The following is a 282,736-nucleotide window of genomic DNA, read 5'->3' on the forward strand; positions in this document are numbered from 1 at the left end:
TTAGCAAGCTGGGGAGACGCTGCCTTCTTGCTTCTCTGGAAGCTTCCTATAAATCCCCACATGGAGTTCAGTGGAAGTAGGATCTGGCCCCATTGCCCTGCAGCCTCTGAAGCAATAATGACTGAGGTCTGTGCCATGTGCTTTCTGGCATGATCATGTTCAGAGTACAGAAAAGGAAGCAAGGCAGCTGAGCGGCAGGAAAGGCAAGACACGGCAGCGTGGAGATCTGTAATAAACATCTGAAGACAACAAGCTTCTTCCAGAAATCTAAAATAGCATTGTGCAAGCAGAGACCTCAGTAACCTTCCTCAATTACCACTGCCAATGCGCGCACGTCCTCAGTCTGGCCAACCTGTGCTCTGCCTTGCTGATCTGTGCTCAACTGTACCGCGGGGCGGGTGCATGTTAATTGTTTTAAAGGAGAAACAAATAGGTGCTAAATAACTCAGCAACTATCCAAAGGAATGAAGGAAAGATATCATTCCAGCCAGGCACCCTTCTTCTTGGATTGGGCCCTTAAAGAAAATGAATTTCCCCCTGCAGTGCCCTGGGAAGATTGTTTCCGTGTTCCTGACCAGGTCTTTGGAGCAACTGCGGAGGAGCTGCCCGCAAAGGAGCCATCAGGTTTTCCAGGGGCCAGTGCATGCTGGGGATTTGAGAGGTCAGCTTGTGCTGTGTGAATCCTTGGGCAGTGCAGACATGGTCTGTAAAGGTGGTAAGTATGCACCTGAGAACTGAGTGTCAGTGCGTTCCTTCAAGGGGAGCCCATCCCCTGAGATAGACGCACACATTTAATTTACTTACCAAGCCAAGTGCGGCCAGTCGTGCACCCACCGTTGTAAAAACCTAGATCCGCGGCTAGTTGATGTAGCTCCAGATCTGCAAATGCTTTCAGGCACCTAACTCCTCTTGACCCCAATGAGAGTTAGGCACCTGCATAGCTCCTCTTATTGCGGCATGTGTATGCTGAGTGGAGACTAGCCCAGTAGGAATTTGCCCATTCCTGCTTCTTATTGCCTGCTTAAAACCATCAGGTCTGATTCTCTGTTCTGCAATAGCATCTTTGCATGAAATGCCCATAAAGCCCAGGCCCATCTTAGGGTTACCATATTTGAACATTCAAAAAAGAGGACACTCCACGGGCGGGTATTTGCTCGCGTCCCCTACCCCCCGGCCCTGCCCCAACTCCACCCCTTCCCTGCCCCCATTCCAACCCCTTCCCCAAAGTCCCCGCCCCAACTCCGCCCCCTCCCTTCCCCATTGGACCCCTTCCCCAAATCCCCACCCCGGCCCTGCCTCCTCCCCTGAATGCGCCGCGTTCCCCCTCCTCCCCACTCCCTCCCAGCCACGTGAAACAGCTGTTTCGCGGCGCAAGCGCTGGGAGCTAGGGGGAAAAAGTGGGCACACTCTTGAGTGATCAACATTCACTTTCTTTCTCGAATGATCAACATTCACTCTCTTTCTTGAATGATCAACTCTTCTTTGGGGAAAAATAATAATGGCAGAATCCCGGACATTTTTAGATATTTAAAAATTCCTCCCAGATGGCAATTTAAGAACCAAAAAGCCAGACATGTCCGGGAAAATACGGACATATGGTAACCCTCCCCATCTGGTCAGCTGGAAGTTCCCCCAGCACTGGGGCTGCTCTAACTTATGTTGGGGACCAAGCCAGCCCCTGGCAGGCCCCAAAATCAGGCAGCTGCAAAAGGGGGGCAAATGACCTTTTGCCTTCTCCCTCCCCACTGAGGTTCTGTAATGAGCACAGGTTGGCTAGTCCTATGGGCGTTGGGGGCACTGTAGTTGGTTGCTGTGGAAATTGTGAGGATGCTGGTATGATGTAATTGTGGGAGTTAGTGGAACAAGCAGAGTTATTTGAAAGAAGAAAAGTTATTTCCTGGAAATCCCCATGGACCAATCCCACAACCATGCACATGTGGCCCTTTCCACAGTGACAGAGTGCTGTGGATTTCAGCATAGGGACTCAGTGCAGGAGTTAAGGGGCCATCTGTTTAAAGGGTCCATCTCCGTGTTAATTACACGGGATATAAGACAGCTGCTGTAGTGGTTGTCAGACGTTCTGATAAGATGCCAGCTGGGTTTTTACATCAGATACCTCGATGCAGGAGAGGCAGAGGATGTATGAACTGATTTGCTGATTGCGCTTTTGTCTCGGGGGACTGTTTACAGATAAGCCGGGGTAGTGGCAAAGAAAGCTGGGCCAACAGCAAATGGCTCAGATTTCTAGTAACTCTCAGGCACAGTGTGGGCCAGATTTTTCCAAACAGCTCAGCTCTCCCGTACACACCTAAATAAGTAGCCAGATTTCGAAAAGCCCTCAGCATCTATCATGCAACCAGCGTGCTGGGTGCATTTGAAAATCAGGGCCGACTGTAGTGGCTGAGCTTTTATGAAAGTCCGGTTCTATGAAGTGATTAAGGAGCTGACTTTTCTGCCTCACTTCTTTTTGCACCTGTACTTTTCTGGGGTGCAAATGACTCCCAGAACAGTTCTGCGTATGGAGTGATTTCCAGTGCAATTGCTGTCACAGAGGTGTCTGACTGCAGACCCAAATCTAGTGCCTGGATATGTCAATGACAGTCAGTGCTACAAAAGAACGGCCATACTGGGTCAGACCAAAGGTCCATCTAGCCCAGTATCCTGTCTTCTGAGGGAATGAACAGAACAGGTGATCACCAAGTCACCCATTCCCAGCTTCTGGCAAACAGAGGCTAGGGACACCATCCCTGCCCATCCTGGCTAATAGCCATAGATGGACCTACCCTCCATGAATTTATCTAGTTCTTTTCTGAACCCTGTTATAATCTTGGCCTTCACAACATCCTCTGGCAAGGAGTTCCACAGGTTGTGCGTTGTGTGAAAAAAATACTTCCTTTTGTTTGTTTTAAACCTGCCAACTATTAATTTCATTGGGTGACCACTAGTTCTTGAGTTATGAGAAGGAGTAAATAACACCTCCTTATTTACTTTCTCCATGATTTTATAGACCTCAATCATATGCCCCCTTAGTCGTCCCTTTTCCAAGGTGAAAAGGTCCAGTCTTATTCATCTCTCCTCATTCAGCAGCTGTTCCATACCTCTAAACATTTTTGTTGCCCTTTTCTGAACCTTTTCCAATGCCAATCTATCTTTTTTGAGATGGGGCGACCACATCTGCACGCAAAGAATACTGCTGCAAACGTGGTCTCTTTCCCCTTTCTGTGCTGTGTAGACTATTGTGCTTCTTTTAGGACATGACTTAAAACGCAATGTGGACTATGCTAGATGAAAAACAGCCCAAGAGACAATTATCTATCAACCCATAAGTCAGTAAGGATGTCTACAGCACACCCTTCCTGGGGGAGCAGGTCACTAGGATTCCCTCCTGAATAAGACGCCATTCTGTTCAGCAGACTTTAGGCAGTGGCTCCTTTTCTTGTCTCTCTTTTGCATTTAAGAATCCAAATAAAAGTTTAAGGCCAATTTTTCAAAAGACTCCAGCGCCATCCCCAGAGAACAAATAGACTCTCTGGGGAACGTTTTCAGAAGGGCCAGAGGACAGGTCTACACTGATGACTGCCTGTAGCAGGGTCGTATTGGAAAACCCGGGAAGTTTTAAAGGCTCCTCCTCCACTGGACCCAGGGACCAACTGATTACGGGGCACAATTAATGAAAAACAGGGATCGGAGTGAAGGTCATAGGTTCAAAATGAGGATACTGGATGGGGACACTGAGCAGAGAACCCCGAACAGCGCCCACTGCTCCTCAAAGCTGTCGAGGGAGCCAGCGGACTCTGCCCAGTGGAACTCTGCCCGGATGCATGAAACTAGGGAGGAATGGAAATAGGCCCCGCAGTCGCAGAGCACCACCTCGTCCAACATCCTCCTCCTGGTATTATAGATGGAGACTTTGGCCAGAGCCAGGAGGAGGTTGATGAGGCGGTCTCGCGACTTCGTGAGGCTATGGATAGGGTGTGCGAAAAGGAATAAGTGCGAGAAAAAGTGCAGCCAGAATCTCAACAAGAGGTTCTGGAGGAGCTGGAATAGGGGCTGCAACCTGGCGCATTCGAGATAGGTGTGCACCAGGTTCTCCCTCACGCCGCAAAAGGGGCAGGCCTCAGGTATAGGGGTGAACCATGCCAGGTGCATGCCCGTGCTCATGGCTCCATGAAGGAGCCACCAGTGGATGTCCCCGGCGGGCTGTGGGACCAAGGTGGAATAAAGGCTGGCCCACCAGGGCTCCTCACCCTCTCTAGGTGGAAGATAGTCCCGCCATTTGGTGTCGGGGCGGGACACAAGGGTGAGAAAATGCAATGTATGGAGGACGAGCGTGTATAGATGGTTTCTGGGCATGGTTCGAAACCGGACCGGTTGCAGAGTATGCAGCCGGCTCAGAGCGCGGGAGCGGGGAGGCCGGGGGGGCTCATGGAACGGGCCCAAGAATAATGTCCAGAGGGCCAGGGGTGAGGGGTGAGCGGGGAGCATCGTCTCGCAGGGCTCGCTGCAGGAAAACGAAAGAATCGGGTGACAAGGCGGCCTTCACCTCCTGGAGTACGCACCTAGGGGTCGTAAGGGTGGAGAGCCCCATGCGTCGACCAAGCGCGCGAGGCACCTCCCAGTCCCCCCGTCGTAGTCCAGGAAGTCTCCGACTCTGGGGGTTTCTGCCAGGACCAACCTCCGACACACCGAGGGAGACTCCGCCACCTGCACACGGAGATTGAGGTTGTGTAGCAGGGGCTCCGCGAGGAGGTCCGCTCCCTCAGTGGCCACAAATAACCTGGTCGCTGAAAAAAGCTTCCAGGTCCAGAGGAGGTCCTGGAAGAAGACCGGCAGCTTGGAGAGGTCTCATGGAAGGCCTCTCGGATGGGGAAAAAAGAGCTGCCCGTCATATCGGAGCCCTCAGAGGCGGCGGAGGAAGGCGTGCGCCAACCACGCCGGACTACCTGCACCGTAAAGGAGTCTCTGCAGGGCCTGGAGGAGGAAGAACATGGACCTGGCTGCACAAGCAAACCAGGCCCTGTCCTCCCTCCTCCAGGGGAAGACTCAGAGCCCCTGCAGAGACCCAGTGCAGCCCCGGCCAGAAGAACTCCAGTGCCATCCTCTGGAGCCTGGCCAGGATCCTTGGGGCCGGGCTCAGGGTGTTGAGTTGGTGCCAGAGCATGGACAGGACCAGTTGGTTCAGCACCAGCGCCCTTCTTCGCAGGGAGAGACACCAGAAGAGTCCTGTCCATCTCCGCAGCCGCTCACCCAGCCTGGCCTCCAAATCCTGCCAGTTCTCTGGCGGAGAAGGATGTGTGGCGGATAGATGAACGCCAAGATAGAGCAAGCGGATGGCTTGAAGCACGGGTGGGAGGGAACTCGCCTGCCACCCGTCCCTGACCACCAGGCCAGAGCTCTTGACCCAGTTGACCCGGGCAGAGGAGGCCGCCGAGTAAATGGCCTGGCAGGCCTCCACCAGGTCGTCTGGGTCCTGGACTATGAGGAGCACGTTGTCGGTGTACGCCGACAGGACCAGCCGCAATTCCGGCTCCTGAAGCGCCAACCCCGTCAACCTCTGGTGGAGGAGACGGAGGAAGGGCTCGATCGCCAGAGCATACAGCTGGCCCGAGAGGGGCACCCTTGCCGTACTCCCCGCCCTAAGCTGACCGGCTTGGTCAGGGTCCAGTTGAGCCTGACCAGACACTCTGCATCGGCGTACAGCACCTGGAGAAAGCCTACAAACTGGGGCCCGAAGCCGAATGCCCGCAGGGTGCCCAGGAGATACCCGTGGTCCACCCTCTCGGACGCCTTCTCCTGGTCCAGCGACAGGAGGGCAAATGACAGACCATCCCTACGCCCCAGCTCCAAGAGGTCCTGGACCAAATACAAGTTGTCAAAGATGGTCCGGCCCGGGACAGTGTAGGTCTGGTCAGGATGGACCACGTCCGCCAGCACGGACCCCAGCCGCAGTGAGATGGCCTTCGCTACGACCTTGTAGTCCATGCTGAGGAACGAGACGGAACTCCAATTCCGTAAGTCGCAGAGGTCCCCCTTCTTCGGCAATAAGGCGAGCACAGCTCACCTGCAAGAGAGAGGGAGGACCCCAATTTGCAAGGACTCAGCCCAGACGATGACAAGGTCCAGGCCGAGGACGTCCCAGAACACATGGTAGAACTCCATGGTCAGCCCATCCATGCCCAGAGATTTATTAGTGGGCATGTGACGGAGGGCTTCCAAGAGCTCGGCCAGAGAGAGAGGTAACTCCAGCTGTTCTCGGTCGCCCACGCTGACCATCGGGAGTTCGGTCTAGAGTACCCTGCGAACATCGGTGTCGGTCGGATCTGGGGAGAAAAGGTTAGCGTAGAAGGCCCTGGCCCTTCCATGCATCTCCTCCGGATCCGTGAGGGGGGTCCTGGCCTCCGCCAGGAGGCAGGTGAAGTGCTTTTTGGCCCCTCTCCTTTTCTCCAGGGTGTAGAAGAAGTAGGAGCCGCGATCCATCTCCCGAAGGAGGCTGATGCGGGATCGAACAAAAGCCCACCGGGCACGATGGTCCTCCAGGGCCCGGAGCTCCTCCCTCTTCTCCCGGTATGCTGCACGGAGGGGTGGATCCTCGGGGCCGGAGGTGAGACGCCTCTCTAGCTCTAAAACCTCCCGCTCCAACTGCCCTATCGCCGCATCCCTCTGCCGGGTGGCACTCCAGGAGTAGTAGCGGCAGAAGAGCCGTGCGCACACCTTCCCCACATCCCACAACCACCTTGCCGAGGGAAAGGCACGCCGCTGCCCCCGCCAGGCCAGACAGAACTCCTGGAAGGACGCAACGAAGCCCAAGTCCTCCAGCAAGCTGTTATTAAAATGGCAATAGGCCGGCCCCGAACTGAGAGAGGCTGTCACGGTCACCAAGTGGTGATCCGAGAACGGGGCCAGCCGGATGCCGGAGGCGTAGGCTCGTGCCAGATGGAAATGCGAGATATAAATGCGGTCCAACTGGGAGTGGCACGACCGAACCCCCTCCACCCGGACATAAGTAAAGGTAACATCGTCGTCCGGTGGTGGTCGTGCCAGACTTCCACTGGGAGTGATGATCCACGATCTCCCTGAAGACGCCCGCGGCTGCCTGGGATGTCTCGACTCCTGAGCGGTCCCGGTCCTCGAGGGTGGTGTTGAAGTCCTCGCCCAGGACCAGGATCCAGAGTGCTGAGGAAGGCCCCCTTGCCTATGATGACTGGCTTATACAAACTTTAGTCAGCCTCAGTGAAAGGGGGCTAGATGGTAACTGGCAGTAGCCCATAGGCTGAGGCAAGGTGGGGATAGAGGGTGGCGGTTGCCCAGGGAGGGGAGACCCAGATCTGCAGGGTATTGCCTGGAGGGGCAGCACCCCAGGTAAAAGGGCACCAGAGTCCGGGAGGGACACAGGGGCCAGGGACAGCGAGACACTGGCAGAGGGTGCTCTGGAGCTGGTAAAAAGAGCTAATTCCCAGACAGCCAGCAGGAGGCGCCGCTGGGTGAGTCTCGCACCGTTACACTGCCCCTGCAGCAGCTTGAGTCTGCAGAGGTGGGCTTGTGCCATGGCGCTAAAAACAGCTGTGTGGATGCTGGAGGTCTGGCTCTGAAGCCAGGGTGGGGAGTGGGTTTCAGAGCCCAAGCTCCAGTCCAAACTGGAATATTTACCCAGCTCTTTACTCGCTGCCTGAGTTTATTTCCCACCATGTAGATGTACATGACTTAGGTGCCTAAGTCCCATTTTCCAAAGTGACTTTGGTGCTTAAGGGCCCACGTCTCCCGGAAAGGCTCGAAGGGCCTGCATCACTTTTGAAAATGGGAGGCTCCTAAGGCAGTTAGGCCAAGATCCTCAAAGGTATTTAGGCTCCTAACTTCCACTGATTTCAACTGGGATACTGGCACTTCCCTGCCTCACAGAGGTGATGTGAAGAGAGATGCATTCCCAGACTGTGAGGCGCTCTGACCCGGGGTGCGGGGGCCATGTAAGCACCGAAGTTAGCTGGATAGAGCGGTGGTACTGCGGTGAGTACATGAATCTTCCAGCCGCACTCCCGCGTGGGCCTTTCAGTGGCGCATGTTTCCTTGGGTGTCTACACTGCGTATTAAGGCCAGGAAGAGACTCGGGTTTGAGCCCAAGCCAACCTATACAAAGCAGGCTGACTCGGGTCCGCAAAAATTCAGGACCTGGGTCCTAGGGCCCTGCAGTGGGGGTGGATCGGAGCCTGTTGCTTTGCCATGTGGATGCAGTTCACGCCACAGACCTGAATTGGAAGATCTGCGTAGTGCAGTATGGACACGTTGGCGTGGCTGGAAGACCCGGGTCAAGCAATTGTAAGCCCAGGCTCACCATGCAGCATGGGCTTGGAAACGCTGAGTCCACAAGCCCAGACAGTGCAGTGTAGATGTGGCCCTGTGCCGCTCTGGGTATAACTGTCGCTGTTCTGGGGGGCGCGGGGGGGGGATGGGGGTGGGTGGCGCTGGTGGGCGGCGCTAGCCTGGCCAGACAAAGGGAAGGACAGACCCAAACCGCTCGGGGCCCTGGAAAGTGAGGGCTGAGGAAATTGGAGGAAGGGAGACCAGAAGCGGTGGGTCCTCAGCCCAGCCCAGAATGTTCTTTAGCCGGGCTGATGGAAGGCGGCTCTGTGCGGAGCCGCACCCGGCAGTCGTGCCTATTCGTGCTGTCACCAGCCTGCGCAGGAAATACAGGGCCCAGATTTAAAAATAGCAGGGATAGAACCAAGCTGCCACACCCAGGCCATTGCAGGCAGCTTTACTGCGTCCTGGCTTCTGACGCGTCCCCTACTAGGACTTTGTCAGGGGTGAGATTGGGCGCTGCACAGAGGTTACAGAAGCTGCAGAGACCTACCCGGATCTTGGCTCCAGACACAGGGAGACAACAGGGCCTGCCTGTCCAGTGCTTCCCCCTACCCCACAAACTCCACACCCAAGCGGGTTTGGGGCGTGGGGTAGGGATACAGGGAGCTGCTGGGCCTGCGCTGGTATTGAGCTGACTCAGCGCGCTGTTCCCCGCAGCCCCGTACAGCACAGGGGCTTGGCAGGAACCATGACTCAGGCATCTCTGTGAGTCACAGTTCCTCTCCCGAGTACCTCCTGGGCCTACACAGAGTGGAGGGGAAACTCTCAGCCTAGCCCAGGGTGGGCAAGGCGCGGTGCGAAGTCAGGACTGGGAGGTTGGGGCAGAGGCAGCTGAGTGTCTTAAAAAGGGCTGGATCTTGGGGAACGGCTTGAGGACCGGTCGGTGAAAGAATCAAATTCTCAAATATTTTGGTTTGCTGTATACATTATCCTTCTGAAAACTATCCTGGCTCCTACATGACCCCTGAGTGCTAACAAATATGCTTCCAGCAAGTGAAAGTCAGTGAAATGTTCTTACAAGAACCCAGAGCTGTTGAACATTCGCGGAGATGCTCCGCCCTCTACTGGGTAACAATTTTGCTGCAAACCCTCGTGGATCTCACAGCAGAAAATGCTAGCACAGTTACAGCTATGGTTGGAGACTGACTGCGATTTTATTAAAACGCTAAGTAGAACAAAGAGCTTTCTGCTCCTTGGTTAGCAGCAACACTGTTCTTATTTGTATAACTGGCCATTTGCACATGCAAATACCAAATGTGTGCAGGCAATCACAATTACCTACACAAATAGGCATGCATATGTGCCCATATCTTTGCATGCACAATTGCTTATGTGACGCTCCGGCTCTAAATAGCTGGGGAATCCAGTGTCGGATGCTACCAGAAAGACGAAATGAAGAGTTATCTTACAGTTTGGACAATGTATTTCTGGCAGGTCAAATTCCAGGGTCAGGGCCTGTTGTTTAGAGAAGCTTGTCTCCAGATTTCACTAGGGCTAACGAGGGGCTGACCTCAGAGATAGCAGATGACGACCCATACCCTGAATTTCACTTGGAAGGGAACCGGCAGCCAAGGCAGAGTGTGGTGCACAGGGATGTTACGCTCTCTCATTCTGTCCTATGTAAAAGGAGAGCAGCCCCATACTGCACCAGTGGGAGGCCCAGAGCAGCTATCAGGTTAGCCCCAGCTGCTACAGTATGTTGCAAAAGAGCTGCAACGAGGAGACACAAGCCTGGGTTATCGAGATGGAATCTGCATCTTGCAATCCTCAGGCCAGCCAGAGCTGAAAGAAGGGAGGAGTCCAAAGTCCCTAAGATGGCGAAGGTCTTTGATGAAGGAGGGCTGATGCCCTGAGCTAAGGAAGCAGAGATTAACTTTGCCAGTTCTTAACAGAGTCCTCACCAACCAGCCTGGTGTCCCAGTGAGGGGGTGGGCTGGAGGTCTCCGGGTCCTGCCACGCCCATCCCAGGAAAGGAGCAGTAGAGGTCCTTCAAGTGGGCTAGAGTGGCTGCAGGGGAAGCAGCCAATGAGAGACTCTGCAGGGAGCAGCCAATCAGGGCTCAGCAGGCCATATAATAGGAGCTGCAGGGCCAGTGTGAGATCTGCAGGCCCAGTATGAGAGTTGTAGGGTGACCAGATAGTAAGTGTGAAAAGTTGGGACGGGGGTGGGGGATAATAGGAGCCCATATAAAAAAAAAAGCCCCAAATATCAGGACTGTCCCTATGAAATTGGGACATCTGGTCACCCTAGTCTGCTGGCAGGGGCTGGGGGACTGGCTCCAGGGGCTGAAAGGGCTGGGCAGATCAGTTGCTGGCAGGGACTGGGTGAGCGAGCAAATAGCTTCTGAGTGGTTGCCAGACTCAAAGACGGGCTACGGGGAAGTGACCCAGGGAAACGTAGAGCAGCAATTAGTAAAGGGACGCATCACGAGGCTGCTATGCTTAAAGGGTCCCTGGGTTGGGACCCGGACCAGTGGGTGGGAGCAAGTCCCTCCCCCCCCACCAGCCACTGCGGGAAGTGGCTGCACCCTAAGGAAGGGAATTAGAACTGTGGCCCCCCAGGGAAGGGGGCTGCCCTGGGACTGACTCAGCGGGGAGCTGCGGGCAGTGAACCTGGCTCAGCAGAAAGGCTGGGGTAACTGAGGACTCAAGTATAGGCAAGGAGCCCCCGGGAAGAAGCCTTTGGGATGCTGCTCAATTGCAGAGTAGGAGCCTTGCAACCTAGCCAGACCAAGCGAAGGTACCGTGATGGGCCTTGTCGGACTGATTAAAGACTGAGCCCAGGGAGGGCTGAAGGACAGTTTGGATTGTGTACCCAGGAAGGGGGTTGTTTGTTTCGCACCCGGACCGAGTGTGACTCGGTTGGAGGGCTGAGTCCCTGAAGACCGGCTTGGCAAGCGCAGCAGACCACAGAGGAAATGGAGGGAAAACCTGCAGGCACGCACATACTGGACCAGGGGGTGCTCACGAGAGGTCAGTGCACCCCATTACAGTCCCATATATTTCCCGTTGCTGAAGAGCAGACGAATTGTCGTACTGAGTAGGTTCTGTTCCTTTGGTTGAATTGAATTAAAGGGACATAGATGTTGTGATATCCTTTTGCCATTAACAGGGTTCTAAAAAAGATTTACAAGAATAACAAGAATAGCCAGTTACCATAATTAACAAGAACAAAATTTTGTAAGGGCTATTAAACCTTGTGTTTCAGGGTTCATGCCGATCTCTATCTCTGACTACAGGAGACCAGAGTAGGGGGCAGATTATCCGTTCTTACTAGACACGGGCTGGGAACAGTTTTACACGTTCCATGAGAATTGTCAAGCTGTCCAAAAATCTTTCCCGTCCTGAATCAGGAGGAAAAATTGAAATCTTTAAAATAGTCACAAACTGAAAATATGAAAAAAAAAAAAATTCAGATCGGGTCCCCTTTCGTTCTGATCATTTCTAAACGTTTCTTTTTGATTTCATCCTTTTTAGTGTGTATCTATGTTTTATAGTTTTTATAATTCTAAATTCACTTACATTTTAAAATGAAGAGTTGTGTCAGTCCCAAAACTAGAACTTTTCATTCAGCGAATGTCAGAATGGGATGTTTAGACATCCACGCTTCTGCCCCCAATCACCCCACACACACACACACACAGACTATCCCCACATGGGAAATTCATGGAGACCAAACCCTTTCCCATGAACTGGTTTGGTTTTGATGAATGGGCTTTTTCTCCCATCAGTTGAGTTCTCACACTTCCTCTAACGCAGTGTTTTTCAAACCATGGGTCGTGACCCACTGCTGGGTCGCGGCATGCAAGGCGCTGGGTCACCTTTCTCTGGTCAGCACCGCCGACCGGGACATTAAAAAAGCCTGGAACCCCTGCTCAGAGCCCTGACCCCCCTCCTGCACCCCAACTCCCTGACCCAGCCCTGAACCCTCCCAAACCCATAGCCCCTCCTGCTCCCCAAACCTCTCATCCCCACTCCAGAGCCCTGACCCCCTCCTGCACCCCAAATCCCTGCCTCAACCCTGAACACTCCTAAACCCATAGCCCCTCCTGCACCCCAAACCTCTCATCCCCACCCCAGAGCCCTGACCCCCTCCTGCACCCCAACCCCCTGCCCCAACCCAAAGCCCCCTCCCACAACCTGAACCCCTCATTCCTGGCCCCACCCTGCAGCCCTCACTCCCACACTCCAACCCTCTGCCCCAGCCCTGAGCCCCTCCCACACCCCAAACCCCTCAACCCCAGCTCCACTGGGTCGTGGGCATCAACAATTTTCTTCAACTGGGTCCCCCAAAAGGAAGTTTGAAAACCATTCATGTAAAGCATCTGGTGTCAGCCAGAGCATCATTCCTTAAAAATTTTGGGGTGGGCAAAGTTGTGTCATCATCGCCACTCCCACCTCCCCCTCGAGGCCACGGCTACTCGTGGGGGGTTAGTGGGCCAGTCCCATCCTAGACGGGGCGGGGAGCTGGCGGGCTGGTCCTATCCCGAGGAGTGTGTGTGTGTTGGGGGCGGAAGGGGGCTGTCTCACCAGTGACTGGCCCTAGGACAGGGAGTGGGACTGGCTCATTCACTCCATCCTCAGCACCAGCCCAAGCTGCCAGTGCTGCGACCCGGCTGGCTGGGGGGCAGAGAGGTGCTGCTGACAATGTGGCGATTAGCAGCCCTGACCCAGCCCACCCCACAGCAGCACACACAGGCCTTGGGGAGACACCACAGCGCTGGCTGGTGAGCAGTATGAAAAGTCGGGGGGGGGGGGGGGGGACGACGACACACAAACACCAAGGTTGGGGGAGCAACTGCCCCCCAACTCCCACCCCATAGCAAATAATGGCCCTGGTGCCGGCCACTTTCAGAGGCAGGATGCTGGGCTAGACAGACCTCAGGTCTGATGGGGTCTGGCAGTTCCTGTGTTCCTATGACAGCCCCAAGGGGACAGAATCTGGCCCTACTTCCCCTTCGGGGGACTTCTGGCTCCTCCCCTCCCTCTTCCTTAGCCCCTGGGAGCAGGTTAGAACAGGAGCCGGGGTCAGAATGTGATTCCCCCGTGATGCACTGCACGGCCCTCAGACACAATGTCTCCCAGCCTTCCGTGCGGCGGAGCAGAAGAGATGCTGCCACAGCTAGAGTGGCCAGCGCTGGCTGGACGTATTCCTGGAGGTCTCGTCACAGGACAAATTCAGATGTAAGCAGAGTCAGGATGAGCTCCACCCTGACATCTGGTGGTGAGGTGTGGCAAGTTGTGGAAAAGAACTTCAGGGGCCGATCTCATTTGCATAGGCACACCCACCCTGCCTAGAATGAGACCATAGCTGCCCAAATGGTCACTTTGGCTGTTGTGGGATCCCCAGTGTCTCTGTTATTGGGGCGGGAAGAATAAATTGTTATTACCCTGATTATGGGAACTGTGCTTGGAACTGCACGTGGCCTTTTGTTATGATGGAGGGATTCACCATCAACTAAGTAGCACTCGCTAGGCAAGGGTCATGGGTTCCAAAACTGTGTGAATGGAGAGAGGCTGGGGACAAGTATTAATACTTGGTGGCATGGGCCCCTTGGTGAGGGCCTTACATGCTAATTGCACTTCCTCCTCTCTCCACTGTGGAATATCAGAGCTAATTTTGATTTTATTAGAAGTCTAGTTATAGGCTGCTGAGCTCACTTTGGGCTGACAGTGCACCAGCACTGGGGCTCCCCTATTATAAGCTGAATTCACCTAAGAGCTGAAATCACTGAGTGTTGTGTTAAGTAGTGGGGGAGCCTGAAGATATATTGTGGAGCAGTTCGATGCGGCGCAGTGTGTGGATGGCAGGAGCTGCTTGTGGGCCGTGGAGCTGAGCGAAGGAGCTCGTGGGGCGGCTGGCGGAGCGGAGCGGAGTGCCGCGCCACTATGGAGCTATGGGGCGGTCAGCTTCAGATCACGTAAGGTGCCTCTTACCCCTGTCCCATTTCCACCCAGGTTGGGAGGTAAAGCTCCGCAGATAAACTTTCGAACTCTGGGGCTGCCCTGACCAGGGACAGAGACTTTTGGGGCATTGGACTTTTGGGACTTTGGGTGATTTGGGGTTGCTGGACTCAAGAACCAAAGGGAAAAGGGCATGCCCCAATTTGCCTGGGGTGGGGTTGTTTTTGCTCATGGGTTGTGTTATGAATCCTGTTGGTGGTGTTTCCCCAACATAATGCCACATTGTTTCTCTCTGTTATTAAAAGACTTTTGCTACACTCAGACTATGTGCTTGCGAGAGGGGAAGTATTGCCTCTTGGAGGCGCCCAGCGGGGGTGGTATATATTTGTCCCAGGTCACTGGGTGGGGGCTCGAGCCGGTTTGCATTGTGTTATTGGAATGGAACCCCTAGATACTGAACCCGGCCCTTGTTGCTGCCAACTCTGACGGGCAGAAGGGTTACACATAGAATCATAGAAAATTAGGGGCTGAAGAGACTTCAGGAGGTCATCTAGTCCAACCCCCTGCTCAAAGCAGGACCAACACCAACTAAATCATCCCAGCCAGGGCTTTGTCAAGCCAGGCCTTAAAAACCTCTAAGGAAGGAGATTCCACCACCTCCCTAGGTAACGCATTCCAGGGCTTCACCACCCTCCTAGTGAAAAAGTTTTTCCTAATATCCAGCCTAGACCTCCCCCACTGCAACTTGAGACCATTGCTCCTTGTTCTGTCATCAGCTCCCACTGAGATCAGTCTAGATCCATCCTCTTTGGAACCCCCTTTCAGGTAGTTGAAGGCTGCTATCAAATCCCCCCTCACTCTTCTCTTCTGCAAACTAAACAAGCCCAGTTCCTGCAGCCTCTCCTCATAAGTCATGTGCCTAATCATTTTCATTGCCCTCAGCTGGACTCTCTCCAGTTTGTCCACATCCCTTTTGTAGTTGGGGCCCCAAAACTGGACGCAATACTCCAGGTGTGGCCTCACCAGTGCCGAATAGAGGAGAATAATCACTTCCCTCAATTTGCTGGCAATGCTCCTACGAATACAGCCCAATCTTTCATTCCTGGAGACTCCAGGACAATCCTGGAGGGTTGGCAACCCTAGCCCCAGCACGTCTCATAGGATTGCAAAGGCTGCCAGTTCAGTATATTAATCACAGCCAGCCAGCCCTGCCTGCGTTCCTTTAGCATGTGGCTCATGGACTTTCTCTGTTTAATGGGATTTTCTCACAGGAGTTTATAAGGCTCCAGGTATGCTGCCGGATCAGCCCATTTTCAAGTTGTTTTTTTTATCAGCGTCCTTGTGAAACTAAACATTCATTCCCCGAGCCGGCTCAGCGCCCTGGGTGGATTAAATTCCCTGCAGCTCTCTTGCCAGATCAGTGCTGATGTGCTGGGGCGTGCTTTACAGCCTGCCGGTACCAGGCTGTTGGAAGTTCCCGGAGACCCCCCTCTTTGCAGGCAGAGGCGTCGGGATACGCTCCAGAGACAACGTTTACCCTTTAATCATAACAGAGACCCGGCGCGTCGTCATTCAGCTTGACCTTTGCGCCAGTCTCGCCCCGTAAAAACAGTTTGGGGGCCATGCTGCAGGCTATGCTGCAGGACTAAAGCAAAAGGGGGTGGAGGAGCAAGGGATGGAGGGGAAGTAAAGGCCCTGTTTTCTCATTGAGCACAATCAAGCACGTGGTGGTGAAAGGGCCGCCCCCCCATAGGGCGGTGGACACTAGCCTGTGCCCATCCAAGCTGGGGCACGGCTGCCCTGCACGCGCGGCCTCCGGACAAGGCAAGTGGCTGAGTATAAAACATGGTGTCTCTGTGCCACCCCCCCCAGCTCCCATGGGGATGTTCAGCTCCCAGGGGCAGCGCGATCACTGAGCGGCAACAGGCTCTGTCGAGGGCGAGTCGTTACAGGAGCAGTGGCTATAAGAGCGGCATTGGCCTGGCCCAGCTACCTCCTGTCCTGGCGTCACCTGCTTTGGAGGCCTTACAGGCCGGCTCTGTGTCCCGCAGTGGGGCGGGGTGGAGGGGCCTCGCGCTGTCGTGCCTGCAGGCCCGGCGAGGTGGAGGCTGCCTGTGTTCGGCTAGTGCCAGTCGCACAGGAACGGTGTGGAGAAACGTTCCGTGCCCAGCAGCAGCCTTCTCGTGGGCTGGGGAGGGAAGGAGGTGGGCGTGATCCGGCCCCCTGTCCGCTGCAGTGGGGAAGGGAGCGGTGGCCAGTCGTTCCCTGCCGGTCCTGTGGGGGGCCGCGCCCTGAAAATGTGCCTGGGAAAGCCGATCCCAAGCCTGTGCTTGTGGGATTTGTTTTCTAAAGGGCCAGATGGGGGCGTTAGGCTCAGCCCCGAGCACGGGACAGCCCGTAGTTCTGCTTTCTGGGGAGGAGCACAGACACCTCTCTGAGGCACGGTCTGTCAGAGCTCCCCTTCATAGCGGGGGAAGACCGTCCTGCAACGGCCCTTACAAGCCCTTTACCCTCCGGTGCCGGTGGGGTGAAGATATAGCTCTGCCTGCTTCCCGCCGCTCCCTGCCCCTCGCATCCCCCTTCCTACCCACTTCCTTGCTTGGCAGGAGTATGAGGTACGCAAGCCCTATGACCTGGCCCAAGATCTGGGTATTTCCTATGTAGCCGTGTGGCAGCTGGAGTGAGGTGGACCTTTTTCTCCTGCGTGGCTGTGGAAGAACAGGACAATGTAAATAACTGATTCGTATTGTCACCCCTTTGCCGTGTGGTTGGGGCCCCAGTGGTCGGCTTCTCATTGGAGGTGAAATCAGTGATGAGGAGTCTGGCTATATTCTTAAGGTAACTTGTTTTATTTACCAGTCCTGGAACAGAGGTGGTCACAAACAGCGCACAGGATCCCAGCCCAGACACCAATGCCTGGGTTCCCAGGGAGCATCTCCGCCCCCACAAAAGTGGCTCTAGATAGAGAGATGACGGCAGAGCGCAAACTCTCCTGCTGCTTGCAACACCTCCCCCTTAAAGATCCAGCATCACAAAACTAACACCAATGCAGCGCTTCTTCCAAGATTGTACTCTGCTCTGACACAAAGAACGAATAAATGTAACTGCACCCATGGGTGACACCCACCATAACAGGTTAAACAGATGCAATCCTGAAACTCAGTACCTGGGGTGAGCAGGTGAAGTTTGTCCTTTTCAGTCTGAAATTACCTAGATGATGCTCACAGGCAGCGCACACGCCTCCTGTTTCAGGGAGGAGGAGAAGGAAATGAAATAAAGCATGTAGTGGAAGGTAATTAACTATTTCACTGTCCCCAGAAAGCTATATTGATTATGTCCTCAGGCAATTCTTTCTGCTGCCATGGTCCCTAACAACGTAGGGTAATGTGGGCTAGCCCCATGGAGGGCTGGGTGAAGCTCAGGGCTGAAATCTCGAATGAGCCCTGATCTTTAACAGGGAGCCAGAAAAGACGGAGGACCCCACCATGTTCTGGAGTACTTTAGAGAGGTCAGTGGTTTTCTTCCTAGGTTCAGAGGATTGCAGTGACCAAATCCCACATGCGTGGATCATAGTGGCCCAGTCTGACAGGAGAGTGGTGCAGTCTGGTGGCCAGCTGTAGGTGAAGGGGGGGTGTTTGGAGAATCAGTGGAGAGTCAAGGGGAGCACATGGACTGTCGCGGTGATCTGGGGTGACGTTGTTTGTCAATTGCTGTAAAAATAAGCCTTGTTCAAAGCAGTAATGATTCAGACACTGTCGTGGCATGCGGCTCACATCATCCAGCAGCCCTAGCACAAGAAGGAATCAGTCCAGGAGCTACAAAGCTGGAAATGCATAGCAGCAAACTCGAATCCTGCTAGGGTCTGCAAGTAGGCTGCAGACACGGTAAAGCCAGGTGTAACCCACACACCTCCTGGGCGTGGTGCTCTGTCCCATCTAGTGGTACTGAGACCACTTAGAGAGAGACCAAGTCTGTTTTACAGCCTCGGCTAAGGGCCATGTGGCTTTTAGCTCATGCAGCAGAGGTTCATGCACTAAGCTCCAGAGGTCCCTGGTTCGATCCCACACGCCAACGACTGGGGTCTGTCGGTGTTACACAGGTAGGCTGTTTTAATGGGCTTGTTGCCTTTAGGTGAGCTGTACATTAATTCATTGCTGATGCCATCCCTAGTCAATGTCCCAGCTGCGTCATTTATCAGGCTCCAATGATTGTAAGTGGATTTTACTGTGCCATCGGCAAAGTGATGAGATGGGGAAACAAGATTGTTAGCAGACTGCATCCTCTTCTGGGGCTAGATGTGAAGTCAACGTTGCAACTTGCTTATCTTATGGCCACAGTCCAGAGACATATATTCATTTCCACTATGTTATACGTAATGGGACATAGCCTGAAGTCTGTGCTCTGGCCAAACTCTCTTGAAGTCAAAGGAACTCGAGGAGGACAGTACTGGATCCACTGATTAACTCATTCAGACTAATGGGCATCTAATCTAATTTGGTTTTATCTATCTATGGTACTTCGATGGTCCCCATCACCATGGCACCTGAGATCCTCATGATCTTTAATGTATTCATCCTCAGAGCCCCCCTGTGGGGAACAGAGAGGCTAAGTGACTTGCCCAAGTCCACAGGTGATGGAGTGTTCACCCCCACACTAGCCTGGAAGGGGTTAATGAGGCTGAGAATCAGATAATGCTGCAGCTGAGGGGAATTAGGTGGCCTAAGCAACTCCTGACTGATGATGGAGCCCAGATAAGAAGGAACAGGCGGGGCTGGCACAAAGCCAGGAAAGCGGCAATGAGAAAGGGGCTGCAGTATGGAAGACCTGCAGTCATGCTCTGGGCTTAGCGAGGGAAAGGAGGAAGCCAGGGGGAGAATAAAACCCCGAGGATCCGGGCCCTGAGGGAAAGGCGTACCCAGAGAGGTGTCAGAGAAGGAGCCTGATAGAGGGGGTGTAGGAAACAATCCAGGGAAACAGCAGCAAGGTTTGGGGCAGTGAGATGTTGGCTGCTGGTTGTAGTCCCTGGATTGGGACCCGGAATAGTGAACAGGACCATGTTCCCCTACCAGCCACTGGGGAAGTGGCACAGCGTGGACAGTGGACCAGAAGATTGGCTGAGACAGCTGTCCAATGGGGCTGTGATAACCCCAGAAGGGAAGGACCTAGCTGGAGGGCCAAGCCATGAAGAGCAAGTCAGCGGGAGCAAGCTGAGTCCCAGAGAGAGCAAGAGTGAGCAAGACAATGGAAGATATATATATACATAGAGAACATGAAACAATGGGTGTTGCCATGCCCACTATAACGAGAGTGATCAATTCAGGTGAGCTATTATCAACAGGAGAAAAAAGTCGTCATGTCGTCATCATGAATAGGTCGGAATAGAAACAAGAGGCTGCTAGGCAGCTCTCCAACACCACTTTCTACAAGCCATTACCCTCTGATCCCACTGAGGGTTACCAAAAGAAACTGCACCATCTGCTCAAGAAACTCCCTGACAAAGCACAGGAACAGATCTGTGCAGACACATGCCTAGAACCCTGACCTGGGGTATTCTATCTGCTACCCAAGATCCATAAACCTGGAAATCCTGGATGCCCCATCATCTCAGGCATTGGCACCCTGACAGCAGGATGTCTGGCTATGTAGACTCCCTCCTCAGGCCCTACGCTACCAGCACTCCCAGCTATCTTCGAGACACCACTGACTTCCTGAGGAAACTACAATCCATCGATGATCTTCCTGAAAACACCATCCTGGCCACTATGGATGTAGAAGCCCTCTACACCAACATTCCACACAAAGATGGACTACAAGCCGTCAGGAACACTATCCCCGATAATGTCACGGCTAACCTGGTGACTGAACTTTGTGACTTTGTCCTTACCCATAACTATTTTACATTTGGGGACTATGTATACCTTCAAATCAGCGGCACTGCTATGGGTACCCGCATGGCCCCACAGTATGCCAACATTTTTATGGCTGACTTAGAACAATGCTTCCTCAGCTCTCGTCCCCTAGTGCCCCTACTCTACTTGCACTACACTGATGACATCTTCATCATCTGGACCCATGGAACAGAAGCCCTTGAGGAATTCCACCATGATTTCAACAATTTCCATCCCACCATCAACCTCAGCCTGGACCAGTCCACACAAGAGATCCACTTCCTGGACACTACAGTGCTAATAAGCGATGGTCACATAAACACCACCCTATATCAGAAGCCTACTGACCGCTGTACTTTTACATGCCTCCAGCTTTCATCCAGACCACACCACACAATCCATTGTCTACAGCCAAGCTCTACGATACAACTGCATTTGCTCCAACCCCTCAGACAGAGACAAACACCTACAAGATCTCTATCAAGCATTCTTACAACTACAGTACCCACCTGCTGAAGTGAAGAAACAAATTGACAGAGCCAGAAGAGTACCCAGAAGTCACCTACTACAGGACTGGCCCAACAAAGAAAATAACAGAACACCACTAGCCATCACCTTCAGCCTCCAACTAAAACCTCTCCAGCGCATCATCAAGGATCTACAACCTATCCGGAAGGACAGCCCCTCGCTCTCACAGATCTTGGGAGACAGGCCAGTCCTTGCTTACAGAAAGCCCCCCCAATCTGAAGCAAATACTCACTAGCAACCACACACCACACAACAAAAACACTAACCCAGGAACCTATCCTTGCAACAAAGCCCTTTGCCAACTGTGTCCACATATCTATTCAGAGGATATCATCATAGGACCTGATCACATCAACTACACTATCAGAGGCTTGTTCACCTGCACATCTACCAATGTGATATATGCCATCGTGTGCCAGCAATGCCCCTCTGCCATATACATTGCCCAAACTGGACAGTCTCTACGTAAAAGAATAAATGGACACAAATCAGACGTCAAGAATTATAACATTCAAAAACCAGTCGGAGAACACTTCAATCTCCCCAGTCACTGAATTACAGACCTAAAAGTCACAATATTACAACAAAAAAACTTCAAAAACAGACTCCAACAAGAGACTGCTGAATTGGAATTAATTTGCAAACTGGACACCATTAAATTAGGCTTGATTAAAGACTGGGAGTAGATGGGTCATTACACAAAGCAAAATTATTTCCCAATGCTTATTTCCCTCCCCACTGTTACTCACGCCTTCTTGTCAACTGTTGGAATGGGCCATCCTGATGATCACTACAAAAGGTTTTTTTCTCCTGCTGATCATAGCTCACCTTAATTGATCACTCTCGTTATAGTGTGTATGGCAACACCCATTTTTTCATGTTCTCTGAATGTGTGTGTATATCTATCTATCTATCTTCCTATTGTATTTTCCACTGCTGCTAATAGCGCCTCTTAATTAATTAGCCTCTTACAGTTGGTATGGGTACTTCCACCTTTGCATGTTCTCTATATGTATAAATATCTTCTTACTATATGTTCCATTCTATGCATCCGATGAAGTGGGCTGTAGCCCATAAAAGCTTATGCTCAAATAAATTTGTTAGTCTCTAAGGTGCCACAATGACTCCTTGTTCTTTTTGCTGATACAGACTACTAGGAGGGTGTCTTTTCCACTTTACACAACAGAGGGTGCAATTGTCATTACAAATTCTCACCTTCGCTGCCCTGCATGGAAAAGGCCCTGAAAGCTTCATCAAGTTTTGTACCCACTTCTTGTTTTTTTCTTTTTTTTCTTTTAAAATCTGCCTAGTACATAATGTGGAAAATACCAGGGAGCAAAGCAGCCAGAAGCGGAGAAGATCTTCCCCTCTGCAATGCATTACTGCCATTGCATGGTAAAAAAAAACCTCGTAACCCCTCATTTATTAAACACGAAAGAAGCAAGTCCTGACCCGCACTGGGAAGGCACTGGGCAGAGCAGAGTTGTGGTTCCACTACTCAGAAAGGGAACAGAATTCAGAGCGCACCAGCCGTGCAAGGTCTGCTGGTGGGTTTAGCGGCAGACTGGTGAAGAGGTGGGTCTGCATCTATGAGGATGTATCAACCGTCGCCCTGCAGAGGTGGGGAAGACAGCAGTTAGCTGGGGCACAGCGTGAGGGGGAAGAGTCCCTGCCACCTCAAACATGATTCTATCTGAGTCAGGTTCTGATTCTCCCCTCCTTACCGGAGTAGTTGCACCCCTTCTCATTGTGCATCGAGAGTCGTGACTAGCATCTGTCCTGTCTGGTTTGTTTCTCCCTCTCATCCTCTCCCCAGGGATGTATTCATTCGGTCTGGGCTCTCGGAAATGATTTGTAAGTATCTGACTATCATTAGGCTACAATTGCATTTGCTTTCATATGGCTCCACAGGGGAGTTTAATGTTGTTTGACAAATCTTCATGCTCATCTAATCCTTATTGCGGCATGATGTTCGAGCCAGACCTTTCATTTGAATAGGAGTTGCCCGGGGGTCCATCTTGTCCAGTATCCTTTCTCTAGTATGGCCAGCACTAGCTGCTTCAGCAAAAGAAACTCTGCAGAAGGTAGTTATGGGGTAACCTGACCCCAGGGAGAGTTTCTTTCCAACCCCCATTAGGCCATGTCTACACAAGGAAGTTCAATCAGTTTAACATCAGATGTGAATTTCTAGCAATTTAGTTAAATGGGTTCAATCCCCACTCCCCCATGGATGCCCTTATTTAGGTCTAACACTGGTTTCTTTTGGTTAGTTTAAATGGAATAGGAATTGTTTAAGCTAAATTGGAATAAATGACTCTTAAATCAGAATAACTGCCCACCATTTGCACCAATTTGAAAAGTGATTTAAATTAAACCAGTGCAATTTTCTTGGGTAAACAAGGGTTTAATTAGAAACTGGCTTAAGCGGTCAAGTATGAGGGGTTAGATCCCTTCCAAACTCTTGGGGATTTTCCCCTCTAGACTATTTTGACTAATTGGCGTTGGCTGAAAGATGGAGGAAATTTTGGTGTAATTGCTGCCAATATGTTTTGTGATTTCTCATAGAAATTTAGATTTTCAATTTTTTCCCAACCTGCTCTACATTCTAAGAGGATCACTCCTGCCTAAAAGACCCTTCCTGTGAAACACCCATAAGTTTGCATAGTTTATCCCCCCAAAATCCTAAATTTAGAGATCTAGCTCAGGGGTCGGCAACCTTTGAGAAGTGGTGTGCCAAGTCTTCATTAATTTAATTTTGCATCCCAGTAATAAATTTTACATTTAGAGGGGCCCCCCGACGGAACCCCAGACTGGCAGTGGGCTGAGCGGTGCCGGCGGCCAGGACCCCGGCTGGCAGGGGCTGGCAGACAGAACCCCAGACCAGCAGCGCGCTGAGCCGCTCAGCCCGCTGCCGGTCTGGGGTTCCGGCTGCTGGCCCGGGGTTCCATCCATCCAGGCTGGCAGCAGGCTGAGCGGGGCCAGCAGCCGGAACCCCGGCTGGCAGCAGCGTGCCACTAAAAATCAGCTCCAGTGACATATTTAGGATCTGGAAAATCAATGGTGGAATCCCGCTTGGGGTGAGATGAGCAGAGCAAGCGCCAGACTCTGGGAAGGGTCTGAACATTTCTATTAGAGGCACTGCTATTGAGTTCTGAGGTGGAGAAGTGCTGCCACGCAAATGGAGATTCCTATGCGAATCCTTAAGAATAGATCAAAGACAACAACCTTCCAGCAGTCAAAGTACCTTACTCTTCAGCATGGACTCTGTCCTTCCTCGGCTCTGTCTGCGACTAAGGGTAACTTCATGTTACTGTCTCTCTGGGTTATTGATTTAAATGCTCAGGAGTCTGCGGATGACCTTGGGAAGTTTCTCAGAGTGGCATTAATAGCCCATTCCACAGGCTGTAGAGGGCCAGATTATGCTGAGTAGCACCTTACTCTTAGATTTCAACGAGACTACTCATGGAACAAGACACTAGTTAGCAGGAGGAAGGCTATCGGGGTCCATCTCCAATATATTAAAGCACAGTTGTGAGAGGAGAAACAGGAATAGAAATGATCACCTGGGCCAGATCCTCAAATGGTGCAGATCATTGACTTCAGTGGAGCTACATCTGCCCATTGACCCTCTAGCACCAAGGCCTGATGCAAAGCCCATTGAAATCAGTGGGAGTCTTTCCATTGTTTTCAATGGATTTTGGATGAAGCCCTTATTGTGGAAAGGATGCGGAAGAGCTAACAATGGAAATCTATTCCCTGTTGGAAAAGGCCGGCCTTTTCCAGCCAAAGAGTTCCTGTTCCAGCTTATTTATAGGCTCCCACACCTGTATACAAAGCCTAACTAGGATGGAGTCAGCAAATGTCTGTCTTGCGTTAATATAGTAACGGGATCTGGGCTTCCTACAGTCCAGAGCATCAAAAAATCTCCCGGGGGTGTCAGCTTCCTGCAGCATCGGTTGAAGAACTTTCCATCTGAGCAGTCGTTAGGGATTTCCTCATATGCTCCTGCTGCAGCGCCTAGCCTGTGCAACATCGTCTGCATAAAAATTCAAAGAATGCTGCTGCTCGTTCACTGCCGGGCCAAAAGGGCTGTATCAAATATGAGGCCACAGGGCCAACGACACAGAGGGCTTTCAAGCCGCATGTTCTCAGAGCACTAACTGTTGCCTGCTTTGGAGAAGAGGGGACCTACGCACTACATATCGGCAGTGTGACTTATGGCGCAGACAAGATACCGTGCTGCATTTCAAACATACCTAGGGAGACCGTACATCCAATTTTGGCTGGGACAGTCCCTTTTTTAAGCCTGTCCTAGCTGTCCTGGCTTTTTTATGGCAAAAGTGGGCATTTGTCCAATGTGATCAGTTGGCAAAAGCAAACGGGACAAATGCCCACTTTGGGGGGGGGGAAATGGGGTGCAGTGGAACATGTGAGGGGGGAGTGGTGATGCCAGCCCCGCGCAGGGGGAGAAGGGAGAGGCAGAGCTCCAGTGGGGGGGCAGGCAGGGCTCTAGCCAGCAGTCTCATGCGGGTGGCAAGCAAGGCTCGGGTGAGCAGCGATGCCAGCCCCAGTCTTTTGGAAATATGGTCACCCTATTTAATATGTGTGTCGCTGCTCGCCTGAATCCTGCCTGCCCCCTGCATGGGGATGGGGGCTTGGCAAGTGGCTTGGGCCAGCCCCAGGATGGGAAGGGGGAGGGGCTGCCTTGCATGGTGTCCCATTTTCCCTTTGGGAAATATGGTCACGTCACCCTAAACATATCCTCTTTTTAAAATTCCCCTCTTTTAGGATGCCCATGGGTGGGTCTCGCTCTGACCTCTGTTATGTGTTTGAGCAGGGTTTGGAATTTCTGATTGTCCTGTCAAAAGATACAAAATGCCACTCCCCTCATTCATCGATCCTTGCCTGGCCAGGAGATACCTCTGTGTCTCACAATGAACAATGTAATACTTATCGCTACCACTGTCCCACACTTGCCACCGGCTTCCACAGCGAAAGATGGTTGCTCTGCATTTAATCCCCTCTTTGCTGGTGCCGAATTACCTAAAACATTTGATTTTTGCCTTTGAGCAACGAACTGTAGCAGAAGGAATTTCTACACAGTGAAAAGCCAGGAATCAGGGACAGGCATCAGGATACGTGTGTCTCAATGAGCATTGCGGAAACCTGAGAGTTGTTTGGGGAAATATACAACAAAAGGTTCCTTCTGTAAAGATCAGCACTTTAAGACGCCTGAAAATATTTCTATATGGCAGTAAGAAGAAAGCACAGTTTCAGCACATGGGAAAATGATGGCTCTGTATTGGAAATGCAAAACACTTATGCAATATGAGCTGATATTAAACAAGAGCGTCTTGTGTTTCTCCATAATTGAATTGAATGAAATCCTTAACATCAGGAAGAGTTTTGCATGAATAAGAACCAAGTAAGGACTTCTGGCTTTGTCCCAAAGTGAGACTGTCACTAAGAAAATCAATCACTGCCAGATGTAAAAAGAAAAGGAGTACTTGTGGCACCTTAGTGACTGCCACAAGTCCTCCTTTTCTTTTTGCGAATACAGACTAACACGGCTGCTACTCTGAAACCTGCCAGATGTAGTTACAGATGCCATCTCACTTTCTAGTGGGGGAAGGGCCGGACAGACACCACGACTGAAGTCAATGGAGCTATGCTGACTTACAACAGCCAAGGAGCTGGGGCCGTGTTTCATTCTCATCATTTAATGGTCATCTCCTGACATGCGGTGGCAAAGAAAGGTCAAGCTATTGATAAGGAAGGAAGGAAGAAAGGGGTACAACAGATACAATTCCTTTTTCTTTTCAAACTTTGCCTCTTAAATACATTTTTAAGGATTTGCATTAGCCAGTTGAGCTGAGATTTTCCAAACCTGCCTATAGGATTTGAAACCCCAATCCTGTTCTCCTCGAACAAGGACAAGGAACTCAGATCCCTTGGTTGACTTAGAAATTCTCAGCCTTGCTACATCTCTGGCTGGGAGAACCAGGAATAAATCAGCTTCAGTAGCTGGCCTTTCAAAGTAACAGGTCCACATTTTTTCTCCTCCACACGTAAAGGCACCTTTCCACAGCCGAGCTCAGCTGGAGTTACCGCTGGGATAAATTTGGCTCCATCTCTCTGTGTGGAGGCCTCTCTTATCGACATCATCAATCAAACCTTTCACTGTGCTAATCTCAGGGACTATTGGGGGAACGACAGCTGGGCCCCACGTTGCTCAGACCCAGAGTGGACACCGGCATGCCCCCTTCCCTTCCCCATCTGAGCAGTGGGAGAGTCCAAGAAGGAGATGAGTCAGTAGAAGTCACTTTCTGCTCTAAAGAAGAGATATACAAATTAAATGAAATCTTGTCCCAAAAAGGGAAATATTAATGAGGCTCTAGAGACACAGGGCCAGTTGCTCAGCTGATGAAAATCAGCATAGCCCCATTGACTTCCAAGCTGCCGGAGGAACCCAAAAGGGGCTTCCCCTGGACTCACTATGGAGGTAAATGCAGACCCAGATGGTTCTGTGCAACATTTCAGATGGAAATGAGTTAAAGTCCAAAAGGCCAGGGCACAAAGGTCTAGAAAACATGACCTATGAGGGAAGATTGAAAAAATTGGGTTTGTTTAGTCTGGAGAAGAGAAGACTGAGTGGGGACATAACAGTTTTCAAGTACGTAAAAGGTTGTTACAAGGAGGAGGGAGAAAAATTGTTGTTCTTAACCTCTGAGGATAGGACAAGAAGCAATGGGCTTAAATTGCAGCAAGGGAGGTTTAGGTTGGACATTAGGAAAAACTTCCTGTCAGGGTGGTTAAGCACTGGCATAACTTGCCTAGGGAGGTTGTGGAATCTCCATCACTGGAGATTTTTCAGAGCAAGTTGGACAAACACGTCTCAGTGATGGTCTAGATAATACTTAGCCCTGCCTTGAGTGCAGGGGACTGGACTAGATGACCTCTCGAGGTCCCTTCCAGTCCTATGATTCTAAGATCCACATTATCAAGTGGAGTGCCCCAAGGGTCGGTCCTGGGGCCGGTTTTATTCAATATCTTCATAAATGATCTGGAGGATGGTGTGGATTGCACTCTCAGCAAATTTGCGGATGATACTAAACTGGGAGGAGTGGTAGATACGCTGGAGGGGAGGGATAGGATACAGAAGGACCTAGACCAATTGGAAGATTGGGCCAAAAGGAATCTGATGAGGTTCAATAAGGATAAGTGCAGGGTCCTGCACTTAGGACGGAAGAACCCAATGCACAGCTACAGACTAGGGACCGAATGGCTAGGCAGCAGTTCTGCGGAAAAGGACCTAGGGGTGACAGTGGACGAGAAGCTGGATATGAGTCAGCAGTGTGCCCTTGTTGCCAAGAAGGCCAATGGCATTTTGGGATGTATAAGTAGGGGCATAGCGAGCAGATCGAGGGACGTGATCGTTCCCCTCTATTCGACATTGGTGAGGCCTCATCTGGAGTACTGTGTCCAGTTTTGGGCCCCACACTTCAAGAAGGATGTGGATAAATTGGAGAGAGTCCAGCGAAGGGCAACAAAAATGATTAGGGGTCTGGAACACATGAGTTATGAGGAGAGGCTGAGGGAGCTGGGATTGTTTAGCCTGCAGAAGAGAAGAATGAGGGGGGATTTGATAGCTGCTTTCAACTACCTGAAAGGGGGTTCCAAAGAGGATGGCTCTAGACTGTTCTCAATGGTAGCAGATGACAGAACGAGGAGTAATGGTCTCAAGTTGCAGTGGGGGAGGTTTAGATTGGATATTAGGAAAAACTTTTTCACTAAGAGGGTGGTGAAACACTGGAATGAGTTACCTAGGGAGGTGGTAGAATCTCCTTCCTTAGAGGTTTTTAAGGTCAGGCTTGACAAAGCCCTGGCTGGGATGATTTAACTGGGAATTGGTCCTGCTTTGAGCAGGGGGTTGGACTAGATGACCTTCTGGGGTCCCTTCCAACCCTGATATTCTATGATTCTATGATTCTATTACCAAAGCTCAAGCAGAGCCATTCCTAATGTGTTGGGATACAGAAAAATACAAAGGACCAAATCCTGCTCTTCTTTACATTTTGTGCAATAGCAATAACTACTACCCAGTGGGGGTCAGGAGGAAACATCACCCATCGGCAGTTTAATCCAGAGTTGTCTACCCCAGAAGCAGCTGGTACTGGCCATTGTCACAGAGTAGATGCTAGAAAGACCACTGGTCTGGCTCAGTTTGGCTGTTCCTAGGTCAGGGCAGAAGTAGGCACAAAGGCCCAGATCCTCACAGGCTCCTATGTCTATTGATTTCAGTGGAAGTTAGGAGCCTAAATACCGTTGAGGATCTGGGCCAAAGTGAACCAATCTCCTTCTTGCCTGTAGCGATCTGTGTGAGAGAATGTTGTTGATTTGTGATCAAGCTTTTAATATTCATGGTTCGGCAGCTTGGATCAATTAAGTAAAGAAATCTGAGCATCCAGCCAATGGGCCCGTTTGACTATAATTAGATCCATCTGTTTCAGACACAAAATGGCTAATAGTTTTAGATTGCATCTATCATTTCTCCAGAGAGGCTCCCGCACTTCCACTCACTCTGACCTGTGGGAGTTGCAGCAGCAAGGATAATCGTTCATTTTTGGAGGAACATCAGCCATTCTTACTGCAGCTGCCACGATCACATGGAAAACGAGTGGGATGGAGAAGAAACTAATTTTCCCTTCCGAAGACTATGAGCAGTGTTTATTTGCCGCTAGATAATAGCACTTTGGTTGAGAGGCCAGCATTAGCCTTTAGCGTGACTCAGGGATACGTGGTGAGAATGTGCTGAGCATCACGCTCAGCTTGATTAGCAAAGCGCCCTGATCAAAGAATTTCCTAGTAACTTCCGTGGAGTTTTCAATATCCGGGAAACAGGAAATCCCATTGAGAAAATTGTCAGCACATGACCTGCGACTGCGTCTTGGCACAACTCCTGTTGACTCAAGTTTGCAAAATCAGACCCTAATTGCAATGGGTGATGAGCAAGGAGCAGAGTGAACCGGTTTAAGAGAAGCGTTTCCCATTGCTGCACTTCATTTGCCCTGGTGAAAGACCTAAACTACCAGTTGGCTATAGAACACGTACTGTACCTTTCTTTCGGGGATCTCTCTGGTTAAATCACAGCAGCCGTTCAGTTGGCCAACAAACAAAGCTAAGGACATTTTCAACACCTCCGTTTTTGACACCTGGGAGCTGGGTTTTCAGAAATGTTTTGCACCCATAAATCCAGAGGTGGGAGGATGGGCCAGTGATTAGGGCACTAGTCTTGGACTTAGGAGACCCAGGTTCCTGTGTGGGTCCTTGTTTGGCCACAGACTTCTCGTGTGACCTTGAGCAAGTCACTTAAGTCTCTCTCTGAGCCTCCATTCCACAAGTGATAGCACTTCCTCATCTCCTGGGGGGTTGTGAGAATAAATCCATTAAAGACGGTGAGGTGCTCAGATGCTACAGATAAGTCCCCAGTATAGCTAGAATTGCAGTCAATGGGGGTACTGAAGCTGCAAGTGCTCGGCAACTCTTAAAATCAAAGCTCAGGGGTCACAAGTTGGACAGTGAGGCACCCAGAAAATAGTGACCATTTGTGAAGGCCTCAGTAAATTATGTCCTTGTGCAGAAACACTGAGCCAAATCCTGATTGTAGATATCACCGTGTAACCCCCACTCACTGGGTGTCACTGAGATCAGTGGGTGGCCTATAGCGTGACTTAGTTACACTGTAGTGTTTAGTGTGTGCTACCATATAGAGCAGTGAGAACCTGTCTGTATCCGTCTGTTGTCTCTTTCCCAATACTTAGATCATAAGCTCTTTGGGGCAGGGACTTCTCTTTTTGGTCTGTGTTTGTATAGCACCTAGCATAATGGGATCTTGGTCCATGACTGGGGCTCCTAGGCACCATGATATAATAATGACTGCAGAACCCAGTGGGTACTGCCAGCTTTTGGGAATGCTGAGGAAGGACTAGTTGGACAAGAGTGAAGAAAATAGATTTCTCCTGTGAATGTTGACTCAGACAAGCTATAAATCCTGCAGACCTGTGGCTTTGCTTAGCACGTATCTTTGTAGTAGACAATCATCGACTTCTCACTGAAAAGAACAACAACAAAAAGAAGGCAAAAACATTCACTTAAAAAAAAAAAGGGACGCAATCAGCTGCAATCATTACTAAAGATAAATCAGCAGCTGCTGCCCTATTTTGTAGAAGATATTGTGGAGTTCTGGATTTGGAGTGGTAGCCAAATTCGCCACAAGAAAAGTTCAGTGCTATGAAGTAGGCCAAATGGACTAAATGTAGGCTCTCTGATATCAATCATGACTCCAAGTTGTTGTCATTTGATAGCTATTTAGTGATCTACCCAACATGAAAGGAGTTGTTGGTCGTATTCTGTTATTTTATGACTGCCAAACGTCTCAGCCAGTTGGGACTGTACAACACAGAGAAAATTATTGCTCTGGCCCAAAGCATTTATCCAAGGAATGGGTCTGTTGTGCACATCACAAAAACACCATCACTCTAGAAATCCACCCAACCTCCCCCCACCCCTGGGGCATGAACCTGGCAAACAAATAGTGGACGTCTTCCCTAGAAATGTGGTAGAATAAAGCATCTCTGCTTTTGATTCCAGTTGCTCCCCACAGCTCCAGGCATGACCTCTGCCTTAACAAGAGTGAGTCTGACTCAGCTAGTTGTCATCTGGTCTTGGTTGCACATTATTTACTATTTATACTGTGGTACCACCCAGGGGTCCTGACTTAGGGATCAGGGTCTATTGTGCCAGGCCCTGTACACACAACAAAAAACAGACCGTGCCCCAGAGCATACAACTAAGGCCCTGCTTCAGGGGAAAGCACTTAAGAATGTGCTAAACCACTGGGTGTTATTTTAGCCAGTGGAACGTAAGCGTGTGCGTAATGCTCTCCCGGATTGGCATGCTTTTCTGAATCAGGGCCTATGTATCTGACGAGGTGAAATAGAGAGAAAGACACATTGGGGAAGTCGTTCAGCTACATCATCCGTGTCCGTGTGCACACAAGTGCCATCTATACGTATCTGGGGGCTGGGCACCATTTTGAAAATCTAGAGTGAAATCCTGGCTTCAGTGGCCAAACTCGCACAGAGTTCAGTGGAGCCAGGATTTCACCCTTAGCTCTAAGGGTGAGGAAACGGGCCCATGTGTGCTTCACTTGCTGGCAAAGGAATCCTGCAGCGGTTCTGTGCTGCTCAGGCCTGGAGGTGACAGCATCTATTACTCCCAAAGCTGCGGACTTTGTGTGCGAAGACATATGTGGGTGCAGATCGGACGAACAAAGGGTCCTTGGCCAAGACGCAAGATCGAGCAGCTGTAAGAGATTCGCTCAAAAGCCAAAAGATTAGTAATATGAAGAGGGGAAAGGGAGGAAATACCCCCCATCCGTCTCGTACATTTCCTCTCTCCCCTCCTGAGCGCCTCTGCCATGTGGTGCGGTCTCCTGCTGTTTAAGCATCTTAATGCTTTTCCCCCTTTAAAAAATGCTCCCGGCCTTGCTCCTTACCAGCGAAGTTAGAGCCGTGCATGAGAGTGCGAAGCTCTCACGGTATGTCACCGCAGGGACGTCTGCTAAGCCCTCTTGGAATTGACATGCTTCAGACAAACATTCCCTTTCCTTCCCGGATGACATCAGCACAGACTGCGAACCGACCCGGGGCTGAATGTTGTGCGTGTACAATATTTGCCGGGTTAACAGAAGCAACTGTTGCCTGCACTCTGTCAAAGCGTTGATAAGAGCTACTGCAGGTATCGTGTCAGGCTGAATGCCTGTGTTAGGGGGGGAATCCTGGTCCCACTAAAGGCAAAACTCCCACTCATCTCAGTGGGACTAGGAGTTCACCCTCTGGGTTTAATACTGGATCAAGCTCAGCTTTACTGAGCACAGAAGTATTGAACTAATTTTTGCTTTCCCATCCATAAATTCAGTCCAGCTGTTTTAGGAGCATAGTGTTCCCTTAGAGGGTAACACACTGGACTGGGACTCATAAGATCTGGGCTCTGTTCTTTTCTCTGCCCCTGGCCCGCTAGGTGCCCTTTGGCAGGTCACTTTAACCTCCCTCTGCCTCAGTTTCCCCATCTCTCCTTTGTAGAGTGCTTTGAGATCTCCTGTTTCTTCCTACTCCCAGCGCTTGGGTTATGACTTGAAGCCAGAGGGTTTATATCCCTGCAAACGTTTTTAAAAAATCCCTGTGAACGTGAAGCAGGATGGCTGTGTTCACTGTCTCTATGTCTTGACCTCAAAAGTGAGCACCATGTGGTGGCATTTAAATCCACACCCATACAAAACCGAGACCAAATGTGGACACAAATAGTACCAGTGAAACTAACCCCATGCCAGAGTCCAAACACTTAACAGCAAGCCCTTCCTCTTTGAGCAAAGCTTTTCCACCAAGACCAGAAGAACATTTAAAGCAGTAACCACAGCCCTCCCCTTCAAAGAAATCAACCCCAGGCAGAGCTTCCTCTAACCAGGGAAGCAGATGAGGGGAGGAGACTACATGAAATACACTAGCAACCTCGTGCTGCCGATCTGTTAATTTAGGAGACACTGAAAAACTTGCTATGTTTTCAAACAGACACCTTCCTGCTTTCTCCTATGCTGGCCCTCCTGCTTGGGAGGAGCTCCCCATAAACGGACACAAAGCTACCTCCATATTTCCCTTCAAATCCCTGCTCCAAACGCTCCTTTGCTGTGCTGCAACAGCGGTTAGACTGCCAGTGTGCTGAGACCGCAGCCGATCAGGCTGACCGATTTCATCTCGCTGTTTCCTTGTGCTCTCCCTTTTGTCTGAATCCATTTGTAGCTCTCGTCTTCTACCTAGATTGGAAGCTCTTGGGGGCAGGGACTGTCTTTTGTTCAGCATTTGTACAGCGCCTAGCACAATGGGCTCCTGGTCCATGAGTAGGGCTCCTGTAGTAATACAAATTAATAACAACAATTAATGGGCACCCAGTGCATACCCTAAGGCAGACAGATGAAGATGATTAGGCTTTGAGGTTAGGTTTAAGAACTCTACGTTGTTTCTGTTCTGATTCAAGGGTGCTGGAACGGGGGGAAGGGGCCATGACCCTTCCGCTTCTGAAAGTGGACAGGCCTTTTCGCCATGGGGCTGGCCCTCTGCCCCTCCTCTTCCCTGAGGCCCTGCCCCCTCATCCCGACCAGGCTGGAAGCAGGAGCCTGGCTCAAGTAAGGGTGGGCAAGGAAGCCCAGGCAGCTGTGGGGACCCGGCTCCAGCTTCCGGCTTGCCCGGGGGGCAGGGCCTCGGGGGAAGAGGGGCAGGGGCGGGGCCTGGTGGGCCCCCTCCCCACACTATTACAAAGAATCCTTTGCTCCTGTTCTGATCCTTGTAGAATCAAAACATAACCCAAACCAGCCTGTTCTCCGCATGGTCCTTACGCCATAACATGACAACCTCAAATAGAAGCACAATGACAACATCACTTGGAATCCGTTTTTGTCTTCAAAACGTCCCAGGAGAAATTAGCATTTCCTGTTTATTTTCTTAGCTTCCCCTGGTGCAATTTCTAATCAACTCTCCAAGGGCTGTGGGGATTTCCTGTCCATGCTGCAGCCCCACAAACTCTCACATGCTCTCCGGTGTCGAGTCTAGCTGTAGTTTTCCCTCCGTGGGTCCAGGGTGTGTGGGTAAATATTGTTGACTATCAGGCCTCATTGGTGCAGATGGCACTTTGCAGACGGGTACAAACTGAGGTCCCTGTCCAAAGTAGCATGCAGTATAAAGACTTGATTGTGTCTGGTCATGTCTGGGTGCATAGCGTGTGTGGTTGGGGTGGGGAAGAAGGGGGAAGGCATTTTTGCACCCGACCTCCCTTTTCATTCCAGGCATAGTCTCCGTCCTTGTGTTCCTCTGAGTGTGCTCCAGCCCAGTGCTGCTAGCTCTCCAAAGGGGGCGAGGGCCATGCCCATCTCTGCGCTGGGGGGGGAGTGTACGCTGCACCCTGCTTGAAAATGGCACACCAGCCATGTTCCTATGCAGGGCCCGCCCTAGACCAAATAGTGCCCCAGGCAAGGAGCATCTTTGGCACCTCCCCCTTCCATTTGTTAAGCTTTTGAATACCTTATTACCTTAATACAGCACCCCGAGCGTGGCGCCCCCCAAACCCGGCACCCCAGGTGGTCGCCTAGGTTGCCTGCCCCTAACTCCGGCTCCATTCCCATTCCAGAAGTTCCCAGTGGGGCACACTGCCCCTTACTGCAGGCTGCGGCGTTAAGAACCATGGGGCTTGAGGTTACAGCACTGGAGTGGGACTCAGGAGAGCTGGGTTCAATCCTCTTCCTGTTTTATCTTGGGCAAGTCGCTTAATCTCTCTAGGGGAAAGGTGTGAGGAGGTGTTAATTTAGGCCCTTGCATGGTATGGCAATGGGGCCCTGCTGGGAGCTATGCAGATATGGAATCACAGTGCAGCCTGAGATAACAGACAGAGTGGGGGGAAGGCTGCTAAGGAAGTAGCTAGCTAAGCATTTGTAAGACACCAGTGGCCACCAAGGTGTGTGGCTTTACAAGTGGTGGATAATATAACCGACTATGGTATTAGGTACGAACTATCCATTGATGAAATAAACCAACCCCTCCCTCTCAAACTGTATTTAATGATGCTTGTAGAATGGCATGAAAAAGGGGCTGATCATTTGTGGGTTTTACCCACTGCAAATCAGCAGGTGGGAAAGTGTCAATTATGTGGCCACTCAAAGCGGCAAATTATGAGCTGAATGGGGACAGTCCAAGTGATGGCCAGACACAGCAGTGATGAATCAGCACGGCGTTCGGCCTGTTTCTACCCAGCGTACAGCTTTAGAAGGCGGCGGATGTTAGACTTGATAACTGCCCTCCTGAATGCTTTCATGGCTGTTAAAAATCTTCTTTGTACACAAATGTATTCCATATTATTACCTTTGAAAAAAAAGACAGCCCGATCTGTTTCTACTTTTCAGGACCAAACAAAAGGAACACACGTGGTTGATAATAAGCATGTCTCTTTGTTAAGACGGAACTATTAAAACAATTAAAGCCCAGCAGACAAAGATTGCGGTGTTAGCTATTGGAAATACAAAACCCACAACCCAGAGTCCATCCACTGGGCAGTGTCTTTTGCCACGGGTTCTTAAGTCCAACAACCAAAAGTTTCTTTACTGTGCCCCTCCCTTCTCCCTCTACCGCACCCCACTCACAGCTGTTGTCCTCGGTCAGTGAAGACCCAGATTTCAGAAGGGCATTAGTGTGAGTTCACCTTGGGGGGGGAAGGGGGTGGAGAAGGCACCTTGGTCACTCCTTCAGCCACTCCAATTGCACCACTGGCCACCTCACCAGCCTCTTGCTGCTGTGCCAGCTGCTGGCTCTGTGCCCCGCCAGCCACTCCGCTTGCTCCCCCTGGATGCCAGCTCCGCTCGGTCCAAAGGGATGTCAGTAGGTGCTTGTGCAGAGATAATACAATGTTTCAGGCCAAAGGGGCATAAGTAGGGAATGTGAAAGGTATAGTCAGATTATTAGCTGGAGAAGATCAAGGTTTACAACGGTAAAGAATCAGGCCAAGATTTTCAAAAGCAGCTGGCGCTACTGGCTGCCTCCATTTTGGGGGGCCCAAGTTGAGACACCTTAGAGGGGCCTGTGTCTTGGAGAGTGCCGAGCACTCCTCCTTTGGCAAATCTCCTTTATGGGGGATCAACTTGGGTACCCAAAAATGGAGGCCCCCCCAGAAGGACTCATCCCTGGTGAAACTCTCGGCTGTCGAACATTTGATTGAGTGATGTGGCTTCCCTGGCTTTCTGCACCCCCGTTGGGATGGGCCGGAGCGGGGTCTAAGGAAGGGCAACCAGCTGCATGCTGTAGGTTTGCAAAACGCCAGCGTAAAATCTCCACGGGCTCACAGTCGTGTGTGTGTGTTTCCTCGTCGTCAGCTGGCCAAGAGACGTGCCCAGCCTTCCTCCAAGCCTTGCAGCTTCGGATTGCCTTGCCCCTGGGGGGAGATGGAGTCAAGTGAACCTCACCGGCAGTCAACGCAGGGGGGCCAAACCAGCCCAGAGGGCTCCCCACACCAGAGCCACGTTGGCACACCAGCCCCTCACTGCATGTCTGGCCGTGGCAGTAGGGTGACCGGAGAGCAAGTGTGAAAAATCGGGACAGAGGGTGGGGGGTTGTAATAGGAGCCTATATAAGAAAAAGCCCCAAATATCGGGACTGTCGCTATAACATCGGGACATCTGGTCACCCTCCCTGGCCGGGGTGTGAGCAGTCCAGCCCTTAGCACCCCAGGGGGCTGATTCAGTCCCTCCACCACCCCACAGCTGGGGGGGGGTCTCATACACAGAGGGGTTGATCGTAACCCCGACCTTTCCCCCCCTATAATCCGGAGTGTGCAGCGCACCAGCGGGGCCGGGTTGTGCTTCTCCAGCCCCCGGCCAACGGGGGCCCCGCGTCCCCCACACGCGGGGCTGGGGGGCGCTAGGCTCCTGCCGGGGGTGTGGGGGGGGGACCCCCCAGGGCACCGCCGGGCTTAACACGAACCAGCCGCGGCGCCGCTCCGGTTTCTGGGGCCGGGCGCGATTGGCCGCTGGCCGGGCTCGGGGCGCCCAATGGCGGCGCTGGGGCAGAGCCGAGACCCCGCCCCGGCCAGCGCCGGGAGCGCAGGTCGGACGTGGTGGAAGCGGCTCCTGGGCTGGAGATTCCTGCCCCTGCCGCCGCCGCCCGGGAGGGGAGCCAGCCCCGGGCCGCCGCCGCCTCCGCCGCCCCGCCAGGGCCCAGCATGGGGCTCCCCGCGCTGCTGCTGCCGCCGCCGCTGCTGCTCGTTCCCTGCCTGCTGCTGGGCTGGGCGGTCGCGCTTCCCCGGCGGGAGCTGCTCCCCTTCGGGGCGCCCCGGGGCGATCGGCTGCTGCAGGACGGGGACGACGAGACCTCGGCCGTGGTGACGCTCGGGAAGCCGCTGCTCTTCTACGAGACGCGCTTCAGCCACCTCTACGTGAGTGCCCGCCGCGGGGCTGAGCGCCCGGGCCCGGGCTCGAACCCGCGGCCGCTCGCCCCGGGGCTCCCGGGCACGCCCAGGCTACAGCCCCCCGGCGGCAAGAACTAAAGCTGAAGGGCCAATAACAGCCCGCAGCGGGGCTATTGGTCCGGGACTGGGCAAACCTTTTGGCCCGAGGGCCACCTCTGGGTATGGAAATGGCATGGCGGGCCGCCCCGTCCCTCCCATTGGCCGTGGATCCTGGCCAATGGGAACTGCAGAGCCGGCGCTTGGGGCAGGGGTAGTGTGTGGAGCCCCCTGGCTTCCCCTACACATAGGAGCCAGACAGGGGGGAGAGGCTGCTGCTTCCCGGTAGCCGCACGGAGCCACGGCACGCATGGAGCAGGGCAAGCCCCCGACCCCGCTCCCCAGCAGGAGCTCGAGGGCCAGATTAAAGGGTCTGATGGGCTGGACGTTGGCCGTAGTTTGTCCAGCCCTGGTCTCAGAAGTTGCGAAGAACTTGGTGCATCCGTAGATTGTCCTACGTGCTCCCCTTTCACCTAGCTATTCCTACCCCTCTGTCTAGCTAATGGTGCTGGAAAACATTGTGCCCAGCTGCTTCCCCTGGCGTGGGGGGTTGCCTGGAGTGAGCCTGCAGCTGGGGATGGAGCTTACATGGGTGGAGAGGAAAGAGAGGAAGCTGAGTCTTTGTCGTCGTCCCCCCTCCTTCCCCCCTGCCCCCCCCCCCCGTAATGTTGGGTAAGTGAGGTCCCTTGTGGCTGGGCCCCGGCTGGACTGAAAGCCCCTGGATGGGGTGGGTGGAAGGACTTGGCTCGGAGGGAGGAACTGGTGATGCAGAGGAAGGGTGGGAGTGTTGCACTGAATGGGATCTTTCTGCGCTGCAGCTGTTGCTGCCTGTTGACAGGAGTCCTGTGTGGGTGGACGAGATGGTGGAGAGGGCTTTGAGCAGAGTTGTTTGCTGTCTCTTGTAGGTAGGAACCAATGGGATCATCTCCACCCAGGATTTCCCCAGAGAAACCCAGTATGTGGACGATGACTTCCCCACTGACTTCCCAGCGATCGCCCCCTTCATGTCCGATATTGACACCAGCGGCGGGAGGGGGAAGATCTATTACCGGGAGGATGAGTCCATCGAGGTGCTGGGCCAGGCCGCTCGCCTTATCCATGCTGGATTTCCTAGTGCAGCTGCAGCTGCCTTCGCTCCCACCCATGCCTTCGTCGCCACCTGGGAGAACGTGGGTGCCTATGAGGAAGTGTCTCGAAACTCGGAGCCCTCCAAGAAGGTAAGGCCAGTGTTAATAAAAAGAACAGGAGTACCCGTGGCACCTTAGAGACTAACCAATTTATCTGAGCATGAGCTTTCGTGGGCTACAGTCCACTTCATCGGATGCATAGAATGAAACATATAGTAAGAAGATGTTTATACATACAGAGAACATGAAAAGGTGGAAGTACCCATACCAACTGTAAGAGGTGAATTAATTAAGAGGAGCTATTATCAGCGGGGGGGGAAAGGGGGGGGCAGAAACTTTTGAAGTGATAATCAAGATGGCCCATTTCGGACAGTTGACACGAAGGTGTGAGGATACTTAACATGGGGAAGTAGATTCAGTTAGTATAATGACCGAGACATTCCCAGTCTCTGTTCAAACCTAAGTTAATGGTATCTAGTTTTCATATTAATTCAAGTTCAGCAGCTTCTCATTGGAGTCTGTTTTTGAAGCTTTTCTGTTGCAAAATTGCCACCTTTAAGTCTGTCACTGAGTGATTAGAGAGGTTGAAATGTTCTCCTACTGGTTTTTGAATGTTATGATTCCTGATGTCAGATTTGTGTCTGTTTATTCTTTTCCATAGAGACTGTCCAGTTTGGCCAATGTACATGGCAGAGGGGCATTGCCATCATGTGCCAGCATATATCACATCGGTAGATGTACAGGTGAACAAACCCTGGATGGTGTGGCTGATGTGATTAGGTCCTATGATGGTGTTCCCTGAATAGATATGTGAACAGAGTTGGCATTGGGCTTTGTTGCCAGGATAGATTCCTGGGTTAGTGGTTTTGTTGTGTGGTGTGTGGTTGCTGGTGAGTATTTGCTTCAGGTTGGGGGGCTGTCTGTAAGCGAAGACTGGCCTGTCTCCCAAGATCTGTGAGAGTGCAAAAACACTAACCCAGGAACCTATTCTGGCAACCAAGCCCGATGCCAACTCTGTCCCCATATTCAGGGAACACCACTCTAGGACCTAATCACATCAGCCACACCATCTGGGGCGTGTTCACCTGCTATAAATCACCTGTATAAATATCTTCTTACTATATGTTCCATTCTATGCATCCAATGAAGTGGGCGGTAGCCCATGAAAGCTTATGCTCAAATAAATTTGTTAGTCTCTATGGTGCCACAAGTACTCCTTTTGGTGTATATACTTTTGGTATACTGGTGTACTATACTTTTGGTGATACAGACTAACATGGCTGCTACTCTGAAACCTGCCAATGTTAATGTTAGCTGCTGTGATCCCATTGGGATCTGAAGAAACAGTGTAATTCCAGAGAGAGATGTGGCTGGGAAAAGGTTTCTAACCAGAAATGCATGGTGCAAATATTACCCACGTCAATGGCCCCTGTTTTTGAGCATCTGTACCAGTTTTCCAGACTAAGGTTATGTCTACACTGCACAGTTATCCCAGGTGACTGGCACCAGGGTCTGAGCACCCTGGTTAGCCTTACTCAGGTGTGAGCATGCCCACTGCAAATGTAAGAATGACAGACCCCGGTCGTTGTCGAGTGGGATCGAACCTGGGACCGCTGAAGCTTAGTGCATGAGCCAAAAGCCACATGGCTCTTAGCTAAGGCTGTAGAGTAAACTTATTATTCTCTCTCTCTAAGTGGTCTCGGTACCACTAAAGTGGTCAAAACACCACACCCAGGAGGTGTGTGGGTTACATACTTCCCCTACGTGGAAGTCCATGTTCAGACACTTCCCAGTTGAAATCCCGGATGAGCCCCTGCTTGTAACACCGACAGTCCCTGGTTGTTGGTGGGCAGGATCGAACCTGGGACCTCTGAAGCTTAGTGCATGAGCCTCTACCGCATGAGCTAAAAGCCATATAGCCCTTAGCTAAGTCTGTAGAGCAGACTCCTTAATCTCTCGCTAAGTGGTCTCGGTGCCACTAGATGGGACAGAACACCACACCCAGGAGGTGTGTGGGTTACACAAAGTACTACCTGCATTACTGTGTCCCCAGTGTTTCTACCCTCACCCGTGTGTGTGTGTGTGTGGGGGGGGGGGGGGGGCAGATCGCAGGAGGGCTGTCTGTGATGAGACACTCTAGGATTCCTTCCCTGTAAGTTATGTCAATTACTGAAGAACTTGTCAGTCCTCCAATGCCCTTCCCACAACTCCCCCCAGAGGACAATCAGCACTTGAGTGATTTAGCCCTTATCTTTACTGCAAAATGGTTGGCTTTCAACCTGAGTTAAAGTGGAGTTCAGGCTCTAACCCATACCCCCAGCTGGGTTGGCTAGCCTGGGCTTAAAGTGCCTCTGGCTTAACTGTGCAGTGTAGACATCCTAGGGTCCGACTCCCTGGGTGCTCCGGGGCTGGAGCACCCACAGGGAAAAATTGGTGGGTGCTCTGCACCCACCGGCAGCTCCCCACCTCGCCTCCGTCTCCTCCCCTGAGCGCGCCCTCCCCACTTCTCCTCCCAGTGCTTGCTGCTGTGAAACAGCTATGGGAGGGAGGGGGGAGTAGCGAGGACATGGCCCACTCGGGGGGGAGGTGGGGAAGAGGCAGGGCCGGGGTGGGGACTTTGGGGAAGGGGGATGGAGTTGGGGCGGGGCCAGAGGTGAGGGGGCACGAGCACCCACTGGTACCAGGAGAAATTGGCGCCCATGGTAGACATACCCTAAGACCTGTTCACTCACGTGCTCTCGAACATCTCATGGAGCATCAGCTGAGCCAGAGCTCAGACGTGGAGTCACAGCCCAAACTCCGTGGTCTAGAGGGACTACAATTGAACAGCTGAGGGCAGCACAGCTTGGATCTCTCTTGGTGAGGCTAGAATACCATTCACAAACCCCTTAAGGACCGATTGTGAGACCCTGACTCCAAGGAGTCGTGCTGAAGTCAGCTGGGCTACTCTTGTCACTCACTTCTCACAAGGGATTCACGATCTCTCTTGCAAACACCAGTGGTGGAAATCAACGGTCATGAGCTATTATAATTTGACTACTAACAGCATCCACTCAACATATACAAAGACTCTGGTGGTCTCTGCTGCAAAGACCTTGCAGTACAGTACAGATAGGGCCTTTTGTTTTCAGTTTTTATTATATTTAATTTTCCTGGGAATTTATCGGTGTTTATTACTACAACAACGAAAACAGGTGGAAAAAACAATTAATAATTTTTCTGGGTAAATATTGGGGTTTATTTTGGTGGATGGCAGCTCGGGGGAAAAGTCTCCAGTAGCTTTGATGAGTGGAATTCAATGTGGTTTGCTGCAGAACTAAAACAGAACTGAAAACAAAGTGTCACCTCTGAGTTTAAGAAAACAGTACATCTCTCATCCCCCCGATGAATCTTTTCATTTGAATAAACAGTTTACTGTTGTAGACTTAGAACTATTAGCCTATAAATATTTACATTTAATAATTGGGCCACATCATTTGCAGCGCATACACTCAACTTCATCCTTTTCGCCTGTTTTTTTTTTTTTAATTTTAAATACTTTCTTGTGTTCTGAAACGTATTCTGAGACAGATTTTCATTTTCTTCCCATGTTAGTGTATCAGATCTTTAAACCGTTATCTGCTAACAGCTTGAAATGTGTGCGGGGCAGGCGTAATATTCATGAGTACATTCAGATGCGCACGCACTTCAGAGTTGTGTGCATACCTGTTTGTTGTGTGTATCGTCTAGCCCAATACACAGCCTTATTTCAACAGACAGCTTTGCATATACACACAGACTAAAATGTATTATTGTACAACAATCCATTGCATGAGAGAGATGTATTTCCCTAATAAAACGATTGATTTTTTTAAAATATATTGGAATGATACAAAAGTAGGTTGAAAATCAGAAAAGAAACAAGTAATTCTTTTCGTAAAACCTGGGGTTGTTGGGGTTTTTTTGTAAAAATTGGTTTAAACCAAAAACGAAGGGGCTTAAGTATAGACAAAGAGAGAGCCAAGCAGGCGCTTAGAATGCTCCGGGTGATGGTATTAGCTAGAGGTAGTGCAGAAATCCCCCACTGGCCTTTGCTGAAAGGTTCAGCTGCAAATGTACCTTCAATACAGTTGCTCTGGATTTACAATGGTGTAACTGAGATCCGAATCTGGCTCAGAGGGACTGATACTTGTGAGTATATCAGGTAGGGTTTGGCCCAGGATTTGTGATTTGATTTTTAAAAAAATATTTTTTAAGCACTCCAAACATTTTGTTAATGATTTCGGCTCCTATTCTCCTTTTCTGGGGTTTGTTTTCCAAGCTACTCGTTAACAAATGTCTGTGGGGAATAGCTTTCAGAATTTCCACTGTGGGTTGATATGGAAAGTAGGCACCACTTAGATCGGGTCTCAAGAACTTCCTGCAGTGATGCATGCTTTTCAGAGACACGAACTGATAACACTCATGAATAGACTGAAACACTTTCAGATTCACAGCACTTGGATTCCCAAGTCATTTCATGGCTCTGGCCCATGAAGGCGGAAATTGCTGTCATGATGAACGCTGTTCACTGGTCTGATTCCTTACTGAGGGGGTAGGGAGCTCCTAGTGTTGTCATTGCCCCGCTCCTTGACTTTTATAGTGCTATTTGCACATCTCTCATGTGCCCTGAAAGCCTGGCTGTAGTTTTTGTTTTGTTTTTGTTTTTTAAATCTGGAATTCTTTTGGGTTGCAGAGAAAAAACTTCTTGAAAAATACCGTTGATTTGCTGTTCTGAGCTACCTGCGTGCAGCTTGCTGATGACATGCTAACATCATGTTGCAACATGATAGGAACATAGCAGTTGTCATCCCAGGTCAGCCTAGTGCTCCATCTAATCCAGCATCCCTGTCTCTGACGGCGACTAGTACCAGATGCTTCAGAGATGGGCAATTATTGAATAAATTGCAGTAGGGAATTTTCTTCCCAACCCTATCAGTTAGGAGCTGGTTTGTACCCTGAAGCATGAATATTTATATGATTATTTATATATACACATGATATTTATATCATGGCTACATCTAGGCTGCCTATATTTCTCTCCCCCCCACCCGACTTTTCAAAAAAAATTACAGTAGAATCGCAGAGTTACGAACACCTCGGAAATGGAGGTTGTCCATAACTCTGAAATGTCCTTAACTCTGAACAAGACATTACAGCCGTCATCCATGGGGAGGGAGACAGAGGGTTGGGGCTGCAGCCACGGGTGGGGGTACGTGTTAAGGCTGTGGCCGGGGTCAGGGCTTCTGACCCTCGGGAGCACCAGAGCTCTGGGCTTTAGATCTGGGAGGAGCTTGGGGCTTCAGCCCCACAGCTCTTCTCCCAGTTTCAGCCTCGCGGGGGGCACCAGGGCTCAGGGCTTCAGCCCTGCAGCTCCATTCCTGGCTTTTGCCCTGGGGGGCACCAGGGCTCAGGACTCTCCACGGCTCTGCTCTTGGTTTGAATGAGGGGAGGGGTGCCTGGCCTTTAGCTATAGGGGGAGCGCTGGGGCTGAAACCAGCGCTCCCCTCATAGCTAAAGCCCCAAGCCCCAGTGCCCCCCACAGGACTGAAACTGGGAACGGAGCCATGGGGCTGAAGCCACAAGCCCCAGCACTCCCCCAGGCCTAAAATCCTGAGCCCAGTGCTCCCGAGGGTCAGAAGCTCTGACCCTGCCCGGAGCAAGCTAAAGCCCAGAGGCAATAAAGTATTTGCTTTGTGTGTCTGTCTGTCTGTCTGTCTCCGCGGCTGCCTGATTACTTTTTGTTCCAGAGGGTGTCTGGTTGACCAATAAGTCCGGAACTCTGGTGCTCATATCTTTGAGGTTCTACTGTAATGTAACGCTGACTGTTCTCATTATCCAGTTGTCTGTACAAGTGCCCTATCCTTTTTTGCATCCTGCTAAACCCTGGACCTCGCTGGTACCTTGTGGCAATGAGTTCCGCCGGCTAACCAGCCACATGTTGTATATGCAAAATATTTCCTTTAATCAAGTTTTAAATTTGCTGCCATCCTCTTGTTTTTGTATGATGATGAGAAGGCAAATAGAAGAGCCTGATCCTGTGGTGGAGATAATGTGGCCCAGCATTGCCATGTGGTGAGAGAATTTCACTATTCTGCACTTGTACTATAGTATTAAGAGGTTGCAACGGTTAAGGGTGTCTTCAGAAAACAAGGTCTCCTTTGACCTTTACTCTCCTCATCCATCCAGCATATAGGCTAGTGCTGCTTCCCCATGAATGTCTTTCTGCAGCTCCTCCTTCAGGTCAAGCATGGGATGTGGAACAGCCTGTTTTAGGACCGAGAAATCTCCAAAGCACTGGCCCCTGGCCTCTTTGCTTCAAGAACCTTACAAATAGACTCTCTTTCTCTCTTCCCATGGGCTCTTATTAGGTTGTTTATCAGCCCTTTCTGCTGCCTCTCCATGCTTGTGATGAACAGTCTGGCTGAATGTCAAGTTGCCTTTCAAGCTGTCAAAGTGCCTCTTTTCCTTTGGCAATGCATCTCCCATTCCCAAGTGGAGCAGTATCGTCCACCGCCTTCCTCTGTGGACCCAGTGGGTCTCCTGGAGGTTGGCTGATTGACTGGAAGAAAAATCCCATGCCGTGCCAAGCAGCGAACAGGAGTGCAGTCCTCCCCTCAACACATCTTCTTAAAAAGTCCACTGCTTAGCAGGGTTGCTGTCGCTGGAGCCGCCTGGCCCAGTTGTGGGTTTTGGGGCCATGCCAGTGCATCTCTGTTGCAGGATGTTGGTCTGACATAGGAAGTGAGGGTCACCGGTGGGGTTTGTGCTGAGGGTTTTTATGGCCGGTTTGGGAAAGAGCAAGAGAGAAATGGAGTGACAGCATTTCAAGACTTCCTAACCTGGTACCAAATGGGAGTGAAGAAAAATATGTTCTTTTTGAAGGAGGAAGTTGCTATATGCATCGGGAAAAGAATCGTACAATCACTAATTAAAATATCAGCTACTTGTGACATGCCAAGCATCGATCACTCAAGGAGCAACAATTTTGTTGAACTCAAGTGTTCAAAAATCTGCCCCTCCAACTCAAAAAAATCGTGAGTGACTTAAAAATCATGAGGCTTTTTTTTTAAAAAAAGAGGGGTTCTGTTTGCCTTCTAGGTTTTGAACCTTTGGGGTCACATTTTCAAGCTTTTCTCTGCATGCATGAATTAGTACCTTACTTGCATTTAAAAAAAAAAATTTGAGATTCTCACATAATCACATGACTCCAAGAGCAGGAGCTTTAAAATAGACACCGAATGAGACTTGCGATAAAACCGCAAGATGTAGCAATGCTGGATCAATATACTGTTGCTGACAGTGCTGCTACTGAGTTTGTTTAGGGACGGCATTTTGCAGACATTTCTCCATGGTGTTTTTTATACAATGGCACACTCTCTTGATCGAGTAACTGAAAACAGCAACAGTGTTTGTGAGCAGTATGGTCTCTGGCAGCCTGCACAGTGAAGCGAGTTGAAATCTGGCTTACCCTTAGCTGGAGCTCTGGGAAGCTGCACTGAGGTGGAATTTGCCTTCTATGGCTCTTTTAACAAGTGTTTAAACGGCCAAACTCCATTTAGATCAGCCTAGTAACAAGCTCTGAGCTAACCGTTCTTGCTCTTTGACCTCTGTCCTTTACACTCCATCCATCCCTCTTATCTGTCCGATTTCTCTCTAACCCTTCTGGCAAACCTTAGCAGTGATTCCCATCTGATTATCCTCAGTTTGTTCAGTAAGGACTTAGTGGGCAGAATCAAGCTCCAGAGTAAACTCTGACTGCAGTGAGGTTGCACCAGGGATGGATTTGGTGCAGTCTCTGATTGCCCAGCTTTGTAATGTGTTTGTGTCCCCCGTCCCACCCCAGATCTTTTTCAGTGTAGCTTTGTTTGTGTTGCTGAACTGCTGTCACTGGGGCATAGTCCTAAATGCCTGGGGTTGTGAGTGTGGGTGTGCGTCCTTCACAACAAACTCCCTTTATATAGGAGGGATGATGACTGCCTTGTGGAAATGCTAAGAAACTCTACAAATAGAGCTGGGGCCCCTTTTTGGCTGCTGAAATTACTGTAATGAGAAAAGTCCATGCTGCTGAGTGTCTGTCAAGCCAAAGGCTAACCGACGTGGGAGGGCATCTTTCCGTGACTTTACCCGCATCGTCACACTTAGAATTGGATCATTAGTAGGATTTTATTTTCCATCATTTCTCTGAAAAGGCTTTAAAACATCATTTCAATGCCTTCCTTCCCCCCCAGATAAAACACTAGCAGCTCACTCTCATTCTGTACTTATGTTTCAGTAGCCCTTAAAGGACCCGATTTGAGAGCAGGGCCCCTTTGTGCTAGTGTAATCCATGCCTGCTGGGTGTGGGGCTCTGTCCCTCTCTAGTGGCACCTAGACCACTTAGAGTTAATGAGATTGCTACAGCCACCAAAGAGCCATGTGGCTTTTAGCTCATGCAGTAGAGGCTTATGCAGTAAGTTTCAGAGGTCGCAGGTTTGATCCCACCTGCCGACAGTGTTACAAGTGGGGCCTCGTCTGGGCTATCAACTGGGAAGTCTCAGAAGCTTGGGGTCTGCTTCCTCGGCGAGGGGAAGTACATAACCCATGCCTGCTTGGTGTGACGCGCTGTCCCCTCTAGTGGTACCTAGACCAACAAGAGATTAACGAGTCTGCTACAGCGTTGGCTAAGAGCCAGGTGGCTTTTAGCCCATGCAGTAGAGGCTCATGTGTTTAGCTCCAGAGATCCTAGGTTCGATCCCACCCACCAACAGCTGGGGTCTGTTGGTGTTACACTAGGCACGTGGTACATACACATAGTAGGAGACAGTCCCTGCCGGTATGAAAGGACAAGACAAAGACAGTGAGAAAGGAAGTATTATCATGCAATTTCCAGCTGGGGAATTGATGGACACAGAGATTCAGCCTCATTAAATCAGGGAGCCCAAAACTCAGGGGGGAAAAATGTTTTCGTAGAGACTGGGGGACGGATTCTACTCCCGCTGGTGCAAAGAAGGAGTAACTCCAAAGCAGCTAATGGGGTTACAGCCATGAGAGGGCTGATGTGAGATACAGGAGAATCGTGTTTCAGGATCACTCAGAATGCAGTACAAAGGTTCCTTTAAACCTAGAGGCAAGGTTGAAAGGCAAGTCCAAAGGAGTTCAGCATATCAGAGGTGTGGGTTGTCCTGCAAGGTAGCTCGCTCAGGATGAGTTAGGACTAGTTACCCTGCAAGGGGCTAGCTGTGAATGCCCGCTGCTCATGAACGCTCCGCGGAACATTCAGGGGAAACATGCACCTGATTGAGGATAACCTCCTGGCTTTGCCGAAGTCAGTGACAAAGCTCCCATTGATTGCGCTGGTGCCAGGATTTCACCCCAAATTTTCAGGACCTCTCGAAATGCCCACCTGGTAGCAGCGCACTGTGGTAACAGAGACAGCAGTTTTATGCAGGTCCTGATGATCTTGTACTAGGGGGTCAACTTCTGAGCAAGCAATGTACCGGAGTCCAGAATGTGGCCAGCGATGTGTTTTCTCTCTATTCTCCCAATGTTCTGACCAAGGGTGTTGATGTGAAGCCAGGCCTTGGGGCTCAGTTTGGAGAGAGAGTTTGGGAGATTAGGTGACGGCAGAAGGATAAAAGTCTCCTGGTTGTGAAGGAAAAATCAGATGTTGTGGAGGAGTTTCTTGTATGCTCAGGAAAAGAAGAGCTGGGGTTAAGAGCCCAGAAGATAAAGTAGAGAAAATGATGGAAGAGCCCCATTGCAGGGGAATAGAACGTCCTGGTAATAACTCACTGGGAGCCTGTGGGGAGGAAGGGAGGGAAGTGGAATTTGTTTAGGATGGCGTTGAAGCAGATGAATGTCTCACCCTGGAGCCATGCAAGTGTCACAATGCAGTGCTTGTTATGTGGCTGATCGCCCCTCAGGTGATGGAATTCAGCCCTGGACAGAGGACCAGTACGAGACCTGCTCAGCACTTCTTTTGAGGAGGAAGGATGGGGATAGGGCACTGGACTTGGACTCAGTTCCTGGCTGAGTCACAGAATTCCTGTGTGACCTTGGGCAAGTCATTTAATCTTCCCCGAGCGTCAGTTTCCTATGGGGCTAATAGCACTGCTATAGCTCAGATGGGGACTGGGGATGAAATCAAATAGTGTTGGTGAAGTTCTCAGATAGATGTGCTGGGTGGCTGCCCAGGGTGAATTTCACCCAAGGACAATGGACCAGGGACCTATTTTAATTTTGGGACGCCCTATGAGCTTCGCTAACTGGAGCCGCTCCTTGATCAGTCTAAAAATTCCTGCTTATAACTAGTTTTTAGACAAGGCCAGTGTAAATCAGCACAGGTCTACTGGCTTCACTGGGGCGATGCCATTTACATGGCCCGGTGTTGGTTACAAGGTACATCTCCTCCAAGGAGACCTGTGATATACTGAGTCACCTTCTGAGGAATTAGCAGCTTCCTTCCAGTGCATTGGGCCTTGTCTCCACACACAAGTTGCACCAAGCCACTAGTGTTGGGACAGTTATGCCGGTATAAATGTGTTTATACTGGGATATCGTACAGTGACTGGGAAGAGGAATAAGCTACACTGGTAGAAGGCACCTTTATACTGATATAATTATGTCCACATGTGGGGTTGTACCAGTAAAACTATGTTGGGAAAAAATTCACATTGATAACAGTACAAAACCTGTGTGTAGACAAGGGCTACAGCCACGTCTACGCTACAACCTTCTGCAGGTGTAGCTGTGTCAGTCAGGGGTGCAAAGAGGTGTGATCCCTGACCGACTGAGCCGTGCCAGCACAATGTAGATATAGCCGCAAACCTGCCCTTTTACCAGTGTAGTTGTTGTTCGACACTCATACGAACTGCGGCTTTGCTAGCATAGCTGCATCCACACTGGGAGTATAGTGTGCTGGTCAAGCACTTCTAGTGTAGATGTAACGCCGACCGACCCTGGTCATCAGCGGGTGGGATTGAACCTGGGACCTCTGGAGCTTAGTGCGTGAGCCAAAAGCCTTGTGACACTTCTCTAAGGCTGTAGAGCAGACTCATTAACCTCCACGTGGTCTCAGTACCACTAGGTGGGGCAGAACACCACACCCAGGAGGTGTGTGGGTTACACAGACATAGCCTAAGTAGTCGTAAACTGACAATCTCAGGATTTTGGAACAGATTCTGATCTCCTCTGATCCAATGGACAACGCGCTTGAAGAAAGACTGCAAGCAAATTGGAGAGAGTCCAGCGGAGAGCAGCAGAAAGGAGAGGAGGTTAACAGAACCTGACCTCTGCGGAAAGGTTGAAAGAACTGGGCATGTTTATCTAGAGAAGAGAAGGCTGAGGGGGGAAATGATCTCAGCCCTCAAATATGTCCAAGGTTGTTATAAAGAGGACAGTGATCGGTTGTTCTCCATGACAAGGACAAGAAGTGGCTTAATCTGCAGCCAGGAAGATTGAGGTTAGATGTTTGGAAAGGCTTACTGACGCTAAGGGTAGCTAAGCACAGGAAGAGGCTACCTAGGGAGGTTGTGGAATCTCCATCCGTGGAGGATTTTAAGGTCAGGTTGGACAAAGTCCTGTCAGGGCTGGTCTAGGTCAGCGTTTCTCAAATGTGGCCGCATGCAGCCACCAAGGGGCTTTTCTTGACGCCACAATCTCCTGGGCTGTGATGGGTGGGAAAGAGGGAAAGTAGAGGCCACTCCTTGTTGCTGCTGGATGTACTGCCTTGGTGTTGGTGGCTGTTGCTGGGGCTGTCAGCAGGGGTTGGGTCTGGGGACATCTGGGACACAAAACTGGAGGAGCAGGCAGCCAGTGAGTTCCCCACCATCCCAGAGGTGGTGGAGCTCAGGCTTTGGGCATTAGCCCTGGGGAGGCGGCAGGCTCTGGCCACGGGGGTCCAGGTTCCAGCCCTGGGCTCCAGCCACAGAGCTTCGGGCTCTGTCCCCGGGCCCCGTTCCCCAGCCGTGGGGCTTTGGGATCTGACCACAGGGCTTCGTGCTCCAACCTCCCCCGGCCACCCACCCACCCTCACTGCCTCCCCTGACCCTTACCCAGGGTTGAATTTGTCCCCAGGCTTGCCTGGGCTGAGTAAGTCTGCTGTGAAAAGTGATACTTGTATGTTTGTTAATATCACTTTTCACAGCAGTCTCACTAGCTAGCAATAAACAAACTACAATGATTTGGACGTGTCTATGTGCATATTTGTTTGTTTTTCCTAAAGCTAATGAAGTATTGTAGGAAAAAGTATGAGAGTGGCCACCAGCAAGAATTGATGGCCGCAATCTGAAGCCACCAAAAATTTTGTCTTGAGAACCCCTGGACTAGGTATATTTAACTCTGCCTCATCATGTGGTGCTGGCCCCCCTTTTGAGATCCCTTCCAGCCCTACATTTCTATGATTCTATGACTAGAGAGATAGAAACTAGAGATAGGGACTCCAGGTATAAGTGAGAACAGAATCTAGCCTCACGTTGTTAATAATGTGTCTTCCTGTAGCCGGAGGATGCTCAAAAACACTTCACAGGGGCATTTCCTGGCTCACAGTGGCAAATTCAGGTGTCTCTCTTGCCCCTGTCTGAGTTGGACAGAAGCTTGAGGCATCACCACTTGGTGGGGGTGAGCTAGGGTGCTGTGTTCGTCATCGCTAATTCCTACACAGCCCCCTGTTTATGTAACAAGGGACGCTGACAGTCTTGGGAGGGTTGTTTATGTCTGAACATCAGATCAGCGTGAAAGGCAGGTGAGTAATGGGAGGAAGAGCTGTGGAAACCATAGTCCCCACACAGTCTGGTGAATGATCTCTGTTCCTGACCGCAGCCCTGTTCTCCTGCCCTTGTTTGGTCCTCTGCTGTCCTGACCAGAGGTTGCCATCTGGGCTGTCTTGCTCCCTAGGGACTGTGTCTGGGGCCAGCAAAATTTGTTTCACATGTAACATGTCTGGAGACTGAGGACTAATCTATGGACAGATGGTGAGTCTCGTGGTCTGACTGGCTGGTGGGCAGTACTGTAGAAGTTTATGCCTGGATTTCCAAACAGTGGAAACTCCTTATGATGGGATCATTGTGGTGTGAACTGATCATTCTCTCCTTGTTTGAAGTGGACCATTTGCACCAATTCCACAAAAAAATCTCATTAAGCCAAATTTAAACCACATCCTGTTGAGCCAATGAGCCATCTCTCTCTCATACAAAATAACGAATGCTGAATGTGGTATGGTTTTGGTTCTTCCTGAGCCGCTATTGATCTCTGGCTGCTTTCCTGTGTGAGCTGAGGCAAGAATTCAATGTTAGCATTCAGTCAAACACAAATTACATGAAAAGTGGCAGGCACACACTGCATTTGTTCCTCTGTACAGTGCTGGGGTTGGTAACAGCAATTCTATTAGCACATTCCAGACTCAATTTTTTTGCATGGCGTTCCCTATGATATGCTAGGAGGTCTCTCTTCAGCGTTAAAGCCCCAGATTGCACATTTCTTGTAGTTCCAGCTAATATTCTGGGCCCTCATTCTCTTCTCTTGAATGCCAGCGTGCTCTCTCTCTGTCTGTGTGTTGGAGACAATTTCCCCCCTTTCCTGTTTTAAACACCCAGAACAGATCACACTTACGGATCATTTTGTAACACATGTAAGATTGTGACACTAAATTATTTTCCTAGATTCAAAAGGCGATGATTGTAATAATTCGCTCCTCAATGAAAGAGACGTGGGGGTTTGTAATAATTCTAATGCTGGCCATACATGGGGAAGGGGGAAAGAGACACATTGCTATTGACACATTTTTCTGGTTAAGCACGTTGAGTGGGATTTTCCAAGGGAATGAGGTTCCCAGAGAATTTCAGAGAGGCATAACTCTCCTGTGAAATCCTAGTCTGTCATAAACATACAGCTAAGGTAGCATAAAATCCCTCCTTTACCTGTAAAGGGTTAAGAACCTCAGATAACCTGGTTGGCAGCTGACCAAAAGGACCAATAAGGGGAGAAGATACTTTCAAATCTGTGGGGGAAGGTTTTTGTTTTGTGTTTCTTTGTGTTCTCTCCGGGTCAGTGAGGAATCAGGGCAGGGAAAATACAGCTCCTAAAGCCATACCTGAACTAAGCATCTAAGATTACAAATTGTAAGTAATAGGAAGGAAATATGTTAGATTATCTTTTGTTTTAACTTGTGAATTTTCCCTAGGCTAAGAGGGAGGTTTATTCCTGTTTTTTTTTGGTAACTTTAAAGTTTTGCCTAGAGGGGCATCCTCTGTGTTTTGAATCTGATTACCCTGTAAAATTACCTTCCATCCTGATTTTACAGAGGTGCTTCTTTTACTTTTTCTTTATAATAAAGTTCTGCTTTTAAGAACCTGATTGGGGTTTGTAGTGTCCTATAAACCCAAGGGTCTGGTCTGTGCTCACCTTGTTTACTCTCAAGCCTCCCCAGGAAAGGGGTTGAAGGGCTTTGGGGGATATTTTTTTTGAGGAAACAGGAACTCCAAGTGGTCCTTTTCCTAAATCTTTGTCTAACTCACTTGGTGGTGGCAGCGATACTGTTCCAAGGACAAGGAAGAATTTGTGCCTTGGGGAAGTTTTTAACCTAAGCTGGTTAAAATAAGCTTAGGGGGTCTTTCATGCAGGTCTCCACATCTGTACCCTAGAGTTCAGAGTGGGGAGGGAACCCTAACATAGCCGTTGTCCCTACCTCTCAAGTTTTCATCACAGGAGATGTTATCCAGTCTGGTCCCAAAGTCCCAAGCCCCTTTGATGCACCCTTATTTTTAATTGCTGTAAACCAGTGGTTCCCAAACTGGGGTTTGTGAACCCCTGGTGGTTCGTGAAATGTTACAGGGGGTTCTCGGGGGGAAAAAATTCCCTAATGGTGCACAGAGCTGTCGCTTGGGACCCCGGGCAGCACGGAGCCCCTGGACTTCCAAGAACTAAGCAGATCAAAGCAAGCGTATCTGTCACATTGAGGAGATTTAAACTTCAAGACTCCTTATAAGAAATGGAAAGGGAGGTAGATATTTTTTGCTGTTTTTAAAATTAAATAGCTAGTCTTGTTTTCTAAAATTATTATGAAGAACAAGTTTAAGCTTTGTTGTACCGTGCATCGTTTGCCTGGACTGCTCAAGGCCCTGAATGCGTGTGTAGGAGGAACGATTTGAGTTGGCTTCTTAAATACTGTCATGCTTTCTCACATCTGATACTCCTTGACGAACCATAGGAGCCTTGTCTTATAACAGGCTTATTCCAAGTGATACAGGCTACGAAAGTGAGATCTTGGAAGAGTGTTGCCATTTTCATAATGTGATAAAAATACTGTAATGATAAATAATAATTAATAATAGTGTGTAATAAGCATGTCATAAAAACAAATTTTATATTTCCAAGATCACTGCTTTTATCATTTATACTCAGGTAAAGGAGAAAATCCCTGGAAATATTCATTTTTAGGAGGGGGTTTGCGAGACTTGACATTTTAGTGAAAGGGGTACACCGGTTGTTAAAATTTGGGAACCACTGCTGTAAACTAATTGCATCAAAACCAAAGTCCCATGTAGCTGAGGTCAGTTTGTGTCCCTCATTCCAGGGCTTTCTCTCACGCATCCAGGCCTTTAACAAGTCTCCCATACGTTTGTGATGATGCTTTCTTCTGCAGCTGAATACCTTCCAGGCAGTCTTAGCCTATGATGACTCCGACACCTACGCCCTTTTCCTTTATCCCGATGACGGCCTTCAGTTCTTTGGGACTCGGCCCAAGGAGTCTTACAACGTCCAACTGGAGCTGCCAGCCAGAGTGGGTTTCAGCAGAGGCGAAACGGATTACGTAAAGAGAGAAGGGCCGTATTACACTGTCACCAGCAGCGAGCAATCTGTGAAAAATCTCTACCAGTAAGTAGCGCGATGGGAGCGCGTTGAACGGCGTGTCTGTATAACGCGGTTCTTTCATCAGTTAAAACCCCAGGCTGCTGAAATGCTGGATCTGTCAGAACTAAAAGCAGAGGCTGCCTCAGGGAAAACATCCCCTTTGGAAACTGTCTTCTGCTTTGGGATCCTGTTACGCAGAAATGCATACTGATCATGTTGCCTTGATTGCTGGTTTCCTACTGTTTACTTACCCCTGTTATTGCACTTAGGTAATGACTAGCTCAGAGGTCCCCCTACGGGGGTCTAGAAGAACATTCGGGGGGCGTGTCTGGGGCCCAGGCCAGCCCCCTTGCGGGGCAGGGAGGGAGCAAGCGCCACCCAGCTCTGCTCCTGGCCCCGACTCCGGCTGCTGGTCCTGGCTGCCTGCCCTACAATTGGGGTCCCAACTGTCGGCCTTGGCCCTGGCCGAAACGCTGCCCCCGCCCCAGCTGCGGCCCCAGCCTTGACACCCTTACCCATCCTCCCGGAGCCGTGACCCCGCTCCCGGCCCTGTGGGGGAGGGTGCGGACAGGGCTTTGGGGGTCGCGAGCTAAAAAGTTTGGGGACCACTGGACTAGCTGAATCAGTGTTATTTACTCCTTCTCATAACACAAGAACTAGGGGGTCACCAAATGAAATTAATAGGCAGCAGGTTGAAAACAAAAGGAAGTATTTCTTTGTAAAACGCACAGTCAACCTGTGGAACTCCTTGCTAGAGAAGGCCAAGACTATAACAGGGGTTCAAAAAAGACCTAGACAAGTTCCTGGAGGATAGGTCCATCAATGGCGATTGGGCAGGGATGGTGTCCCTAGCCTCTGTTTGCCAGAAGCTGGAACTGGGCCACAGGGGATGGATCACTTGATGAGCTGGCTGGCTTGGAGATCATAATAGGTGCTATTAAGACATGGAAAATATGGAAACAAGCAGGCTGGATGGGTTGTGTATTGACATTGGTCAAGCCCATATGTTGGGTGAAGCCCCGGCTCCATGGAAGTCAATGAGAGGTTTGCCGTTGACTTTAGCAGCTCCAGAATTTCACCTGTTCTTGCCAATGCTCCTCGGTGCTTTTGATGAGGTAGAACATAGTCCAAGTTTTGTGGAACAGGCTATCGTTATAGCAACATGCTCGCTGTTTTCAGGTGTGTCAAAGGTGGTTAGAAAGAGGAGGGTGATCAGCAGTGGTCCCTCTAATTTTTCCCACCCATGTGCAGAATGAATTTTGTTATGTGCATCAATATTTCTGACACATCACCTCAATAGTGGTGCACATAACAACATCCATGTGGCTGGGATGGGGCCGGGGCTCAGGGCTGGGGCTCAGGGCTGGGGCAGAGGGTTGGAGTGCAGGGGTGTGAAGGCTCTGGCTGGGGGTGCAGGCTCTGGCATGGGCCCAGGGATGAGGGGCTCAGGGCTGGAGCAGAGGATTGGGCGCTGGGGGGGGTGCGGGCTCTGGAGTGGGACCAGGAATGAGGGGTTTGGGGTGCAGGAGGGTGATCAGGCTACGGTGGGGAGAGAGGACTCTTCTTCCCGCCCTCCCACCCCCCCACACTCTCCCTGCCACAGCAGCTCTGGAGCTGGGGCTGAAGGATAGGGGTCCCTCCAGGCATGGTAGGGGCAGCGCACCCCAGCAGCTCCAGGCTGGGGGAGGGCTGCCCCTGCCATGCCTGGGTCTGGGCCAGGCCACTCCGGGGTTGGGCTGGGCCGCGCCACACCTCCCTGGCTGCGTCTGGGCCCGATCTGGCCATGCCGCCCCAGCCGCGGCAGGTCCAGGCCGCAGGCTAAGTTGGGGTTGGAAGAGGGGTGCCCCGTAGCAGCAGATCTGGCCGGGTTCCCTGAGTGCCTGAGCGGCACTAAATAGGTGGCTGCATGGCCACACGGCTTACAGGGAACTTAGGTGATCAGTTGTTCTCCATGTCCACCAAGGGTAGGACAAGAAGTGATCAGTTTATGTTGCAGCCAGGGAGACTGAAGTTAGATATTAGGAAAAAACTTTCTAACTCTAAGGATAGTTAAGCACTAGAATAGGTTACCAAGGCCAGTTGTGGAAACCCGTCATTGGAGGTTTTGAAGAACAGGTTAGACAAGTACCTGTCAGGGCTTGTTGAGGTGTACTTACTTCTGCATCAGCACACAGGATGGACTAGATGACCTCTGGAGCTCCCTTTTAGCCCTAGGTGTCTAGGAGTGTATGAATTCTGAGAAAGTTAGAGCCGGAGACATCAGAATCGGTTGCTGTGGAAGCGATTGTGATGTCACCAACCCGTTACAGACTTCAGTAGGGCTGAAACTCACCCACGTACAGAGAGGCAGAACACCGGTGAAGCCGTCAAAGCTGGGCTTATATGATCCTGAAGTGTCCTATAGGCCTTGTATTGGCCTTCTGCACAGAGGGGGGATTTCATCCAAACAATGGGAGCCGCTGAGCTTGTGAAATGGCAGCCGTTCTGTACATTATCACTGTTCTCAAGGACCAGCTGTTCTGCGCACAGCTGACCTCAGCCGTAAAGAACAAGGGAAGAAAAAGAAAAAAAAATGCAGAAAATGTGACATAAAAACACAACTGTTTCTAAAGAAACGTTTTTTCCCACAAGGCACTAGTGCCTTTTAAGGCCGGGCGCAGCTCAAATCGCAGGCTGGTTAGAGCTGATCAAATTGAATTAAAAAACAGCTGTGAAAACATATGGAATGGGATTTTATAAGAAATAAACTTTTGATTTTTCCTCCTGACCTAATAAATATTGACCCTCTCCTGTGCCAGAAAGATCATTGCTGAAATTTTCAAATGGGATGAGTGATTCCAAATTAAGGGGGGCCAATTTGAGGCCCCTTAAGGGAGGCAGTGTAGTGGAGAGAATACTGCACTCAGGAGACCTGGCTTGGCCATTGGCTTGTTGGGTGACCTTGGGCAAGTCACTGCCCTGCTTTGTTCCTCAGTTTCCCCATCTGTAAAATGGAGATGATGATACTGGTCCTCCTTTGTAAAGCACTTGGAGATCTACCGATGACAGGGGCTAGGTATTATTAAAGGGGTCTGTTTATTGAGAGGGTGAGTAGTTAGCACTTTCTGAAAATCAGGCCCCTTTAAGGTGTTTCAGGTGTTTGCCCCCCCAAATTACTCGCCATTTCTGACCGTTTTGACCCATAGCTCCAGTTGTACAGTCTTTTCTCAGGCAGATCTCCCATGGAGCACAGTGGGAGATTTTGTCTGAGCAGGAGTTGCTGGATGGGACGCTCTGTGATTTGTAAGCAGCTGTAAATAGCAGTGGCATGTAACTGTTTGTAATTTGTCTCTAGAACAAGCAACTCAGGGATTCCTGGCGTATGGGCCTTCCACATTGGCAGCACCTCCCCGCTGGACAATGTCATGCCAGCTCGAGTTGGTGAAAAGCCTTCTGAGGGGCATTCCCAGCAAACTCCGGAGAGCACGCTCAGCAGTGCCACCTTGGAGCAGAACATCCTGGACGCTGACTACCCCGATGAGAACATAGACTATGCCGAGCCCTTTTACGATGAGAACGAAGAAGACGACATTGAGTACCCGACCGAGCTGGTGCCTGATGTTTACACGAGACTTGATGTTTTGTACAGCGAGCCAAGACACTCCGGTGCCAGGCTGGATTCGGAGCTGGAATCCACATTGCCGTATCCGGTGTCCAGCCGTCGCCCGGCCTATCCTGAAGTGCCCGGGATGAAGGAAGGCCCATCCCAGCTGCCTCCTGCGTTGGAAGATGAAGTGGAGTCCTCCCAAGAAACAGGAATCAGAAACCCATCCTCACTAGAGACCGAGGACAGCCTGCTGGAGCTAACGACCCAGGGGCTGCCAGCAAACCCTGAACAGGACAATGCCCAGCCCTACCCAGACAGTGGAACTGTACCGTCCGAGACGGACATCTTTTCAGTCTACCCACAGGGGGAGGTCATGCTTCAGGGCTACCCAGAGAACTCCCCTCCCTTTAATCGTGGGAGGCAGGTAGTTGGTGTGGACGAAGACGGCAGCTTTAACCGGGAGGGTAAGTGAATTGAATCCAAAGTGTCTGTAACTGATTTCCAGCTGTTGGGTTTCTTTGTAGCTAACAACGTTTTCACCAAAAGGACCTGTTTGTTGATCAGGAAATGAGTGAAATTAAGATCCACTGAGCCAGAACCTTCCCTAGCGTAAACTGGCATCGACTGCATTGAAGCCAGCTGGACTTAGGAGTTGACTTCCACTGAAGTCCGGGGAGCGACGCCGATTCACACCAGCTGAGGATGTGGCCCATCGTGAGCGATTTAACTTGGCGATGTCCCGCAGAACTTTGAATATCATATCCACTGAGCAGTAAATGACCTTCACCCCAGCAGTGTGAACTGAAAGCAGAGTAACACAAGGCCAGATTCTGATACCCTTACCTAGAATTCAGCTACATCAAAGGGAAGGGAGATTTAGCTTAAGGTTCGGAGTGTGGAAGTACAGATAATACAGTGGCAGGAGCATTGTTATTTTGGGCATTGTTGGGAGGGGGTCACGGTATAACCCTACACTGGCTTTGGGTGAGAGAGATTTCTCCACCGCAGGGAACTAATTGCCAAGATAACACATTTGACAAATGCTTCTAATATTTAGAAATCTTATTTTTTAACTTCCTGTAACAAGGGTATGAGGGGCTGCCCCGGCTCCCAAAAGGCAGGGGAGCTACGTGAACTCTTAGGGGGATTGGACGATCCAGAACAGAGCGAACTCCAAGCTTACTCCAAGCTTCATACTCCACAAGGACCAGGTGGAGGTGACGAGATTGCCTGAGAGTTTTTTGGAGACTTTTTAAGGACATGGTAATGGGGCCAGATCCCTTGGTCCTACACCGGGGATGGGGGGGGCAGGAATGTGGGAGAAGGTAATGAGTCCCCAACAGCAGAACCGTCTCGGTGGGAGGTAGCGTCTTTGTGTGAGAAGCTTGCATTGGCTGGCTCATTGTGCTTGTCTGTCCCTATGACAGCTGGCACAAGCCGGAGGGAGCTCTGCCAGATGTCCTCCTGAGTGAGCTGACAGGGAAGGAGAGTAAGGAGTTGTTGTTATTGATGTGCAGAGAGAGCGGGGTTGGGGATTCCAGCCCTTCTGAAGGATGAGGCATGATGTTTAACAGCTGCCAGATAAAGGACGTAGCCTGGCTGTTGGGTGAGAATTACAAGCTGCATGAGAAAAAGTTGGCCAGGAAGGTGAAAAGCAAGAAATTCCAGAAATTGAACCTTTCAGCCATTGCAACGACGGGCAGTTGAGAACTGGCCCTTACCAAGGCAAATGCTCGAGAGCACCAAGGCCAGCTGTAGTTGTGTGTGAAGTTTGACGTACGCTGGGCCAAACTCGCCCCAGGTGTGATTGCACTGAACTCAAGGACGTCGGCTCTTTTACGGTGATGCCCACAAAGGCTGCAGCTTTGTAAGCCACTTCGCTCTAGTGAATCGTGGCATATGAAATGAGGTCACGCACGGGCCCAGGGCAGACCAATGGTGATCGTGTCTCTCAGTATCTAGGAGGGATGCAGGCTGGAGTTTTCACTTGGGGCTAAGGAGTTAGGTGCTAAAATCCCATTGATCTTCAGTTGCGGTTGGGTGCCTAACTCCCTAAGCCCCTTCAAACCTCCCAGCCTACATGAATTTTACAACTGTCCTTTCCTACAGTACAGGGCGGTAATTAAGAACATCTCCCCGTGTACACCCTTGAGAATGGCCAGTGGAGGTGTTGGGTTTCATCATTCACACAGTCACCAATACCACCCCAGTCTGTGGCAGGGGGGAGTTCACCCCTGTGGATGGGGACACTGGCTGGCTGCAGACCCCATGATGGAATAGAGTTTGCAGGTTTCCTGTACCTCTGCAATTCTCCTTGGGAAGGATTTTTCCATTACTACATGCCTGGCACCTGGGTGGAACTGGGGAATGGTGGAAACCACTGGCTGTCTCTCTAGGGCATTTATAAGGCACCTATTGTCTTGTTCACCCGTGGAACACCTATCGTGTTTTCAGTTGTAGCGGGTGTTTGCAGGCCCCGATCCTTCAGTCCTGCTGCAGGCTAAACTCCCTTTGGGGTCAGCGAGAGCTTTGTCTGTGCAGAATCCCACCCACCTTGAAGGGACAGCTGACTGTCCAACTCCAAACAACGACGGCGAGATGGCAGGTGTTGTCAGGTTTCCTTTAAGATCTGAAGGTTTTGTCCTTCTTTGTACAGCTTTGCTAGTAGACTGCTGTGCAACTGGCGATGTGCGAAGGCATGGTTCCTTACTACGTGCTAACCTGTGCTTTGCGTGTAGGGTTCACGTACAATACCGCCAGCAAGGAAACCTGCCAGTGGAACCAGAGCCTGTGTTCCCAGCATGCCTTCTGCACGGACTACGCCACCGGCTTCTGCTGCCACTGCCAGCCCAAGTTCTATGGGAACGGCAGACACTGCTTGCCAGAAGGTAAATTGTAGCGGGTGTTTGCAGGCTTCAAAGCTTCTGGCATTGACTTGTTCTTTGAGACTGATCCAAGGTGTCGTGTCTTCTTCCAGGGGCCGCTCACCGTCTCAACGGTAAAGTAAGTGGGAATCTCCTTGTGGGACAAACGCCCGTGCGGTTTAGTGCCGTTGACTTACATGCCTACATAGTTGGAAACGATGGGAGAGCCTACACCGCCATTAGCCATATACCTCAGCCGGCAGCTCGTGCGCTCATGCCGCTGACTCCAATCGGAGGTCTCTTCGGGTGGCTTTTTGCTCTGGAAAAACCAGGCTACGAGAACGGCTTTAGTGTCACTGGTAAGTGGAGTGTGTCACGTTTGACTACGCAGTGCAAACAGGGCATGGGCTGGGGCCCATTGCTCCCCAGGGGAGCCTCTCCCGTTGACTTTGGGGGGGCTCTCAAGGAGTGAGAGGGGTGGCATGAAACAGCTAATCATCAGGAACGCCCAGTGTCTTCTGAGCTGCTGCTTGTTTTCTCCTTCTGAATCTCCAAAGTTATGGGGCTGGTTCTACTGATGGAGGAAACTAGTTATTCTGGGGGATTGTGGCAGGGTTAGCTGCCTGCCATCCACACCCTCCCCCCCAGCCAGGCATGCTTCTGTGGTGCCCTGCTAACAATTTCTCCCCTCTTCAGGGCTCTCCCGTTACATTCCCTTCTCCCAGGCCCTCCTGGCCAGGCTTTTATTTCCTTTTCCCCATACGGCAAACCAGAGCTACGTCTGACACAGTAACTATTCCCCTGCTGGGCTGAGGCTCTGACCCTGCCCCTCAGCAACTCTCCAGACCGCCGTCACGGTGGGAGCCTTCTGGTGGGACCACCTGATCCAACCCAGGTGTGGCTCCTTTGTAATCAGGCCTGGCTAGGCCTCGGGCCTCTGGGACAGGGGTATTAAGTTGTCTTGTGTAATGGTTATATACTTCCTTAAATTTCCCCTCCTCTCCTCACACCTGATGTCTTTCAACCTTGAGCGCCCTAACCCCCATTCCTCCTTTTTATTCCCCTTATGTGACACTCCCTGTCTGCTGGCTGGTCTTCTCTGGAGCTCTCCTGGAGTGGCCAGAGGGTTCACTACAGGGGCAAGAGGCATTTCCCTCCCCCCGGGACTAAGGCCCATAGCCAGTGGGAGGTAGGTGCCGCAATACCTCCGAGGACTGGGGCTTAAGTGTGCTGTCTCTGGGTGCTCCCAGACCCCGCAGACTTGGAAGCTAAAGCACCAAGCAGAATCTCCATCTCCCTGTGATCCCATTACACCAGTGTTGGCCCAGCCTTTACACCGAAAACGTTATTGCCAAAAAACTTCTGAACGCGTAGTGCGAACTCGGGTTTGGACTCCAAGTGACTAGCAGCGTTGACCTATTCCGGGCTGGGTAACGACTTGGATGTGTAACCGATTAGTCTCCCCTTTGTAGATGCAGGCAGTGTGTGATATTAGCACATGCAGATCTTTAAAACAGCCTCTTGAATCAAAAGGCTTCAGAAAAGGTCGGTATTATTGACTGGTATTTTCTGGTGCCGCTCTGTGCTAATGATCGGTTTGTGTTATCTGTCTCAAATATACTCTAAGGAATGGGTAAAAAGATTGTTCGTTTATCCATTAAAACGGCTGTAGCAGAGCTTGGTTTTCTTCCCTGTTCATTGTAGGTGCTAAATTCACCCACAGTTTGGAAGTCACTTTCTACCCAGGAGAGGAGAAGGTCCATATCACTCAAACAGCTGATGGCCTGGGTCCAGAAAATTACCTAAGCCTTAAGACAAATATTCAGGGCCAGGTGCCTTTTATTCCGGAGAACTTTACTGTCCACATTGCACCGTACAAGGAGCTTTACCACTACTCTCACTCAGGTAGGACTGAAGGACTCTCATGCATTGTGTGTTTTTGTTTTGCAGAGCAAATGTTGTTCGCCTGCTCTTAGCCAGGCTGCCCACAGCTTGATATACACACTGGAATTCCGCAGTGTTCTGCAGGGTTTTTTCAAGTAACCAATGGTCATTTTTAATTTTTTTCCACCAGTATCTGCTGAGAAACTGCTTCCTTGCAGCACTCACGCTCTCCCTTTTCTAGGCAGAAGGACTCAGTGCATTTCCGGGTCTCCTGTAACATTCTCCCAGCCGAAAAGGGCTGGACTGCAGAGATGGAGTCCAAATCCCAGATCAAAATCCTCCCCTGAATTTGGCAGATGGGCTCTGCCTCGTTGAAGGGATCAGCCGAAAGCCAGGAACCGAACAGTCCAGAATATTGGGGTGTTTGGAATCCAGAGCTGAGCCCTGACTCGGATTTTGTAATCTCAGATTGGCATGGCTGCCATTGTAACGTGGCTGCAGGAGTCACGTTTGAGTGATAGACCGCCTCCCTCCCATCATCTTCCTCCCCCACCCTGTGCTGTGCATGCTTGCTCATCATGAAATCACTACGTTTCCTGCTAGGGTTGCCAACTTCGTAATATTTAAAAATGGAATCTCTCCCGCCCTGCCTCTTCCCCCCCCGGGGCCCTGCCTCTGCCCTGCCTCCATTTGCTCCTCATTCCCCCTCCCCCTGTCGCCCGCTGGTCTTCATGGCTTCCCCCCCACAGGCTGGTTCAGGAGGGACTCTCCTGCGGAGCTGGGGTGGGAGCTGCAGCTGCCCGATGCAGGTAGGAAGCGGCTCTGGCTGAGTAGGGGCTGGCGTGGGTGATGACCCAGAGCCTCCCCCGCCCGCAGTAACTGGACTTTGGTTGTCCGGTCAGTAGATCTGACTGGACGCTATCAGGTCCGCTTTTCAATCTGGCCACCCTATTTCCTGCATGGCAGTGCTCAGGGCTAACCAAAGGCCATTGGCCCAAGCCCAGTGCTCACATCTCCAGAGAGCGAAAGTATCATAGTCATCAGTGCACAGAATTAGTCTGTGAAAACACGGTTGTATTTATTCCTTTCTTCGTCTTCTCCCCCACCCCTTCCCCATTGCTTGGGCTTATCCACCAGTTGTTGCATTACTCCTTGGAGCAGGGACTCCATGTTTGGAAAGTGCCCAGCCCAGCAGGGCCTGCATCCCTGATGGGAGCCTCTAGGCACTGCTGCGGTGCAAATAATAATAATTCATCAAGCTACCGCGTGCTTGTGTGACCAGGGTCCTTTACGCTGTTTTACAGCCGTGACTTCCACAGCTTACCGGCGGTATTTCCTCACCTTTGGGAGTATCAACCAGACCTTTGCCTACCGACTGCACCAGAACATTACCTTCCAGGACTGCCTGCCCGCCCGCCACCACAGGGTCGTTCCTGCCGTTCAGCGGCTGAGCGTGGATCGGATCTTCGCTTTGTACAACGACGAGGAACGGGTCCTGCGCTACGCCATCGCCAACCAGATTGGCTCCAGCGAAGGTGAGCTCTGCCGAGTCCTCCCCGACTCCGTTGGCCTGTTGAAAGCAAGGGCCGAATTCCCTGCCGGTGCAACGCCCCCACTTTCAGCGAGGCCTAAAACAGCAGGCGGCAAGGAGAAGGAAGATCGGTGTCAGTCTACCGTGACTACAGGCATGGCTGTGAGCGGAGCGATGAGCTGCATCACCGGGACTAGACCTGGGGGGCCTTGTGCCACTGAGTCACAACCCTCCCCTGCTTCCCCTTGGTCCCTGGGGGTTGTGATTTCCTAGCAGTAAATTGCACCACCCCCCAGTGGCTCAGCGGGGCTGGGCAGGGGGTGGACGGGATAGAGTCAGAGCTCTCTGTTCATCTGCTCTAGGAGGAGTGACCGGCTGACTCCAGTGGCCCCAGACCAAAAGTCTCGGTAGCCCATGCGCAAGGGCAAGGTGAATTTTTCCTCCTCTGCACAGACACATGGTCCACGTGGCAGTCTGGCCCTGGGTGTAACTGCTGGTGGAATGATACAGTTCCTGTGAGCACACCCAGGCTTGTACACGCTCCAATTTTCCCTGTAGAAAATATCTGTGGAGCTCCTGTAGGCCGTGTGGACAGGGGCCAAATGCCGCTGACCTCTCTGGCTTTGCCCCGTTTTCACCCAGGTGGAGTTTCCCCACAGCTGTTAGATGACTATGAAGGGATTGGATTTTTTGTCCTGCTAAGCACCTGCCATGATGATAGATCCCTGCAGGACTTCATCTGCTCAGGATTTGCCCCCCAGCAAAAGCTGTTAGTTTGAGTGCCTGGGGTACCAGCGAGGGTTTTGCTGGCAGGCCTATGCTGTGCTTTGAGACACGTTGTTTGTAGGCAGCTTTTTCCCGCTGTAAACTCTGCTGCACGGCTGGGTACAAAGCTATCCATGCTGCGGGCAGAGCTGGTCCAGAATCGCCCCGCAGTGTTGCTTCGTGCTGAGTTTTATTCTCAGTGTTGAAAGGCAGAACTCTGGGGTCTGGTTGGTTTGTTGGACTTGCAAACCCTCCCCAGCCATGAAAAAATGTAGTGACAGGCCAGGTGGAAAGCAAGTACCCTCCCCGCCCCACACCTCCCACCCCCATCTCCTCCTGCCTTCTCTTGGCAGAGGTCTGTCTCCAGGCTGGCATAGCCAGTGATACGGTGGCCCATAGTTTGAAATACAATGAACCCCATTTCCCAGCAGCCACTGCTGCTTCCTACAACTTCAAAACTTTAGTCAAGAAAGTGGTACCATTTACCCCGGCTTTGTGAACTTTCACACGATTCCGCTTTGGCTCTAAGACAAAAGTAAAGTAGCAAAAATGGGGATTTTTTTCCACCCAGCTCTACTGTGGTGGTGTCCTGTGTTAGAGGAGAACGAAATAGCTAGGTTGGTAACACAGCTACAAACGGACTTGGTGTCTCCTCATTCAAAAATGCACCGGGACATCCACGTGTTACCCATCTAGCCATTTCCATCCCTTCTTGCACAGCATCAGGACAGCCCGTTTGCAGAGTGGGGTGGAAATTCCACATTGCTGCTTCATTATTTTTGCTCTCCAGCCAAAGCAGATTCTACATTAAACCTTACTGGGAGTTCTGTGTACAGGGGTGTGTGTGTGTGTGTGTGTAAGTAATCTCTGTCTAATCTACTGGCCCAGGAGTTGCTCAAGAAAAGATAGAAGAAAAGCTCTCTCTATGTCTGTACAGGACCAGATTTGGAGCCAGATGCTGTATTCCTTTTATTTCCCGGAGTGGGAGTGGGGTGATCAGAGGTGGTGCCGAGTGTATTTCGTAGTACCATGTGTGCAGTGGGCATTGTTCTGGGTGCGTCTGGCAGCAGTGTAAAGACTCCAGGGGCGCTGGATCAGGCCCCGGCTGTGTCTGCATCGTTACCTGTTGAGTTGCATATCACCATCGGTGGCGAAAAGACAGAGAAGCCGGAAGGCCTGAAGTGTGGATATACCATGGGAGAGAGCTGATTAAGGCCAGGTGGGTGGGTGCTAGCCACCGTCTGGTTGGTTAGGTGGGGGACGCTGGCTCTTCTCTGTCTCCCGCTGCTGCCCTCAGAGTAGAAAGCTGGTAATCCCTCCGAAGAGGGGTCTTCCTCTGAGTGGAGCCTGAAACCCAATCTCCCTGTTGGTCCCCAGGGAGCTGTTATCTAATTGGAATGCGTGTAGGACAACACAGCTGTCTGCGCTTTCTGGGAGCCTCATTGTTTCCAGGAGGATGGAGTCAAAGGGCCGTGTCCTTCCTGAATCAGTAATTGGGAGCCAGAGCTATTGACCCCCCTCTTCCCTTCCTGACTGTGTGGAATTTAAAGGGCACGTTGACTCTCGCGGGGGCAATCACCTGGGAGTGGAGCGCTCTTCCCCCTACAGGGTGAAGAGAGAGGGAGCGTGCAGGGTGGATGTGCTCTGCTTAAGGAGCCGCTCCTTGGACAAAAGCCTCCCCAGCCTCCTACTCCAAGCAAGTAAATTAGCTCCAGCTCTTGGGGTCAGGAAGTCAAGCCATTTAATAGAGGCCATAAAGGATCCAAAGGGGGATGCTCCTGTTGGCTAGCCAAGTGCAATAATGAGATAGAGGAGGAAGCTTTTGAGAGCACAACCAGGACCGAATGTGAGAGGGATTCAGAGTCTGCAACTCAGGGACATCTCAGTGTCGGGGGCTTGTAGCAAACGAATTACACCAGGATCACGGCCAAGGCTGCGTAGCGCCCACCTGGGCTGATCGCAGAGATGGGCATGAGAACCCAGGTCCCAGCACCCCCAGAACTTGGGGGAGATTCAGATCCGCAGGCTGCTCCGCTGCCAGCCCTTCTCGGTGTAAAGGGGCAAAGCAAAACCGGGTCCGCGGGAAGGCTGGGGCTGGGGCTGGAGTTAGCAGCTGCGATTTGTAGGTGGGGCTGTGCTCCGGCCACAGCCAGCAGAAGCCCCGGCAGCCTCCCGAAAGCCAGGCAGTGTGTGCCCGGGGGCCTTGGGCTGGAACGTTCCCAGTGCCGGTCCGATGCATTCTCAGCAATAGGCTTCTGGCTGGAGCTGCCGGAGTCACGTTAGTCCCACGCTAGTAGGAGTTCTGCTGCTAAAGCCGCTCCTGCATGCTGGGCTGAATCTACGCTGGGCCGGGCAGCTTGTCTCTGGCCCAGAGCATGTGCCCTGGTGAGTAAGGAGCTGTAAAATGCCTGAGTGCTCCCCCGGCTGGGCTTCCTGGATCACACATCACAGCCTGGTAGGAGAGCAGCCCTTGCAAGCCCCTGGTCCCTGTGCAGGTTGATGGGGAGTGGGGGAAGTCCCAGCCCTCGTGCATTGGCCAGCACAGCTACACCCAGTCCCTTACTCAGGGCTTCTGGTGAAAACACAGTCCAGCCCTATGGAATCCGATTCATGGAGTCCAAGGCCAGACAGGACCATTGTGATCGTCCAATCTGACTGCCTGCATAGCCCAGGCCAGAGAACTGCCCCTGGATAATTCCTGCCACAGGGCTTTTGGAAAAACAGCCAACCTTGATTTAAAAGTCACCGATGGAGAATCCACCACAACTCTTGGCAAATTGTTCCCCTGGTTAATTACACTCGCCCTTAAAAATGTACACCTTATTTCCAGTCTGAATTTATCTGGTCTCAACTTCCAGCCATTGGAATGATTTTGTGGTTTGCATTCGTTACCCAGAGGGGTATTCTGGGACCTGTCCAAATGTACAGTAGATCACACCTGCTCCCTCTAGAGTCGAGACGGTAACATTATAAATCAGGGTGTTCTTCCAGCTGGTTTTCAGATGGGCCAATGTAGATCATGCCAGTTTCCATCAGGAAACCCCATGAAAACGCAGAAGCAGAGGCTAAATCATTTGAATTACGAGCTTGGTTGAAAGCTGGCGAGTCTTTACTCACTTCGTAAGGTGAGGTCAACAGGCGTTTTGCTCGTGTAAGAACGGAATATAGACTTCAGGGTTTGGTCCTGACTGGTCTGTATTTATTTAAAGCTGGTGGAACTTTACCATCCTGGAAAGTCCTTTCGTTGAGTTTTTCAGGGTTGTTTCTAGGAGACCTTAACCAGCAGTTCTCGATTTCCTCGCAAACTTGCAGCTGGTCAGGGGAAACATTTTCAAAAGCACCTATGTCACCTAGGCCCAGATCCTCAAAGGCATTCAGGCATCTAACTCCCATTGAAATCAATGACTTCCCTGAGACTTAGGCTCCTAAGCCACCTAGGTGCTATTGAAAATGGGAATTAGAATCCTAAATCACTCAGGGGCTTTTGAAATTTCTACTCAAGGGCCCAATCCAGCACCCATTGAAGCCATGCAGACTCCATGGGAAAGACCCCCTTGGACTCCACTGGGTGTTGGGTCAGGCTCCTCTCCATTATGAACTGATCTTGCCAGTGAATTAAGAGGTAACCTAGAGACAAAGTCCAAAGCCGAATTCAATCTCTCCCTGACTTCCCTAAACAAGGAACTTCAAGAGCCAGTCCTGGCTTTGCCCAGGCACCGTGCAGGGGGCAGCACATAGGAACAGACTGGGGGCAGATTGTTTCGGAGTCACACTCTGCGTCCTGGTTTCCCCCTGCTCCGTGGGGGACGCACCCTGGCACAGGTGCGTTGGCTGTTGTGTTGGCAGGCTCGAGCCAAAGCTGCACTGTTTTCCATCCTTTCACGTGCAGGAGGAGCCTATCTATGGGGAGCCCGTCTAGCGGATTAAGGGGGTGCCTTCCACCTCCTTATGGTCTATATGGGATGCAGGACAGAGCAGCGTCCAGCCCCAAATTAGCCAATAGCTGCATCCCCAGCAGCATGTACTGTGGTTCTTCCTTTATTTGGGTGACCAGCTGTGCTTGGTTTAGCTTTAGAAAGTGCCAGCAGGCAAGGTGCATTCACTCACCATTGCGTGCCTGGGTCTTTCTGCACCTCTAGGACACCATTATCCTCCCGATCTGCACAGCACTGGGATGTTCTTCCCCCTCTCTGCATCCGACGCATGTAAGGGGAGCAGAATGCCACAGGCCAGGTTCGCCTGGTGGGTTAGAGAACTTCGCCCTTCTGCTCTGTGTGCGAGTGATACGGTGGCCAAGGGGCAAGCTGTAGTGGCACCAGCGGCATCTTCATTGCCTAGCCCATGCCGTACAGCTGTGTGCCCTGGGGAGGCAGTGTGGTTCAGTGGGTAAGGCCCTGGACTGGGAGTCGGGAGAGCTGGGTTCTGTTCTGAGCTCTGCCACTGCCCTGCTGGGTGACCTTGGGCAAGTCACCTCATTTCTGTTTTCCTTCCTTCCCTCACTTTGGGGCAGGGAGACTCTTGCTAGGTGTCTGTGCCTAGTACAACGGGGTTCTGAGCTCAGTGGGGGCTTCTGGCTTCTCCTGTAATATAAATACCTGTCCCGAGGCTCCTCAGCCAGCTTTGCCTTTTGCTTTCTGGCCAATCTAGGTGGCGCCGACTTGAGCACAGTGAACCCCTGTTATGACGGCACCCATGCGTGTGACACGACAGCACGGTGCCAGCCGGGCACCGGTCTGGATTACGCCTGTGAGTGCACGGCCGGCTATCGGGGAGATGGCAGAGACTGTGTGGGTAAGTGGAGAACCCCGCTAGCGGCTGCTCGCCCGATCGCAGGCTCAATTCTGCGGGTCAGGCGTCGTGATCTACAGTCCACCATCTTGCCTGTCTCTGTATGTCCTTACTGAACGGCCGAAGGGAGATTTATAATGATACTTGCTTAGTGGGAGTGTACCCAGCACTTTTCACCGGATGAGCTCAAAGTAGGGTCAGTATCATGGTCATGGGGAAACTGAGGCACCCAGCAGGTACGGCCCCGATCTGCACAGGTATTTAGGTACCTATCCGCCATTTAGGTGCTACTGGCATTTCCAAAGCCACTGTTCAGCTGCCGTCTAACCCAGGAGGTGCCTAAATCCCCCAGGCTCCTAAGTTTCTGCAAAGCAGCCTCCCCGCCGATGCCACCTCCCAGCTAACAAGCTGCTCTGAGCCCCGCTCAAGCTGAAGCCTTGTGGGCCCAGAGGATTCTCAGACCAGGCAGGGATCCTGTCTCACCAGCAGGGCCTGACCCCAGAGGCATGTTCTGAGTCTGCCTCAGGCCTGACACCTGTCAGGAGGAGGGCTGGAAGCAGGCTGCTGATACTAGGGGGTGCTCACAGCACCCACACAAAGACCGCCAGTGCCCATGGAAATGTAGGGTGGGCGGGAGAGTGTGAGCAGCAGACTGCTAGGGCCTGGGCTGTGTTACCAGGTGTGCCCGTTACTTTGGGGTATGCTCATTTATTAGGGTTACTCTTCTGGGCGGGGGGGATTCTGTAATTCTATTAATGTACTGCTTATGTCACTTGTGTCTTCGTATGGAGCTCTACTCCTTCCTTCTGCAAGTCCCCTCCCAATGGAGCTCTCCTGCAGGCCCCAGGTTCCCCGGGGCTGGGTTCCTCCAGCCCTAGAACTAGATGGGCTCACACACTAACAGAGCAAGTCTGACCGGGTCAATCAGCACTCTCCAGCTGATCCCCTTATCTGTCCCCGAACTCAGTGGGCTGGATTGAGCAGCACTGTCAAGGCCACAGGTTTAACACGTCCCTCTCCCACTTTCACCTCACAGTTGTACTGATGGTAGCACTTGATGAGCAAACCCCACAGTATTCTGGGGCACTACAGGGATCTAGCATGGGGGAAGCTAAAAACACAAAAGAGTAAAGTTCAGAGAGAGAAGCAACCTGCTTAACCATAACAGTTATTTACTGAATAATAGTGATCACTACACAAGGAGGGCTAAACCAACATAACGTACATGGTTAAAGGTTAATACCTGAGGTAGAAAGGAAAATGGAGAGAAAGAGGGGGATCTCACCCACTCCAGGAGGCTTGAACTGGTCGGGGTTCCCAGGTGATGGGGGTAGCTCAGGGTGCTGAGGTCTGGAGACAGGCAGAGCCCCCAGCATGGTCAGTCAGGAGAAGATGGATTCCCAGTGGAACTGATGCAAAGTTTGGATCTAAGCATCAGAACACTTACTTGGGCATAGGTAGGGGTATTTACAGAGAAAATACAATGGTTCAAGGGCGAACACTAGATTTGTTTATAGATAAACTGATGACTCAAGGGTTTTCTTTAGGCTAGACAATAGAAGCCGATCACTCTTGGCGGTGTTTTCTTCCAGGGAGCTCACAGTGCAACTAGGTTGCTTCAGTATTTCGGAAATGCTCAGATAAAGTGGTTAGTCTCTAAGGTGCCACAAGTCCTCCTTTTCTTTTTGCGAATACAGACTAACACGGCTGCTACTCTGAAACCTGTCAGTATTTTGGACTATCAGTCAAGGATTTATTGCTAGAATTGGTCTGATAACTGCTGAGCTGGGTGTGGGCTGGTGTAGGTTCATTAACATCTGGAGCAGAGATTCCCATGATGCAGTGCGTCCCTGCTTTTCTGGTCCCAGAGTTCAGTGCGGTTCTCCAGTCTCCATTCTGTATGCAAATTGAGATGTCTCCCTGTCCCATCTCTCATGCAGATGAGGCTAGGGGAGTTGTTTCTGTTCTTCATTCTGTATGCTAATGGAGATGTGTTAATCTCGTCACCCTTGTCAGGAGGGGTCTAAGTGTGTCTCCCAACACCCTTCCCTGCTCTCTGCAAGTTTTTTCCTCTGATGGATTTTGGTTTAAACGAGGGGAGGGGGTGTCTTTCATGAGTCCCACAGGCTGGATACTGCACCCTGGTTCCCCAAGAACACAGAGCTGACTGGTATCAGCTGCCTCAGCGACTGACCTGGCTCAGGGGCCTGTCTCCAGGAGCAGGTTTGTGGCAGAGGAAGGTGCCCATCTCTGGTGCATCAGCCTGGAACACCAGGCCACGGCCTAGGCGTCTTGAGTCCTGCTCCTTCCCTGCCCCGCTCCTTGGCATTTCCCTCCTGGCTAGCTTTGGCAGCACCCCCTGCAGCGTGCTGGCTTCTGAGGATCCTTGTCGGAGGAGCCTCACTCACCCCATGCGTTGTACAGAGAGCACGGGTGCCTCGCTTGGGGCAGAGAATGCCTCAGGCCGCCGAGGGGGGAGGTGTTGCAATGCTGCCGAGCGACGCCTATGTGCCTTGGAGGATCTGGGCCAGCGACTTGCCAAAAGCCACGTCGTAATAGAATAATACTTACCTAGTAGGTAGCATCCTTCGTCCATGCAGCCCCAAGCACTTTACGAAAGAAGGTCAGCAGCAGCAGTACCCACATTGTACAAATGGGGAAACTGAGGCAGGGAGGCACAATGACTTGCCCATGGTGACTCTTCAGGCCAATAGACCGTAGGTCTCCTGACGCTCAGGCCTGCGCTCTATCCCCTGGACCATGCTGCCTCCTTTGTGGGCCTGTGACAGAGGCGGGAATAGATTCCCTGAAGTCTAGTAGTGCTGGGCCTACCTGCTGAACTGGAATCCAAAGTTTCCGGGAGCTTGGTTGCGGGTTTTGGCCCAGCTCCAGCGTGTAGCCCCGTCATCTAATTATGCTCTAATTATGTTGAACATTTTTAGTGGGGGAGGGAAAAAAGTCTTCCAAGAACTTTGCTGGAAGGGAGGAAATTATAGACACATGTTTGGGGGGAAGTGGGATATTCGGAGCCTGATTCTGCCCTCAGTGACTGTCATGGAATTTGGGAGCAGCTTCACTGACGTCGGTGGGGTTACACTGGTGTAAGCGAGGTCCGGCTCGGGCTCTGTGCGTTTGAGCCGAGTTGGTGTTTTTCTCAGACTGAGCTGATGTTTGTTAGTACAGGAAGGAGCTCATAGATCTGCTTCCCCTTAAAAACATCTGCAGACATTTCTCTCTCTCTGTGTTGGCTCTAGTGGAGGGGGGCGAAATGTTCCCGCTGAAAGAGAGCCAAACCAGTGCTTAGGAAGGAAACGTTTACGCTCCTGATCAGCCGGTTTAAACGGAGACCCCTGCGCTGAGGCCCCCGGGAAGTGTTAAAAGCAAATGTTTTCCCCATCCGTCTGTGTAATCGGATTCTTCTCTTCCTGCTCAGACGTCGACGAGTGTGCGGAGAGCCTCAGCAGATGCAGCCACCGCTCCATGTGCATCAACTCTCCAGGCAGCTACCGGTGCGAGTGCCCCGGCGGGTACCAGCTGGCTGTTGACAGACACACCTGCGTGCGTAAGTGTCGAGCCCATTTGCGAGTCTTCCTCCCCCTCCCCGCGACCCCAGCTGTACATTCCCTGCATGCTATAGCACGGGTCAAAGGCGTCTTTCCCAGGATCCTGCTCCCATTGGAGTCGGAGGGAGCTTTGCCATCGCCTGGCAGTTAATCGAGAGTTGGCCCCAAGCACTCGCCGGGGCCCGTTCAGTTGGGGCGGGGTGGCCAACCAGCATCTCCAGAGCCACACTCGGCTCTTCAGAAGTTAACATGCGGCTCCTTGTCTAGTCACAGACTCCGGGGCTGGACCTACAGGCGCCAACTTTCCAATGTGCTGGGGGGGCGCTCACCGCTCAACCCCTGGCTCTGCCCCCACTCCACCCCTTCCCGCCGCCTCCCCTGAGCCTGCCATGTCCTTGCTCCTCCCCTCTTCCCCCCCAGAGCCTCCTGCACGCCACGAAACAGCTGATTAGGAGGTGCGGGGAGGTGCTGATTGGCGGGGCTGCTGGTGGGCGGGAGGCGTGGGGGGCGGGGGAGCTGATGGGGTGGGGGGCTGCTGATCTATTACTGTGGCTCTTTGGCAATGTACATCGGTAGATTCTAGCTCCTTCTCAGGCTCAGGTTGGCCACCCCTGAGTTGGGGCCTTGCTGGGCCACCCGTATTCACCCTGATCAGCGCTGCACTCCCGTGAGCTGCCCCCGTTGATTGCCAGGGGACCACCCTGGTGAGCATTTGTTAATTACCGTGCTCAGGGGTGGTGGAGTTAGGGCTGGCGCTTGCCAAGGTGTTGGCCCGCACACAGAGCCCTCTCCCCTGAGCTCGGGGGCTGCTTTCATGCAGATAGCTCACCCGAGTGCTGCTCGTCCTCCATCGCCTTCCCACAATGCCCCCTGTGCACCCAGAAGGACAGACACATTCTCCCGCCACTCACTGCGGCTCAGCACCCTGTGCGCCACGGGGTGCGCCCCTCCCCAGAAACCCTGCCGACACGCACGGGGGACCGCAGCACCAGTGAGGACCCAGTCACGCAGGCGGGGCTTTGCAGGGTGGCTGCTCGCACCTGGGCGAGGCTGACTTGGAGCTCGGACCCGGGTGCAACTCCCCAGGCTAACCCTGCAATAACCCAGGACCAGGGAGGTGGGATGGGGCAAAGGTGGCCTTCCACCATCTTTCAGCCTGGCGCAGGCCAACAGCACAAGTTAAAGCAGCCTGGGGGCTGTGATGGCTTGTAATGCCCCCGCGAGGGCTGTAAAGCCAGTGGGCATCACCAGAGCTCAGCACACTCTGGCCAGGCCCCCCCGCAGCCCTGCCAGGCCCTTCTGTGCAATGGGAGTGGAAGCATAGAGATGGCGATGCTGTGCCAGGGCCTGACCCATTTGCCCTGTGACAGTGCGGTGGGATGGAGAGGGCTGGCTGGCTGCTGGTCATTTATGTGACAATGTAAAACCCACGCCCACAGGGGAAGATGCTTTCCTTGTAGGGGCTCTTGTTGGGCCTATTCCTTTGAATGGCAGACGGGCCAGGGCTGGGCCCTCTCGCTGCTGTACCCAGCGCTCTGGTGAGCCTGCCTACAATGGCACGTAGCCGATCTGCCACTGCCAGCAGCAAATATCTGCAACGGCCGGTGATGGGACACTAGATGGGGAGGGCTCTGAGCGACTACAGAGAATTCTTTCCCAGGTGCCTGGCTGGGGGATCTCACCCACAGGCTCAGGGCCTAACTCAGGGGAGGGCAAACTTGGGCTCGAGTTGGATCCGGCCCATCAGGGCTTACAATCTGGCCCACGGGATTGCCAACCCCATGGCGCTGCAGGGCTAAGGCAGGCGCCCTGCCTGCCCTGGCCCCGTGCCGCTCCCAGAAGTGGCCAGCACAATGTCCCTGTGGCCCTTGGAGTGGGGGGGCGGAGGGCTCCGTGTGCTGCCCTCACCTCCAGGCATTGCCCCCTCAGCTCCCATTGGCCGGGAACGGGGAACTGTGGCCAATGGGAGCTTGGGGGTGGGACCCGCAGGCAAGGGCAGCGTGGGGCAGAAGCGCTTGCCCCACCCAACCCTCAGGAGCCACTGCTGGACACGCTGGGCACTTTCGGGAGCAACGCGGGGCCAGGGGAGGCAGGGAGCCTGCCTTAGCCCCACTGCATGCTGCTGCCATCCCGGAGTCACTCAAGGTAAGTGGCGTCAGGCCGGAGTGTGAATGTTGAACCCCTCGTGCACCCTGCACCCCAACCCTGAGACCCCTAGCCCCCTGCCGCACCCCTCCTGCACCCCAACCCCTTGCCCTGAGCCCCTTCCTGCACACTACATCCCCTCCCACACACTGCACTCCTTCCCGCACCCCAACCCCCTGCCCCAGCTCTGCATGCAATTTCCCCTCCCAGATGTGGCCCTTGGGCCAAAAAGTATCCACCCCTGGTCTAACTGATTGCCAGATTTTGGGTCAGGAAGGAATTTCCCCCAGGTCAGATTGGCAGAGACCCTGGGGCTTTTTCACCTTCCCTTGCAGCGTGGGACATGGGTCACTTGCAGGTTTAAACTAGTGTAAATGGTGGATTCTCTGTAACTCGAAGTCTTTAAACCATGATTCAAGGACGTCAGTAACTCAGTCAGAGGTTAGGGGTCTATTCCAGGAGTGGGTGAGGTTCCATGGTCAGACTAGATGATCATGATGGTCCCTTTTGGCCTTAAAGTCTAGGAGTCCGAGAGAGCAGGCAGCCCCAGGCCACTCACAATCCTCGTATCATGTTGTTCCCTTTCCAGCAATCCCCCCGCCGTCCAACCCCTGCGAAGACGGCAGCCACACCTGCGCTTCGGCAGACCGGGCCCACTGCGTTCACCACGGAGGCGGCTCATTCAGCTGCGTGTGTCTCTCGGGTTATACGGGCAACGGGCATAATTGCTCTGGTATGTTCACTCAGACTGGCCTTGCTGGGCTCCCCACCTACCTCTTTCCCTCTGGAGTGCTCCCCTGTCAGGACCACTGTTCTCTGCTTGGACCGTCAGGGGGAGATGCCAGTTTGGGTTGGTGATAACATGCTGCAAAATCCGGATCTGGACTCAACATTCAGGGGATGTTGGCATGGCCCCATTCCAAAGAGAGAGGCCATTTGCAAAATTCAGCCACGTTTCTGGGTTCAGACTGTGAACACTCCTAAAGGACGGGGTCCTTTGGAGCTGAGGGGCTGTTCTGGGCCCATCTGTACATTAACTTATCCCCAGGTGTGTCCTGGCCCTTGTTGGGCAACAGAACGTACAGCCTGGGCAGGAGGAGGCAGGGTTACTGCGAGCCTTATGCCTGTTGGATTTTCCTCGCAAGCGGGCACCTCGCCCAGGATCCAGCTCCTATGTTCATTGATGCCAGTGGGCATTGGGCCAGTGTCTTCAGCAGGAGCAGGACTGGATCCTCCTTTAGCCTCAGGACTGGGTTGTGACTTTAGACCCAGAATCCTCTTCTGCCTCCTCATTGCCCTCTGGGGAGAGGCGTGGGAATGGGGTAGCGACTTGTTGCTGGCTTGGACCAGGAGTAAATTATGGCAATCCCAACCCCTGTGCCAACTCAGCTGTGCTGGCTGGTGAGTGGGTGGGACGAGCCAAGGCCCTGCCCACGCCCCATCCCCGTGCTTCAGGGATGGAGCAAAAGGATTCTTAGTCCGGTTTAGTCCCTTGCCCAAGGACTGGAGATCCAGCGTAAGGAGGGATTTTATTCTCTTACACAGATGCATAGTCCAGGGTCTGAACTCGCTGCATTCCTCTCCACAAGCCCCTGCAGACCATGGCCCGAGAGTCTGGTACAACTGGGCTCAGCAGGGGCTGCCGTGGTACGCATCACCACAGCCAGCTGTCGAGGGCATCAGTTTCTGCAGCATGGAGGGTTTGCAACCCGTTGATCGAGTCCACCCCTCGAGGCTCGGGTGATGCCCGCAGCCGGGGCCGTGGACAGCCAAACCGCTCCCTGCAGAAGGGGGAAAGCCAGCGTCTTGGCGGAGGCCCTGAACATTCTTCTGCCGGGGGGCTTCTCCTTCCCTCCCCTTAGGCTCTGTCCTGCTCCACATCTGTATTTACCGTGCCCAATACATTCGCTGCCTTTCTGCAGCTGGAGGTGTCGCTGCGGCAGCCGGGCCGCGAGAGCAGTGCCGACGGGCGCGCCCTGGGCTAGCCGGAAGGGATGGGCAGAATGACCGCGTGCAGGAACCCAGACACTCACACGTGCCTTGCACTTTCCTGATCCCGGTGTACTGCCCTAACACGACTAGGGAAACGTATCAATGAAGCAGGCTGTAGGCTGTAGCTATATTCCTAGCCGCCGTGGAAACCGATGGGATGGGACGCTGGCCTGCTTCCCGACACAGAGCTCTGGGCTGGGGACAATCGATAGCAACAGGGTCGGTCAGTTTCAATCGGGTCTTCAATGCGGGTTGCGCTCTGTGGGGTCAAGGGTGACGTGCAAGGGAGTCAGTCCCCCACTCACGCTCCTGCGCCGGCAACCTGGAGCCTGGGTCTGGGAATAAGCAGGACTACGCCCTCGCTTGCTGCATCCCCCGGGTGGGTGAGTGCGAAACCGACAACCCGGGCTCTACCATGGCACCGCTGAGCCTGCACCTGGGGTGGGGCAGGGGAGGGTTAAACATGGTGGTATAGACCAGCTGTAAACTGCTACCTGGGATAGCTCAGTGGTTGGAGCATTGGCCTGCTAAACCCAGGGTTGTGAGTTCAATCCTTGAGGGGGCCATTTAGGGATCTGGGGATTTAGTCCTGCTTTGAGCAGGGGGTTGGACTAGATGCCCTCCTGAGGTCCCTTCCAACCCTGAGATTCTGACTCTACTGCAGATGTGGATGAATGCGCCGAAGGCAGATGTCACCAAGCCGCCGCGTGCTACAACACGCCCGGCTCCTTTTCATGCCGCTGTAAACCAGGCTACCAAGGGGACGGCTTCCACTGCACACCTGGTAAGGGCTCACGGGCTGAAGGCCTGATGCAGTACGAACGTCAGGACAGGCCCATGCGTCGTCTGAGCATCATATAAACACTGCTCGCGTGGAAGGCGTGTGACTGCTCCGTTGGGGGGGGAGGCGGTCCGTGCTCAGACTGTGGCCCCACCCCCATTCAGCCTCCTCCCCTCAAAGCCCCACCCACACTCCATCACCGGCCCTGCTCGGCCCCCTCCTCAAGGCCCCCACCCCTGACCACCCCGTCTGCCGCTCGCCCCTCAGGGGAGGAGGACGAGTTGGAGCGGGGTGTGATGGTGGGGCCGCAGCCAAAGCACCCACTATTTTGGTGGTGGCGCATACCAAAGGCCGTGGGGCCGGCTGTTTGGGGAGGCTTAGCCTCCCCTGGCCTCTTATACCCACCGACTCTGACTGCTAGCCTTGTATTGGCTTCCCTCGTGCAGCCTGTTTTGTGTGTTCTTGCCCAAGGTTGGACAAAAGTCACTGAACACATGAGCCTAGTTCTCTTTAGCTGAGCACACTGGCAACGTGTATACCATGCTCCCCTTTCTATTGACTGCACTGCTAGAGGATAATTGCCTACTACTGCTACCAGAGGTGCGCCATTCGCTCAAATGGTAGAGGCCCTGCTGAAGGGGCCAGGGACAAACCCTGCTGATGCTGGGCAGAACAAGTAATGAGTACTTTAACGGGCGGATTGTAATTTATAGCACCATTCACTGGTGTATGTACAGCATGAGTATGTATGTGGCCAAAGCTTATCTGTCTGGTTTGGCCAATGTTTGCCATGGGGGGCAATATGAAAACAAATACCCAAAATCTGGGCAAGTAAAGGAAGCTGGATTGCAAGGTGGGGAGGGGGGGTGTCAAGTGGTTAGAGCAAGGGAGAAGCAGTTGCGACTCATGGGGTCTAGTCCTGACTCTGCCAGTGACGTGCTGTGTGGCCTTGGCTGATCACCCGACCTCTCTGTGTCTCAGTTTACCAATAGAAAGGGGATTGTGCTATTTGCTTCCCATGCAAAGGTGCCTAAGGCTGGAGCACTGCCCGGAACAAGCTCAGAGAGGCTGGGGGGAACGACTGTCCCCATGGGCGGTGGGACTAGTCCCCAGCCCCGTCCCTTCAGACTGAAGCCCCACCCTTCTCCCCCTCCCCCGCCAGAGCCCCAAGCCCCCCACCACGACCAGAGGAGCCCTGAGTCCCAGCCCACCAGCCAGCCCGGAGTGCTGGCCAGCCCTGGCCCCAACCGGCCAGCCCAAGCACCGGCCCCAGCCACCCCGAGTCCAGGCTGCCGGCCCACGCTAGCCCCTGCCCGCTTCGGGGGAGAGGCTGAGCAAGGGTGGGCAGAGGAGCAGCCTGGTCTGGGCCCACAAGGGAAGAGCGGGAGGCAGGAGGGGGGTCTTGCGGTGGAGCATGGGCGGGGTCACCCGGACTGTTTGGGGAGACTTAGCCTCCCCTGGCCCCGGCTATCCGGGGCTGTCCACGAGTGTTTGATTTTTACCTCGGCCTCACCCCTCTTTCGTTGCTGTGTCGGTTGCTCGCTGTTGCGTGCCTGTGGGCAGAAGCCGCCCAGCGCCTGACGCCGTGTGAGCAGGAGCGCCTCTATCCAAAGCCCGCCGGTGGGCCGGGGGGGGTTTCCGCCCGCCCGGGGCTCCACAGACCCCAGTGCGACGCCGAGGGGCGCTACAGGCCGCTACAGTGCCACGGTAGCACTGGCTCTTGCTGGTGTGTGGACGGAGCTGGGCAGGAGATCGCTGGGAGCAGACGCCCACCGGGCACCGCCCCGCCGCGCTGCGGGACATCGGGTGAGTGAGCCCCGCCCTCCTGAGGCCACCGTGGGAACTGCCGGGGGCCGTGACACCGGTACCAAGGACGCCCGCTTTTCAGCGTGCACAGCCAAAATGCACCTGGGTTCCTGAGTACTACGCAGCCCCAGCCCTGGGCACGGGGGGTGGCAATGGGGGAGGTGGCGCTGTAGGTCTATGAGCCCTGGCTTAGGGGCTGATGTTGAGGCTTTGAGCCCTGTTCCCTCCTGCTCCTCCACACATATTGGCTGGCAGTGGGGCCCGGGCACTGGATTGGGCTCCAGGTGCCAGAGGGTCTATTTCCAGCTCTGCCACTGAGCTTGCGTAACTCACTTTACCGCTTTCGATTGGAAGCTCTCTGGGGCAGGGACGGTCCCTCCCTAGGTATTTGTACAGCACCTAGCACACTAGCTATTGTCATAATATACTGGAGCTGTGGGTGCACCACACCTCTCAGCATCAGGCCCAGAGCAGCAGGTGTATTAAGGTCCCTCTGCTGAGAGTGAACAGAGAGGGTTACTAATCTGTCTGCTGAGTAAGGCAAAGTACGTGGAGCAGGGCTTGTCCCATGATGGAACAAGCCCCCCCTGCCCCCGGTGAAGTCCAAGCAGGCTGAAGCCACTCGGGCCCAGATGCTTAAGGATATTGTGACACCTGACTCCCATTGAAATCTCTGGAAGTTAAGCACCTAAATCCCTTTGAGGTGCTGAGCCTCGGCCCCCTGCTGCTTTGGGGGAGGAAGAAGGTCACTGGGGAGCTTCCCAAATCAACGTGACCTTTTCTGTTTTCAGCTCCCCTTTGAGATCCCAGCCCCACAAATCGGAGCCTTTTCTCGTACCGTTCCTGAGCTAAAGGCAAAGGCCCTTCCTAGGGAGGTTGTGAGATGCCCAGTGCTCACACCTGGGGTCAGAGCTGCATTGGTACAAAAGGGATTTCTCCATTCTCCCTTCCATTCCCATCCCATCACTGTCCTCGCTGGCTGGTTATATTTTGCCCTTCTGGGCACGCGATCGGGGATGGCCCAGCTTACGATCAGCACCCCCCATTTCCAAATTGCACTCAGCTCAGTGGGTTGTGTAACCGGTGCTAAAAGCTGTTCAGAAAATAATTCAAACAGAAACCACCCCCCTTCTTTAGCCGTAAGGCTATAGCCTTTTGCTTAACCTCTAAATACTTTCCTAAGCAGAGTTCCCGCTGTGTTCTGTATAAACCAGTCGGCTGCTCTCCAGGGCTTATCATTGGCTCAGACGGTTTCCAGAGCCCAGAGTCAAAGTGTCAATTCCTGTACTTGACCCTGCTTCGGTCCTCAAAATGTATCTTCTCTTTACTGTAGTAAATGCCACCGTCTCTTTTCATGGATACCGATTGCCAAGGCTGGCATTGTACGGGTTAGAATGACCTGGGTTGGGAGCGATGAGTAAGTCCTTAAAGGGACGCCGTCCCATTGAAAGCTATTATAAACCAGCCTGAAAATACTTCAGATGGCTGCACGTTTTCCATTAAGCTCGAGTCAATTTTAATTATTTTGGGCGCTAAACTTTTTTTAGCGTCATTGATGGGCCTGGTGCAGGAACGCCGGTGAGCCTTGCAAGGTGGAGCCTGTGCGTAGGGCTTGTGTGTGTTGTAAGGAGAGTCTGGCCCTGCTCCCATCCGAACCTCTTACCCTTCGCTGTAGAGCCCACCCAGAGACCGCAGACGATGTGTGAACGCTGGAGGCAAAGCCTTCTTGAGCACTACGGTGGCAGGCCACGTGAAGACCAGTACGTACCCCAGTGTGATGCTCTGGGCAACTTTAACCCGCTGCAGTGTCATGGCAACAGTGGGTATTGTTGGTGCGTGGATGAAAGCGGCAGAGAGGTTCAAGGAACGAGATCGCAACCTGGCATTCCCCCTCCGTGTGAGTACGCAATGATTTGCTGGGGGGAAATGGTGTATGAAACAAAAGGCTTGTTGGGGCAAGGAAAACAGTCACACTGCTGCTAGTCTAATGCTCGTAGATTCACTTGGGTCACAGCCAAGGGTCTATAGACATTGCAGATCAGAGGATATAACTGATTAAGGTCCTGATGCTGCAATGGGATCCAGATGTCTGTGCTGCTCCAAGTGCAGGATCAGGCCCTAAATCAATCATCAGGAAGCTGAACTGTCATCCATCTAGCAATGATTCCAGTGTGGTAGATTTCAGAAGTGTGGAACCGGAGGAAGAACTCGGTGTAGCTTGAAAGCTGGTCTCTCTCCCACCAAGAGAAGGGGGTCCGATAAAAGATACGACCTCTCCCACATTGTCTCTGTGTGTGCGTGCACTTGCCCACACACAGTCTTAGAGCTGGGTGGAAAATTCCCATCAAAACAAAGTTTTGACAAAGAAAATGGTGGTGGAGCGAGGGGCAAACGAGAGTGTTCCCCCCCTCTCCCCCCCCACACACGCACACGTCTCCACCTTGAACTCTGCTCAGAACAGCTGATCTTCCCCTTCCGGAGGTCACTGCATCCTTAAAGTCTCTCTGTGTGAGGTCAAGCAGGAATGTAATCTTTGTGTTTGACTGACAGGTCTCCCCAGCCTTGCTCCTCCCACGGTCCAGCCCTCTCCTCGTCCTGATGTGACTCCGCCCACTGCAGGCACCTTCCTGCTGTATGCTCAGGGACAGCAAATAGGCTATTTACCGCTGAACGGCACAAGGCTTCAGAAAGAGATGGCAAAGACCCTGCTCTCATTGCATGTAAAGTATCTTCTTCAGAATGCGTTGAGTCCAGCAGCTCAGGCTTTAAAGGATGCGTATTCTGTGGTGACAAGTCGATACAGAATCTTTGCCTCGGGAGATGAGCTGTCTGTATAAGTAATGTATATGTATGTAACACCAGTACCCCGGGGAGAGGGGCCGGGTGATGGGAATTGTCTGACTAAGTTAAAAACAAACCCAACTCTCTTGCCCAAACTGGAGCAGGCTAATCAATCGCAGTGCGGCCTAGCCCCCACCAGGAGGAGACCGAGCACTACGCCAAGCGGACATGGCTTACGCATTCCACCTGGCCAGCTTGAACTTGAGGTTTCCCAGTTGAGTTCTCTGTACAGGCCACCACTTGTATTGCCATGCCCCGCGTGTGTTGTCAGAGCCGGGGATTGAACCTCCGGCTCTGAATGTATGTGCTTCTGCTTCCTGAACTGCAAGACCCAGGTCTTGGAGACAAGGCTGTAGTAGACTCATCGACCTTGCTGTGCCATGGCCACCACTAGAGGGACACAAAGCCCCTCACCCAGTGGGCCTGGCTTGTGTATCAGGATAATATTTTCAGTTTTGTCATCTCTCTCCTCTTTCTCCATCCAATAAAATAAAACCAGACTCTGAGGTGGTGAGGTTCCAACGACCAGAAAACAGGAGGCAAAACCGGTCAGTTATCCCTACTGTATGAAAGACAGCCCCTCCTCTTTCCCAGTCACTTGCCTCCACTACCCCAGCAACATGGGCAGCATTCGTCTCCCTCCTCTCAACGTTCCTGAGCGACTTTTTTGCTCTCCTCTGCCCCAGTCTGTTTTTAAGACACTATCCACATCGTCACTCTGTAAATATCTCTTTTCAGGCCAAATAAGAGATTGCTCTCAACTATACAAATGATTCCAAGGTGTAACGTCCATTTGAGCTTTTGCTTCAGATACTCCGTTGAGAAAGTATTTGAACCTTTCCCCAGCCCCTTCTCTTTTTATATCTTTTCTCCCTCCTCCTCCTCCTCCCCATTAGAGACAAGCCACTTAGTCACACATATCTCAAAAGGGGTTAAACAGGCAGACAGACACTAAGAATTGGGGCATGACCATCAAATCTGTATCTTGGTGGAAAATATACTTGTGAAATATTCCCTCCTGAAAGCTTGAAGGGCATTACATGTGTTGGCTACAATCTTGTACAAGTCTCTGCTTGATCCCGGAGGTTTTTTTAAAGCCCAGCTGGAGACAGACATGTGGCTTGGACATCTGTCTTAAATAAGAATTCCCAAAGATTTCAGTACAAACCCTTAGGCCGTGCAACTAACAAAACCTGGACAGTAACACACCAGTGCTTCAGCGTAGAAGGAAGCACTTCTACATTCTTCCAGCCTGAGTCTCTCAAACCAAACAAAAGTCAGACAAATAGAGCGGTTCAAATTCTCTGCTGGCTGAAACGCAACTCAAGTTGGTAGAGCTGCAGCCACTTACAGCAGCACAGAATTTGGCCCCGCTGGTTGAATTAAAGTATAACCACCCATTTTGAACTTTGATGTCTTACAATCTTATTCCCGCACACAGAAAGGTTGCTCATTTTAACCAAATTGTACCCAGCAGAACTAAAGTGACAAACCTCAAGCTACGGCTAGAACGCCGAGCCAGGCATCCAGGATTGCCTGCGTCAGCTCTGCCTCCCATCAGCTGCAGCCACGTAAAGACCTTTGCAGTGGAGAAGAATAAGTAAAAATAATTTATAGATATATTTATCCCTACAGGGTTCCATAGTGGTTGGACTAGATTATGATTGTCGAGAAAAAATGGTCTATTGGACAGACGTTGCTGGTCGGACAGTTAACCGAGCAAGTTTAGAACCAGGGGCTGAACCTGAAACCATTATTAACTCAGGTAAAACACCATTTCCTTGGGATTGAATATGGCGGGTTTGAACACAGACATTGAAGCTGTCGTCCACATAGCAGAATCACAGTGGGGCTGGGAATGAGGAATTTTTGAGCTCTAATCCCAGCTTTGACGCGGTCACTCTCTATAACCTTTGGCAAGCCATTATCTGCCTGGCTTTCCCAATTAGGCATCACAAATTATGATAGATTCTGGGGAGGAGAACTATGATTACCAAGCAAGATGGAACAACAGGGATAATAGTAAACCGCCAGACAGGGGTACAGGGAGGATTAATTACTTTAAATTTTGTAATATAATGTATTACAGTAGAACCTGAGTTACCAACACCAGAGTTACAAAGTGACCAGTCAACCACACACCTCGTTTGGAAGCAGAAGTATGCAATCAGCCAGCAGCAGAGACGGGGGGAAGAAAAAAGAAAAGCAAATACAGTAAAGTGCTGTGTTAAATGTAAACTACTAAAAAAATCAAGGGAAAGCAGCATTTTTCTTCCGCAAAGTAACGTTTCAAAGCTGTATTAAGTCCATGTTCCGCTGTAAATTTTTGAAAGAATCAGAACGTTTTGTTCAGAGTTACGAACAACCTCCATTCTCGAGGTGTTCGTAACCCTGATGTTCTACTGTACATAAATACCAAGTATGAGCATGAAATACTCCCTTGCACATATACTGACCGTGCTCCTCTTTGCATATCCTTCCAGGCCTGATGAGTCCCGAAGGACTCGCCATCGACCACTTCCGCAGAACCATGTTTTGGACAGATAGCGGCCTGGACAAAATTGAGCGTGCAAGATTGGATGGTTCTGAGCGCCGAGTTCTGTTTGATGCAGACCTTGTGAATCCTCGTGCAATCGCTGTGGATGCAATCAGAGGGTAAATGGCAGCACAGCACCCATGCTTTGGAAAAGGCTGTCTTCTCACAGACCTTTGTGTCAGTATGTTCATAGGGTGGGTTGGAATGAAATGAGATTCACCTACAGGGCCACTGACTACAATGCTGGACCTAGGAGCCGCATTTTCAGTGTTAAAAGTCAGACCCACAATTCACCTCTAGCACCGCTGCAATAGTGGAAGCTGTAGTGTAGACAAGTCTCAGAACAGGGTTAGAGAAACCTGCTAGTAAATACATTGGCCTCCTGGCTACCCTGCTGGAAAAGCACCGGTGGCTAAGTGATCTGAATTTTCCTCATGTACATGCTGCCCCCTACAGTAATTTATTAATCAGTCACTGAGACAAAACTCTCTGTGCTCTAAATAATGAGTAAATGCTACCTAGCTGCAAATCAAGTAATAGTGGTACTGTCTGGCATGATAGACATTTCTCTCATGTGCACACGCTCCAGCTAGTTATTTCCTTAAGGGTGTGTAGGAAGGAAGCTCTCAAAATCGCAACAGTCAGAGCGTGAAACACTTTTGCCCTATGCATTGTCCCCTTTTATTTACTAATCTAGTATTTGGCTAAATTTGCCAATTATATTCTGTGTTCAGATTTAAAATATTATTGAAAGGTTTGAATCTTGTGCAAATTTGGAACACAGGTTTTATGACGATTGTTATAACCCCCCATGTATGTACAGTTGCTATCTAGAAAGTTAATGGGACTGGCCCTAATCACGGAAGAATATCTTTAATCTAATCATTGCAAATGATTGGTTGTAAAAAAACGTTCTGGAGCTTGTTCAGCTTTCCTTTTATGGACTTTCAAATCCGCTAATGATCTGTTCCAGAAAGCAGACTGAGAGGTCTGGGACTTTTCTGATAGTTATTGCAAATTCTGTTTTTGTTTTTTTTTAAATTGGTTCACCCACTGTGCATCCTTACTGAGGTTTTTTAATTGGTTCCCTCACAGCAACCTTTACTGGACTGACTGGAATCGTGAAGCACCTAAAATTGAAACCTCAACCATAGATGGAGCTAACAGGAGGATTCTGGTGAATAAGGACATCGGCTTACCAAATGGCTTGACTTTTGACCCGTTCTCCAAACTGATTTGCTGGGCAGACGCAGGTAACTTAAGCTAATACAGATTGAAACATACTGGAAACAAAGCACAGCTATAAAAATTCTCCTTACGCTTCCTCACCTCCCATCATCCCCCCATAACAAACAAACACAGTAGACTTTTTTCACACATTGCCTGTCTAAACATGACAAATTTTAGATTGAAAAGGCAAAAAATACTTTACTGACTTCTGAAAATGTCCTACTGAATAATATGGTCTTGCTGAGGCTGTGTAAGTGTGTTAGCTGGCCTCTGTCAGCTAAAAGATTGTGGACGATATTCCTCTACCACGAATTAGGATTATGTATGTGAATAAAGTGTGGATGTCTTCACAGGTTAAGTGAGCGTAGGGCAGACCAGCTTTAGAGCCACCGGCAGAGGGCTGTATATAGAACAAAGGCTTCCAACTTCAAGCAGTAGAATGTAGAAACTCAACGTAGATAGGAGATTTTTATTTTTAAAGGAAAGGTGAAATAATTTAACTTCTAAAATTGGGATGCCCCTTTATAGTTTCTACAAAAGCGTTCCTTGTTTGGATTTCTCCACAGTTCTTTTGCATGCTGTTTTGACTGTCATGAATATTAATGTGGAATTGTAACATTTAACACACAACAGCTCGTACTTCATCACAAGGGTGTATTGGCTGCTATACACAGATGGACATTTTCTGTACCTATACAGCATCTAAGGAGAATGCAGGTGTAGATGCATTTTGTACTGAGATATGTTTCAGGACCGAGTTTAGAGTCTACATGGGTCTTTCAGTGAATACTGTATATATGGCACAGATTGAAGAACTGAGCCTCTGTACTCAGGCGCACAGACAAAAATAAAGTACCCTATATACTTGTTCATTAGCCCGTTTGTTTATAAGCCGACCCCCCCAAGATGGATAGGTAAAAATGGCAAAAACTATATGAACCTTTCATTTCAGGAGTTGGCAAACTTTCGCTCCCGGCCCATCAGGGTAAGCTGCTACTGGGTCAGGACATCTTGTTTACCTCGAACGTTCGCAGGCACGGAGCCCCTCAGCTCCCAGTGGCCGCGGTTTGCCATTCCCAGCCAATGGGAGCTGCGGGAAGTGGCGCGGGCCGAGGAACATGCTGGCCACCATATCCCACAACTCTTATGGGCTGGGAACAACGAACCGCGGCCACTGGGAGCTGAGGGGCTCTGTGCCTGTGAACGCTCCAGGTAAGCAAAACAACAATGTATTAGATATTCAATAGAGCTTAAAATCGTCAAATTTTGGTGTAGACCCATCAATAAGCCAACCCCTTCTCTTTAATGCTTCACTTTTTAACCAAAAAAATTCAGCTTATGAACAAGTATATATGGTAAATGCTTTCCTTTACATCCCTATAGTGGATTGAGTAGAGGTGCGTGCGTATGTACCCAGTCAAAGTGGGAATGCCATTTGTCACTATACTCCCAGGATAGAATCAATTCGACATTGGTGAGGCCTCGTCTGGAGTACTGGGTCCAGTTTTGGGCCCCACACTACAAGAAGGATGTGGAAAAATTGGAGAGAGTCCAGCGGAGGGCAACAAAAATGATTAGGGGACTGGAACACATGACTTCTGAGGAGAAGCTGAGGGAACTGGGATTGTTTAGTCTGCGGAAGAGAAGAATGAGGGGGGGTTTGATAGCTGCTTTCAACTACCTGAAAGGGGGTTCCAAAGAGGATGGATCTAAACTATTCTCAGTGGTAGTGGATGACAGGACAAGGATTAATGGTCTCAAGTTGCAGTGGGGGAGATTTAAGTTGGATATCAGGACAAACTTTTTCACTAGGAGGGTGGTGAAACACTGGAATGCGTAACCTAGGGAGGTGGTGGAATCTCCTTCCTTAGAGAAGGTCAGGCTTGACAAAGGCCTGGCTGGGATGATTTAATTTTGGGGATCGGTCCTGCTTTTGAGCAGGGGGTTGGACTAGATGACCTCCTGAGGTCCCTTCCAACCCTGATATTCTATGATTCTAATTCCTCTAGGGTAAAGAAAACACCCTAAAAACCAAAATTCTAGTCCTCCTGAATTATGTGGATTTTCACATTCTTTAGAAGGAAGGGACCTAGGATACAAGTTTACTGATCAGGACTGTTCTGATTATTATCAACTTCTAGCTTGAGTAAAATTCCATGGAAAATACACTATTTCTTGCCTGATTAAATGTTTTATTTGTAAAAGGTACTAAAAAGCTGGAGTGCACGTTACCAGATGGAACACGAAGGCGTGTCATTCAGCATAACCTCAACTACCCCTTCAGCATTGTTAGTTATGCCAATCACTTTTATCACACTGACTGGAGAAGGTAGGCTAGTAACTATTACACCCTGGATGGTCACCTAACTATTTAAAAGGCAAAATGCCAGCATGTCATATTAAGCAGCAAGCACAGCCTATTCTGAGAGTTGTATTAGTAACAGTTATGGCATGGTTTGGGAAGTTTCTGTTCCATCGCAATTGTTCAGCCTACACTGAATGATGTTAACTCACTAGAATATCAGGTTCTTGTTTTCCAAGTTGCCTTGGTACTATAGGCAGGGGTTTTCAACTGAATTTTAACTAATATACAAGTTAGTCATTTTTACAGAAACCATTTGTGTCAAATAGACTGCAAAATCAACCCCATATTCTTCAAGCCAGTTCTGGTTAGTAGTCCTTTCAATGGAGGCCCAAATGGAATATGCGCTTTGTATTAAAAGCAGCGTACAAAGGTATATGATGATTTTAAAAGAACCTACCCCAGCTTTCACATTATCAATGCAAAAAAAGTATGAATGGGGCCACAGCTACATTTTTATAAAACATTCTTGGTGTTAGGAAAAATCTTGAGACTCCCATTTCCAAATGGGAAACATGCCCCATAACTAAGGTCCTCTTCCTGTTTCTTCCACCCACTCCAAAAAACCCTTGTAGTGGCAACAAAGAACCACTCCCAACCTCATTCCATTATTTTCAATTTAAACCTGTGTGTCCTTTCCAAATTTTTAATGACAGACATTTGGGACGTAATACCACTGCCTTTGAAAGTTCCCTTAATGATTCTGCCCTGTGCTGATTAAAATAACATTAGCACAATGAAGCGGCTTGATGCAGAGTTACTGGGTGAGGGTCTCTGGCCTGTGTTATGCAGGTGGTCATAGAATTTAAGACACAAGGAACCATTATAATTTATTCTGAAGATTGAAAGACTATTTATTTCTGTGGGAGACTAAAGGATTTCTCACTTTTGTTCATAGGGATGGTGTTATAGCTGTGAATAAAGACAATGGCTTCCTTACTGATGAGTATCTTCCAGAGCAGAGATCACATCTCTATGGAATAACTGCAGTTTACCCATACTGCCCAGGAGGTAAAGTCCATCTTGTTTAGTGTAGACCAGCTACTGCCAATATGTAAATTTCACTATCTTAACATGAACTTCCATCTATTTCCTCTCCCTCTGCAGCAAGAAAATAATCTGCTACTTCAAGTGAAAAAAAGTTCAATCTTTACACCAGGAGGAAGAATTCCAGACCCAGAAAATTATCACTGCACACCACTGAGGGGAAGAAACTACAAAAAAGGCCATTGATATTTACTGAAGGCAATGAAGTGATCTAGTTTAATGCAAAAGATTATCAAGTATTTTTTAAGTTATACCTCAATCTTTACTACTGTATTTTTTTAAGATGACATTTTGATATATTGCAAGAAAATATAATGGCTCTGGGAATACTATGCCATTACTCTAATTTTTGCTTATGTAAGCAATTTAAAAAAAATTTAGTGTAACTTTCTTAATCCAGTATTTTATGGGAGGAAATTAAAACAAAATCGACAATCTGACCAATAGGTTCTTTTTAGCCAAAAACTTAAATGTGAATGGAAAGATTTTAATGCAGTGTCTTACCTGGGTCAATTAATCTACAGCCCTGATCTTGTGTGTATTTTAGAAACTGTGCTGGGAAATGGCAAATGCATTAAAGATTTTCCAACATACAGTTCTAGATATCTTTCCCTCTGCCTCAATGCATGTCTTTTAGTATTTATATTAGAAGAATATGCTAACTATGGTCCTTAAGTGCCTCCAGAGACCTACCCATTATTGACCAATCCATGTTCGTAAATATCTGTTGAAATGTAACTTCTCACTTTTTCTAGGTTATTTCAGTAATTAAATAAAGTATGTTTTGAATTTTCCATATGATCTAGGTTTTTGTTGCATAGCAGAGTTCAGAGTAGTAGTAACTGTACCAAAACTAGGATTTCATAATGCAGAATATAGCAACACAGAACTCTAAAAGGGCGTGTTATATAAAGATTTGCAAACACAAAAACAAAGCAAGGAATAAGAATGACTACTATACTTGGCAACTTATAGATACACATTGTTCTGTTTAGCATTTCCCCAACTTTATTTAAAAGAAAAATGATGGTAGTCCACTAGACCAGTCAGGATTCCATTTCCTCTGCTTTCTTTCAAGAGAGTGGAATATCCACTTCAAAATGCATGCCAGAGTTGTACATAGCTCCTAATTGTACTAAGTACACAGGAGACTATAGTCTTCACTTGCTCATCTTCCAACTTTCCCCAGTCTGTGGTCTGTCTTTGGATCAGCAATAATTGCCTGAACTGCTACGATAGCTTCATTAATTTTTGTTTGCAGCTCTCGGAGTTCCTCTATATGCAGCAATCGAAGAATTTGGGCAGCTTCATTAAGAACAGCATCTAGTTCATTGGCAAAAGGAGAAATGGATTAATAGCTAATAAGCACTTTCCCTTTTAAAACATGGAGACACTCAGACAAGAATAATTCACAGTTGTATGAAAAGCTCAGAGCACAAACTAAAGTATTCCAAATTTGCCATGAACCCTTTTGTAATAATGGGCCTGATTCTCAGGCCTGGCCAGCGTGTTCTGTGCAAGACCTAAATTGGCTTTACACAACCTCTGTGGTACTCCAAATCTGAAGCTGCCCAGGATTAAGTGAACAAGGGAGCTGCAGCAGACCTGAAAATGAATTAGTTTTGAGTAGTAGTTTAAGGGTAAAAACTATATCTGTGGCAGTCAGAGTAGACTAGACTGTAGACAGTTAACCATTATTCACTCAAACAGAGAGCACATCAGTTTGTACTATTATGTCTGGCTCAAGTATGCTACCTGCAAACCAATAATCAAAACACAGCAGATCAACACTGGTTCCTTTGGCAACCATTAAATCAACAGAAGTCCTCTGCCAGGAGAAACAAGGTTTTATAAACAAGACACTTTCAAAAGGATAAATCCCTCCTGCAATAAACTATGTCAGTCTTTATATGGCAGCAACATGTAAACATTATCCTGAGACATATTCTACTCTATCAATATACCAGTAGTCTTCCATCTTCTGCTGGAGCATAAAAGTAGAAGAACTTTTGTAAACAAATTCCTGCAAGTAAGAAAAACCATCCCTTTTTGGCTTCTATCCGCTTCTGGAAAAATTATGCCTTTTTACTGAACATGTCATGTACTTCTAGAGATTAACTATGTACTTCGTCCAATGCAGCATCATGTTTAAAACAGCATATAAAGAATAAAATCTCTTACCTCCTGTGTCAAAACCAAGAATGTGCTTTTCTAAAGCAACAGGCAAACCCTTAAAAGGAAAAAAAATTAAAATGCCATTAGAAATGCTTGGGAAAAAATTGGGCAAAATTATGGTCCATTTTATTCCAAAGTTTAGTCTAACTAAAACACAAATGTGATCATTCCGGTTGAACCCACCTGAGTACCATGTTCCTCACAAGGACAGCATTTGACCCAGTTTAGTGCAATGTGTAATCTAGCTGTACATCAAAGGGAAAGTTTCATCCTTAACACCATTCCCTACATTCATTCATTCTCTTGCCTGCTCGTAGAGCACAGAGTGCACACTTTGGATCACCTTCCAGCTTTCGAGCAGATTGCGGTAGCCAAGTTTCTAAGTCCTATTTCTACAGCATTGCTAATAGAAATGCCAAGACAATCTCACAGTGGCACCACTGTAAGGTTACGTCTACACTGCAGTGACGCAGCTACGCCACTGTAGAGCCCCAGTTTAGACACTTCCTACATTGACAAAAAAGGTTTTTTCCCCTCAACGTAGATAATCTACATCCCTGAGAAGTGGTAGGTACATCAATGGAAGAAGGTTTCTGAAGGCCTACACGCATCTACACCAGGGATTAGGTCTACCTAACTATGGTATTCAGGGCTATGAAAAATTTGCATGCCCTGAGTGACGTGGCTAGATTAAAATTTAGTTTTAGGTGCAGACCAGGCCTAATAGTTTCAGCTGAGATTTTACTGGCTGGGAGACAGAAGTCCATGGACAAGGATAATACAAGACTACTTAAACACAAGAGGGAACAATCCAATTACTAAGGCAGTTCAAATTTTATGTAAGACTGAGAGGTCACAGCCAAACCAAGCGAATTAAGTTAAATGTAGCACAACACCCTCAGTCCAGCTACACAAAGGCTCCTAGAGCATGAGGAAAGTAAGTGGTCCTTTATATGCAATGTTCTCTCCATCTCCAACCTGTAAAGGGTAACTGTCAGATTCAAACTTTTATATTAAATTTCCTACCTCTTAGATTTTTTAAGTCTTTACTTGTAATCATCTAAAGTCTTATTTCCCACAATTTATTCTGTTTACCTCTTCTACTACATTCATCTGACACGATGAAAACAATTTTCTCTAATCAGTATCATACTGTACATTCACAAGATGCTATATGTTTGTATTGCAAACGCTCCAGAAGAACATTAAATTTCAATGGAAACAATTTTTAAAATTTGTGAACCGCTATAGATGTTTTCTATAAACACGCATTTAAAAAAAACCCAAACTTGGGACCTAAGTTGACCCTCATTGCCTTATGGGGCCTTAGAGGCCTGTGGACGTAAGTGAACTCAGTCAGTTCCTTGTGGACTGGTTCCCACATACAAAGAAACCCCACAAAGCTACAACTAGCATCTTCAGTCTTGAATGAGCATGGACACACTTTCAAAACAGTCATGGCCCAATGTTTCAATGCAAATTCGGTGTTTAGGAACTACTCATGCAAGATCTACAGCAGGCTTTGAAGCTACTACTCAGAAAGTTGTTACCCACATATGAAAGCCCCTAGCTTCCGGGGGCCAGATAATCCATGTGAAATTCTTCGTTTCGGAAGAAAGCGAAAAAAATATTTCTACAACATAAACATGACAACAACCAGTCGTAAATTGGTGACTTGTTAGTTTTAAAGTGTGTTGGAGGACTGAGGCCACTAATGTTACTTTTCTGATGAGAAATACTATTTGGTAATGCCTCCTTCCCACATGGACATGGCGTCAGCTCTGTCCCTAGAACAGAGAGTCCTTTTGGTGATACACAGTGATCTATGGCTCTCATAGCAGCTGTTCATCCTGGCAAAGCGGCAGGGAAGTCATTCTCTTCCTGGATCATGTGGTATCTGTTATTGGGGCAGGCAAGGAGCTGTGGGAGCAACAGATGTTTCTGCAGCAACAGTGGGTGTGCTCTTATTCCCCCAGTGGCTCCAGGCTTTTTGCCCAAAGTGATTTTTAGTTCTCTAATGGTGAGCTGGCAACCTGAAATTAGGCCCTGACTACAATACATAAAGAAAAGGAAACAAGTGGTCATTTAAAATCCCCTCCATCCACTACACTAATTCACTTTACAGACTCATGTCCAGGAAGAATCAAATTTAATAAGCAACCAATTTCAATTTTGTGTGACCAAAAATAATTGAAGTCACCTATCGTTTTTGCAATCCAGTGCAAATAAAATGAAAGCCTGCCTGATTTCAGGCTGTGCAAAACCTTTGCTTCAAGACTAGCCGTTCCATGCACGTTTTATCCAGCACGGAAGTGTCACTAAAATTTTAAATACTAGTCCCTTAAAATAGAGGGCTATCTTTTCTTTAGAAGCACTGAGGGATGCCATTATACAATTTGTTACACAAGACAGTTATTGTTTTCCAGTGACTCTAGTATACATTTATACCAGATGAAGTAAGCAGTGCTGCATTGAATCATGTGCACTGTACAGCAAGGTCTAGACAATATGGTGGTAAAAATGCCCTTGTCCGTTTTACACTTGAGCTCCTGAACCAGCCCCTGGGGTATTCGTTAACTCGTGCTGACCGTTAATGGCCCTCTCAAAGGGCCTCTCTGTTGGCCAGATTCACTGGAGCACATTGGACTTGACCTACCCCTTCCTACCTCTGACACTCCCTATGTCAGAAAAACCCCAGGAATCAGATGCTGTCTTAAGGCAGCTTTATATCCCCTTTGTGTCATAAAGAGGCTTTATGAAGGGATGAGAATGTGGTCTTGTGGCAAGACACCAAAATAATTAATGTAACTACTTCCTCTCCCTTGTGTCTACTGTAAAGACTTTACAGTATGGACACTGATTGCAAACCTTTAAATACTGTAATACAGATAAAATGATCTTGTACTGAAAGCTTCTTATGTTTATAGACGGAATTTGTTTTCATATTTCAAATATACCTAAGGTACATTACAGGAATTGGAAAGTGTTCATATTCAAGTCAGTGATAAAAGTTTCTCTTCAGCTAAAAGTATAATCAGAATCTTAGTCTAGACTCTGATTAAATATTGACCTAGAGCTATAAAGTGTCAGTTAAAAAAAATCCTAGTTCCTATTTAAGTAAGTAAATCTACTGACCTTAAAAGATGTAGTTTTTGAGAGTCCTAGCCAACTTAAGTTTTCAGTTTATTCACAGAGCTGGTAAAAAACAGGTGGGGTTGTGCAAGTCTCCCCACAGAGTCCTGGCAGCATGCCTCATCCTTCAGTTGGAGAAATCATCTCTAGGAGTTCCATTTCTACATCCATTTAATCCTTAGCCATTGTGTTGAGGCTGCCAAGAATGTCAGTACGACAATTTTTATGCAGAGTCTTGTCCAAGGGGCACAGGAAAGAGACCATAGCTTCACTGAAAGCAGTTATTTAATAGCCATCAGACAGCTCAGGTTGGTAGTGTCCAAAGTTGGGCAAAGTCTGAAAAGTTTGTTACCCTCTCTATCCCATTAAATTCCTAATGATTTAACTTCCTAAAAGACATTTTGATCAATTTGGCACCTTTGGTCTTTCTTCCTCCTAGAAGGTGTGTTGTGGAAGATCCAGTAGTTCATTATATAATCTATTTATTCTGCTAATCTGATTTCCCAACTCTATGCAGCACCACCAAGTTGTGTACATTCATTAACTAAGTATCTGAGTGGTTATGTTACCAAAACACTCATCCTCTCACAAACCGATTTCCTCCTTACTATTTGTCTTGGTCACTTACTGCATCACTCTAAAAATTTAGTCCATAAGAACTCTGGGCTAGTTACTGGCTCGTTCTATGCCTTCTGTGAAGAGCCAAACACACCTCTGGGAACTACAAAATATTAACAGATAACCCTGATTGCCGAAAGTAGAGAACAAAATGGAATTCTACCCTCTCCCAAACAAAGAATAGGCTTATGTTTTCTCATAGCAGTTACTAGTGGGGGGGCAGGGCGGGGAGAAATCAAACTTCTGTTTTCCTACTCCAACACCGTAGTGACGCAAGTCACAGCAGCAGAGGGTTAGCTTTCAATTTTACAAGCTTAACATCCTATAACTGAAATTGATATCGTAATCTCAGCTGTTCACATTTCTCTTCTGGTAATAGTTTTAAAATCTAATTCAACCACTAAGGTACTGTGACAATGCACCTCATATTGGTCATAGTAATATTATGATGATAGGATTATGGCATAATAATGATGCATTTCATACAGGATGGGTCATGTAAGCGGTCATTGGAAAAGTTATGATTTGCTAAATATGATTATCCTATTTGTATGCATGTATCATTTTTGTATCTGAAGTTATGAATATTGACTATATATATATATATATATATCTGTATTTCAAATGTGGTTACACCTGGGTAACACCCACTAGGCAAAATGCTTCCAGCTAGACAGCTGGTGGTGAAGGGCCTATTTAGGATAATGGGCCATTAGGAAAAACAATAAGCCTTAGGAGAAGCTTATCCCCCACCTGGTGAGCCTTCCTGAGAACTCCAGACAGCCTGTCAGTAATGGCTGCTATGACTCAAGGGCATCTGACCAGACCACATGACTCTATACTCCATTTCGGGTACCTGTATTTTTTCCACAAACTGGTCTGGGAACCAAGTTTGAAACAAAGGGTTCCCACTATATGGAAAAGCTATATAAGGCAGGGAGTGACATCATCTGTTCTTCACTCCTCCACAACTGAACACCTGAAAGAAGCTCTAAAAGAAAAGGACTTGGAATGGCAGCAGGGAGCCCAACTGCAAAGCAAGTGCAGCTTGTGCCTTGAGAATCTGCAAGCCTTCTTGTATCATCAGTCAGGGTGAGAAATAGCTAATTCACACCCAATCTTTCTAATATCTTAGGTTTAGGTTGTGGTTTTGTGTATTTACTAGGTAATCTGCTTTGATCGGTTTGCTATCACTTAAAATCTATCTTTTTTTAGTTTATAAACTTGTTTTATGTTTTGACCTAAACCTGTTTGCCTTTAAGTGAAGTGTCTGGGAAAAAAAATCTCAACTTGGTTAACACAAGTTTGTTGCATGTTTCTCTCCATGTTGAGGGAGAGGTGAACCGGAAAATAAATTCATACCGGTTGGAGTTTCGACCAGGGCAGAGCGGTACAGCTCTGGGGTCCTAGGCTGGGAAGCTGGGGATATCTTGGCTGTAGCCTCTCTATTGTTGGTTCATGCAGTGGCTGGACAGCTGGCATGTAACGGTAGCTCAGTGTGTCCCTGCCCACGTGAATGCTGGTGGGAGTGTAGAACTGGGAGCAGTCTGCAGCTTGTCCCAGCAGCACAGTGTGAGAGGGAGCCCAGGCTGGTGGGTCAGAGGGCTCAGTGGAACCACCCAAGGTGCCAACTGGAACTGGGGAACCCATCACATGTACATTTCGGCCTTTGTTTATTGCACCACTGCTTACTAAGTCAGTGTGGGTTATAACTCAAGACTCATTTGTAGTCACCAGTTAACAAGTACAAGAAGTGCCATCTATTTATCATACAGTATGTGTGCTGTGATGTAGGTATTATGAGGAATGAAGGGACCTGCTACTCTTGAGCACATATAGATGCTTTTTAGGAACAGTTCTGGACGATGCTTTGCCCTAAAGGTGTACAAGTTGCCTTTACTACCTGAACTCAGTACACCACACCAGCAGCTCGTACTGCAAGTAATGGAATGAATGGCCAGAATGTTTAAGAAACGACTCTGATAAACCAGAATTATTCCCTGTGAACATTCCTTCTGTGATGTTTGTCCAAAAGCATTCTGAATGCCTTACAAACCTATTAGTATTCAAAATGGCTCTGTAGCCGTATTTGCACAGATATATTATTCATGCAATTCTTTAATTACGGAATTATACATCTCCGTCATTTCTCTTGGATGGGGGGGAAAGAAGCCTAGATTCCCTCCCAAACTCCCACAAAAGTCACATGAGAAGCTAGAAACAGCATATTCTACACTACAGAGAAGAAAATAAAATATTTCCACTTGTTTATTTAGCCACCACTACTACTTGGAAACAAGAGTCAGCCCAGGACCTCTCTGCCAATTTCACTGAAATGATACTGAAACCTGTCGTAGTGTACATTACTGTAATGTTAGAGGATTGTGATTACACTCCATTAAGCAGTAAACTTTTGTTTAAATAACTATCATTTACAAATATAGCTATATTTGTAATATGAAAAATCACATGCATTTGATTATGCTTTGTGACTTTTCCTTTGCTCTTTCAGATTCAGGTTTGCTGTATGAAGTGGATAAATCATCTTCTACTTCTCCTACCTGAATGCTACCACATACAAATAACATTTCTATATTTAAATGTACTTGACTGAACACTGTAAAGACTCATTACATCAGGTGGACTTGTGTTACATGCACATACCTCCTTTGATTGATTTGCCTTTCCTATGGCGTCCTGAGTCAAGCGCTCTTGAACCAAAATGCGAATTGCCTAGGAAACAAAATTTGAAGACCAACATAAGAATTCCATGTTGATGCATGTCTCTCCAGTACTCCAAGGAAGTCAAACAGCTTGAAGCAGCTTTAACCTCTACCAGAGGCTAGCTCACCCCCAGGATGAACTAGCCATGGTCCCCTCCCAAGTCAGCAGTACCTACTTTTGAGGCTATGCTGTCAACTGCAAGGCCCCCAAAATTTTGCACTACTGGAACCTTTCCATTGAATGTGCTTTCTGCAGCTGGGAGTCCTTTGCGATGATCTAAGCCCTCATCCACGCGCACAGAATCTGAAGTAAATCTGGCTATTGAATTGTTTATAAAATGTGAAATCAAAAGGACCTGTAATATTTAAAAATGGGGGAAAAAAGTCCAGCCTTGATCTTGGATATCTTAGAATCCTTCTGCCCATCTGATTAATTTACTGGCTCCTGCACTTGGCAACTTGCACCACTCCAGGACTATTCATATTGATACACGCCTGTATAAAGGCCTCTAAAAATAACAAGGGATATGAGCGAGCCAGAATTCGACCATAACAAAGCAAAAAGCCTGCTCATTACAGCGGTTTCTCTCACCATTTCCTTGCTGAGTTATCCAAGTTTGACAAAAGCACTCAAAATTACTTCATGCATCACTTCACTTTCTATTTCTCCTGTTGCTTGGCATATGATTAAAGTTGACATGTGACATTACAAATTGATCTATGGCAATACAGAATTTTCTTTCAAACCAGGGGAGCTAGCATTGAGAGAGATTAATTTGACTAAGAATATGAATTTGTTTAGTATATCTCATGAAATCATTACATCTCGGATGATCATCAAAATAATGAGACGTAGCAAAAAGAAAATTATTTTAGCACAGTTGGTACCTGTGAGGAAGATGTTCTTCCCGGCCAACTTCTCAAAATGTTAGTTGGGCAAAGAGAACATAAAGGAATTTTTGCTTTACTAGCTACTAAGGTTTAGTAAATTTTAGCTGGAACTCGTTCTCTCTTAGGTTTTTCTAAAGCAGCCATTGTATAACATCCAAGTATTAATTTAGATTATCACATTGTTCACATACAGATATTATGCATCACAAAATTGTGCACAAACCGCAATTCCACCGACACATTCTAGCAATATCAAGCCACGAGAACAAAATTAGGGTGGTTTATGTAGCCAGAACTGCCAACATGGAATTTTAGTCTTAACCCAGTTAAGAGCAAAAGAGCTCTCTCAGGATGTTCTTTGCCATACTCTCCTCTTGCCTGATTTGTTTTGTCATCCTCTCCACATTTCTGGTCCTATTCACTGCTTTTCTCTCAATTTTTTTTTTCCCCAAACACATTTACATAGAAGAACATAGTACAAATATAGTAGGGCTGTCAATTAATCGCAGTTAACTTGCGATGAATTGTGATTAATATTTTAAATCAAGATTAATTTGAGTTAATCGCAGTTTTAATCTCACTGTTAAACAATAGAATACCAATTGAAATTTGTTAAATATTTTGGATGTTTTCTACATTTTCAAATATATTGATTTCAATTACAACACTGAATACAAAGTGTACAATGCTCACTTTATATTATTCATTACGAATATTTGGCACAGTAAAAATGATAAAGAAATAGTATTTTACAATTCACCTCATACAAGTACTGTAGTGCAATGTCTTTATCATGAAAGTACAACTTACAAATACACTTTTTTGTGTGTTACATAACTGCACTCAAAAACAAAACAATGTAAAACTTTAGAGCCTAAAAGTCCACTCAGTCCTATTTCTTGTCCAGCCAATCACTAAGACAAACAAGTTTGTTTACACTTACGGGAGATAATGCTGCGGGCTTCTTATTTACAATGTCACCTGACAGTGAGAACAGGTGTTCGCACAGCACTTTTGTAGCCAGCATTGCAAGGTATTTATGTGCCAGATATGCTAAACATTAGGACGCCCCTTCATGCATTGGCCTCCATTCCAGAGGACATGCTTCCATGCTGATGACACTCGTTAAAAAAATAATGTATTAATTAAATGTGACTGAACTCCTTGGGGAAGAATTGTAGGTCTCCTGCATATATTTTATGTTATGGCAGTCTCAGATGATGACCTAACACATGTTGTTGGTTTTAAGAACACTTTCACTGCAGATTTGAAAAAAAGCAAAGAAGGTACCAATGTGAAATTTCTAAAGATAGCTACAGCATTCAACGCGAGGTTTAAGCATCTGCAACGCCTTCCAAAATCTGATCGGGATGGGGTGTGGAGCATGCTTTCAGAAGTCTTAAAAGAACACTCCGATGCGGAAACTACAGAACCCAAACCACCAAAAAAGAAAATCAACCTTCTGCTGGTGGCATCTGACTCGGATGATGAAAATGAACATGCACTGGTCTGCACTGTTTTGGCTCATTATCGAGCAGAACCCATCAGCATGGACGCAAGTCTTCTGGAATGGTGGTTAAGCATGAAGGGACATATGAATCTTTAGAGCATCTAGCACATAAATATCTTGCGACACCAGCTACAACCGTGCCATGTTGAACACCTGTTCTCACTTTCAGGTGACACTGTAAACAAGAAGTGGGCAGGCTTATCTCCTGCAAATGTAAACAAACTTGTTTGTCTTGGTCATTGGCTGAACAAGAAGTAGGACTAAGTGGACTTATAGGCTCTAAAGTTTTACATGGTTTTATTTTTGCAATGGAGTTACTTTTTGTACATAATTCTACATTTTTAAATTCAACTTTCATGATAATGAGATTAACCTAATACAAGTACTGTAGTGCAATTGAAAAGTACTATTTTGTTTTTTACAGTGGAAATATTTGTAATCAAAAATAAATATAAAGGGAACACTGTACACTTTGTATTTTGTGTTATACTGATTTCAATTACATTTGAAAGTGTAGACTACATCTAAAAACATGTTATTCCATTCTTGTTTAACATTGCGATTAATTTTTTAAATCGCCTGACAGCCTTAAAATATAGCAATTATTGCTGTCTAGCACTGGATATAGTGAAAATGTAAAAACTACATTTTTAACATAGCTATTACAGGTTTCCATATACTTCATAAGAAGGCATTACAAACTTCTAAATCCACACTATCTCCAAAACAAATTTACACTAGATTGTAGACTCTGCAGGGCAGGGACCTTATCCTTTTATTTGTCTGAAATACCTAGCAGGTTTTTGGTTGCTGAACAAAACAAAGCTTATAATAAAATGTGGAAATGATTTTGTTAGTTTGCTCCAATCCAGTACAATTATGTAAGAATACAGTTTTGAACTGAGATTCATAGAAGACTTCCAGAGTTCCATCACTGAACCACAGATCTTCTGTGCCTTTCAATTAGTACTTGGGATCGGAGCATAAATTAGAAAATTAATCAGCCAATTTGCTTTATCTGGCCACTAGAAAGTCTGATTAATTTACAGGATAAAATAAAATCTGCTTTAGTTAAGGCAAAGTGGAATGACAGTCATGTGGAAAAAGTACAGGACTGGAAGTCAGGAGAAACAGGTTCTAATTCTGGCTCTGCCACAGATTTTTTAAGAGACTCTGGACATATCACCTAGCCTCTGTCTTTAAGTTTCTCCCATCTCTAGAATAGAATACCATTATTTATCTCACAGGTATGTTGTCAGGTTTACATTCATTAACATTTTTAAAGCATTCAGAGATGCTGGAATAAAAGGCATGAAATAAGTGCAAAGCAGTAGCTTTAGATGGCTCAGAAGCATTCCAAGTACTGAACACGAATTCTCAGATAACGACTTCAGGAATTCTACCAACATTTGTTGAAAATCTTTGAATGCCCATATCTTCAATTTGGAAGATCATTTTTCTTTTACTCCAACCAGAAATTAAGTACAAAATGTATTAACAGACAAACTTTTATTTGCACCTAAAAAATCAAAAGTTACTGTCTTCACACACTATGTTATGGGTGAGTTTGTTTCCTGGTAGATAATAGTTGCTCAGACCAGATTCCCAAAAGATGAAAAACTAAAGATGTGAACCTCACCTTAAGCATTACCAAATAGTCGTCATGTCGCTGGATTTGAAGAAGGTTAGCCAAAGCCATCACTCCAGCCTTAAAGTCAGGATTATTCACTGCAAGATAAATACTGTCATTATATTTGGTTCTAAAATGCAGGTCAGATTTCTAGCTCTGCATGTATCAGACTGATCACAAATTTGAATAAGGGGTTCACAGTAACTTGCATGAGTAATCCCACAAGACTACATAGGTGAGTAAGGGATTCACAATCTGGCAATATGTTTGTTTAATCTACATTTCATTTTATAAAGCAAGCAAACCCTGAGAACTGCTGAGCAATTAAAGTGAAGCTGTATTCTGAAAACTGATTATATAAAAATGGCAATAAAGTGTAATTAGCATTATTTTCAACCCAGTATGCATGTTAAATACATGGAAATGTCTTAAGAAGCAGAAGGCCAGTCCGGAACAGCAGGGACCAGAGGCAGTCAGAATGCATTGTGCTCTTGGGCGATCAGCACCAGCTCCCAGGGCTGGGTGTCTTGCTCCCCTCCAGGAGCCAGCACAGGGACCGTGGCCAGGCACATCCCCTCCCCCACAGACATGGGCCCCTTGCCTGGGGAGCAGCCACTGCCCTAGCCCCCCGGAATACCCCTTGCCCCCCCCCGGGGACTCCACCGGGCCCCTGGACATCATCCATACTCCTATTGTACAGGCAACTGCCAAAGTCCCACAAGGTACCGAGGGAGACTGGGTCATGTGATGGGGAGGCTGATGTCGCCATGACACCTCCCGGTCACATGACAGGTTCTCCCCACCACCATAACACTCCCAGATCATGTGATGGTGTTCCCCTCCCCGCATTGCCATGACAGTGTGCAGGAGGGGGTGTTGACGGGGTAGCAACTAGGGATGTAAAATATTAGTAAACAGATATAATTTTAACAGATTCAATGGGTAATTTTAAAAATATTTACATCCCAATAATGAATATAAATCAGAAGTTAAGAATTTTAGGACAAACGAAGCAAAGGGACACAAGGAGAAATCTATGGGCAGCAGAGTTAGAGAGAATAAGAGGGAGTTTTTTAAATATACAAGGAACAAAAAGAACCCTAACAATGGTACTGGTACATTACTAGATGGAAATGGTAGAATCATCATAATAATGCAGAAAAGGCAGAAGTGTTCAATCAAATTGTCTTTTCTATGGGGGAGGGGGAGACAGATGATAAAATCTCATCCTATGGTGATAACCACTTTTTCCATTCTGCTAGTATCTCCAGAGCAAGATAAACAGAAGCAACTAAAGTAAAACATTTTAAAATCAGAAAGTCCAGGTAAGTTGCATCCAATAATTTTCAAAGAGCTGGCTGAGGAGTATACTGGACCAGTTACAGAAAACTGAAGGAAAGCTAATCTTTTGCCAATTTTTAAAAAGGCTCAATGGCACGATCCAGGTAATTATAGGTAAGGCTAAGATTACGTCAAGGAGGTCGCAGAAGTCACGGAATCCATGACTTCCAGAGACCTCCGAGACACTGGGGCACCACAGCTGCCCAGCTGCTGTGGGGAGGACCAGGCAGCTTCCCAGCAGCTGCCACAGGCAGGGGTGAAGGGGGAGCCGGAAGCTGCCCAGCCCTGTAGGGCAGTGAGGGATCCCTCCCAGCTCCCAGCCCCATGGGCAGCAGAGGGACCCCAGAGCTCCCCAGGTGCTACCGGCGGTGTGGACCCCTGCAGCTCCCAGCCCCCACAGGCAGCGCCCCGCCCCACAGCTCCTAGTTACCAAGAGCAGTGGGGGACACCCCCCCACACACAACTCCCAGCCACTGGCCAGTGGTGGGAGGCCGCAGCTCTCAGCCGCTGCATGCAGCGGGGCCAGGTGCTGGACCCTCCTCTCTCCCCATTTTGTCAGGGATGTTTTTAGTAAAAGTCAGGGACAGGTCACAGCTTCTGTGACTTTTTGTTTATTGCCCATGACCTGTCCATGGCTTTTACTAAAAATATCCATGACAAAATCAGAGCCTTAATTTTAGGCCTGTCAGCTTGACATCGATCCTGGGACTCAAATACTTAAAGGAGGGTAAAGTAATTAATGCAAATCAACATGTTTTTAGAAAATAGATCCTATCGAACTAACCTGATATTTTTCATTAAATTACAAGTTTGGTTGATAAATGTGGTGTTGACATAACATCCTTAGACTTCTGTAAGTCATCTGACTTGGTACCACATGACATTTTGATTAAAAAAATAGAACTAAATAAAATTAACGTAGCTCGTATAAAATGGATTAAAAACTGGCTAACTGATAGGTCTCAAAATGTAACTGTAAAATCATCATCAATCGGGTATGTTTCCAGTGGGATCCCACAAGAATCAGTTCTTGGCCCTATGCTATTTAAGCTTTTTATGAATAATCTGAAAGCAAACATGAAATCATCACTGATCAAGTTTGCAGACAACGCAGAGATTGGGGAAATGGTAAATAATGAAGAGGACAGGGATCTGGATCACTTGGTAAAGTGTATTTACCAGTTTGCTTCTGGGAATGTCACATGGGACTGCGTTAAAAGCATTAATAAAAATCAAGACATAGCATGTTGATTGCTCTCCCCCATCCACTAGTCCAGTAACCCTGTCAAAGAAGGAAATTAGATTGGTTTGGCATGATTTGTTCTTGACATTCATGTTGGCTATTACTTATCAACTTATTATCCACTAGGTGCTTACAAATTGGTCACTTAATAATTTGCTCCAATATCTTTCTAGGGATCAAAATTACAGTGTAATTACCCAGGTCATCTTTTTACAGATACGTACTATTGTTTGCCCTTCTCCAGTCCTCTGGGACATAACCCATCCTCCTTGAGTTCTCAAAGAGAACACTAATCATTCCGACATTGCTTCAGCTAGTTCCTTAAGTACTTACGGTGCATTTCATCAGGCCCTGCCGACTACACTACATCTAGACTAGACTAGACTAGATTATTTAGAATATTCTCTTTCCCCCCACCCCCCTTCTTCTGGCTTGCGTTCCTTCCTCCTCATGCCCGAATAAAACTCTAGGTATTTTGCTCTACAGGAAAAAGATTCTCCCACCAAAACAAGCTCTTCATCAATCCAATTAAAAAAGACTGAAATTAAAATGGAGTAGCTATTTTGGAGCAAAACACTAGCACTCGTCTCTCCTTCAGTATAAATGCAGAATCTTGGGAAATAAAGCTTTCAAAATGAACATCAAAAGACATAGCATGCCCTGAGATAGGTATTTTCAGTACAGGATTAGAATATCAGAACCCACAAATTTCAAAAACTCAGAAGATGATTTTCTCAATTTATCTGGTATCCAAAATGCTAAAATATTGACTTTCAGGTTCTCGCTTAAAATATACATAGAGGTTGTAGATTTAAGTGGAACAGATTGAAGGAAGATGCAACAACAAAAACGTTTTTCTAGAGATCAAAAAGATAAAGTTACTACATACTTACCATCCAAGTTTATCAGTGGCTCTGCATTTTTTGCTGCATTATCAGTATTTTTAGCACTGTCAGGCGTGGAGTCCTTATACTTATCAGCTGCCAAAATAAAAACAGTTTTGCTTCATGAATGTAAAATTCAAGTGAGAGCTAATAATTAGTTAAAAATTAATAGAGCTCAAAAGCATAGAAAAAAGCATTATTAATGCACATTGTTAGCTGCAATTGGGCCAGCTGCATTTTCACCACACGGTAGAAGACTGGCAGCCAAATCAGTTTGTAGAGGTTTCAGTTGTTTCCCCACTACTGAAACGCCAGAAGAGTAAGATTCTAATAAACCTTACTCAAGTAGGAGTTGTTACTACTGCCTACGTACTAGCTCAAAGGAACAATTTGATTCTTGTAGAGTTAAGAACTACTATAAAAAAAGGTTGTCAACTAGCTTTCCAAGTTAGAGCCGCTTCAATATTAATGAAGGTGACATTCAGTAATCACTCTAGATGGGACCATTAGTCACACATTTCAGTTGACCCTGATCCTTGGACATTGGATGGATGAGTATGACACTTTACTATACAACTGACACCATTCCTATTGGATAACATGATAGGAATATTGCCATTTGCTTTCATATTGGGGAAAAAAATTAAGTATATCTTGCTAAGAACATGTGACTTGTTATTTCTGAAGATCAAAGATATGCTGAAGACAGACAAAGATGTCTTTTTCTGCACCTCCGTGCCTCACATTGATCCCATAGTGAAGTCAACTCTGTGTATTACTTCAATCCTTCCTCTGCCAACAAACTAGGAAACCAATTTTGAGTTTGCTGTTAAAAATCAACCCAGAGAAGTTGCTCTGGAAAGGAGAAAAAACTCTTATTTTGAATGTTACAAAATAAAAATAGGAATTCATAAAAACGCTGAAAGTAAATTACACCTTTTTAATAAACAAACTTTCTGTGCGTTCTCCTTGCCTCAGTTTGAAAAATCCTGTAAAATATTAACAAAAATCATTCAAAACCATTTCCCTACCACCTTTAAGTAAAGGTATTTAAAAAATCAACCATACCATTATCTCCATACTCAAGCCTAACAGCTAACCCAAGAAGCCAATCAATTGTTTCCTGTCGTTCTTGTATCTTGAAGGGACAGTTAACATCTTTCAGATACTGTAGAGGAGGGAAAAAAAAGGGAAAACGCATCCATCATCATGGCTGGTTGGGAGAGAACATATCCACGAACGAGTCAGCAGGGCAGAACTGCTTTGATAAATAAGCATTATGGACAATCACCTCTTCTATCAAGCTCTGTATTGTCAGAAGGCTAATATTAATGAATGATGTCATCCTGAAATTCGTTATACTCCCACTGTGGTTCCTCTGAGGCATTTCAGTGCTTCCCATGCCACAATTCATCCATGTCTCTCAGCTTAGTACAGTAAAAGCTTTTTTATCCGGCTTGTTGGGGGAATGTCAATGAGTGAGTGAAAAATGCCGGTTAACTAAGAGGGAGTGACTTTGGGTGTGGGAGGGGGCAGGGGGCTGGGTCACGGGAGGGGGTATGGGCTCTGGGAGGGAGCTCGAGGCAGCAGCTTGGGGTGTGGGAGGGGTTTTGGGGTGCTGGATTGGAGGGGGGGGCACTCATCTCAAGAAGCTCCCTGCAAGCGGCAACCTGTCCCGGCTGTTCCTAGGCAGAGGTGCAGGAAGTGGCTCTGCGTGCTGCCCTCACCCCGCCTTGATCACTAGCTCCGCAGCTCCCATTGGCTGGGAACCGCAGCCAATGGCAGCTGAGGGGGTTGTGTGTGCAGGTAGAGGCAGCATACAGCTGCCGCCTAGGAGCAGCTGGGACAGGTCGCGGCTTGCGGGGAGCTGCCTGAGGTGAGTGCCCTACCCCCAGATCCCAAAACCCCTCCCACACCCCAAGCCCCCTCCGGCACCCAAACTCCCTCCAGAGCCTACACCCCACACCCCCTCCTGGACCCCAACCCCCAGCCCCGCACCCTCTCCCACACTAGGAGCAGCTTCCAGAGAGCCACACAGAGCCAGCCTTGCTGGCCCCAAGCCAACTGGACTATACACTGGACTTTCTATGAAGATTAGAAATGTCGGTTTATAGAGCTTTCCAGTTGGTATAGGGCCGGATAACACAGCTTATACTGGAATCATATCTGCTTCTGAGCTAGTGAATAATTGATGTTTTCCTTATAATATTATACACAAGAGATTTAAGACACTCTAAAACATTCTAATTAAATTTATATTTTATGCCACCACCCTGAGCCCCCACATTTCTTCCAACAACACAAGCAGGGAAAGCAAAGGACAGGTCAGAAAAACTGAAGAACTACACCTCCAGTGCTTTAGGGCTCAATTCTACAAAGTCCTGAGCACTTTAGCCTCATCCCTCAAGACACTGAAGCATGCAAGTAGTCCCACTGAAATAAATGTGCTGAAAGACTAACGGCTTTGCAGCATCAGATCCAGAGAGTGTTCAGCACCTTGCAGGATTGTGCCTTCAGACAGAAAGGAATGTGGATGTCACACACAGACAGTGAGGAGAGTGTCAAAGTGTTCATGCACAGCAGGTCTGCCACAAATAGATGGCTGTCTACCATGCTTTCTGCACGCAGTGGACAATCATCCATCAGAAGTAGCAACAGATGGAGTTGGCTACAGTAGACCTTTATATGCTGCTAAAACTAGGATTATCTGATCCTAGTCAGTTTCCACCTTGGTGTATAGTTTCATTTAGAGAAAAACTGACTATTTTTAGTCCCTTTCCTTCTGCATCAAAGGCAGAAATACCTTATCCAGTAAAGAGGTAAAGATACCAAATATTGCAAAAACTGATAGTGTTTAGATTAAAGTGGAAATTATGTACAACAAATTAAAGCGTTCAATCACCCCTGCATTTTGGTTTCTGTAAAATATTTAGATTTCTAGCAAATTTCGAATTCATCATTTTCCCCCTTTCATACATATTTTTTGTATGCAGTGCTGTTATAGCCACCTTGGCCCCAGGATATTAGACAGTATGTTTGAGGGAATATCTTAGATTGGACCAACTTCTGTTGGTCTCTTCTTCAGCTTTGTGTAAGCACAAAAACTTGTGTCACACACCAACAAAAATTGGTCCAATAAAAAAAATATTCCCTCACCCACCTTTTCTCTCAAATATTTGTTGTAACATATAAATTGAGTAAAAAGAGAAATGGTTTATCACCAAAAACTACCACCACACATAGGCTATAACGTGTTCTACTATTTCAGGTACAAAGTTACCTTTTCAAAGGCTTTAGGCCATTCGTCATTGTGTATGTTTCTTAGATTTCCTCGGTCTTCAATCTTGTAGTGTCTGATTTTCTGGTCTTCGAGCCAGACAATAAAGTTTCTAAATTCTGTTTCATCTAAAGCCAGAAATAAAAATAAGCTAAGAAATAAATCAGAATAAAGTAATGTTTTCTTAGAAACAGAAGTCAATGAGGGAAGAAGCAGGCCCTTAAATTCTGATCCACTGCATGGAGGTAATTTAAATACCTGTGTCCCCAGCCAATTAATTTTCTTTTTAAATTCTATTGTCCAGTGATTCCAATAATACACCTTAATTTATAATCTTTCACCATGTGGTCTCTTGGTGAGAATTTACTTGAGTGTTTAATCATGTTAAAAAATGGGCTTAAACTTCTAATCAGTCAACAACAAGAACAGATTTTTGTCAGAAAATGTAGTTATAATTACAACTAAGCAAAGTATGAAGAGAAAGGAGAACAAAGCAATGATAGGAAAAAATTGCAATTCAATACTCTATCAAGTCACAGGTTACAAGACGGATTGGCTAGCAGGTCACTGAAACAAGGATGCTACATTTTGTAATGTGCATCAACACTGTCTTGTAAAGACAACATTCATATATATGATACATGTACACGCCCCTCTACCCCCTCATGAGGCAGAAAGAATTTTGTTCCTGATCAGTGATCCAGGACTGACATGAACAAACTTAAAATATTAAAAACTGTCCATGCAGATTCTTAGGGTGAGATAATTAAGATACTGTGCTAAATTACATTAAATCAGAAACACATAATGGCCCCAGCAGTATCTGTATCCATCTGTGAAAGCATTCTTAGTCAGAATGCAAAATTTCAGTGCTTAGAGTATGGGTGTTATTTCACTTTTCAAAATTTCCTGTCAGTCTAGTTTCTCGGAGGCTAGTGTCCCAAGCTAGCGTACCATCACACTAGAGCTTAGGCATCTGGATGTCTCGAGTGACGAAGCACTGTGCATGCTCAGACGCAGAAAAACGTATGCCTAGGAAACTTTTTTTTGCAAAAACTTAAGCATTGAGTGAGTTCAGGCACCTACAGGGTTCAGAGCAGATAAACAGGGGTTTTGTGAATCCCAGTGGGGTTTGATTCTGGGATTTAGGCACTTAACATGGCAATTAAGCACCTAAGCCCCTTGGCGAATGTAGACCTGGGTTTCCTGGCTCTCATTCAATGTAAAATGCTTATTTCAAATCTAACAGGTCCTACAGAACAATCACTAAATTAGACGAATTGAGGTCTGGGGATGGAGGGAGGGGTGCAAGATGGTTCTCTCTTTGGCCATGAGATCCAGAAAACAAAAACCTGCTCTTCAGTGATATAACACGTTAATTTCTACACACAGTTGATGGATATTTTTAAGCTATAGTATCTCACATTGGCCCCTCAAAGCAGCAGGGCTATTTTGCATTGGTTCAGTGCTTAATATCCTGTAGCAAATTCTACTCCTGGACCTCGGACGAGGGTTAATTTTCAATCCTTGCAGTGAGCCATTCTTTCAGAAGGGGTGGAAATCGATATTCCCAATGCCTGAAAAAATGTTTTGGCAGAATAATGTACCCTAATCCTGTTGAAAGCAGAAGGGAAAAAACAAAAAAGAGATGTGCTCCCAACCTAAATGAAGTGGAACTGCCTGACAAGATAGATTTGATAAGGTAGACTCAACAGTGATCAAGGTGCACCACAAAGCACTTTAGACAAGCAACAATGGCAAATGTCAGTATGCAAGAACATCTCTTTTCCACTTTCTGAAGGAGCCACCATGGAAAAAGACAACAAACCACCTGAAGATTAAAACTGAACACACAAGCCAAACTACACATCTATCGATCTATATATGTCTATCTCCCAAAAGACTACAGTAAAAGAACATTAAGGCTGCAAAAATCAAGCGCTGAAAAGTTAGGAAGTGCCAGAAGTAGGGATGCCTGTGCACATGCATTATGATACAGTCTATAATTACATGATCAGGTACTATTTTTTCCATAGGAACACCACCTGATTCAGTGAAGGTTGGACCTGCTCTGGGGAATGAATCAGGGCTATGTGTGAATGAGACCTGTCTGCAGGACAACTGTACCTCCTTGGTTGTTGATGTTGGAAGGTGTGTAGTGAACAAGGTAGGGATTGCAGGAAGAGAAAGGATGGTCTCATGGTAAAAAGTCAGCCAAACGGTGCACTGCAGAACTGGGTTTTATCCCTGCCTCTGGCACAGAGCTCCTACAGCAGGCTTGGTAGGTTACTTAAAACCAGACTTTTCACAGGTAGCAACTAAACTGTGTGTTCATTTTTTTAGGTGTCCAACTTGAGATCCTGGGATCTGAACTACAGAAGTGCTGAGCACTCACAGTTGCAACCAAAGTCAATCAATCCAAGCTGCGTCTGAACACATAAAGCAATATATAATGGAAAGCACTCTGAAAAATCAGTTACTAAGCATCTCAAACTGGACATCTGTGCCTCCTCCGGTCGATAACTGCAAACATGGGTATATAATATCACCACCTTAGCCCCCAGAAGTCTTGTGAAAATAAATTCATTACTGTTTGGGAAGCACTCAGGTACTGTTGTGATAAACACCATGGAAAAACTCATGAGGAAATAATTCTGTGATCAGGGAAGGGTTTAAATAGTGTGCGGTCAGGTAGGTCTAGGGCCACATCCTTAACAACGAAGATGAAACAAAATATAGAATAGCTGCTCATTAACTAAGCAAATCCTATGCACGGAGACAGCAGCCTGTGGAAAAAAAATTGAATATGATCAGGTAATTACACACTATAAAACAATGCACACACCCAGCTGAAGTAAGGTTGCACAGGCAACTTGAATTCTGGCATTTGCTAACTTTTTACAGTGTCACTTCACCACCTTCATGAATTAAATTTAAAATGAATTAAAAAATAAAAACACAGATTTTGACCAGAAACAGCCTTATCGTACATTGTCCAGGAACATCTCTTTCATAGCCTGATTGCCAGGAAGGACAAAGCATGGATTTCAGAGTAGCAGCTGTGTTAGTCTGCATGGATTGTTAGTTAACACCATTCCTAACGCTGCCTTTCCCCAGTCCAGGCAAGCCGGCAGTGGGGAATCCACCCACCCCAAACACACACTTTTCTTTCCTAGGGGAGGGGAGGACGCCGGGCCACACAACCCTGTGTGCATGAAGCCAGCAATAAAGGCTGGAGCAGCTGCCAACCAGCAGCTGGGCATATGGGGCCAGAGGCGGCAAGCGTTTTTATTGGAGGGCGGAAGCCAAAGGGTCCAGTAGCGCATTTGGGAGCAGCCCTGGAGCTCTGCAGGAGCCGGAGGGGAGGGGCGCTCTAAGGCCAAAGCTAGGGATGACGATAGGGGGGCTACCAAAGCAGAGGAGGACAGGGTGCCCTGGGGGCCACCAGAGCGGGGGGGGGCGGGAGAGCAGGCCTGAGGGGGAAGGGACAGGTCAGCTTTTTTTGGGGGGGGGGCATAGCAGGCCGGAGGGGGAAGGGCCGCGGGGGAGGGGGCAGAGTAGGCCTGAGAAGGAAGGGGCAGGTCAGCTCTTTGGGGGGTGGGGGGGCAGACCAGGCCTGAGGGGGGAAGGGGCGTGGCGGCAGCGGCAGGGGGGGGGAGGCGGCAGAGCAGGCCGGAGGGGGAAGGGCCGCGGGGGAGGGGGCAGAGTAGGCCTGAGAAGGAAGGGGCAGGTCAGCTCTTTGGGGGGTGGGGGGGCAGACCAGGCCTGAGGAGGGAAGGGGCGTGGCGGCGGCGGCGGGGGCGGCAGAGCAGGCCGGAGGGGGAAGGGGCAGGTCAGGTCTTTGGGGAGGGGGCAGAGCAGGCCGGAGGGGGAAGGGGCGGGGCGGGGGGGGGAGGGGGCAGAGCAGGCCGGAGGGGGGAAGGGCCGCGGGGGGGAGGGGGCAGACCAGGCCTGAGGGGGGAAGGGGCGGGGGAGCGGCAGGGGGGGGAGGGGGCAGAGCAGGCCGGAGGGGGAAGGGGCGGCGGCGGGAGGGGGCAGAGCAGGCCGGAGGGGGAAGGGGCGGGGGGGAGGGGGCAGAGCAGGCCGGAGGGGGAAGGGCCGCGGGGGGGAGGGGGCAGACCAGGCCTGAGGGGGGAAGGGGCGGGGCAGCGGCAGGGGGGGGAGGGGGCAGAGCAGGCCTGAGGGGAAAGGGCCGCGGGGGGGCGGGGCAGAGCAGGCCGGAGGGGGAAGGGGCGGGGCGGGGGCAGCGGCAGAGGGGGAGGGGGCAGAGCAGGCCGGAGGGGGAAGGGCCGCGGGGGAGGCGGCAGAGCAGGCCGGAGGGGGAAGGGGCGGGTCAGCTCTTTGGAGGCGGAGGCGGCGGGGGCATGGCTCAGGGTAGCCCGCGGACGGTGAGAAGGGCCCGGAGCAGCTTGCGGGAGGCGGAGCCCGCCCGGGGAGAGGGGCCCGCGGCCTCGTCCCCTCGCTCGCGGCGCCCGGCCCCGCACCTCTGCAGTTGAAGCCGGCGGGGTTGTGGTAATCCAGCGCCGTCAGCTTTCGGCGGAACATGGTCCCTCCGCGGGCCGCAGCGCCTCAGCCTCCGCGCAGCAGCCGCTCGCTCGCAGCGCCGGGCAGCAGGAGAGGGGCGGGGAGAAAGGGGCGGCCTAGGCCGCCCACTGGCCCAAGGCCGAGAGCGGCAGCGGCCGCGACCAATCGGCTGCCCGCGGAGCGAGCGCGAGGGACGACGCCAGCGGGGAGGCAGGCCGGCAGAGGGGTCTCGCGTTCAACCAACTTTATTGACAGCGCCGCAGGCGGACACGGGCAGGCAGCGGAGGGGCGGGGCAGAGGGATAGATGGCGGGGGGCGGGGCCGAGAGAGGGGGTGGGGGCTGTGGGCGGGGCTTAGGGAGGGAGAAGGGCAATTAGGGCACAGGGAGAGGCACAGATGGGGGAAAGGGAAGGGAGGGGAGGTGGCTGGGGAGGGCTACAGATGGAGGGGGAGGGGAGGTGGCTGGGGAGGGCTACAGATGGAGGGGGAGGGGAGGTGGCTGCGGGAGGGCTACAGATGGAGGGGGAGGGGAGGTGGCTGCGGGAGGGCTACAGATGGAGGGGGAGGGGAGGTGGCTGGGGAGGGCTACAGATGGAGGGGGAGGGGAGGTGGCTGGGGAGGGCTACAGATGGAGGGGGAGGGGAGGTGGCTGCGGGAGGGCTACAGATGGAGGGGGAGGGGAGGTGGCTGGGGAGGGCTACAGATGGAGGGGGAGGGGAGGGGAGGTGGCTGGGGAGGGCTACAGATGGAGGGAGAGGGGAGGGGAGGTGGCTGGGGAGGGCTACAGATGGAGGGGGAGGGGAGGTGGCTGCGGGAGGGCTACAGATGGAGGGGGAGGGGAGGTGGCTGCGGGAGGGCTACAGATGGAGGGGGAGGGGAGGTGGCTGCGGGAGGGCTACAGATGGAGGGGGAGGGGAGGTGGCTGGGGAAGAGGTATGGGGTGGGGGCTGGCTCACTGAGGAAGTAGCAGAGCTCTGCTGTCCTTGCTGGTCAGCCCTCAACTGGTCTAGGTCACCTTCTTTTAACTCCCCTCTCCACACCTGACATTGGCTGTAGGTTTAGTAAGGCAGGATCAACTGGGCCTAGGAGCCTCCCAGGCAGGTTCCCATTCACCAGAGCCCATCCGTTGGCCCTAAGGGGTCCCTATCGGGATGTCACTATAGCTGTCCTAGCCATTATATCATTCTTCATTAGCTGGAAGGCTTCAGCTGTTGACTTGGATCAGTGGTATAAGACTCAGTCTTCTCACATGATGAGGGGTATCTACATAAATTGTTCCAGCAAAATCATTGCTGGTACTTGGACCCCTGTCCACCGCCTTCACAGATCTCACAATTTCTGTGCCACAATGTAGGGTCAGGCCCCTGGAGGATACCACTCCTGAAATTGCTGGTGGAATGTTTCCTCCAAGATACCCAAGGGGTCCAAAATATGAGTCCCGCATAAACTCAGGATGTTACTAGCGGTAACTTATACGAGGCTGTTTGCGCCATCCTGGTCCAGTACAGGACCAAAAAGATTACCCATGGCTCAGGTTGCCATCATGCTGCCACTGCCGCCCTTTCAAACATTTTGAGAAAGACCCTCTGAATCATCCTCAGGTCACATCATTGTTGGTCTGATAGGATCAGAAAGGCAAGGCCCTGCCACTGTGGGAGATCACAATCTGTTTGTGACTTGTTGCACTAGCTGTTGTTGCGGTTGCTGCCGGGCAGCTAAATCCTGGATCAGCTGCTGCTGCGGTGTAACCATCTGCTGGAGGTGTTGTTGGTGTTGGGCATTCTGCTCTGCCATCTGTTACAGCAGTTGATCCATGTCCCTGCTGCTGGGGATGCATTTCTTAGGTTTTGTTTTTTGTTTAAAGTCCTGACCTGCTCCCTTCTCCAGCGGCTAGATCAATGTCCACATTCTCCACCAAGTTTGTACGGTTGTGCCCCCTTGTGGCCCCTCCATGGGGCCTGATGCGCTGCATCCGAGAGTGATAAAGGAGTTGGCGGATGTGATTGCAGAGCCATGGGCCATTATCTTTGAAAACTCATGGTGATCGGGGAAGGTCCCAGATGACTGGAAAAAGGATAGTGTAGTGCCCATCTTTAAAAAAGGGAAGGAGGAGGATCATGGGAACTACAGGCCAGTCAGCCTCACCTCAGTCCCTGGAAAAATCATGGAGCAGGTCCTCAAGGAATCAATTCTGAAGTACTTAGAGGAGAGGAAAGTGATCAGGAACAGTCAGCATGGATTCACCAAGGGCAAGTTATGCCTGACTAATCTAATTGCCTTCTGTGATGAGATAATTGGCTCTGTGGATGAGGGGAAAGCAGTGGACGTGTTATTCCTTGACTTTAGCAAAGCTTTTGACACGGTCTCCCACAGTATTCTTGTCAGCACGTTAAAGAAGTATGGGCTGGATGAATGGACTATAAGGTGGATAGAAAGCTGGCTAGATTGTCGGGCTCAATGGGTAGTGATCAATGGCTCCATGTCTAGTTGGCAGCTGGTATCAAGTGGAGTGTCCCAGGGGTTGGTCCTGGGGCCGGTTTTGTTCAATATCTTCATTAATGATCTGGAGGATGGCATGGATTGCACCCTCAGCAAGTTTGCAGATGGCACTAAACTGGGAGAAGAGGTAGATACGCTGGAGGGTAGGGATAGAATACAGAAGGACTTAGACAAATTGGATGATTGGGCCAAAAGAAATCTGATGAGGTTCAACAAGGACAAGTGCAGAGTCCTGCACTTAGGATGGAAGAATCCCATGCACCGCTACAGGCTGGGGACCGAATAGCTAGGTAGCAGTTCTACAGAAAAGGACATAGGGGTTACGGTGGACGAGAAGCTGGATATGAGTCAACAGTGTGCCCTTGTTGCCAAGAAGGCCAATGGCATTTTGGGATGTATAAGTAGGGGCATTGACAGCAGATCGAGGGACGTGATCATTCCCCTCTGTTCAGCATTGGTGAGGCCTCATCTGAAGTACTGTGTCCAGTTTTGGGCCCCACATTAGAAGAAGGATGTGAAAAAATTGGAAAGCGTCCAGTGGAGGGCAACAAAAATGATTAGGGGACTGGAACACATGAATTATGAGGAGAGGCTGAGGGAACTGGGCTTGTTTAGTCTGCGGACGAGAAGAATGAGTCGGGATTTGATAGCTGCTTTCAACTACCTGAAAGGGGGTTCCAAAGAGGATGGATCTAGACTGTTCTCAGTGGTAGCAGATGACAGAACAAGGAGTAATGGTCTCAAGTTGCAGTGGGGGAGCTTTAGGTTGGATATTAGGAAAAACTTTTTCACTAGGAGGGTGGTGAAACACTGGAATGCGTTACCTAGGGAGGTGGTGGAATCTCCTTCCTTTGAAGTTTTTAAGGCCTGGCTTGACAAAGCCCTGGCTGGGATGGTTTAGTTGGGGATTGGTCCTGCTTTGAGCAGGGGGTTGGACTAGATGACCTCCTGAGGTCCCTTCCAACCCTGATATTCTATGATTCTATGATCAGGCATAACTTCACCGCTGCGGGTCCCCAACTGTTGGGTGTTACCCCCCACCAATCTAGTGCCATAGTGCCTTAGCCTTCTGGCGAAGGCATTCTAGAGTCCTACTCCTTCCGCAGTGATCGAGTCCAAAACAAAAAGGAAAACAGTGAACTAAAAATCAGGGTCATCTGAGGATTTGTCAACAGGACCCTGCTTTTCTGCTCTGTGTTTGTCTCCATCTGGGTAGTCCCTTCTTCTCCATCTGCCTGGGCCTAGTCATTCCCATCCACCAAATGGCTCTACAGATCTTGTGTACACCCTATTACTCTCTTCTTCCATTTCATCTGCCAGCAACTTCTCTACACCTGTCAGCGAGTATACAGGCTTCAAGCCAGTCCATCTGCTTTTACTCCTGCCATAACTGGACCAAGTCCATTTGCTTCTAATGTGGTGAAAGGCTGGAAGAGTGCTAGGCATGCATATGCAGTCGATGAAATATGAATGAAAAGTTAGAGGCAAAATTAAGACTCCTTTTAAAACAAAAAGACAGTCAAGCCTCTGAATGCATCCGATGAAGTGAGCTGTAGCTCACAAAAGCTTATGCTCAAATAAATGTGTTAGTCTCGAAGGTACCACAAGTCCTCCTTTTCTTTTTGCAGATGCAGACTAACACGGCTGCTACTCTGAAACCTTTAGTCAAGCCTCTGTTTTTTACATGGTTGTAGAAAAATCCATTTAATGAACTAGAAGGCCATGGCAGAGCTTTCCCATAGATGGCAACTGAGTAACCGAGCCCAATGCCACCTTAAGATGACTTATAATTGTTATAAAGTCAGATTTTACGCCCTGTTGTAGGCTCCCCAGGATCACCTCTGTGCTGCTGAAGTTAATGGAACATGGCACAGTGCAGGGTTTGTCGCAGCATATGCTACTACAATACTGAAGCCTTATTTTGGACACATTCTTTAAGACAAGATTTGACCTTATTCTAAATATTCATTTTAGGAGGACTGCTTCCGTCAGAGACGGATGGACTTCCTCCTCAAATATGAAGTCTAAATTACAGTAATTTAACATTTAAGGCAGCAACTGTGTAGGAGTCAAATATCACTCATTTAATATTAAGAAAGTTACCGAGTCCAGTATCTACACTCACACTTTGCATTTAAGCTAAAACGATAGTTATGATTGTAGGATAACTAAAATGTCCAGGGAAACTCCCTTCTGTAAGCACACACTGTATGTGGCTGGCATTATTAAATTATTCATGTAAAGATAATCACTTTAGATCTTCAGTCCCCAGCCAGCTCACATTTAGGAAAGATGGGCACTTCTCCCACTGCCTTTAGAGAGCAGAAGCCAAGTAACTGTAAGAGTTTTGTTCTTACTGTTTCCTTGTGCTCCCCCATCACCTGTTGGCTATCATTTTGTACTTAGATTGTAAACTATTTGGGGTAGGACCCGTGATGTTTTGGGATTCATACCAGACCAGTGAGGGGTTGTGTCACCATTTGCCCTGCAGCCCAAGGTGCTCACAGCCCAGACACCAACAGCTGGCATACATGCATGCAGATCACACCCTGGCTTCCACTGTCCAGTTGCTATTTTCAGAGTGACTCCAATACCACCCAGTCCTGAATTTCCCCAAAATTGTCTCCCTGCGACATCCAGCCCTTGGACACTCACAGAAGTAATGAAATACCCTGCTCCTTTAAAGAGCAACTTGTTATCTTGACTGGAGCTAAAAATCAGTTCAATCAAAGCATTGGATTGGTTCAGATAAAAGTAAAACAGGTTTTAAGGGAGTTCACGTGTAAGGGATAGAGATAGAAAGGGTTACAAACAAACAAAGTAAAACTACTCTTGCTAATGGCTATGACCTAACTTAAGCTGCTGTCTTTGTTCAAGGTGGTTTCTTCACCAATTTTCCTTTTCCAGCAGTGGCTGACTAGCTCTTAGTCGCCCCACAGTGTCCAAGGTGCTGCTTTTCCTTGTCTCCTTATGTGAAGGATAATGTAGGGGTTCACTCCTCCGCTCTTTGAAATGTATTCTTCTGAAATGTATCCCCAGATAGAGTTCCTTTTCCCTGCTGGGTGCGAACACCACGCTGTCTTCTTCCCACTGGTAATTTTCACAATGCAAATGATCTCTTCCTGCAACCTCCAATACAAAGGAATAACCCACTGAATTTGGTCACACCTGGTTTCAGGTGCTGGCATCTTTCCTTTGGAGAAAACCGGTTTATCAACTTCCCCCTGACTTACCTGGTTTAAACACAATTTAATCACCTATTTCCGGCATATTATCTATAAAGTCCGTTGTGGGTTTGCCATGCATGCATCATGCAAGAATATTAATGATCAGTGAGTTATTAGTTTTCCAATGATACATTACATGCCACGTTTTGGTTATAGATTATGACAACAGTGTGTTAGATGTAGTGAGTATGTCTGGCCTGAATAAAAGTTGCTTACATAGCGTAGTGAACCACCACTGGGCTTGTGCCCGTTTTGCTCTGCCAAAACTGCATGTCTAACTGCCCCTCTTGTGTCCTTTCTTATTCTTTCTTCCATATGGTCCTGTGGGTTTAGAGCAGTGGTTCTCAACCAGGGGTACATGTATGCAGACGTCTTCCAGGAGGTACATCAACAACTCATCTAGATATTCGCCTAGTTTTACAACAGGCTACATAAAAAGCACTAGCGAAGTCAGGACAAACTAAAATTTCATACAGACAATAACTTGTTTATACTGCTCTATCCACTCTACCCTGAAATGCAAGTGCAGTATTTATATTCCAGTTGATTGATTTAAGAATTATATGGTAAAAATGAGAAAGTCAGCCATTGTTCAGTACTACTGCGCTGTGATACTTCTGTATTTTTATGTCTGATTTTGTAAGCAAGTAGTTTTTAAGTGAGGTGAAACTTGGGGGTACGCAAGACAAATCGGACTCCTGAAAAGGGTACAGTCGTCTAGAAAGGTTGAGAGACACTTTTTTCGAGCCCTTTCCGAAGCTGATCTGCCTGCACATTCTTCTTGCAAACACTTTCTTCTGAGAGGCTACATGCCCAAATTATCCTCTCAAAGTATTTACAAATTATAAATATTTGGGGGGGGGGGGAAGATACATACTTAACATCACTATTCATTCATCTGCTTTTGGTACATCCTATTTGCTGTCCCTTGTCTAGTCACTGGCTGTTTAGAGTGTGCAACCTCTAGGGCAAGGACCATCTTAACTTAGCTATATGGACAGTACCAAGCACAGTTTGGGTGGGTTTTTTATAAATAAGAAAATACATTTACATTTACGGATCTCTGGCTTTCACCGCCTTTTGAATTTGAGTTCAAATAAGACTAGAACACGTGTTTCAAAGCTGCAGCATTCTCCACAGAAGGTAAGTACTCCAGCAGTTAGGCTGTGTACAGTAGAAGTCGCAGAGATAGATGGGCAATGAGACTGTTGTGCCAGGAAACAAGAGAAAGAATTGAGTTTCCCTTACCTGCCTGCTTTAGGTGGATGAAGTTAGAATTTGCCTGCAGAAGTCCAAACTGGCCAGCAGAGGGCTTATGAGAAATGTACTAATTCCTGATTCTTTACAGTGCATTTGTAAGAAAAGTGTGATACATTTATAGTAACGTTTTTCACATTTTAATTAGATACGATATGCATCTTTTAGGTGCAAATGCAAACATCCGTTCATAAAGCTGAACTTAAACACTGCTTTCTAGCTAAATACGGAGTTTTATGACCAAAATTAAAGAAAGGAGGATGAAGATGAAAGTTAGATTTCTATCAGGCATTTAAAAAATAAATATTAAAAGGGCTACACACCGTATGATTTTGCACACCCTTTTCTTCTCTTCATACCTTTCCTGTTATTGCTACAATCCACTTCCTCCTCTCACTGTCCCTATCTTTTAGGAAAAATATGGCCATGGAGCAGTTCTGTTAAGACACTCGCCAATTGCAGTCTTGTTCCTATAATAAACTCACAAGGCCCATGGATATGAAATAAGAATTTTCCTTTTATTGGCTTTAGCTTTGCCCATCTTTTCCTTTACATTTATTTTCCTAAGATCAACTTCAGTTCAACATCCACTTTTCAGGGAGGTGCTATTTTTACAGCTAGGCAGATTAAGGTGCATGGAAGCTAAGCTACCAGATAAGGAAAATGCCATGATAGCATGTGGCTTCTAACCAAGCTTTCACTGTGAGCAAAAATTGCCTTTTTATTTGGCCATTGTTGCACCAGAGTGAATTTAAAGTAACTCCAGCTGAGTTAAAGTCTCTTTGCACCAAATTGTATTACAAAAATTGTTTAGCTCATATTGCTCCTGACTTATAAGGTAGTCTCCAGGGCATGGAGTCCAGAAATGGCCCATATGGCTTTGGAAATGCCAATATTTGCTGCCAGATGACTACCAGACCCTACTGTGTATTTTACATCATACCATAAATATTACTGCTGTGTTTCCATTCCATGCCGCTCTGGAAGCAGAAGTACCAAATGACAGTGATGTAGTTCTCAGAACGGTTCCAGTACAATTTGTAAACAAGAGACTTGAAAACTGAAACCTCATTCTTAGAGCTCATCCATTCAGGAAACTGAACCCTATTGTATATCCAATCAAAATGAACCAACATGACTTGTATTTCGAATGCTGACTACACACTGCCGCCTAAGACCTTCCTGGGTCACTTTTAAGAGTTCTTCATAAAAACATTCACCAAGTAATTTCTAACAAATGCATTCAATAAAACAGTGAAAAGTCATGACCCTTATAGAATTCAACTGGAATTCTGGAGTCTTTTTGATCCTGTTAGCTTTTCTAGAGGTTTTTGGAACTGGCATAGAATTTAAAAGAGAATTATACCCCTGCTATAGCATTCTATAGGAAGATTCAAAGCACCAGTGAAAGGGTATCCTTCTCTATTGAATTCTGCAGGTTTTTAGAGCGTGACAGGATCCCCGGGGTGCAACCTGGGGCCATGAGACTGCTGTGCCCCCTTAACTCTCCAGTCTGGGCTGTCTCTCACAACGCTTTGCTAGTGACAAGCAGCAAGCCCCTCCAGGTGCTGTTATCACTCAGCACAACCACATGTGGAGTCCCCACACCCAGCTAGATTGCATGAATGCTCCCAGAGCCAAGCACGAATCACACAGAGAAAGGCACCAGCCTAATCCCCCCAGCTCCCAACCTTGTACCTCAGGAATATAACATCTTGCACTGCTCAAGACAAGCAGTGCAAATTTATTAATTGGCTCACCACTTCATCAGTGGAACGTGGATAGATGCCTGAACTATTTGGTAAGGGTGAAGTTACAGTAAAGATAAAGAGTTAAACAAAGTTATTGACTACAAAAGATAGATTTTAAGTGATTATAAGTGATAAGCAAAAAGTCAGAGTTACTTACCAAAGAAAAAGAAAATATAAGCAGTCAGTCTAAACTCGCAACCCTATAAGACTGGGCAACATCTAGATTAAGCAGTTTTTCTCACCCCACTGGCTACTGCAGTTCATAGTACACAGGTTTCACCCCTGAAACCTGGGCCAGTCCCTTCTGTTGGAGACTTCAGTCTTCTCAGTGTCCTTGTTACTGGCAGCGTAGGTAGGGGAAAGATAAAGGCCAAGCACGGGGCCCCTGTGTTCTGTTTTATACACTTAGTCTGTGTGCTTGGAGAATACAAGTCCAGGGCCAACCATGTCTGGTGGGCATTGCTGAGTCCACATGCAAGGTTGAACAATTCCCCTGGTGTGGCCTTATGCAGGTGAGTCATTGAATTGTATCTCCCTTGCTGGATAATGGCTGTTGATGGTTGTTTGACACCTGCCCGGGCATTGGTTATTTTCCTTGCTGTTGTCTCTGGGGAGATAATATCTGGCTGATTCCCCAACTTACAGCATGTGTGACTGACAACCATACAACACAATCTCATAACTTCATGTGCACTAATGATATATATATTTAGATAGAACAGTGACTTTCTGCAGATCCTAACCTTTCCCCGATACCATACATGGCATGCTTTATATGCAAGATCACAATTATATACAAATGAGGAACACGGAGGTTACAGGGTGCTCCCCCGAGGTACAGAGTGTCACACAGAGTTCCTTATATAAAATCCTGTTACATAGAACCCTGAATAATTCTCTGAAAACATCCTCTCAGTGTGCAGCAGCAGTCAAAAAAGGTAACAGAAACCATTAGAAAAGGGATAGATAATAAAACAGTGAATATCATAATGCCACTATATAAGTCCATAGTACACCCACACCTTGAATATTACGTGCAGGTCTGGTCACCCCATCTCAAAAAAGATATTTTAGAATATATCTTGGAAAAGACAGAAAAGGGCAACAAAATAGATGAGGGGTATGTGTTAGAGAGCTTATTCCTTCACTCTCTCACTTCCCTGGTCCTTCTCACATGAACAGAGAGCAACAATACCCGAAGTCCGAAGGTGCAAACAATTCGATGTTTATTGGGGTGAACTTCCAGCAAGCTTAAATACAAGTTCCTTTTCCTTATTTCCGAATCCCAACTTACTTCCTGTTTGCCCCTAATTTATATAGTAATATTCTTAGCTATACCTTAACCAATCATTCTACTAAAATTTAACTAACCAATCCTAACATATTGTAACATGATTATGTAACCAATTATATCCCACCACCTTAATTAGTTTACACCCAGCAAAATTAATTATACAGCAGACAGGAACAATCACAGAACCAGACAGAGATTATACAGACAAACAATAGCAAAGTGGGAACTATAATGGCAAGACAATACAGAAGTGAGGATTTCACGTCCCAGTATTGATAAGTGAGTTCTTGCCAGACAGGATGCTATCAAACTAAGTTTTCTTTTACATTTTCCAGGCACTTCCCTTTCTCTGGAGCTGATAGGCACTATCAGGACAGGATTGTATTCCTAACAGCCCAATAGCACCTTCTTTCCATGTGACTACTTTGGAATGTGAGGATGTGACCGGTCGCTTCCCAGCTTATGGCTGCCTCTGTCGCTTAGCCAAAGGCCTTAGCCTAAGAACAGGGCCCCAGACTGTCACAGTAAGAGAAGGACCTTACATTGGCAGACAGTGATTTTGATTCTTTCTTTTATACCTCTAACTAGCCAAGTGATAAGAATACACCTAAATTCTTAAAGTACAGGCCTTTACAGACAGGCCTGAATATCTATATCGTAACAGTATGGAACAGCTTCCATACAAGGAGAGATAAAAAAGACCGGGGCTGCTCAATTTAGAAAAGAGACGCCTAAACGGGGGATATGATAGTGGGCTATAAAATCCTGAATGGTGTGGAGAAAGTGATTATCTACCCCTTCACATAACACAAGGACCAGGGTTCACCCAATGAAATTGGTAGCAGATTTAAAACAAACAAAAGGAAGTACTTGTTCACACAATACAAAGTCAACCCGTAGAACTCGTTGCCGGGGATGTTGTGAAGGCCAATATCATATCTAATTCTTTTTTGAACCCAGATACCTTCATGTGTTGGACTAGATTGATAACTGGTATATTTCTGATATGGGAAATGTAAGAAAGAGTGACTCCACAGCAGACCCCAGAATTTGGTCTGACCATTAGAAAGAAATATGCATCGGATGAAGTGAGCTGTAGCTCACGAAAGCTTATGCTCAAATAAATTGGTTAGTCTCTAAGGTGCCACAAGTCCTCCTTTTCTTTTCGCGAATACAGATTAACATGGCTGCTACTCTGAAACCAGAAAGAAATAGGTTTCTCAGCCACCCTGCTGAGTCTATGTCGACTGAAATTGCCTGTCAGTTTTACAAGGTCACTGTGAACTGTAGAAGCACATCCAGAGACAAAGAGATTGTTCCAAAAGTAACAAGCTAACAGCTGTCCTTTTTGGTTGGTACAACTTTGTTTTCCTGACCTCTGGAATAAGATGTGTGAACCCCCCACCCTTGCATGCTTATCTTGTTCATTTCCTTTTAGATATAATAAGTGGGATGAATAGACTTATTGAAGTCTGCCACGTCCCACTGATTTTAGAATGGTTATGTTAAAGGATGGGTAGATGATAAAATGCAGATGTAACAGGATATACATTGGCGTGCGAGTGTGATTGTATCCATGTATGTATGATTGAATGAAGAATGAAAGATTAAAGGTTGAGGTGCCAGCCTTAAAATAAGACTGTTTGGCTGAAGAATACAGTGGACGAGATAGCCCGATAACCCTGAGGGCATACTTGCCCCAAGGACAGGAAGGCCAAAGAACAAGATAACAACATACTGACATTCTGTCATTGCTGTGCCATCTGCATGATTGACTATCACCTCAAACGTGAGAACAGTGATTGACTATCACTTCAAACATGAGAACAGCATGATGAAGCAAACCCTGTAAACTTGTATGATGATAAATCCCTATGAAAACAGACCCTGAAGACTTTGGGTCTGATTCTGCAAACCAACCTCCAGGAGCATTGGATGTGCATCTGACAAGGCCCTGCTCCACCCTCGTGTCCAGGCCACCTGGCCAGTGACTTGGCATGAGCAACTCCTAGGCTGGTAACTATAGCAACTTTTCAGAACTTGTGTGGCTATGTGTGTGTGAGTGAATGAGATGTTATAGTGATAACTGATTGCTTACTCTGATTCTTTCTGTATTCACAATAAATGTGGCATTTTGCCTTATTCCCTTTAATAAGATCCTGCTGTTTTTTATTTTCTTGGTATAACACATGGAGGATAGGTCCATCAATGGCTACTAGCCAAGATGGTCAGGGACAACCCTATCCTCTGGCTCTCCCTAAACCTCTGACTGCCAGAAGCTGAGACTGGACCACTGGGGATGGATCACTTGATATTTGTTCTGTTCTATTCATTCCCTCTGAAACACCTGGCATTGGCCACTGTTGGAAGACAGGATATTGGGCTAGATGGTCCACTGGCCTGACCCAGTATGGTCATTCTTATGTTCATTTCTGTGGAATGCTGTTGGATCGTTCCAATGGAATTCTACGGTTCTTTTCCATATGGGGAACAAAGATGCTAAATTAAACCAAAAACAAATAATTCACTACAAGTTAACTAGTCAGCTTTTGCGAGGTGGACATCCCCTAGGAACAACTGAGCTGAGACCAACTGAATTTCACATACATCTTCTGTATAGTAAAGACTGTTAGTTACTATTGTACTGTCCTATATCTGAGCCTATGAGCGAGAGGCGAAAGCTTTCTGTATCCTGGGCCAGTATTGATCCCCTGAGCAAGCATTTCATTTCCAGTTAGTGCTTCAATAGAGAGAGACTCAGGGGAATGCAGCACCCTTCAAGATAAATGTTGATTTAATTCCTCTTGTTAAGGAGAGGCTATTAGTTAAGTACCAGCATGCTCAGCACTGTACGGGACACAGACAGTACAAGGAGCTTACACTGACCAGCTGGAAGGTCATTGCAACAGGGAGTGGGAGCCTTTCCTTTGGACTGGGAAAGGATGCACTTATGTTGTCCGCACAGAGGAAGTAAAGCAGCCACTCATGCTGTGAAGACCTTAGGAGAAGATGGTGGGAAAACAAAGCTTCCCCAGGAAGAAGACAGCTGCACACACTGGGTGGATGTATGCTTGTATGGAAGGGGAGACAGTTTATAGGAAAAAAAGAATGGAATCTGGATTATTTCCACAGGGGCATGACCACACGCTGAGCCAGTTTAAGTGAACCTAGGTGAGTGACACTAAGCTGGTGTTTCACACAGAGCTCCCATGCAGCAACCGGGAATTTGGAGTCTCATCCTGGAAAGGCTGAGCACGTGCCCCCACAAGAGAGGAGATCTGCCTTTTTCTGGGAGACAAAAGCGTCTGCCGGAGATGGGGAGGTGAACTTGGAACCCTTTGCTTCCTGGTACCTTTTACTGATGGCAGACTGGTCATTTCCTCCTGGGCTGGACTTTCTACTCTAGTTCCATTATGTGTCCCTGGGATTTTGGAACAGGGGCAAGACAGATTCTCTCCTCCTCTCAATCCTTGCTCATAGATCCAAGAATTTATCCTCCGTTTCCAAAGCCTTTGACAGTGTCGAGTAGCTGAGCCAAATCACCAGCTTCTTCCAGAGGCAGACGCTAGGATGTGGCTGACAATACCCTCTCACCTCCAGGAGGCAGCAGCTGCGGCTTTTCATGCTTGACTCCATTTTTACGTTTAGGAGGGGCTGAGGGAGAAACAAGGGGGTGGGGGGTGGAATGAGGATGACAACTGGCCTTCCCTGTACAGACTGAACCTTCAGCTTCCCTGCAGTGGGATATAGTCACCATCCTCTGAAGGAGGTAGGTTCTAAACATTTACAACCCACTGTGCCCTGTGTACTGGTGATTTGCACCTGTACAGATGTGCTGCACTGGCAAAAAGATAAGCTGTATTGGTGTAAACCTAAGCTGATAACATCCCAAAGTAAACTGTATCAGCATAAACTCTGGGCAGCATGTCCCCATTAGGGGGTTGCAGCAGCTAACTACATCAGTGGAAATTTCCTTAAAGTAGACAGGGGCTTAGAGAGGGTCCTGGGAAAGCTGAGGTTCTGAAAGGCCTCTTTCCCTTTCACACCGTCACAAAAGCTGCTATTGAAACCAGCAGCCTCGTTTAATACATTGGGGAGAAATCTGTGGTTTACTGTTAGTTTGGAAAGTTCCCTAAACCAACATCATACCCCAAACACATTTGGTTCTGTCATTAGGAGCAGGAGAGTAAGCTTGTGAAAAAGACCCCCCCCCCAACACTGCTACTTTAAAAAGCAAACAGACAATATTTGAAACAAATCCAAAATTTTATTTCATACACATACATTGATCACATGGGATGAGTGTGTGCACTATATCACAACTTCAAGTTTCCCTGTTTAAAAAAAAAACAAGAACAAAAAGCGAAACAAAAAACCCCACTGACATTTACACTGACCCTCTTCCTGAGGACAGATCACTTCTTGTGTAGGTGGATGCATCCACCTATCTGGCTGACATGATATAATGTACATGTTGCAACTCACCACTGCTATAAACAAAGTTTGTAAGGCTGGGGTGGGGGAGGGATCAGGTGCCCGCACACAGATATTTTTATTGAAAAGACCTTCAGTATGTCAAAAAAATTATGTTGAATATACAGAATCAATATATTTTCAATATTGAAATACTAATTTTACTTTTTTATGGGGGAAAATTTTCGTGGTAGGTAAAATTTCTACTTTGCTAATGAAAGCGGGTCTGTGTAAATATAAATACTAGGGTGAGATTTTCTGGTTGCCTCCCCAGTTTTAAAAAAAAAAAAAATATCAGAACTATAACAAAAAAAGAGACAATGAATGTTTTGGTGTAATTTAAAAATCTCCTTATATTCATTTCATGTAGCATTCTTCTAAAGAATTTAAGCTGTAAAATATGTAAGTCATTAAAAAGTTATGACAAAACTTCATGACAAGATTGGAGTACTGTTCCAGGATTAGTGAGATTTAGGGTCTTGGCTAATTAAGATATGCTTCATTGTCAGTTATAGTAGATCTTATTAAAAAAAACAGTTGCAATTTACATTGTTTTTACCACTACAAGTGAAAACAGCTGTAGAGTTACTCATTGGTCAAATGAAACCTAAGCTAGTCAAACATACAGTATAAAGATTGAAATACAGGATCTTGTATTTGAAAGCTAGCAAGGCAAGTCGTACACCATTTAGCTACTGGTTGTATTGTATAAATATTCCCAGATGCCGAGAATCAGAAAGAGAATCCACTGTTACAATAAGTGGTTTTTGCCACAGAAACCCTTCTGCCTGTACACAAGGATGTAAGTAGAAAAGTTAGTGTAAAAAAAAAAAAATTTCTACTTTGTTACAGGCTATACAGATTTTCTGACAGGTACCTTAAGACTCTGTCCTTTTAAATACAAAAATTTGAACTCATACCTGATTTGGAACTTCATATTAACAGGGTTGCCATGGATCTGGAATTATCCTAATTTTATAGTTGCTGGGTTTTTGAACAAAAATGAAAGTGTTCTAAGGGTTCAGAATAGCATGAAAAGCTAGAGCCGCTCTCAACCAGTGGCACAGAACCTTATGATCAGATCCTTTATTAATGAGGTTTAGGTTTGAGGCGTATCGGTGTCTTTGCAATCACAGCAGTCCCACTTCAGGCCAAAGGCCAGAACACAATTTTAACAGCAGTAGAAAGGCAAAGCTGACCTTGAGGAGATTCATGTTTTGAGTCATATACTGTAACCTGTCTCTCAGAACTCTTTATGGGGCCATTTCAGATGGCCTCAGCCTCTACCTGAAATATTAGGTATTTGTGGTGTTCAAATTGATATGTTTGAGCCTATGGGCTTGTCTTCTCACTCTCCATCTGGTTATGGCAAGTTTCCTAAAGCTTATTAAACAAATGTCAATTTCAGGCTACATGTAAGCAAAGCACTGGGTGCTGCCACCAGGACACCATTCTGACGGTTTGGCTTTGCCCTGATTGGCAGGGCTCATCCGATCGATTAGGGAGCCACTTCTACATCTTTCTTAATGCCTCATTATCTCGCTTGTAGGCTTATAAATGGAGGCACATCTGTAACAGCAGCTCAAAACATTACATGCACAAAGCAAGGAAGTTGCAAGCTTCCACCTTAAGCCGTGAGGGGTATGTTGTGTCAATATTCCATCCTGTAGTTGGGGGCTTTATTGAAAGATGCGCCTGATTTTCTTTACTCTCGTCTTGTTTCCTGCTGGGATGTTAAAGCGGTAAGAAATACATGGTGAGAGCTCAGAAAGGGCTGGATAGTTAGTGACTGGATAACAGGAGTCCAACATATTAACAAAAGTTTCAGGGGTTGATAGATCACCCTTAGTCCTTCACTATGGAGTCCTCTCACTATTATAACCATATGCACATTTGCCACCTGCATTTGCCATTGTTGGGGTACAGAGTACTATGGCCCTTCTGTTATTAAAAGCATTTTCTGAATAATCAGTGGGGGAAGAGGGGATTGAATTTAGCAGTCAGAGTCGATGGCAGAGGGAGTTTAGAGCCAACAGAGTTGGGAAAAGATACCCCTTGAGGGCAGCATAGCAGAAGCAGAGAATTGGGCAGGGGGTGGACAAGCTTGCAGTGCCTTCCAGCTGAAGCCCCCCGCTGAGTCAAGCCGTGCTTGGATCAGCCACTTAGTACAGTGGAGCAGCTGGCTTGCTGTGTGCTGGTTCTGTCACGCTGCTTAAGGGACATGGTTCAGAGAAGATGTGCTGCTGTGAAAAGTTAATACAGATAGAGGGATATTAAAAAAAAAAAAAATCAAGATATATGGGGAAAGAAGAGGCACCGAAGGGTATGGGACCAGAGAAAACTTGGTCAAAATAAATGTATATCATTTTTCTTCTTAGTTTTACCCTGTGACCTCCAGGGATCTGAGTGACCCTAAACTCCTGGTATAAACCATCCCAATTTCAGGAATAGGCTCCTCAATAGCTGGCAACCCTACATAACAGGAGAGGTATTTCAGGCACATCTAAGGCATTTGAGTAGTTTCTCTTTGCTGTCAGAACATCTTTTGTTTTTTCTCTACAGCTTTTCCACCAGCACGTGGCTCCAAACAATAGAAGTTTCTAAATGGAGTGAACACAGGGATATTTTCATGCACTATTACTTAAAAGTAGTCACAAAAATATGAAGCACCAATCACAACACCTGATTTACTTTTACTTGCAAAATTGAAGCTACCATATACAAGTGTGAGAAATCGTGGTAATAGGTTGCTAGAAACACAGACAGACAGCATTCACATGGCAGATGTGAAGTATCACTGACTAAGCCCTTGCTAAACGGTTTAGTTTGTTATCTTTTGAGGAATCCCATCCATCTCTGGGCTACCCTAATGCAAAAAAAACAAACAAGCACAAGACCGAACATGAATATAATAGTAATCTAGCCTGTTGTGATATTTGACAATTCAACTTAAATAAGAGTATTATTTGGAAAAACCCAACAATAATCATTCCAGTGAGGTTATACACAGCCTCAGCCTTTACCTTGCTCAGCTCAAGTGTCTTTTTTAAAGATGGGAACAATCAAACAAGGGTTTGTTTTTTGTTGGGGTTTTTTGGGAGCAGAAAAGTGACACGCTTAATCTTTACATATTTTTCTACCTCAGATCTTCAGCCTCACGATGTAGATCTTATGCCCCAAAAGGTGACCAGTTTCTTTAAACATGCACATCTCTGGAGCTTCCAGGCCTTGTTATTTTTTAAATTCCGTGGACTAGAAAGTTGTCCACGTTGCTAAAAACGCTACATCAGTGTTCAAAGCGGGCCAAGTGCATGTCAGGCTCATGGAGGGCTTACAGAATCGCACAGAAGAACTTCTTCTCTCTAAAGGGGTTTTCTGAAGCTGGCACCGGGGTCAGTAGAGGGTCTTCCTTGGCATGGGCTTCGCAGTATGCCATCAAGTCTGCCGCTGCTTTTGACACCTGAAAATAAATGCACACACTGTATAACTTGGATGAACTACACTGTCTGGAGCGCCTCCACTTCAGAGCACACAAAGGAGAGAGTACTTCAGCAGCACGGAATTAAAGGGTCTTATTTGGCCGAATGGAAGACTGAGAAGTTGCCTCAAGTTCCTACTTGCTCCTCCACTCTGCTCACTACCAATGGATGGACTTTCTAGCTAGACATTACAATAATCATAGCACTGTCCTGGTTCACTACTGGGCATTCACAGTATCCCTTAGGTAGAATGGAATAGGCTAGGAATCTGAAGTACTCCTGAACTATGAGATCCATTTTAAAATGGTGCAGAAAGAGGGGAAATCCCCCTTTAAACTGCATTACTCTTCTACTTAGAGAACAAACCCTTCTGAAGCAGCTGTAAGCATCAGCAAACTTCCGTGCAGTTGGGCTAACACTTTAACTGCAATGTAGACATACCCTAAGTGACTAGTGCCAAACACCTGCAGCTGGCCCATGCCAGCTGACTTCGGTTCAGGCTAAGGGGCTGTTTAATTGCAGTGTAGACGTTCTGGCTCAGGCTGCAGCCAAGCTCTGGGACCCTTCCACCTCCCAGGGTCACTAGAGCCTGGGCTCTAGCCCAAACTGGATGTCTACACTGCAATTAAGCAGCCCCAGCCCAAGTCAGCTGGCATGGACCAGCTGCGGGTGTCTATTTGTAGTGTAGACATAAAGGCCAAAGTGGAGATCCTCGCCCAGGCTTTATTCAGTCCTTACTCATGCAAGTGGAATTTGCCTGACGAAAGCCTGAGGGAAGACCTCCAACCAGAAAATATAATGCAAACTGAACTTCACCCTTCCTAGATGCTAGTGCTGTAACAACTGGAACTTCCATTGTTTTTCTTCCCAGTATGGAGTATTTGCATTTATCACGTCTACACTAGACACCATAAATCGATCCCAGATAGATCGATCACTACCCGCTGATCTGGCGGGTTGTGTAGACATGGCCTGAATGTTGAAGATCCTCTCCTGGCCTTATAAATGGGCTGGTCACCCCCTCAACACTGCACATGCACAAATTCAGTGTCCCAAACTTTCATCCGCTCCCTGGAGATTTCCCAATTTAGTCTAAACTTAAGAACAATCGATGTAAATCTTTGCACAAGCTTCCTTGTAGGCAGGGTGTTGCTATGGTTATTTTACCCTGCAAGACCTCCTGTCTCATCTCCTAGCTCTTGGATTCCACCAGTTATCTTCCAGGGTTGGAGGCTAGGGGGCCATCCACCTGATCTGACTAGGCCTCCGACTCCTAGAACCTGAAAAACCTACTACAGGGCCACTCTCCAGCCAACCCTCTACTGCTAGGAGCAGACACCAATATTCGCCCGTGTAATCAATTCTGAAGCCCAGTTTACTTTGTGTTTCAGGAGCCTGATGAGGTCAATAAGAGGTCAGGGCAGGCCAGCTGGGAGATTTGACCTAGTAAAGAAGATCACCTGATCAGATGGTAACTTCCACTTTCAGTATAAAGCGGAAGAATAAAACAGACCTGCATTTTTGCTGTAACATCTTTGATGTCCAAATCCGAAACAATTTCTACACAATAAAATACATTTTATCAACTATCTAAAACTTGTGTGGATTTCTTTTGATGGTTTTCATTTGCATCTCTTTCAGGCAATCCAGCCTTCTAGTTCTCTACCCCTCCCCCCCCACCACCACCACGCAGCCTCTCTTCAAGGCATTTAACAGCTAACACAAATCTATTAGCAAAGACTAAGAGAAAATCTATGCGGGCTGCAAATCTATATTTATCTCCGTTGAGTTACAGGCAGGCTTTTGATCCATCAATACCTTTGATCTGATTTGATCTTACCAAGAAAAAAAATTCACACACTGTGCAGGTCACACTAGACTGCAAATAGCTTGCAAAAATACATGCTACAATATTTATCCACGATTATAAATAAAAAAGGGATGTGGCAGGTCATCTTTATACCACGTCGACCCCTTCCAGTGGAGGGTTGTGGTTGCCACGGTAACAAATATTGGTGGATACAGTTATCTATTCAGAACAGGAAACTGGCTCAGTGGAAACTCTGGAGCAGCGAGGAGACATTACCAAGTGATGAAGTTCAGATATTGGTATGTCCCACTTGGGAATCAGCGACATTTGACTTGGAGCCAACTTGAACACAGTTTAAGCAGCAGAGTTACATTACGCCTTTCAAAACCTGCACGTATTTGGGGGACAAGATTCGGAATATATACCGGAGCATGAAAACCATGCAGTTGAATGCATCAGATTGGTACTTAAGCTGAAGAAGCAGCCGCCATAGATGCATAATTCTCCTTTTGTGCAGGCAGCTGTTTTTTTGGCACGCACCATTACGTGTCTGTGCCCACATTCAATACAGGCACCCAGTTTGGAATGCTGGCCTCTAAAAACCGAATCTGTCCATGATCACAATTGTAATGATTGTTTATAGTAGCATTCATCACGTGCTAGGGGCTTTCTGGACAAACCAAGAAGGGACAGCCCAATCCTGAGGAGCTCACCGTTTAAGGACAGAAGTTGGTAAATATTGGAGGGGCAGAGGCAGAATTGCGCCCATTTACTACAACTCAGATGAACGTTATAGGGGCTCATTATTCCAGTGTAGTAACGTACGGACCAGCACTAAGAGACCTATATGCAGCCAACGCAGAGGAAGACCTCCCCGAAAGGATCACTCTTTTCCCCCCCGCCCCATTGGGAAAAGAGACTTGAAAGGATAACTTTGCTTTTCATTTTGCTGCATTTCTCTAAGCAAGTCCAGGTAAACCACTGAGCCCAATTTCATGCATTAACATTATCTGAAGAACAAAGCGTCTGAAATACATTAAATGAGATGCTCAACTGTAGTCGTCTTCAAACAATACCAATTCATTGTGAAAGAGCATCTTCCCGTTTCCTAAAAGGCCATATAATTACCACTGGTTTAACTGAATTTCCTAAACCCTCTAGTTTGCCCATTGGGTACAGTTCATGGTCACACCAGCAAAGTATCCATCACTGAATAGGAAAGCTAGGAAACTTTCTTAATGTCACAGATTTGAAGACAGGAGGACCATTATGATCATCTAGTCTGACCTCCAAGAGAACACAGGCCAGAGATTTTTGCCCAGTGAGATTCCTGCATCTAGCCTGACATAATTTAGAAAAAACTATTCAGTCTAGATTTAAAGACTCAGTGATGGAGGATTTACCGCACCCCTTGCTCATCCATTCCAGCAGTTAATTACCCTGACCGTTAAAAACAAAACATTTGAAGTACACAAGTTCACACTGGAACTTCCAGCCATTGGATCATGCCTTTGTCCGCCAGATTAAAGAGCTCTCGAATATCAGATCTCTTCTCCCTAGGTAACTGTTGGCCACGATCAATTCCACTTAATGTTTTGTTCAATAAGCTAAATACACAGAGCTCTAGGGCTTGGGGGACACTCTAGACCTCAAATTTCCCGCTTGTGTTTTATAAGACGGGCTACATGGCTTCGGTAATCCTACCCGGCCTTAAAAATCTATGACTTGATAGGACTTGCAGAAGACTCGTCACAGGACCACGAAGAACACGCTAGTTACCCAGTGCTTCCAACCGGGCTTTACCTTTATTCGGTCAATGTTGGCCTCCATTTTCAGCTGTTCCACCAGCTTCCTGGCTTGCGCGACGCTGGCGGTGTTGTTGCTGGCCATCCGGGCGGCGGTCGCGCTTTTCAGATGTGCTGTGGGAACCAAGTGAGTTAAGGGTTCAGGGCGGCAGCCGTGTGAGTCTGTCTCCGCAAAAGGAACAGGAGGACTTGGGGCACCTTAGAGACGGACCAATTTATTAGAGCATGAGCTCTCCTGAGCTACAGCCCACAGTATGTCAGGGAACGAATAAACTGGGTTTGTCGCAAGTGCCGCAGTGCCATGGAATCTAATAAAGGGTGCCTGTGATTAACAGAGATGTCGGGGGGGGGGGGGGGGGTGTGAAGTTTAGTGTGGTCTCAATCCATTTTTTATATGGGTAAATGGCCTCAAAAGATGTAAAGCCTGGATGTAGTAACCTTGTCATGCTTCTCGCAATGTTCCTCCTCTTTGCAGGGTCTATAGCAGTTAGGAGTCAAAAGTGATAAGGGTCCCATAGCCAGAAGCGCTATTCCAGCACTGAGCAATGTTCTCTCATCACACCACTACACAGCAACGAAGTTAAATCTAGATTTGCCTGTTGGCGTTAGGTGAAAGAAGCAGGCCCACCATTTATATCCTTACTTGGACAGGGAAAGGGAAGGAGATCTGGGGTTGGAGGCAGACGGGAACATACTTTAGTTTTACAGCTCTGATGGGGCTGAGTCTCCAGTGCTGTAACCATCCATCACCTTGTTGTTCCCCATGGTAGATTTTTAAACTGCACTTAGCCTGCTCTTTAGGCTACTGCTGTTGCTCTGATGCAGACCAGCTGTAAAGCCAATGGTGTTTTCACTGTTGGCGTAATGCAGCAAGCTTTCTAGAGAGCAGATAGTTAAATCAGTAATTAGGATTTTCACTTCCAGGTGGGTAGGAGAGAGAAGTATCATTAATGGAGAAACTTTTCCCATTACCTTCCCAATCAGAACAACAGCGCTATAATTATGCGCGGAATGCAAGCAAGCATTTCCTCCAGTCCTGGAACAAAGTAGCATCTACTATAAAAGCCCCTCTCAGTTTCAACTTTACATGACAGCAAACGGATGTTTTCAACAAGGTCTCTAGTCGACAGCTTGAAGTGTCTTTCAAGCTGCCTGTAGCAGTAATATCAGTCATTATACTGTATTTAAATACCAAGCTTTACTATAAAATAATTAGGAAATACGCACCCGTGCAGTTAAGTAGTTGGCTGTAATATACCGATTTCTAGAGACAGACATGGTGCATTGGTCTAGCATTTCACTGTCCGCACAACAAGTGAGCATTTAGATGCAAAACAGGATATTGTCACTTCCTGTTTCTTTAGGGTTTCCTACAAAAGGATAACTGCAATCGTTCATTATGTTGCCAAGTCTACACGGTCTCTATAAAGCATGCTTTTTTAAGTTGGCTCTGCCTACACTGGTCAGAAAAACCAGTGTGTGCATCTTTCCAGCAAGGGCTCCATTTAAGCAGGATTAGTACTTTGCAAGCACAGACATGATCAATGTAAGACATGAGACACAGTTGAAGTACATTGGGCTATCCCAGGCGGAGCTAGGAGAATAAACGGACTTTTCAGATTTCTGGCAGTTCCGGGGTGGGGGGGGGGGGTGGGGGCGGGAAATTAGTTTGTGTCCAACTGAAACTTTTGGAGAATTGAAAGATTTTATTTCAGGTATTTTAATAAAATGAAGGGCTCAATTCATAAAAGCTGAGGAGGCAGCAGTAATGCACCCCCCATAGCCTTTAGCCTGGTGGTGAGAGCACTCACCTGGGATGTGAGAAAGCCAGGTTCGAATCTCTGCTCCTGCCCCCCCGAGGCGTGTGCCCAAAGCACCAGGCTATTGGCTATTCTGGGCTCTCTCTCAATCTCACAGGCTGAAGATGTTCCACTTTGTCCAAACAAACAGTCACTGGAGCAGGGATTGGAACCCAGATATCCCCCCCCGCTCCCAACTGGGGACAGTCAGGCGTTCTCACTCTTTCTCCCAGCCAATGACTATCCAAATATTTTATCATTTCTCCCTGGGCACATGTAAGAATTTCTGAGCTAGAAAGACCAAGCTAGAGTCAGCTCTGTATTCTCTATGGCCCATATTTTCCTTCAGAGAGATAACGAGTAAGGGGGCAGAGAGGCATTTCTTCAAAAAAACCCCCCCTCAAGGGATCTCCAACTGGCTCTGAAAACCGTCAGAAGGTCTAGTTTTGGCCATTTTAACCTGAGCCAGCTTAAAGGGAAGGATCCAAGGGTGGTCACCCTACAGCGCTTGTGTTAAATCCTTCAACTCAGGAACTCATCTTGGGGACTGCTCAGAGAAAACCAGAGCCTGACATGAAGCCACTGCAGTGCAGTTCCCATTTAGGCCTGTCAGCTTAGGATATGCTGGGGTAGCAACGAGGAGCAAGTGGCAAAGAAAGCTCATAGTGGGTTCTGGGAAGTGGGCAGGCGCAAGCCCACCCATGGCTAAATGACTCTCCACCAGCCTATGGGGACGATGCACTGAGTCCAGGACTCAGGCTGGTAGGTAGGATGTGTGTTTCAAGGAGACCTTGAACTCGAAGAAGAGCTCTCCACAAAAACCCCTCCTGATCCCCATGCCTTCTCCACACCCAATGTGCCCTTTGCACTTAGAATTAAGTAACAAAGTGTTTTACCAAAATGGTCTTCTCCGTGATTTGCTTCTCTAGTGAAAGGTCTGCTGATCTTCAGTAGTCAATACCTTTAAGTGGGGAAGGGGAAAAAAAAAAGAAAAAAAAAAAGAGAAAATTTATTAGACTGACACTTTACATTAGATCAAGGTCGTTGAATGACTGCAATGGTACAGACAGTACTTGGAAAGGAAGAAGTGTCAAAACATCATTCAGAGGCTCAGCAAGCTTTAAAACTCAGTTCAGAAAGGCAGAATGTACTGGGGGGGTGGGGTTATTCCAAGATGCTTGGAGAGATGACGTATTGATTTTTAGTCTATTCACTTTTCCGTACTGCAACAGGGGTGAGACTAGGAGGGCGGAGTTTCAGGATTTCTGACAGAAATTCCTTCCACTTGTCTCATTCCTCATATAAACAGGCCCGGTCTAGTCATAAGCATCAGAGGATGACTGATAGGTACACAGACCGATCAAATACTGATTCCAATTCACTACACTAGGAAGAAAGTTACACTACGTTTACCTTATTTACAAGACTTTTTAATTCACTTGGGTCAGGAATGGACTGAGAAATGTTTCAAGAGGAAAAAACCATTTAACAATGAAGGAGATCTGTCATTACATGTGCATTTAATTTATATTACATAGAATACATGAGGGTGATATGGTATAACATTGTCAGTGGCCCTCAGTTGGAAAAGCCAAACTGGACAGTCTCTATGTAAAAGAATAAATGGACACAAATCAGATGTCAAGAACTATAACATTCATAAACCAGTTGGAGAACACTTCAATCTCTCTGGTTACTCGATTACAGACCTAAAAGTCGCAATATTACAACAAAAAGACTTCAAAAACAGACTCCAACGAGAGACTGCTGAATTGGAATTAATTTGCAAACTGGATACAATTAAGTTAGTCTTGAATAGAGACTGGGAGTGGATGGCTCATTACACAAACTATTCCCCCCCCCCCCAATGCTCCTCAAACGTTCTTTTTAACTGCTGGAAATGGCCCACCTTAATTATCACTACAAAAAGTTCTCTCCCCCCCGCCCCCCGCTCTCCTGCTGGTAATAGCTCATCTTAAGTGATCACTCATTACAGTGTGTATAACACCCATTTTTTCATGTTCTGTGTGTATATAAATCGCCTCACTGTATTTTCCACTGAATGCATCCGATGAAGTGAGCTGTAGCTCACGAAAGCTTATGCTCAAATAAATTGGTTAGTCTAAGGTGCCACAAGTCCTCCTTTTCTTCCTGCATAGCTCAGTTATTATGCAACCACACCACATTCCTGCTATTAGAACTGTAATATCATGCTACAGCACCCCTTCATGTATTCTATTTTATATAGATTGTGTGATATGCACACAGATTATATAGACAAACACGGAGCTGTATAAGGAAATTATAAGACGACATTTTAAGAAGCAAGCTAGAGTTCTGAGATTTAAGATAAGTTGTTAAGCCTCTTCAGACAATACTTTATACATAACTACAACAGCAGTTGACCTCTTCCTCACTGAATTGCAGAGTGCATTAAATTCTATTAGATCTGTAGCTGAAAGATGGTTTGTTGGAGATCTGCTTGGAGAAGCAAGCCCTTTAGGGACCAGTGCACCCACAATTTCACTGCTTCTTGCCAACCCCTGGAGCAAGCACTGTTTACAGTTTACCTCCTGTTGATTTAGGAGCCTGGAATGCTGGAAGGAGTTCACTGGGTTAGAGTCTGCCTTTCATACAGATGTCCGCATTTACACTAGCTAATCTACATGTAAACTGACAAACTTGTTGCTTTGTGGTTAGCAGTGAACCGCTGTGACAGAGAAATACAGACAAGAGCTGGAAGAAAACAAGATAGCTTTCCTGTGCAGCTCTCTGCATGGTTCAGAGTACAGGGTAAGTTCATTTCAACTTTAGACTTGCTCCTCCTTACACACCTGGAGCTATTTCAGAGAAGTAAATGTTTGACCAAGATCAATACATGCATGATAAAATGAACTAATTGGCTACAGATGTGTCTCCAAGTGCCATTCTCTACAGTGCAGGCTTTTTTAAGCCAGTGAAGACAGACTGGGACCTAGTTTGGGTAAATTTGCCCAGTTTCATTGTGAAAAGCTTTTCAGCAGCTGCTAACATTTGAATGCGGTGTTCCCTAGCGGAACCTGGTGGGAGGAGCGATTCCTGTCTACCCCACAGGGAAGACCAAGTCATTTCTACTGCAGTTGCATCTCGAGGTCCCAGCTAAGCTCAGGCTCCCCTTGTTCCAGATCCTGTCCAAACATGCAGCAGCAGGGTGGCCAAATTTCTAATGTCCGAAAACCAGGCCCTCCCCAGCCCATGTCTTGCCCCCAAAGCCCCACTCACCCCTCTCCTGAGGTCCCACCCCTCTCCCCGCCTCACCTCCAGCATGAATAGCCCCAAGGGACTTGTGAACCCCAGCTCCAGCAGGCTGCCAGGGAGTAAAGGTCAGAAGAGCCCTGCAGCCACACAGGAGCAGCCCCCTCCCCCTCCGCTGCCCACCCCAGAGCACAGCCAGAAAAAGCACCTGGCTGGCAGGGCAGCTCGCCTCTCTCCCTCCTGGGGAACGATCCCTGCCCGCTGAGAGCTCCTTACCCCACTCGCCATGGGCCCTGCACTCTGGCCTCTGCTGCCACCCTGCAAACCATGCTCCTCAAAGGGGCTGCCTGCGGCCCGAGCTGGTGCCTGGCGTCCTGCTGCAGGACTTGCTGCTTCAGGGCTGGGCAACAGGCTGCCACTATTCCCCTCCCCCAGTAACCAGACTTTTAGTGTCCGGTCAGTACAGCTGACTGGACGCTGTCAGGTTTCCTTTTCAAGGGGTCTTTCTGGTCAAAAACCGGACAACTCTAAGCAGGAGGCACTTCCTAGCCCAGTGAATTTACAGTCTGAAGACACAGAGGTAGGAGGAAAAAACAGAGGCACAGAGCCAGAAAGTGACTTGCCCAAGGTCATACAGCAGGTCAGCGGCAGAGTTGAAGTCAGGTCTGCTGACTCCCAGTCCAGTGATCAAGCCACTACACCTCACTACCTCAAGTGCCCTGAGAGCCACAGATGAAAAGTGTTCCTGTACATACAGAGCATTATTACAGCATTTCCTTCACAGTGAAACGGGACAGTTAGGGTTGCAAAACAGTTTCCGCTACAACCCAACTAGCTCAGAGCCCTGAAGAATTCACCTGGTGGGGTGATGTTCTCCACAGACACTTGGTCTTTGCTCAAAGGGATTTTTTTAGAAAGTCCCTTTCACCATTTTTGAGTTGGGATGGGACATATTTCCTTTCCACACCATGAAAAACCTAGACATTCCCCCCTCCCCATAATTTAAAGAAGGGGAAAGGAGATTTGGCATGTAAATAGTCTTCATTGGGAAGCAAGCCCATAGGCAGAGATCACATCGCAGGGGGGGCCACAAAAGGCAGGCAGGTTTGATAAATCAGGCAAGTAAAACAAGCAGAAAAGCACCCTTGCCTGTATTGTCTACAGGCTGGGGACAGAACTAGAGGGAAAAATCCCTTTGCCTATGCTATCCCTTAGGGAGACCTGTACAGTCTCCCCTACTCACAGGGTGATCACTCTGTGACATCAGTCCCCTCCAGAGCTACAGTTTCCCCTTACCAGGGCAGCCTCCTCCCTTTATATCCAGGTCCCCTTTGATTATTAACTGCAGCTGGAGGACCCTCCATCCAGGTCTGATGCTTCTGGCAGGTGTTCCTGATTTAACTCCTTGTCTCCAGGTCAGATCATTAACCCCTTGCTGCCCTCACCTGAGGCGGAGCTGGTGTACCTCACCACAGTCCATAGCTAGGTACGGGATGGGGAAGAAAGGAATTAACATTTGAAGACTGCAGAGTGTACACAGACAGCAGAAAGCATTAGCAAGTCTGACAGCTCGCACTTTGAGACACACGCTCTGGAAAGTGCAAACTACTGAGAATGTGCAATAGCCACTGACTGGCGCCAGCTTGCTCTACCTTTGAATGTCTTTTCTCATTATTTTCCCCCTTTTTACCCCTTTCCTACCAGGAGCAGCCCCCAAAGTGGAGAGTCCAGGGGGTGCAGACATGCATGATCGTAAAGTTAAAGTACCTTTGTGTTTGCAAGATTGGGGGCTGCTGTCGCAAAGTCAATCAGAAAAAAATGAAGGGACCATGTTAGTTCAATTTTCCACAGCCGTGCTCATTTAGCTGTGTTGCATTTTTATTTTTCCCTCCTCCCTTCTGAAATATGCACACGAGCATGTTACTGTTTATGTTGGTAAAGTGAAGAGCCTGACTTTGCGATGCTCTGACTGGTTTCCCTAAGAAAACAGCAACGTTAGAGGGCCGAACCCTGCTCACCATTCTCTCTGAATAGCCCCATTGGATTCAGGGCGGTTACACATGCGAAGGTGAGTAGGATTTGCTGTAGAAGGTGGTTTTTAGCTCTGTTATCTGAAAAGGGTCATAGCTCAGTGATCAAGGAGACATCAGAAGTAAAAAAAGAGTGACAGAAAATCAATGCCTTTCGTACGCTATTCAAGAGCTGTTCACCATGCATGAATGCCATTTCTCATTTGAGGACATATGAAAAAAGGCCTTGCCGTTGAGCTAAAGCTCCCGTCTCCGCCTCCATCATTCCCCCTGGATCCTTCCATTTAAAATGCAGGCAGACCCCCGCTGGCTCCAGGAGGCTCAGCACTGGCTCAGCTGCCGGGAGAGGCTCCGAGGAATCCCAGGAAATGATGGCCAACCAGAGAGTGGGGCTGATAGGGAGGTTGGGGATAGGAAATGCCCAGACCTATGACATGGATAAGGGATGGTGACACCTCAGGCAGAAACAGGGATTAACGTCGACTTGAAACTAAACAACATGGTTCATTTTGATTCTCTTGGCTGAAAATTCCAGACATCAACTTTTCCCAATAGAAAACTTTTATTTCAAAGAAACCCCATTTCCCAATGGGAAAATGTTTAGTTTGAAATTTTTCTTCCAGCCCCAATTGTAAATTGCAGGACTGGGGCCTCTGATAGGACACGAACATGAGCATTTACCTTAACATATTAATATTTGATATTTCCAGATAGAAAATATTCCTAAAGAACAGAACAAATATAAAATTGTGTTTTTCTTTGAGACCATTACTGACATGCCTTTCAAAGTGTATGATTAGAGATGAAATTAAAAACTTATCAGTTGGTAGAAAGGTACTTCTGAGCAGAGGCTATGAATCAGAGACTGGGGCAGAGAAGGAGAATTGCAAAGAAGTTATGTGAAAGAGCGCCCTGCTGCAGGGAGCAAAATTGTGACCTGAATTAAAAGCAAAAAGAAAAATCCACTATCTACATTCCTGGGATCTCCCAAAGCTAGCAGTGACCCTATTCCTCAATAAGGAAAATTTAAAAATTTTGCAGTGAGTGATGCTTTCGTTCACTTTTTCCTTATCAAGTATGAGTGTGTGAAAGCAGGGTGTTATATGCAATTCCCATCTTTTGCTCTTATCAAAGCTTCCTTTCTGCTTAGCTAGAGATTTACAGTTTGAAACAGCACCATCCTTGGCCATGGAAGACTCTGAATGTAGCTGAAATGATATTGCTCTGATCCTCAGGGTGGCACTCAGAAGGTCCACAGCCTTCATGTGCTATGTAGCAGGGGCTCCTTCTGCTGGGGACGTGCTGCCCAAACTACTCTCCACGGCTCTGTGGCATGTGGACTGCAGGCCAAGTAAGTAAGCCCACAAGTGAGGAAGCGTGAGGTGTAAACTACTTGCAATATTGTCATTTGGCCACTAGATGTCTCTGTATGGTGTACCGGGATTCAGCCAGGGTGCAGTCCCTGGTAAGTAGAGGAGACACAGCTAGAGCTCAAGCTGTGTGGAAGCCCATGTGTGTGTCTGTAGTTTGCAGTTGCCTTGCTCAATAAATGCATCCTGCTGAAGATGGACTATGACTCTGTGTATCTCGCCTAGAAGATTTTGGGGTGGTGCAGCAGCTAAGGAAGAAACTGCAGCTCCGAACCTCTGCACCAATTACTTCCCAGGGTGAAACTCCATCAAACACAGCACATTTACTGAAGTTGTGCACAGGGGCTAGGATTTTTCCCTCAGTAATTCATCTTCACAGCAGATTTTTAAGATTATAAATTTTGAAGTGCTGATCATATACTACCCACCGTGTTCAAATACCCATCTTTTCAACCACAATTTTAAATGCACGCTTTTCATCTTATACGACGTTGATTTAAATTGCTATTTTGACAATACCAACTCTACTTTTGCAAAGCTTTTAATTCTTCTCAGTTCAGTTTCACTGTGGAGCTTTTCTGAATGTAAGTTTGTACATTATTTTCAAACCAACCAACCACACAACTACGCACGAGCATACACCTCCAGGAAACCGTGGACAATCTTTGGTCAATAATAAGTTCAGATACAAGAGCGCTCAATGAAATTAAAAAGAAACAAAGCACAGCTGGAGAAAAGAAATGCTTTTTTACACAATGCATAATTACCCTGTGGAACTCATTATTGCTAGATATTGAGAGCAAGAGCTTAGCTGATTGAAAAAGGATAGACATTTATACAGATAACAAGAGCATCTACAGTCATATTAGACAAAGGAAAAAGCGTATAAAAAGGGCTATAAACCTCAGGTTCCAAAGAATATGCCAACACTCATGAGTGTTTGGAAGAAACTTCTCCTATTATCAGGTTATTGCATAATTATTGCATAATTATCCACTTAAGATTTTTGGCACTTTCCTCTGAAACATCTGGTGCTGGCCGCTTTCAGAGACAGGATGTTGAACTAGCTGGATGATTGGTAAGATCCAAAGATGGTCCAAATACAGTGGTATGTCAGCTGCCATTGGGTGGATTTGTGCAGAAACAATAACACAGAGATTATTATTGCAGAATATGTGTGCATGCGTGTATAGTTAGGTATCCTATTTGTGTTACTGGGATTTCCCAGTATCACTTTCCTGCTTTTTTGTTAGACAATACACGCCACCCATTATCTCGAATAAGATTCTCATAGCACAGATGTAGTAATTATGCAGGACAACATTTTCCAGTGGTAAATTGGAACCAATTTAATCAGAGCCAAAGGGAAGTCAAGAGAAAATCCAAGACCAATAGTCTACCTGAATCTTAAGAAAACATACTAAGAAGCAACTTAACTTTACAGCAGTTCCTGAATCCCAATGAGGAATGAACTTTTTTAATATCTAATATAAATAAGAAAACCACACTAAAATATAGCAATATCCATTCTATAACAAAGAAAGGAATTTTTCTTCTTTGCAGGGAAAAGAAACCTTTTAGTGAAATTCACAATGGAATACAGACAGCCTCTTCTATCTGCAGCTTAATGATGCACATGTTTCGGATAATGGGGTTCTTGCCTTGGAGACCGCAGGTTAATGAGTAAGGATACTGTTTATTTCCATGATAATGATGTTTATAAAGTATAGTATATAGGTACTATGTCCCTGGGGTATTACACTTCAGTTACAGCTGTGTATTTCTCACGATTGTTTTGTTCCTTATCCTGTGTACACAGGGACTGTGGATTATTTATGGCATTTTGTAATGGGCTGGATTCATCTGACAAGCAAAACACAAGAAACTCAGACACTTCTCCAGGCCCTAAAACTTTCCAGCTGGGTTAGCCTCCCCAGTGCCTACACTCAGAAGAGCTAACCGACTTGTCTGAATTTCCCAGTTTTTAAAAAATAAATAAGAGTGCTTTGTATACTTGAGCAACATTTTCCTCTTTGATGCTTTTTTGGCTCCAGAACTGCAGACTGGCCACTTGTGTTCAGAGGAAAAATACTTCCATTTGAACAGAAAAACTAAGACCTTCCCCCCTAAGAACTATGGTAACTGGAGATCCTAGGCCAGGCTTTATTCATCTGAATCCCGTGTTTCTGAATTTATTTCATGCCGTACTTTAGAGTTCAAAAATACATGGAATTTAAAATGGTGCTGTCTACCAAAAACACCTTTCATGTTGTTCATTATTCTCAGGATAACACCCTTATTTGGCCATTTACACTTGTTGCCTTCAAATTTAAAAATTACATTAACATTTTGTCATTGCCCTTTAAAGCCCCGATCCTGCAAATAAGCCATGCGGAGCCCTACAGGAGTCAGTGGGCCTTAGCCCAGGTGAACGGGTCCACCTGCATGGATCCCCTAGGTCCTGACCTAGGTCTACCCAGAGGGTGCTCGACCCCCCCTTGACCTCTGCCCTAGGCCTGCCCCCACTCCACCCCTTCCTACAAGCCCCTACCCCTGCCCTGCCTCTTCCTGCCCCTGCTCCGCTCAGACCCTGCCTCCACCTCCCCCCCTCCCCACAAGGCCCCTCCCCTGCCCCACCTCTTCCTGTCCCCGCTCCACCCCCTCCCTGCTCCCACCCCTGAGTGAACCTGTCCCTGTTTCAGTCCTCCCTCTCCCTCCAAGCACCTCCTGCACGCCACAGAACAGCTGATTGCAGCGGGCGGGAGGCGCTGGGAGGGAGGGAGAGGAGTTGACCAGCGGGGTGCCGACAGGCGGGAGGCGCTGGCAGGGAGGAGGGGAGCTCGCCTTGCTAATTTTTTTCTACACCCATGGAGTCGGCGTCTCTGATGGATCCTATTGCAGGATCATGACCCAATGCTTCAATTCAGCAAGGAACTTAAGCCCACGACATCATTGGCAATACTCACATGTTTAGAGTTACGTATGTACTTAAACTTAGACTCTGACCCAGCAAGTTCTTAGAACTTGGAGAGCGTTTTACCTATGGGACGTGATGATTCGGGCAGCTTTCAGGGTGAACATTAAACACAGGGGCCCATCACTTACTCTGTTTATCCATCTTTGCTACGTAAGTGTTCAGTGGATCAAGCAGTTGTCCGTTTGGAAGTGCCTTGGCTTGATTCTCTCTTCCTCAGAAGACATTTGTACTCAGTCCATCATTTTAGGACTAACACAGAGAACCTATTTTCCCCCACAATTATTGTGAATTTTGTTCGTCTCTGCCTTTGTTTTGTACTGCACGGACGCCCCGTATCTTCACCCAGGTGAATGGTGGTTGTAGCCTAACGTGTCTTTTCCGAATGTTAATCAACACTATATTCCATCGTGTTCCTATGACTTCTTTCCAGTCCTGCTGCAGTCATTTAACTCATGCTAAATTTGGAAAATACCTTTTTCTAGAATGGCCCATGATGGTACCAACTAATGGGAACATACTGCATACACAGAACAGAAAGTCTAATTTCATTTTGATCCCAAACCACTGGAGACTTTTTTAAATCAATGGTAGATTAATTTACAAAGTTGCCTGCTACTCCCTATCCAATACAAGTCTGTAGAGTGTTAAGATTCACTGAGCTACTCTAGCTAATAAGAACCATGCCTTTCCCTGTATCTTCCCCTCTAGAAGAACTCAGCAATGGCAAAGAGAAATGTAAATGGGTCGTGAAGTCAATGGTGCTACGCTCATTTATATCAGTTGAGGATCAGGCCCATGTGAGGCCACCAAGTTTATAATCCGGTTTCACCAACTCCCCCGCCTCCAAGAGATGGTGCCACTTCCCTGGAGTGGGGAAGGCCACCACAGCCCACACTAGGCAGAGACCCAAGGGAATACATGCAGAAGGCAGGCCCCCAAGTGCCGAGACGCCATCTGCTTCTGTGCTCCCTCCAATCCCGCTGTAGCAATGGGGCCAGGGCTAGCAGTGACATTAACCTGCCTCCCGCTCAGCTCCCACCCATCACTCCTCTGTAGGCTCAGAGCTGCAGCCAGGTGACTTCATGGCACATTTTACAGCGCAAACCCTGCTGTTCTGACAGGTGAACATGCAACGTAGAGCAGTTATTCCTTTGACTCCTGCCCTCTTCCCCAGACCCGTAGAGCCAGATGTGCCCCAAATGAGGGCGGGGAGAGGCAGTTACCAGATGAAATGCTATCACACAGCTCCTTTTCCCCCTCCTCACAGGCTGGGAGAGCAGGCTCCCCTCCACACAGCATGAATGGGTGGGACCACATGGATCATGGGACTTGAAAGTGTCTTGGAACTGGTGAGGTTCAGACCGCGCCATATCCTGGGTACAGCCCAGAAAGGACAGGTGGCTTGGTCTCTCCCACCAAGGGACAATCACTCCAGATTGCCCTTCCTGCTCAGCACTCTGGGAGGATCTGTAGCATCCTTCCAGACAGGCCTAAGGCTGTTTCCTTTCTAGCTGATTGTTGGCCATGGGGTTATTTTTGTGGCTGAGGGTAAGTTATTCATTGTATGCAGGGGTGGGTCCTTGACAAACTTTGGCTTTATGAGTCAGCATTGGCACTCAGTTACCCTCTGGTCTGACACCTCCACTGCAACACGTAGATACACTCCAGATTTACACCTATGTAAATGGGTTCAATACCTGGCTCATACTGGATGAAGAGTCCAATAGAAACTAGGTTTGGAAGGTTTTCGCCCAGAATTCCAGGTTCCAGCCCGCATCTTCTAAGGACTGGCTCAGCTTACCCAGAAACCACCTCACCCCTTGTGATCAGGTCTACAGAGGAAGAAGCGCCCAATGGTTAGGGTGCCAGCAGGGTTCAATTTCCTACTCCTGTGTGATCCTGGCAAAGTTAATTAGAACCAGACTGATTGCAATGGGAGCGAGGAGCCTAGATGCTTTTAAAAATCTCACTAGGTCCCTGCCTGCAGCTTTCGGTGCCTAAATACCTTGGCAAACCTGGCCCTCAGACATTTCTGCACACAGAACTTTTCTATACACTGGAGGTGTTTATAGCAGCATAGCTTATTCCTGCAAGGAGGGATCCACACTCAGGGTTGTACGGGTACAACGATTTCGGTAATGGGGGAAAAACCTCCCTCCCCATTGAAATAGTTTAACCGGATATAGACCAGGCCCTGATCTCTCTGTGCCTCAGTTTCCCATCTGTAAAATGGGGATGTTACAATGTATTTAGCCTCCAGACAGTGTTAAGACTGTGAGCTACCTCAGCCATCCCACAACAGCCGCAGTCCACAGAAATAATGGCACTGTTACCCTCAAGAGGGAGTTGGTTGTTTTTTATTTTTATGTGTGTGTGTGTGTGAGAGAGAGAGAAAGAGAGAGAGAGAGCGCGCGCGAGCAAGTGCTTTCTCAGAAACTGCCCCCCACACCCTCCGGGATCAGGCGTGACCATGAAACTCGGTAACCTCACAGCAAAAAGCAAATCCCAGTTCCCAAGCCTAGTTCACAAAACGACCACAACCACCGCCCAAAGTCCGGTCCCTGCAGACCGGAGGTGAGAAAGGTAAAGATACCGGTGAGAGGACTGAGCCTAATGTTAGGGGGTGATGAGTCTAGTGCAAGAACACAGACCCACAGATCTGATAGGACAGCTGTAAATAAGTAACTATTTTTCCCCCCATCTACATAATTCCCCCCACTATTATCTCTCTCTGCCATGGGAATCCCTCAGGCTAAGCTGTGAAAGCTGGTTGGGGTATTTTTTTTCAGTATTATTGTTGCTTCTGAAAAGGTTTCCCTCTAAAATAAGCTGCTCATAGTTTGAAAACAATTTTTATTAACCCCACCTTCAACACCCTACACTGATCAAAATAATAAAGCCAGGGGCCAAATCTCCAGCAGGAGTAATTTGATGCAGTTCTATTCACTTCAACACAGCTGATGATCCAGCCCAAAGGTATGAAAGATTTAATGATGCCCAAGTGACACGTATTTCATTATTTTCTTAACAAAGGGAAAAAAAATGAAACATTAAAATCGGGCCGAGGGGTTTCCTTAACTGGAACAAAGGTTTTGATTCATAAATCATGGTTAGTGTTCATACACTTAAGGATGCTTTCTTTTTAATGCAGTCTGTATTTGTGTGTGATTTATGAGGCGGTCTTTCAATTTTGAAAAGCAGTTCACAAATTGGAGGGGAGCCAGCAAAAAAGAGTGGTAACGAGCGAGTTTCCATAGAAATGGGTTCATTATCATGCTAGCATCGGATACCTTCTGAGAGCAGGAGCGGGGGAGGGTCCCAGGAAAAGTTCAGTTTATCATCATAGAGGTCTTTAAAAACAATGTTGGTTTGTTGCTGAGCCTTGTTCCTGGACAAGTCTCCCACTTGGGCTGGGTTTTTTGGCATGTTTGGCATGGTGATTGTGCGAACAATTGCTTAAAGCAGGCCAAAGGGCACTTGATGGGACATTTTGGTCCACTGAGCCCCCCTGCAAATAAGGACTTGCAGTGATTTCAGAGCAATCTGGGATTTGTGACAGTTTGGTAAGCAGTCCCAGAGTTTCATTGAACGTCACTGAAAAGGCAAGCTATCAAAGCGAGTCCAGGTGGATTGTTTTTAAAGGGCACAAAAAGCATTTCGGGGTACACTCCATGGTAGGGTTTAATAAAGAAGACTGAATAAACCTTCGGCATTTCGATTGAAAGTGTAGTACACCATCCAAAGAGAGATTTGCTTGTCCAGGTTGGGACTGGTATCATCCAAGTTAGAAAATGATGATTTGGGTTTGGGAGAGAGACAAACTCAGACAGCTGGGTTAACTTCAGCACTGCTGGTTCATAGTATGCAGCCCACTGGGCCCCAGGAGAAATGCATCCCTAAGGAAGGCGGATGGTGTTTCTGTCTCTGCTCTACCCCAAGGATGTGCTGTGGGATTGGGCAGGTGAAGTATCTCCTCCTTTAGACTGGGGCCACCCAGGAGGGGCACTGGCGGAGAAACTCCTTCACTGGGACAGCAACGGAAGTTTCTTCCGCCCCTGCAATGCCCCTTTTTGCATCAGCGACACCCACTTAGGCTGCTATCCATAAAGAGGGAGAGAGAGACACTTCCCCTGGATGCCAACGTCCTCAGATGGCGTTCCTATTTGCAAGACCTCCATGTACACTGTGTACGGCAGCATAATTCCTTCCAGTGGCATTTATGCAGCAGTGACTTAGTGTTTGTCTACAGCCAAAGGTTGCACCACTTTGATTATAGATAAAGCAGTACAATCACCATAGCATAGACACAGTTATATTGGCATAAAGGGGCTTATTCCCATATGTGAAGGGGAATGAGCTATCCCAGCATATGCCACCTTCACACTGGTAGAACTGCACCCACTAGGGATTGTACTGGTAACTATTTTGGTAAAAAAATAATCACGCCCCTAATTGATAGTCACACTGGTACAAATATTGTGTCAAAAACAGGCCGTGGGGCTGTTAATAGAAGCAGCAGCCAGAGTTCTCAAGGGGTATTACAGAAATGGTGGGGGGCTGAAAGTGGAAATAACCAAGGATAGTTTGATACTTTGTTCCAGCACATAGAGAGACGAGAGCTGGCGTTTTTCAAAGAGTCTAAAGGAGTTAAGCACCTAAATCCCATTGAAAGTCAATGGAAGTTGGGCATGAAGGGTATGTCTACACGGAGATAAAAGACCCATAGCATGGCCGTGGCAGATAAGCTCCGACTCCGTGGGTGCTCTGGGGCTTGAGCACCCATGGGGAAAAAACAGTGGGTTCTCCAAACGCACCGGCAGCCCCAGCAATCAGCTCCTCCCCCTCCAGCGCCTCCCACCCGCTGGTGGGTCCCAGCAATCAGCTCCTCCCCCTCCCCACCCAGCGCCTCCCAGCCGCCAGTGATCAGCTGTACAGTGGCATGCAGGTGGTGCTGGGGGGGGTAGGGGGAGGAACAGGGTGGGAAGGGGTGGGGTAGAGAAGGGGTCGAGCACCCCCAGGAACTCAGGAACTCGGCGCCTCTGGTGGCTGGCCCGGGTCAGCTGACTGGGCTTGCAGGCTCAGGCTCCTGGTTTTAGTATTGCAATGCAGACAGACCCTGCGCCGGCATTTTTTTTTTCAACTTGATCAATTAAAACGGTCACAGTTGCATAAAATTATGGGTTTTAATTTTTACTGATTTAAATTTTCATAGTTGCAGGAAATTATGGGGGGGGAGGGAAGGTGTCAGACAATAATTATTTAATAACCACAGACATTAAGATTCAAAAAATGAAAGTGTTATAGCCATTAAAACACACAATTGTCAACATCACCTGTCAACATGTACAAAGTAAGTATCAGTAAATCAAGCTCTACTAAGTTCTCAAGCTGCATTTTTCTTATGTTGCTTATCTGTAAATTTTGATGATTATCAATGGAAATATTTTTTTGGTGGTTTGGGGGTGTGTCTGTGTATAGTGAAATTGACATTCACCGACATTTACTGATCATAATCTAATCCTTCCAAGCCTAGTCATATGTAGGTACCCAGTATTAGAACAAACTACCAATGAAAAAGAGTCCTTTTTATTTTAAGGAATTCACATATTTTCCCTCAAGTGTTGGCAAGAAGCAAAGATTTCAGCAAGCACAACAGTAACAACATCCTTCCTGGAGTCACACCATCAAAGGCATAAAAATGGCAGTGCTATTAAAACAATCAAGTAACAATGCGTGTTTTTTATTTACGCTCAAGTAGCACCGACTGGCACCAATCACTTTGCAAGGTGTTAAACAAAAGACAGTCCCAGACCCGAATTATCAATGAGCTGCAATATACAAGTCTATAGAATACTCTATCTTTCCACTTTTGAAAGTACCTTCACAAGCAGAAGATATCTGATTTTAGGAGGTTCTTAATCTAGCAGCTAAAGGCAGAAAAAAGGTCTAATGGTTAGAAGTTGAAGTTAGGACATATCTAACGGCAAATAAAGATCTACGTTTCAAATGGTGAAGCAAAATGAGAGGTGCATTTGGAGTCTTTAAATCCAGATGGGATGAATAGGCTCCAAGCTACAGCCATGCTCCAATTCAACCACAAGTTATTGGGCTTGATATTGTTCCTTTATGTCATGGGGAAGAATAAATAATTCCTTCCCCTACAGCGATTGCTGGGTGACATTCTGTAACCTGGGTTATGCAGGAAGTCAGGCTAGATGATCAGCGTCGTCCCTTTTGGCTGAAAATATCTATGAATTTATACGGCCCCGAGAGGCAGAGTGGAAAAATTCTGAGGAAATCAAGAAGTTCTGGGAGCTCTCTCGTATGGCAGAGCCAGAATATATGGAACACGGCTCCCGGAGGGGACACAGGCCACTATGAAATATACAAACAAATCAGGTCAGAGGAATCAACAGTATAAAGACCTGAAAAAGAATGAAAGAAAACAAGGCATACAAATTGAACAAAAACCCAACAATAATTCTAATATAGTTATATGGTGCCATAGGTGTGCATGGGACTTTTGAGATGAAATAGAAAGACAAGGACTCTGAGGTGGAGAGTTTACAATCTCCAGGGTGCAAATGTCACGATTTTGTTTTCTTAAAGCCCCAGCTCCTGGAGTCATGTGAAGGTGAGAGAAAAGCTTGTGTGACCTGAATCCTCCAAAAGGCAAAACAGAACCCCCCATTTATTTAATTTTTAAAATCCGCCGATTTCTCAGCCAGTCTCATGGTTCCAAGGCAGGCCTAACACATGATGTTTTAAACACTCAAGGTGGGCAACAGTCCAATCTCAAGTTAGATGAAAGGCAGAAAACAAACTGACGACACACACAGGGAGTTGTGGATTGGGAAAGTAAAAACCTTAGAATCAGAGGATACAGTTAAGCCCTTGGAGACATACAGACCCACAGTGCTGGAGACACGGTAACTGGTTACAGCTTGAATTTCAGCTATACTCAAACTGCCTTGGGCCTCAGATAAAATTATCAAAAGTGCCAAACTGATTTAGAAGCCTGCCTCCCGTTTTCAAAACTGATTCCAGTCCCTAGGAGTCTAAGTCTCATTGACAATGAATGGGATTTACGCTCCCCCCTGTCTTTGTCTGCACACCGAAGTTTCACCAGTTTAACTTAATTTGGTTAGTTTGCACATTCTTATTTCAGTTTAGCTTACACTGGTTCCCAGTTGCCATAAGCTAAATACATATAGATCAGGTTTCTATCAATGTAAAGGCATGTGTACCTTTGGGCAGCGTGTCAAGTACATACCCATGTAGCCCCCCAGCAGGGGTATGAAGAGCAGGAGAGGGTGAGGCGTGGTTTTACGCACCCAAGCCATGCCTCCCCATCTGCAGTGCCACAAGGAGCAGTGTAGTGTCTTGCTGCCCCTCTGCTACCGGAGCCTTTTCCCTCCTTGGGAAAACACTCCCCCGGGGAGGAAAGGCTCTCGCAGGAGGCGGGAGCTTTCCCCACTCCTTCCCCTGCCAGAGCTTTTCACGGACACGTGTAGCTACACAACGCAGTTTGGATGTAGCAGGCTTTTCACTGCGGCGTGTAGCTACATGGACCCAACATGCCGCCACCACGGGCGCATAGTGTGGACGTCGGCCAAGGGTGTCCAGGCTGCCTTTGGCACCAGTTTGACTAAAATCAATTTTACCTCGCACCTTTAGTTAAACCAGTGCAACTTTACATCTAGAGAAGTTGCTAGACTCGCACCCACCTACTCAGCTCCTCCAGATTTGGTCCAGGGAACCACACGTAAATGGTCACAAGACGAGTGTAGCAGGAAAAGCCACTAATGAGATGGGAAAGTAAAAGGTAATATAAAGCAGGGAGTGGAGAGGAAGAATGGCTCAGTGGCTACAGCACTAGCTTGGGACTTGGGAGATCAGAGTTCAATTCCCTGTCCCTCCCCCAAACACCACCATCATTAGGCTAATGGAAGTTGGGCAGCTAAAAGAATTAACAGCGCACATGATACAATAATGTTTGTAGAATCTTTGTTTGCCTTATAAATGCAAGGTTATAAAAATACGGACCCAGCGGAGATGTCAACTGTGATTGCACTCAGATGGAGTGGGGCTGACACATCTGCCTGCAGTCTGACTCTGAACTCACAGATGAGAGTGAGCTGTAGCATCCGATGAAGTGAGCTGTAGCTCACGAAAGCTTATGCTCAAAGAAATTTGTTAGTCTCTAAGGTGTCACAAGTACTCCTTTTCTCATTATAGTGTGTCTGGCAATACCCAATCTTTTCATGTTCTCTGTGTATATATATATATATATATATATATCTTCCTACTGTATTTTCCACTGCATGCATCTGATGAAGTGGGTTTTAGCCGGCGAAAGCTAATGCTCAAATAAAGTTGTGAATCTCTAAGGTGCCACAAGTACTCCTCATTCTTTTTGCTGATACAGACTAACACGGCTACCACTCTGAAACCTGCCACAGTGGTGATGTTTTAGGACATTGACACGTTTGTGAAATTAACTGAACTAAGCCGAGCCTCATTCTAGTCTCCATTTTGTCTGATGGGCTGGACAGAGAATAAAAATAACCAGAATTTCTTAATCTCACTCTCCCTTAGTGCCTTTGTCCTCTGGTCTAAAGCTCTGGGAACAAAGGACACCCCCCCCAAACACAAGGTCGTTGACAATTTCATTGAGGACACCACTGATTTAGGGGAGGAAAAGAAATCACCCCGATCCTTTCTTAATGGAAAATGAAAAATAACTTAAGGGACTGGTTTAAACCTAATCAAATGTTAAAACTTACCCAGAGGCAAACCAGTAACTGAAGTGCTGAAATTCTACTATTTGTTTCTCGCAGAATGAAGAGGTAAGAATTAAGCCTCCCACCCCAAAGGTTCCCAAATGGGAACCATGGCTCCTGTATTTAAATAAAAAGCTACGAGTACTTCTGAAGTTAGCTGGTTGCAAAAAAGAAGAGAAAAGGCAAATGAATACGAGACTCATGAATGTTATCTGCTTGCTGGAAGCTTTCCGTTGTTACTTGATGCTCTTTAAGCAGTTACTCTGTACACCACAGTAGAGTACATCAGTGATTATCTCAAGGGAACAGGTCTTGGGTAAAACAGTATCTAGCTCTCTGGTGACCGAAAACTCACATTAAGGGATATCTGCAAGGTTTACAGGACTAAGATTAAACCTCTCCTCCGGGTTTTGGGTTTGCAATTAAGTACTTCCATTCCTCTACTCCATTCTTGTATGAAACAAACAAGGATTCTGATTTTAGGACATACAGCTAAGAAACCCAGCGCCCAGGTTTGTTGGTGGGTCATGCAACAGAGAAGGCAGGTTGTCAGAGTGTTGCAACCTTTGCTTTGGGGAGCTTGGAAGACACTTCAGGATCAGGATGGGGTTGGGTTTCTTTTCATTATTTTTTGAGGCTTATTAAATCGCAGTAACCTTAGCAGCACCCCTATAAAAAGGGAGAAATGTCTGGTTTTAGGTCTAGTACAGATGTACAGAGGACGGTGAGACTCGCACACTAGCTTTCTCAGAATGGGCTGTCCCACTTCATGCCTTAGTGAGCACCCAACGTTTCTCACTGAGATCAAGGAGATTGGAGGGAACTTTACAGCTTCCCAGAATACTCTAGTACCTGGCAGAGCTGAGCTCCTCTGCCGTCACAGAATGGGCTTACCTTGTTCGGCCCTCAGTGGGACCCACATGTGCCCACTGACAGCAGAACATCACCCCTCAGTACTCAAGCAGAATTTTCCTTTCCTTAACAACCAAAAATATTCCTCAAAAAGTCCCCAGATTTAGTATTTACTCTAAAGAGAGAATTTTTTGGAGTATCAAACATACCATGAGATATTAATTCCTGCCATCCTCCTGCAGAATTACACAAATGGTAGGAAACAGACAAAAACTTTAGTTTAGACACCAGTGTTCTCACCGGCACTGAAAACACGCCCGGACTGTCCACACTACACAGCTACATACTCAGCCTCAAAATGCAGCGGGGCATGTACAAACAGCTTCAGGGCTGCCCTCCTGGTTGATATTGTCCTCAGAATACTTGCTAACACCACAGCCTTATCTCTGGAGCATGCTTTTTTAAAAAGTTAACCACTGTTTAGAACTTAAAGGGGCCACTAAAATTTTGCCCAACTGAAGGCCACGCTAACAGCTAGCCAAAATCTTGTGTGTGGGAGAGTTGCTACTTTTTTGTAGGTGTAAGACCAAGCGTCTCCTTCCTCACTGGCTGCCATGATTTTGGCAAATCGTTAAATAGTAAACAATAGGGAAGGTCACATAGATTAAGTCCAAATGCATATGAATGTTTTCCTAACCCAGGGATAGCTGACAGGTTCCTTTCCTGCTCTGTGCCCTTCTACTACTTTAATAAAAGACCGCACGCATGATACCGGGTTTAGCTTTTTACATCGACAAAAAACACCATCTCAACCTGAGAGGCATTCCTGGCAGATCCAGGCTCAAGGACACTAGTGGGGCAGTTTGGGGAAGGAGCATGATCTAGCTGTTAGATCACGGAACTGAGAGCCAGGCCTCTTGACTCTGATTCTCAGCTCTGCTGCTGGCGCACCGCATATCCTGGGCCAAGTCACTTAGGCCCTGGTCCTGCAATGAGTGTCACACGGGCAGCCCGCTGCCCGCTGTAGGCTCTGTCCGTGCCTGCAGATTGAGTCCTTCAGCCTAGACTGTCAAAAAAGTAGCAACTGATTTTGGATGCCTCTCTTCTATTCTATAGACATTTTTATACCAGGCCCATCCCCATTGTATCTGAGCACGCGACTGAAGTCGCCCATGCTATGGGATAGAAACAATAAAGGAAAGCCAGATGGACGGATGACAGGAGAGGAAATTTTTTTTCCAGGATTTATCACCTTTTTAAGCTTGTGCCTTAGAATAGGTCGAGACTAAAGCCGGTGGAAACTTGTCCATCAAACATATTTTTGATAAAAGGCAGCTTTTCAACAGTCATGGAAATTTCCTGTGGAGATTTTCATTTTGGTCAAAATTTTCTGGTTTTTCAGTGAAAGAATGAAAAATGTTCAATTTTGAGTTCTCTCACTCTTCTTTTCTCAGGGTGGAGATAGCTGAAAACAGATTTTTGTTCTTTCGTTTTGTTTTCATTTAGGCAAAAAAGCAAAAGTTCACGTTAAACCATTTTTTGTTTGTTTGTTTCATCTGAAACATTTGCAGAAAATATACGTGACCAGCTCCAGTCCTGACCTTTTTCCATGTGGCTATTTGTGCCGCTAAGGTAGTTCAGAAGACTCAACTGAAGTTGCAGCCACACTAGGTTCTGAGGATATTACAGAGAAAATGCAATGCCGGGGGATCCGGTGTGTAGGATGTCTTGATTTAAAAAAATCAATCAATTTTCTATATCCAACTGTTTTAAAAAGTGAAAGCCCATAATTTTGTTAGCCATGATAGGAACACTTGTGCAAATAACTGTCAGAATACTGAACGTATGGGAATGTAAATGGTGTGTTCAACACCTCGCACAAGGAGTCCCCTGACTGGGGACTCTAAGCACTCTCCAGTACAAAGCCACAACAGCATCTGAACGATCTCCAGATCTTCCAAATGCCAAATTACACACTGAAATAAAACACACTGCTCTGGAATTTTTCTGTCATTTTTACAGCTCTTGAGCAGCATGTCTGCTGATGTAGAACTGTGCTAAACAGAGTGGATGTAACGTGTCGAGCTTGCAGATCAAGGTGCATGCCTGTTTCTGATGAAGTAGTCATTTTCCTTGCCCTGCTGGCTCCATTGTCATACCCAGGGTATCCTGGCCAATATTCATTTCAGTCAATGTTTTCCCTCCTTTTGCTACATAAGATGCAGTCGACTGTCAGGGAAAATAGTTAGCTTATTTTATTAGCCCTTGATAGAAAAAAAAAAGGGGGGGGAAGGTGCTAAGTCCAGGACAAAGTAAGTGTTATACAGGGAAGGCTAGGATCCAATGAACACCCCCCCACACATACACATTTTATTGCTGTTGGAAAAGCCTTCCATGGAGATGGGGTACACTGTACATATTGTACTCACCTAATGTGATCACACCATGAAATTCAGTAGTATTTACTTACTTCGTAACATGTCATAATTGGGTGAATAAAACGAGCGTGTTCTCTCATGGGCCCATTTGTCACTGGTTGATCTGGAATACTGAATTGGGCGTCCCCTCTCCCTCCTTTTGAAACAAACATTGGTAGTCAACACCCAGAGCTGCTCTGCCAACAAAAGGTTATGACTTAACATTGGAATGTGTTCTTGAACGTTGCCCATCAAAAAAAAAAAGTGTTTCTGGGACACTGCTCCCCCCTCAGTCCCATATCTCCCCAGGCTTATTATCAAACAGCTGCGGTTTTCCTTATTGTCCTGACGACTTTACCATCTTGCTGTGACTGGCTGTTGGTTAGGAAATAGTTGGGTGGAGTGTGTGTGTGGGGGGGGCTTTCCTTCACAAGACAAAAAAACAAACCAGCTTTGCTGCCTTCTGTGTATTGGTGGAGAAGTGATCTTGTTTTCCAATGCCCAAGAGCAAACAACGCCTTCTTCACTAATCTTTAATATTCACACTTCAGGGGAAATGATTAATTGCACTCTTAAACAATAATAGAAAGCTGAACTTACAAATGTAGAATTATGTACAGAAAACAACAGCATTCAAAAATAAAACCATGTAAAACTTTAGAGCCCACAGGTCCACTCAGTCCTACTTCTTGTTCAGCTAATTGTTCAGACAAACAAGTTTGTTTACATTTGCAGGAAATAAGCCTGCCCACTTCTTGTTTACAATGTCACCTGAAAGTGAGAAGAGGCATTCACATGGCACTATTATAAGCCAGTGTCACAAGATATTTACATGCCAGTGCACTAGATTCATAAGTCCCTTCATGTTTCAACCACCATTCCAGAGGACATGTGTCCATGCAGATGATGGGTTTTGCTCGATAACAATCCAAAGCAGAGCGGATCGACGTATGTTTATTTTCATCATCTGAGTCAGATGCCACCATCAGAGGGTTGATTTTCTTTTTTTTCGTGGTTCGGGTTCTGTAGTTTCTGCATCGGAGTGTTGCTCTTTTAAGACTTCTGAAAGCACGCTTCACACCCCGTCCCTCTCAGATATTGGAAGGCGATTCAGATTCTTAAACTGTGGGTTGAGTGCTGTAGCTATTTTTAGAAATCTCACACTGGTACCTTCTTTGCATTTTGTCAAATCTGCTGCGAAAGTGTTCTTAAAATGAACACGTGCTGAGTCATCACTTGAGACTGCTATAACATGGAATATATGGCAGAATGTGGGTAAAACAGAACAGGAGACATACAGTTCTCCCCCAAGGACTTCAGTCACAAATTTAATGAACACATTTTTTTAATGAGCACCGTCAGCATGGAAGCACATCCTCTGGAATGGTGGCCGAAGCATGAAGGGGCACACAAATGTTTAGCATATCTGGCACATAAATACCTTGGAAATAAGAAGCAGGCAGCAGTATCTCCCGTAAATGTAAACCAACTTGTTTGTCTTAGGAATTGGCTGAACAAGAAGTAGGACTGAGTGGACTTGAAGGCACTAAAGTTTTACATTGTTTTGTTTTTGAATGCAATTATGTAACAACAACAAAAATCTACATTTGTAAGGTACACTTTCACAATAAAGAGATTTCACCTCGTACACGTACTGTAGTGCATTGAAAAATACTAGTTCTTTTGTTTATCATGTTTACAGTGCAAATATTTGTAATAAAAAATAAGATAAAGTGAGCACTGTACACTTTGTATTCTGTGTTGTAATAGAAATAAATATATTTGAAAATGTAGAAAAACATCCAAATATATTTAATAAATTTCAACTGGCATTCTATTGTTTAACACTGCGATTAATCGCAATTAAATTATTGTAATCGTGATTAATTTTTTTAACTGCGACTAATTGATAATCCTAAAAAAAAAGCAATCCAGTACAGTACAGTTAAATGAAAACTACTTAAATAATAAAGGGAAAGTTTAAAAAAAGATTTGATAAGGTAAATAAACTGTTTCTGTGCTTGCTTCATTTATATTAAGATGGTAAAAAGCAGCATTTTATTTCTGCATAGTAACGTTTCAAAGCTGTATGAAGTCAATGTTCAGTTGTAAAACTTTTGAAAGACCAACCAGAACATTTTGTTCAGAGTTACGAACATTTCAGAGTTATCAACAACCTCCATTCCCGAGGTGTTTTTCTCAGGTTCTACTGTACATAAATCCATGGTACATCCACACCTTGCATACGGCATGCAGTTCTGGTCACCCCATCTCAAAAAAGATCTATTAAAATTGGAAAACATAGCGGCCAGGGCAACAAGACTGATCAGGGGTATGGAGCAACTTCCATATGAGGAGAGATTAAAAAGACTGGCGGTGGTCATCTTAGAAAAGAGACAACTAAGGGGTGATATGATAGACGTTTATAAAATCATGACTGGTGAGGAGTAGGTGATTAAGAACAAGTTATCTACCCCATCGCATAACACAAGAACCAATGAAATTAAAAGGCAGCATGTTTAAAACAAACCAAAGGAAGTACTTTTTCACACAACGCACAGTCAACCTGTGGAACTTGTTGCCAAGGGATGTTGTAAAGGCCAAAACTATAACTGGAGGATCAGTCCATCAGTGGGTATAAGGGATGATCAGGGATGCAATCCGTGCTCTGCCTAAGCCTCTGAGTGCCAGAAGCTGGGACTGGACAGCAGGGGATGGATGGATCACTCAATAATGTTCATTCCCTCTGGGGCAGCTGGCACTTGCCACTGCCGAAGACAGGATACTGGGCAAGATGGACCAGTGGTCTGACCCATTGTGGCTGCTCTTATGCCTCAGTTTCCCCATCTGTAAAATGGGGATAATGATACCGACCGCCTTTGTAAAAGCTTTAATGAAAAGCGCTGTAGGAGAATTTGCTGCTGTTATTACTCCAACGTGCCAAACACAGGGCAGAGAGAGAAATTCCCTCTCACTACTGGGAATCACAAAAGACGTGGCATCAAAAAGCAATCAGGGGAAACTGTGCCTGACCTGAGGAGAAAGGTGAGAGATGGCACCACGCTCCATTGCAAATCTTGCACTGGCTCGGGAGTGGACACTGCTGACAAACGCACACAGAGGTTGACACCCCAAATATTGTGTGGCCCTTCCCTATAACACAAACTCGCAGGGTCTTTCGCTCTTATTCTCCGGCACCACTAGCCGAGCCTGTCATGTCAACAACATTGTATTGTACTGGAAGCAGCTTTAAACCTCTTGAAAAACAGTGCCTGAAAGATTGCAAAAGCTGATTGTGCATGAGCTTAATGGTACATGCACATGCAAGGGTCTGTCGGCCTGGCTTGTGCGCACGATCTTGGCGTGCACTATTTAACAATCTGCCCCCCTTGAATCTCCTGGTAGGAGTGGTCAGGGGCATGGACACCACCCAATTGAGCTAGAAGCACAAGCTGCTGTGTTATCACGGGCTTTCCCACCACAGCCTTTCAAGGTTTCAATTTCTCCTTTTGCAAACAGTGGTTTTATGAAGAGATGACCAGGCATTTCAGGTCCCAGTGACATTTCGTCTTTGTGGTGGTTAGACACAAGGCCGAAGGCAGCATGATCATCAGACCAAAAAAAACCACACAGGCCGGAACATCTTGTGATTCGAAGAAATGAACGGCTAAAAAAAAAAAATACGCATGACATGAGAAGCAGTGTAAGAAACCGATTTGGAAATAGTTAGGTGTAAGATTACACGGGAAAATGGTCGCCATTAACATTTAAGACAATGTTTGTCAAAGAGTACAGAGCACAGATCCTGGGGAAAACATGGAGGGCTTGGCTGGGAGCGTGTGGAAGATGTTTAACTACATGTGTTCATCGTTAGCACCACATAGCAAGGTCGACATGGGGGCGGGAGCAGGGGAGGAGAATCGGACACAAATGGTTTCATTTTCCTGAAAAGGGTTTAAACTGCCAGGAGTTTGGGAAATGCTGATCGTACACATTGGAGTGACTCATTTTTAAAGAGGAGCTTTACTATCAGGGGAGGATGTCAGAACCTGGGGTCCTGAAGCTGTTCCTGCTTGTCAGCCTCCTTTCTCACGGCTGCCAGGCGGCAAGGTGGACCACGGGGGGGAATACATCCACTTCTGCATTCCAGCTCAAATGTCGCCCGATCCCGCCTGCTTTCTCCATCCACTGGGATGCTTTTGAGAAGTCAGTGGAGGCCAGATAGAATAAGGAAAATTCAGTTCACAGTAAAAACATGAGCACAAAACTCAAGATCAGCTGAGTGCAGGAGAGTCGGGGGGGGGGGGGAGGGTCGGGGCAAGTTACACCTCCCTGATTCTCATGGTGCATTTGTGCCTGCCGGGGCCCTATGTCTGAAATGAGAGCAGTTTCGGGGCTGATCTCATTATGATCTCATCTCTTATGCCAACTGATGACCACACACCATTTGTGAATTGGCATAGTGCAGGCGTCTTCCGTCCAGTACACCAGAGTGTGCGCGGGGAGGGGGGGTGGGGTGGAGGAGGGGCAACTGACACAGGAGCCAACTATGCCACTTTATACCAGATGGGAACTCCTGGGCCAAGGGACCTCTCAGCTGGCCAGTTAGGCTGAAATTCTGGAACAGGAGGGGAGAATCTGGGCCACCTTTGGAAGCCAATTATCTCACAACGAAAGTCAAACACTGGAATCTTTCAACAAAATTAAGAACTGTTGGCATGGTAACCGAACAGGAACGCACAGGGAAAATAGCTTGGGAACCTCGAGCTGAAGAGAACCTTGGATCCCTGCACAGCTGACAGCTGTGGACACGGAAATCAAACGCAAACTGAGATGCTCCTCACTCTTGTCCCATCACACTGGGATCGGTTACGTTATATTTACAGCAGCTGAGAAAAAGGAGGTAAAAAGAAGCAGGCAAAATCTGGGGGATAAATGGTTATTTTTTAGTTTATAATTTTCGTTCACTACTAAATGCACAGATCAGCAAGGAGATAAACGCAGGCACGGCACATTCACGTCCCGTCGATGTGCAATAGCCTTTCAGAAAGAAGTGAACAGTTCCTGGTAGCAGAAGCAATAGCTCAGATGCTAAGATGTCTAATCACACCATATCCCCCTGACAAAAACTATTTCCATAGGACAAAGTGCCTGAGACCAACTAAAGGGAAATAAATGCAAAAACCACAAAAGGGGAATGTTTCACAGCATCTAAATAGTACTGGGGGATTATTAAACCCTACTGCAGATGGAATTTTTCAGTATATAATTTCAGCATACCCAGGACACGGAAGTCCAAGTATCTGAATGATGGATGTAAGTTTCCTTCCCTGGGACAGGCAGTGTTTGTGCCCAGTAACTCCAGGGTTTGGCCTATCTATCTTAGGCCCCCAGCACCACAGTATCTGAGCAGCTTGCAGTCTTTATGTATTTAGCCTCACAACCCCCCAGGAAGGCTCAGTGACTTGCCCAAGGTCACACGGGAAGCCTGTGGTAGAGTAAGGACCTGAACCCTGCTCTCCCAAGTCCTAGAGGAGTGCCCTAAGCACTGGACCAGCCTGCTCTGATAACCACATTTTGCTGCATCACAGTAAAGGTGAGTGGTGTTTCCTGCAATCTACCATCACCTGGGGGTCAGTTGCAAATGAAGGTCCAGATTGAGTCTCCTGCCTGCACAGGTGTAAGAGCTGCATCTTTTGCAGGGAGGCGAGAAAGAGGGTGCAAGGAGCCTTCCTTTCCCTTCCAAGCAGGTAGAGAGCAACACAATCTGTCCTGGATGCTAGTACGCACAGGAGGGAAAGGGACAAAAATAAGGTCATGGCCCCACCCAACAAAGCTGATCCATGGGTCGGGGGGTTGGGGCCACTGTAGCTTGTGCTTCCTCAGAGCTGCTGCAGGAGCCATTCCTACTTCATGCACAACAGGAAAACGTATCTATGCTTATCTGAGAATGTCCTTTCTTTGAATAAGGATGTCCACAGATCCGTTACAATGGGAGTGTCAGTCGACTTGCAGCTTGGGGCAGGTTGAGAGCAGACCTGTCAGTCAAGGGCAGATTCCCTGAAATTCCCTCCAGCTGAGATCAATCCAAAGTGAGATTCAGATCAGTGTGCTTTCCTACATTACAGATTGTGTTACTATTACTCCTGCTGCAGAGCACAGGAAATTCCCCTCCAGTGACAACAAACCCAAATCCTGGGATATCCATTTCTATCTGTATTCTGGATCACGCATGGTGTCTTCAGGAAGAGCTAGATCGGTGGATCTTATTACTCATAGAATGGACATTTTCAGGTGAGCCCAGGTCATTTTTCCTATTCTTCACTGCGCCTAAGGCCACGGATCGATTACAATGGATGTTTGCAGCAGTGTGCCTCCGGGCACCACAATCCTTTAAACATGGACATCCAAACCCAGGTATATTATATAGCGTTCATCTTCCCCTGGGCACCAAAGTGTGGAGAAGACTTCTGCCAAAAAACCAGCATTGGCTGACCATGTGGTGATCTAGGAAATACATACTTCTGACCTGAGATTGTCAATGTTCCTTAGGACCAGACTAGCCTGCTTAGCAGATAGAAGTCTTTACTTTGGGAATGATTGTATGACAGTTGTGAGGATTACCTGTCTGCATTAAAATCCTGGGTCTCATTAGAGAAAGCTCCCAACTTCAAAATGTGCCTGATAGTAGCTATCAAGAGGTTAACTTTCATGGATAAACACCTAGCACCCAAATAGCTCCCTTCAAAATCTGATTTTAATTACAGCTTTCATCATATACCCAATAGAAAGCACCAATATGTTTTACTGTGCAATAAATTCACAAGTACACAGCTGGATCAGCAACCCCATTTTCCCCTCCCCAGTGTCCCTGGGGGAAAACAAGAGTCTTGGCTTGGAAGCAACAAGTTCCTATAATCGCAAAATTATTACAGTGTCTCTTTGTACAACTCTGGACTGCTGACCCTTAATGGGAGCAGCCAAGAGCACTTATTTCATGTTAATTAGCAGATCCTTTTTTGGGTTTTGTTTACAACAGCTTACTCTTAAATACTTGCTAGTCTAAAAGTATAGAAGTTTGGGGAAGGTGTTCATTAAGAAAAAATAAAATGAATATGTTTTATGAAGAGAGCCATTTTGTTAGGAGTTGAAACTGGTGAAAGGAAATGGGTGTTCTTGATTATGTAAAGACCTACGGCTAGTTTTGTGACATGTACACTGCTTCCCAGTGCAACTAGCTCAAGGCAGGTCTACACGCAAAGTTGCACTGGTTTTAACCAAATCGGTGTGACATCAGTCCTTCAGGCCAGGTCTACATGTGCCAGGCTTTGCCGGTATCATTCTACCAGCACAGAACTCCTTGTGTGGACGCAGCTGCACGGGCAGAATACCGTGCTTTTGCCGGTCTAGGTTATTCCTCTCCCACCCCCACACCTGAAGCAAAATCAGCGATACCAGCAAAGATGCAGTTCTGCTGGTAGAACCAAGTCTACACTAGGGGCTTTCGCTGGCATAGCTACGTCTGTCACAAGCCACAGCCCGTCACACCCCGACCGACACGGTACGCTAGCAAAAGTCTGTAGCGTAAACCTGGCCGGAGTTAAAACGGCGCAACTCTGTATGGGAACTAAGTCTAAAGCTTGTGTATCACCTTGGGGCACTGGGGCCGGCGTTTCCCCTCTCACAAGGGTACAAATCACAAGTGCCTGCAGTCAAATTCTCTCTCAAATTCATTTCTCTTTTTCTTCTATTATCTGCCCTGGTAAGTGATGCTTCAAGCAAAATGGAACCCCCTAGTGTAAGTATCATTAATTGCGCTAAACGTACAACTGTTACGCAGACACTCTTACGCCACTCAGATACTTCAGGTCCTTTCCCTGGTGAGCAAAGGTTACTTTCCATATCTAACCGAGAACCGGTCGCTTGATCATTAACCCTGTTTATCAAAAAGTTGATCCATGGCACATGCTCTTTGAAAGGGCTGCCAACATTTGCCTCCACAATCGCCCACTGCTGGGCGATTTCTTCTGCTTCTGTGAGCATGTTTTCTTTTTCCAGATCAATGAAAATCAAAACCGTTCCCTTTCTGCTCATAGGTGAGGCTTCTTGCTTCTCCCTCTTACAGCAAGTCACTTACACATCGTATCACATTTAGAATTACGGCCTGATCTTTCTTTTTCCCTAATGGAGTTTTCTCTTCTCAAATGATACCACCCAACTCACACCTTCACCGGCGTCTCATTTTAAGTAACGTTCAAACAAAGCCTAATAAACCGGCCCAGCCTGTGGGAATCAATCCAACAAGTTACATCAGCAAAGAAACAACCCTGTTAGCAGTCCCATTAGTTTAAGGCCTCAGAGGAGTTCTCTTAGACTGTTTTAATTAGGTATCCATCATACAAATGAATTAATTAATTAGTGATAAGCACCTGAAGTGCATTACTCATAAGAATCTATTTTAAGCTTCAAATACACCAAACAGGTCACACCCCATTACTACATCAAAGCAGAACAAAGCTTCAGTATCTCAGGCCTGGTTTACACTAGAAAATTAAGTTGGGTTCACTACAACGCTCAGGGGTGTGAAAAATCCACGCTGCAGTTTGGCCACCCCTGCTCTGTACTGTTCTGGTGTCTACATTTTAAAAAGGATAATGAAAAATTAGAGGAGGCGGAAAAGAGCCAGAAAAACAACACACCGGGACTGGAGAAAATCCCCTATAACCTGATGCCAATGCGCACACACCTTCCTGGGGAGAAAATATCGGTTACTAAAAGGCTCTTTTATCTAGCAGAGAAAGGCAGAAAAAGAACACTGGGCGGGAAGCTGCAGCCAAATTCAAATCAGAAATAAGGCCCACATATTTAAGGGTTAATCACCTTCACCACTGGAACAAACTCCCAAGGGAAGTGATGATTCTCCATCTCTCGATGTCTTCAGATCACCCCTGGATGCGACACACAGGTCACTGGGCTCAATCCAGGGGTAACTGGATGAAATGTAAGAGCCTGCGATCTATAGGAGGGACTGCGATCCTTTTTGCCTTAGAATCTATGCATAGAGAGTCATGCTATTTTATTTTATTCTACACAGGTTCTTATTCAGCCCTCATCACTGGAGTATCCAAGCACCTGGCAGACGTGCACTAAGCGACGTGACTAACATCTGTCACGTGCGGTTTGTTCATTTTCTCATCCATTATCTGATTATCATAATGGTCCCCGAGTTGGCCATAAAAATCACTGAGTTTATGAAACCAAGGGACTTCTGGCCACTTTAGTTAAAAGAACATGCTTCCTGGAATTAGTCAGTACATTGTTTAAATCAATACCTTGAGGGTAAAATGCTCGGTGCACTAACCGAGACAGTGTGTTCCAAGTTTTAATCGGAGGACAGGCTCTGTTAGGAGTGGGAGTTATCACAGCACTGTGATGCATAATGCAGTCTCTGGTCGGTGGAAAGGCACAACAAGCAGAACAGAGGGCACAAAATAAAGCCACGGTTGCTTTCCCCCACGCCCCCTCCACAAAACCATTAACACAAACGGAAAGTGGCACATTCCCGTAACCATTTTCTGATCAGTGTCTGAAGGCCCTTCCTCAAATGAGTTAGCCGCTGTTACAATCTGCAGGACTGAGCCATCTCTGTCCACACTGAACGTGATCCCAGCCCTCTAATTCAGAATCAAAGCTCTGGGAGCAGCACACATGCCCTAGCTCCAATTCGGAGGACAGCACGGCTGTGAAGAATGAATATGGGCCCAGGGAAAGCAGCTTTGCCCTGCTTCGCACGCTGGCCTTGGATACAGAAGGCAGAGCAATACCGAAGAGAATAGGCAAGAAAAGGGCTGCACCAAAGGCAGAAGGGGCAATTCCCCATCTATTTTAACTCTCTTCTCAACTGCAAATTCTCCTAAGCATCACACAGAGGCCTAGTTCCTACATGGAGAAAGATCATTAGGGGCCACAATGGGATTGACTGGGAACCCCCACTGCAGCCCTCCTGGAAAATGGGAGGGCCACCCACATACATGTTCTTCTGGTGGCCCCCACGGGTGAGCACCCCAGGCACCCATTTGCTTCTTTCTGGGTGGGTGCTCCACCCCCACTCTGCCCTGGGGCTCTGACCCTTCCCCTAAGGCCCCACTCTCGCTCTGCCTCTTCCCACCCCCACTCTGCCCCCTCCCCCGAGCATGCCCTGCCCCTGCTTTGCCCCTCCTCCCCAATGCCCCACCCTCACGCCGCCTCTTCTCACCCCGCTCCCTCCCCCCAGCCCTCTTGCCCGCTGCCAAACAGCTGATAGGCAGGGCCCGCTATTTTCTTTCCCCGTGGGTGCTCCAGCCCCAGAGCACCCACGGAGTCGGCGCCTATGGTCAGCACCAATCAAGGCAGCCACCTGCTAGCAAAATAAAATAAAATAAAAATCCTTGGCCGTTGAAACATAATCCAGTTTACTCATCAGTCTGGTGGTAAAGTACCAGCAGTAGGCATGAGGGCGTGTTTGTTAATGCCTCTGAATTAAGTGGCTTTGAGGCGATGTCATCATCACTGGGAGCTACACGCCCATATCTACTGAACTGTATCATTTCAGGAAACAGTGCCTCTGTCCACATCTAAACTACACAACCCCCAGTCCACTGTAAACAACGGTAAGACTGCATCTTATGCAAGATGCCGGTAATATTACAATTAGAGCCACGCAGATCATTGATAGTGCGGTTCAGTGGACATACAGTAAATAAATACAATTCATTTCAGGTTGAGCGGAAATGAAATGGTTTTGAAATTTTCGGCTAACTGGGAAAGAAAAATTCGTTTTGAATCAAACTGTTGAGCTCTCAAACTTCTTAAAAGCTTTCAAAAATAAAATTGAAGTCAATTTCAAAACAAGTCATTTAGAATCAAAAATGTCAAAAAGTTTTGATTTTTTTCTGATTATTTTTACAGGTCCTCTGCCCCCCGCTGCCCTCAACAGAAAGAATTGGATGAATTCGACCGAAGTTCGTGAAATGTTCCCATCGACCCAGTCTGCGTTTTTTGACAAAAAAGGTTCAGCCAAAGGTCTCCCAACTCTGGTCACAGTTCTAGGGAGAAGCAAAGCCCTGCGCTCACATGCCAACGTCATCCTGCCTGCCATGCAGGGTGCAGATGGGTGCTGCTCTCCCGCCCCCAAATTCTCTAACCAATGATTTTCAAACATTATCCTTCTTACCCTGCATTTGACTGGAAGGGCAGCGCTTAAATGAGCAAAACGTTCTGTATATTTAACGGGACTGATTTTACAGCCAATTAGTAGTGATTCAAGGGCCACGGACACAAAATGAACTATACTATACAAAATGGGAAATGACTGCCTAGGAAGGAGTACTAGAAGGTAGTTGTAGCTGTGTCATAGAATCATAGAATATCAGGGTTGGAAGGGACCCCAGAAGGTCATCTAGTCCAACCCCCTGCTCAAAGCAGGACCAATTCCCAGTTAAATCATCCCAGCCAGGGCTTTGTCAAGCCTGACCTTAAAAACCTCTAAGGAAGGAGATTCTACCACCTCCCTAGGTAACGCATTCCAGTGTTTCACCACCCTCTTAGTGAAAAAGTTTTTCCTAATATCCAATCTAAACCTCCCCCACTGCAACTTGAGACCATTGCTCCTTGTTCTGTCATCTGCTACCATTGAGAACAGTCTAGAGCCATCCTCTTTGGAACCCCCTTTCAGGTAGTTGAAAGCAGCTATCAAATCCCCCCTCATTCTTCTCTTCTGCAGACTAAACAATCCCAGTTCCCTCAGCCTCTCCTCATAAGTCATGTGTTCCAGACCCCTAATCATTTTTGTTGCCCTTCGCTGGACTCTCTCCAATTTATCCACAGTCAGTCCCAGGATATTAGAGAGACAAGTCGGGTGAGGTCATATCTTCTGTGTGGCTCGAAAGCTTGTCCCTCTCACCAATAGAAGTTGGTCCAGCAAAAGATTAAATTACTTCACCCACCTCGTCTCTCTAGGAAGGAGTACTGCAGTAAAGGATCTGGGCGTTATAGTGGATTGCAAACTAAATATGAGTCAACAGTGTAACACTGTTGCCAAAAAAAAAAGAAAAGGAAAGGAAAAAAAAGAGCAAACATCATTCTGGGATGTATTAGCAGGAGTGTTGTGAGTAAGACACGACAAGTAATTCTTCCATTCTACTCAGCACCGATAAGGCCTCAGCTGGAGCATTGTGTCTAGTTCTGGTTGCCGCACTTCGTGCAAGAGATAGACAAATTGGAGAAAGTCCAGAGGAGCGCAACAAAAATGATAACATCTAGAAAACATGAAATACAAAGAAAGACTGAAAATACTGGGTTTGTTTAGTCCGGAGAATAGAAGACTGAGGGGGTACATGAAGACACTCTTCAAGTACATAAAAGGTTGTTATAAAGAGGAGAGTGATAAATTATTCTTCTTATTCACTGCGAGCAGCACACGAAGCAATGGGCTTAAAACTGCAGCAAGGGAGGTGTTGGTTAGATGTCAGGAAAAACTTCCTAACAATAAGGGTGGTTAAGCACTGGAACAAACTGCCTAGGGAGGTTGTGGAATCTCCGTCATTGGAGGTATTAAAGAACGGGTTAGACATACATCTAACAGGGATGGTCAAGATAACAGTTTGTCCTGCCTCAATGCAGGGGAACAGACTAGATGACCTACAGAGGTCCCTTCTAGTCCAAAATTTCCACGCTTCTATGATGGATAGATGGGTTTTCTGGAGGAGGGGGGAAGATGCAAATAAAAATGCAAATCAGGATAGTCTGTCAATGATCTAGACCAGGAAGAGCTCATATTATCCTGACCTCCTATTATGTATTCATCTTACAGAAGTGCCTAGAACCCACCCAAAGATCAGGACCTCATTGTAGTCGGTGCTGTTCAGACAAGTAGCAAAGACGACAGTCCTTGTCCCAGGAAGCTCACAGTCCAGGTGTTGGACAAGACGATCCTTCACAGATTTCAAAAGACACTGCCCATCATCCACGCGGTTCAGCTCTTGGCAAGGACAGTTGTCCAGCCACCCCTCAGGGCCAGGAAGGCAAGAGCTATTTAGCTTCTCACATGCCTGCATGGGGTTAACTGAAAGCACAATGGAGTCGAGTTAACGGTGGGAACCAAGTTAACTCGTTTCTGGTTGTACCTACCAGGAACGATCACTGCTGGAGGGCAGCCAGCAGCTGGAGGTGAAGGTTTGGGGAGCAGAACACAGTGGGGGACTTGGGGAGAAAAGGATGTGAGAGGGAAAGGAGCAGGGGAAAGGAGTGGATCGGGAGCAGAACATACCCGAAACTCGGGAAGGGGTCCATGTCTGCAGCTGCCCCTAGTCAAGAAAGAAAGAGAGAAAGAAATGCAGCAGCAAAAAGGAGACTAAAGGGTAGGTCTACACTGCAATGTAAGCCCAGGGTTAGTGAGACTCGAGTCAGCTCCCCTATATTAGGGAACTTGGACTCGAGCGTCCACACTGTATTTTAACCCTAGATTAAGAACTTTCTAACTGGTGCTCGAAACTGTACCGTGCACACCTAGTCAGAGTCCCTAGCACCTCGCCCTCCTGCCAAAATGCGGCCGCTCTAGTCCTAGGAACATGGTGCACTGTGGGAAAACTTTACTGTCCACCCTGCATGTTACCAAGAAGCAGCTCGCTTTGCAAAAGACTTCGTCAGTTCAGTCTCCATTGAAAGCTCTGATACTGTCGTGGCGAATCGGTGATCAGCAGAGAATGATGGGTTAATGCTGACCTGAGCTACTGCTTTGCCAAGAGGGTGCAGGATGGTTACCGTTTTCCATACAGTGGATTGCAGATTGTTAGGAGAGAGAAAGTGAGAGACTGACTAAGGAAGTTGTCCCACAGAATTGTGGGATACTCCCAGATTACTCCCAGGACCTGAGTCAAGCTGGGCTGCGTCTACACTGGGAAGCAATAGGGCTTGGACCCTGGGTTCTGGCTTGACTCGAGCTCAGACTCTCCAGCTGTGCAGGGTCCTGGGACCCTGGGTCTGAGCTCTGGGATAGACACAAAGGGGGTTAGCCTTAAGCCCAGGCTCATGCTGCAGTGTAGACATACCCTAAGATTATACACTGCTCAGGTCACTGTAGCGTCCTAAGAGCCCCAAGAGGCATTGCTAATGCCAAGTAAAGATCACATTTAGGCTTTCATAAAACGTGGCTGCAAGGGGCACTGACTTGGATTTTCCTAATACTCTGCAGGTAACATGCTGGAAGAGTTGTAAGGCCTAGAACAGGGTGCGTTTGCCTCAGGCTACTCCCCCAGATCTACCTTTTATAATTTCTTAAAAAGTTACTTCCCTTTGTAAAATCCTGGAACAGCGGTGCAGCAAGCCAATTTTGGGAGGGCTGGGTAAAGGGAAGTAGGTTGCTCACACAAGCCTCCCTGCTAATTCTCTGTAGGTGGGGTGACCCATATTATGTCAATTAAATTTTACTTCTGAGCCCCACGGCTGTGTTCTTTTTCAGTGAAAGCCTTTTAGTTTAACGAAGAAACAGGTTAAGGTGGCAGTTGGTGTACCTTGGGTCTTTCCTAATGCAATTAAGAGAACTGGGCGCTGACTTCTGCTGTAATTCTCACAGGCCCGGGCCACCAAATTGGGACAAGTAACTTTCAGCCGCATGAAGTGTCTAGAAGGGCTCAGGCCTGGTCCATACTTAGCATTAGCCCCAATACAGCCGTCAGCAGCCAGCAATCAGCACAGCTGCACCAGTGCTAAGCCCAAGCATAGACAAGGAAAACAGGGATGTGCATTGGTTGAACTAATCCTGGTTTCAAAACCAGGATCCGTTCAGACGGCGCCCAACCACGGCTTTCTGCGGTGAAGCCAGGGACTTGCATTAGTGCACCTACACCAGTCGCTGGCCACTGAAGGATGAAACACGGATCCAGACAAGGCCTAGCCTGCCTGGTCAACCACATGCTGCTTCCGACGCCGCCCACCAAGCTCTTTGCCCCTTCAGGCCCGGCCAGTCAGGCTCGTAAACCTCTCTCACTACTCCCCACAAGCACAGTGGCTCATTGGGTAGCAGCCTGGTGGTCAGGGGCGGTAAAGGGAGTCCTGGGGCACTCCCGCTCCTCCTGGTGGTGGCGCTCTCATGAGAAAGGCTCCTCTGCGGTGGTTACCATTAAGCAGCTGGAGACAATCCAAGTGAGAACCGGTGGAGATTTTCCCCGTGCCGGGCCCAGAGGAGTAGCTTACCAGGACCTACTTCCCAGTTCGCACACAGAGGCAGATCATCCGTGTGTCTTAATCAACACTTCATCTGCTTCCACTAGGCTAGGCAGCCCCTAAAACAGGGCCTGCCGCGCCTCTCCCAAGTCAGCTCCTTGTCCTATCTAGAACGCCCGGTACGGTATATTGAACAGGTTGGTCCACTCTAATTAAACATCCCAGGGCAGCATTCTTGAAGTCCTTAATAACAGGACGGGACCACAAAGCACCGTAAAGCTGATGTGGGGGAATTTCCATCCCCCTGCCCCGCACCTAAGCTTGGCCTCTCATGTTGCGGCTATGGTACAGTCTCCTTTCATTTTCACAAATACTTTTCGCGCTCTGTAGGGATGAATCCTTTTTCTGTGTCACTCTCGTAAAGCAACATCTGTGTTCTCATTAGACAGCTCAGTTTTAAAACTTCCCCTGCTGTTGCCTTGGACAAACATATAGGACTTGATTTATCGGGAGTGGAATGATTTAGGAGGCAGGCAAAGCATAACCAGCTGGGGCATGTGGTTTGCAGGCTAGCGACACCCATTGATAGCAAGACTAACAGTAACTACAGTAGTTCCTCATCCACCGTTACGCTCAGTGCTTAATTTGTAATGGAAGAGGTGCCAGGGCTCAAGCAATTTTTTTACATTCATAACGGATGCAGAAAGCCCAGAGGGGCCAGAGTTATGAACTGCAGAGTCTAGAGGTGCCCCGCGGGGCTCAACCCTGGCACAAATGAAGCACCGAGTACGCTGTATGTTGCATTCTAGTTACAATTTGGAGTTCGTGCAATAGAGGAGCAATCGTATGGGCTGGCTAGCCTTTGATTTAACTGCACAGTACGGCCTCTGAGGCAATATTGAATCGGCCCCTGGCTCAGACACCCAGATTCGTAGCAGGCGCTCATGGAATTCTGCTTGCTTGCCTGATGACACCCCATTTCCTCCTCTCATTACTCATAGCTGTTACTCTTCCAAAGGTACCATCTACCCCGGTGGTCAACGGCAAGCCCCTCAGGCATCCTTCATAAACTCCTTTTTGCCCCATCATATGCCCACTAAGGGACACTGTTTGTACAGGGCTGCATCACAATCACTGGCTCCCCAGGAGGCATGGTCCTCGGGCAGTCTTGCATTGTGTGGGTACGTTATGCACATCAGGTCCTGCCCAGCCTTGGATGCACAGCACTAGACTTAACTTAGGTTGCACTGACCCAGGTTTTTAATGACCATTTCATAGGTGTCCTTTACAGAGAGATGTGAACTTCAATGGCAGTTTTATACCAGCCACGGTATAGCACCCAAAACTCTACCATTATACGCACAACCTATTAACAGAATATCTGTTCATTCACCCCTGCAGGCAACAGAGGTCGGGTAACATACTATCAGACCACATTCAGGACAAAAACATTAGCTCCTCTGACACCATTTCAGTTCCACTTACTGCGTATCAAATAGGAGTGACACACTCATTGGAGGGCTGGGGAGGTTTAAAGGATTTATAACCCACTTACAAGCCTTTGGTCCAGGCTGAAGCTCAACATTTAAGGTATTTTGACTTTTCACTGAGCAGTGATTTGCCTCTCCCCAACCCACAACTCTCATAAAAGATGGTGTGGATCTCATAGTTCCTAAAAAGTGAGTCTGACAGCACTGTCAGATGGCCCAGGCTTCCTCAGACAGCTCTGCCGGTACACCTCGTGGTAATCTGCAATACCCTGGTTATGCCTCTGCTAGATATTTCCTCAGTCAAACTCGGCTGTGTTGACAGGTGCTGTAATAGGGTGAAATACCTCCGAAGGACAAGGCAAGTTGTTCTGCTTTTGACATCAACCCAGGTCTCCAGAGAGACAATAACCACCCCACCACACCATCTGATCAACTGTACATTATTTTAATACAGTGCCATCTAGTCAACACTATAGCATTCCCATGCTAGGCTTGGCAAGCCAATCAACTGACCAGTCAATTGTCTCTACCTATTATTTGACCAAGGTCAAATACTGTCAAATACTCCAGGAAGAATACCCTGATGTAGGTGATGGCCTATCTTTTTTGACTGCATCATGGTGCTGTTAACAAGTCTGCTAAAACGTCTCGATCAATCACTTTACTCTATGCAAAGTGGAAAAAAGATGAACTAACTGAAAGTTGAGCAACATGATTCACTTGTTGAGTACACTTCAAGTTTGCAGACGATACCAAGCTGGGAGGGGTTGCCAGTGCTTTGGAGGATAGGATTAAAATTCAAAATGATCTGGACAAACTGGAGAAATGGTCTGAAGTAAACAGGATGAAATTCAATAAGGACAAATGAAAAGTACTCCACTTAGGAAGGAACCGTCAGTTGCACACACATACAAAATGGGAAACGACTGCCTAGGAAGGAGTACTGCGGAAAGGGATCGGGGGGTCATAGTGGATCACAAGCTAAATATGAGTCAACAGCGTAACACTGTTGCAAAAAAAAAAAAAAGGGCAAGCATCATTCTGGGATGTATTAGCAGGAGTATTGTAGGCAAGACACAAGTAGTAATTCTTCCGCTCTGTGCTGATTAGGCCGCAACTGGAGTAGTGTGTCCAGTTCTGGGTGCCACATTTCAGGAAAGATGTGGACAAATTGGAGAAAGTCCAGAGAAGGGCAACAAAAATTATTAAAGGTCTAGAAAACATGACCTATGAGGAAAGATTTAAAAAATTGGGTTTGTTTAGTCTGGAGAAGAGAAGGCCGAGAGGGGACATAATAGTTTTCAAGTACATAAAAGGTTGTTACAAGGAGGAGGGAGAAAAATTGTTCTTCTTAACCTCTGAGGATAGGACAAGAAGCAATGGGCTTAAATTGCAGCAAGGGAGGTTTAGGTTGGACATTAGGAAAAACTTCCTAACTGTCAGGGTGGTTAAGCACTGGAATAACTTGCCTAGGGAGGTTGTGGAATCTCCATCATTGGGAATTTTTAAGAGCAGGTTGGACGAACACCTGTCAGGGATGGTCTAGATAATACTTAGTCCGGCCTTGAGTGCAGGGGACTGGACTAGATGACCTCTCGAGGTCCCTTCCAGTTCTATGATTCACTGCCATCTTCCAGAACAAACACTGTCTATAGATCTTTATTTAGATACCAGGCCAGCAACATACAGGGTGGTTTACAAGGCTAAAACAAGCTAAAAATCCCTGCTCTGAAGAGCACAGGACCTAATCTGACTAGACAAACATACAGAAATTAACTCAGAAGGGAGTGAGCGAAGGAGAGAAAGGTTCACAGTCTGTAAACCTCCTCCTGCAACACAAAGAATAAGTGCACAGCCATTAACATGCTAGCAGAGGTGGTCTGCTGCCTACCTAGTATACGCACATTTTAAAATGTTTTTTTTTCTTTTATAGTGGCAATGTTTGTTTTATTGCTATTTAATTTAATTCTTTCCTTTTGTAACTGTTCCGTCTTGAAGAAAGCTTACATTTAAATGCCAACCTAACATTGCAAAAAAAAGTAATAATAAAATAAAATAATCATCCTCCTCCTCCTCCTTTCATTTTTTAGAATCATCCTTTCATTTTTCATTTCATTGGGTTTTGCATTTTACTGAGTTAAAGTAACTCAGTTATTTGTTGTGGTTTTTAATTAGGCATAAGTATCTACCTTTAGGCTAAGCCTATTGGCGACCATAAAGTCTTACTCTTTTTTATTACTATTGTCACTGTTCTAATAAATTAGTGCTTTAAAAATATTTGACTATTTTTGACAATATTTGACCCCTCACTTGACTAGTTATTTTTGGACTAGTCAAATGCCCAGCTCCATTCCATACAAAATGTATGTAGGTCTGTATGCTGTAACAGTCCTCATTACAGACCAATGTGATATTAAATAAGAATTTATATAGCTAAAACTAAAATGGATCTATCAGAACAATAATCTATACTGCTTATGTTAGCCATTTTGTTAGATAGATAGCTAGATACTTTCTTTATCTAAGGCCAAAACCAACCTTAGGTAACTTTAAAGTGCAGTCAAAGTATTTTTCCATACTTTTTATAACAAGTTCTTCCAAACCCACAAACAGTTACTTAGAATAACCCAGTGGAAGTATACTAAAGTCTACAGCAGTGGATTTAAAAATAAAAATAAAAATTGGATTTTTATTTAAAAATTGGATTTTTATTGTTATTTAAATTGCAACAACTTTTTCGTTTTAAAAATAAACTTGTTTAAAATGAAATCTGAATTTAATACAAAATACGTTAAGGCCCAAACATATTATAATCTTTTAAAACATTTAAATAAAAACTAACTATGCTGAATCCATGAGGCTCTATCGAAAACATTGAGTTAAAGGCTGCTTTTCTAGATAAAGAAAAAAATCGGGAGGGGATGGGGGGGACATCTAACTTAAGGTTAAGCTTTATAAATATGACAAAAAAAGTCAAATACTGTATTAAGGGCTTGATCCTGTGGGGGACTCACAGGCTGTACTATGGGTACAGGATTGTTCAATAAACATAAATTTTATATGCTGTTTTGTGTGTTTAATTAAATTCCTTCTACCATGTTACTGCAGCTTGACACAAATCATGACAAAAAATTAATTATCTCGTTAATAAGCAGCATATCATTCACTATTTTCTAACATTCTAAAAAGTGTACAATTAATAAGAAAACTTCAAGCAATATAAATAATAATACAGTTATTAGTGTACCTTCCTAGGTAGCAAAAATATGTTCCACATATAATGTCAAGGCTCTACTTAGTTGTAAAACAACATGTTTTAATGGTTATATCAACCAATGGGGACGCACCTTTCTTAGAAAACAACAAGTACAAATGGAAAAGTTGACATATCGAAGATTTAAATCGAGGCTTTCAACTTGGTGATTTAAATCAATCTACCTTGAGTAGTTCCTTCCCATAGTTCCTGCTGAGTTGATAATGAATTTAACTCTCTAAGCAATAGTTTTAGAGTTAGTAATTGAGCAAAGAAACAAGGTGGTATTAAGAGGAACAGAAAATGGAAAATCGCTGTACAGATGGCACAGCACAGTTGGCTGATTCAGAAGAAGGGTCTGATGAAGTTAGTGGAGATTATATCTAAATATGGCAAAGAATATGGTCTAGAGCTAAATATGGATGAGACAAAAAATATTGTCGTGTTAACAAGGATCCTAGGAAAACATGTAAGGTTCCAGTGAATGACACAGCCATAATTTCTACTTAGGAGCCATCATTACAGAAGATGCATGATCAGATACTGAAGTCAACACCAGAATAGCAAGAGCAAAGGAGACATTCTGAAAGAACAAACATCTGATGACAAAGGACATAAATTTAAATTCTGAGACTTAAAAACTTACATTTGGTCTATGTGAAATTATGGCTATGAAACATGGGACATTCAATCAATAAAAAAAACCCACAGTCCTTCAAATGATAGTGTTATAGAATAATTCTCAAAATACTATGGTAGACTGCATAACCAAGGAAAAAGAATTGGAAATGATGGGATCTCTAGCAAAAGCTAGTCAGAGATCTTATGTAAAGGGCACATTTTAGGGGGCTCAGTGGGTGATACTTGTTTATGGGCACTGGAAGGGAAAGTTGATGGCAGAAGAACATGAGGCAGAAAAAAAAAAAAAAATCTTGGATGGATAATGTTTTAGCCTGGGTGGATCAAAAGGACAATATTCATCCACAAAGAGATTAGCAGATGACCGTACAGAATAGGCTGCCAGGGTTGCAAACCTCTAGTCGTGGAGATGTCTCATCAGAAGAAAAAGCAAATAGTGTTAAATGACCTGGACTTTGCAAACAGACAGGAGGAGGAAAATATTTGAACCTACCAGCCTCAACACCGTCTTTACAGTTGCGATACAAACGACAAGAGCAAAGAAATACACATGTAAGGACAACGTGCCATACTTAAATCTCAATCCATAGTGCCGAATTACCAGCCTAGGAGGACATTTCCAAATCCAATTCACTTTTCTCTACAATGATGCAATTACCATCCTGTTAAAGTTAGTTAGTTCATTCTAGGATCATGTCTTTCATGCAGCATTAAGGAACATTAAGCACTGTGGGTTGCTCAGGAGTGCTTTTTGCCAGCTAAGATGGATATAAATGGACCACTAGAGCACAGCCTCCAATATCTCAATGCCACGAGACTTGACAATTTCATCTATTCTCCCTCTTCCCCCACCCCATCTTTGATTTCTAACTCTAATTGTATTGAAACGGAACATTGTAAACAGTTTTTCCTTCTGTAGACACAGTTCCTTACCCATACAACTATCAAACACCAGAGGTGATTAAAATTGAAAGCCTACTAATGCCGTTTGCTCACTGCATTCCTCTGAACTGCAACTATGAAAATCACTCAAGTCAGTTGTACTTCTGGGTGCAAGGGGTGGATTTAAAAAACCACGGTCTACTGGTGTTTTTAAAAAATGAATGGAAACGTTTCTATTGGACTTAAGAGTCTGTGGAACCCCTCCCCCATCCTAAAAAAAAAATCTAAATTTATCATTCGCTATTCTCTCTCTCTGTTCTAGGTTTCTGCTTTAAGAGCAGCCTTCTCTCTCTCTACCATGATCTTGAGAGATTAGTCTTTTCATTGCGAGCTGATGCATCCACAGCAACAGTCAGCACATCAACAAAGGAGAAGGATTCAAGAACGAAGGAAAGCTGGAAGGAGAGGGAGGAAAAAATCCTCCTTACAGGCATTTATCTCGAAGCATCAGCCAGGAAGGGAGAGAAATAATGGACATAAATTAAGAATAGGATCCTCTAAGAATAATGTATGAGTGACAATTATAATAGTCTTCTAATAAATATTGCATTTTATTTTTATGGTACCAGCATCTCACAAACCCCTTGTGTCTCTACAACAGTGAGCCGGACAATGGATGAAACATGACACAAAAATCATTCAAATAATTGAAATAAAAGCTTGGCTGAAAACTGGCAAACGGCAAGATCTATGCTCTTCTCTTAGAACGAGCAAAGCCCCCAGTTCTCCAACTGGATCCCTGCTGGCAGACCCCTCCACCAGTATGATGTCCAGCTGATGTCAAACGGATTCAATGGCAGGGCCTAAAATCTGTGGTAATTCCCGACTCCAGTAAGAAGGGACTGCACTGACCCTGGCTGCTGAGTCAGATGTGAGCTATGTCTATTCTTCGACCCATGAGTCCGCAGGACCACCTCTCTCACCTCACACCTGCCTTAGAAGGCAGAAGTAACACAGGACATTAGAACCTCAGCTGGATACTTGGGACTCAGCCTGTTTAAGGTTTTGTGAATTGTAACAAAAGCCTAACAATCTGCTTCCCGAAAGGCAGCGGCGCAGAACCCTCTGCACCCGATGCCCACTGCCCTGCACTGAGGCCAGTCATTTGTGCAAACGAGCACGCAGGACACAAGGCAGACGAGCATCAGTTCCAGCCGTTTAAGGTTCTGCAGACTTGAGAATGGCACCATTTCAGAAAAAACATCGGGTCCTTTGTTCTGGAAGGTTTTATTTCAAACCACTGAGCTTGAGCCGATGGGAATTCTGCTGATCCCTCTGGGCACTGCCAATGCAGAAGCCACAGTTGCCCCAGCAAGCTTTCTGCATATAATCCAGTGCCTTTGTATGTCTGAGCTTTTTGATACTGTGGATTTTGCCACTGCATTTGCCTTTCATATGCCTCCCCTACCATCCTGGAGCCCACTTCCTATCCAGGATCACCTACCTCTGTGGTCTTCTCTTTCACGTCCTTCCTTAAAACACACCCTTCTCCCCAGAGACCCATAAACCTCTGCTCTCCCTTCAAAGACAAATTCTTTTCCTGTCCATTTGCTCACGTCTAACAGCTCTGGAATGAATAAGGCACATGACACACATCACTGGCCATGCACGTTACTTCCTATGCCATCCCATCCTTCAATCTTCACCAACAAAGTATCTACTCGGGGCATCTCGCACAAAGACAGGAGATCATTTGGCAAGTACTTTGGGCAAGCTGCTTTCTGGTTTGTCTGGTCTTTTGGCGCGGTCTACACTGCAATCCGCGGTGTGACTGCGGCACGGGAAGACAATCCTGTGTTAGCTTTACCAGCTAAAGATAGAACCATGGCAGCCAGTGCCACGGTGTCTACATTGCTATATTAATTCATGCCGCAATCACCCCTCAGACTGCAGTGTAGACACAGTGTAGACACTGCAGTGTAGACATACCCCTGTGGAAGTATAAGGTTGTATAAGGGGACATGCTGGATACACTGTATACGAGAGGGCATGCCAAAACATGTTACAAAGTATCTGAGGGAGCACACGTAGGGACAGTTAGCTTTTGAATGGAGAAGCAATTAAGATAGAGCCAGCACGTCGAAGAAGCAGGCATCAGAATGGAAGGTGTGAAGGGCAATTAGTTAAGTTAACTGGAAGCTGCTAAAGGAGATTGTTAAGGGTGGCAGGTAATTGAAGATACGTGACTGGTCTCAGGGATCTCGAAGGGTGGTGACTAAAATCTTTTTCTTCTTTTGTCTGTAACTTCTCTGTAACTTGTTCTCCAGCAAGCTGTATAAAATTAAGAGACACAAGCCCCACTCGGGGGGCTCACTTCTAAATGTATTAGCAGAGCAGCTTTGCTAATAAAACAGAGTGGTCTGATAAATTGTGAGTCTGAGTCAAACTTTGACACCCCTTAAATATTAAGCTCTTTGGAACAGGGACACAGTTTTCTGTAGAGTACGCTTCACAATGGGGTATCTAGATGCTAGTGGCATAGAAATAATAGAAAATCATTGGGAACCTGAGCATCACGAATGTTACGCATATAAGGGTTTGCAGGATCTGGCTCTGCAATAGCCAGCTTTTTGGGTGAAGGACCTAGTCTGCAGACCTGTTAGCACAGTGCCTGACACGCTGTGGGAATTATACAAATAATATATTAAAAAAAAAACCAAACATACGTATTATGTTTGGGGAAATAGACAGCAGACAAGCAAATCAGGAAATTAAGAATAAACTGATGCAGGGGGAGATGCAGCTTAAATTGGGCTTTCAATGTCTCAGCAGGCAAAGTTCTCAAATTAGCATTACATAGGTCATGACTTAAGTAAAGCTTCCCCCTCTGCTTGTGTCTTCTGTCCGGATCAGCTGGTGGGACTATATCCCAGGTATGTAAGACTAGCAAATGCGTCAGCAATTCAAATCAGCTGTAATACAGTGAAGTGACCACCCTGCCTAAATCCTACAGGGCTCTCCCTTGGGGGTGGGGGGTTTTCAACAATTTCCCTCGTTTGGGTTCCCAGTTTTTAAGTATTAGAAAGTAGATTGGGCCCGATTCTTAGATATGACAAGGCCTGGCCCCTTTCCCCACTCTGGCTGCTAAATTAAGGCCCTAAATGGGGTAGAAACTATCCCAACTCACTGCCCTACCTTTCTAATCTCCTTTTCCACCTTCTGCTGCGATGGGCCAAGTGCAGATTGGATATAAGCAGATGCAACTCCCATGGAAGTCTCTGGGACAAATGCAACCATACCATGTCCAAGGGTTGCCAGGTGTTTCCTTTGCGCTGAGTTGTTGAGGTAACCTTGATGGAACTCCATGGAAATGTATCCTGGATGTAACTCCATGGAGGACGTGCCATACCATTGTAAGAATGTGGCTCAGTGTTTTTGAGGAAATAAGGTGACACTCAACAGCCAGCTTCTTCCAGCTGTTAGCCACGGGTGGATTTCAGCTTGTGCTGCAGGAGGTTTGCTGCAGGATTTAAGTCTCGTGGCAAGCCTAGTGGAGTGGGGATGGCAACACGTAGAGTAGCTGAGCAGTGCGGCTTGGTCCAGTGTGAAATTCATGGCCAGATTTACAATGACCAGATCATAATCATTTAGCTGGATCTCCAGCATAATACAGGCCAAAGAACCTCACCTTGCAACTTCTGTATCAAGCGTATAACTTCTGTTTGAACTATGGTCCAGGATGCAGAGCCTAGTAATTGTGCTAAGTTTTTCCAATGGCTACCACTGTACGATCACATTTACCCACAATTTGAATGGTTTGTTTTCCAATAGGTTTCACCAGTAAAATTCAATCAAATGCCAGAAATCTTTAATATACTGAATGTGTCTTTAAATTACATACGGTGTCTGGATTACCTACAGGGCAATTTGAATAATTATTCAATCACTATTGGAGGTAGACAAATCAATCTTAGGAATTGCTTCTGTGGATTCAGACAGGTCTGAATTATGGACCAAAAAGTGTACAGCCTGTTATTTACCACCAGGCACTACAGTGCATTTAATGCATGTCTACCAAACAGCGATGTTTGTCTAATGAAACACTTGTCAGCCTCAGTTTACTTTACATTAACGCTCCCATGGGTAGCACTAGACTATTTGACAGGTTTGTAAATTACATTGTCCACACCACCACAATGAATAGTAATTGTGAAGGTGGGTTTTTTCCCCTCTCCTATAACCGACACCTGCCTGTTCCTTCAAAGACCTAATCAAAAAGGGAATAAACTTGTCTAATTACAGGACTGAGCCAATATAACGGCTAGTTTCAAGATAAGTTGCTCATAACGTGCAATTCCACAAAATGGGCCACAGTGTTACACCAATGGGGCATCTAATTCCCACCCCAACCTTTGCTGTCTCTGGCATCCAAAAACTAATGACCAGTGGATCTATGTACTGGGTATTTACCACAGTATCTGAGAGCTTGACAATCTTTGAGGTGTTGATTCTCCTGGGAGGTAAGGAAATGCCATTTTACAGTTGGAGACCTTAAGCCCAGAGAGTAAATGATTTGCCCCTGGTTACCCAAAGAATCTGTGGCAAAATAGGGACTTGAACTCAAGTCTTCCAAGTCCCATGCTAGTGCACTAACCACAGGCCTGTTCCGACCCAGTTCTAGTGTTAACTTCACTTCTGCCCTCCTCCCCCTCTCAGGGCTCTGGTCTCTGACTGTCACCTTGCTCAGGGAAGGAACTCACACTCCCCTCCCCCAAGATTAGGGATTTAGGCTGCAATCTCCTCTTGCAGGTCACTGTTATCACCTTAGTACTGGGAGTTTAGTTAAGCATCTGCCATCCTGCTCTCTCTCCAAGGCAAGGAGAGAGTTAACCAGCGGCCAGTCAGCTTTCATAAAGCTTTGTATTAATTCAGAACAAAAAGCATTACAGAGAAAATGTCTCTTGAAAACAACGAGGAGCTTATCTGTGGCCTGCTGTCCCTGGTGTTCTCCATCTTCCACCCTGGGGACTCCAGTAGATTGCAAAATCTTTCAAACCCTTCCAGCAGGGCTCTCCTGTTAGTTCTTGGATGCAGGAGAACCCTGAGTCAGATCAGTTTGTGGCCTTGGCCTCCCAAAACAGGTAACAGTCAATGCCACTTCCCCCAGGAGGCAACGCTTCAAAGCGCAGGGTATCAGCTTAACCGGCGTCAGGACTCTGCATTAATCACCCTCCAGCGAGTCCAGATTCCATAGGAAATCCACCCAGCGAGCCAGGAACATGCAGATACATTGGTACAATAGTCTACGAATATCCCATGCGCACACAGCATCTGGTACATCTCAGTCGAACAGTCTTTGAAGTTTCCCGGCTCCCAAGGTCTCACATCTGTGAGACATCCTTCCTCATAATCTAGCATTCCTGTTTTTGCATTTTGCCACCTATCAAAAGGGCTACAATGTGTTTGAGAATCAGAGGGCATCGCAGCTTCTTTGACCAGTGAGCTGCATTCACAACTGCTAAGCCATAGCCGATATATTTGTGAAAGGCCCTGCACCTGCTAAGAAAACATGCCGTGTACATGCCTGGCTAGGGCAATTTAATCACAAATTATGGTAACTGTCTTATTAAAACTCATACCACTGGAATATAAAATGAAGTCCAGACTTTTCTTCCATCCATTCTCTTTTCTGGCCTGTTTGGCAATTAGGATTCTGCTATTCCCGGACACGCTCCATTGGGAGGAGTAATTCACAATGGAAGGTTTGAGAGCCTGGTTTGTGTGCCGTTTAACGTGGGTGTGTTTCACTGACGTTTCACTTGCTGACAATCAAGTTCTACATTTAACGCCAAGAAACTTATTAGCGTAGGCGGTTGCATTGCTTCTTTTTTAAGCACGCCAGATTGAAGGTCAAATGTGAAGCTCTGTAAAGGAAACCGATTTCAGATTGATATGAAACAGTGCTGGGGGGCTGCCTAGCCATTCGGAAAACGGATATGGCAAGAATGGGGCTGTCTGGTTAAAAGTGATAAACATCAGTCTGAAATTTTCAGTTAGCTCTGCCTTGGTAGCATTACGGTTTATTTCAGGAATATGCGGAGATTGCTCGGAAGGGTAACAGCAACTGCATGGAGGTTTAATTTACATAGTTACGTCTTGCCAGACTATTACAGCACACCCCAGCAGAGCAACAAGAGCGTCAGCTAACAGCATGCAGCAACGAGCAAATGTGAAGGCAATAAACGTCCAATGCCACCTTGATAACATTCAATACTCTCTAGAGTGGGCATAGGATGGGGCATCAAAGTATGGGGCCAGAGTCACTCCTCTGGCAAGGATATGCCACACATGAGCCTACAGGTTTATTATTTGCAATGTGATAACTCCCAGAGGCTGCCTCTGCCCTTCACTCCAGGTGCTGTACAAACATAGTAAAGAAAAATCCCTGCCCCAAAGAGCTTACAGGCTAAGTAAACCAATGGGATTCCCCCAAGCCTAGCCTCCCTGGGAGTAGAAGAAACAATCAAATCCCTTTCTTCAGCGTGAATGGGCTCTCTTGTCTACTGTAGTTGTCTCCTGCTCCAAGTGTCCTTGAAAAGCTGATGAGTAACTCTTTATAAGGCACAGATCCCACAGCTTGGTGCTTGGAGAAGCCCATGGCTTGTTAAGTTAGTTTAGTTGGGGGCCAGGATGACTCCCTACCTTAACGCTGACTTGCCTGGCTTTGAGCTGTATTTTAGTTTGCCACCTGTGAGCTTGTTTTCACTGCAGAGTTAATTCGGATGTTACCCTCACACAAGTCCTTGTCCACACACAAAAACCCCTACGTGCAGTGGTGCTTTTAATTCCCATTGTGGGCCCAAGAGGAGCGACAGGCTAAAACTTGAGTTAGCACAAGTTGTCAGCGGCTAATATGACCACTCTGTAGTGCGGCCACAAGCTAGCACCATGCGAGTGCTCCTAGGGCTCCAATGCCTTCCCACAATTCCCCCATGTGCCCTAAATGGACGGACAAGTACTCCCACAACTCCGTGGGAAAGAATTCCTAGAAGGGCTCAGCGGACGGCCCTTCTAAGAACCCTGGGCTGTGCTCCCGGAAGACTCAGCACCACGCACGCACAAGCGAGGGCAGCAGCGGTGTGGACACAGCAACCCAGGCGTCAGAGCTAGGCTCGGAAGGGTTAGATTTGTACTGTGAAGCGTCAGTCAATGCCAATTTCACGGAGGGCAACTGCACCTGTATTTCCTCCTCCGCGGCCCAGCAGGGCACCCTCTCTGAGCTCCTCTCTTGGGTAGAGACATGTGTCTCTCTCCCTCCTGACTGGGGTTTTTCCAGGCTTCACAGTTCCCTGCCTAGACTGTGATATTCCCAGTAGGCCAGACTGCCTAAGCAGGCCTGCCTCTGCGCTTTGCTGTCTCTTCAGAGGCTATGTACAGCTGTGATCACCCATGGTTTTCAGGTATCACACAGCTTTTTCTAAGCTAGCACATTTATTCTTAAGGTAAAAGCGCTACAGAGAAAACATTAAACACACTAAAAGAACCTACACACATACTAATGAGCTTACCAGAGATCACCCCATACCCCCAGTCTCCCAAAAGGGTTCTGGTCCTTCCAGCCCTTCCTCAAAGATTAGGGCTTCCCATGGACAGAGAGTCCTGCCCACTTGCTGGATCAGACAGCCTGTGTTTAAAGGGCCTGCTGTCTATCCAGAAGTCCTTTCTTTGTCTTTGCCCCTGGAGAATCCAGTTTGAACCAGTTTATGCGAGCCTCTCCAGGGGGTGGTACCTCTCTGGAGGTATTACATCCTGAGCAAATTTGCCTAATCACACCCCTTTATTCTTAGTCCCTGGAGGGACTCTGGACACCCTCCCCCAAATTACATACAATCCCTGGCCCACAATTGGTACATAAACTCAATACAAGAAGATATCCCACAGAGATTGCAGGAAATTGCTAATCTGTCACACACACACCAACCGATGAAAAACATATTTCCATAGATGATGATAAAGATTTACAAAGCAAGAAAGTAAGAAAAATGCTACTTAAGAATTTATTGGGGTTTGATTTAAGGATATTTACTTTGTAAGTTTTGACATGTAATGTTGACAATTTGTGGTTTTTTGAACCTCAATATCGGCTGTCATTAAATCCTTCTGTTGTCTCCCACCCAGGATTTCCTGCAACTTTGAAAGCTTAAATATATAAAAATAGGGGGAAACAATGCTTAAAAACAAACATAGAAACTATAATAAAATTCAGAGGGGCAGCCGTGTTAGTCCGTATCCGCAAAAAACTGAGGAGTCCTTGTGGACCTTAGAGACTAACAAATTTATTTCAGCATAAATTTGTTAGTCTCTAAGGTGCCACAAGGACCCCTCGTTGTTTATAATAAAATTAAAACTCAATTCTACTGAACCTAATTATACCCCAGTGCAGCTGCTCTGACTCGAGTTAAATCTGCAGTGAAGACTCATACTGCCAGTCCGAGCATATTCACCTATTCTCCTTCAATAAGCACATCCTTCCTCTCTAAATGATGCACCTCGCTGAAGGGTCTCGGAGTAAGGAGACAGTTTGCACCTGACTGGGGGAGGCTCGAATGGGGGGGATTCTGGGAAACAGTCTTAAACTGAAAGCTAAATCCTGGGAAAGAGACATGAGGGCTCAGAGGCAGTTCTGGGAAACTGAGCTACTATAAATGGCCTGGGGTTTTGCAATATTCCTTCCATTCCAGCATGAAAACTTCTGTAGTACTGGTTGGACTCACCATTACCACACTGTGTTTTGTTTGTATTTCAGCTTCTCAAGCTTTAGTCTTTTCACTAGCGTGTTATCTGGGCTTTCAAAGGAAAATCTCAATTTATACTGACATATGAAAATACCACGTCTAGGCAATTTCCCCATGAACCCCTTAGTGAGGGCCTTTTCAAAAATCATCTGAGTGTAACTGAAGAGATCAGCTCCCTAATGCTGGCAATCAGAGGCAACTGCATAAAGCAGGACCACCTTTGACTTTGAAATCGGTATTTGCCCCTGGCTCTTGAGAGCTATACCAGAGTTTCCTCAGACGGAGGGTTACGACCCAGGAGATGGCTCTATGTAAAAATTCAAGAAGCATTTTCTCTCTCTTGTATGCAAAGGCTGCACTGAAGATGGGTTAGCCCTTCAATCTATTGGCTGCCTCTCTGCCCCTAGTTTTGGCCAGCAGTTTTACCCCCTCATCTCTGAGGCACACTGTGTCTTTGTCCAAACCGTTTTAAGGCCAGGCTTCATTTGCAGTATCCAGATTTCCAATCGAAATGCAAATATTCACTCCCTTCACTGCTTCTGCAGTCTGCTGGCTCTGGCTGTATCATCCCACTGCCAAGTCTTCCAGTGGTTTCAAAATGCAAGTGAATTTCTTCTATTCAGGCTTCAATGTTGTTCTTAAATAGGGCTCGACTAGTGGAAAAATCCATTTGGGCCCAGCCCTTGTAGGCCTTATTCAGGAAAAACTCCCACCGATTGCAATGAGATAGGACACCAGGATCACGCTCTTTATTTGGAACCAGTTGTCAGAGCTGGACGTAACGGGGCTGAGGAAAGAGCAACTACATCCAAATGCAGGGACTGAGTTCTTGGCTTCGAGCAGGAATTGGGTCCACTTCAGCCAGACATCAAACTGCAGAGGAAAAAAATAAGTGCTGGTAGCCCCCCAGGCTCCACCCCCGACTAAAGACCCACCCACCAATGATGCCAAAAGACGTTGCCTCTCATAATAGGCTACGCAAATCTTCATACTATGACCATCCCTTTTCTTCCTTGCATGCCTGGGTCAGCAGTGAAACAGACAACATTTAGATTTACATTGTAATCATTAGGCTTCAGAGTCAACCACCCAATGTGATAAATGAAGCAGTCACATCTTTTAAAGCTAGTCTTTCAAGCTGCCTGAAGACTCATGCAACGTTACTGCCTGGGTCCATATTCAGTAGATTATTTCTGCAACTATAAGGGCTAGACATTTGTATTTTTAAAACAAAATAAATACACAGATTCTGGAGCACAAGAGCTCTTTCACCAGGGAAAAGTACAGGATCACCAGGGGGGCCCAATCTGACCCCTGATGTGACCTAAACCTGGGCATTGCAGTCTTGCATTTAGCGCTTTACATCACACAGAGTTCACTTCAGGTAAACACTGCATGGCAATCTTCTGATATTATGAATCTTAAAACATGTTTCTTTGGACCTCTGACACGTATTCGATTTTCGGCACAGAACAGATTGTACATTTCATTATCGCACTCCTCTTCCCTTATCTTTGACTAATACAAGGTAAAGGCAAAGAATTTGGACCAGAAAGGAATTAAATGAACACTGAATATCTTATACTGGGCTATGACGGATACATTTAACTAGAGCAAGGCAAGAAGCATAACCCAAAACACTTAGTGCTGGCAAAATGAATCAGACTGGCAGCCCGTGCAAACCAACTCATAGAAACATAGATTCTAAGGCCAGAAGGGATGCTTAGGATCAACATGTCTGCTCTGCATAGAACACAGATCATGAATTTCACCACGTGGTTCACGTACCAAGCCCATTACTCCTGTTGAAGCTAGAGCCTGCCTTTGAGAAATACACCCAACCTGGATTTAAAAATTTCCTGCAACACAGAATCCACCACATCCCTAGGAAAGCTGTTCCAATGGTTAATTACCCTCACAGTTAAAACTTGCCTCTTTTTTCTAGCCTCAGTTTGTCTAGCTGCACTCTGTATGGTGACCACATAGGTTTGAAAAAAAAAATTACAGGGGGATTGTACAAAAGACAAACGACGTGTATTTTTACAGGGAAAGCAACCCATAACATTTAATGCGAGACACCAAATCACACCGTGGAATCAGCGTGTGTGAATCTTTGTCCGATTGCTCCTGAAATACTTGTACAAGATGCACCGGACAACGGCCATCACTTCAAACAAGGCACGCAGCATCAGCGTTAAGGGAACAGCTGTAGGGGTGTGTGACGTTATGAGTGTAATATAGTATCTTATTGAAAGATGACAGAATGAGTTGCATCCGATGAAGTGAGCTGTAGCTCACGAAAGCTCATGCTCAAATAAATGTCAGTCTCTAAGGTGCCACAAGTCCTCCTTTTCTTTTTGCGAATACAGACCTAGCCCTGGTCTACACTAGGACTTTAGGTCGAATTTAGCAACGTTAAATCGATTTAAACCTGCACCCGTCCACACAGTGAAGCCCTTTATTTCGACTTAAAGGGCTCTTAAAATCGATTTCCTTACTCCACCCCTGACAAGTGGATTAGCACTTAAATCGACGTTCCCAGCTCGAATTTGGGGTACTGTGGACACAATTCGATGGTATTGGCCTCCGGGAGCTATCCCAGAGTGCTCCATTCTGACCGCTCTGGACAGCACTCTCAACTCAGATGCACTGGCCAGGTAGACAGGAAAAGAACCGCAAACTTTTGAATCTCATTTCCTGTTTGGCCAGCGTGGCAAGCTGCAGGTGACCATGCAGAGCTCATCAGCACAGGTGACCATGATGGAGTCCCAGAATCGCAAAAGAGCTCCAGCATGGACCGAACGGGAGGTACGGGATCTGATCGCTGTTTGGGGAGAGGAATCCGTGCTATCAGAACTCCGTTCCAGTTTTCAAAATGCCAAAACCTTTGTGAAAATCTCCCAGGGCATGAAGGACAGAGGCCATAACAGGGACCCGAAGCAGTGCCGCGTGAAACTGAAGGAGCTGAGGCAAGCCTACCAGAAAACCAGAGAGGCGAACAGCCGCTCTGGGTCAGAGCCCCAAACATGCCGCTTCTATGATGAGCTGCATGCCATTTTAGGGGGTTCAGCCACCACTACCCCAGCCGTGTTGTTTGACTCCTTCAATGGAGATGGAGGCAATACGGAAGCAGGTTTTGGGGACGAAGAAGATGATGATGAGGAGGAGGTTGTAGATAGCTCACAGCAAGCAAGCGGAGAAACCGGTTTTCCCGACAGCCAGGAACTGTTTCTCACCCTAGACCTGGAGCCAGTACCCCCCGAACCCACCCAAGGCTGCCTCCTGGACCCAGCAGGCGGAGAAGGGACCTCTGGTGAGTGTACCTTTTAAAATGCTATACATGGTTTAAAAGCAAGCATGTGAAAGGATTACTTTGCCCTGGCATTTGCGGTTCTCCTAGATGTAGTCCTAAAGCCTTTGCAAAAGGTTTCTGGGGAGGGCAGCCTTATTTCGTCCTTCATGGTAGGACACTTTATCACTCCAGGCCAGTAACACATACTCGGGAATCACTGTAGAACAAAGCATTGCAGTGTATGTTTGCTGGCATTCAACCAAAATCCGTTCTTTATCTCTCTGTGTTATCCTCAGGAGAGTGAGATATAATTCATGGTCACCTGGTTGAAATAGGGTGCTTTTCTTCAGGGACACTCAGTATAGCCCATTCCTGCTGGGCTGTTTGCCTGTGGCTGAACAGAAATGTTCCCCGCTGTTAGCCACAGGGAGGGGGGAAGGTTGAGGGGGTAGTCACACGGTGGGAGGAGGCAAAATGCGACCTTGTAACGAAAGCACATGTGCTATGTATGTAATGTTAACAGCAAGGTTTACCCTGAAAGAGTGTAGCGACTGTTTTATAAAATGTGTCTTTTTAAATACCGCTGTCCCTTTTTTTTTCTCCACCAGCTGCATGTGTTTCAATGATCACAGGATCTTCTCCTTCCCAGAGGCTAGTGAAGCTTAGAAAGAAAAAAAAACGCACTTGCGATGAAATGTTCTCCGAGCTCATGCTGTCCTCCCACACTGACAGAGCACAGACGAATGCGTGGAGGCAAATAATGTCAGAGTGCAGGAAAGCACAAAATGACCGGGAGGAGAGGTGGAGGGCTGAAGAGAGTAAGTGGCGGGCTGAAGAGAGTAAGTGGCGGGCTGAAGACAGGGCTGAAGCTCAAATGTGGCGGCAGCGTGATGAGAGGAGGCAGGATTCAATGCTGAGGCTGCTGCAGGACCAAACCAGAATGCTCCAGTGTATGGTTGAGCTGCAGCAAAGGCAGCTGGAGCACAGACTGCCACTGCTGCTCCTCTGTAACCAACCGCCCTCCTCCCCAAGTTCCATAGCCTCCACACCCAGACGCCCAAGAACGCGGAGGGGGGGCCTCCGGCCAACCAGCCACTCCACCACAGAGGATTGCCCAAAAAAAAGAAGGCTGTCATTCAATAAATTTTAAAGTTGTAAACTTTTAAAGTGCTGTGCTTAAAGTGCTGTGTGGCATTTTCCTTCCCTCCTCCACCACCCCTCCTGGGATACCTTGGTAGTCATCTCCCTATTTGTGTGATGAATGAATAACGAATGCATGACTGTGAAGCAGCAATGACTTTATTGCCTCTGCAAGCGGTGATTAAAGGGAGGAGGGGAGGGTGGTTAGCTTACAGGGAAGTAGAGTGAACCAAGGGGCGGGGGGTTTCATCAAGGAGAAACAAACAGAACTTTCACACTGTAGCCTGGCCAGTCATGAAACTGGTTTTCAAAGCTTCTCTGATGCGTACCGCGCCCTCCTGTGCTCTTCTAACCGCCCTGGTGTCTGGCTGCACGTAACCAGCAGCTAGGCGATTTGCCTCAGCCTCCCACCCCGCCATAAACGTCTCCCCCTTACTCTCACAGATATTGTGGAGCACACAGCAAGCAGTAATAACAGTGGGAATATTGGTTTCGCTGAGGTCTAAGCGAGTCAGTAAACTGCGCCAGCGCGCCTTTAAACGTCCAAATGCACATTCTACCACCATTCTGCACTTGCTCAGCCTGTAGTTGAACAGCTCCTGACTACTGTCCAGGCTGCCTGTGTACGGCTTCATGAGCCATGGCATTAAGGGGTAGGCTGGGTCCCCAAGGATACATATAGGCATTTCAACATCCCCAACAGTTATTTTCTGGTCTGGGAATAAAGTCCCTTCCTGCAGCTTTTGAAACAGACCAGAGTTCCTGAAGATGCGAGCGTCATGCACCTTTCCCAGCCATCCCACGTTGATGTTGGTGAAACGTCCCTTGTGATCCACCAGAGCTTGCAGCACTATCGAAAAGTATCCCTTGCGGTTTATGTACTCGCCGGCTTGGTGCTCCGGTGCCAAGATAGGGATATGGGTTCCGTCTATAGCCCCACCACAGTTAGGGAATCCCATTGCAGCAAAGCCATCCACTATGACCTGCACATTTCCCAGGGTCACTACCCTTGATACCAGCAGATCTTTGATTGCGTGAGCTACTTGCATCACAGCAGCCCCCACAGTAGATTTGCCCACTCCAAATTGATTCCCAACTGACCGGTAGCTGTCTGGCGTTGCAAGCTTCCACAGGGCTATCGCCACTCGCTTCTCAACTGTGAGGGCTGCTCTCATCCTGGTATTCATGCGCTTCAGGGCAGGGGAAAGCAAGTCACAAAGTTCCATGAAAGTGCCCTTACGCATGCGAAAGTTTCGCAGCCACTGGGAATTGTCCCAGACCTGCAACACTATGTGGTCCCACCAGTCTGTGCTTGTTTCCCGAGCCCAGAATCGGCGTTCCACAGCATGAACCTGCCCCATTAGCACCATGATGCATGCATTGGCAGGGCCCATGCTTTCAGAGAAATCTGTGTCCATGTCCTGATCACTCACGGGACCGCGCTGACGTCGCCTCCTCGCCCGGTATCGCGTTGCCATGTTCTGGTGCTGCATATACTGCTGGATAATGCGTGTGGTGGTTGATGTGCTCCTAATTGCCAAAATGAGCTCAGCGGCCTCCATGCTTGCCTTGGTATGGCGTCCGCACAGAAAAAAGGCGCGGAAAGATTGTCTGCCGTTGCTCTGACGGAGGGAGGGGCGACTGACGACACGGCTTACAGGGTTGGCTTCAGGGAGCTAAAATCAACAAAGGGTGTGCCTGTACATCAAGGAGTATTTCAGGCAGGACTGCACGGAGGGTTCCAATAAGAAATGGTGCACCAAAGTTATCGTTGTTATTGGAACAAGGAGGTTAGCCTGGCCTCTGATTGATACATGGCTAGATTAACCTCGCTGCGCCTTCTCTGTGACTGACTGCAGTGTGATCTAGACAGGGGAGGAGGAAAATGAGTACAAAACAAATCTGGTCTATTTCTTGTTCTGACCCACTCCATCTATCCTTTACATCTTTGGCTGGCAGCAGACGGTGCAGAAGGACTGCATGCCATCCACATCTCATGGCTGCTTGGCAGAAGATGGTACAGTACGACTGCTAGCCATCTTCATCTCTTGCCTGCCTGGCATAAGATGGTACAATACGACTGCTAGCAATCCTCATCTCTTGCCTGCCTGGCAGAAGATGGTACAGTACGACTGCTAGCAGTCCGTATCGCCTGCCCGCTCACCATAAGACGGTTCAATAGGACTGCAGGACTAAAGAGAATGACCTGGTCAAGTCACTCCAAATTTAGTCCCTGCGCCCATGTCTGCCCAGGCGCTCCCAGCCGACGTGGCCAGGAGCACCTCGCACACGATGAGGACGACTACCAGTCGTATTGCACCGTCTGCTGCCAGAAGGCAATGGGTTGCTGCTACTGTGCAGCAAAGCCGTACCGCGTCTGCCAGCACCCAGGAGACATAGGGTGACGGTTACCTGAGCGGGCTCCATGCTTGCCGTGGTATGGCGTCTGCACAGGTAACTCAGGAAAAAAGGCACGAAATGATTGTCTGCCCTTGCTTTCACGGGGGGAGGGAGGGTGGGAACGGGGTCCTGACGATATGTACCCAGAACCACCCGCGACAATGTTTTAGCCCCATCAGGCATTGGGATATCAACCCAGAATTCCAATGGGCAGCGGAGACTGCGGGAACTGTGGTTGGGATATCAACCCAGAATTCCAATGGGCAGCGGAGACTGCGGGAACTGTGGGATAGCTACCCACAGTGCAACGCTCCGGAAGTCGACGCTTGCCTCGGTACTGTGGAAGCGCTCCGCCGAGTTAATGCACTTAATGCACTTAGAGCATTTTCTGTGGGGACACACACACTCGAATATATAAAACCGATTTCAAAAAAACCGACTTCTATAAATTCGACCTAATTTCGTAGTGTAGACATACCCTAACAGAGCTGCTACTCTGAAACCAATTAACTCACAGACTTACCAGACCCATGGCCAAACTTGAGAGACTGGTTAGGAAGATATGTAAATTAAGAAAGCTTTGAAATGCAAGCCTGTATTGTTAGAGATAGAAGGGTAGATGTTTGTTCAGGTCTTGTGATGTAAGCCAACAAATCTTGTCTATAGTTTTGATTCAAAGATCAAAAGAAGTATTAGTATTTAGGAAGACACTTGAGGGAAACTGTATTATTGTCTATATATTGAAGGTTGTGGTAACCTGTATCAGAACTGTTTAATGGATAAATTACCCTGTGCTAATTGCCATGATGTTTGGAAGAAGGAAAGTTATGCCTATTGTTTTCTGAGGCCAAAAGGCTGCAGGAAATGTATAAAAACCCTGGGACACGATCCTTCTTTATCTCAGATCAGCTGTGGTTTTCAAGAGGGGGGAAACCTTAAGCCATAAGGATTGAGATCCCCAGTCACGGACTGGAGTCACCTTGAATCCGTACGGACACTGGACTATAACCTGTGGACTATTTCTAAAAGGACTTTTGGCAACTACAAACTCAGCTCTGCTATGTATCTGAACCTCAAGAATTGAATTCAAGTCTGTATGTATATTGATCTTTTAACCAACACACACTCTTTTTTCTTTTTAAATAAATTTTAGTTTAGTTAATAAGAATTGACTATAAGCATGTATTTTGGGTAAGATCTGAGTTACCATTTGACCTGGGTCTGGGGCTTGGTCCTTTGGGGTCAGGAGAACCTTTTCTTTTCTATGAAGAAATAACATTTTCAGAATTTATCATCATATGTTTGACATGTGTGTCTGGATGGAGGCCGGAAGCTGGGTACTTTAGGGGAACTTTAGGGGAATTGGAGGATTGGGCCAAAAGAAATCTGATGAGGTTCAATAAGGATAAGTGCAGAGTCCTGCACTTAGGACGGAAGAACCCAATGCACCGCTACAGACTAGGGACCGAATGGCTAGGCAGCAGTTCTGCGGAAAAGGACCTAGGGGTGACAGTGGACGAGAAGCTGGATATGAGTCAGCAGTGTGCCCTTGTTGCCAAGAAGGCCAATGGCATTTTGGGATGTATAAGTAGGGGCATAGCGAGCAGATCGAGGGACGTGATCGTCCCCCTCTATTCGACATTGGTGAGGCCTCATCTGGAGTACTGTGTCCAGTTTTGGGCCCCACACTTCAAGAAGGATGTGGATAAATTGGAGAGAGTCCAGCAAAGGGCAACAAAAATGATTAGGGGTCTGGAACACATGACTTATGAGGAGAGGCTGAGGGAACTGGGATTGTTTAGCCTGCAGAAGAGAAGAATGAGGGGGGATTTGATAGCTGCTTTCAACTACCTGAAAGGGGGTTCCAAAGAGGATGGCTCTAGACTGTTCTCAATGGTAGCAGATGACAGAACGAGGAGTAATGGTCTCAAGTTGCAGTGGGGGAGGTTTAGATTGGATATTAGGAAAAACTTTTTCACTAAGAGGGTGGTGAAACACTGGAATGCGTTACCTAGGGAGGTGGTAGAATCTCCTTCCTTAGAGGTTTTTAAGGTCAGGCTTGACAAAGCCCTGGCTGGGATAATTTAACTGGGAATTGGTCCTGCTTCGAGCAGGGGGTTGGACTAGATGACCTTCTGGGGTCCCTTCCAACCCTGATATTCTATGATTCTATGATTCTAACTGCATTATTCAGACTTCTGAGTAACCAGGGAGGTGCTATAGAAGCTGTTTGGGGCTGCCTTGGTAAATCTAATTATTGGAATATCCACCAGCGTTTGGGGTTTGTTTGCCGTCTGTTTGCAAAGTTCACCCTGACTGAGTGACTGCAGCTGGCTCCCACAGGCACCACTGTCACAGGGTGGTAGGGTGAGCTAGCTTCCATGCCCATCTAACCCTTGCCTTCTCTGAGATTTCCAGCAAGACTCTCATGTGCGAGGAGGCCACTCCAACAAGAACTGGAGCGAAACTCATTTCACACCAGTCGCGTAGCAGTGGTTGCTATTTTATTGAGGCTCCTATATTTTTCACAGCATCACCATGGTACCTGAGCGGCTTCCAGGGTTATGAATAAACAAGTGAAATGACTAAGCCTAGTGACTACAGACCTGGGCCAGAATAAGCCAGTAACCTGGAGGTGAAAGGTTGCTATCTCGTTACCCATCTCCCCACATCCACATCCCCTCCTCCCACAAGCAATCTAGCCTGAGATTCAAGAGAACCTGGATGGGTCAGTCCTTACGGTTTTTAATAGCTACCCCTACATTTAGATAAAAATGGCAAATCCCGGCTCCGTTATTCACCCCTGTTTTTTCCCAAATTGTCACAGTAAGTACAATGTGATACTGCCCCTTCCCACATCACGGGTCTCTTTGCCCAAGTGCTGTTCCCTTGCTACTCTTTTCTCAGTACAATCCACGGTTGCCTTGCCTGAGCCAGGCACTGAACCCACATAATATCAAGCTGCTGGTCCAAAAATGTAGCAGCAGCTGCTTTGCAAATGTGAGTAGCTGCTTGTTCTTATTCAGTCCTGGCTAGGGAGCCAAGAAACACATATTGGGTGGCACAACAGTTGGATTTAGCATCCAGGACACAATTCTCACATTGCAGCGATGAAACTGGAGCAACTGGAGGAGATGCACAAGCAACGCCTCTGCAACTTAACGTTACGCTTCACGCAAGATCCAAACGAAGTGGCCAGAAGTTGTGTTCAAGCCCCTTATTAAAGGGTGAGAGAAGCTACAGAAATCTATCCCCATTATGACCTCAAATCACATTCCTGCAATGGCACTAGGCTTTGGTGCCGACTTTTAGTTTTCCTGGGGGAGGGGGCTCCACCCTGAGGCCCTGCCCCCACTCCGCCCTTTCCCCCCCAAGGCCCTGCCCCTCGCTTCACCTCTTCCTGCCCCTGTTCTGCCCCTTCCCCCAAGGCTTCACTCCGCCCCCCTCCCCTGAGGCTCCACCCACACTCCGCCTCCTCCAGCCCCCTCCCCGAAGCCCCCACCCACCGCTGCTCTCTACCTTCCCTCAAACCCCTCCCCGAGCTGCCAAGCAGCTGGTCGGGGGTGCCACCAAACAGCTGCGGCTGGTGGGTGCTGAGAACTCACTATTTTTTTCCCCGTTGGTGCTTCTGCCCCAGAGCACCCATGGAGTCGGTGCCTACGCCAGGCTTTGATGCCTCTTCCATTTGCTTCAGAGCATCAACAGCTCAACCTAGTGAAAGACAATGGACCTCTCTGTTGACTACTTATTTCCACAAGGGTGTGAGATAATTGAATGCTTCACTACAGCTTGCTTTAGGAGCACAGAATCATCTTCCTCCCCTCGTTTCACTTGAATAATAAAACATCTCATCTATGATGCTCATCCATGGTGAGTTTCCATTTTTTCCCCCACTATAAACTCTATTTTTCAGGAGGTTTATGCATTTTGCCTTGCGCAAAATGACAGACCCCTCTTGTCAGCTGACAGGATCGAACCTGGGACTTCTGATGCTTAATGTACGAGCAGCTACTGCGTGAGCTAAAAGCTGCATGACTATTAGCCATGGTTGTAGCAGACTCATCAATCGGTAGCTGGGCTAAGTGCCACTAGAGGGGGACAGAGCGCCAAGCAGGCATAGGTTACACAAGGTTTACTCGAGTGCATTCCGCACCAAAAATTTTAAAATTCTGCGCACAATATATTAAAATTTACAGAATTTTGCAGACATTTTTCACATAAATGTGGAGGCTCCAGCATGGCATTGGGGAAACACAGGCTACTGGCTGCACAGAGGTGGGAGATCACTCTGCAGCTGCTCCCCCTCTGCCCCCAGGACATGGACTCAGAGGTGAGACTGCACCCAATCCTGACACAGTGCAAGGACCGGGCCTGCCCCAGAAACACCCCAGGGTCCTGCCCCTCCATGCCAGGTGCACCAGGTGTGGGCAGGCAGGCTCAGCCCTGCAGGATCCAAGTGTGGAGGGCTTTAGTGTGGGGGGGATCCAGATGTGGGTTGAGAGGGTTCTGTGTGGGGTAAGCTGGATGCGGGCAGCTCAGTGGGGGATCTGGATGCACAGGGGCTTGCTGAGGGGTTCTGGGTGCAACAGTAATGGGACTCTGCAGTGGGGGTCCAGGAGAAGGTCGTTGGGGGTTCAGTGGGGTTGGGGGGCACCTGGGGAGGGATAGAGCTCGGCAGGGGGGTCTGAGTATGGGGGGTCCAGATGCGGGTGGCTCATCGGGCTGATCCAGGTGCAGAGGAGGTGGGGCTCATGAGGGGGGTTCACAGTGCAAGAGGGTGGTGAGGCTTGGTGGGAGGGTCTGGGTATGAGAGGGTCTGGATGCAAAGGGGTTGGGTGGATGGGGGAGCAGCTCCCTGTACAGAGATCCCTCCCCCTGCAGCTGAGGAGCGATGGGTGCAGGAAGCGGGGAGTAGTTTGCAGAGCTTCCTCATGCCTGGGGAGAAATCTGGGGGTGGGTCTGATCCAGCCCTGGATGCTGTGCAGGGGAAGAGGAAGTTCTGTCTTCCTCAGCCCCGCTGGGACTAGCAGCTGAGCCTGGCGCAGGGTAGGAGCCACCAGTTGGGTCTTCCCCAGTCCCGCCCCCTGCCCCACAGTGATTTACCTCTCTGCCTGCTGCCCTGGGCACCAAAAGCCTACTGCCAGTGAGGGTTGCATAGCCGCTCTTGTGGCTTCCCTTTGCTTCCCCATCAGAAAGTCATTTTTCTGCAGTGAAGCAAAGAAATCTGTGGAGGGACATGAATTCTGAGCATGTCCAGAATTCCCCCAGGAGTAAGGGTTGAAATACAGTGTAGAAATTTAACATTTTTTAAAAAAATTATTATTTAAATCACTGTGGGCTTTACTTTGAAAGCAGTAAGACCCAGCTTTGATAGATAACATTGGGCACTTAGAATCTGAAATTCTTTTTTTGACCCTTAGAATCTGTCAACAAATCAACAAATTCCAACAAAGGAATCAATTCTGAAGCACTTAGACTAGAGGAAAGTGATCAGGAACTGTCAGCATGGATTCACCAAGGGAAAGTCATGCCTGACTAATCTAATTGCCTTCTATGGTGAGATAACTGGTTCTGTGGATGAAGGGAAAGCAGTGGACCTGTTATTTCTTGACTTTAGCAAAGCTTTTGACACGGTCTCCCACAGTATTCTTGTCAGCAAGTTAAAGAAGTATGGGCTGGATGGATGCACTACAAGGTGGGTAGAAAGTTGGTTAGATTGTCAGGCTCAACGGGTAGTGATCAATGGCTCCATGTCTAGTTGGCAGCCGGTATCTAGCGGAGTGCCCCAAGGGTTGGTCCTGGGGCTGGTTTTGTTCAATATCTTCATTAATGATCTGGAGGATGGTGTGGACTGCACCCTCAGCAAGTTTGCGGATGACACTAAACTGGGAGGAGTGGTAGATACGCTGGAGGGTAGGGATAGGATACAGAGGGACCTAGACAAATTGGAGGATTGGGACAAAAGAAATCTGATGAGGTTCAACAAGGACAAGTACAGAGTCCTGCACTTAGGACGGAAGAATCCAATGCACCACTACAGACTAGGGACCGAATGGCTCGGCAGCAGTTCTGCAGAGAAGGACCTAGTGGTGACAGTGGACGAGAAGCTGGATATGAGTCAACAGTGTGCCCTTGTTGCCAAGAAGGCCAATGGCATTTTGGGGTGTATAAGTAGGGGCATTGCCAGCAGATCGAGGGATGTGATCGTTCCCCTCTATTCGACATTGGTGAGGCCTCATCTGGAGTACTGTGTCTAGTTTTGGGCCCCACACTACAAGAAGGATGTGGAGAAATTGGAGAGAGTCCAGCGAAGGGCAACAAAAATGATTAGGGGTCTGGAACACATGACTTATGAGGAGAGGCTGAGGGAACTGGGATTGTTTAGTCTGCGGAAGAGAAGAATGAGGGGGGATTTGATAGCTGCTTTTAACTAACTGAAAGGTGGATCCAGAAGAGGATGGATCTAGACTATTCTCAGGTGATAGCAGATGACAGGACAAGGAGTAATGGTCTCAAGTTGCGGTGGGAGAAATTTAGGTTGGATATTAGGAAAAAAACTTTTTCACTGGGAGGGTGGTGAAGCACTGGAATGCGTTACCGAGGGAGGTGGTGGAATCCCCTTCCTTAGAGGTTTTTAAGGTCAGGCTTGACAAAGCCCTGGCTGGGATGATTTAGTTGGGGATTGGTCCTGCTCTGGGCAGCGGGTTGGACTAGATGACCTCCAGAGGTCCCTTCCAACTCTGATATTCTATGATTCTATGAAATCTATCCCCAGCCAGGGCATTCTTAAGAGCTAGATAAATCTGCACCCACAGTTTTTTAAAATGCTAGACTATAATATACAGAGTAGAGAGAAGGTTAAAAAAAACAAAAACAACAAATTGTGATATTTTAAAATTTGAAATTTGTGGTGGGGGTGGGGAGGAAAAAAAATTCAACATTTTTGGTAAATTTTCCCCCTCAACCAGCTCTACCTAATTGTTCTGTCCCCCTTCCCTTCTTAAGCATAGTTCCCACAAGTCCCAGTGCATAAGGCCTATGCATCACTAAATGCCACAAAGGTTCAAAACATGCTTTTGGGACATAGTAATTTATATTAGTATATATTATAGTTTGCAATGAATTACAGTCAAGCCAGAAGGGCGTATCAAGAGGGGCTCTGCAGGGATCTGCTTTGAGTCTGGTTCTCTTCAATATCTCCATAAAATGATTTGGATTACAGCAGAGAGAGTTCATTTATAAAATTTGCGGACAATAAGCTGAGAGGGGTTGCAAGCACTACAATTCAAAATGATCGTGACAAACCAGAGAAATCGTCTGATATAAAGAGGATGAAATTCAACACTGACAAATGCAAAATACTACATTTAGGATGGAATAATCAGTTGCACAAACACAAAATGGGAAATGACTGCCTAGGAAGAAGTACTGCAGAACAGGATCTGGGGGTTACAGTGGATCGCAAACTAAATATGAGTCAACAATGTAACACTGTCACAAGAAAGCGAACATCATTCTAGGATGTATTAGGAGGATTGTTGTAAGAAAGACAAGTAGTAATTCTTCTACTCTACTCAGTGGAGCCCATATCAGTACTGGAGTATTGTGTCCAGTTCTGGGCATCACAATTCAGGAAAGATGTGGACAAATTGGAGAAAGTCCAGAGGAGAGCAACAAAAATGATTAAATATCTGGAAAACATGACATGGTTTAGTCTGGAGAACAGAAGACTGAGGCGGGACATGAAGACACTCTTCAAGTACGTAAAAGGTTATTATAAAGAGGAGGTTGATAAATTGTTCTCCTTAACCACTGAGGATAGGACAAGAAGCAATGGGCTTAAATTGCAGCAAGGGAGCTTTAGATTGGACATTAAGAAAAACTTCTGTCAGGGTGGTTAAGCACAGGAACAAATTGCCAAGGGAGGTTGTGGAATCTCATCATTGGAAGTTTTCAAGAACAGGTTGGACAAACACCTGTCAGGGATGGTCTTAACACTCAGCCATGCCTCAGTGCACAGGACTGGACTAGATGATTTATCATGTTCCTTTCCAGTCCTACATTCCTACGATTGCTATGATATTGTTTCTACAGACCTCGACCAGATCAGGGTCCCAACGTACTAGACACTGGACACTCATACAGTAAATCACCAACAGACTCAGAACTGCCACCCACAAGTATTCAAAAAGCATGAGTCAGGCTCCCAAAAAACAGGATATTGGCTTAAAAATCTGAGTGATTTGGGGGTTATTTTATTTGCCTCTGTTTTACAGCATTTGGGGTGCAGCAGGGTCACATTTTCAAGCTTTTCTCCCCAACCATGGTGGCTAAAAACTTACTTAAGAAAAAAAACAGAAGCTTAGATTCTTTCCTAATCACGTGCCTCCAGGAGTTGGGGCTTTAAGAAAGCCTCCAAGTATCACAAGACATGCGATAAAATCGCAACAGTCAGCATCGCTAGGGACTTAGCGGTGCATAGGACTTTGCAGGCTTTCTGCGGAAGGGTAGAGAATGGCAGTTACACACATTCCCTATTGCAGGTGGTTAAGAGGAAAATATGTCCTCGTCATTCCCAATTTTAAAATTCTCCGTTCTTTAGCACGGTCCTCCTTATAAGAATGCCCTTTTTTTTTAAACGCAGAAGAAGCTAGCTTCCCAAGAACAGTGCTATGATACTGTCGGAGGAGTGTATATATGACAGAGCTGGAAGGACCTTGCTATAATTAGCACAAATATACTCTTAACCATGCCACTATTTTTCTGGAGTCAGTCAGTCATCAGGAAAATGCTACGTGTCGCCTAGCTCCATCTGTGTGGGAGGTTAAGAGTAGCAGCTCTTGTCTCTTACTGATCTCTAGAAGTGTTGTAAACACCAGAGATTCCATAATTAAATGTCTGTGTCTATTTGCAGAGGCGCTTTGTGCGAACAGCTGCTCTGGCAGTGAGCACTAACCGCTCCCTGCACATGGGGATGATCTCTGTGGGTAATAAACGGGGGTTTACAATGAACCTTAGATTTCTCTAACCTGCACTCTGCCCACTAAAGCGTACATCTACACTGCAATTAGACACCTGTGGCTGGCCCATGCCAGCTGACTTGATCTCAGGGGCTGTTTAACCTCGGTGTAGACATTCAGGCTCGGGCTGGAGCCCAAGCTCCGGGACCCTCCCACCTCGCAGGGTCCTAGAGCCCAGGCTCTAGCCTGAGCTGGAACGTCTACACTAGTGGTTCTCAACCAGGGCTACAGGTACCCCTGGGGGTACACAGTGGTCTTCCAGGGGGTACATCAACACTTCTAGATATTTGCCTAGTTTTACAACAACATAAAAAGCACTTAGCAAAGTCAGTACAAACTCTAAAATTTCATACAGACAATGACTTGTTTATACTAAACACTGAGAAGTAAGTACAATATTTATATTCCCATTAATTTATTTTATAATTATATGGTTTTTTCAGGACTAGTGGGCTGCGACACTTCTGTATTTTTATGTCTGATTTTTGTAAGCAAGCAGTTTTTTCAGTGAGGTGCATCTTGGAGATACACACAACAAATCAGACTCCGGAAAGGAGTACAGTGCCCTGTGAAGGTTGAGAACCACTGGTCTACACCGCAGTTAAACAGCCCCTTAGCCCGAGTCAGCTGGCAGGGGCCAGCTGTGGGTGTCTAATTGCACACAGACATATCCTAAAGACTTCCTTTAACATACCAAACCTCTGAGCAGCTTCATACAGCCACCATTCAGAAAAATACAAGCAGCCTGGCGCATAAATAGTCCCCCCATCTCCCACAGTGTGGAACTTCCCCTCCCCCCAGTATCACACCCCCTCTGAAGACCTGAGCTAGTGATTGGTTGAAGGTTTGGTATCTAGCACTGCCACAGAGCTAGAAACAGGAACTTAAATCACTTTAAGGGGAGGTTCCCAGCAAACCCCTGAACAACTGGGTTTCTTTAAGCTCAGATGTTGCAAAGTGCAGAAGAGCTATTTCAGGGGACATATAGAGATTTTCAATTTATTAATTTACATTTCTCTCCCCGACCCCTCTGGTTTCACAGGTGGAGGGACACAAGCAATAGCCCCAGTAAAAGTTTTAAGAAGTCTAACATTTCAAAAGTGGGTTTTCTGTAATATCCCTGGGTATACACGAACTCCCTGGCGGTGCGGTATGGAGGTTTTAGCAGCATGCGTTTGGAACAACCTGCATAACCTCACTCATGGCTTTGCACACCCAGCTAATACCAGTATTGCTATTTCATGCAGCTAGAAGTTTTATGCCACACCCCCTCACCGTGCATTGCTTATTCTGTAGAATACCATGTTAAAGGAACATTGCAAAGCCAAGCACTGAACATGTAGGAAATGCGACAATTAAGGATGCCTGTGCAGCTTAATTTGGCCCCTTAATTTGACAGTCTTTAATTACATGATCACACATTATTTTATTCACAGGACCCCTGCCTCATTCAGTGCACAGGATGGACAGTGCTCGGGAATGAGCATCTATCCAGTTTGGTTCTCTCTTCTTAAGCACATAGCATATCTAATCATGGAATATCAGGGTTGGAAGGGACCTCAGGAGGTCATCTAGTCCAACCCCTGCTCAAAGCAGGACCAATCCCTAATTTTTGCCCCAGTTCCCTAAGTGGCCCCCTCAAGGATTGAACTCACAACCCTGGGTTTCGCAGGCCAATGCTCAAACCACTGAGCTATCCCTCCCCCCCTTGCGTCCCAAGGCCTCGTTCACTGCATGCTACTCAAACCTTGCTCTGAAATCAGAATGATTAGTTTGCCCCCGGGCTTGTCTGTGGTCCTCATCACAACATTATCTGAGTGCTTCACAAATACAGAACGGATTTATTTTCATAGCACCCCTATGAGATGAGAGGGTATTTGCCCCATTTTATGGATGGGGAACTGAGGTATAAAGTTACATGGCACTGAAAACAGGGTCTTATAATGGGAAGTGTTGGACAACCTTAATAGCAATGCTACCAGCTGTCATTATTACAGTGAGCTGTCATGGGACGTGAAACAGTTACCCCTTAAGCTCAGGTGGTAGAGGTACATGCTGGGGAACCTGAATGTCCAATGTTTGAACCTTTCTGATAGCCCATAATCCTTAAACTTACACATGACAGAACTCCAGCTTGCAGCAACGTAGTCCATGGGATGAGGCAGTAGGCTGGGAATTAGGAGAATTGGGTTCAAATCCCAATGCCACCCTGGCCTGCTGCATGACCTTGACAATCTATTTCTGTGTCTGTTTCCCATCCCACCCTTTATCCGTTTACACTGCAAGATCTTTGGGACAGGGACTGCCTCTTACTGGGTGTCTGTACACAGCCGAGCATTTTGCAAGCTAAATTCTATGGTGAGTGTGTCAATTTCCTCTGGGGGGATATATTCCAAACTGGAGGCTCACCGGTCAGATTTTTAACATATACTCAATGACTCAAAAAACAGGGGTAACACAAGATAGCAAGACACGCAATCGCTGGACACTTGCAAATGCTGGACAGCATAGTGCATCTGTTCATGGCTTGTGGGAACGTCTCCTCCCTGGGTGAAGAGAAACTAACGCCCAGGCTGCAGACAATACACACTCTATAGGGAAGTGAAAGGTGCACATGGCATTGCCATCTAGTGGCCGGACCACAGAGAGGATGAGGGCCTTTCTATTACTGGGTTCTCAACTTTTTCTTTTTGAGGCCTCTGCCAGCCCCAGAGCCTGGGCAGCTCTGATCAGCTGCGCAAGCAGGCAAAGGGGGGTAGGAGCTGAGGAGCAGCCGCAACCCGGGCACCAGCAGCAGACAGGGGAATGCCACAGCTGCCCACTCCATGGCACCACCGCAGCCGGAGGAGCAGCTGCCTGGCTCCAGCTTCCCACCCAGACCTGACCAGAGGTGGGGGCCTGAGGGAGAGGAGGAGGGATGTGGTGGGGGTGGAGCTGCCCCCAGGACAGGCCCATTCTGGGCAAGGCACTACAGTTTGGGGGTGGCAACACCCTTGTGCCCCTTTAACTTTGCCTATGGACTCAAGGCTTCAGCCCCATTCCTTGCTTCAGTGGGGGGTGGGAGGGAAGGTTGGGGTTTCAGCCTCGCCATTCCCAGCTTCAGCGGAGAGGGAAGCTCAGGGTTTCAGCCTCATGCTGCTCCTGGCTTAAGGGGGGAGAGGGAAGGGGAACTCAGGGCTTCAGCCCCACACCGCGCCGTTTCAGTTCCATAGGGGGGCGCCAGGGCTCAGGGTTTCAGCAGGGGGCCCCCAGGCCCCCCACCGAAAGGACTGCTGGTCTAGTGGACAGAGCACTGGCCTGGGACTCAGGAGGCCTGGGTTCTATTCCTAGCTCCTCTACTGGCCTGCTGGGTGACAATGGGCAAGTCACTCCACGGCCCAGTGCCTCAGTTTCCCCATGTATAAAATGGAGAGAATACTGACCTCCTTTGTAAAGCGTTTTGAGATCTCCTGATGAAGAGGGGTTACATAAAAGCTAGGTATTATTACTACCAGTAGTAGCTGCAGGAATTCTCCCTTAGCTCAACTTGCAGACGCCTATATTAATGGGGCTTAAACATAAGGGCTCTAGTCCTGTTTACCCACATGTGCAGTGGGTGAAATCATAGGCCCATTTAAGTCAATGGGCGTTTTTCCATGGACTTCAATGGAGGGACAGGATTTCATCTTGTCCATTGCTTGCAATAGAACAGATCCTCTAGTGCAGGAAGGAAGATTTTTGTGGGGTGTAAGATGAGCAGCTTCAAAGAGAAACAAGAATCCCAATCATTTTAGTGGCCTTATATTGCTCAGTCTCCCCTAGGCCCCAGAAACTATCAGAGACCATTAGGGTGACATCATGGAGCACCTCAGCGGGAGCTAAAATTGGAAGAAGACATACAGAGAAGCAATGCAAACAGGTTCCTGGTTAGCCGTTGAGCTGACACCAGCAAACTGGTTGAGTCCGTTTGGTTTTTTTGGTCTTAATGGTGGTTTACTTCCTCACAGACATGCTGCGTTAGCCACCTGAAACTTAAGGGACACCAACAAGCTAAGAACTCCTTCTTCTCTCCAGACGTTTTTAAACACCCGAGATGGCAATACGTGAAAAATGAGAAAATAAGTTTTCTTTCCCCATTTCCCACCCCCGCCCCCCTCCAGTTTGTTCATTCTGCATTTGACAGCACTTTCGGTGTAGACAGATTCCCTCATTCAGTGCTTCCCCTGCAGAATCCATCAGCTGGCTCTGCACAGATCTTTCCCAAAGCAACAGACTAAACAAAAGCACTTTAAAATAGGAAAATGTGATTGTATGCCACAAGCCCTGGGAGGGGGACCCAGGGGTAGGAGTAGTGTCTGACACCACTTCTTACTTAGGTTTTATTTGTTGTTGTTTTTCGTTTGTTGTTTTTCTTTTTAAAACTGACTAAATTTCCAGTTGATGACTAACGGGGTCAACCGCCTCCCGAGACCCGACCTTACGGCTACTCTGCTTCAGCTGCCTTCTGCTCAGTTCCCAGGAATAATCCACAAAGGCTTTTTGTTCAGAGACACCATTCCTGGGGGCTGAGTTTATTAACAAAACAGTTTAAAACAATCCTGAAAGTCAAGTCTCAAAATAAGCTACACCCAGCCCCCATAGGCACCGACTTCCACGGTTTCTGGTGGGTGCTTGACCCCCAGCCCTAGCCCTGCCCTCACTCCACCCCCATTCCACCCCCTTCCCCCAAGTCCCCGCCCCTGCCCTTCTCAGTCTCCTCCCCTGAGCGCGCCACGTCCCCGCTCCTCCACCCTCTTGGAAAGTCCTAAGTGCCGCCAAACAGCTGTTTGGTGGCGGGAAGTGCTGGGAGGTAGGCAGAGAAACAGGGATGCGGCAGGCTCAGGGTGGGAAAGGAGGTGATGGGAGCATGGCTGCTGGTGGGTGCAGAGCACCCACGAATTTTTCCCCATGGGTGCTCCAGCCCCGTAGTACCCATGGAGCCAGTGTCTATGCCTAGCCCTATCCTGTCAGAATTCTCCACAGGCCTCCACCTGCCTTTTCCAGCCATCTGGCTCCACATGGTCAGCAAACCAGCCGCCTCTGCTGCTCTCCCCCTGGTTTTCCAGGGTTCCTGCAGGAGCCTTGCTACTTCCCGCTTTTTCCATCAGCTGCTCCCAGGCTTCCGTCCTGCCTGGTGGGAAAGTTAAACCCCCTGCCCCAAGAACTAGCCCAGGAATTTGTCTCTTCCTCCCTTCTCTCTCCAGGCCTGGCCCAAGTTAGTCACACGGCCTCATTCATTATTACCCACCTGGGGAGGTGAGCACATCTAGTCACAGGTGGGGCTGAGGCCCCATTTCCCCTTAAAGGGCCAGCCACCCTAGGACTGTGACCCCTAAAACTACTTTGATTCCCATCTCTTTGCACCCAATCCCTCTTAGATTCCACAGCTGACAGACCACAGCAGCGATTAAAACTCACGTTCCTTAGGTGCTACTGAATAATCTTGGCATTTTAAAGAGACTGAAGCACACTTTCCGGGACTGGCTTTGCTCCAAAGGGCACAGCAGTTTCCTGAGAGGGCACAGTTTAATTTCAATGGTATAGCAATAAGCCTCTCTTTGTCTAAATGCTCTACACACAGGGAAAACCTGGGAGAGGGAGATTCTCTCCTACTTCTGAGCAAACCTAAATTACCTACAAATTACCATTTAAAAAAACCTCATCCTCTTTGGACATCCAATCCCCCTATTGCAACTGAAGTGAATTTCCATTCATTTTAACCTTGTGTGGGAGGTCCTTATGGGACCTGGAATCCAGATCCCATAGACGGCTGTGAAAATCTTACCCACAATGTCACATAGACATATTCCTCCTTCCTTTTACTTATCCATTGGATTTCGTGCACTGGGTGTTTTATCACAATGAGTAATGCAGAGCAATGCTCTGCTAGTCCATTCTCATCTCTGCTTCAAAACCATAAGAAAAACTCCCCCAAAATCTTCCTGGTGTCTGGCCCTGCATGACCTTGCCCTGCACCTTTGGTGAACAACACTGATTTCTACAGGACTCAGCCTGGACACACAAGTGCATCCACCCCCATCACACTGAAAGATTGGGGCTTGAGTGTGCCTAACTCCCTAGGAAATCAAGTGAGCATTCTGCTGCACGGAGACAGGAGGATCCAACGATTGGGGTAAAATAACACTTCCTTAACTGATGTTCAGACATCTTACTTGAATTTGGTAGTTGGCTTATATCCTCCTATTATCTCTTGGACTAGGTTTACTCTATCAGAACCTAGCTGTGGCCAGCAATTTTTCCAGCAAGAAAAACTGCTTTTAGTAACAATTATGGGAAATGTTCTTCCCTAAGGCTGTTGTGGTAGGACTACAGGACTGCTTGATAAACCTATTTTACCAAGATCAAGATCCCACCCACCAGCTAGAAGAGCTTATCTAACAAGTGTGAAAAGTTAGTACAGTATCTCTCTCATTTGTCTGCTTCCCAGTCCTGCAACACCCATTCATGTTGCAGTCACACCGAGTAAGTGGATCACAATAACCCATTTAAAGCTATACAGTTAAATCAATTAGGGTGACTAGTGTAGCTGGATTGCTGTAACTTCAGCCAGGGTTGCAAAGGGCGTCGCTTTCACCATGAGCTGCTCCAAGCCTGATTTCATTTTCAACTTCTCTGAGTAATCTAATCACTAGACAGTCAGTTGTTTGCTCCTGGCACCAGGAAGATATTGACATTTACATACAAGTCTGACGCTAGTTATGACCGAGAGAACACTTCATTATAAGAGTCCCATTTCCAAGCACTTGTAATTGGGGGAGAAAAAAACGCTCAGGCTTATACTTGTCTCAGTCTATCTTTACTCAGCGCACAGTCAACCTGGGGAACTCCTTGCCTGAGGAGGTTGTGAAGGCTAGGACTATAACAGGGCTTAAAAGAGAACTGGATAAAGTTCATTAATGGCTATTAGCCAGGATGGGTAAGGAATGGTGTCCCTAGCCTCTGTTTGTCAGAAGGTGGAGATGGATGGCAGGAAAGAGATCACTAGATCATTATCTGTTAGGTTCACGCTCTCTTGGGCAGCTGGTGTTGGCCACTGTCAGTAGACAGGATACTGGGCTGGATAGACCTTTGGTCTGACCCAGTCTGGCCATTCTTATGTTCTTAATTATAATTATTTATTTGTATTGCTGTCGCACATAAAGGCCCCAGTCAGGGATCTGGGTTCCATTGTGCAGAGTGAGGTACCTGTGTAATAAAGAGACATACCCTTCCTCAAAGAGCTGACCACCTTACCAGAGGATTCATGGATTTTAAGGCCAGAAGGGATTGTTATGATCATCAAGTCCGATCTCCTGCATCATACAGGCCAGAGAACCTCAGCCAGTAACATCTGCATTAAGCCCATGACTTCAGTTTGAACTAGAGCATCTCTTTTAGAAAGACATCCGGCCTTAATTTAAAGACTGCGAGAGCTGGACAATCCACCATCCCCCTAGATAAATTGAACAATGCTTAATTACCCACCAACCACACTTAAAAATTTGCACCTTATTCCTACTCTGAATTTGTCTCTCTTCAGCTTCCAACTGCTGGATTTCGTTACACTTTTTCCTACTAGATTAAAGAGCCATCTTCTATCAGAAATCTCCTCCCCATGTAGGTACTTGTAGACCATAGTCAAGTCACCTCTTGATCCTCTCTCAGACAAACTACATAGACTGAGCGACAATGATGGTGAGAGATAACAAGTGAAGAAAATTAATGAGTGAGGAGCAAGGGGAGGACAAGATAAGGATGAAAACTAGTTTGATTTGGCTTAAGCAGCAGTCACAGTACATCCATTGTCCAGTCACCATGGAGTGTTCTGCAGGCAGAGGATTCATTTGTTTGTAAAGCTTGGAACAATTCCATTTGCTCATTTCTTCACTGGGCGGGAGGAAGCGGGGAGAAATGTGTTTTTTCCTGGCTAAAGTCAATCTTGAGAGACTTTCTTTGAATTCAGATATCTCCAAATATAGATCTATTTTAAACTTGCCGTGGGACGACACATGACCTGGACATGTCTGAAGTAGTATGGTTAATAAAACAAAAGTGATGGAGCTGTCCAAGACTCGGACCATGCTGCACACTGTTGGACACTAACTGCTTTACAGTGCAGCAAGCTGGGGAGCTCTGGATGGAACAGTGAACAAAACCAAAGTGGCTTTGGGTTTTTCAGACTTCGTCAATTGGGCTTTGGCCTTGTAACCCAAACCCAGGAGGGTTTGCCTCAGGCTCCTGCTCTCTCCAAACCCTCAAAGCTTTGGAGAGAGCTCCACTTTCAAACAGCCTTAATCTACAAATTATGGGCTTCGACCAAAGCCCATGGAAATGCTCCCAAGGACTTCAATGGATCAGACCCCCTATGCAGCTGGAGCCAGACCCTAGCTGCAGTCAATTAAGAGTTGCAATAAGTGTTTGGTGCATACATTTGAAGCTCACATCACCCATCACAGATTGGCCTTTAGAAAAGGTAAGCGCCATAAACTGTTAATGCAAAATGATGAGTGAGGTTTTCTGCACACCAGTCAGGAAATTCAAAGTCTTGGTTCCCACAGCAACCATCACCTGGTTCCCCTGGGTATATAGAGTATTTGCATTAATAGTCATATTTTTATATAAAGCCAGGCAAGTTAACAGCATATGAAGCAACACAAGGCCCCGGTTACGGCTGGCGTGGGAACCGTAACACTGTATTTACTGATGCTTTGCTCACCACAATGTTGCACAAACTTAACTTTCCTCCCACGTTGAGTATTACGTTTCTTGGTCTTAAATAAAAGACCATTTTGGCTGGCAGACCACAGATTCTGGCTGGAGCTGTCTTGACCGACTTGAACCCCAATCATTGTTGCTTTAGTACAGCCACAGAGCACTTGCCTGTGAAGCAGTAGTTCCCCCTCGGACTTCTGCCAGTGAATTAGATTTGTACGTACAGCTGCTGCTGCAAGATGGCCAATTTAAGGGGCATCCCATGCCCTGTGCGTTGCCCTTAGGAGGGAAGCAATTGTGTATTTAAGCTGTCAGGCCTGGCTCTCCGCGGAGGTGACAGGGATAGATTTCAAACATCCAGATTCTCAGGGCCCCCCCCCCCCTCAGTCACAGGTTCTACACCCAAAGCGATGCATGCTCATTAGATCTGGCCACAGCATTCACTGGTGACATCTCACCGTTTCCCTAGGACTACTCCAGCTGTTATTGTAGATGGGGACAAGAAGAAACGGACATGAATAAGGAACCAAAAAGAAGAAACAGCAGCAGCTAGAAAAGAGGAAAGGGTCTGAACAACATAAGTAACTCCCAGACGCCTATTGCTACTCCTGCTTCCATCAAAGCTCATGTGAGTTTAAACTTTTACCTGACCTCCTGCTTCCTGCTATAAGTTAGGCTAAGAGCGGAAAGCTGGCCGGCTGTTTGTAAGTGCTGGAATGTTTCCTTCAGTGAGTGGTGCTCCGTCTGCAAAAGTCGAGCTGAAGGCAGGGTGCAAGATGCAGCCGAAATGGAACTGTTCCCCACTCCATTGTAATGCCCCCCCTCCTTGCCAGTGCATCATATTTGTAATCATTTGAAACAGTTACATGAGTGGTGTCAAACTCTTTCAGGGGAGAGGGTCAAATCCCATGTTTAACTATGGCCCATGAGCAGGGGTATCAATTTAGCGCTATATCCTAAATCCCCAGCAGATCTCCCATGGATGTCAATGAGATGCTTGCCCAGAGATCACAGCCTTCCTGTGGCAAATGAAATTTTAGTCTTCATCACCTGGAATTAATTTTTCAAGTTCATGCGATTAGTGCGAGTGAGGAGCTCACAGCCTGAAACACTGGCTTTGAGAGGTATCTTCCAAATCTGGCAGAGAACACCATACCAGTGACATTCAAACAGGAACTTTCTTCACAATGCTGATGATTAAAAATAGTGAGGGTTTTAAAATGAAAGCTTAGATTCCCCAGAATTGGACACAATGCAAGCCACATACAGATATCAAACAGGCCGGGGATCCAGCCCATGGACTAGGTGTATGAGAGTTCTAGCCTACACAGATCCACTCTGTGAAGAAGCCATTCTTTGCCTACATTCAAAGCATTAAAGCACGTCTCCCTCCATTGCTACAATACAAGATCTTGTCCATCTTAGGAGAGCCAGTAGAGGGAGGAGGACTTCAAAATCCGATTTGCCCGCACTTCGGCAAAGCAACACGCTGAAGCAGAAGCCAGTAATGAGAAAACATCTGACGAGGTTTTAGAAAGGGGAGGGGGGGATACATCAAAGCAAGCTTCACCGAACTGATGAGCCAATCAGCAAAAAGTAAAAAGATGAGACAAGTGGAAGCAAGGAAGTGAAAAAGACCCCATAAGAATGTAGCGAAAGAAACAGAAGTAAGAATGAGCATTAGCCATGGCAGGAGAATCGCAGTCGGGCCCGAGGCACCATGTCCGCGTATTGTTTTGGCTTTTTAACCAAGCTCAGGGAATAGCCCTGAAAAACGTTCAAAGTGAGGGTGGCAGCAAGCAGCAGTATCAGAGGGAAAATCCCTCCGATGTGAGGTTGTGTCTGGGGTGGATGGATACAGGCAAGGTAGCCCCGATCCCCTTCCAATCCTCTGGACATTCGCTGCTGTGTCCCACAGACATCAAGGCATTGCACTTCCAGATTTCCCAGCTTTGTGGCTTAGAAACAAAGTGGCCCCCCCCGCATCAGCCTCACCCGCTGACCAACATGCTGCTCTGGAATGGGGAGGGAAGAGCCAGAGCATAGCACACAGGCCCTGCCCCGCTGCACTCATGACTTGGGAGGTGTTGTCTCGGCATCCTTGTGGCGCTCATCTGCCCTCTGAAGAAGAGGAACCCGCTCCCCCAGCCTGTCTCCTTGCTTCAGCGTTTCAACTCCCTTAGTAACAGACGCTCTCCCGAGGGGCGGGGGATGAAAGGGGGCCTGTCTTCTTGAAAACCTTGGACAACCAGCTCCAGGGCCCCGTGTGCGAGGAGACTTCAGGCAACGGTGGCTTTTGCAGCTGTGGAGTCGAGGGCAAAATTTACAATCATTCAGGTCTAATTTTGCGCTCTTCAAAAAAGGCAAAATTCCCACTACCTTCCTTGGGGACTTTCACCTGGGTGGGGCATACAGGATCAGGCCCCAAAACTCTTGAGGGTCTCTCCTAGAGTCCACACAGGTCTACAGGTCTCTCCTGGTGAGAGACTTCAACAGGGATTTAACATCGCACAATCCGCCATCTTGCCAGGGCTAATTACTATGGTAACCACATGTACTGGAGGTGGTTGTCCCTTAAAATGACTCACGGATTTTTAAAAAGAAAAAAAGCTTTGCCTCTGAAACACCGTTTTTAGGCTGAAGACGGCATGCACGCACACACGCGCCTTGCAGGAATACTGTCCCCTCAGTTATCGTGGAACACAGCTGCTGTGATCTTTGGAGACAGAATCGGCTCTGCCTTCCTCTTGGTGTGAGCAGAGAAAAAAAAAACAACCCCTTGTATGCTTCAGCCATCTAAAATAAATCCATGCAAGTCCCAGCACTATAATCCACTAATGGGACTTTGTCAATTGTTTAGAGATAACATACGTGCTTCTGTTGCAAATGGTTTGCAATCTCGTGGCCCTATTTTAAAAGGTAGAACTAAAACAAGCAAGAGAAGCAAGGACATGATATTTGCTAGTGGATTAGAGAATACAATGGAAGGAATTCTAACTTGATGGGGCAGATTCTCCGCCCCAAACAAACTCAGCCAAGTAGAGGGCGAACACAGAAGGAACCTGGTTACAGTTCTCTAACCCTGAGCCAAAGGGCCTAGGCACAAGTTAAAGTTGCAGGTCAGCAGCTCTAACTTATGCCAGTGGAGGATCAGGGCTAGCAGAGTTCCCCTCCCTGCTCCCAAAACCATCCCCTCCTCCCACCCAGTATGAGGAGTGAACGGGGCGCACAAAACTGCTGCACGGACTCTGCCAGCTTTTGGCAAGCAGCGTTCCCCTGCACAGAGCAAATGCTCCACAGGCCATCTCTGGTTGCTTTAAAGCCACTTTCCACTGCTTAGGGCCTCAGCAGTCCTGAGAACCCAGCCCCCAGCATGCAAGGAGCATCCTCCAGGCCACTTGGCTTGGCTTAGCTTATGGTCACACTGGCTCTCACTAGCCTCTTTTCAGCACTGTTCGGTGGAAGCTCAAAGCTCTGTTCACCCGGCACTCAGTCCATTTTACTTGCTTCTAATTCTATCTTCCCCAAGGCTAGAGTCAGCTGTTCTCCAATGCATCTGCCAATTACTGTCCTCTGCTAACAAGAGCCAAGGCTAATTGTCAGCTGTCATCTATGGAAAGCAGATTTCATTGGCAAATTAGGAAATACGGAGCAGAAATCATGAATCATTCACCTAGACACACACTATGGAAAGCTCTGCTGATCTTAAGTTACTGCAGGACCAAGTATGATTTAGAGCTTGCCAGAAAACAAACCAACCCTTTTCTTCTCTCACAGCCTAACATCATCACCTTTCAAAACGAGAGCAGAACGTCACCTTGGCCTGAATCCAGCCAGAATGGCTAATTCTTCTTCTTCCTCTGCATTACATCTTCCACGTCTTTGAAATCGGCCTTTTCTTGGCAGCTAACTGGCTGATTCCTTCTAGGCAAACAACTCGCAAACAAAAAACCCTGTGGATTCTGCTCACTCTTCATGGTAAGCCAGCTCACTGGCCAGAAGCCAAGCAGATAAAGGTACTGAGCTAGATCCTAAGCTCTGGCCAAGGAGTTCTCGGTGCAGCTGAGGAGAGGGTTTGCACAAGCAGGGGTTGCCCTTCACCAGGCCAGTCCCTGGCTATGGGTTAGGCTACTCTAACCTGCACCAGTGGGCGGGGACCCCAAGGAGTGGTTATGATGGCTAGGGATCACTGGAGTGAAGGGGAGGCCTGACCGCCCCTCTATCTTCTGAGCACACATCCTAGGTTAGCAGCTGAGTGGGCAGAGTGGTTGGCCTAAGAGCAGATATGGTGACCCTACAGTACCCCAGGTTCCCCCACCAGGGGAGAGATTTGCCAGATTTTGGCCACATTGCGGTGGCATGGGCATGCAAGCGAGGGCAGAATCTGACTCATCATCCAGAAGAGGTTAAGATGGTATTGGCTCCTCGCATCGTCACTCACACACCCAGAGGTAGTGCCGTGCCACCAGGAAATGCACACACCGAAGTATTCAACAACAGGGAGGAAACTAGGTTTATAACTTTCCCTGAAATCAAAATCCAGTTGCGAGCCAATTTCTCAAAGGCCAGCATGAGAAATAGATGACTAGAGAAGGCACCAAGATGGATGCTTGGGCACTGGCTGAGCCCATCTGAAGTTAGCTACTTCGGTTGAATGGGAAGCCAAGGCAGCTCCCAAGGTTTCCTTTAACGTATGTCTCTGCAGACTGCCTGAGACAGAGCAGCACTTTAAGTGCAGCCCTGTCTGGTCTGAACTGTGTTTTACAGTCGCTTTCTAATGGGACAGAGGTTTTCATTAACCAGGACTGACCCCTCCCTGGAGCTTCCAGCTGGCACGGGGCGGAGGCTCCCAGACTCCCTGAACTTGGAACACGCACCCTGCAGCGGCAGCCCACTAGGGCAGTGCTTGCTCATGCCAAGATTTCAGGTGAGCCGATTTCTGCTGCTTGTTCTGCGTCTGGAGAGCTAGTCTCAATATGTTCCGAATAAACTGCTGGCCCCGGTGAGATTGGGGAGTAAGAGCTGTGCCAGCGGGATTCCCTAGAGGTACCACACCAGACTCACTAGGGTATGGAAACAACCTCACTGCTGCACCTGCTCTCCCACATTTCAAGATTAGTTCCCAAGCTGCAGGCAACAAAATCCAAGACACTTTTTTTTTGGGGGGGGGGGGGGGCAGGAGGGGATCCTCAATTCTGTACTGCTTATAGTCCCAGATATTTTCTGGTTGAACTCGCTCTGTTCATCACTCCTGCTCAAGATATATACCATACCACCTTCCATAGGGGGGAGGGATAGCTCAGTGGTTTGAGCATTGTCCTGCTAAATCCAGGGTTGTGAGTTCAATCCTTGAGGGGGCCATTTAGGGATCTGGGGCAAAAATTGAGGATTGGTCCTGCTTTGAGCAGGGGGTTGGACTAGATGACCTCCTGAGGTCCCTTCCAACCCTGATATTCCATGATCCTATGATAGGATTGCCACTGGGTGTACAGCACCTACACTGCCCCCAAAGGAGTAGGGAAAAGGCTTCCCAAACAAAGAGACAGGACCACAAATATTTCTCACCTCCTGTGCATTGCCTGAAGACACATCCCCATCACATAGGGGGAGGCTGAGTTGGCAGATATGGGAAATTAAATACACCATTGACGACCAAAAGCAGAAGGTACACACTGCAACTCCCACAAGTAAAGTGGACACTCCCTCCTTTAACACTCAGTCACAAGGATAACTGGGATGGAAAAGCACAGCGGCACGAAGCATGCCTTGGAGAGAAGCAGTCCAGCAAGAAACTCACAGTGCTAGCCAAGTCGTTCCTGAATGCTGCTTAGAAACCTTCCTCATGCAGCATTTAAAAGCAATTAGCAGCTCCAGAAAAGAAAATGGATCATTCTGTATCCAGTTCAAATCCTTCTCCAAGACTGTGCACAGCCTGGCTCCTCCCTAACTCTCCAGCCCGGTTTCCCACTATCCCCCCACCCATGCACTACAATTGCCAACTCCTCCCGCATTCTGAATGCCCTCCTTCCACTCCCACGCGATGTGGATGCACCATATTCCAGGACGCTCCTTATACCCAGAACGCCCTCCCTAAATCAGGGCACCCTGCCTGCCCTTTCTTCCATCCCCTCCTTGCCTAAAGCAAAAACAGAAAATGCATCTGTGCAAGGGAAAAAATATATTAAAGAACCAACAGGACATGGGATCCCATGACCTGATTCCCCATTCTGGAAACACTCATTGGTTCCACACTTGTTTCTGATAGGCTCCTGGTACAGTAACTAATACTGTAATGAGAAGAAAAAATATGTTTAGTATGTAGACATGACTCCTTATGTAGTTTGCAGTGTTGTTGTAGCCATGTTTGTTCCAGGAGATAAGAGATACAACGTGGGTGAGGTAATCTTTTATTGGACCAACTTCTGTTGGTGAAAGAGAGAAGCTTTCAAGCTGACACAGAGCTCTTCTTAAGGCCAGCTTTAAAAGGGGGGGGGGGGGAGGGGAAGTTTATTTTCTGGGGAAAACATAACAAAAGCAAAACAAAAAAACTAATATATTTTGGTCCCTTCTTGGTTCCGGGCAGGGTGGTGGGGAGGAATCTCATCCAAACAGTACTATGACTGAGGCAGAATAGATCAGCAGCCTAGTGGTACTGATTTATGTCCATATTCATGGTGAACAATGGGGTAGGGAACGGACGGTACCAACTGCAATGCTATAATCAAAAGATTTGTGGTGTATTAGAAAAGACCTATTATAATCCTCTGAATAAGTGCTTCAACAGCACATGGGGCCTGCATTCAGAGCACTGCCTTAAATTAAACTGATCAAGAATCTCCGCGTGGCTCTTTTACAGCATTAGAGACAGGCTTTTGCACTGAGTGCTTCTAACACACCACATCTACTCAGTAGATGCAGGCAATTTAAAAAACACAAGCGCTTCACCCTAGTGCTTTCTATGGGATAATTAATGGAGTCTCATTTCAGTTCATCCACTGGCCATATGGCAGAAAAGAGGATTAAAAATTTCAGTCTCAAAATGTATTCAGTGAAATCCAGTTAATACAGCCAAACTATAAGCAAAAAAAAAACAAAAAAACCCCAAAACAACCAAAAATAAAACCCATTATTGCACTGGACATATCATGCTGCCAGTATACATGGAAACCTTTTCCCTTATACAGCATAGAAATACAGGTTAATCTTCTGGTCCAAGCTATCTGACAATTCAGAGGTTTGTTTACTGGGCAGAGAACTACAAGCTGTGCTTCGGTGTTGTCTTAGGGAGAGCAGTGGGAGGATCCTGATTGGGAGTTGGCCAGAAAAATCAGTTTTATGCCAGTCTCTGGTTCCTTAAATAAAATATGGAAACAATAAACTGAATTTTAAATTACTACAGTGAGCTAAATACAACAAGTATCACAGTATGAAAATTACTTCTGTCCTACAAGTTAACCTTTTAGTTGATTATTCTCTAACTTTAATAATATCTTGGGGGTGGTGTGAGAGAGATGGGGATTTTTGTATACACATAAAGCCGTTTTCAATCAAGGTAGCAAGAAAGACTTACATTTCAAGTGATTCTCCTCCATCAAGTCCCTTATTTGAAAACAAACCCAGGGAATTAAGTTTCCCAAGTTCGTTTCCACCTGCATCTGTATATCATTTATATAGTTTTGCATATATTTCTAACAGCAATGTAGACAAAATACTCCTCTGCCATGGTTACTCCTCATTAAACAGTTACAGATCACCAGTATTTCCTGTTAAATCCCAGTAATAAAAATAATAATCTGAACTCAAATCCTTTGTACAGATGCTCCTTTGTGCTTTGTCCAAATGCTTCTGTATGAGGAGGTGGAGTAAGGGTGTGGATAATACTTTGGTATTCCATCTTTGGTATAAAATGATAACTTTAAGGGGTGGAAAGATTCTAATCCAAAGAGACTGGGAATTAGACATTTATGTATGATTGAAATGCTGGAGTTTGGTTATATACTGACTATTTCGGGGAGGAAGGTTGATTTCAGTTAAATGAAAATTCCTCCCCTCCCCTTCCCTTCCCCAAACAAATAAATAAATGGAACACTAGACCTTATTCATCCATGAAAAAGCTTTTCCTACAATGGTAAATCAATTGATTAACTGAGGATCAAAAATTCTAAATTAAATCTTTGTTGAGGAGACTGGACTCTTTGTAAAAGGTCCCATTTTTATGGACAGTCTAATCCCCAATCTGTTTTTCCATGCAAAATTTTTACAATCTGAATTCCCAAAACAGTCCCTTCCCTGTATTCCGATTTGTGAATGGCACTGCAAAGGGGAGTAGGAGACACTGATATTTTAAAATTAAAACGGACTTATAGGATCTCTCCAGGGGAAAGCATTCTGCACCTTGTTTATTGGCCACCATTCTGCTAAGAGACCAGCAATCTGCACTTCCACTTTTTGGTGCTCCATCTCACCATCATCAGGTTGAATGCCACGGCCCATTTTGTCGAGAAAGCTGAAGTGAACACTTTGGAAATGCTTCCTAAAGCGGAGCATTTCCAGCTGAAACGAACGCACGGTTACGGGTTCGAACGAATCCGTTTCTTCCTTTGCTTTAGAGTAAACAACTTCAAATATACCTAACACCTCCCAGAGGAGCGTGGGCGGTTTCCCTGGCTATCTGAGCAGGGTATGCATGTCTAGCGGCCACTTTCCTGCGACCCTCAGTCCCTACGACCAGACCGTTTGCAAACGGCAGCCACGCAAGGCGGATCTCTGGAGCCCAGTTGCACCTATGGCTGTCAAGCAAAGCAATTTCCGCGCACGCTTTTACCCGTGATGATTGCAATTCACATCCTCCAGCGGCAGCCTCACTCCACAACCCTGTAGCGTGTGTGAGCAGGCGGGTTTAAACGAGCGACCGTACCAAGCCCCCGCGCCGGCTCACGGGGAGCGATGCACACGCGCCGCCCGGCTCCGGCTCCGGCTCGCGGGGAACTGGGTGGAAACAGCGTCGCGCCGCTTGCCTGCCCCGGTGTAAATGGGTCGGTTTAACAAAAGGACCCGGCGGCTGAGACTCGCCCAGCCCGCCCCCGTCGCTAGCCAGCCGGGGCCGGAGCTGAACGGAGCCGCCCTGAGATCGGTGCTTTTACCTTCTAGCGCCCTTCGCGGCTCGCCCGAGGGGGAACAGCTGGAGCTCGCCTTCTCCGGCAGGGGCGGCGGGCTCAGCGGCGTCCCCACCCAGCCTTGTCTGCGATCATCCTCCCGGGGGCAGGAAGCAGCGCGGCTCCGACTTCCTCCTCCCCGCCGCTGGCTCCGCGCTCGCCCCGCGCCCGCTGCGGCCCCCGCCCCGGCCCGGCCCCGCGCAGCCGCCTCCGCCCACGGGCCGCCCGCCAGACCGCCCGCCCGCCCGCGGGCCCCCAGGCGGCCGGTGCCCGCAGCTCCGGACCCCGCAGAGCCGGCGCGCCCCGCTGCCCCCCCGGCCCCCTCCACCCCACGGATATCCCCCCCCGCCACACGCCGCCACCCCCTCCTCTGCCCCACGGATATCCCCCCCCGCCACACGCCGCCACCCCCTCCTCTGCCCCACGGATATCCCCCCCGCCGCACCCCTCCACACGCCGCCACCCCCTCCTCTGCCCCACGGATATCCCCCCCGCCGCACCCCTCCACACGCCGCCACCCCCTCCTCTGCCCCACGGATATCCCCCCCCGCCACACGCCGCCACCCCCTCCTCTGCCCCACGGATATCCCCCCCGCCGCACCCCTCCACACGCCGCCACCCCCTCCTCTGCCCCACGGATATCCCCCCCCGCCACACGCCGCCACCCCCTCCTCTGCCCCACGGATATCCCCCCCGCCGCACCCCTCCACACGCCGCCACCCCCTCCTCTGCCCCACGGATATCCCCCCCCCGCCACACGCCGCCACCCCCTCCTCTGCCCCACGGATATCCCCCCCGCCACACCCCTCCACACGCCGCCACCCCCTCCTCTGCCCCACGGATATCCCCCCCGCCACACCCCTCCACACACCGCCACCCCCCCGCCCCACGGATATCCCCCCCGCCACACCCCTCCACACACCGCCACCCCCCCGCCCCACCGATATCCCCCCCCGCCACACGCCGCCACCCCCTCCTCTGCCCCACGGATATCCCCCCCCGCCGCACCCCGCCACACCCTCCTCTGCCCCACGGATATCCCCCCCGCCGCACCCCTCCACACGCCGCCACCCCCTCCTCTGCCCCACGGATATCCCCCCCCGCCACACGCCGCCACCCCCTCCTCTGCCCCACGGATATCCCCCCCCGCCGCACCCCGCCACACGCCGCCACCCCCTCCTCTGCCCCACGGATATCCCCCCCGCCGCACCCCTCCACACGCCGCCACCCCCTCCTCTGCCCCACGGATATCCCCCCCCGCCACACGCCGCCACCCCCTCCTCTGCCCCACGGATATCCCCCCCCGCCGCACCCCGCCACACGCCGCCACCCCCTCCTCTGCCCCACGGATATCCCCCCCCGCCGCACCCCTCCACACACCGCCACCCCCCCGCCCCACGGATATCCCCCCCCGCCACACGCCGCCACCCCCTCCTCTGCCCCACGGATATCCCCCCCCGCCACACGCCGCCACCCCCTCCTCTGCCCCACGGATATCCCCCCCCGCCGCACCCCTCCACACGCCGCCACCCCCTCCTCTGCCCCACGGATATCCCCCCCCCGCCACACGCCGCCACCCCCTCCTCTGCCCCACGGATATCCCCCCCGCCGCACCCCTCCACACACCGCCACCCCCTCCTCTGCCCCACGGATATCCCCCCCCCGCCGCACCCCTCCACACACCGCCACCCCCTCCTCTGCCCCACGGATATCCCCCCCCGCCACACACCGCCACCCCCTCCTCTGCCCCACGGATATCCCCCCCCGCCACACACCGCCACCCCCCTCCTCTGCCCCACGGATATCCCCCCCCCGCCACACCCCTCCACACACCGCCACCCCCCCGGCCCCGGCCGCACCCCTCTGCCCCCCCCGGCCCCGGCCGAACCCCTCCACACACTCCTCTGACCGACGGATATCCCCCCCGCCGCACCCCTCCACACACCGCCACCCCCCCGCCCCACGGATATCCCCCCCGCCGCACCCCTCCACACACCGCCACTCCCCCGCCCCACGGATATCCCCCACCGCCGCACCCCTCCACACGCCGCCACCCCCTCCTCTGCCCCACGGATATCCCCCCCCGCCGCACCCCTCCACACACCGCCACCCCCCCGCCCCACGGATATCCCCCCCGCCACACCCCTCCACACGCCGCCACCCCCTCCTCTGCCCCACGGATATCCCCCCCGCCACACCCCTCCACACACCGCCACCCCCCCGCCCCACGGATATCCCCCCCGCCACACCCCTCCACACACCGCCACCCCCCCGCCCCACCGATATCCCCCCCCGCCGCACCCCTCCACACACCGCCACCCTCCCGGCCCCGGCCGCACCCCTCCACACGCCGCCACCCCCTCCTCTGCCCCACGGATATCCCCCCCCGCCGCACCCCTCCACACACCGCCACCCTCCCGCCCCACGGATATCCCCCCCCGCTGCACCCCTCCACACACCGCCACCCCTCCGTCCCCGACCGCCCCCCTCCACACACTCCTCTGACCCACGGATATCCCCCCCCGCCACACCCCTCCACACACTGCCACCCCCCCGCCCCACGGATATCCCCCCCCGCCACACCCCTCCACACACTGCCACCCCCCCGCCGCACCCCTCCACACACTGCCACCCCCCCCGCCCCACGGATATCCCCCCCCGCCGCACTCCCTCCACACACTACTGCCACCCCCCTCTGCCCCACGGATATCCCCGCCCGCACCCCCTCCACACACTGCCACGCCCCCTACGGATATCCCCCCCCACCCCGGCCCCATGGATATCTCCCCCCAGCCGCAACCCCTACACACACTGCCATCCCCCTGCTGCCCCACTGATATCCCCCTGGCCGCACCCCCTGCAAACACTGCCTCCTGCTGCCCCATGGATATCCCCCCAGCCTCACCCCCTACACACACTTCCACCCCCCCACTGCGCCCCCGTATCCCCCAGCTGTCCCTACACACACTCCCCCTCTGCCTCATCCCCTACACACACTGTCCCCGTATCCCCTAGCCTGACCCGCAACACACTCTGCCCCACTGATATCCCCCCCAGGCCAGCCTGTCCCCCCATATCCCCCGGCTGCCGCTACACACACTGCCCGCCAGCATCCCGCAGCCTGACCCCCAACACACACTGCACCCTGTATCCCCCAGCCTGACCCCCAACACTCTGCCCCACTGATATCCCCCCCAGGCCAGCCTGTCCCCCCATATCCCCCGGCTGCCGCTACACACACTGCCCGCCAGCATCCCGCAGCCTGACCCCCAACACACACTGCACCCTGTATCCCCCAGCCTGACCCCCAACACTCTGCCCCTCTGATATCCCCCCCCAGGCCGGTCTGACCCCTACACACACTGTCCCTCCCCCACGGATATCCCTCTGGCCTGACCCCCTACACACACTGCCCCCACCTCCATCTCCTCCCCATCCCGTACCCACCCTACCACTCCCAGCTTATGCTGGCCCTCCCCACACACTACTACCCCCAACGCTGACCCCCCCACTTCCCCACCTGCTGGTCTCCCCTCTACACACACACTGCTACCCGGCACCCCCCCCCGGACTGATTCCCCTATACACACTGCTACCCGGCACCCCCCCCCGGACTGATTCCCCTATACACACTGCTACCCGGCACCCCCCCCCGGACTGATTCCCCTATACACACTGCTATCCGGCACCCCCCCCCGGACTGATTCCCCTATACACACTGCTACCCGGCACCCCCCGCCCCGGACTGATTCCCCTATACACACTGCTACCCGGCACCCCCCGCCCCGGACTGATTCCCCTATACACACTGCTACCCGGCACCCCCCCCCGGACTGATTCCCCTATACACACTGCTACCCGGCACCCGCCCCCGGACTGATTCCCCTATACACACTGCTACCCGGCACCCCCCCCCGGACTGATTCCCCTATACACACTGCTACCCGGCACCCCCCCCGGACTGATTCCCCTATACACACTGCTACCCGGCACCCCCCCCGGACTGATTCCCCTATACACACTGCTACCCGGCACCCCCCCCCGGACTGATTCCCCTATACACACTGCTACCCGGCACCCCCCCCCGGACTGATTCCCCTATACACACTGCTACCCGGCACCCCCCCCCGGACTGATTCCCCTATACACACTGCTACCCGGCACCCCCCCCCGGACTGATTCCCCTATACACACTGCTACCCGGCACCCCCCCCCGGACTGATTCCCCTATACACACTGCTACCCGGCACCCCCCCCCGGACTGATTCCCCTATACACACTGCTACCCGGCACCCCCCCCCGGACTGATTCCCCTATACACACTGCTACCCGGCACCCCCCCCCGGACTGATTCCCCTATACACACTGCTACCCGGCACCCCCCCCCGGACTGATTCCCCTATACACACTGCTACCCGGCACCCCCCCCCGGACTGATTCCCCTATACACACTGCTACCCGGCACCCCCCCCCGGACTGATTCCCCTATACACACTGCTACCCGGCACCCCCCCCCCGGACTGATTCCCCTATACACACTGCTACCCGGCACCCCCCCCCCCCGGACTGATTCCCCTATACACACTGCTACCCGGCACCCCCCCCCCGGACTGATTCCCCTATACACACTGCTACCCGGCACCCCCCCCCCCCGGACTGATTCCCCTATACACACTGCTACCCGGCACCCCCCCCCCCCGGACTGATTCCCCTATACACACTGCTACCCGGCACCCCCCCCCCCCGGACTGATTCCCCTATACACACTGCTATCCGGCACCCCCCCCCCCGGACTGATTCCCCTATACACACTGCTATCCGGCACCCCCCCCCCGGACTGATTCCCCTATACACACTGCTACCCGGCACCCCCCCCCCCCCGGACTGATTCCCCTATACACACTGCTACCCGGCACCCCCCCCCCCCCGGACTGATTCCCCTATACACACTGCTACCCGGCACCCCCCCCCCCCCGGACTGATTCCCCTATACACACTGCTACCCGGCACCCCCCCCCCCCCGGACTGATTCCCCTATACACACTGCTACCCGGCACCCCCCCCCCCCCGGACTGATTCCCCTATACACACTGCTACCCGGCACCCCCCCCCCGGACTGATTCCCCTATACACACTGCTACCCGGCACCCCCCCCCCGGACTGATTCCCCTATACACACTGCTACCCGGCACCCCCCCCCCCCCGGACTGATTCCCCTATACACACTGCTACCCGGCACCCCCCCCCCCGGACTGATTCCCCTATACACACTGCTACCCGGCACCCGCCCCCCGGACTGATTCCCCTATACACACTGCTACCCGGCACCCCCCCCCCGGACTGATTCCCCTATACACACTGCTACCCCCTCTGCTATTCCCCACCCCCTTCTACACACACTGCTTTCCCCCCCCCATTTGGTAGCCTGACCCCCCTACACACTACTATCTCCCCCACCTCTCGGGCCTGACCTCCCCAAACATACTGCAGCCCCACTCCCCTGCCTCCCTATCCCTCCCCCCCCCCCATACACACTGTCAGCCTGCTCCACCAGTCCCCACCCCCTTCACAGGGCTGGCCCTGACCCACCACCATGCTGCCTGTAGGAGCTAATCAAAGTGTTTTGCTTCTAAGCAAACCTTTCCAAAGGGAGCAGTGACTCCTCTGGGGCGAGGTAACTGCAGGCCGGGCAGGTTTGTCCCCATCTCCCTCTCCCCTAGCATTGCTGAGCTGGAATAGAACCCAGATCTTCTCAGCCCCCCAGTCCAGGGCACCGTCCACTTAGCTGCACTGCCTTGGGCGGTGACACTACATCTGTAAGGAGGCTATTTAAATATTTGGTCCCTCCTATTTTCTTTGATGTTGTAAGAACAAATATAACTCCGTTTCTAGTCATTTAATCTAAAGTGTCCTGTAACAAGTCTGAAAGCTCTAAAGGGGAACATGTGGGAAGAAATCTACCATAGGGAAGCACTGAGGTAGGGTTTATTGCTGGGTTTTTGGTTTTTTTTTTTTTTTAAGATGGCTTCCTTTTTTGCCCCCAGTATTTGCACCCAAAAATAACCAGACACAATTTAGCTCATTTAGCTGTCAGCACCTGATTAGAGACTTTTAAATATCTGATTTGTAGGTGTAAATAGCCCAAATTGTACACCAGGATAATTATTTGCACCTGCAAAATTACAGGCACAGAGAGCAAAAGAAGTCTACAGTTGTTCTTTGCAGGAAACTATACACACTGAAGATGGAATGAAATGCTTTATAGATGTAAAACGTTTAGATTTTTGCAGGTTTGGCAAGTTCAAAATGCTAGTCTGAGCTGCTAAATACCAGCTCACCCAGGGGATCGGGTGGGTCCAAGTGTGGGTGGCCAGCCTGACCCTCTGCCAGTGCAGCAAGGTCCACACTGCTGGTTTTATTGAGTTAGCTTGAGCCCCGTTAGTGCGAGTCTGACTACCCAGGCTGGGCAGCTCGCTCCCTGCTGCAGTGTAGACATGCCCCTGGGGGCTGTGAAGCAAGAATCTCCGTGGAATCAGGTGGCATTTTACATGATGCTGCTTTATTAAAATTCTTAATGAAAGCTGTAATATTTTAATGGGCTCATTGTCTGGCTTGGCTCAAGCAGCTTAACGGAGCTGATTGTGTTTCTGACTAGCAGAAAAGATTGCAAAGAGAAGGAATGATATGAGGGATTTGAAATCTTCAATCTACTGAAAAGTATCATGAATCCTCTCTAAACCAGGGGTACTGGCCCCGAAGAATGTGGGAGACCACAGAGCTTTTAGCAAGAACCAGAGCTCTTTGAGTCGGAGACTCCTTTTATATGAATGTAAAAGTATATGGCCATACTGAGTCAAACCAATTGTCCATCTAGCCCAATATCCTGTCTTCCGACAATAGCCAATGCCAGATGCTTCAGAGGGAATGAACTGAACATGGCAATTATCCATCCCGTCCCAACTTCTGGCAATCAGAGGTTTAGGGGCACCCAGAGAATGGGGGTTGCATCCTTGACCATCTTGGCTAATTGATTAATCTATCCCAGTTATAACTTTGGCCTTCACAGTGTCCCCTGGCAATGAGTTCCACAGGTTGACTGTGTGAAAAAAAATACTTCCTTTTGTTTATTTTAAACCTGCTGCCTATTAATTTCTGTGGCTGACCCATGGTTTTTGTGTTACGTGAAAGGGTAAACAACACTTCCTTGTTCACTTTCTCCCCCCTGCCCATTCATGATTGTATAGACCTCGGTCATATCCCTCCTTAGTCCTCTCTTCTAAGCTGACCAGTCCTGGTCTTTTTAATCACTCCTCATCTGGAAGCTGCTCCATCTCCCTGATCAAGTGCATAGTGCTTAGCACAACGGAGTCCTGGTCGGGACCTCTAGGTGTTCTGGCAACACCCATCCATAATGATAATACGCATTTTACAAGAGACACCCTTTATTAGCAGGATAAAGAGACAGCAATGTTCAGAAGTGGTCACTGGTTTGGGGGGGGGGCGCGCCTCATTTGGGACACTTTGAGCCTGATTTTCAGAGGCGCTCTGAGAGCCGTGAGGACTGTTTAGCTGCATGAAATCATTTGGAGAGATGTTTACTAATAAGGGGACTTTCTAAGCCTGGATGCATGGGTGGACCCATGACCAGTATCCTGTATCACCCTTAAGCTTGAGCCTGGGTCTCTGAGGACACGCAGCAATGTCTCCCACCGGGATCAGAGCCTACCTCTGTAACCAAGCTAATGGCTTCAGTTTATACACACTCAGAATAGCCCAGTGTAATGCGCTGGTTTATTGCATGTCTATCACGCGTGGCTACCTACTGTGGCTACATCAACCTCCTGCTTACTCACAGCTAACAATCGCTCCTTGATCATAAGTAGCAGGGCCCTGGGCCGTTTGGTACAGCAGATCACAAATGCGATCCTTGTTGACAGCCGGTATGCATGCACGCAGCCACAGCTTGCTACACAGGATCACCCGCGGAGACGTCCTTCTAGTTAGCGTCTTTTAGTTGACTTGTGATGAACATCATGTATCATTTAGTAATTGTTAGTACAACACACCTATCTAAAGCATCCTTCTCAGACCTATGCCACAGAGCTGTCAGACTACATCTATCCACCTTATGTACAATCTTAATGAAATAATGGCAACATTTAGCTTTTCTGATAGAGCTTTTCCCTCACAGACCTTAAAGCACTTTACAAGCTTAATGGAAGAAGGCTCATAAAGCCTCACGGAAGTGGGTGAGCGTAATCATCCCACTCTTACAGATGGGGACATGATGGTCCAGGGATGTTAAATAGTGTGCACAAAGGAATACAAGGGGCAGAGACAGGAATTGAACCCTGGTCTACTCCCACTCCATCTCCTTAACCACAAGACTTTCCTTTCATGATTTCTGGAAATTCTCACCGACCAGCAAACAGACATCTCATACGAGCACAGATCTGAATAAAGAACAAGTAGCAATGTGGCAGGGGACTGATTTTGTAGTTGGTCTAATGGAAAAGTTCTGACGTTTTTCAACGCTCACAGGACCATATCCTCCAACTGTGGGGAAAATCATTGTCGTGCCATTGAAGTCAATGGTGGTATGAAAAGTTACACCATTGTTTTTATTCTCTATCTGCTGCACTGCCGGGGTTACACACATGGCTGCTGTGACTTTTGCATCCTGTGCCTTTGCCTGAGCATGGACCGGAAACAGGCCCCTTTTCAATTAAGTTCGAAACATTGTAATGGAGTATTCGAAATTAGACCATCTGGGCCTGATATTGCATCATGGGTTTAGGAGACAAACCTTTGATGGAGAGCTATCATTTGCAATACCATTGATTAACTCTTGCATAAACACAGGCTACAATCAGCTTGTCTTGCTAGGGCATGTCATAAGAACTTCTGAGCTTCCCCTCCCTTTTGCTTCTTGCATTCATCTAGAATTTCTGTAGATTTCCTGGAAAGGATGCAATGGACTGTGATAACATGGGTTTCCCCTCTAGTTACCAAGGCAACACTGAATGACTGATTTCCTATGGTGCCATGCAAATGCAGTGGATGATGTCGGCCTTTGTGCAACACAAGGCAGGCAGTAATTAAAAAACAAAAAATCCACAAAAAACCTCTCCAACAACCTGTAATCCTATTTCCTCACACCCAAGAGAGGGGAAAAACATTTTCACTGTAAATCTTTTTCTGTCCCAGATGGGGAGTGGAAGTCCTTTTCAATGATCATGAGCCTGCATAGGAGGGGGGGGAGGAAGTGTGTGTGGGGGGAATACCTTTTGCCAGGCATATTGAACAGATGACAGGAGAATTACACAGATGCCTTTTTTTTTGGTGACTAATTCCACCAAACTGGAAGTCTTGAACATCCACTTTACTTATAGCCACAATGTGGCTCTCGTGATTTTTCCTTTCATCTGATCGTGTGGGGCTTCATTTTAATAGCAGTTGAAAGGATTCACAAGTTTTCATTTTTAATTCAGTGCACACGCACACAGCTCATCTGGGTCATAGGTCCTGTACTGCCAACATCTAATGGATACTCTCCCTTAGCCCAGGAGGGAGGGGCTTGTGCTTCTGAAGCCGGAGGAGCTGTACGCCATCCCCAACGTTGCCACGAGGCCTGGTACCAACTGAGAATTTTGTAACTGGATTTGTTACAACATTTAATGGACCGAGCGTGACGACCGTTGCTGGCCATCAGGAGGTCAAAGGATGGCTACATATAACTGCTGCACAGAGGACTTTCATAAACGCTTTCTCAGCGCCCTACTCAACAGCATTCGCAGATGCCAATAATCTAACCGAGGAACAGCACCTCCGATGCCAGAATCCCAGCCAGTCACGAGAGCGGCTTTGAAATCAAACTCTACATTGTCAAATGATCTAAACTTGGGTTGCTTCCCCCCCGCCCCCCACCGTTTTCCTTTGCGCCTCTCCAACCGACTGTATAAAAAAAAAAAAAAACAAACAGCAGGAACGAGGGACTCATGACGTGACTGAAGTCCCACGGACCAGTGTCCCTTCCCACAGCACTTCCCTTCCCCCCTGCGGCACCCCACTCACAGTGGTTGTCCTTGATCAGCGAAGACCCAGAGTTTGGAGGTGCGGCTGCAGCCTCAGCTCTGCCACTGGCTTGCTGCTGCTGTTCTCTCTGCCACCACTGACCGCCGCCTCGGCTACTGCTTGCCACTCACGGCCACGCCTGCAATGCCACGCTCCGAGGCTCCACCCTTTAGCCCACTTCTTAGTGATTCCGCCGGGGAGTGGGGGGACTTCAGCTGCCGCTGCGTCTTCGTGGCAATGCTGGTCCCACACCCGGTCTAAGGCTGAGCCCCTAAACTGGTGAGATTTCAGCTTTAGTCATCGCAGATAACTCTCAATTGAGTCCAACTGGTTCGGTCTTTAAACACCAGGGAGGGTCAAATGGGACTCAGGGACTTGGCTGCACTTCAGTGTAGACGCTACCTGTACTGAGGGGGGGGGTTCTCCCATCAGCACAGGTAATCCCCCTCCCCGACAGGCAGCAGCTAGAAAAACAGAATTCTTCCAGCAACCTAGGGCTGTCTACACCAGGGGTTAGGCTGGCTTAACTGGGACTGGCAAGGTGGGGTGGCATTCAGGACTGTTTATTGGTTTCCATAGATCAGTGACTCTCTTGTGCTCGGAGAGTAAAGTGTCTGTGGCTAAGAAATTCCTTTGCTAAGCCCATGTTCCTGGCTTTACCGCCACATTGTCCCTGAAGGGGTTAACTGGCAAACCAGAGCTCCCACAGCCAGGTGGGCTTTGGGAAAACGCACTAAGCAACAGGAGGCCAGGGAGGGCCCTGGTTCTGGTTCCAGGGTCTAGGCAGCTGGACTGCAGGGTCCCACTGCCCAAGGAGGGTGTCGGACACAGGGGCCACACCTGGGAGTGTGTCTGAGAGATCCAGAGCTACGACCAGTGTTCAACCACTACCCATTGTACCACCCTGGCAACCCCCTTATTCATAGGGTGACCATATTTCCCTATGCTGAATACGGGACACCTGGTAAAATTACTCCTATTCAAGTGAGTTCAACGGCAATCAGAACTATGCGGTACAAACCTTCAAATGAACATTAAGCTGACTGAGCCCCTGTTAAAAAGAAATACTGCCTAGGTTCTTTTTATTTACCTTCTTGGCTTTAGGGTTCACAGGGGGAGGGGTGACAAACACACCCCTACGCCATGCCCCGCCCCCCGCTCACACACACTCCCATACACCTCTCTCACACAGGGGGAGGGGGGTGGGGGTGTGTGACTGAGCAACATGACCCTCCCTTCCCGGTGCTCTCTGCCTTCCAGGATGGACCCACCTCTCCTGGTACCATGTCTTCCCGAGGCAACACATGCAGGGATATGGGTTTGGGTGTGCATGCGCAAGGTCACATGCCCCGTTTCCTCAGATTTCTGCCAGGGTTCACACCAGGATGTGGCCAGCAGCAGCCTTTCGGCACTGTGCGGGAGGGAAAGGGGAGTTGGGGAAGGGAAGACCTGGCCCGTGTCTTAGATTCATAGAAGGGACCATTACGATCAACTAGTCTGACCTCCTGCACAATGCAGGCCACAGAATCTCACCTACCCGCTCCTGCGAAAAACCTCTCAGCTATGTCTGAGCTACTGAACTCCTCAAATCGTGGTTTAAAGACTTCAAGGAGCAGAGAATCCTCCAGCAAGTGACCCGTGCCCCACGCTGCAGAGGAAGGTGAAAAACCTGCAGGGCCTCTTCTAATCTGCCCTGGAGGAAAATTCCTTCCCGACCCCAAATATGGCGATCAGCTAAACCCTGAGCATATGGGCAAGACTCACCAGCCAGATACCCAGGAAAGAATTCTCTGTAGTAACTCAGATCCCACCCCATCTGACATTCCATCACAGGCCATTGGGCCTATTTACCATGAATATTTAAAGATCAATTAATTGCCAAAATAATGTTATCCCATCATACCAGCTCCTCCATAAACTTATCGAGTCTAATCTTAAAGCCAGATAGGTCTTTTGCCCCCACTGCTTCCCTTGGAAGGCTATTCCAAAACTTCACTCCTCTGATGGTTAGAAACCTTTGTCTAATTTCAAGTCTAAACTTCCTGATGGCCAGTTTATATCCATTTGTTCTTGTGTCCACATTGGTACTGAGCTTAAATATTTCCTCTCCCTCTCCAGTATTTATCCCTCTGATATATTTATAGAGAGCAATCATATCTCCCCTCAACCTTCTTTTAGTTAGGCTAAACAAGCCAAGCTCCTTGAGTCTCCTTTCATAAGGCAGGTTTTCCATTCCTCGGATCATCCTAGTAGCCCTTCTCTGTACCTGTTCCAGTTTGAATTCATCCTTCTTAAAGATGGGAGACCAGAACTGCATACAGCATTCCAGGTGAGGTCTCACCAGTGCCTTGTATAATGGTACTAAAACCTGCTTATCCCTACTGGAAATACCTTGCCTGATGCATCCCAAGACCACATTAGCTTTTTTCACGGCTATATCACATTGGCGGCTCATAGTCATCCTTTTCTTTTTGGGTCATCCTATGATCAACCAAGACTCCAAGGTCCTTTTCCTCCTCCGTTACTTCTAATTGATGCGTCCCCAGCTTATAACTAAAATTCCTGTTATTAATCCCTACATGCATGACCTTGCACTTCTCACTATTAAATTTCATCCTATTACTATTACTCCAGATTACAAGGTCATCCAAATCTTCCTGTAGGATATCCCAGTCTCTCTCTAAACTGGCAATACCTCCCAGCTTTGTATCATCTGCAAACTTTATTAGCACACTCCCACCTTTTGTGCCGAGGTCAGTAATAAAAAGATTAAATAAGATTGGTCCCAAAACCGATCCTTGAGGAACTCCACTGGTAACCTCCCTCCAGCCTGACAGTTCACCTTTCAGTAGGACCCCTTGTAGTCTCCCCTTTAACCAATTCCTTATCCACCTTTCAATTTTCATATTGATCCCGATCTTTTCCAATTTAACTAATAATTCCCCATGTGGCATGGTATCAAACGCCTTACTGAAATCTAGGTACATTAGATCCACTGCATTTCCTTTGTCTAAAAAAATCTGTTAATTTCTCAAAGAAGGAGATCAGGTTGGTTTGGCACGATCTACCTTTTGTAAAACCATGTTGTATTTTGTCCCATTTACCATTGACCTCAATGTCCTTAACTACTTTCTCCTTCAATTTTTTTTCCCCCAAGACCTTGCATACTACAGATGTCAAACTAACAGGCCTGTAGTTACCTGGATCACTTTTTTCCCCTCCTTTCTTAAAAATAGGAACTATGTTAGCAATTCTCCAATCATACGGTGCAACCTCTGAGTTTACAGATTCATTAAAAATTCTTGCTAATGGGCTTGCAATTTCATGTGCCAATTCCTTTAATATTCTTGGATGAAGATTATCTGGGCCCCCCGATTTAGTCCCATTAAGCTGTTTGAGTTTCACTGCTACCTCAGATGTGGTAATATCTACCTTCATATCCTCATTCCCATTTGTCATGCTACCATTATCCCTAAGATCCTCTTTAGCCTTATTAAAGACTGAGGCAAAGTATTTGTTTAGATATTGGGCCATGCCTAGATTATCCTTGAGCTCCACTCCATCCTCAGTGTTTAGCGGTCCCACTTCTTCTTTCTCTGTTTTCTACTTATTTATATGGCTATAGAACCTTTTACCAATTGGTTTTAGTTCCCTTTGCAAGCTCCAACTCTACTTGACTTTTAGCCTGTCTCACTTTATCCCTACATGTTCTGACCTCAGTAAGGTAGCTTTCCTTGCTGATCCCTCCCATCTTCCACTCCCTGTATGCTGTCTGCTTTTTCTTAATCACCTCTGAGATGCTTGCTCATCCAGCTTGGTCTACAACTCCTGCCTATGAATTTTTTCCCCTTTCTTGGGATGCAGGCTTCCAATAGCTTCTGCAGCTTTGATTTAAAGTAATCCCAGGCCTCCTCTGCCTTTAGATCCATAAGTTCTTCAGTCCAATCCATTTCCCTAACTAATTTCCTTAATTTTTGAAAGTCAGCCCTTTTGAAATCAAAAACCCTAGTTGCAGATTTATTTATTAATCCTTCCGTTCAGTTTGAACTGAATTAGCTCATGATCACTTGAGCCAAGACTGTCCCCTACAACCATTTCTTCTGAGGTCCTCACTACTCACCAAAACCAAATCTAAAATGGCTTCCCCTCTAGTCGGTTCAGCAACTACTTGCTGAAGGAATCCATCCGCTATCGCATCTAGGAAAATCTGAGCCCTATTATTATTACTAGCACTCGTCCTCCAGTCTATATCTGGGAAGTTAAAGTCTCCCATGATCACGCAGTTTCCATTAGTATTTACTTCATTAAAAACACGAAAGAGGGCTCTCTCCATATCCAGATTAGATCCCGGCGGTCTATAGCACGCCCCGAACACGATCCCAGGGGAGGCTCTAATAGTTTTCTTCCCCAATGTAATTTTTGCCCAGACGGACTCTGTCTGATCCATTTCATCGCTTCTTATTTCTTTACATTCTACCTCATCATTGATAGACAGCGCTACTCCACCGCCTTTGCCTTTATTTCTGTCTTTCCTAAACAGCACAGACCCTTCAACACCCGTAGTCCTGTCACGACGACTGTTCCACCCTGTTTCCGTTCTCCCTAGAATATCCGGTTTCATTTCCTGCACCAGTAGCTCTAGTTCCTCCATTTTGTTACCCAGGCTCCTCGCACTGGGGTACAAACATCTTCATTTTTGCTGTTTGGCCTCGCTCACATTCTGTACCCTACTAGACACAGTCATTCTACAGCCAGTAGAACCTATCAGACTGGTATCCACACTGCCCTTCCTCCTTATATACATTCTCCTACCCAAGACTGTATCCTTTCTTACTTTGTTTTCTTCCCTCTCAAGGCTAAAATCCGGCGTGGAGATTACCTGGACATCCCTCAACCAACCATCTCCCCCAAATTCCTAGTTTAAAGCTCTCTTAATCAGTTGTGCCAGCCTCCATCCTAGAAGTCTATTTCCTTCCCTACTCAGATGAAGTCCATCCCGAGAGATCTGTCCTCTGTCCATGAATGCCTCCCAGTGCCCATACATCCCAAATATCTCCTTATAGCACCATTGTCTAAGCCATCCGTTGATAGTCATAATCTTGTCAACTTTGTTGCCCTTCTCTAGGAACAGCCAGAATCCCACTGAAGATCACCTGAGCCTCGATTTCCTTAAGCGTCTTCCCCAGCCTAGCACAGTCTCCCTGAATACTTTCTAGCGAGAATCTAGCCGTATCATTTGTTCCCATATGAAGGATATTTAGGGGATTCTTTCCCGCTCCCTTTAGGATCCTTTTCAACCTCAGGTCTACATCCCATATCTTAGCACCTGGAAGACAGCACACCCTTCTATTCTCTGGATCAGCTCTGGTTACAGGCCTGTCTATTTTTCTCAGTAAATAGTCCCTGATCACATAGCTTTGCCTTTTCCTGGTGACGGTGCTATTCTCCAGTCTATCCCCTGTTCCCTCTGGCTGCAAGTTCTTTCCATTCCTATTCTCCCTTGTAATCTTCTTCAACCCATCCTGTATCCTCCTGGGGCTCATTTTTGGTGTAGTCTCCATTGACTTTTCTCCTTTTCCTATAGGACTAGCCGCTCTTCTTTTCTTCCTTACCCTTCCACCTTCAGTGACTACCTGCTGAGCCCCTTCTTCATTTGCCAACTCTACAAACCTATTCTTGAGCTCTATTTCTCCTTCACTAGCCCATCTTTTCCTCTGCTGGGTTCTTTTAGTCACATGCTTCCACTGACCACTTTCCTCACCCAGTCTCCCCTCAGAATTCCTCAGTTCTGCTTCCATCTGCAAGTCTGAGCTTTTCCCTTCAGATACCTCATGTCTTTGCTCCATAATCTGCTCGAACCCCTTTCTAAACTCAGACTTTCCACCTGCATCTCCAAATCTCGGATCTTTTCCTCCATCAGCTCTATCAGACAGCATTTCATGCAGACAAAACTCCTACCAGGTACCCCCTCCAGGATCATGTACATACCACAGCTTCCACATCCAGTCATCTTCATTGTGTCTTCCACTACACGGGTCACTCCCACTGCTGCCTCTGTATCTGTAATAGCCTTCCCCCCTAAATCCTGTTAATCTGGGAAACAGGAAACACACCAAAACACCACCCCCCACAGCAAAAACAAACCCCAAACAAGCACCACAATACAAACTCCCCTTACAAACTCCCACTGAAACTCCCCCGTTTACAGCTCTGTTTCCTGGCTCCTGGGCCGCTACAGCTCATCTATTCTCTCCTCCCGCACCTGCCCTCCTCACTTGTCCCTTCCTGCCCGCACAGTGCCGAAAGACAGCCAACACCTCCAGGCTGCTGTAGGCCACCAACATAGCCCAGCCACCTCTGTCTACAGCATGGGCAGGAAGGAGTTAAGCCCTAAGGATGCCTTGTGCATCAGGGAACCTAACTGCAGGGGCTTCAGGGAACCTGGCCAAAGAGGTGGCTCAGCAGGGGAAAGTGCCTAGGGGACACAGCAGCCCCATGCTCTCTGGGGGCAGGGCCCAGGGCAGGGCAGGAGGGCAGTTAAAGAGGGTGCTAAGCCCCTGCTGCGGGGGCTGCTGCGGAGCCTGCAGGTTCGGGGCATGAAAAGGCTGGAAATTGCTTCCTCCCCCGTCCCCACCCCCACCCCAGAGCTTAGCTGAGGGACAGAGAGCCTTCCCCATGCCAGCAGAGTGCAGGACTTTGGCACATGCAGGGCTTGACTCTTCCTGGCCAGCGCCCCAGGCCGGAGGGTTTGGGGCTTTCCTAGGGCACCAGCCCCGCCAGAGGCAGTGGGGGAAGGAAGGAGCTGTTGGCTAGGCTGTTGGTGAGCTGAGCGCTCTGACCAGGGGCTGGTTCTCCACATAGCACTGGGAAACGGGACGCACTCTGCTGTGTGTGTGTGGGGGGGTAAATGCAGGAGCAGTGGTGCTGGGGGGCAAAGGGGCAAAGCAGGGAGAGGACAGTGAGGGGGAGAACATAAAGGGACGATGGATGGCAGCAGAGGCAACAGGTAACCATTCGCCACCTGCCCGCACTCACCGGCTGCTGCAGAGTGCAGCCATTGCTGCCCAGAAACGGGGCGGGGCCCGACTGGCTGAGAGCCAGCACGCAGCCCCCGCGCACTGCATCTTCGCCCCGCCACCAGCCTTGCACACCCACCCCCATTGCTGGCCACTAGATATCCCCACTTAACACTGGTGGGCGGGCAGCTGGCGAACAGGGATCCAGCTGGCAGCAGGACCCACCAGTACCGATGTGGGGGAGAGATAAAATATGGGACAATTTGCCAGTTTTTAAGAAAACGTGAGGACACCTGCAGGAGGGCTTAAATACAGGTCTATCCCTTTAAAAACAGGACGTCTGTTCACCACTGCCACGTAATTAGGAAATGTTTTGAACAAAGTGTGTCTTGTGAGGTATCATTCTAAAAGTCTTGATCTGCTAGACAGTAATATCCCATTGGATTGTGTGTGCTATCGGCGTATATGAAGTTACGAAGTTTGGCTACGTATGTGATACTGAAACCATGTAGTGAGGTTGAACACACCCACACACAGCCTTTCAGGTACGACAGTAAAAAGGTCAAACAATGTGAATGGCTCATTGAGGAAATGCCACAAGCACCAGGATTCCCCAGGAACTGTGGACAACAGAAACCTCTCTGAGACAGCACTGCGCCATGGGAACGGTTTGACCCAGGTCACAGCAAAAGAGCTTTCCAACAAGTGGGAAGACTATATAAAAACGGGAAATGACATCATGATGGGACCTCACTCTCCCAACAACAACACACCTGGAAACACCTGAGGAACAAAGACTGAACGAGGGGGAAGTGATGGTATCCTGTGTATGTAAACCTGGGAAACCCAAGCTGCAAAGCAAAAGCAGCTTGTGACTTAAGAATCTGCCAGCCTGTTTATCACTCAGGGTGAGAATTTGCTAATTCATATCCTACCTATCTAGTATGTTAAGCTCAGTTTGTGGTTTTTGTTTATTTACTAGGTAATCTGCTTTGATCTGTTTCCTATCACTTATAATCACTGAAAATCTAATTTATTTTATGTTTTAATCCAAACCAGTGTGCATTTGACTAAGGTGTCTGGGAAAAATCTCAGCTTGGTTACCACAAGTGTGCATGGTCCTCTTCACATACAGGTGGACTTGGTATTAAACCCATGTACTGGCCAGATTTGACCAGGGCAGGATGGTCCTGCTCTGGGGTCCTAGGCTGGGAAGCTGGTGATTAGAGAGCCTGCATGTAACTGCAGCAGGGTGTGTCCCTACCTGTGTGAATACTGGTGAAAGTGCAAGCTTGGAGGGCTTTGCAGCTTGTCACAGCAGTTCAATGTGAGAGAGGGTCCAGGCTGGTGGTTCACGGGGCTCAGTGGTACCCCAGTTCCAGGTGGAACCACAGGGGGAACCAGGATCCGATCACAACAGTCTGGTGTTCGAACAGAGAGGGGGCTTGGACCAGGCTGCAACAATGACCCGTCACAGGAATCCATGAATATAGTTATACATGCATCTTCAGATTCCAATAGCATTGCACATCATTTCAGCTGTACCCCGGGGGTTACAAGATTAGTACCAGGTGCCATGGTCAGACACACTTGGGGCACTGTTGAAATGAATACCCAAGGAGAACTCTCCCTGAATCATCTTATCCAGAGACTCTTCAGGGCAGCCATGGATTTGTTAGTCTCTTTGCAGAAATACCAAGAGCACCCTTGGGTGAAACATAGAATCATTTGAGAGGAGAAAATATTTTTGTGGCAGCTTGTTTTTAAATATCTTAAGTGGTTGAAGCTGCTCAGTGGCTGGGAACACCAGAATAAATCCTGGAGGAGAGAAACTAGTGGGCAGAGTGCAGGTGAGTGGGTCAAAGGAACATGTATATAAAAACTCTTTTTCTATCATCCTGCTACAGCAAAACATCAGGACTGGAATTATTTTTGTATTAACACTATCATAAAACCCCTTGCAGTAGAAACCAGCTTTAACCCTTGTCTCTACTAATGATGTCACATCATTACAAAAATGTATCTTATACTCCACACTTACTGTAGTTTTGCAGGAGAAAACTATCCACTATAAGCATTGTGTTCTTTAGAAATCTAATTTTTAAAAGCTGAAAAAAATGGAAATGCTTCTAAGTGGGGGAAGTTGTGTTTGAAACAGAGCTGGGGAGAAAATTTAAAATTTTGATGAAATTTCAAAATTTTATAAAGAAAATCGTGAATAATGTTGATGAGTTTCAGTAATTCTGTTCCATTTCTAAAAAACACCTCTATAGCTAGCTGAAATTTTTCAAATTTTAAATATTTAAATTTTGGAAAGGGGGGAATTTAAAAAAAAAATTGTAAAATTCCCAGGTCCCGCCTCTTAATTTTACCCAGCTCTATTTCAAACCACTGGTTTCTTTATGATGTATATAGAAATTGTAGCGTTTTCTTTAAGAGTGGGTGAGGGCTGCTTGTTGCCACGGTAGAAAAAGCCAGTCCAATTTACTGTGATTTTGCCAAGAGTCTCTATGGAATTTTGACATCACACGTACAAGAGACTGAAGCTTGAACAACGGAGAGAGGGAAGGCGTTTGGGGATAACAAAAACCAAAGAGTTTGTTTAACTTCTATGTACTTCAAACTCCTGACAGCCAGTTGGGAGAAAAGCTCTTTGTTTAAGATTCAAACACAAGTGAAGGCTGAGACAAGTCTTGCTTCAGTTCTCTAGTCCCCAGCAGTGTCCAATAGAAATTCGATGCTAGCCACACTGCTAGCCAGACTTGTGGTTTTGAATTTTTCTTATTAGCCACATTATAAAAAAGCCACATGCATTAGCCACAATTCAATAGCCTATTAGCCACATGTGGCTAGTGGCAAACGTATTGGACATCGCTGTCATAGGAGTTCTCCAGTAACAAACAGGGAATATGACTGTTAATATTCCTGCTATTCCTAAAGTATAAAAACCAAACAAAATTAATTTTTTCCAGGCTCTCTTCTCACAATCATAAAGCAGCAAAAGCAGAAACAGACTTCTTTTCCATGTCACTTGTAAAGCATTAATATTTTTATCAGCCAGCTCCAAGACCCCTTCAGCAGCTGCTCTGCGGTTTCCTTACTCCAATGACGTTTTTACATTTATCTTCAGAGAACTTTTGTTCTTAACTGAGCATGCCCACATGCTTTCAGTTTATGCTTTACTGGCCTGAAGTGGCTAGCCTCATCTTCTGCTTTATATGGGCAAGTCCTTTGCCATCATGCCGCTGGCAGCTAATATAAGCAAAGCAGCAAGGGAAGAACTATGCAGTGGTCTGGAGAAATCAAGAATACGTCGATACATTGTCTCATAAGTTAAAGGTATCGGTAGTGGAAGGAGTCACTTGCTATACCAAATGATACCAGTTCTAACTGCAGTTTCGGTGGTTCAGTTTCCAACAGGTTTCGGTGTCAGCTGCCCGTTGCAGAACCTGGAAAGGGGTCCTCAGGGTATTTGAAGCAACAGTTAACCCAGCAGGAAGAGATTTGTATAATTGCTCCCCACCCCTGCCAAATCAGTTCGGAGCTAGAATTCTTTTCTATTTTTAAGAACAAAGTAATACGTTCACCATGCACTGTGGTTGTAATAGCAAAGTAAGGTCAAAGAAGAGCTCCTAGCCAGTCCTGGTTTTACAGGGCATACGACCTACCCCAGACAAATGTACACTGACATATTAGCCCAAACAGAAACCACAGCTCACATCAAGAGTAGGGCCCGTTTCTGATCTTACTCAGATTTTTCACCAGTAGACCTTCACTGAGTTCAACAGCTTTACTGCTGATTCACACCAGGTGTGACCCCGGTCCCAGGCAATAGGCTCGCAGTGCCCAGAGCATCTCTTCAGTGCAGACCAGGAAGGGGAGGGGGGTGTCACTACCTGCCCTGAAACTCAGCCTTCAATGCTAGGCTACTGAGGTTCACAGCCTGGGCACCAACCGCCAGCATACACGTATGCAGGTCCCACCTTCACTTCCACTGCCCAGTTACTCCTTGCAGGGTGATCCCAATCCCCTCCCAGGCCCGAATTTCCCCAACACTGTCTGCCAATGTGACAATCTGCTGAGGCACCCAGAACTGTGAGTAACCGTGTTATCCCTCAGCCTCAGCAAGTGAGAGTTTTGCTACTGCTCAGCTGCATGACACCAGCTTGTCTGCCCTACCAGCAAACTTTTCAGGGCTCGGCCGGCCTAAACCTTGCCTTTTGGGTAACAAATCGTGAACCCCAATTCCCAAGTTCCCCAGAGATATCCCCCTGCAGTGTCTAGCCCTCTCCTGGAACACTCTCAGAAGTTACTGAGTTTGTTTTTCCTTTAAAGAGACCACACACTGCAGGCTCATCAATTTAACTGGCATCAAACACACTCTTATTTCAAGCACCAAAAACTCATTTAATAGTAAAAGTATATTTAACAAAAGAACATAGGATTAAGGGATACCTAGTATAAAGAATAAAGATAGAAAGGGCGACAAGCAAACAGAACTTTTAAGACTAAAACTTAATTTCTGCAAGTTCTGAAAATTTTTGCTTTTCCTAAGCAGGTTTCTCACCTATAGTCATTTCCCAGAGACTTCAGCCCCCTTGGTTGAAGAATAAGTTCATGGAGGAAGGTCCATCAATGGCTATTAGCCAGGATGGGCACAGATGCAAAAACCATGCTCTGAAGTGTTCCTAGCTTCTGATTGCGGGAAGCTGGAAATGGGCAACAGGGGATGCATCACTCAATGATTGTCTGTTCTGTTCATTCCCTCTGAAGCACCTGGCATTTGCTACTGTTAGATACTTATCCAGTGTTCTGTGATTTGAAGAGCTCTGGCCCTTTGAATCTCCCATGTGATGGATACCAAAATGCTTTTCTATTTCTGCTTATATCTCCCAAAGTTTATTCACCTTGTTATCAGAGGAAGGAAGATTTCCTGCTGTTCTCCCCTTCCTGTTGACTTCCCATCACCATGCTGATTCATGTGTAAATGGGATTTCCATTTTTGTGATCCCATGATGTTTAATTTACACTGGAGATGTTAGATAGCTGCTTTCACTCCTGTCTGGGAGCAAACATGTTTCTCCTTGTGTTTGGTCACAGACTTTAAAGCAGAATATCAGTGAGTATCCATAATTCCTCATACAGTGTTAACAGAGATATTTCACAATGAGATGAATCACCGGTGCATCGCAGAAAAAATTTTACTTGATACACTTTTATAATACAGTGATATTGCATACAAGCAGCTGATTCAGTTGCTTATCATTTGAGGTTCAGCCCCCCTCTCATTATAGCCCAGTAAACATTTGCAATGTATTCTTCTGAGGCGTATCCCCAGATGAAGTTTTTCTCTCCAGCTGGGATACAGAAGCCAGGCTGTTTTCTCTCCTGCTCGTTAGCTTTGTTTTACCTTACATGTAAACGTACCTTCCTTGTCTCTGCCTGCCAGCCAGCCTGGCCAGACAAGCAAATACACATTCCTTTGTCCAGGACAGACTGGACTTAGGTCTTGCTTGCCAAACATACTTTATCCATAACTCTTTGTATGCACCCTGTACATACACCACCCAAGAATATTAATGATCAGTGAGTTATTAGCTTTCCAGTGAGATATTACGTGTCACCTTTTGGGTATATATCACGACAACAGTGTGTTAGGTGCAGCGAGTTTGTCAGATTTGAGCAGAGTTGCTAACAGAGTAGTGAACCACCAATGTGCCTCTGTGACACAGGATCCGGAGCTGGCATTTGTTCCATGAAGCACCACCTCGTAGCACAGCCTGATCAAGCAGCTGTGCAGAATTCCACTCACCCATTTGCCGAGGGGGATCATTGAGAGTAAAGTAACAGTTTTCTCATTACAGTGAAGGGTGAACGTATAGATTTTGTGGCTGACCTGGCAAATTTTCCATGATGGTTTGGCCAGGCGGATATTACAAACAGTCACAAAGCTAAAGCAAAGAGGCCATGTGGGATGAAGAGGAGCTGGGAGGGTGCCTGGCTCATGGTGTCTGTAATGGGGTTGGCACCCACATCTCACAAATGCCCCCCCAGTTGGGTGTGTCCACAGTCTTTAAACAGTCCCAGCCCTGCCATTGGGCTGTACCACCAGAGCTTCCTTCCTGTAGGCAGTGGTTTTGCCCTCAGTCTTCAGCTGGGCCTCCTGACAGTTCAGTCCCCGTCTAGGGGTTTACTGACATCCAATTGTAGGCCTTTCCCCAGTGACCTATGTGGGGGGAGGGGGGGAACCCTGGGTCATCCACTACTCCAGGTCCCAGCCCAGGAACCCTAAGAATAGCAGCCACTCACCGCTTTAGTAAAACTGTCTTCAGTTCCCTGAGCCACTTCCTTGCGGCCCCAGCCCTTACCAATGTCTTACCCTTAGCGCTGGGCTCTTCTAACCTGAGGCCCAGTAGCCAGCCAGGAGCTCTTCCTTGCTTCCCTGGTCCCTAGGAGCATTGGGCTGGCCATTGTGCCACAGTTCCATCAGCCATCCACCCTCCACCAGTTCAAACAAAGAACTGCTCCCTCTCCCCAGCGCTGTAGATCCTTTTTATACTGCCCTCCTGGGTCCTGATTGGCTGTTTCCCCTGCAGCCCCTTTAGCCTGCTTGGAGGACCTCTCCACTGCTGCTTACCCGAGACAAGTGTGGCAGGACCCTGAGGCCTCCAGCCTAACCTACCTCTGGGCCTAATCCACCCTGTCACAGTGTCCATGCAAGGAGCGCTTGTGTTAAACAAATATTTTTAATGCCATTTGTAACTTTGCGGCCACATAACAGCACCCAAGCGAAAGCCTGTCCCTGGCTGTGGCCAGCTCTCTGCTCTGGGCAGCGTTCACAGAGCTCCTGCTGCGTGACCAGGGGAAGGGTGACCCTTAGAATTGCCCACACCCTTATACAGCACTAGCCACTGCAACCAGAGGTGTGACTGCAGCATGTCGAGAGGTACCCAAGCCAGCTTTGATCTAGCTCGCTCGCTCGCTAAATATAGTGGTGAAGATACAGCAGCATGGGCTTCAGCATGGGCTAGTGATGGGAGTTCGAACCCAGGAGTACCAGGTGGGCGAATACAGTCCACACTGTTGTGTCTTCACGGCTATTTTTAGCCAGGCTAGCTGGATCAAAGGTAACACGGTTTGTGTCTACACAAGCTGCAAATCACACCTCTGCATACCCAGAGGGGGGTTTAAAAGATTCTCAACAAGACACTGCAGAGCGTGCAGTGCTCCTCAGGACAGCACAATCAGGGATCATTAAAGACTGACTGTATAGGACAAGCTGAGGATTTTATCCCCCCTTGTGGCCTTCTGTGGCCCTGCAGGCACACTGTATACAGTCCCCATTGGGGACTGGTTTATTTACTCATTCTGCAGAGGAAAACTCCAGTTCACACCCACTCTAGGTCCATATAAGAATCCTGGCGAGTTGCCGCCCCTGTTCAGGAGGTCCCAGCTCTTCTCCTGGAGCTGGGCTGCGTTTCACACAGGACTTTTGCCCCTCTCCTTAAGACAGGGGCCTCCTAACTCTCCTTCCATAGCAGGTGTTGTACTTTAAGCCAACTGTAGAGGCACGTGCAGCTGGCCCTTTCCCCAATCCATCCTTCTACCCTCAGGTTGGGTGGGTTCAGTGACCAGATCTTCCCCGGCTTCTGGCTTCTCCCAGCTAACGCAGGGCCCTGCAGCTGTCCTCTTACTCCCATGAGTGTCTACAGGCATCTGTCCTGATACGACGGAGGGTGAGAGGGAAGCCCTGCCTCACCCTCTCTGCAAGACTCCAAGGTACGGTAACAGGAGTCCATCTAAATGCTACATCTGCCCAGGACCTCTATGCCCATATCTCCTCAGGCCTTGTGTATCAGACTACCTCCACCTCTTAAAGAGCCATGCCATGGGATGGAGAGGACTGACCTTAAGGGCCAGATGACCAGGTCACAGACCTCAATGCACATTTTGAAAGACTCGCTCTATCACCATCATATGTCTCTTGGGCCAGCGGGGCAGGGAGGGGGGAGAACCATAGGCCAGATCCACAGCCTCCACTGAAGTCAATAGAAAGATTCCCTTCGACTTCAGCTGGCAGGGGACTGAGCTCTTGGGCACCATGACGGTGAACAATGGACCATTTTCCTAGGGCCGCGGAGCCCAAGAGAAGGTCCTTGAACATTGATGCTCCCAGTGCTTCACACGAGGACCGTGTCAGGCCACTTCTAAGTCAGGATGCTGTATAGTGCCCCCCTTTGGCTGGGCAGCAGCGTGAGATGCTGGTGAGCGCAGGACTGGCTGGGCTAGGGCTAGAGCCATTCCTTGCACGGTGGGGATTTTCAGAAGCATTCAGCACTGGCCTACCTACTTCTGCCACCACTGAGGTCAATGGGAGGTTTACCACCGGCTTCACTGGGAGCAGAATTGGGCCATTGCTGAGCTCTCTGAAACACCCTAACTTACCTTTCTTTTCCCCAGCCCTCAGAGGTGGCTCCCGGTGGTTGGGAAAAGGAGGCAGAACAGGGCTGAAGGTCTGTGCGCAGGGAACTATCAGATCATAATTTGAAACCATCTAAGTTTTCATCTGACTATAATAAAATCTGGAGGATATTCTTAGTAACAAACGACAATAAAAAAACCCTCTGAGTCTGTTTCTCTCTCTCTCTCTCCTCCTGCCTTTGCCTCCTGAGTGATGCAATTAGCTACACTTGGTATTTCCTGTTGCACTGGCAAATAGCAAGGAACTACTGTGGGCCGTATGCCAACCCCTGAAGCCCACCTGTAACGGCTAGTGCCTCAACTGTCCGTCTTTGGGCACAGCTCTTCTCAGGGCCAGTTCTAGTCTTGGGGCACAAAAGGAAAGCTCGTCAGCGGCAATTGTTTTAGGAAATCATAAATGAGGTGCACATCATTCTATGAAGCTCAGCACGGCAGTCCGGGGTCGGTGGGGGGGATCGTCCTTAACACTAGTGGGTTACAGAATTCCCAGGGGGTCAATTGTAAATCCAGAGGGGTTGGGTGGTGGGGGGCGTTTCCAATCGGCCTCTGTTTTGCAGAGTGGATTTGTTTGTAGTCTTAGAATTGCACAAATGTAGATGAAGGAACAGAAAGATCCTATTGTGGAATGCTCCAGCTTCCACTCAACCCCATTAAAGGGCAGGGTAGGAAAGTCAACTGCTGTCGCGTTTGCATCCTGGTAACTAGAGTTGCTAAACAGCACATGCCCTCCACTGGACTGTGTTATTGTCTTACGAGAGAGCGCCAAGATCCCAATCAAGAGTCAAGCCCCCTTTGTGCCTGGTGCTGACATGGAACAAAGCCAACAGTCCTTGTCTCAGCGAGCTCACAGGCTACACATCAGCTTGGCCACAACAGGGGTGTGAAACAGACCAACAGGGTGGGCTGGATGGGAGGCCAGGGGAAAGCTAAAACAAAGTTTAGCAGAGAGGTCACAGCTCACCCCCTGCCTTGCCAATGGCAGACGGGGAGGGACCCAGGCTTCGTGACAGTGACAGCTTTATGGATCTTGACAGGGCTTCCCCCCATATCTGTGGCGGTTTTGTGGGAGACGGAGATCGTCAGAAAGGTGCTAGAGGAGAAGTGGACAGGCAGGTGGTTGAGGCCACCATCATGGGCAGAACAAAGGCCAGCACTGACAGCTTAGTAAACTAGTAGATGGTATGGAGAAGGTGGGGTTGAATGATAAGGGTTTCGTAGGCAAGGAGCTTATGTTTGCTCTAGCTGATGAGGGGGAGCCAGTGGAAGGACATAGGTGATGTGGCCAGAGCAATGAGCCAGGGCTTGGATCCTGGCAGCAGCATTGTCAATGGACTTGGGGTGGGTGGGAGGAGGGGGCACCGTGGCTGGCGACAAGGCCAGGGACGAAGTGAGCATAGTAGTCAAAGAGCATGATGAGGATGAGGATGATGATGATGAACATAAGTAGCAACTGGAGATGGGCTCAAAGCAAATCGCCAGGCCTGGAGCACCCCTGAATTCTAAAGACATTTGGATCTGGAGTGGGTGATGCTGGCCAATTGCCAGTAGCTGTTTCCTACAGTCCATCGTCAGTCAGAAGGCTGGCGGGATGAGAAAGTGGAAATGTATCCCAACACCTCCTGGGTGTGGTGTTCTGTCCCATCTAGTGGCACCGAGACCACTTAGCAAGAAATTAATGAGTCTGCTCTACAGACTTAGCTAAGGGCTATATGGCTTTTAGCTCATGCGGTAGAGGCTCATGCACTAAGCTTCAGAGGTCCCAGGTTCGATCCTGCCCGCCAACAACCGGGGTTACAGAAAGAACTGAAATGGTAAAGTCTTGGGTTCCCAGGTGGCCTCAGCTAAACTCACCTGTGATGAACTTCTACAAGGAGAGGAATTGACCCATCAATCAATTACTGTTCGAATCCACTCAGTCCTCCCCCTTGAACCAGGGAGGCAAATCTCCTTCCCGAATCATGTTGTACCCTGGCATGAATAACATTTACATCCGCCTCCTTTGATCTGCTCCCATTATCCAGCACTTGGCAAATGTTACCCTGCTGGCTAGCAGCAGGCCGCAGCCAGTCAACAGGCCTCAGCCTGAATCTCCTCACAGCAGGGGCAGATGTACGCAAAGTGACCTGGGGAGGACCAGAACAAGGCAACAGGAGGGAGAAAAGGCACCTGAATACTTCAAATCCAGTCCAGGTCATAAGGAAATGTTATTTCAGAGCCGCCTGGTCCATTGCAAAAGATCCTGGTTGTTTAGACTGCGGATGCTGGTCACATGCAGGTTTCGGTATCTGAGAGGCAGTTGGGTCTGATGTTTGAATCACTGCATCCCAAACAAGAGGATGGGCCAGTGGAGAATCCTGGGCAAAGCGGACCAGATGTCTAGTGTCTATATTTTGATCCAGTTAAACACTCCCAGCCAGAGGAGGCTCAGTCGGTCTCTCTCTCGTTGGTGCCCAGGCATTCTGCATTACGTGTTATGTGCCTTTATATCAAAATAACAGGCCCATGCCCGGGCAGCTGCACACAGCACGTAGTCCTTCGCTGGGTCCCTTTGCTGGGGTTAGAGTGGGTCGGGAATTTTCCAGCCAATAGAATGTGTCATTTCCAGCATGTTTTGATTTTCCATTGGGAAAAACTGAAACGAAATCTCCATTCAGCATGAACTGAAATAGTCAGCATTACACCACCTTTTCCTGCGGGGGTCTGCACTGGCTTGTGGGAGTTGTAGTCCCACTCCTTGATGGGCTGAGCTCACTGGACTACATCACTCCAATACACCATGGGTCTCGTCCCCTCTGACTGAGATGCATGGTGCAACCTGGGAGCCACACGAGGACTTGAACACCGATCTCTCAGCTTCAGGGTGCTGCTGTATCTGTAGAAACATCTCCCATCCCGCACACCATTCATCCCTCCACCCTTTGCATGATCTCCAATCCAGTGGACCACCCTTTGGTGCTCCACCCTTTGGTGATCTCCAATCCAGCCATTCCCACATTTATCTGCAGCCCTCAGTCATCCTCTTACTGCACAGTATCTCCAGTATCTCCCCCTATCTCCATTCTCTTGTTGCCCGCTTGCACTTGCTTCCAAATCCCTCCACTGGGGGCAGGGCGACGTTGTCCAAATTGCAATTTTTGGGTCAAAAAAAAAAATCAGGAAAAAATGAAGTGTTTGCAAATCCAACCCCACCCCCCATCTCTCTTGCCTTTTGCCTCAAGTTCTACCCTCTCCCACTCACCTTCAAACCCCAGTACATCTCTGCCCCCACTCCCATGTCCCTCCTCCCACACAGACCTCTTCAACACCTCCTTTGCCTCTTCCTCCCACCCATGTCTTGAGTCCTCCTGCCACGCCACCCCTTGCTCTCAGAACTCCCTCCTGCTCCCTGCATGCCCAACAACCACATGGACGCCCACCCCAGAAAGCACAGGGAGCATCTGAGACTAGGCCTGTGTCTGGACTGCACTGTCTATGTTAGACTGCCACTGTTCCTTCGAGCAGGCACGGATCCTTCCTTTATGGTTGGGACAGCAGACTGCAGACATAACCTCACCAGTACTGGGAGACAGATTTGCATGAACTTTTCCTGGCTCCCAAATTGAAACAAGACCTCTTTGATGGCCTCATGAGAACCACGGCTGCAGGAAGCTGAGGAGATGGGTAGAATCACTTCTGCCGGCATGCCCAAGTGTGTGACTTCAAACCTTCCCCATACCTGCTGTAAATAGATGATCCTACAACCACATCCATCCATTGGCTCTTCCTATCCTGCCACCTACTGGTCCCCCCTCTTGCCCAAATTCTCCCTTTGTCCTGCAGAGCTATTGGAAGCTCAGCTGGCCCATGACTCACCCTTACCTATTCAAATGCTGCTTCTGCTCCTGGCATTCATTCACAAGGCCAAGTGACGTGCCAGGTGTTTCAGGCAGACAATAGGAAGAGAGCCTGGAATCCCCTCCGGAAAGCAGATATTTTTGGATGGCCGTTCAAGTGCATTTGACTCCTGCCAGATGCAGGAAGAAGAAAAACAAAAGAAAGCAAGAAAAGAAGAAATAAAACCAGGAAGCACGCTCCGGAGGGGAAGCCAACACCAAAAAAAAGAGATGGGGCATTGGCTGATTGGTCTCATTTGATTAGCCAAATAACTATGGGACGCCCACCATGCCACCCCCTTCCACTTCCCACAGGGGTAGTCAATAGGTGGACTGCAGGCCAAATCTGGACTCCCAGACGCTTTTGAACAGACCCCAAAATCTTTTTATTTACTTATTATGTTTTGAATTATTTTCTCTGGAGTCTGGACCTTGATTCTCCCTTAACCAAGAAATTTGTACCGCCACAAAAAATAGTTGACTATCCCTTTCCTGAACCCTTATAAAGTGATGTTTCTGCAGAGGGCACCTGCACGTGGGGGCTAATCCAAAGTCTAGTTGATACAATGGAAGGGTTTTCATGGGCCTTGGATCAAGCCCTTGGTAACCAGTTACTGTTCTTTACCAGAGCAAGCACTGGGCTGCTGTTTGCAGAGATTAACTGTAGTCCCTTTGCTGTTTTTTCTTATGTCTACCTTCTGGGTACTCTGGGACAGTGTAATGGTTTTGGGGAGTCTCTCTGTATAACTTATCTGGTTGATACGTTGAAGTTGCTTTTATGAAACTGCTGTAGGATGGAAGGCCTCTCTGGCTCTGTGCATCCGACATTGCTGTCAAGCCTTTAAGCTTGTATCTCCCAGACCAGGGACAGCGGTGGGTCGTCAGAACTCGACTGTCTATTCAAGGTCCCTGGGACAATGTCTTTGCTCAAGCTGGGAGCAGAGGCTTTCTCCTCTTGTCTGAAGAAGAGCGAGAAATGGAATGAGTGGAAATTCTCTCAGCAGGACACAGGTGACCAAGCAGGAGGTTACACAAGGACTCATGGGGAATGGGTCAACAAGGAGCCACACAGGAAGTTTGGGCAGGCCAGGGGAAGGGAACAGACAGACTAGGTGAGCTGAGGGAAGAAGGCTCCAAGCCATGCACTGCAAAACGAAGGACCCTGAACAGCTCCACGTGACCCTGACCCCAGCCAGAAGAGTGCCCTGGAGTGGTGAGGAAACTGAGGCAGGGAAGTGTGTGTAGAGTTTATTATCACACTTGGATAGGTTTCTGTATTTGTCGTGCTATTAAAGAAAGAGCAATAACGGGTTAGCATCCAGTGCAAAGTCTGCATGTGTTACATACTCCACCTTATCCTGTGCCCCTGAGAGCCTTAAACTGCAGCCAGTACGGTGCACACCTGAAGTTCAGAGAGAACGTGGGCATAAGATACAGGGGAAGTTTGGGTCCAGCAGCTAGGCAGTAGGCTGCATGGTCTAAGCTCATAGGAAGGGTGCCAGATAGAAAATCTGCACCCTGTGAGTGCTTGCAGGCCCTAAAGCAGCAACAGGGCCTGGGATCTATGGGCTTGAAACACCCGGGGACTCAACAGCAGGATCCCCTCACAGCCGTCTAGTGAGTGGCCAAGAGGGGGCGCTCGACTGGAGCTGTGACAAACAGGTTCTCTTTTGCTCTGCACACTGGGCAGGTGTTAATAGCAGTGCAAGCGAGAAGAAAGATGGCCCAATGGTTAGGGCTCTAGCTGAGGTCTTGGGAGACTTGGGGTCAAGTCCTTGCTGTGCCACAGACTCCCTGTGTGACCTAAGGCCAGCCAGTTTGCCTCTCAGTAAAAGGGGAATAATAATTCTTACTTCCCTCCCTCACAGAGGTGGTGGGAGGGTAAATAAAGCAAAGGCTGAGGCATGCAGGTACGACGGGGATGGGGCCACAGACGTTCCATCTCTTGGTATACACTATTATCCTGATATCCTAGCACTTCACACCGCTTTGTGCAGGTGCACGGGACTACACAGAGGAGCGCGGACACAGCGATAAAAGCCTCTGGGGAGGAAAAGATCCCTCGAGAGGAGAGCATGCCCTGGAAAGAGGTTAGACCCTCCATGGCAATGTGGCCAGGTCCAAACGTGAACGCCACGGCACTGGCTTTGCAATGCTATTTAAACAATGAGAATAAATTGAGGGTTCTTTCCGTTGGCTTCTTTAGTGAGCCTTTGGGCTCAGGGTTTCAAGCTTTTCACTAGAACGAGGCGTTCTAGAAACTCAGATTTTTGAATGAAAGCCAAGCTTCTCACCTACGACTCCGGGAGCTGGGGCATCCAGAAAAGCCACAGAATATCCCGAGACTCCCGGGACACTCTCAAGAGGGCTGGTGTCAAGGGCCGTGACATAGACTGCTAAGGCTCCATTGCCAGCCTTCTGCTCAGGCAGGAAGTGAGACATCTTTTAGAAATCTGTTGGCCCGTTAGAGTCCACGGAGCACAGCGCCATGGGGACCGTCTAGGCGCCGTTCCGGGGCCTCGGTCTCTGCAGAAGACAAGTGCAATATGCTCTCCTTCCGTGCGTCACATGCTCTGCTGACGCCAGCTGGGGAACGCCAGCACTTCTCACCGTCCTTGCTACCTCCACATCGTCTGCTCCCTCATCATTTCACAGTCCTGTCAATACTAAATCCCAGCAGGTACCAGCTGAGCAGGCTGGGAGACGGCGGCTGGGAGGGTGAATGAAGTCAACAGGAGGTGAGTGCCCAAATCCCACTGGATTCAATAGGAGTAGGGTGCCTAACTCCCTTGGGCTCCTGGGACAATCCCAGCCTTTAGTCCTACGCTCATTTACAAAAGGGGTGCCATGTGACAAAAGCAACGCAGGCTGCCCCCCCGCCATCTCCCCAGTGAACCTTGATCTTGTTCCGGAGAGACCATCTCTAGGGGTGCATGAGTAGCTCAGATTTCATGGCCTACTGAGTCCATGGACCTACTGGAACTGCCAACAAGGATGCCAATGGAACTGGCTTAAAAGCACCAACTCCCCTTTTATGGTCCGTGAGCCACAAGATATCAGTGACATTATATTCTATACTCTCTAGGGCTCAATACTGCACTCAGCATCCTGGCAGCCTTTGTGTCTGCCTGCTCCTTTCTGTAGTCACAAGGACCCTTTCCCCACACCACACGAGTTCACGGGCGGCATCTAGTCATAAGCATGAGTACGCAGCAGTCCTGACCTCCCTGGTATTGTCAATGGACACAAGAGGAGTTGTATTGTAACATGGGCTTTTCCTAGAAGAAACACCATTGCTCAAAATGTTTGTCTGTATCCCCACAAGCAGGGGAGCAGGGGCCATATTTTCATTGTGTCTGTACAGCGCCTGGCACAAGGGAGCCCTGGGCTCGTGGGTGCTACTGCAATACACATAATGAATTGTAACTTGCTTTGACCTCCTCTGGGATACACAACTTAGGCCAATGGTGAGTTCCGGTTAGGAAATAATCATATGCCCATGCATTGAGAAGTAGCCCATTCATTCTCATGATAGCACTGTATGTCCTGAAACTGGGACCAAGACATGTGGTCAGAGGGTTCCCCCTGTTTCATTGGTAGTGTAGCCTTGTCCAAAACTGCTGTTCCATAGCACTGGTCAATATTAGCATCGCGAGAAGCAGTTCTCTCAAGGAGGTGCCCACATGTACCCATCCTGTGATGCTCCCAATGGTGACACAAAAGCATGAGTACCAACCTGGGGGCAGGCTGTTAAAAACCAGGGCACAAGCCCCACAGTGGTTGTGAGTTCTAAACTTCGATTTTACCAACCCACTGTACCAAGGACAAACTCCTCAGGCCCTTTAATGGCCTTAATACAGAGACTCAGACACTCCCCTGGGCTACATGGGTCTGTCTTACTCCCCAGGTGAGCATAGCTCTGAGATAGCTGGGCTCTTACACCAAGAATCACAGCAATATTCAGATGAGTCCTGATCGCAAAAGACAAGTCACTTACCCCAGGTCAATTGCACTTTAGGTCTCACACCAAAGACAAGGCTTGAAGCCAATCCTATAGTACCTAGGAAAAGGAAATTGGAGCATTATTTCCAGGGTTAAAGCAAGCAAATATAGACACATGAATGAGTTACAGTCTTAGAGCAAGTCTACACTTCAAACACTGCACTGATGTATCTGCACCACTGTAATGCTTTAATGAAGATGCCCTTAGCTGACAGGAGAGAGCTCTCCCATTGGCCTAGTTAACCCACCTCCGCGAGAGGTGGTAGCTACGGCAACAGGAGAAGCTTTCCCGCTGACATAGCAATGTCTACATGGGGGGTTAGCTCAGTATAACGATGTTGTTTGGGAGTGTGGATTTTTCACACCCCTGAGCGATGAAGTTCTATCGATTAAGGTCTGTAGTGTAGACCGGGCCTTAGATTTCAGAAGGTAATGTAGGCATCTATAATCAGCAAGCTCTATTTTTCCTTTAGGGCTACCCCAGGCTAAGCAGCTGGGGATCTCTTGCTTATGCCTAGAAATACCCTGCCCACCCAGAGTCCAAGCAGCACTGAGATCCTTAGCGCCATTGCTCTGGAGTTTTTATCTCCCTCCTAACGTGCGCTGAGCTGCACACTCAGCTGATGGCAGCAGTCCACACACATGACTCCTCTACATGGAGAAGAAAGCAGAGCAACAATAAGGGTCTTGAGTCCTGTTGTTGATGGTTTCTCAGTCCGGATGTAGCGCGTTTCCAGTTGTAAGATCCTGCGGTAGCCCATCTGGTATCAAGGGGTCTCGTCTTTCAGGAAGGGTGTGATGCTTTCTGTAGATGAGCAACTCCTTCCACTAATTAATGTCCCTCTCTTTTGTGGTGATTTGTGCAGTCACATGACACCCACTCCAATATTATGTTACAATATGGAGCACAGATATTAACAAGTAAGATTTAACACAGGCACCAACGCACAAGTATCTGACAGAGTCCAAACACTGAACGATTCTATGATGTTACTGACTTGAACTGGGACTGTACAGAACATTGTTGCAACCAAGGTCCTGTAGTGGCACCAAATCTTGTATAAAGGGGGTCAAATAAGGTGTCTAAGACAAGGTTATGGTTGGCTGGTTATGAAGATGCTATCTGTATGCCTGCATCATTTTTGCATTTAAAGATATAAATATTGGCTCTATACTGTCTGTATTTCAAACTTGTGCTATGCTTCTGGGTGACACCCCAGACAAGTTGGTGTCAGCTCTGCCTAGCCTGCTGGATGGCCCATTAAGGACCATCAGCTACACAACTGACCCATTGAGAGAAGGCAGATACACCTTGTGACTCAGCAAGGCATGCAGGGACCTGCCTATGGAGAGAACTCTGAGGTGTTTCCAGGCCATGTGATGGGCAGCTTGTCTTTGGGACAAAGAAAGAAAGACCACTTGGCAAGAGAATATAAAAAGCTGCTGCAGCTCCTCTGTCTTGTCTTCAATCCTGCTTCTTACCTCTGGAGGGACTTTGCTACACTGAAGCTTTGAACCAAGGACTGAAAGACCCATCCCAGCTGCGGATGTTCTCCAGAGACTTGATTTGAACCTGCAGTTTATTCCATCACTGCTACAAGCCTGAACCAAGAACTTTGCCATGACTGTATGTAATTGATTCCATTTAACCAATTCTAGCTCTCATCTGTATCTTTTTCCTTTCATGAATAAACCTTTAGATTTTAGATTCTAAAGGATTGGCAACAGCGTGATTTGTGGGTAAGATCTGATTTGTATATTGACCTGGGTCTGGGGCTTGGTCCTTTAGGATCGAGAGAACCTTTTTTCTTTTACTGGGGTATTGGTTTTCATAACCATCTGTCCCCATAACGAGTGGCCCTGGTGCTGATACTGGGAAACTGGAGTGTCTAAGGGAATTGCTTGTGTGACTTGTGGTTAGCCAGTGGGGTAAAACCAAAGTCGTCTCTGTCTGGCTGGTTTGGTTTGCCTTGGTGCGCATAGAAACCCCAGCCTGGGGCTGTAACTGCCCTGCTTGAAGCAATTTGTCCTGAATTGGCACTCTCAGTTGGGTCCCACCAGAACCAGCATCGTTACAGCTTCCTTATCATTCTAACACCTATTGTACCACTATTAACCCACAGGCAGATTGCAGCTGTGTATCTGTCAGTGTCCAGCTGAGACCTTGGCATGAGCTAGCCCCTGGCCTGCCAGCATCACAGTCACTGTACATGCATAATGGTTGCATTTCCTTACTGGTTAGTAATTGCATTCCCCAGCTGCATTGAAACTCCTGGCGAGACAATGGAAACGAGGACAGTTTAAATACATGGCTGCAGATTGTGAAGCCGAGTGCTGAATGGGCGTGCGGGGAGATCGTCCCCTCCTCCAAGTGTTTTGTTGTCATGTGAGCGGAAGGCCGACACGCTTCTGGTATCCCAGGGATCACTGACAGCGGGTTGCAGCCTGGCTCCTGGGCCAGGGAATGATGATGGCTCTGGGACGGGGTGTATAAACCCACACCAGCATGGAAAGGGGTCAGGAGCTCCTTTGGGCTGGAGTCGCCTCACCGTGCTGCACCTGCAAGTCATGCCAGGACTGGAAGAGGAGTTTAAAGGAGGAAGCACCGCTCAGTAGTGCCAGGAGCAGCCCTGGAGAGGGAGCAGGTTTCTGAGCTTCCCTCTTCTTCTCTGAGGAAGAGGGAACACAGATCCTCTGTCCCCCAAAACGGGGAGGAGACTGTCTTGTAGAGCTTGTCCTGGTGTTGAGGTAAAATCTTTGTTTTGGTATGTTTCTCCTCTAGCTTCCATCTTGTTCTGTAAAATCAACAAGTTGGACTCCATTTTGGACGCCCTCCTTCACGGAGAGCTTCCCGCCCCGCCCTTTGCCTTTTTCGAATTAGAGTGGGAAAGGCAGGGAGCGGTTAGGATCATGTGACTGCGTGGCCTGCCCAGCAACCGCAGACTATTTAGATGGGAGCCGCACTGCTGCTCGGGGCTGTGCAGCCTCGTGGCAGCCAGCGTCTCCCACATTACCAGCCGGTGGAAGGAGTCCAGCTAGGCCAGGAGCATAGCGTAAGGGGTCAGGTTCCAGCGGTGTCGTACACTGGACGCACCTGTTTCCATTTCCACCGGCGAGTCCGTCCGCTCAGGATGACGCGCAGGGCACGGAAGACAGAAGACAAGCCACGTACCTGGTGATTGTCGCATCCTGTTCCCGCATTCCCGTGGTCCAGCGTTTCCAGTCTTCATTGGCTCTGTCCAGGATTCCAGAACCATCCTCGTTGTGGTGTCGGGGTTCGTTCCGTGGGACAGTTGGGGTTCATCCCTTGGATGATCGGGATTCGAGCCCTGGACAAGGAGAGAGCTGGTACTGTAGTTTCCTTTTATTGTCTTTTGGTTATCCCAGTGTATCAGGTTTGTGGGCTCCAGACTGCAAGTCCATTTGCATCTGCTGTTAATAACTGAGCTGTTTGTTATTACTTGTGCTTTTCCTATTACCTGTGCTATTATTATTTAGCTTTGTAACAAGGCTTCTGCTTTTAAGACCACGTTGGTCTAATAAATCTTGCTGTATTTGCACCTTACCCTGTTGATTTTATTCTTAACTACCCCGGGTATGGGAGCGGGAAGGGCCTGCAGGTTAGCCCATCTTCTGAGCGGCCTCAGAAAGTATACACCTTAAAATCTGTTTCAGGCTAACACTGGAGCCCCAGAAAGCTTTGGGGAGGCCATGATCCGTTCAGGGCCCTTCTGAAGAACAAGAGGCCAAATATCCTGGCTAGACTTGCCTGCGGGCTTCTTTTGTCTTCTTCGCCTTTTTGTTTAATCTCTTTCGCTGCCCTGGGATTGCTTGTTTGCTTCACTTAGGACTCTGAAAGGGGAGAAATAGTCAGAAGCCCTTGGTGGGAGGGCGGAGAGCCTGTCATTGCTAGATTGACAACTGTAACGATAAGGCCTTTTCCTGTAGCCATATTGTAAGGCCTAAGGCCTTTGTCTGCAGCCATGTTAGGAGAGCAGCAGCCCTTAGCTCAGAAGCAGGAAGTCGCATCCTCACGTTCCAGCTAAATGACATTAAAACACTATAAGATCCGGCCGTTAAGAAGGAGATCCTGACCTAATAGCACCCACTATCACCAGATAAAGAAACAGATCTTAAGGTGGTTAAAGAAAACTTAGTTTGATAGCATTCTGTCTGGCAAGAAACCACTTATCAACAGTTGTGGGTGTGAAATCTTCATTTCTTTATCGTTTTGTCATTATGGTCCCCACTTCCCTATTGTCTGTCTGTGTGGTCTCTGTCTGGTTCTTTCATTGTTTCTGTCTGTTACATAATTAATTTTGCTAGATGTAAATCAATTAAGGTGGTGGGGTACAATTGGTTAGCGAATTTTGTTTCAATATGTTAGGATTGGTTAGTAAAATAATTGGTTAAGGTAGAGCTAAGCAGGACTCAAGTTTCACTAGATAAACGGGGGTCCCAAAGGAAGTTCTTTGGGAACCAGCTCCAGGACACAGACCCAAGCTCAGAGCTGCCAGACCTCAACGCTCTGCCATTGACACCATGCAGAAACTGGAGGCCCCCAGATGACCTGATCCTGACTGGACATCAAGAAAAGTTTGTCTGTCTTACTGGGAGTGGTGAGCACTATATGTGTATGTAAGCAGTGTCAGGATGAGCTCCACCCTGACATCTGGTGGTGAGGTGTGGCAAGTTGTGGAAAAGAACTTCAGGGGCCGATCTCATTTGCATAGGCACACCCACCACGCCTAGAATGAGACCATAGCTGCCCAAATGGTCACTTTGGCTGCTGTGGGATCCCCAGTGTCTCTGTTATTGGGGCAGGAAGAATAAATTGTTATTACCCTGATTATGGGAACTGTGCTTGGAACTGTACGTGGCCTTTTGTTACGATGGAGGGATTCACCATCATCTAAGTAGCACTCGCTAGGCAAGGGTCATGGGTTCCAAAACTGTGTGAATGGAGAGAGGCTGGGGACAAGTATTAATACTTGGTGGCATGGGCCCCTTGGTGAGGGCCTTACATGCTAATTGTACTTCCTCCTCTCTCCACTGTGGAATATCAGAGCTAATTTTGATTTCATTAGAAGTCTAGTTATAGGCTGCTGAGCTCACTTTGGGCTGACAGTGCACCAGCACTGGGGCTCCCCTATTATAAGCTGAATTCACCTAAGTGCTGAAATCACTGAGTGTTGTGTTAAGTAGTGGGTGAGCCTGAAGATATATTGTGGAGCAGTTTGCGGGACGGCTGGCGAAGCAGTTCGACACGGAGCAGTGTGTGGATGGCAGGAGCTGCTTGTGGGCCGTGGAGCTGAGCGAAGGAGTTTGTGGGGCGGCTGGCGGAGCGGAGCGCAGCTGAGCGAAGGAGTTCGTGGGGCGGCTGGCGGAGCGGAGCGCAGCTGCACGAAGGAGTTTTGTGGGGTGGCTGGCGGAGCGGAGCGCCGCTATGGAGCTATGGGGCGGTCAGCTTCAGATCACGTAAGGTGCCTCTTACCCCCGTCCCATTTCCACCCAGGTTGGGAGGTAAAGCTCCGCCGATAAACTTTCGAACTCTGGGGCTGCCCTGACCAGGGACAGAGACTTTTGGGGCATTGGACTTTTGGGGTTGCTGGACTCAAGAACCAAAGGGAAAGGGCATGCCCCAATTTGCCTGGGGTGGGGTTGTTTTTGCTCATGGGTTGTGTTATGAATCCTGTTGGTGGTGTTTCCCCAACATAATGCCACATTGTTTCTCTCTGTTATTAAAAGACTTTTGCTACACTCAGACTATGTGCTTGCGAGAGGGGAAGTATTGCCTCTTGGAGGCGCCCAGCGGGGGTGGTATATATTTGTCCCAGGTGGGGTGGGGGCTCGAGCCGGTTTGCATTGTGCTATTGGAATGGAACCCCTAGATATTGAACCCGGCCCTTGTTGCTGCCAACTCTGACGGGCAGAAGGGTTACATGTAGAGTGTGCATTCTGTGTTGGTGATTGTTACTAAATAGAGGTTAAGTAGGATATTAGTGTGTAAGGCTCTTTCACTGGTAAAAGACCCCGTAAACCTGCAAAAGATTAAGCCCTGAGTCCAGAGGGAATTGGTGTTTGCTTTGAGGCCAGAGGGAAGGGGTGTTTACCCAGAGCTTGGAGGAGTAGAGCCCGGCGCCCACGGAAAGGTAAAGTTAAATGCCTAAATTAAGAGGGTTACGCCTGAGCCCTAGGAAGAGGGTAAGGGTGGGTGTCCTAGAATGTAAAGTTATGCCTGAGCTCTTAGGAACAGGGTAAGGGCAGGTGTCCCTAGAGTGGGTGAGTAACAGAGAATTTTGTGTGTGTAACACGGCGGTCGTGCGCTCCGGAAGGACTAGACTTGTGTGAATGCACTTTCCATGTAGCATCTGATGGGGAGAGATCCCTGAAAGGCTCTCGTGATGCTAAATTCACACTCTTCCTGCTGCCCCCTCCCCCTCACCCCCTGCCAACTTCCGGAGTTTAATCTACTCTCTCTCGCCTTCTTAAACCTGTTGTGAACCCCAGGCCAGATCCAACCTGCTCATGTTCCGACGAAGAGATCTCAGCGTGAACCTTCCCGCATGGCTCCAGCCCTATTTCCCAGTGGCTTGCTGGGGCTATTTTTAGCAGGTTTCCTTGCCATCGCACGCTACCAGGTCGTGGGTTAATCAGTCTGAAACTCTGGCTAATAGCTCGCTGCTGCAGCGTCCATTACTCCCCCGCCTGCATAATGGTTCTCATGCGTCTAATCAGGCCTGTCAGAGGCTGTCAACTTGGGCAACGCTTCGTGCATGCCAGCTGCACTGGATTTGAGCAGACATAGCACAGAACCCCAGCAATGAGCACGGGGAGTTGCTCTCCCTCTGAGGGAGCTTTGCATCCTGCGATTAGGGAATAAAACCAGCACAGTGACATTTCTAGTCACATGTTTCAAGTGGCCAGTTCTGTGGGTTTAAATCACCCTCCCCTTTTAACCGGAGGACAGTGCAACGGCTGGAACCCTGCCTGGGCATTTCACGGATGTGCACAAGACTCTTCGGGTCCAACTACACAGCAAAAAAAAACCCCAGCCACCGGCAGTGAGGCTCAGAGCCTGGGTCAACTGACTTGGGCTCAGGCTACGAGGCTAAAAGGAGTGCAGACATTCAGCTTGAGCTGGAGCCTGGGCTCTGAGCCCTTCCCCCACCGCGCCGGGTTTCAGAGCACGGGCTCTGATCCCCTCCCTCACCGCACTGGGTTTCAGAAGGCGGGCTCCAGCCCCAGCGTCTACACAGCTATTACAGTGTGAGCCACATGAGCTCGCGAATCAGGTGAGCTGGACTCTGAGACTGGCTGCTGTGGGTCTGTTTTTGCAGCCTGTACCCGTTGTTTTCTAATTCTGCTGTGCATGTCTCCAGCCAGGCGTGCAAAAATGGAAGCATCGGCCACGTCGGAAAGCCTGGGCCTCTGCCACGTGCCCCAGGTCCCAGAGAGCTAGCCATGCAACCCCCATGGTCTAGCTTGTCTGGCCCTGTGGTTTAACATGAAGAGCATCCTTCCTCCCCTCAAATGGGAGAAGGTGCCAGCCATCAGCAGGACACTTCAGTTTAGTGCAAACGGAGAAAATCTGAGGTTGAATGTCTGAATATACACCTTCCCACCCCGCCCGCTGAAAAGAATTATTATATTTTATTTTGACTTAGAAAAAATAAAAAGGATGCCAGTCAAAGACTCTACCAAGCAGCGGACCATAATCCCACATTGACGTGCCCATGTATCCCAAACTTGCCTACGGTGGGGTTTCTTGCTACTTCATTTGGGGCATCTGGTACCAGCCGTCATTGGAGACAGGACACTGGGCTACATGGACTATGGGGCAACCCAATACAGCAATTCCTATGGCCTATAAAGCTAGCTGAAACTGACCATCCATCTCTCTGTTAGATGCCTGGGCACACCGAGTGAGGATGGAGGCAAGAACATTCAGGAAAAAGAACAGCCAAAATACCCAGGCTTGCCCAACCACAGTCAGAGTGGAATGCTGGTTGGGGCTGCATTGCTGGGGCCGGGAAACACATATAGAAGCATTACTCTTGGAAGCGTAAATAGTCAGCATACTCCAGATAAGACTCCCTTTCCTCTGCACATACTCAGGGCTTGTCTACACCACCCGCCAGATGGGCAGGCAGCGATCGATCCAGCGGGGGTCGATTTATCGAGTCTAGTATAGACGCGATAAATCTACCTCTGAGCGCTCTCCTGTCGACTCTGGTATGCCACCAGAACGCGAAGCGCAAGCAGAGTTGATGGGATAGCGTCAGCTGTCGACTTACCGCAGTGAAGACACCACGGTAGGTAGATCTAAGTACGTTGACTTCAGTTACGCTATTCATATAGCTGAAGTTGCGTATCTTAGATCGATCCCGTGCGGTAGTGTAGACAAACCCTCAGATTGAATATTACACAGAATCATAGAAATGTAGGGTTGGAAAGGACCTTCAGAGGTTAGTCCAGTCCCTGCACCTCTACTGAGGCCACCCCTGCAGGTCTTAGTGTAACCTATTCTTAAAACTCTCCAATGATGGGGAATTCAAAACCTCCCTTGGAAGCCTATCCCAGTATTTAACTATTATTATAGTTAGAAAGTTTTTCCTAATATCTAACCCCAAATTTCCCTTGTTGCAGATTAAGCCCATTACTTCTTGTCCTACCTTCAGTGGTCATGGAGAACAATTGATCACTGTCCTCTTTGTAACAGCCCTTAACATATTGGACAACTGTTATCTGGTTCCCCCATGTTCTTTTCTTAAGACTAAACAGGCCCAGATTTTTTTAGCCTTTCCTCAGAGGTCCCGTTTTCTAAACTTTTTTATCATTATTGTTGCTCTCCTCTGGACTCTCTCCAATTTGTCCACGTCTTTCTTAAAGTGTGCTGCCCGGAAATGGACCCCATACTTCAGCTGAGGTCTCACAAGTATCAAACAGAGCAGACAATTACCTCCTGTGTCTGACAGACAGCATTCCTATTAATACACCCCAGAATGATACTAGGTTTTTTGTGTTTGATTTTTTTTGGAACTGCATCACATTGTTAACTCATGTTCAACTGGTGGTCCACTATATGCCCCAGCTTCTTCTCAGCAGTTCTACCACCTGGCCAGTTATTCCCCATTTTGTAATTGTGCATTTAATTTTTCTTTCCTATGTGAACTACTTTGCACTTGTCTTTATTGACTTTCATCTCGTTGATTTCAGACCAATTCTCCAATTTGTCAAGGTCATTTTGAATGCTTATCCTACCCTTCAAAGTGCTTGTGTAACCCACACACCTCCTGGGTGTGGCGTTCTGTCCCATCTAGTGGCACCAAGACCACTTAGAGAGAGAGAGATTATGAGTCTGCTCTACAGCCTTAGCTAACAGACAGTTTCCTTTTAGTTCTTGCTGTAGAGGCTCATGCACTAAGCTCCAGAGGTCCGCGGTTCGATCCTGCCCGCTGCCAACTGGGGTCTGTTGGTGTTACACTTGCAACCCTGCCCAGTTTGGTGTTAATCACAAATTTTATAAGTGTGCTCTCCACCCCATTATCCAAGTCATTAATGAAAATATTGAATAGTACCAGACTCAAGACAGACGCTTGTGGGGCCCCACTATATATGCCCCCTGTCTGACAGCAAACCACTGATAACTACTCCTTGAATACAGTCTTCCTACCTGATAGTAATTTCATCTAGACCACATTTCCTTACTTTGCTTATGAGAATGTCATGTGGGACTGTGTCAAAAGCCTCACTAAAATCAAGGTCTATCACATGTACTGCCTCCCCTTACCCACTAGGCCAGTAACTCCATCAGAGAAGGCAATTGGATTGGGCTGGCATGATTTGTTCTTGACAAATCCATGCTGGCTATTCCTTATAACCCTATTATCATCCAAGTGCTTACAAACTGATAGCTTAAGAATTCATTCCCATGTCTTTCCAGGTATCAAAGTTAGGCTAACTGGTCTATAGTTCCTGGGGTCTTCTTTGTTCCCCTTTTTAAAGATAGATACTATGTTTGCCCTTCTCCAGTCCTCTGGGACTTCAGCCAGCCTCCATGAGATTTCAAAGATAATCACTAACGACTAGCTCGAGCTAGTTCCTTCAGGATTCTAGGATAAATTGCATCAGGCCCTGCTGACTTGAATACAGCTAACATTTCTAAATGTTCTTTAACCTGTTCTTTCCCTGTGGTGGCTGGTGCCCTTCCCCCTGTTGTTAATATTCATTTTGTTAATTTTCTGGTCACAATTTACTTTCTTACAAGGAAGACTGAAGCAAAATAGGCATCGAACACCTCAGCTTTCTTGAGACCATCTGTTCTTAGCTCGCCTTCCTTGCCACGCAGAGGTCCTACACTTTCCTTCATCTTTCTCTTGTTCCTAATGTATTTATAACATCTTTTCTTACTGCTTTTTTGCCCCTTGCTAGGTGTAACTCATTCTGTGCCTTAGCTTTTCTGATTTTGTCCCTGCATGCGTGTGCTAATCTTTTGTACCCCTTCTTAGCAATGCAACTGTGTTTCCCCTTTTTGTAGGATTCCTTTTTGATTTCCAGGTGATTAAAGAGCTCCTGATGGAGCCATTTTGCCCTCTTACTATTCTTCCCATCTGTCCTTCACATTGGGATAATTTGCTGTGGTTCCTTTAATATTGTCTCTGAGAAACTGCCAGCTCTCCTGAACTCCTTTTCCCCTTCGATTTTCTTCTTTCCATGGACTTGACCTACCCGCAATCTGAGTTTGTTAAAATCTGGTGGGGGGCTTGTTAAGTCCATTGTCCTTATTCTGCTTCTTTCACTCCGGCCTTTCCTTAGAATCACGACATCTACCATTTCATGATCAGTTTCAACTGAATTGCCTTCCACCTTCAGATTCGCACCCAATTCCCCCCTATCGGTCAGAATCGAGTCTAAAATGGCTGTCCCCCTGGTTACTGCCGCTACTTTCTGAAACAAAACTTTGGCGCAAATACGTTCCAAGAACTCACTGGCCATTCTGTGTTTTGCTGGTTTGTGTTTTACATGCATCACAAATGCAGGTTTCAAGTGAAGACACCGGGTCTCCTCCCATATTAGGGAACAGTGAAAAGGGCTCAGCACAGACCGGTGACTTCACATGCTACTCATGGAAAAACAGACAACTTCCCTCCACACATAAGCCTGGGAGGATTTCATAGAGCAGTATGGAGAACTGTCATCGGCCTATGATCATGCTCCTGGCTGCTGCATTTGAAGCCCCCTAATGCTGCTGTCACAATCTCTTGCCCTCGTTGGAGAGGATAATCAATGCCAATCTCAAGACATATTTATGCTCAAAGAAAACGTTTTAAACATTAGCAATTGCTCCAAAGGCTTTACCACCTCAAAGCAGATCAGAAAAAAAAACAACCACCACTACGGAGCAAGATTGTCCTTCATCCCCACTTTGTAGGGAGGGACAACAGGGAACTTGGATCAAAATCATAACCCGCTGGCTTGTGTCTTTGGGTGATGTGCCCTGGTCCAATTAGTCTTTGCAAGCAGAAGCCCAGATTCTTTGCTGTGCAGTCTCCAGGGGGCTAAGGGGAAGGTGGAGCTCTCCCAACTGGTTACAGCTCCTTGATTCTCCGTTTGGTTTTTGTGCCAATGGCAGCAGCCCAGGGCAATATAAATATTAAAACAGAAATAGAATGAAGACAGGATTTGGCCCATTACATGTCACGGCAGGTCTACAGGAGGTTAGAAATCGAGGGCCCACACCTCCTCTCCTTCCCCAGGCAGATCACCCATTGCAAGGAATGGCACAATGCATGAAACGGCGTGTACACAGTGCAGATTGCTAGTTGCCATCTCTGGTAGCATTTCGCAGCTGCCCTGACGTGTTCCGAGAATGCTGGTCACTTCTACCCGGAGGAGGAGGAGGAGGATACATCTTATCTCACTTCAATAAGTCTGTTTGGACCTTCTGACCAATGAGAATTAGGCCTGAATTTCTACCCGTGCTGGAGTAGGAGGAGCACCCAGCAGTGGCCTGAGCTATGTTGTCACAAAGAAATACCATTCCCAGCATCTTTGCAAAGGGCAGGCATTTCAGCCAAGCGGCAGTCCCTGGCTAGTCCAGAAATACCCGTCACCCAGCAGCCAGGGGCGGGGGGAGAGATTGGGAAGGGTGCTGAGCGCACACAATTGCGGTCGCGGTCAATCGGAGCCATGGCAGCTCAGCACCTCTGCAAATCAAGTCCCTAGCCTCTAGCTGCTCAATCAGATGCAGCCCCCCTCCCCCCCCCAATACACTCTCCCCCCAGCTCAGCTGGCAGAGCTGCTGATTGCACCTTATCTTTGCCTTCCCAGTCTTCTGCCCCTAAGACTCTGTTCCTAGCTCGATGATGGCACCAGGCTCTCCGTGCAGCCACTACCCTAGCACCCGCGGGGATGGGCCAGCAGCAAATGCCACAGGATTTGGTGCTTAAAGACATCCCCGCCAAATTCGGGCACCAGAATGGAGGGGGATGTTCCCAGATTTGGGGCGAGGAGCACAAACAAACCACGTCACGTCCTTTGCAAGGGCCGGATTGCTTTTAGACACACCTCTCCCGCTCCTGCCTCACTTGACTCTGACATTTACATATTTCCCATACTAACTCACACTTCATTTTCATTTTCATTTCAGACTTACCTTGCAGTCTAAGCAGTAGTGAAATGCCAGGCTCTAGGGTGACCAGATAGCAAGTGTGAAAAATTGGGACAGGGAGTGGGGGGGTAACAGGAGCCTGTATAAGAAAAAGCCCCAAATATCTGGACTGTCCCTATAAAATCAGGACATCTGGTCACCCTACCAGGCTCTCTGCTCACTGCCTCCTTTCAGCCAAGATCAAGGCCCTACTGGGCGAGGTGTTGGACACAGAGAGATTCTTAGCCCTGAGCAAAATACAGTCTAAAGGCACAAACAGCAGGAGGAGAGAGAGAGTGGGGAATCGATTTGGCAAAGGTCACACAGCAGAGCTGCTAACAGAACTCAGGTTTTTGGAGTCCCAGTGTCCTGCCCTTCTCGCTGACTTTCATTATTTCTTGCTATTGTTTGTACGACAGATGCCCAGAACTGAGCAGCACTGGACGGTTGTGATCATCTAGTACCACAAGATGGCATCGGAGTCCTCTTTCTCTCTCTCCCCTTAGGGGAAGGTGGAAGCGGTCAGCTTGCAATGGAAGGGATCCAATATTAGCAAGAACTGTGAGTAGGCGCCAGAGTCCCAGGTGGTCTTTGTGGCATGATCAGCATCAGCAGGATGTGTTCAGCGGTGTCACTTCCCGGCTTGGCTGTGGGGGGTTTGTCTGGTGCTGTGCGAGGCTGGATACACTAGGGCCGGCTTCTGTAGTTTATAAGTCTTAGTGGCATGGTTAAATGAGTGTATGTGATATGACTAGAGTACGAAAGATCATCTTGTCTTGTGCCCCTGCTCCCCCGTGTTATGGTTATTTACACTGCAGCATTTTTGCTGTCTAGTTCCTGTCCCACCTCCTTGTCTTTTCCGTGAGCAACAGAGAATGAGGACATGTGGGAACCAGTTGGGTGGCCTTCACAATTTGGCAGAAAAGAGAGCTAGGTAATTGCCTTGATTTAATTCTGAAAGGCCAGGTTGAAGAAAGCAGCATCTGGGGTCAGTCAGAAAAGGAGATGGCCAGAGAAAAACAGGGCCCAGGTTTGAGCGTGGGTATTAGAATTGGATAAGTTCATGGGGGAGAGGTCCATCAATGGCTATTAGCCAAGATGGTCAGGGACGCAATCCCGTGCGCTGGTGTCCCTAAACCTCGGACAGCCAGAAGTTGGAACTGGACGACGGGGTGGATCACTTGATACTTGCCCTGTCCTGTTCCTTCCCTCAGAAGCACCCGGCATTGGCCGTTGTCAGGAGACAGGGCAGTGGGCTAGATGGACTGACCCAGGGTGGCTGTTCTTGTGTCATTGAAACATTGGGACAGCCTAGCTTCTTGTGCTGGGGCTAAACCTTGGAGGCTTGCAAGCTGAAGGGCCCTGAGGTGTGACGGTGGGGTTTTCTATTTGGAAAGCCTCGTGCGTGTCCTTTCCCAGCCCAGAGAGGAGGCTGAAGAAAACTTTAGGCCTTGAGAGAGAAGTGCCTGCACCACAGTGTAATGAAAACCAGACCCACTGCTCAAGCTGCACTTGGGTCAGCGTAGGAATCCTTGGTTTCTCTAGGGACATCCCTGGTCCTCACGGCCATGTCGGCCGAGGGCCACCCACTCCACAGTGGATTTTATCCTGATGGCACCCATGGGAGCCGGCTGTGTTGTTAGCCGGAGACCTGCAGCACTGAGCACCCCAGCGATTGGCCAGGGTGACACAGGGAGCCTGGGCAGAGCAGGGACCTGAACCCAGGTCTCTTGAATCCCCAGCCAGCGCCCCCTCCCTCTTATCTGTCTCAGCCCAACGTCGTCCCCCTGAGCACTTGACCCTCTAAGCCTGGATCAGCTGGGAAGGAAAAGCTCCAGCTCCCACTTCAGCAGCCTCTGAGCCTAACCTGCCCCAGCTGGCGTTAAGGGGGTGGGGTTTCTGTGTAGCCCAGTGCATCCTGGGGCATTGTGACATCACAGAGGCAGATAAAAGGGCCAGTGCAGCCACACCCATGGAAGTAGAAGGAGTCTGTCTGATTGCGGGGGCACAGCCGGTTCTTAGAGGATCGCCGGCTCCTTGAGGAGTCAGAACGGGGAGGGAGGCAGCTGGCTGCACCTTAAAGATGGCCTGGTATCCGGGTTCAAGACTGAGAGTAACAGTAATCCTTGTACCGCTCTGCGATCTGCCTCGCCCCATTAGTTCTACACAGATCCACCCCCGGGGAAGGGCTCAGTAACTGAAATGCTGCCGCAGACCAGAGGGAGGCCTGGAGAGTTGGAGAGACGCTTCTCCCGCCCGATATCGGTGCCCATCCCCATGGCCTCTGAGCAGCTTCTCCACTGCAGGGCAGTTCTGCTGCTCCCTGGGCACGGTCAGCTGCACTGCTCCCACTCCCAGGCCCCAGCAGGATTGGGATGAAGAGGCCAAATCAGCTGCTGCTAAAAAAAGGAACTTCATGAAAGTTAGTGGAGCTGCCCCTTGTGGCCCAGCAAGGAACGCTGGATGACAGATCAGGCGATGGGAGGGCTGGGCAAAGGAAAACCAGGCCGCAGATGTAAAGGGAGAGGAGGCAAAACAGGCAGGAGAAAGGGCTTCTCAGCCCCTAGTGCTAACACAGGCCTGCGTGCTCACTTCTCTGACAGTCGCACTGGGGGCTGGGTTCCTTGGCAAGCCCTGTGTGAGACCCTCGGTTAACCCTTCCAGCTCCAGAGCTGGGACTGCTCCGCTCTCGTGCTGTTTGCTAAGGTTTGGCAAAGTCATAAGCAACTGAAACCAGAGTCTTCTGATGGAAAGCGTGAGCTGCCTAAAGCTCTCGGCCTATGGCAGGGGTTTGGTGCGGTGGAAGGTTTGAAAGCCTGGAAATTCATAACTACATTTGTGGAAACAACCTTAACTCTACTCCAATATTCCAAAACACTCTCCACGTATCCTCTTTCTAATGGTAAGTCTTAGTCAATTGTTACCAATACTTGGGGCCAGGTTCTCAGCTACAGCAGGACAGCAAGTCAGCCGGGTCTGGGATGGTCACCTATGTACTCCTCTTTGCACTCCCCGGAGCCCCCTGCCACACATTTGTAGGGCTGATCCCTCGGCATAGAGTTACAGCAGCCTGAGAATTTCTCTAACTCACTGGTTCTCAACCCGGGGTTTGCAGAGGTCTTCCGGGGGTACAGCACCTCATAGAATCATAGAATATCAGGGTTGGAAGGGACCCCAGAAGGTCATCTAGTCCGACCCCCTGCTCGAAGCAGGACCAATTCCCAGTTAAATCATCCCAGCCAGGGCTTTGTCAAGCCTGACCTTAAAAACCTCTAAGGAAGGAGATTCTACCACCTCCCTAGGTCACGCATTCCAGTGTTTCACCACCCTCATAGTGAAAAAGTTTTTCCTAATATCCAATCTAAACCTCCCCCACTGCAACTTGAGACCATTACTCCTCGTTCTGTCATCTGCTACCACTGAGAACAGTCTAGAGCCATCCTCTTTGGAACCCCCTTTCAGGTAGTTGAAAGCAGCTATCAAATCCCCCCTCATTCTTCTCTTCTGCAGGCTAAACAATCCCAGCTCCCTCAGCCTCTCCTCATAAGTCATGTGTTCCAGTCCCCTAATCATTTTTGTTGCCCTTCGCTGGACTCTCTCCAATTTATGCACCTCATCAAGCTGTTTGCCTAGTTTTACAACGGGCGACATAAAAAGCGCTAGCCAAGTCAGTACGAACTAAAATGTCATACAATGACTTGTTTGTACTGCTCTATATACTCTCCACTGAAATAAATGTAAGTGCAGTATTTCTATTCCAATTGCTTCGTTTAAGAATTTTATGGTAGCCACGAGAAAGTCAGCCATTGTTCAGCACGAGGGTGCTGTGACACTTATCACTGATTGTGTAAGCAAGTCATTTTTAAGGGTGGTGAAACTTGGGGGTCCACAAGACAAATCAGACTCCTGAAAGGGGGACGGTAGCCTGGAAAAGTTGAGAGCCGCTGCAGTGATTTACACTGGCTGCTAAAGGCCACAAGGGGCCAAAATTACAGCCATGAATTGGTGTAGCGAAAGGGTCTATTGGCCACCTCCCCTTTCTACACCGGCAGGGGCGGAGAGGGGCGGGCAATGGTGTAAGAGTCTCTATCCCACTGCGAGCTGATCTTCTCTGCCCCAGATAAATAAGCTTTAGGGTCATTGCTTATCAGACAGATCAGTTGTATCTCCCTGTTACCTTGTCCCTCCCCCACCGTATGTTTGTGTCCGCCTGTTGGTTCATCTTGTACTTACATTGTAAACTCCAGGGGGCAGGGCCTATCTCTTTGTGCTATGTTTGTACAGAGCCTAGCATAACGGGGCAGGGGCAATGCAAATAATGAAGAACATGCTAAAGCCCATTGCTACCCTTCTATCCCTGTGGCCGGGGTGGGATCAGCTGTCTCACAGCAACCGGTGGTACAGGGAGGGCGGCTCATCTCTATGGGTCCGATTGGGAGTGAAATCAGGAGTCACAGTGCTGTCAAATGCCTGAAAGTGAGATCGGAACCTGGCCTAATTGATTTCACCCCAGGGCAGCCCTTTAGAGCAATGAACCTGCAAAGCCCCTCTTTTGTGTGACGGCAGCGTTAAGGGCTGGCAAAGCACACGTACCAGGCACTCATTGTGAAGCGTGCTGTGCCGAGTCTGGGTCCACCTTGAGCAGAGCAAAGCGGCCTGAGGGTGCCTCTCCCCTGGCTGAGTTCCAGAGCCCAGGCTCCAACCCGAGCAGGAACGTTATGCTCTAATAAATTGGTTAGTCTCTAAGGTGCCACAAGTCCTCCTTTTCTTTATGCTGCTATTGTTAGCCCTGTAAGCCCAAGTCAATTGACCCCGGCTCAGAGTCGGTGCCCCAGGTTTGTCTTCGCAGTGTAGACACACCCTGGTCTGGGGCCCGGCAAGCCAAGCCCTGCAGAAGGGACCCACCCCCAACCTGTCTCAATCAAATGCTTTTAAATCTATAACCAAAGGAAAGGGCCAGGTGCTAGGTCGCCCCTCTGCACTCCTCTACCCCACCACACGAATGAGAGATCTCGGGGATGTATTCAATCACCTCAGGACTTACAAAGGAAGGTAGGAAAAGGGCCTTGGTCTCTTTGTAAATGAAGAATAGGGAAATAAATAGACAATGTTTGGCCCAGATTTTGCTCTCAGTTACACACCAGCTGATTTGCAAGCAGGTATGTAGGTGCTCGCACTCATTGATTCCCTTTGCTTCACTCCCCTCTGCAACCTTTTGCCAAATGCTAATTTCTAGGCCATAAGCTGTATATAATCAGCAGGGCCCTAGGAGAGAACCCAGCCCCAAAGCTGTGTCTAGCCCCCAACACATTCCAAATGGCAATGAGCAGGCAGGGGTGGGGGAAGAGACTAGCAAAAGGAGGAGGGAAGGGGAGAAGAGTGTGTGGCTGGTGGAAGGGGAGGACAGAAAAGGACAGGCAGATGGGCTCTCTCAGGTATGCCCAAGTGAAACAGACCATGGCAAGGTTTGCCATAAGTTGGAGAATGAAGGGGGCGTCAAAGAGGGTGGACATGACAGAATCCCCCTGTCCTAGCGAGGTTCCTGCTTCCAGCATAGACAACTTGCAGGCCCTGGTGCAGCGGTCAGGCCAGGATTGGAAGAGGACATACTAGGGATGAGACGCTGTGGCTGAAGCACCCTCCAGCTGTGCTGGCATAATGGCCCACAGCTGGCTTCTGCAAGACACCTCAATATAGAGCAGCCCGGGAGCTGCTCTAAGCTGGGAGGTGTGTCGTGGCTGCACAGGCCCTGAGGTTGGGAGGCACAAAGGTGGCTCCTTTCTTCTCCCTGCTCTTTTCCTGCCCCCAGCGCAGGAAGGCGCAATGGTGAAGTGGCTCCCTGCAGCCAGCCCTGCCTCCTTGTCAGTGGGACGACAATTTAGTGCTATGGATTGTCTTATCAAAGGCAGGTTCCCACGCCTTCCTCCCCAGTTTGGCTTTTGGATCTTCCACCTTTATTAGACCCTTGTGGTCAAGGCCACAAGGTGAGACCCAGCCAGAGTCCCTCACACCCAACCACATTGTGCGCTGACGTGCGTGAATGACCTCAGGGGAACGCTACCCAGCAGCAGAGGTAACAAACAACAGCCGGAGTGCCTGGAATTTCAGCCCGGCTCTGAAATCCAACGCTCCCCCTTGCGGAGCGGGGAACTGCGCTCGCAGCACACAGGGTGGGGGTTTCCTAATCCCGCTTGCGCAGGAGACAAAGGGTTAATGCTCACAAGCGGAGCGCAGGAACCAGCCTGGAGAGCTGCCCTGACAGCACAGCCCCGGCAGGCTCACCAGGAAAACAGGCCCAAGGGAATCTCCAGGGTGCAGAGGATACAGTGATGTGGTGAACTGCAATGATGCCGTTAAAGGGTCAGATGCTGTCCTCCCACCTGTGGCCCCTGCTGGATCAAGTTACAGGGACTCCATCTGCTGGTTTGTGGTGCATGGAGGGAAAGGGCTCCCAGAGGCACTTTTGTTAACAGCCACACATCAGCACAACTCCCACACCAGGGCTAGGGCTTCTGGCCGAGTCTCGCCTCCTGCTGGCCACCTGCCAGTAGGAGAAGCTGCAAGAGCCAGACAGTAACTTTGGGGCCCAGATCCCCAGTGGATACCAATCAGCAGATCTCTCCTGACTTCAGCGGGGAGGATCTGGCCTAAGAGGTACAAAATTGCCTTCGGGCTGAGTAACTGGAGAGCTGAATCCCCATGGAGCGCTGGCTGCCTAGGGTGCAGGCAGCCTTCTTGCCAGATGGGCTTCTCTCCCCGTTCAGGGGAAAAACAGAACCTGAAGAATAACCCCCCCACCCGCCGCCGCCACCACTCCGACCACCTGCTGTTTAATCCAGGCTGCTATACAGTTCTCTCTCCACACCCCCACAGGACAGCATCTTCCCGTCCTCTCCTAACAGGGCCCCAGGTGCATCCTTGTTTCTACTGCTCCTTCTGTTTTTCTACATTCTCTCCTTTCTTAACTCAGCTTACGCGGTGGTTGTCCCAGCTGGCGTGCAATACAGCTAGGCTTTGCTACAGGACTTTGGCCTATCGATCATGTATAGATCATTCACTCTGAAACCACAACATTAGTTACATATTGAAGAGGGACAGCAGGACACTCTCAGACCTGGCTGTTGTTTAAACAGGAACTTAAGCTTATTGACTCAGCTGTAAGGATCAAAGTCAACACAGCCCACAAAGGCAGGGGTCTGTGCTGGTCAGGGAGCTGGAGTGTTAGACTAAGTCCAGAGGAGAGGGATTAATGGGCAGAGCGCAGGTGACGCTGTCAAAGGGAGCACTGGGTTCAATTCCCTTCTCTGCCACAGACTTCTGGTGTGACCTTGGGCAAGTCACTTAGTCCATCTGTGATTCATTTCCCCATCTGTACAATGGGGGTAAGAGCCCTGCCTGAGCGGGGAGTTGTGAGGATAAGTACATTCATGACTGTGAAATACTTTGGGATCTCCTGATGAAAAGAGCTAGTGGTATTTATTATTATTGCTTGGACTACCTTCTGGTGCTAAAACCGTGTCACCTCCACATAGGCACTATATCTGTCCACACATAGCCCTTCTTTAGAGCTGGCCTGTCACGTGCGCCAGCCAGGAAATTCAATGGTACGATTCCTTCACTTATTTCCATTTCACACAGATGCCCTATCAAGGCCTGGCCGTTCACAGCACAGAGTTATTGAGGCTCATTAAGCAAGCAGATGCTTTGTTCAGGAGCCAGGAGTACTGTTAACCCAGCTGCAATATGCTGATACTGTCACATGCATGGCAGCTCTACGTAGGGCTGAAGGGCTTGGAGACCAATCGACTAACCCAATGGCACATAGTGTGCTTCACATTTCGGCTTTCCCCCATTTCTCCAGTGCTATGCCCATTGACTTCTGTGTGATGGAAGGGCTCACGTGACCAATGCTGAAGCTGACCTACATGGTTTTTAGAAATGAGGGTGGCCAACTGTCCAGGTTCCTTCCCCACTCTGAACTCTAGGGTACAGATGCGGGGACCTGCATGAAAGACCCCCTAAGCTTATTCTTACCAGTGTAGGTTAAAAACTTCCCCGAGGTACAAACTTTGCCTTGTCCTTGAACCGTATGCTGCTGCCACCACCAAGCGTCTTATACAAAGAACAGGGAAAGAGCCCACTTGGAGACGTCTTCCCCCAAAATATCCCCCCCAAACCCTACACTCCCTTTCCTGGGGAAGGCTTGATAAGAATCCTCCCCAATTTGTACAGGTGAACATAGACCCAAACCCTTGGATCTTAAGAACAATGAAAAATCAATTAGGTTCTTAAAATAAGAATTTTATTTAAAGAAAAGGTAAAAGAATCACCTCTGTAAAATCAGGATGGTAACTACCTTACAGGGTAATCAGATTCAAAACATAGAGAATCCCTCTAGGCAAAACCTTAAGTTACAAAAAGACACAAAAACAGGAATATCCATTCCATCCAGCACATCTTATTTTACCAGCCATTAAACAAAAGGAAATCTAACCCATTTCTAGCTAGATTACTTACTAACTTAACAGGAGTTGTAAGGCTGCATTCCTGATCTGTTCCCGGCAAAAGCATCACACAGAGACAGACCCTTTGTTCCTCCCCCTTCAGATTTGAAAGTATCTTGTCCCCTCATTGGTCATTTTGTGTCAGGTGCCAGCAAGGTTATCCTAGCTTCTTAACCCTTTACAGGTGGAAGGGTTTTGCCTCTGGCCAGGAGGGATTTTATAGCTCTGTATACAGGAAGGTGGTTACCCTTCCCTTTATATGTATGACACTAAGTTTTTGACCATGGAGAGGCCTGAGCTGCTGAAAATACTGAGCACCCGAAGTCTGACCATTCGGGCCACAAAAATCACTAGTCACTTTTGCCACTCGTGGCCAGTGCACTGCTTCGAAGTCACAGCGGAACTCCTCCGCAGCGCCTGGACTTGGCTACTGGCGCCTCCCCACCGCTCTGCTGGGAGGCGGACACGGTTATGCCGCCGCCAAGGGGATCCAAGCGTCAGGCGGAGGGACTGAGCCGAACAGTCTGAGCAGCTGGTTGTCATTTCCAAGGGGATGTTACCATCAGCATGAAAAGTAGCGGTCCCTGTTGCATACGCTTGCCTCCGCATCCCCAAGGCTTCTCTATTGACTGTGTTTTGGTGCCGGCCTCTGTAGCAATAACCACACTGGATTTTACCCGTGTGATTATTCAGGCATTAGAAGATTTACTCCTTCCAGCCACAGCTCCGATGCTCAGAAGAGGGAATACAGTGGAACTGCTGATATCCGGGAGCTGGAATGACTTTTTAAAAGTATGCCCCCCTAAATTAGTGACACGCCACGTAGCTGTCTTTGCTCTAGCTCCATGGTCTTCGTTCATACCAAACACCCATTGACGTCAGGGCTCAGCCTGGGCCCCAAAACAATGGAGGCTCCCTAAATCACTCGTTGCTTTTGCCACTCTTAGTCGGTGTGTGTAGGTTCTAAGTGGCCGTGCAACTCCCCTCCAAATCAGGGGAGTTTGGGATGAGTAAGAACTCCAGGATTTTTGGAGGCCGGGGGGAGGAAAAGGAGAGGCTTGTGTTTGGGTGTAGAGCTTGGTGATATTTTTCACACAAAACATTTTCGGTGACAAAAATGCAGCTTTGGATCGTCAAACATTTTCTGAAGTCATGTCAATTGCAGCAACTTGATTCAGTAAAAAAGGCAAACAAAAAAACAAAACCAACGCCCCTGCTCCCTCCACCCCAAAACCAACCACTCAAAACAAATTTTCCAAAAAGTGAACCCATTTCAAGTCAACGTCTTCTACATGCAACATTTTGATGCTGATTTGAAACGCCCGCTCCTTTCTAAATGACCAATTTCATTTAAAATAAAATTTAAAAGGAAAAAAGCACAAAGTGTTTTGTACGACTCTGAACAATGTTTGCTGATGTTTTGATTCACCAAAAATAGCTTAAAAAATTGTTCTTGAGTCAACCCAAAACTAATTCCCCCCACTCTAGAATTGCCATTGGGCCCTGGTAGATAGAGCTCTTGGGCACCGCAGTAATACAAACCATAGAATCTCAGAGTTGGAAGGGACCTCAGAAGGCCATCTAGTCCAACCCCCTGCTCAAAGCAGGACCAGTCCCCAACTAAATCATCCCAGCCAGGGCTATGTCAAGCTGGGCCTTAAAAACCTCTAAGGAAGGAGATTCCACCACCTGCCTAGGTAACGCATTCCAGTGTTTCACCACCCTCCTAGTGAAAAAGTTTTTCCTAATATCCAACCTAAACCTCCCCCACTGCAACTTGAGACCATTACTCCTCGTTCTGTCATCTTCTACCACTGAGAACAGTCTAGATCCATCCTCTTTGGAACCCCCCCTTTCAGGTAGTTGAAAGCAGCTATCAAATCCCCCCTCATTCTTCTCTTCTGCAGACTAAACAATCCCAGTTCCCTCAGCCTCTCCTAAGTCATGTGTTCCAGCCCCCTAATAATTTTTGTTGTCCTCTGCTGGACGCGCTCCAATTTTTCCACATGCTTCTTGTAGTGTGGGGCCCAAAACTGGACACAGTACTCCAGACGAGGCCTCACCAATGCTGAATAGAGGGGAATGATCATGCCTTTTTCTACGAGGCGAACATTAAATGCCCAAATTTTGACAGAACACAAATCATTATTAATAATTACTCACACAGCTCTATTGGGGTATAAAAGCCTAAATCTTGTCAGGTACATACATGCACACAGAGTTAATTATTTAGGATCTTTGGTTTATTTTTAAACACAAATAGTTATTGCACATGAAAACCCCCTGCTTCAGGAAGGCGCAGGGGCCAGAACTGGATTGTTGCCTCAGAGAACCTGGCTTGTGGACCTTGCAATTTGTAAGTGGGTTAATCACAGAACTGTAGGGTGGAAGGGACCTTGAGAAATCATCAAGTCAAGCCGCCTGGGCAGCGGCAGGATCAAAGGGCCAGCCCATGCCCTTGATTTATGGATTACGCCTCCTCCACTCTGCCCCTCTTTTTAGCACCTGCTTCTATAGTGTGACTCTTTGGACAGCTCTCTGTGGGGTCAGGATCCTCATGGGGGGTGGGCCAGGGAGTCCACAGAGAAGATGGCCAGTGGTCTTTTCTTAGGGTTGTCAACTTTCTAATTGCTGAAAACTGAACACCCTTGCCCTGCCCCGCCTTTTCCCCGAGGCCCCGCCCCTGCTCACTCCACTCCTCTCCCCCTTCCCCAGGACTCACCTGCTTCCTGCAGACACAGGCTGGGAGGAGCGGACGTGGAGCCTGCGCGATCGGGGCACAGCGCTCGGGCTGTGGCTCCGAAAAGGAGCCTAGTGAGCAAACTCTGCAGCCTTTTGACACTCCCCTTTCCCACTCTCTCGCTTTCAATGTACAACGGTGTTGAGCTTTTCCTGATTTCCCGTTACCTCCCCATTGACTTGTAATGGGATTAGAGCCTGGCAACATCGCACAGCAGAAAACGATGGTGAGATTTGATGGTTTCATTGGATCTGATCTGTGCAATGCTCTTTGCATAAACGCAAGCTAGATGTTTAACTAAACTTTTTCCAGGGATAACCAAAAACAACATTACAACAGAATCAATAAAGGTCTATTGAAACCTAGTAATTTATCAAGAGGGATCGAGGTAAAACCTTTCAAACCTCCCTACCTAAAATCAGGCATCCCCGTTGGGCACCTTAAGAAAGTGAAGTCGATTTTCAGGGGTGCCGAGCACCCACAAAAACCTCTGAAAATCAGGTTGCTTTTTTGTGCGCACACGTGAATATACAGGTAGGTGCCAAGTTTTCAGTTATTGGACATCACCAGATGCGGCATAATCATTTCTTACAAACTATCTTCTTTACATGGCAGAAGAAGTTAAAAAACAAAATAAAACAAAAAAAACAGTGCAAGGAATTCCCTACAACAGGATCATATTCATTTTTCTGTCCTACATAGACTCTTAATACAAGATGTCCATTGTTCCAACCTTTGCTGAGTGTTGTGTCGGAGAAGTCAGGCCAGGGTCAATCAGGGCGCAGTGGGGCGGAGGGAAGGGGTCGGTCAGATAACTGGCAACCTACCTTTTCCTAAGGAAAAGTAATGCAGCTCAAAGGCCTCGCTGTGTGGAGGGTGCAGGATCCAGACACAGCCAGGGAGGCAATCAGATCCACTGCGGCTGCGTCAAGAGGTGGAGGGGAAGATGCGACAACCCTGGGTAGGGCATGGAGGCTGGGGGGCCTGGTTCATACAGGCCTGCCTGCCAGCCAGTCTGTGAGGATCAGCAGTCTGGGGACAGAGCTGTGGCTCATTGCATGGAGGGAGGAATGCTGGCCCCTGAAGAGGGGGACCTGAAAGGGGGGGCTGCCCTCAGCCCTCCTCCTGCAGGTTTCCCTGGAGGATACGCCCGCTGGTGGAATTCCGTGGTATCCCTAGGGAGCGTTCACACACGTGTTGGACAGGGCACTGCTCTCCAATCCAGCGTGGTGTCCCGGCTGCTGCGGGGCACCCCTACCCTCACCCAGCACGGGTGCCGGCGGCTGTTCAAGGGGCATGGAGCATTGTTCTCAGTCTGTGGAAGAAAGGAGCACACACACTAAAACAGAGCAATACAGACAGAGTGGTCAGGCCGCAGTTAGACCGCTAGCCTGGGCCTCAGGAGGGCTCAAATCCCTGTTCTGTTGCTGGCATCTTGCATGACCTCTGGCAAGTCATTTGATTTAGGCCCAGCTCCTCAAAGGTCTCTCAGCACCTAACTCCCATCCTGTTGACTTCGGCACCAATGTATCTTTGAGCATCTGGGCCTTAGTTGGTCTGTGCCTGTTTCCCTAGACAACGGGGATAATAGTTTTGCCCTCCTCACGTGGAGAGGGGGAGTTGTGAGGATGACAGATGGTGAGGTGCTGAGACACTGTGGTAATGTGGCCAAGAACCACAGATAGCCATAGGCCCAGTCATTGCTATCTGCCCCTTCTGAAGTGCTGACCTGACACAGCATACATCTGGTGCTGTGGTGACCTCTACTTAAATGACCTTTGCTCTGGAGACATTTCTCTGTTCCTCAATCAAATGGGGTACATCACACAACACACCTGCTACCCCATAAGCCATCCCCCCACCCCACCCCGACATTGTCTGATGCGATGGGAGTACTTCAATAAATCATACACCAGGAGTTCTCA

General features: G+C 48.2%; 3 protein-coding genes across 9 annotated transcripts; 1 reads left to right on the forward strand and 2 right to left on the reverse strand.

Moving 5' to 3' along the window:
- Nucleotides 1-37,359: 37,359 nt before the first annotated feature.
- NID2 (nidogen 2) lies at nt 37,360-91,262 on the forward strand. 3 transcript variants are annotated; one of them, XM_073350138.1, is made up of 21 exons: nt 37,360-37,702; nt 38,677-38,988; nt 54,539-54,771; nt 58,082-58,797; nt 61,072-61,221; nt 61,311-61,556; nt 62,902-63,102; nt 64,386-64,616; nt 70,025-70,168; nt 73,599-73,727; nt 76,463-76,606; nt 78,530-78,649; nt 80,210-80,452; nt 82,128-82,349; nt 83,003-83,172; nt 84,929-85,058; nt 85,777-85,948; nt 86,925-87,082; nt 89,265-89,388; nt 90,320-90,432; nt 90,529-91,262. In XM_073350138.1, exons 1-21 carry the CDS (start codon nt 37,490-37,492, stop codon nt 90,537-90,539), a joined length of 4,182 nt encoding a protein of 1,393 aa, XP_073206239.1. In that variant the 5' UTR covers nt 37,360-37,489; the 3' UTR covers nt 90,540-91,262. The 3 variants fall into 3 exon arrangements, with proteins under 3 accessions (XP_073206239.1, XP_073206240.1, XP_073206238.1); XM_073350137.1 differs by having other exon boundaries at nt 37,361-37,702; nt 90,320-91,262; XM_073350139.1 differs by lacking the exon at nt 76,463-76,606 and having other exon boundaries at nt 90,320-91,262.
- A 188-nt stretch (nt 91,263-91,450) lies between these two features.
- On the reverse strand, nt 91,451-114,575 carry RTRAF (RNA transcription, translation and transport factor). 2 transcript variants are annotated; one of them, XM_073350142.1, is made up of 8 exons: nt 114,377-114,575; nt 109,896-110,020; nt 107,684-107,783; nt 106,625-106,711; nt 103,157-103,245; nt 99,058-99,126; nt 92,650-92,698; nt 91,451-91,791 (listed from the first exon to the last, which is right to left on the reverse strand). In XM_073350142.1, the coding sequence occupies exons 1-8, from the start codon at nt 114,435-114,437 to the stop codon at nt 91,637-91,639; spliced, it is 735 nt and encodes a 244-aa protein (XP_073206243.1). In that variant the 5' UTR covers nt 114,438-114,575; the 3' UTR covers nt 91,451-91,636. The 2 variants fall into 2 exon arrangements, with proteins under 2 accessions (XP_073206243.1, XP_073206241.1); XM_073350140.1 differs by lacking the exon at nt 114,377-114,575 and adding an exon at nt 112,883-113,184.
- Nucleotides 114,576-128,691: 14,116 nt separating this feature from the next.
- Nucleotides 128,692-223,658, reverse strand: GNG2 (G protein subunit gamma 2). 4 transcript variants are annotated; one of them, XM_073350143.1, is made up of 4 exons: nt 223,459-223,658; nt 138,707-138,771; nt 136,010-136,125; nt 128,692-132,377 (listed from the first exon to the last, which is right to left on the reverse strand). In XM_073350143.1, exons 3-4 carry the CDS (start codon nt 136,094-136,096, stop codon nt 132,249-132,251), a joined length of 216 nt encoding a protein of 71 aa, XP_073206244.1. In that variant the 5' UTR covers nt 136,097-136,125; nt 138,707-138,771; nt 223,459-223,658; the 3' UTR covers nt 128,692-132,248. The 4 variants fall into 4 exon arrangements, with proteins under 4 accessions (XP_073206244.1, XP_073206245.1, XP_073206246.1 ...); XM_073350144.1 differs by lacking the exon at nt 223,459-223,658 and adding an exon at nt 223,140-223,435; XM_073350145.1 differs by lacking the exons at nt 138,707-138,771; nt 223,459-223,658 and adding an exon at nt 137,239-137,382.
- Between the last annotated feature and the right edge of the window lie 59,078 nt (nt 223,659-282,736).

This window comes from Lepidochelys kempii, chromosome 6, assembly GCF_965140265.1.
Source record: "Lepidochelys kempii isolate rLepKem1 chromosome 6, rLepKem1.hap2, whole genome shotgun sequence".
In the NCBI taxonomy this organism is placed as follows: Eukaryota; Metazoa; Chordata; order Testudines; family Cheloniidae; genus Lepidochelys; species Lepidochelys kempii.

Coding starts and splice junctions, on each gene's coding strand:
- NID2 (XM_073350137.1), top strand. CDS start 37,490: ATGGGGCTCCCCGCGCTGCTGCTGCCGCCGCCGCTGCTGCTCGTTCCC. Junction 61,222..61,310: donor CAGACACTGCTTGCCAGAAG/GTAAATTGTAGC, acceptor GTCTTCTTCCAG/GGGCCGCTCACCGTCTCAAC. Junction 73,728..76,462: donor TGACAGACACACCTGCGTGC/GTAAGTGTCGAG, acceptor TTCCCTTTCCAG/CAATCCCCCCGCCGTCCAAC.
- RTRAF (XM_073350140.1), bottom strand. CDS start 112,967: ATGCAGACTAACACAGCTGCTACTCTGAAATCCATGCTTTGTCCTTCC. Junction 110,021..112,882: donor AAGAGATGTTCCTGGACAAT/GTACGATAAGGC, acceptor TTCTGGCTTTAG/ATGAAACAGAATTTAGAAAC. Junction 92,699..99,057: donor AGGCAAATCAATCAAAGGAG/GTATGTGCATGT, acceptor TTTCCTTTTAAG/GGTTTGCCTGTTGCTTTAGA.
- GNG2 (XM_073350143.1), bottom strand. CDS start 136,096: ATGGCCAGCAACAACACCGCCAGCGTCGCGCAAGCCAGGAAGCTGGTG. Junction 132,378..136,009: donor CCAACATTGACCGAATAAAG/GTAAAGCCCGGT, acceptor ATTTATTTTCAG/GTGTCAAAAGCAGCGGCAGA.